This window comes from Buteo buteo, chromosome 1 (genome assembly GCF_964188355.1).
Source record: "Buteo buteo chromosome 1, bButBut1.hap1.1, whole genome shotgun sequence".
Taxonomy (NCBI): Eukaryota; Metazoa; Chordata; class Aves; order Accipitriformes; family Accipitridae; genus Buteo; species Buteo buteo.
The window spans coordinates 27197183-27485540 of record NC_134171.1 but is presented as its reverse complement, the minus strand read 5'-3'; the positions used below and the strand labels follow the sequence as shown (position 1 = coordinate 27485540).

At 39.6% G+C, this 288358-nt stretch overlaps 3 protein-coding genes and 1 long non-coding RNA gene across 16 annotated transcripts; 2 read left to right on the top strand and 2 right to left on the bottom strand.

Annotated features, from left to right (window-relative positions):
• Nucleotides 1-32606: 32606 nt before the first annotated feature.
• Nucleotides 32607-38006, bottom strand: LOC142037179 (uncharacterized). The gene is made up of 3 exons (XR_012652298.1): nt 37628-38006; nt 36883-36987; nt 32607-34476 (listed from the first exon to the last, which is right to left on the bottom strand). It is a non-coding gene; the product is annotated as an uncharacterized LOC142037179 (long non-coding RNA).
• An 8920-nt stretch (nt 38007-46926) lies between these two features.
• On the top strand, nt 46927-175471 carry ATP8A1 (ATPase phospholipid transporting 8A1). Of its 12 annotated transcripts, none has more exons than XM_075025122.1 (37): nt 46927-47210; nt 59159-59273; nt 61141-61240; nt 63801-63899; nt 68130-68175; nt 72345-72385; nt 75960-76033; nt 77914-77983; nt 78621-78748; nt 83277-83388; nt 84288-84453; nt 86861-86988; nt 88680-88757; nt 91257-91345; nt 93147-93191; nt 95806-95878; nt 98569-98674; nt 99927-100009; nt 100183-100232; nt 106837-106906; nt 107964-108048; nt 111794-111933; nt 113839-113977; nt 115243-115307; nt 120255-120427; nt 128606-128789; nt 128894-129004; nt 135981-136055; nt 136191-136313; nt 138826-138904; nt 142888-142949; nt 147895-147951; nt 148435-148542; nt 163267-163355; nt 163761-163853; nt 170461-170552; nt 170901-175471. In XM_075025122.1, the coding sequence occupies exons 1-37, from the start codon at nt 47162-47164 to the stop codon at nt 170996-170998; spliced, it is 3495 nt and encodes a 1164-aa protein (XP_074881223.1). In that variant the 5' UTR covers nt 46927-47161; the 3' UTR covers nt 170999-175471. The 12 variants fall into 12 exon arrangements, 11 of the variants coding, with proteins under 11 accessions (XP_074881223.1, XP_074881183.1, XP_074881192.1 ...); XM_075025082.1 differs by lacking the exon at nt 46927-47210 and adding an exon at nt 49208-49850; XM_075025091.1 differs by lacking the exons at nt 46927-47210; nt 75960-76033 and adding exons at nt 49208-49850; nt 73274-73347.
• Nucleotides 175472-178772: 3301 nt separating this feature from the next.
• SHISA3 (shisa family member 3) lies at nt 178773-182053 on the bottom strand. Its single transcript, XM_075041280.1, has 2 exons — nt 181759-182053; nt 178773-180785 (listed from the first exon to the last, which is right to left on the bottom strand). Exons 1-2 carry the CDS (start codon nt 182051-182053, stop codon nt 180334-180336), a joined length of 747 nt encoding a protein of 248 aa, XP_074897381.1. The 3' UTR covers nt 178773-180333.
• Nucleotides 182054-250137: 68084 nt separating this feature from the next.
• On the top strand, nt 250138-279877 carry BEND4 (BEN domain containing 4). 2 transcript variants are annotated; one of them, XM_075025069.1, is made up of 5 exons: nt 250138-250513; nt 258673-259239; nt 272229-272320; nt 275950-276190; nt 279460-279877. In XM_075025069.1, exons 1-5 carry the CDS (start codon nt 250138-250140, stop codon nt 279675-279677), a joined length of 1494 nt encoding a protein of 497 aa, XP_074881170.1. In that variant the 3' UTR covers nt 279678-279877. The 2 variants fall into 2 exon arrangements, with proteins under 2 accessions (XP_074881170.1, XP_074881163.1); XM_075025062.1 differs by lacking the exon at nt 279460-279877 and having other exon boundaries at nt 275950-276908.
• The last annotated feature ends 8481 nt before the right edge of the window (nt 279878-288358 follow it).

The window sequence follows — 288358 nt, the reverse complement described above, 5'->3', positions numbered from 1 at the left end:
GTGGTCTGTTGGCAATCCTATGATACTGGTAGCAGAAGTAGGGCACAAAAGCCCTTGCCCAAAGCCTGACCTACTTGTATTGACCTGATGCTGCAGGTTATCTGGTTGTGGACTGACACTCAGGACAGCCAGAATTTTGGACTACCACAAAGACTTTTCTTTGTGGCCTCGTACTTTGTTGTATCCCCTGATGGCAAAGTTATAGTTTGGTACTTACTACATGTGCAGACCTGGCGTTCATCTATTTATTTGCCTCTCAGGCTGTATAATGGAAGATTTTGCAGACACCCAACTAACCCATTGACCACTAAAAGAGAAGAAGGAGAAAGCAGCCATGAGATCAGGCACAGATCTACAAGAAAGCCTTTTCTCTAAGACTGAGTGGCCTCAAACTTCTCTGTCTTTAAGCTTTGCAATTTTTTAAAATCCCAGTGATTGCATGTACACTGCTATGTGGAGCATACTATAGGTCAAACTTGAAGTCCAAATAGATGTTCCTCTACATTGCTGCACTGTAGGATGTCCCCATGATCCGCAAAGTGGTGAGTTTTCAGGCTAAAGGGAAATCTTGGGTATAGACGCCGTTTAAAGTGTCTCTTACAGCTTACTTGTCCTATGGACAGGATCAGGCATCTTTCTACCCAACATATCCTCAGGATAGCCATGACAGACGATACAAAAATTGCTGGTATAGTGCAGATGAAGCATTTGCAGTCAAGATGTCCAGCAGCAGAGTTTTCTTACATGCTTGTTTGCAGTTCATTCATGAGGACCTTTGCACAGATGGCAGAAAATTAAACAATAAAGTCTGAAGAATGTAAATATGCTCAGGGCAAACAGAAACCTGTGGAGACCTATAAAGGGAAATCACTACATTCTCAGCCTCCATTTTATCAATGTTTTGTTTACTATACAAACGTAGGAGAGGCAGAGGTGATGGGGCATTTGCTCAGGAATTATTCAGCACCATCTGGCACCTAGAGGTAATTAGTCTGCACTGTACCTCCTTTGGAAACCATAGCAACTCTACAATAACTTAATTGTGTTCTCTGATGATGGCATAATAAATAATAAGTGCCACTGCTGTAATATACTAATTAATGCATTCTCAACTGCCCAGCTGCTGTATACAAATGTACTGTCTATTATGGGTTTCTTGGTAAGAAGTGTTTGCAAAACAGAAAAAGAAAAGGATTCAAAAAGAGCATAATTTTGCATGACATCAGTCCTGGATAAAAGCAAGGAGAAGCTGGTACATGATTTAATTGATTAACAATTGCAGGAATATAATTAATGTCAGTCAATATGGTTTTATGGGAAATAGATCCATTTTGTCCAACAAATCTAATTGCATTCTTTAAGAGCATAAGTTTTGTTGTTTTAAAGTAACTAAGCAGATGTAATCCACACATCTCTGTAAGGTATTTGATGTACTGCAACATGACTACAAATCAGTGTTACACAGTATCAATAAAGTGCATGTTAAAAAAGATAAAGAAACAGCTAACAAATCAGAGAGGGGAAAGCCAAACCTCAAAACCACAGTTCAACTCAGCAAAATGTAGGTTTTTACATCTAGAAACAATGAATACAAGCTATACAGCCAAAACAAATGAATCAGAAAAGTAGTGAATCTGAAAAATATCTCTAAGTAACACTAGATTCAGAAATTCATCTAGAATGTTGGAAAAAGAATACAAGCTAGTGGAACCAGTATTGATAAACCCGGTGTCAGAATATGGTAATAAAGTTCGGGTGCATGCTTGCATGCAGTGCAGGCAAGAGTGAAAGAAATTATTCAAGATTGGAGGAAGTACTCTAGAGCATAAAAATGTGGACATGCTGCAGCACTGGCCAAGATACTGTTTGTCAAGCTAGCAGCGGAATGTCGTACAGCCACAGCAGCGCAGTGCAAACAAGCCCAATGTCATCTCCTCCTCGACTGCTTCCAGAATTTGTGCTAGTACTTCAGCATAAGGCTGCCCTGCATTGTGAACACATTCCAGCTTGCTCAAAACTAGCCCAGGGATCTCTAACCAAGCACAGCATCACGTTATTTAGACGTGGCAATACTCTGCTGAGTTTGTGTCCAACTCCATTCAGACACCACGGAATATGAGAAACTGAAGCCAAATGCACATTAATGTCCTCAATTCAAGTAGAATACCTTTCAGGAACATCCAAGGGACTGGGCTCAGTCCAGGAGTAGATAGCAGAAATACAGTGGCCTGTGATACATTGGGGATGTTACAAGAAATGATCACATGGCCCCAATCAGTGAAGATGAACCTATGATTTCATAAAAGTATACAGTCACCCCATTCCCAGTCTGTGATTACCACCATTACACTGTCACACTGTGGAAAACCAGCAGTGTGATGAACCCGTCCTGGCACAGTACAAAATTTGTAAATACTGTGGTTTTGTTGAGCCTGAATTTAATTAGTCAGACATATTTTAAAATCAGGTATTTGTCAGCAAAATAGCTCCAGTAAAACCCGCATTCCTCAATAATAGCAAACTGAATTCTGAAATTTGTATAGGAAAAAAAGTGAAATTTATCCAACAGAACACTCTTTAATGAGAGTTGAGTAAGAATGCCATTGCCATGCATTAAGAATGGCAAGACAAATCTCTCCTTAGTGACAACCATATTCATTTTGTAAAACATTGGCACAAATCATGTTTATACTTCTCTTATCCTCTCCCCAGGCCTGTCAGTCATGTTAGTTTTGACCCACCTTTTTTTCCTAATCCAGATATGACTGTGTTGTTTTCCCAGCTCCCTAAGAATGAATGCACATTATGAAATCCAGTGCGAGTAAATACACTTGTATTCAAAGTGGTGACAGAAATATTTTATAACCTTATTATTACAATTCCCAGTCCCATGCTAGCTTAGGCCTAAACTGTGCCTCGATCCCTCACAATAGACCTAGCATGCTTTTATGGCAGTATAAATGGTGAGTTATGAACAGCTGTAGAACAAAGATATTGAAGATACTATCATATACAGTAAAGAAAAATATTTGTGGTTCAAAAATGTGATGACAGGTTAAAATATATTGATACACCACAAAAAAAATTTAGCCAAAGATATACACAGGGCTTTCAGAAAGAGCAAATAATCACAAAACATTCAGGAATTATGCTTCTACCCATCATGATTCATATTTGAGTCACACGGTAAGTGAAATTAATTTGAGTCACAGGCATAAGTGTGAATACGTTTTCCTGTGGGAAGCTAAGAGTTGTTTTGACTCATTATTAGTACTGTCGCAGATGGCCATTCCCAAATATCTAGGGAAAAACAAAATCCCACGAGGCCTAATTCTGCTGAACTCATCCCCATTCAGGCTCACAGAAAGAAACAGGAAAGTGATTGAGCAGTTTCTTCCCTTTCTCTGGCAGCCGACCCTTCCTTTAGATACACGTCATAACATCTATTTACGTTGATTTTTGCCACAGTGGTGGCAAAGGGCTTTTGAAGATTTCCAAGCCTCTCCTTTTGCGCGTCGATGCAATACATGCAGTCTGCCACAGGAGGGTATGCGTCCCAGTAAATAAACACACCGCAGTGGCTACTCCATCATTTACACCTTGCCCTGACCAGAAGGAACTGGATGGCACTACGAGCCTGGGGTATTTTCTGAGGGCAGCAATATCCCACTGCCGCCAGCTCTGTGTCAGCAGGACACACAGCAACATCACAGCAAGAGCTCTCGGGCAAAAACAACTTTTCACCACTTACAAGATGACCACAATTATTTGACAGGCTCAGACAAAAATCTATAGCTTTACATCTACTTCTGTGAAAAGCAGATGATAGTGTAATAATTTCATGCAAGCAAGTCAATAGAAATTTGTTAAATTGATTTCTATCTTTTCAAATACTGAAAAAGCTAAAGGGCTACTATTACCTTCAGCTGAACCAGTTTCAGCCCAGGGCTGAGGAACAGGCTTCCCCATACATGCTATAGACCTGTGTAACTGAGGCAGAATTCAATGATGTATGTATTTTTTCCTGATTCCATGATATGAGCATACTTCATTGTTCATTTTCAGATATACTGAGAGTTAAGCATAAAAATAACAGTAACTGTGTCTATGTAATGTGTGGAGTGGGAGGAAAAGGGGGACTTTGAAACAATTTCAGAATTAATAATGGTGTGCTATTCTAAGCACTGCTATTTTATACTAACTTCACAGAAAGTTCAAAATTGTTTAAATGCCTTTTGTCAGATGAGCAATACTAATTGCACAAAGTATCTCGTGTTCTTTGCAGAAGGAGGGAAGGGGATTGCTCCATTTCCCTTCCTTTCCCCTTCTTTCCCAACCTTCTCCTTTCCTTCCTCCTTCCCCACATTTCTGCAACTTGCATTTTCGTGTTAGAAGTAACTCTTAGCTCCACAACCTCGATAGCACTAAGCTAATAGCCAGCTATCTAGCGATCACCAGAGCACCTAGCTGGGGCTTTGTCCTTACTAGACATTTATGGATATGTGCTGAACACTAAAAGTTTGTTCCAGATGAAATCCAGCCTGAACAATTCAATGGATCTCACCCCTACTAATAAGTCTAAGTGAGATACTTCAGCAGTTTGTGTTGACAGCCATCATCAATCACAATACAGAAAGCAGTTCACATCATTTACTGCTTAGACAGGTTGAGATCTTCCTCCATGACTCTAAATCCACAGCGTCACTTAGGTAAACTTAGCCTCATTTCCAAGAATAGATGGATAGATGCTAGTTGCCCTGGTTTAGATATCTTTCCAGGCAACTTAAAAATAGATCTAGAATATCTAAAAGTTCAGATCCAATTTTGTTGGGAAATCTCCCACCACAGACACTGCTGCCCAAAGACCATCAAGATAGAATAAGGTGTTAGACCTTATGCTTCATGGCAGAAATTCACATGCCACATTCCCAGGCTGCTTTCATTCTCTGTCTCTCTTTCTGGTCTAGATAAAACACTGACTAACAAACTAATCCTGTTTGCTTCTTTCTCCTATGACACATGAGATACCATAGCTAGCGCCATTGGGAAATGCTATCTAAAAGATGCAAAAGAGGAATTCCAAAAGCTTTTTGTTGGTCACAAAGTAAATATAAGGAACTACAGTTTATGCCATGAGCAAGAAAGCAATGCCATATCAATGATTTCATTTCTAGTTGTAAACAGGTCATTTTCCCTCCCATTTGGATATAAGCACACTGCCAAAGTGAAAGCCCTCAAGCCTCGTTTATAGAGCCTTTGCTAATTTAGTGTCCTCCCAGTAATCGGAGAGTAAAGGCTTGAATATGTTATGTGAACAATATCTTCTTAATAAATTACTGAATTAAAACTAATGACCCTGGAATTCCTATGATATATGCAGCCATGTAGCTGTTACAACTTGGTGTTCTCTGTGCCATGCATTTCGTTTGCTAAGCATTGACCTCTTCTCGGGGCTGCTGTCATGCTACAATGTAGTTGATGAAGAAAAAGGCAGCACATGGTAGAGAAAATACTCCTTTCGGGCAAGCTTAACTTTGTCCTACCATGTTTCTGCCATTTCTTCTCATCTGAAATAGAAGGAACTCAACCCTAAAATAAGTGGGTGCTCTTCAAAGTCAACCGAAAACTCTAAGGAACACCTCAAAAAGGGAAAATGTTCAGGGATGATTAAGGCAGAGGTGTTCTGACAAAGACAACGTCTCATCTGGATCTGCAAGGGAAGTGTTCAGTGCCAGGAATTTTCACAGCTTTCACCCTGAGGACTCTCACGCTCGAGACAGCCTTGGCTCTCCAGCTCCCCCAGAGAACGTGCTACCCTTGCTCTCCTCCTCCTGCCTCCCACAAGCTAACATCTGCTAGCATTACTTAACACCAGTTAGCAATAGCTGACATTCTCTAGAGAAGCAGGAGCTTCTTGAAAAGTTTCAGCCCAGCACCTCAGCAGTCTGCGGAGGTCTGCCTGCAGACAGAACTGCCACTGACCTGCTTCCATCCTCTCCAGGTTTCAGTTCCACTTCGTGCTTGCGGAGGTGCTGCCACAGCCTCCCCAGGAGCACACTGCATCGCTCACAGCCTGTCCTTGCCCCGTGCTCCTGCGGAGGGGTTGGTCTGGGCCAGGCACCGGTGTCATGGTTTAACCCCAGCCAGCAACTAAGCACCACGCAGCCGCTCACTCACTCCCCCCCCACCCAGTGGGATGGGGGAGAAAATCAGGAAAAGAAGTAAAACTCCTGGGTTGAGATAAGAACGGTTTAATAGAACAGAAAAGAAGAAACTAATAATGATAATGATAACACTAATAAAATGACAGCAGTAGTAATAAAAGGATTGAAATGTACAAATGATGCGCAGGGCAATCGCTCACCACCCGCCGACCAACACCCAGCCAGTCCCCGAGCGGCGAATCCCTGCCCCCCCCTTCCCCGTTCCTAAACTAGATGGGATGTCCCATGGTATGGAATACACTGTTGGCCAGTTTGGGTCAGGTGCCCTGGCTGGGCATGAGAAGCTGAAAAATCCTTGACTATAGTCTAAACACTACTGAGCAACAACTGAAAACATCAGTGTGTTATCAACATTCTTCACATACTGAACACAAAACATAGCACTGTACCAGCTACTAGGAAGACAGTTAACTCTATCCCAGCTGAAACCAGGACAACCGGGCTGTGCGATCTGCTGGATTGCCTTCATGTAGAGCAATGAGAAGGTTCTGCTGGGCCACATTTCAGGGCTTCATTCTAATCTTTGGTTTTGCTAGACTAAAATCACAAGCAATTTCCATAACCCCATTAGGCAAGGTAGTTCAGGAAACACTGACAACCTACATTATATGATTATTGTAATAATGAGGTCTTTCATCAGGGAAGTCTATGAATAATTAATTCTAATTAAGTAGCTGATAGACACAGTAAATCATTCATCAGTGCTTGAGCCCTGCACATTACAGATTGTAATAATTTTCCTGTTAGCGTAAATGCTGAGCAAGAGAGTCTAATCAATGAAAACATTATTAAAGATTTGTGTCACTGCTAAGAAACAAATTGGAAAATTTCTCCTCTGCCTTTGTTTTCCTTATTTGCTCTTGCAATATTAGGCAGTAGTTGTCCTTGGCCAATGACTCATTCTTACTGCAGCATTATTTGAAAAATAGGAGTGAAGCAGCAAGTACAACAGTAGGAAGAATAAGGAAAAGAAGAAGAAAGATAGGCTATAGACAGAATGTCACTGGCTTTCTCTATTAAGAAAAGTGATGAGGAAAATTTTTCTAGAAAGTGCTGAGCCAAACATAGTAGACACAGAAAGTCTATTTTGGAGAGCTTTACGTTCTCTGGACTGTCATGACACCTACTGCATATAATTCAAACTTTTGGATTAATAAGGTGGCACATTATACCTAATTCTGGGATCAGATACCCCTGAATTGTTCAGGCTCTGTTAGTAAATTCTGCAAAAATTTATACATATTTGAAAACTAACGGCAAAATCAATGTAATAAATATGGTTGTGATTACATATAGAACCATAATGCAAGAAACTATAAATATTAACATAGGATCCATATTAACTCAAAGTCTGAAAACTTATATATATATATATCCCCATTATCTATGTCAACTGGACAAAGTTCTCCTTAAACTCAAGTGCTCACACCCTGCACAAGAGAGGGAACCAGAGCACACAAAGAATTCTGGCAATGTTACAGGCGAGGAGATAACACGTGGAGGAGCAGTGGCTTGGCCACTATCTCTTTGATAAATGCTGAGCCTTTAGACAGGCTGGCTTAAGATTTATGAGTTAGAATGCTGTTGAAGTTTTTGTCTTTGACTTGTGAATTCTGCTGTTTTCATAATGCCAATTTTCCTTTTTTTTTTTTTTGTCCAGAAAGGGAATGATAATCTAACTCGAGGAAGGAACCTTTATTGAGATTCTCCAAGTATCCTGAGACTCCATATAAAGCCATGACAGACAGCAACTTTTGCAGTAGCTTAGACATTTAGAATTTAGTTAAGGATCCAGGTCTTAATGTGCTTGGGATATGAGATAATAAAAGCAGGCTTTCAGTGTTACATCCAATGTGAATAAAATGGAGAAAGTATAAGTCAGACTACAATTTTTAGAGAAAAACCCTAATTACAAAACGCAATAGCAGCAAATGTAAGAAGTAATTTCAAAAAAACGCATCAAGAACATTAAGGATGATTCAAAAAAATTTAAATTGCTAAGTCTGTGAAGAAAAAAACATGTAAAATCAATGCCCATAAAAAAAATATATGAAGGTAGTCATGCAACTATAGGAGAAGTAATTCCTCAACAATTTTCCTGGGTTTTATAAGTTTTCAATTTTTTATGATAGCAATATTTAAAAATACAGGAATTTGAATAGATGTCTACCAAGAAACCAGAACTTGAAAAAAGGGAACACAAGTAAAATTAAAAAAAAGCAAGCCTGTAAACAAAAGTCTCAGATTTTATGACAACATTCCTCCAACACGATATTTGCCTATTTTGTATTTTCACAGCACTGCAGTAGCCACTGCCATAGGAGACACTGATCACCTTATAGTTATGTTTTTTCACTACTGTGAATTGTATGTATTGTCAGAAACATATCTTTTTATCTGGAGCAGAAAATAAAAACCTCGATAGCATACAAGTGCCTACTTGCTCAGACCTGTAAGTACAAGCATAATGTTGGTCTGCAAGAAAGCAAATGACATTTGCATCTGTCTTTGTAGAATCAAGGCTGGAAGTTCCCATTGATGTAGAAGAAAAAAGATTTATATGGCAGCTGGAAGAAATTATAAATCATGCAGCACACTTCTCTGGCATGAAATTGCAATAAATATTGTACCTTTCTTTCCTTCCCTTTCAGCGAGTGTATACTTTGCCATCTCTAGTTACACACCAACACAAACTCAGAAATAGGTTTTTTTAATTTTCAAATGTTATTAATGTTCAAATGTTATTTCAGTTATCTGCAATACCTGGGCATAGCTCAAGGTGGAACTCTCTTATTTTCCTTCATCTTGACAAAAAAAAATACCAATAGTGACATTTTTTTAGTAATATGAACAAAAATATCAAAGTCCATGTATTCCTCAATAACATTTTCTTCATTGAAAAACAATCTCTTTCCCAAGAAGCAGAAAATAAGTCCAGGGAAAATGGATAAAGCAGTGTTTTAATACTTTTCTCTGTTTTACTTGATAAAAACTGTTTTGCCTGTTTTGAGGCCAAGTGGAATGATCCAGCAAAAAGAGATAACAAAGCTCTGAGCCAAATCCACGGCAGTCAATGGAAAGCACCTCACTGATTCAATAATATTACAGTGTATTGAATATTACATTCACTATTCAACAAATATTGAATGCCATCACCTTCAATACGAGCCAGATTAATCCTAGTTTAGTTCTCTTGACATTCGTTTACTGTCTAAAATGTATCATTTTTCCCTTGAGAGATTCCACCGTAGTTTTTTCAGAATGTCTCCATTAGGAGAAGGCAGAGTAACGTCAGTACGACGGAGTAACGACGGAGCTGAAGAGGCTGCATGTGCCCTATGGCATTTCAGTCAGATGGTACCCTTGTCACCTGGCCATGGAGAGAAGAGTCCCCGACCGATGACAGCCAAGTGAGCTGCGGTCTACCCGGCAGACTTTACAGAGCCTTTCTCTCATCAGCACGTCTTTTATACATGGCGTAAAAGGAGCACAAAAAATCCCGTGCATATTCCAAAGTGCAGTAGGGCTTCCAGAGGATATGCTGGATAGACCCACACCAGAGTACGGCTCTTATTGCTGAAGGAGGCACAGAGGAAGGTCTAGCAGGCAAATGAATTAAAATTTCCACATGTCTGCAGTTACACAAATAAGGTGTTTAACAAATGAGCCGATGAAGATGGGATCTGCGACAATGCTAAGCAGCAAGCCAGCCACGGCACAAGGTCTCCCTCTTGTTTTAACAAGATGGACCCATGCTTCTTGCAAGTAAACCCCATTACCATGGGATGTGTGAATCATGCAATCATTTCTAATGTAAATCTCCTTGTCTGAGAGCATTAATATGACAGTTGATGTTCCACTGGCAGGGCTGGCAGACTACAGAATGGGAACTGGTGTACAGAGGCCACCTCTGGTTTTATGAGCAATACCTTTATAGACTATAGGGTTATAATGTTTACCAGAAATTTTTACTGTGTCCTTCAATATTTGTTCAGCTCTATGAGTCCACAAATGACTGAGTATCTTTTCTGGGTTTAATTCATATTCTGTATATTGAAACAGCCAATCTAAATGTTACTTTCAAGTTAAAAATGTGTATCTAAGTTACAAACACTAAACCCCATCCTCAGGCAAACATAATTTGTAATTCCCATTTACCACTTTCACATTTTAAGCCAGTCACATTTAATTAAAACTGCAGAAGTAGTCTATTTGTTGTAAATCCTAGTACAGTCAATACATCAACAACACTGTAAAAAATAAATAAATCAATGCTGCTTTTACTTAACCAAGTTTTCAAGCACATGATGCATGATTGCTTTAGTTTAATCTTTTAACTCCTCCAGAGATTAGAAGAATGTTTCAGGATTGTTGCAATCAGGAGAAAGAAAGTCAGTAGTAACACACATGGGAAAATGTTTCATTCCTTTTGCAGTCAAATTTACAGGGTAATAATACAGTAGCTCTTGAACACATAAGTTTGAAAATGAATGTATTTCAGATGCACTGAGAATACAGGCTCCATTATCTTTATTGTGTAAGAGCAAAAGACACTCTATAAAATGAATCCAGGTATTTTACAAGAGAAGTTTATAACTCTTCTCTATACTGGAGCATTATTATAACTCCCAAGTATTTCTATACTGAAAGAGTGGCTATTTCCTTGTAAAGTTATATTAATTTAGTATTTCCTAGAAGAGAAAAATTCCATTTTTTTGAAACTGCTTTTTAAAAACATCTGTATCAAGGGCTGTATCAAGTCAGAGGACCAAAAGTCCTTCTAACTTGATAACCAGGCTCAGGCAATAACCAGTAATGGAGGCCTAGGAATGTTCTTTACTTTTGCAATTCCCAGAAAATCTCAAAAGAGACAGAAAAAAATTATGGAGGGAGTAAGAATTTTTTTCACTGTATTTCCTTACTGTTATGACTAACTGCATCTAGTTTAAAACTATAGTTATACAAAAGTTTGTTCAAATCATCCATTCCTTTACTGAGATTTTGTGCAATAATCACAAGTAAAAGTATCTAACTAAACAGGCAGATAATCAATCACCGGTACATGAAATTACACCCAAGTGTCAAATTGCACATGAAACCTGAAACTCTAGTACAAATATGGTCACATCTTTGCATAACTTTGATGCAGATTTCAGACCTTCTTTCTGAAAAGTTAAAACATTATAAGTCATGGAAGTTTTATATGATATGAAGAAATTATGCTAAATACTCCCCATTAATTATGTTATCTAAAACCACAAAATGTTTTGGAATACAATTAGTGTAAAGCAATCATCTGAGTTATTCTCTTTCTACATTACCTTTTTTCTCATTTATGGAAAAAAAAAACAACCAACATTATAAAAGACCAATTACATGGGGTGTACGTAGAATACTTCTGCCTGACAGTACAAAGTGCCCTGTGACATTTAATTGCTATTAAAACAGTTCACAGAAATTGCAGATGTCTATTTATGACACTTGTAACACAATGCAGATGCATGCTTCTCATATACATAATAGGATTTCTATATATGTCTAACAAATCTATTTGCTGCATACCTGCAGCTAAAATTTCATTACAAAACTGACACTTGGCAATAAGGTAATACCCTAAGTTGCCTAACAGGGCAGCAGACAAACCTAGTCTGTTTCCAGAAAAGTGACAAAAGCAATTTTTCCCCCCCAAATCAAAGTAGAGTTCTAGGTAAAATCCTTTGAGTTCTTTGAAACTGATAAACTGGCTTCTACTGAGAATAAGACGAGGACATAAGAAACAATAGCAGCCTGGGGCACCTGGCAATGATAGCATTAAGACATTGTGTACATCTCCCAGCTGAGTGTTTTTCCTAAGGTTGTTGAATTAGCCACTTTAAAAACGAAAGCACAATAACAGTGGTTTGAACAAACTGAAGTTTTGTACCAAGGTCACTTGGTCATGCCCACATGGAGCCAGTGATTGTTATACTATTTCTTGGTATGTAATTCTACGTTGGCAAAGTATGGAAACAGAAATGAAGTTATAAAAATAATTGCGTTGTGACCTTGAATAGAATCTGAACTCTGATTTGATTTCAAAGTTGTGATCTCTGGAGTGCCTCATCTACTTTCATTCTTGGAGTGAGGCCTGGGAGACTGAAATCACTGCATATATCTCCCCTACTTAGGGGAAAACAGTAGTATAACTAAGGTGAAGAGGTAAGTGATGTGTGCCTGCTACACGGAATTTTAAAGCAGCTATTCACAGAGAAAGTAGATGTTCCACATAGAAGCTCAAAGTGAAAGACAGTTCTCCATCTCGAGTACTTATATGATCAAGAGCAAAATTATTTGATCTTGTTCTGCTGTTACTGTTTGGAGGATGTTCTGAAGACAAATACTGAGATCAAAAATAATTGTGGCAATGATCTTTCTTTCAAGCCCTTGATGAAAAGCTGCACAAACAAAGCTTCTGCCTGCCACCAAATTAATGACAGTCTTTTATGATAATAATCGAAGAAGGCAAGGGTGATTCAAAGTCCCAAATTTAGATAAAAGATGACTTCTCACAATAACCCATCAGTTCTCTAACCACTGCTTCCCCCAGTGAGCACTCTGAAGAGGAATCTACAAGATTTTCCTCCAAGTCAACAATTTCCTAGTCATCTGCCTCACTGTCTTTACTGATGCTCTTCTTCTAGGCATTGACCTACAAGAACTTGTTTTCTAAGGGTTAATATAAGTTCTTAAGTTTAGAGCAGGACACATTACAACACTGCAATAACAATATCCTCTTGCAGCTAATATATAAATTTCATCTTTTTTTGTATCAGGTGCTCCATGAAAGATTAATAGTGCTTTTAGGCTGGCTTTGTTTTCTTTGTTGCTTCTTTTTCACTTGAGCACTGTGTTCAGCATCCTATTAGAAGCCCAAGGGACAGTGCCATTTTAAAGATCAACTCAGTCAGAGACGATGACCTACTAGGGCACAAGAACTGGCCTTAAGCTGTGTATATATTGCCCTTTGGTAGGGTCACACAATTTGGGGCCAGTTTTCCAGGCTCAGTGATGCTCTTCCACCCACCCCAGCTGCATCTTCACTGGAGGGTGTCCATACCACACTTTGGCAAGGAGGCACACAAGGTTTGGCTACGCTTGTTCACCTTGCCCTTCATGCCTTTCTGGCATGACAGACACCAGCTAAACCAGGGCTGAGGTCCTACCTGAACAAGAGGAAAGCCTGTCCTTGCGTCTTCAGTTGCCTCCTGGCTTTCAAGATCCTGGCTTTCAGGCTATCAAAGCCAAACCAGAAAGGCAGGTCTCATGCAACACATGAAAATGAGACTACATGAACATGGTGGCTACCCCAGAAAGCATTTCAGCCAACTTTTTCTCACTAAAGTAAGTGTCCTGGAGCAGTGAATAACATCAGTGATACTGCTTATAGCTTTGCTTTTAAAGCATGGCTGTTCTGCTCATAGGTGTGCCAGGAAACGTCTTCCATGAAGGCACCCTATTTGTCATAAGAATGCACATACACAAGAAAAGAGAAAGTACCTTAGAGCATGCAGCATGAGCGGCATAGAGATGGATGGGGACGTGCCTTAGAACAAAGCAGGCTTTGTAAGGTCACATCATCCAATACTTGCAATACTAGTAAAGGTGCTTTAATATGTCCGATATGAAACCTAAGAATGGCACCGATTTGGTGCCATTCTTCTAAAGACTATGCAATTGTCTAATTGTTGAGTAAGCTCATTCCTCCTTTGAGCTTAAAAGCCACAGTAGATCATTTCCCATACCAGGGTAGGTGGTTTGAAAATGACTGCCTCTTTCTTATTTTGGACAGTGCTTTGGACCTTAATGTTGTCTGGAGAATAAGAGAATAACTTACTAAAGGTACCACAGGACAGATGCCTGTTAAATGCAGCCTTAAACTCAGATCTGCCATTGCCATCAATAATCTTTCACCACTTCATCAGTTCTTCTGTTCTCTGTTAAACAAATGTTAAATTGATGTTTTAACTAAATAACCCACTCCACTAGATCTCTTTCCAGTTCCAGTTTTCAAGTTACATTCATTCCACAGGGCATCTCTCAGCATTACAAGTCAGCTACTTTTGCTTCACTGAGTTACCTGTCTTACTGAAAGCTACTGCTCTCCCTCTCCTTTTATTAAAAAAATAAAATGTCACCACCATAAAATATCAACCTTGCTTCAGGCTAAATAAGCATTATGCATGTCTGTAGCCCTACTTTCAGTATTGCCCTCTTCTTAGAGCACTTTGCTAACTACCTTGCTTCAGTGGTTTCCTGACTGTCTCCTTGCAGCTTAGTATGGGGTCATCTAATATCACCTTCTATTGGATCTCGAGGCTGATTTTGATATTCTCACTTGCCTTTCTTCACTGTCTACAAATGCAGTGGGAGAAAACTGTACAAATGTATCTATTGCATGGGAGATACAAGCCGTAAAAGAGCAGCAGGAAAGGAAATTATCATTTAAAAAACAAAAAACAAACAGTTGGATATTCTACAAGAATGTGTTTTGTGTCTTGAAGTGAAAAACACAGCAGGTTTCTCTCATATGTTTTTAGTTGCTCATCTTGATATCTTTACCTAGTAGGAGATTGCCTTAGAGTGAGAATTATAGCCATTTTCCAGATGATTTCACCCCCTGTTACAACATTGTTTTGGTTGTTTCGGAAGCAGTGAATCTCCTCTGTCTTGCCACATATCCAGACCTGTACCTCCTCTTTCCTCACCATTGCGCCTTTTTCCAACCACCTTTAACTATGCCATTTTATGACAATCATTCTTTATTTTATTAGACTCCCACCTTTGGAGATTGCATCTCAGGCCAATGAGAGAGGAACTGCCCAATAGAAAAGACAGGTCAAGGGTGAAATGGGTCTGGGAAAGAGAAGAGGATTGACTAAGACTACAAAAGTTATGAGTGGAAATAAGGCAAATTAAGGAGAAAAAGGCCCAGATGAAGGAAAAGAAGAAAAAAGTAAAAAGAAAAAAAAAAACAAACAAACCAAAAAAAGAAAGCCCAACACTGAAGTTTAAACAGATTATGAGAGTCAACTTAAATCCCCAAAAGCTCACACACATATGCTAACTTGACTCTTATGGGAACAGCATGGAAGTTGTGTGAGAAAAATATTTTACTGTATAAAGATCTTAAGATGACAGCAGGTCAGTGGCAAAACCATGATGATAATTTGCACACAGGGTGACAACAAGTCCCAAAAAATCAAGTGAGATAATCCCTGTTTATTTAGAGAAACAAAGCTCATGATTCACTATACGAAACGTAGAAGCAATGGGCCAGAGCACGACATTAAATCTTATATCTACAGGCACTATGCCAACAAATGCAAAAGCAGACCTGAGGAAAGAAGATGGAGAATGAATTATACATAAGCATTTCTGCAACTTTACAAGCATTTAAAAAAAGGAAATATAGGAATGAATATGCAAGTAACTCCTTTCTGTGTTGCAAGGTCTACTTAATAGCCTGGTGTAACTGAAACCCTACCGATTGCACCTCAGTGTCCCCAGGGCACATGCAGGGCCTCGAGACTAGCTCTTAAGAGGAGACATGCTGCGCCGTGTAAGAGAAGATGCAAGCAGGAGACTGCTGGGAAGGATCTCTACAACACTCCCCGATGTCTCTTCCCCGAAGCCAGTATCCTGGCAGTGTATTCCTGAAATCTTCACAAGGCAGGATTCTCGAACATATATATATGTATACATTTACATATATACACCAGGAACATACATATATTTACATATATTGCAAACTATTGCCATTACTGAAGAAAACCGTGGAGCACATAGCTACGCAGGTAGCAGAGATCTTGAAACCGAAGTCAGTGGAAGGTCTGTACAAAGAGCTCCTTACAATACAGAGATGGAAGAGGAAGATTTGTAGGAACTATGTGTGTCCAGATAAGTATGTCATTTCAGGTTTTTAGGTTTAGAGTTAGAGTTTGTAACTTTAACATTTTCCCACTTAGAAAAAAAAAAACTTTTTTTTTTGCTTCTGTGTTCTTACCTAATATGTTTTACTTTAATGCATCTTTCAGAAATGGCCAGGCTATGTGTAATGGGCAAAGAATGCAGTGTGTCTCCCTTCTAGAAATGAGAACAGAAAACATGGGAGCTGCAATCACAGATATTTTTAAAAGAGTACATGCTCTGCAGGTACATGGGTATTCAACAAGAAACACAGTAATTTTACTGGAATGTCTTCCCCTGCATGTGAACATACCCTATTGACAGTAGCAGCCATGTTGTATTACGTATAGCTACAATATAAAGGACAGACAAGATCAATATCTCCCATGAAAATGATGAATATTTTTGGTTAGACTTTAATCTGTTCCATTTAAATTCATGACTCACTTCTTATGTGTAGCTGAGATTTAAGGAACTACATTTAAATCAAAGACAGTGAAATTACAATATTTTGACAAAGCAAAATGGTTAGTGTTCAAAGTTTTCTACTTCAATAGCACCACAGATTTTTAATATGTTAAAATTAGCAAAGTATTATTAGAAATTATTCAGTGGTTTTAATGGTGGGTCTTGTCCCCATTAAATAAAAAAAAGAGAAATTTAAACAGAAATTTACATCAAATAGGCAACTCTTTAAAATCCTTACTGTATGTTTAATTTCCATTTAACTTCTCCTCTAAAATTTCAGCCTGATGGTGATGAGTACTGGCTTGGACTGAGCCCTCCCCAGTAGATCTCCTGGCCATGCTTACACGTCCATAGCACTACATGCCTCTCTTTCCCACCCTACCTCAGAACTGGCCAGCATTTGGCAATTCCACCCCAAATCTGAACTATCTTAGGTGTTTATTCCTATGATTGTCTGGATATAGACAAATCTACCCTATCATTTCTCCTCCTCTAATGCTGTCTCCAAGCCAGAATGATGGTCCCAGCACCCATAGTACCCCAGATAATAGACACACATAGTCATGGCTTCTTCCCAGCATCTAAAAACCCACAGACAGTCCACTCCCAAGTAGGACTGCAGGGAGTTGGTTTCCAAGATGGTTTACTCCCACGATAGACAGAAGTGGGGGTGATAGAGACAGATCAGCAAAGCACCTCTTCTGTGAGCAGGCTGAGCCGTGTAGAAGACTAGATTTTGGAGACCTCAGGTTTTCCACAGCAGAAAAAGGAATGCAACCTCCTTGCGGCAAGCTCCTGTATGGATCCCAAGAGGCCACAGTGTCTGTGAAGAAAGACTTCAGTGATAGCTGATATGATCAGTAAACACCATGCCAGCAAGTATATTCACTATTCAAGAAAAAAAACTCAGCCGTTAGCTTGCACCTGCATCAGCTGACAGTAGATGGATGGGTTGCATGGCAGTTTCTGCATGAAGTCCAGGAAGCTGTGGTGTGCTGGATTTTTTTCTCTCATTTATACAGTTTTGCAAAAGACCTCCAGATATGCAATACAAAGGTACTGTCTCTGGTTTTGACCCTACTCTCTACTGTGTGCTCAAAGGTGCTGGAAAACTGATAAACTGATGATGCAGGAGTTGCTAAGTCAGGAGATACAGACGCTGGTCCGGCAGAGAAGGGAGCTGACTCAGCAGGACTGGCACTAGTAGCAGAGAGATTAGATGAATCTAGAGCCAGAAGTGGGAAATAGTTCTTTCTCAGCAGCCAGCCTGCAACAGCAGTTTCTACTTTATGAGCCCTGAGAGAGACCTGGATCGACAGCAGCTGCAAGAGCTATTTGTCAGGACCTTTCAGTCTGGTCCTGAACCTTCCCTTACTCTTTGCCATTTACAGTGAAAACTAAATGGCAGAAGTGCTGGGCGAACCTAGCTGACTCAGGAGGACGTGGGGCTGGAGTGACCTCTCTGGCTGGTCCCTCAGCTCTCAGGGTCCTGGGAAGTGCTGAGCATGAGGCTGGAAACTCCTCCTGGGCAGGTGAGTGGGCAGGATTCAGCTGGGCGTCCAGCCAGCAGTCGGCCTTGGGCACCCAAGGAAGGTCCTCAGGGCATATTCCTAAGCTCTCCTGGGGGGGGGCTGGGGTTAATAGGGCTTGTTGCATGTGTCTCCTCTCCTGACTATTGCACAGGGAAAAAGGAGGTCCCATTGTTCGGTTTATATTTTTCTGCGCTGACTGAAAATAAGCCGTTTCTTAAATATGTTTTCATCAAGGCACCACCAGCTCGGATGGTGGTCTCAGCTGTGTTCTGCAGCGAGGCCGTTGGCTGGAACTGGCTGTGTCCAGCACGGGGCAGCCCCCAGTCCCTCCTCAGAGGCCACCCTGCAGCCCACCCACTACCAACACCTTTGCACCAACACCCAGTACACCTGGGCTTGACCGGCTTATGGGACGGCACTAGACACAGTCAGAGCTGCCTCACATGGCAAGTTATTTGCCAAAACTATGTTCTCTGTAGGACTTCAACAAACTCAACGCTTACAGCATTGGAAAGGCATGGATTAATTAATTTTCAGCTTTTCCAAAATATCTGACTGTTCATGGAGTATGTGACAGGACATAATGCCTACTTAATACTCTAAGGAAAAAGGTGTTTCACTTCCACAGCTGGTCTAGGTATGGATATTGAAAAGAGCAGAGGCAGAGAGTCTTAGGAAACAAATTAAGAGATCCCCCCGACAACAGCATAAAAGAAGTCTACATGGTAGATAGCAGAAGTGAGATTAACAGCATGTGACAGGATCTCCAGAGGGATGTCTGCATCTAAGGAGATACCTGTAGCATTGTCTTCAGTGAATATAGTGAGATGTCTTTCAGATCTCTTTCTTGTACCTTCAGTGTCTGCCTGGAGACATCACTTGTAGCTGTTTTTCTGGTGCTTTCAAATAACCCACCCAAGTTTCTCTCAGGCAGGCAGAGAAGCCCTTGTCATTGTGACCACAGAGGCTGGTATGCAAAATATCTCAAGTTAAAATTGTACTGTAAAGCATTACTTCATAGTCTAGACTTACCTCTTCTGCAACAATTCAAGGGAGGTTACATAAGTTACATAAAGCTCTTCATTATAAGAAGATAAGCCTTACCAGAGTTTCATAATAAAGCATAATAGTGTGTACTGATGTGTGAGGAAAAAAAAAAAAAATTAGTTTCCATAGCAATAGGAAAAGTGTAAATAGTTTTCAAGGTCTTTGCTTTCTTTCTTTTATTGTTAACTGCTGGTTGTAAAATATCTGAAGGAGGAACAGCTAAGGTGCCTCTACCCTAGAAGGAGATACAGGGATCCATCATTCAAATTACATCATCCATCAGGGGTTAGTTTCCAGCAGTCTGGGTTTGTGCAGCTTGAAAAATTACTTTAGGCAGTTCATGGGTGGGAAGGGACGCGTATAGCAAGAACAGCAAAGCAAACGCCAACCTTCCTCCAACCAGCAGTACTGAAACAGTAACATTAGATTTCCAGCTAAATATTGTCTCTGTATTCAAATGTTCTCAGGACTCATTCTATTGTACAGCTCAATTACACAGAGCCTCCTGCAGTCAAGGTTAAAAAACCTCTGCCCTGAAGTTTATCTGAGACTCTTTCAGCTAAGCCTGTTCTGCGTTAGCTGAAAGTGGTTTGGGACCTTTCACCCCCTTTGTACAGGTGTGTAAGGTAGAGCCATCAGCGGCCAGGCATCCCAGGAAAGGTGAAGAGATGCAGCTGCAAAAGAGCATCTCCCACAGTCTCCACCAGGCAGGGAAGCCTTGCTCTTATTCTCCCATCAGGACTCCAGCATCAGTCCAGCCATTGCATGAAATTGGTAAGTTCCTGAGGCTGCTGTTGCCACCTGGCCTCTCTGAGAGCTGGTTTTGGGACAGCCAGCCTCACGTCACTGGAAAAGGGTGCTGGACTCCCAGATCATCTCTATATAGTCCCAATCATTTTGCAGGATGTTCTTATGCACATGCAACCCACCAGATGAACAGAGATGAGTCTGTGGAGGAGGTGGTAGAAAACAAGTCCAGCTATATTTCTTATTGTTGTGGTTGTTGTTGTTATTGTTTTCAACTGCATGTGGATTTTGTGATGGAACTGGCTTCCATCTCTCTCCACCACTGTCAAACAGGTTAAAAAGCACTCATTCCTAAGTAGAGCAATGCACTACTTAGTCATCTACTATTACTACTAGTAGTAGTACACTCAATCTACTCAGTCTAACATGGCAAGGACTCAAATGGCTGGCAGGGGGCAAGATGGCAGTTCTACTTCAGTCTCAAGTCAGCCAACAAGTATCATTTTCTTCACTCTGAGTACTTTGGGGGAGAGAAAGGGGTGTTCTGGGATAAAGCTCCCCTCTAACAAGGGAGAAAGGCTGAGCTGGTAGGATGGAGTAGATTACAAATTGTATTTGTTTGACCAGAAGGTGGGAGAGGCTATTTGCCACTTGTTCTGTAGAAAAGGCCACTTTTACTTAAGGATTGCCCATGACAAGGAGCTATTTATGTGATTAACCCCTGGAAGACTTGTATAAGACATTCAGAAGATCTTTTTATTTCAGTAAAAACATTAGAGTTTGGGGTTTTTTTGCTTTGAGCTAAAAGGATAATTATTTTTTCCTAACAGGTATTGAGGTAGCTGTAATTTTAAGTGTGTTACGCTACATCAGTGTCTTCTAAGTATGCTAGTCAGATCATGAGTACAAGTTTCTTCTTGTCTTCTTGAGAACTATCTGTCTTTCTCTACTTTTTCCCTTTTTCATTTAAGCATTTTACATTGCTCCTTTGGCTGTCTTTAAAATGGTGCATAATTATTTATGGTCTGAGACCCAGCAGAATACTTAAATCACTTACTAATGTATGAATGTTACACATTTACTAAAGGGTAATATAAAATCCAAAAATGTCACCTGGCTAATTGTTTAATAATACTCATGCATTCATTATGCTACATCCTGCCACGGATGCTGACAAAATGGAAAACATCTGAAGAGCTATAGGCAACTTACAGAGAAAGACTCAAACCCCCTTGTTCAAGTCTTCCTTTCCTCTGAGCTTGCCCCAGTGAGCACAGTGTGTGCACAGAGGCTGAATATACATGGCAGTAGACAGAGCTGGTAATACCACCTATTGTCAGTTGCCTGACAGTTTCCATTGAAAGATCCTGTTTTGGTTGTTTACATCTCTGCCTAAGTATTTGGACTAAAATTTTCTATGCCAGGTTGTCCGCCTCGGGCTGAGTTTTATTGGAAGCATCACAAGGAAAAAAATGCTCTGCTGTGTCAGACAGCAGAGCTGGTGGAGGAGGGGAATGTGCTGCTTTTTCCACATTAGTGAAACAGTTCAATTAACTAAATGGGAATCTGCTTGCTGTTGTATTTCCCACTCCTTGTGAGGTGCTGCAGCTGATCAAATGGCTGGATCTGTGTGACTATGGAAAAAAACCCCACCTGGATGCTGAAAGATGCAGCAGAGTAGAGGTGCTTGAGTAAAGCAAGGTTCACATCTCCATTTTGGTTTCAGGGACACTATTCCCAGCTAGAAAAAGAGGCTGGCTCTAACCATTTTGAGAGAAATTCGTGTCTCAAAGCAGAGAAGGAGGAGAGAGTATTGGGATGAGCTGGAAAGAATCTGCACTTGAGGGAGGGAGAAGGCAAAGGGGAAAAGAGGAGCACAGCCTTGGACTTGCACCACACAGCACTCTCTGCTTCAGACCCTGATGGAGCCAGAGATCACCAGATTACCCATCCTTCCACTCCTAGCAGAAGGTCATCTTGTTCTCATCATATGGCTGCTCCGTAAACAGTGACAAGCTGTTATCTCACACAGTGATAGAGTCAAGAGATTTGTGTATTAGATCTAAAATGTTCAATACTGCTGATTGACCCTGCCGTGTTATTATAGTCAATATGTTTTTTCTATGGCAGCATTGGTTTCTTCAGTTCTTGGAGTGGTTACATGTAGGAAATATGCTGGAAAAAACATACAGATAAGTTGCAAAGTCAGTGACAACAAAGTTATAGAAAACTAGATTAAAGACTGACTCTATTTCCCACCACATCTCATGTGGGATTGCCCCCTTTAATTTCTCACAGCATTTAGCTGCCAAATTCTGCTTACATGCTTGGAGCAGAGAGAAACATTGACTGATGGTCTAGAATGGGCAGAAGGGCTGAGGGGAAGAGTCTGGGCAATTCTCAGTCCCTCTGGCTCTCACTCTCTCTCAAAAGTAAGGGGACAATTGGTTTTCCATCTATCATTTAAAACCAAACAGCTGGTAACCTTCCTGTTAAACGTATTTGCATATATAATTTACCATTCCTCTTAATTTTAAACCTCCATTTTAAGCTCTTCCAACAGAGAACAGATTTCTTTGGACAGATTTTTTTTTATTTCCTACCTTCATACTTGATCAGTGCCACGGGCAGTGAAGTGCTAGAGCCCTCTCTTCTTCCCCATCTCACATGGAGGATGTATTTACAAATCATGTTTTACAGGAGGCTTCCAGACTCTAAACACCCATAAGCAATGTAATGAATCACAAGCACAGACATAATGCTGCCTTCACAGGAAGCAACTGAAGTCATTGAAGAAAGTAACTGAAAAAATGAACACGTTCTGCAGTGGGGTTGGAAGTGATGGAGAGGGAGGAAATGCTCATTTCTGAACCCATTCGTTCTGAGGTATTTCAGGTGTCATGAGGAAAACAGCCAGCAACGTTACCTTCCACATGTGATGTCTTTCATCAGATAAAGGATGCCAGGCAGAGACTAACAGCTTCATCAGCTGTCAGACTCAATGCGCTCTTCCCCAGCTCTCATGAAAATGGGCTTTGCAGTCACATTGGCTAGGAAAAAAAAAGGGGGGAGGGGGGTATTTTTAGTGGTATCCATTTGAATCATAGTCAAATATCCCGCAATTCACCGACCAGCATCCAGCCCTCAGGCCCTGTGGAGGTGGAGACTCGGTGTGTCTCTGAGGTGGCACACTAGCCAAGGGCAAAGAGGCAGGAGCCAGCTGGCCCCCCGGCACTGCGGCTCTAGGAGAGCAGCCCCAGGAGAAGGAGCTGCCACTGCTTTAGCTACCAAGGAGGAGGACTGGCGGAGGGGGGAAAGCACTCTCCGAGCGTGGACCAGCCAGCCAAATGCCTCCTGTTCCCCTTCATTGGACAGATGATCAGACTCAAAGTCAAAAGCAGTTGTCTTGGTCATTTTTCTTCCACAACCCACCCCAAATAGTAGATTTCACAATAGCCTGAACAGATGAGTTCTAACAAATCAATCAGGAAAGCCCATTTAGGGAGTATCAGCTGTGTATGCAGTTCTGCATCAGACCCACTGCTTCGGGACCTGCTCTGCGCACTCCTTCAGCTCCTTGTGTGCAGCCAGATGTGCACTACTGAAGTGCACTGTCATTCGCTCAATGCAGTCCGTGAGGTGACTCGGATCTAGTATGCTTATCAAAGATTTAACAACAATATGAATAGATTAATAGGACACAGATTTCAGGGCATATCAACAGTTACCTGGAGCACTATACAAGTCTTGATAGAAACGGTGTTCATGCACATGAAAGAGATTGAGAGCTAAAAATCAGTTAATGGTAAAACGGAAAAATACAAAGGAATACCGCAAATAAAACCCATCTCTGCTGTGGGCATATTTCTCTTTAGTGAAGAGAAGAGAAGATCATTTCCAGAAGCTGCAGGAGGAAACAATTGTGAGAGTCTGCCAGACAATCTGCGACACAAAAGCCTGGAGTGGAATGATAACCAGAGAAAAGCACTTTATTCCCTTTACGTGATGCATTTTTTTCCATCAGAAACCACAGAGCCATGATAAGCTGCTTGTTAGGATTCTGCAGATCTTTCCTTGTGATGGATGGTTAGTGAACGGAACATCGCTATTCTAAAAACTTTTGCCTTACTTTATTATTTGGGGGTGAAGTTTAGCCTTCCCTGTCCCTGGTCAAGGAAAGGCTCTTTTTAACTACACAGATAGCATCTCTTGGGTGCAAGACAGCACACAGCATACGCAGGTCTTGCCATAAACTAGTATAGGAAGGCAAGCAATTCTGGTAACTAAGAAAGGGCTTCCCGGAGCTTATTGCTATTCTGGGACTGCAGTTGTTTTATAGTTTTATAGGAAGATTTCTTCCTCCACTGCAATTTCCAGCAGATTCCCTGCAAACAGCTCATTTGCTTGAGCTATGGGTGAGAGACATTTCACTTTTAAATAGCAATATCTGACCTAAAAACATTTTGGAAAGGAATGAGGAAGTGAGTTGGGAGAGGTACTTTTTGTAGAAAGCAGTGTAATGTTTCTTTCTTTCCATGATGTGCATGAGTGTTTTCCACAGGCTGGAAACCCCTGGGAAAAGATAGTCCTCTGAAGCGATACACAGCAGGAGCAAGGTACTGCTCTGAAGTGTGTTACTGCATGCTTAGCAGAACAGAAGTGGTTTATCATGTTATGCAACACATAAAGCTCTCATTTGAATTAGCCATGTAAATTACAAATATGGTTAGCAGCCCAAATGAACCTGCTGAAATTTAAGTGAGCAGAATGTAATTAATGACTTACTTATATCGACAATGAAACTAGCTATGTTAATCTTTCAAAGACGGTCATTAAATTTTTCCTAAGCACAGTCAGTATACAGATTAACAGGCAAAGTCAAAAAATTGTTTTCTTCATGAAGTTCCTTACAACAGAGATTTCCAAGCTGCAGAGAGCTGGTTAGTGAGGTATTCATTCCATTTTCTTTTAGCTGTTAAGTGTAAGGGGGTGCAGCAGAGGAAAAGAGAGAAGGAAATTAAATAAGCATGTGCGTGCGGAAGTACACAGAGTAATTAAAAAAAAAAAAATTAAAAAACCCCACATGCATTCTTTTCTAATGTTATTATACCTAATTATATCTTGTGGTTATCAAGGGGAAGTTCTCAACTGCAAACAGGAGGAAAACCATTCACTTGAGACTGGAAATAGAAGAGGTTTTGCAGTTTCTTTGAATGCAGTCCATGCTCTGAAAATGCAAAACTTCTTTCTATGTAATGCATTGAATAATCTTTGTCAGTACTGAATTAGCTATATCCATATTAATATGGGGCCTACACCATAGATTTTCTTTGAAATTGAGTGACCAGGGTTTTTTCTCTGCAGCTACAGAAAATTAATAACATAACACATCACAGCATTTTGTTTTCCTCTCCTCCTCCTTTTTTGGTATACATATTTTAAAAAAAGTTTAAGGAGGAAATAAAAGCTCCTTCAACATTTACCCCATCTCCAAAGTAATGCATACCACATAAAGGTTCTGTTTGCCGCTTTTGTTAACACTTGAGTAACTTTACAATTTCATGCCCTCATTCTTGCCACTGTTTGGTATATGGCTTTTACTGAATACCTCACAGTACTCTCATATTTTGTCCATCGGGAAGTTTGCAGACCCTGGTGCTTAGGGATGCTGGTTTTGCAGAATTCGCAGTGTGCCCTTTTGCTTCTGAGCTGTGCCAGGATTCTTGTGCCTGAGGCTGAAGCCCGCTTCTTTAGGATGCACTCTGAGAAGAAGTTCTGCTCCTCAACAACGTTTTGAAAGTTAACTGCTTCCAATCACACGTAGAGTTTGTTTAAAAGTCTGAATCAGAAAAAAACAAAGTTATGACTGGCTTCTTAAAAGACAGGTGTAACTGAAAGTCAAGAGGTAAAGCTTTCTCCAAGCTATCTCGCAGTGCATGTTTCTCACCGCCCACAAAGCAAAAGGAGCCTGCCCTGGACAGCCTCTACTTTAAACAAGTATAGCTAGAAATTGAAAAAGCTGAATTGTTGAGAAGCAAAATCTGTTCACTGTAATGCAGTTGTTTAATCTGCTGCAAACTAACAGAATGTTTGACCAAGATCAGATTTCCAGAGTATACAGCAAATGTGGACCTGTGCTGACTCTTTAGAAAGTCTTGGAAATGTTTACATCTCATAGTTCTTGATTCCTTCTGCTTACCTAGTAAACGTAGGAAAAAAGAAAGAGCGTGATGATTTAAAGTAGTCAGCCTTCTGTCATTGATTAATTTCTTTAGACATCTAAAGGAGTTTATACTCTGCAGCTACAGAAATTCCCAGATCCTGGTCATATTGTGGACCTCTGCAAGCACAGGTTGCCTCAGTGTGATTAGAGTAGAGGTACGGAAATAACCTGATGCAAAATCTGAATTCTAACTTATAAACTAAACAACAGAACACACTCAGGATATAGCTATGTTTAAAGGTCTAAAATCTTTGTTTGACAATCTCGGATGACCTTTAGTCTGAAACCAGAGAATTAACCTGCAAATAAAGATCTTATCAAACCGGAGTGGTGGATATTATTGCACGTTACCTTAGCAAGGTGGCACGTTCCTACTCAGTGACACTTATTGAGTGGTACAATTTCTTTGCACTTGCTACTCAGGGATCTCTGTTCTCCTCGGGTAAAACCTAGCTGTAGCTTTGTCCTGCCAAACAAATGAAAAATAGCTATCTTAAATAGCTAAAAGAAATAAGTAGTCTAAAGTTAAGGAAAGCATGCCACCTCTTTTGCTCAGGTGTTCCTGCCAAGTTGCATGAAGAGCTGCACTTTACATCTGGGTCAGGTTCATGGTAGTGCTTTTCCCTGCCCTTTGGCTGGGTCAAACCCTCTCCCTACAACACACCCACAGCCATAGTGCTGCAATCATAAATTCTTCTCCCAAGGAAATAACAGGATAAACCTTAACTTTACTGTCACCTTGTTGATAACCAGTGAGCAGGGTAAAACAAGTTGAGGTTTTAAAAGCACCTGCTCTTGAAAAGTACTCCTCTATTTACATGAAATGGTGCAGGACCACCAGCAATACCCTAAGAAGGAAAAAATGATATCTGAGTAACTAAATGCAGTGTAGTATGGCTGTGACATTGCTGTAACACCAGTTTTTCCAGCCCTTGCAGTGATACAAGGCTTGCTAGATTCTGTCCCTCTTGTCAGCCTCCAGCACTACCTGTTCTGGGAAGTTTTGTTTCATATTTGATCTTTTCTCCAGCAATCATGTCTACAGGTGTGGATTTCATAGTATCTACAAGGAAAATAAGTACATGAAAATGAACAACGTTAGGCCTGAAGTTGCATGCTGATTGTGGATGGTGAGAAAAGAGGTAGCTAGAATACCATAGACAGTAACACAAGGTTGATCACAGACCCGTATTAGTCTGGGTCTTTCTGCAGAGTGGAGCACAGGCCCTGTGTCATGTTCCTCAGGGTGCTGACAGACAAAAAAACACTAAGGGGCATTACTGTCTCTCCCATTGTCCTGTCTTTAATGACCATGCATTCAACCCAGTAATCTGTCGTGGTGCATGATGCAAGATGGCACAGAATTGCTTCAAGTAATGTGGGTAATATCTGACATAGAGGGAATAGCTTAGATCAGTGTTTAAAATTTTATTTCCTAGCCATTTCAAATTATTCCTCACTTAACACTGTTTTAATATTTAAATATAAATCTCTTCAGGGAAGGGGAGATGGAGGAAGTGTGAGTGTGATGCCAAGAATGACTGGGTGGTTAGAATGAAACAGCTAATGTAGAAAGTAACTAATGTAGAAAGTTAAAGCAATATAGAAGACTGAACGATTCTCGCAACTGTGCTTATTGACTAAAGTGGAAAAATTACACAGATGACTTTACTGCCTTGAAAGTTAACTGTTGAGTTGAATGTGATAAGACATTGCTGGTTCAGAAGATAGGGTGGTTTCACTATGAACCTGACCTGTATAATCCTCAATTTCTCAGCTCCTGAGAGCTCCTAGCCCATCATGGTCTCTGCTCTCATTAGAGCCTGTAGCAAAAACAGAAGGCAAACAGCAAGGGAAAAGGATCTTCCAAAAAAAGTGAGGGGCACAAAACCAAAAATTCTTCCACTTTTTCTAGTTATCATTGTTACAGAAATTTATTATCCCTGTAGGGGTCGGCGTTCGGAAGATCTCGCAATGTCACGGAAAGTTAGAGGGTTAGTCGCAGCCTTGTGATGTACCTGTAACCCCACCTCCCCTTGTTAGTATAAAAGGAATTAACTGCGCAATAAAAGGCGGAAGTTGGCGCTCACACTGTGTGTGTTATCTGTCTCTTTCCCTGGTCCGGGCCAACCAGTGGTCTAAGCGTGCCACCTTGATAGGTAGCGAACGCTACATATCCCCTCAAGAACCAACTGAAGCAGATTTGCCATCTTTCAGATGTAAGGAACAAATTAAATGAACCAGAACTACTAAAATTGTTCTGAATGAAAAAAATAAACCCTAACCATCCTGCTGAATGTGGGATACTGAAGAGAAAAGACTTAAAGGAAGTGAGAGAATGAGAGTACCGCCAAAAAAAATATAGACTTGCTTTCCCCCTGTTCCCTGTGCAAGGCCCATCAGAGAAACAGACTGCAGTGACGAGAGTCATGGGCTGGTCCCCAGAGCTTGTAACATCAGTAGTAGACACTCCATCAAGATGGATACAAAGGCTCAAATGTCATTTTCTATGTGGACAGTCCCACCTGTGCTGGTTTAACCCAAGAGAACAAACTCATTCAAATTATCTCCACAGTGGAGACATGTGCAGTGTTGCATGCGATATACAGAGTCTGGGGGATGTTTGGACACCAGAGGCAAATTCCACCACTCCCCCAGAAAACAAAATAAGCCATAAAGAATGAAGAATGCTCAAGACTTCTATAATCAAGCACTAGGAATCTGCTGCTGTGACATCATTGGCAGTGGAGAGAAATGTTTCTTTTCTAATCCTGGAGGAGCCTGTGCAATGTCTGCTTCTGCTTTCCTCCTGTTCTGCTGGTCATCAGCAATACCAACAAAACACCTTCTGCTATAATGCATGCCCACCATTTATCTCTGAAAGCAGTGCTTTGTAGCTTCACCTTTCCTAATGAAAAAAAAGAAAAAAACTAACAAAAAAAAAAACAACCCACATTTTTTCAAGGGTAGCATTAAAATGTAACTGCAATTCTTTGTCATAGTGTCAGGGGAGTTTACTGTATTTTTAGAAACTAGGCAGCCAAAAATAGAAGAGTAGGTCTAATATTACTCTCCGCTCATGACATATAAGCAATTACAAAACCAGTTTAATCAGATTTTTAAAATTAATCTGAAAACACTTTTTCTTTTCTTATTTTACACTGCCAATTGCTCAATTGAACTATAAACTGTAATATCTCTTGATAGAACAATGTACAATAGAATTTAAGTTATATCTTATTACTTTTCAAAGCTCAAGGCAATGAAATAATCATCTGCTAGACACTTTAAAGAACAAGAGTGCAAGAGTTTCTTTTTAAAAAGGGAGGGGAGGAGAAAATCTCAGATATAGTTTTTACCATCTCTATCCATAATTGTTTATGTTAGATGCTCAAAGGTTTTGAAATGCTATGATAAGAGCAAGTGGGGGAAATTGGGGGCGGGGGGGTGGAGGGGGCAAGGGGAAGCAGCAAATGTTTTGAACTGGAACTGCTGAGGACAGAGTTTGGTCAGTTAATCTGGATGCAATCAGATTCCCAGTCCTTTCTGGACATTGCTTTGCTAAGGTCAGTTAGCTTAAAAAAAAAAAGGCTTGAAGTACAACTGAATTTCAGTGTTATGGCTACTACTATTATGTTTGAGAGACAGACTAATATTATCTTATTACCTTAGCTTCTCAGGTCATAAAAGAGCAATGTAGCCAAAGCCAGGCGATAAGGCAAAATCACTACACTTGAAGTTCAGAGGGATCCTGAATTTCTAGAGTGAGGCTTTCATTTTTCACTCACCATTGTCTCTCAAATTTTTTTTTTCTCATTTGGTATAGTGTGTAACTATATTTCAAGAAAGAAGAAACTGATGAAAAGTAAAATATTTTTTCAGAGCAAAGAAAAGTTGCCATATAAAATAGCTCCAGTAACTGAGAAAAAATATGATACAACAGTATATAAACTTTAAATGTGTCCTCCAAAAAGGAAGCAAAATCAACAGCCCAAGCAAAACAGCTGACTCATTTGATCAGTTTTTCTCCTGTGTTCTAGGACATTCAGGTGTTAAGGAGTGAAAAAAAAAATGTTTTCTTAAAAAAGGAAGATAGGAGTTCTCATTGTGTTGGAACACGTGGCCTGGAGTGACAAAGGAAGAAACCAATGTATCCTTTACTATTAAGTGAGAAGTAAATGTCTTTACTATCTTCTTATTTACAAAAGAAAGCTTATCTGGATGAATTATTATCCTTGCTAGCAGAAATAATTTGAGAAGTATTCCATAAGGTGAGTTAATTAAACTTAACCACCAAAAACCAGCAGATAAAAAGAGAAAACACAGATAAATAAAAATTTGGCAAGGTTAGAAAATGCATGATTAACATCTTGTTGAAAATGTTTAATACGGGGGATGCATCCAATATCGCTCAGGGATGGGAGGGGAAGGCAAAGAAAGGTAACTGAAGCAATGCATTTCTGTAAAAACCATATATTCGGCACAATGCTAGCGCTTTGGCGGCGAAAAAATAATCAAGCGGGAAAAAGCCTCAGGATACTTCAGTCCTGCTATGGAAAATAAAATTTGACCCAAATTTCCTAAATTATAAGGCTAGTGAAGCCAAATCCTATGTAGTCCTGCACTCTTGCATTCTTAAAGTAGTTTTGTTTATGTGTCGCCTAACTGTAACTCAGACTTTTTCCAGCCAGGTCCAACACTGATCACCAGCACATTCCACAGTGGAGAGTTCCTAGGCTAAACAAAATAAAACATTAGGCAAATGTTAGGACTTTTATGGTTACTTTTCTTTTCTTTCTTTCTTTCTAGTGTCTGTCTCACTTTGTAAAAATAACAAACACAGACAAGAAAAGTAATTAGGAAGAAAATAACCCCATTGGCAAATAAACTTAATGGTGTCATAAAATCAATGTATGCAAGGAAGATTCAGGTCGAGTGGAATTATAATGATGTAAAACCCAGGAGGAGAATTCAAGGCCTACTTGGAAACACAAGGGGGAAAACTATCACTGTATTAAAGCATCCATCATTTCCTTCCTCTTCTCCACAGAAATAAGAATTTCCAGAGAATAACATATAATTATAGCATCACAGCTGTATATACAGCTCAGAGAATGGTTACTTTTTAATTCTTACAAAATATATCTCTGATAAACAGTACTTTATTTGAAGCTGCATTTCTTTTTGTCTTTTGCCTCTAATGATTAACATACCTGGGACCTGGGCACCAACTGAAATTATCTCCTTCTTTGTTTTCATAAAGAAATGCAGGCTTATATCTAGTGTGTGTCCCCTTACATGCATGCACATGTGCATACACACAAAAGCCATTTTATACCCTATTTTGAGGGCTCAGACTTTGTCCTTTTTCTCATACTGAGACAGAAAAAGCTTTCAGGAAGATGTGAGTCTGGAAATAGGGCCAGGGAGGCCTGGCAGGGCAGGGACTGCTCCGCGGTATGTGAAACCTGCATTGGGGATGGCAGCTGAACTACCCATGCAGGTGCCCCAAGCACAAGGACTGTGGAGAAACTGTGTTAATCTTCTGTTACAATAGTCATCTCTGATCAACAAAACTGATTCTTGCACATATCCTTTTTTTCACTTATTTTAATTTATTTTCAGGTGGATCGTCAGTTAGATACTGAATACTCTTCTATGGTTAGACCAGTGGCAGAATTATCAAGCCCTGTCCTGATATACATGCTCTTCCTCATATTTTCAGAATAACCATGTACGTTCACATTGCGATGCCATCAGATAAATACTTTTGACAGGGACTCTTTCAGCCAACTCGCCTTGCTGTCCCAAAGACAGAGTCTGTGTCAGGTCGAACAATCCTCAGATCTTTTACAAGAGGACGAGACAGATTAAGCACACGCTGAGAATAAGAGATGTTTCGGGGGGTGGTGGTGAAGGGCAGCTTTTTTCCTAGAAAGCAAGTGCTTAGGAAAACTACTGGCATTTTTGTCAGCGTGCTAGCTCTTGATCCTAGCACGCAGCTGACAAATGCGTTTGCTCGGCCCGCTGTGACTGCACACGGGCAGCGGTGAGTGCAATGCTGCAGTGAAACGGAGGAGTTCCCGACATAGTAAAGTCGCTCTTCAGCCACTTAACTGTCTGCTGCAGGGATACAGTAAAGGACTGCACAAGTAAAAATTGCATCAGGTAAAGGGCACGTCCCATTTCGCCGTGTAATAGCAGCTCTTCACTGCATCCCTTTTGCTCCTACTGTAATCAGAGCATAATTTTAGTAAGAAAGGCACTCACCAGAGCAGTGACGTCTTCACTTTAACCATATAAACAGTGGGTTTGGACCAATATACTAAGTATTGCATGGTAAAATAAGAACCAAATTGGGTCATCTATAAAATACATGGACCGATTTTAAAAGAATGTCAAATGCATCTGAAGTCTGCAGAAGGACAGAGCACTGAGAGTGGCAGCCCTGCGACAAAGCACAAGGCAGCAGTAGCCTGTGCCATAAGGCACCACTGCATGGTGCTCCAGCAAGCACTTTAAAATCAGCCAAATCTTTTTCACCTAAATGTGTAATGAGGATTTGTTCGGTACTTTGCCAGACTGTTCATCAAATGTATTGATTTTTATCAGTTCATAAACACATATCAGTTTGAACTTTACATCACTGTCAACATAAGACCTAGTTTAAAAATAAAGTTTAAAACCTAATGAAAGTGTTCCAGGCATGAAGAGTCCAGATAAGCTGTGTTTATTTGGTGGCTGACAGATACTGTTAATATCTGAGACAGAATGTCTACAACAGACTTTTAAAACATCAATTTTTTTTTCATGGATTCATTTCAGAAAACTTGTCAAATAGAAACACAGATGGGGGTGGTTCTTGTAAACTCAGTGATAAGAAGCAAAACACAGGAACTAAAACAATAATATTTGGCATTCTGGAAAAGCAAATTTGAAGCTTGTCAAACATCAAACTAAATTAATAAATACCATAGCATGTGCTCCTATAGCATGCAACATTTATCTCCCCGGACAGGATTAATTGAATAATTCATAAGTGCTGTGGAATGGGGAGTGAATGAGTTCCCTATACTAATTCTTGTAAAAGTGATTACCAGCATCTCATGGGGGTCCCAGTACTCCCCGTTACACTGTGAATGAATGTCCAACTTCAGTTTCATAAATGACCACTCACAATTGCTTTTTTCCTCCTGTGCCATCCTTATATACGGAACATACATAATAAGATGATTGTTGCCAGCTAAGATATTTTTTTTTCTTTTTCTCTTGCAGTTTATATTCTTTTCAAAAATGGTGCAGTATCGCAATTGGCCATTTGTCTTCCATAGAAGCAGAGGATTTTCATGCACAGGACTAAAATCAAACTCTCACTGTACAGAAAAAAGCATGCTAAAGTTGTTGTTTGGGTCAGAGATTGTAAGTATAAGCTCATGACTGCTTCTCTTACTCTCAGCTATGTGCGCAAAGGCAGGGACTTCAACCGATAATCGGAATTTTATTACCTGTCAAATGCAGTTTATAACTGATGCTTTTTCAGTGACAGCATCCCCATCCCCAGAATGATTTAATCACAAAGCCAAGTAAAGATAACGTTCTTGTGCAACCAACGAGAAAATTAGTGTATGTGTCTCCTTGCTTTTATCTTGACTCTTCAGGCATTAAGAAAGGGAACCAGCTTTCGCAGCCTCTGTCTCAGCCTCGTGCAAGCCAACATTTCTTGAAGCAGTGGAGCTTTGCACTGACCAACACACCTGTACCACGCCGTGCGTCTGCACGACTCTTCGGCTTCCCCTTTAGACTGGGCCTGCATCTATCTTTGCTTTCCATGGGTGATCATACTGCCCGAACACATCTGACACCCTAGCATGGCAATTGTAGCAGAGGCTACGGTTTTCTTTCCAGGTGGCAACAGGCAGGTCCCGTTAGGAAGAGGAAGGCAGTAAGAGCGAAAGTGCTGGGAGCGAAGCTGCTGGCCCCCCTCACAGGGAGAACTGAGAGCAGGGGAGGGAGCCCGCAGGAGCCTCAGCAGGTTTCTGTTCCTCTCTGCTCCCTCCCTATGGTGGAAAGGAATCCATTTCTTTTCATTGCTACATTTTCTTTGGGACAGGAAAGTAAGGCAAAGGTCACGTGCTGAATGCTGAGTCATTGCTTTGATTTAAGAGCCGGTTGCAGTTTGTGTTTGATCACTGCATGTTGAGCAATGATTCAACATCGCCAATCATTAGAGTCAAGTCATCTCCACAACTAAAATGGTTCTCCATAAATATACAGGAAATGCTTAGTATGCCTGTAAAATAACACAAATGTATAGATGGTTATTTTAAAAACTTGTTTTAGTCAGTTTTCTATATTTGCCCCTTTACTAGAGAAGAAAGAATGAAAATTGAGCAATGCTATTCATTTGTTCTAAACTAAGAATTTTATAATGTTACCAAAAACTATTATCAGCTACGTTTTACTGGTAAAGAGACAATTGTGGAAATCACTGCAGGAAATGAGAGGCATTATCTGGAGCTAAATTCATGTCTGCTTTCTAGCTGGTGAAGAAAGCAAATAAATAAAAGGGGATGCTGTCAGTGGGATGCATGCTGCTCTTCCATAATGGAGGGTACAGCGCCTCCCCTTTCCCAGAAAAGCATCCAGTTTCGCAAAAAATCATCTTCTTTCCTGGTTTTCGCGCATTTATCTTTGGTAAACTACAGTGTCCCCTTAAATCAGCTCTGCATAAAGTTCCATTTGGTTCAAGACCACTCAGTTCTCTGGGTTCTAAGCACACTGCAGCTGTTCCTGGTATTGCTGAAATATAAATAGATTACCATCTCAGTGGGTTTTAAAGCCACAGCTAAGCTTATTAAAATTGAGGCATTGCATAAACCACATTCATTTCTACTAATTCTGATCTTTACATTCAGTAACACTGAATTCAGTTTATTCCAGAGCATTGCAGGGAAAAATGACAGTTAAAGTGATCTCTCTGGACCTTAGTTTACAGCAAGTATTTCTCTGAGCAGGAATAGCCTCCTTTTCAGCAGGCTAATGTTTGAGAATTAAAAGAATGTATAAAGCTTTTTTTTTTTTTTTTTTGCTTAGAGGAAGCTAATCTTTATATCCTAGCATGCATCAAATCAGCTTGCTAAGAGACACAAAATGAAAACTGGCATTGCTGAAGCTGATGGAGCTTTTGCAGCTGACATTAGATGAACTAGTTAAACTCCACCCATGGTCAATACTGTTCTGTATTTCAAAATCTGACTAATTATCTGCTTTAATTTCCAAACATCTGATGTAATAGAGATTTCACTTGGTAATCTACATTTTATGATCCTTTTCTCCCAGATAAACATTAGATTAGTCTCATGGTGTCTAAATAGATGTTGGTATCTCTAGAGAACTAAAAGAGAAATGGAAACGGAACACTCGGAGAATATGCTTTTTTCATTTTTCCCTTCAATTTTCCTTTTCTGGGATAATGGAGCTTTTTGACTTCTCTGAAATCTTACCAACCTTCCACTATATTTGCATTTTGTTACAGATTTATTTATATTTAGCATTTTTCTTTGGCCAGCAGAATAGGCTATGATGCTGGATTAGTGCTTTGTTCATAGTAGGATTTCAGATGAGTCACAGATATATCTCTGCAGCAGCTGTTGCAGACCTTGTAATGCCATTAGGCTCTGACTCAGAGATGTTGCACTGGCATACTGTGGCTATAGTCTTAGTGATCTCTACAACACAGAAGCCATTCAACGTAGATGATGGGGAAGTATCAATGAAATTTTGGAGAGCATATCCTGAAGGCATAATGCACACAATAGGCACTTCACAAGTTTTGTGACCTTTTCGGAACTTAGATGAAAAAACACTGCAGAAGATGAGGAAATTCTACTTGCAGAAGTTTCTGACTGCTTCCTGTCAAAAAAGATTCACTTCCTACCTCGTGGTAAAAAAAACATTTCCTAGCTCATGGTAAAAAAAAAAACCAAAACAAAATACCACCAACAAATAAAAAACACCAAACCACTTCCTTGCTCATAGTAAAAAAAAAAAAAGCACAAACAAACAAACAAAAAACCCAAACAAACCAAATGAAAAAGAAAAAGAAAAAAAAGAAACAATCCCTTGCTGATGATTAAAAAAAATCCCACTTCCTTGCTCATGGTAAAAAGCCTCTGCAGACCCACTGGGGACCATTAGTGTCCATGAGAACCTTTAGAGGTCCTGCTGAAAAACTACGCATTCATAATACAGAAGAAAATAGATCCCATGTGATACCAGAAATTTGGTCAGGATTTTAGCTGGATGTCTGCAGAGGATCAGAAAGCATCTTACATATTGCCAACACTATTATAAAAGTTACAGTTTCTGAGTTCTGGGGAAAAGTTATCATAGACACAGATAATGCTTGGCATTTTCAGCTTCAATGCCAAGAACTCTGCTAAGCCTCCACCCTTGAGTGATGCCATCTGTACAGTAGCATTAAGCCCATCTTTACCTCTAAGGTCTCATATGTTAAACTGACACACTCAGCTAAATTCAGATTTAGAGCAGATAACCTGCTACACCTGGGAACGGGTACATAAAGTACAGCCACTTGTCCTAAGTGCTCAGTAAGTAAAAGCTGTAATAATCTTGTTTCTGCCAAGTCATCCAATCTGATAGCAGGCATTATTTTGGACTAATGGAAGATACATACCTGGCTCCTTGCACACCTTTCTAACACTCCACTTGCCAGTCAATGCTTATTTCATCTGATTTCATTCCACTGCCTTTATCTGAATATATCTGGAATGAATCTAGCCTATGAAGATATAAACAAAGTAATAGAGGACATGCATACAGACTAATCGTGTAACAAGTTATGTTTCTGAAAAACAGAAATAGAACAGCACATAATTATTATAGTGTGAAGATACATAAATAAAAAGGGAGCAGAAGAGAATGAGCTAAATCATGTTACACTGTTGATTACCCAGACTGACAGAGATTTTTTGGCATGTCAAACATCTCAAAAATAAGACATGAATTCTCACCTCCCTAACACAGAAGAATGGGCATCTGTCATGTTACATTCACTTGATCTATATTAGAACCTCTCAAAGTTTTTCAGAGACTCCTACAATGCTGCATGTTTTCATTTTGTAATGAACCCAGCACAAGGACATTATTTTGTTTAAAGGTCATGCAAAGTATTAGCTGAGTACACTCTTTAAGAAAACTATTTCATAAATGCACATGGTTAGAATATTTCATAAGGGCCCAGTGTTGCAAAGTTTTGAGTACACAAGCGATGATCTCATTCCTCAGAATTGTCTGTATTTATTGCCCGTGTAAAAGAGAATATGCATTGTAAATGCTTACAATTACATCAACACAACGAATCAGTCTATCAGAGAGATAAACAGATGAAAATAATGCTGTTCTATAAAGGTAAATATTACCTCTGGGCAACTAGGTATATGCTAGATCCAGTCTGTGCAGGCGAATGGGTACTGTTGAAGTGGGATGTTTTAGTCCCTCACACTGGTTGTTTGAAAGCTGCTGAAACAAAATACGTCAGAATCTTCTTTTTTGAATGCATTATGGCTGCCTTTCTATCTAGGTAGTCTTACATCACTCTTCACTGTGATGCTGCAGAGCTAAATGAATGCTGAAGACAGAATTTATTGCATTAGAAAGTAAAATACCATGTCATGTACATCCAACACAGGCTATACATTCTTCATTTAGTAATAACATTCTTTTAAAGATTGCATGAGAATGTCCTCTGCCCTTCATCTTTTTTTAATTGCCCTACACTACCTTGCTGTAGAGGACAGAAAGAAAATGGATAATGCAACAGGTCAGATCATTGCAGAATAATACTGATTTATAGCATAACATTATTTGACACTGTATTTTTTGTCAGAAGAGGTTTGCGGTTTGCTTTTACAGACTAGATAGTAATATGATGGGTTTAAAACTACTGAAAAAATTCTGGGCAGTATCCTTGCACTCCTAAGGTCAATAGCAAAAAGGACGGTCATGTTCAGCATATCTAGGATTTCTTTCTGAGCTTTTCTTTTTACTGAAGGATATGGAAGATGTCAAAAGAAAGTTTTCACAAAAGCAGTAAGAAAAGGAAACTTCCTTAGGAACTAGGGAAAAGTGACCAAAGTCTAAAAGGGGCAGTGTTTCATGCATGTGTTAAAGCCTGTAAGGTTCAACAGGCAGCCAGAGTGCTGTGACTTCTAACTTCTGACAAACTGGCTCTGTAACCTTACAATGCAACTTCCTATATTTTTAAAGGCATTCTAGAATCAAAGATTAAAAAAAATCCATTATGCAGGTTATTTTCACTTTTCATTAAAACTATTAGATGTAAATCTCAACCATTCGATGTCATTATTGCAAAGTTATCTTTTTACAGATGGACTAACATCCTCCTGGAATCACTTGCTGAAGTGTGCAGTTAACTCCATGAGCATCCTGACAGTCACAAGTTTCAAACCTTACCTGTTGCTGGAATTGTTAGATATTTGGTTATTACCCAAACAATCCAAGAGCTGAGACTCTTAACCAAGGACTACGACAAGCACCCACCTCAGTGTCAAACACCAGACATTTGTCCATGAGTCTGCAGAAAGCATGACTTTCTTGACGTCTCAGAAGAGGTGTACTTTGGTAACAAAAGACACTTTATCCATTGTTTTAACTGCCAGGCCAGACCTCTCCCCCTTTGATTTGTACAATGTTCCCTTACTCTTATCTTCCCTACACACAACTATTTCCTGACTCCAGTCCCCAGTGCTGCAATTAAACTTCATCCTCCTTGGCACACAGTTGTCTCCAGAAGTGACACTGAAAAGCACAGGAAGTTTAATTTTTTTCTTGCTTGAACGTTAATCTAGTAATGGCCCTCCTGGTACTGGGGTAGACACTGGGAAGAGCTATTACAAAAGGGAATCCTGCTCTCTCCCTGTAGTCCCCACAAACTGTGTAACCTACGGAGAATGTTGACTGCGCTGAGAATCTGCAAGCTCAGATGTTCAGAGCCATGACTCGCGCAGTTTCAGTTGGCTTTACTTTCAATTTCTTCTGAGCAATGTCATAAAGCATTCCTCTGATGATCAGGTAGATCACCTGCATCTCTGCAAAGGCTCTGCAGTTTCTCAGCTAAATGATCAGTTAATATTTAACATAGGAGTCTGACACCACACGCTATTTTCTCTCCCTTACAAGGCTGTCTGCTCATATTTGGGTGCAGTGAAATCAGGGAGAGAGAAGGAGGCATGGAGATGTGTTTCCAAGCTCAAATCTGCTACACTGCAGGACAACAGCCAGTGCCTGTTGTACTGCCCTGCTACTCCAGAGAGAGTGACACCTGCTCGCTCTCTCCAAAACGCAGAGCTGACTCATGCACTACATTGCTTTGTTTAACAGCATCTATTCTGCTTTGGGTGGATTTCAGATTGATGATGCATTTTTTGCTTATGGTTTCCTTCTCTTTACTAACATTTGAATATTCCTGCTACCATAGCTCCTGGTGGTATCTATATCAATAGCTATTTAAATGTCTTATAAGTGCTTTTTGTAACTGACTGCCCGGAAAATTGAAAGCATTTATTTTGACAGAGGTTCTTCCTATTCTCCCTCCTTGCTCTCCCAGAAACATGCATCTAATTAGATACAAGCATTTTAACAATGCTATCGGAAAAGTATCTGCAGCTGTTTTAAATTTAAACTACAGGGGCCTCGTTCACCATCCAGTTATTTCACATTTACAGTGTCATAATATCTTTAAAATTTAAAATGTTAAAGCCAGCATAAAATGGAGGAAAGCAGCAAATTATACTATTGCTATCAATGTAAAGCCATAGAACTTAAATTTGCACTGATTTCTTGAAGTTAAAGTAATCGCTGAACAGCAGGGTTAAATGGTCATGCTGTATAATTAAGACCTGTGTATGCTACTTGTCACTACCCTTTCAGCATTTTCTTACATGGTTTGCCTTCACAGAAGAAACCAATCTAATATAAACATCTGCATTTTATTTCTCTTCTGTGGTTTTAGTCCAGTATTTGCATAAGCGTGTGGTTAGCCACACAGAGGCCATCTGGTTGGCCACGCTTATCCTGATCCATTTTCTTTTTGTGCCAGCAATGCTTGCTCCTGTGCCATGTTCCTTGTGTGATAAATCTGCTTGCCACAATATTGAAAACTGAAACTACCAGCACAACTGTTTCGGTTTCTGTCTGCTGAGCAATGGGTGCTTGTGTGTTTGAAACAGCTTCACAAACATCAAGGAACGCCTGCAGAACGCTACGATAGCCTTGAACCCACTATGAACGCCAAGTAGTCGGCAAGAGTTCAAATCTTTGCCTTGTCTTCTGGCAGAGTTTTTATTTCAGGCATGATGTTCTTCCTCCTCATACTTTCTACAGCTATGAGTGACTATCAAGAGAGTCACATACAGACCTGGACTTTCATGTTCTCCTTTAGCTGTCTGCTTTTGTATGACTGCTCTTCCTGTTTACCCTGTTGTAGCATATGAGCTCCTGTGGGTACAGCAGCTACTTACTGGCAATCCTGTAAGAAACTGTCTCTACTGTGGGCGTATATCCACTACTTAAGACCATGGAAACCCAAGATGATGGTCATTTCAGCCCAGCCTCGCATGGTATTGAACACCTCCTGTGAAACTCTAAGCATTGTTGTTAGCACTGTTACTGAGGCCAGGACCCCACTGTAGTGGGGCTGGCACTATTCAATGAGTATCAAGAGAGAAACTTTCCTGCAAACAGCTCAAATCGCAAAGAAATGGAATTAAAGCAGTGGGGAAGTGTTTATCCAAGGTCATACAACAGGTCCTTTGGCACACTCAGGAAGAGACTATAGGTATCTCATTTCTTCACACTCCTGTAAAAGTAATAGTACAAATAAATACACAGTTCCCAAACATGCATCTCTTGCTATGTCATAAAGTTACCCTAAAATCCATTCAAAAGATAAAAGAAAGCTTCCAAAGTTGAGAATTTGGAAGTCATGTGTGACAACTGCTGTAGAAGTATATGGCACAGTTGAGACAGCAGAGGTCCCCAAGTATTTCTTCTCACATGGCCTTTGTCTCTGTCTATAGCCATCCCACCATTCTTATGTGCAAACTGAGTTACGGGAAAGCCTATTTTGGAAAAAGAAAAATAATAACTTCCCTTCCCTCCACTTGTAAAAAAAAAAAAAAGATATGATGCTCATGATGCCCACCTTCTTCTCAGAAAAGGATAATGAGGTGGATTTGAAGAAGTATTGATACATTCACTTTTGTTGACCAGAAGGAATGTTCCTGATGGCCCATTTAATAGCATCTGTACTGTCTTTCCAAGGCCAAGCTACAAAACAGACAAAGAACTGACCCCAACTGCACTGCACCATTGTGGACATCTGTAGGTTGGCTGCTTCCAACTACCACAGTTCCGTTTAGCATGTAAGATCATGTCTTTTCAGGAACTAGTGTGCCTGATGTGGGCCATTTGATGCTGCCACAAGTTGTTACAGAATGCACACCAGAGAACTTGTCCTTGCACATTTCCATTGCAAGCAACTGTGAGTTTTGGTCTATGCTATGGAATTATGTATCCCTAAGTCTTTTTCCTCGAGTGCCCTGAATGAGAATCTAACAGTGTACAGAGGAAATTTGAGTAAATGACATTTAGGCTCAGGTGTAGAGCTGGGTCTACAAAGAAAAGGACATATAGATGTAGCCTCTCTTTGTTACACTCTGGATCTGCTTTGTTACTGTTCGTCGGGGGTTTTTTGCTTCCCTATGCTTTGTTTATACACTCAGGCACTGCTACAGCAACTGAGTGAGAAACTAATGGGAATGCCTTCATGGGTTTCTATAAATCAGCCTAGAGGTTGAATTATCTGATGTGTTTTGTGGTATGTTCTATATGTCTAAATATCCACTTTAGGGGTTTGAGGTTTCTTTTATTAACATGTCTTGCCTCAGGGAAGGAGAAGATTTGTTTTTCATAATCATAAAGGATACACACAATATAAATTTACACTGGCTTGTACAGATCAAACACATTCTATAATGAAAACTTCACAGCCTGTTTCCACAGGTGATCTATTTTTAGGCCAGAGGGATGGGGTACAGAACAGTGAAGGGCAAAGCATCATTACACAAACAACAGCAAGTAGAAGACAAATAATTTTTCATATCTTGCAGTGAGATATTGATAAGTGCATGTGAACATAGGATAGATTTGCTGGCTTAGACAGTATAGGCTAGTTGATGTATTTGATGTCACATTTGGGCAAACAAAAGATTTGTTGGTTTCTGTTAAACCACACAGAGAACTGTCAGGAGTTTCACCAGGAGTACGTGAAATATCAGCAAAAAAAAAAGTCAAATAATTTAAATAAGCTTGCTTTGGAGATATATGTGTCTGAGAAGATTAAACAAAGCTAACATGAGAGATTTCAAAGTTTAGAAAACACCAAAGAGTTAACATACAATTTCGTAAATAAAACATCTTGTCACCATTTTAATGGCTTCAGGTAGAATTTCAAAGCACTTTATCTGATCTGCTTACAGAATTAGATAGGAGAAGCTTATGCTTAGACATACGCACAATGGATTTAAAAATCAGTACACAAAGCCTGCAAGTGTTTTCCTTTCAGAGGGTCAAAGAGGGTAAAGAAAGCAAGAATGTGCTTTTCCTCCTTTGAGCACAGCACTGGTTTAGTCTTCGGCAATACCATACATAGTCTCTTAGCTGATAGGCAAATTATAGACTCATCTGAGCCAAAATGTTTGCTTCCCTGTACCTTTTAAAATTTTAGATCTGGCTATTTATAAAATTTCATTAGAAACTTCCCATGCTATGGGAGTATTTTATGTATTAAACAACAAAGGTATGGGTTAAAATATTGAGAGTTTGAAATTAACTGCACAGCCTCCAGATGCTGCAATATCTTATGAAGCAGAAAAAGACATATGCCAGAAATCCTTTCCAGACAAGTCTGGAAAAGAAGCCACAGTTACAGTATTGATTTTCCCTTCCACTATTGTATGAAACCTGGCCACCTGTTTTCTGACAGTATACCACAATGGAAAATCGCACCACTTCATATACATTAATAGCATTACAGGAAAAATTTAAGTTTTTATATATGTTAAGTTTGTGAAAATTGCAAGCCTGCAGACCTCATTTTCCCTGTTTATACATCCATTCATTTTAAAGAGAGTATTTCTTACTCTGGGAGGCTACTACAGTGGACAGTTGGTACATCATAAATAATGGAAACTTCTATCTTTAAAATTCTAATAAAGTAAGTGCTTATACCATTTGCAAGAACAGATTTCAGTTAAGTAGTCTGCTCCACTGAAGGCCGTTACAGATGAACTGGTGAGGTAAGATTGCCTCATCATAGCTCAGCCTAATCCATAAAACTATGAAGTAGTATACGTGATATTTTTGACACACAAATAGACTTGTAATCAAGGCCTTTCACAGTTTTCTTTTACCAGCTCAACATTTCAGCTGTCGTTGCAAGACTTTTTCTCCATCTGAAATAACTTGTTCTTCTCTGTGGATATGCAATTTTTCTGCATATATTTAGAGAACGAGGTTTCTGTCCTCTTTTGTGCCAAAAGGTAGTGTCTGCTAATAAATTAGTGCTAATAAATTGCTATTGGTTCCACCAGAGCTTCCACATATTTCCAAATACACATTGAAATCAAAGAGGAAGCTCAATCTAGAGTGTCATCTTTAAAGCATAATATAGGCATACTGTTTAATTTACACCTTTGCTGGAAAGCTGACTAGCTTGCTTCCATTTTGCAGCCCTGTCATGCACATTCCAAACAAGTGATGATCCAGAAACAAATATCAGATTCCTTAAATACAGAGCATACTCTCAAGTGTGTAAACTGAGCATACTCTCAGCTGAAAAAGCTGCAGAAGCCTTTTTTGACCTGTCTATATCAAAACAAGAATGGTGGTGTGTGGAGATGGAAAATGCTTGAGTGACTCAGGCTATATTCACCATAGAAGAGGTGAAAGGGATGGAGCTTATATACTTGTTTTCCAAAGGAAAGAAATAAATACAAGGGCCAGTTGGTTCTGCTGGCAGATCTTGTGGGGGGAAGGGAGGAAGGATAGAGGCTACTGGGCTACTCCTGGAGTAATACTGCAAGCGGATGGGGACTGTTACAAAATATAGCGCTTGAGTTTCCCATGTTTGGATGACATCTGGGTGAACTGCCTGTTGTGTAACTAAATGGCTAACTGCGTTTATCTTACCACTGAGGCTTTGTAGAATAAAACCTGGAAAACTGAAGAATTTCTTAAGTGATGGTAAGATTTAATAGAACCTTATTCCTTATCTTTATTCAAATATTATTCATACCACAAATTCAAAAAAGGTTTTTTCTTAAAAAAAAATTGGGATATTAAGCATTCACAATAACTCAGAGTACAAAAATATATACCAAGAATAAAGCTACTAATTCCGTTGCTGTGCTATTTTGTGATGTGGATAGTGGCCTTGTTTGTAAAATAACTATGCACAATTTTAAATAGCACTTGGCAGCATTGTTCTAGTATCTTCTGTACTCAAGTGTGTAAATTTCCAGTTGCCCAAAGGTATCAGTAATAAGTGCCACTTGCCAGGGATCTTACAGCCAAAAAAAAGTTTAGACATAAAATGGGATTTCAAAGTGGATTTAAGTGACAATTCTATTTGTCACCAGCAGTGCAGTGATTTGGGGGAAAACGCATGTTGACTGGCATGTATAAAAATTTATAGTGGGTTTCACTGTCTGATTGCAGCCTTTTAACAATAGTGTAGCTGCTATGAATTGCAAAAAAAACCCCACACATGAGATCCTTTTTCATGAAAGGACCCTATTTATGCTGGGAGGGTTATATATATGTTGAGTCTCCTAAATGACTGCTTCAGTCAGGCTTCAGTGGCATCTCAACAGAAAACTAAAAGCTGTTTCTTACAGAACGTAACTTGCATCGGCCAAGCGTCTGCCCATGGCTGACTGACCTACACTACGTATTTCTTAAAACTGGCTGAGCAGTGCGTGTTCTTCCCAGGCATTTTGGTTTTCCAGTAAAAAAGCATGAAGAGAGAGCTTTCTACAATATTTGTTTCTGGTTCAGAAAAAAAAGAAATCAACAAAACACAAAAAACCCACACAGACTGATGCATAGGATGATGCAGAAGAGCATTCTCTTTTGAAGAGGAGTCTCTAGCAGGATTTCTGGCCCATGGATTGAAAAAAAAAGCTGCATTTATTTTCCCATGCAGTTTTCTGTGAAGCAAAGTATTCCTCTTTCCTGGCATCTGAGCTCAGCATTTAAGAAAAACAAATCCTTGGTTCACTTTTCTCCATGAATGAAGAGCTGCTTGATCGATTTACACAGATTAAATTTAAACAATTTTATCAAACAAAAAGACTGACTCTGTTGCTGTTAAGAAAGACTGCATCTATCTTCTCATAGCATGTACGTACACTCTGCAAAGAAATCAGCAGCAATCCCACATCCATAATCTGACTGTGTTACATACTTTCTGGGGGACACAATGGTAGCCTTTAGTGGACATGTCAGCTTCAAATCCTCCCAAGATTCGTGGGACAATGGTAGCTTTATTCTGTTTCATAACTTCCATCGTCCTCTAGGCAGTCAGTATGCTTTATGGCTGACTGAAATGGATGCAAAACACAATTATGCCAAGAAGACCTGCCTCCAAGTCCTATCACCTTTCCTATTTTCTTCTCCATCGTGTTTTACTGTGGCTGTTTTCAGCGAGACATAGGGACAACACGCCAGAGACACATTGCTCAGCCTGTTGCAGTCACCCAAGTGTCACGTTAACCGTCGAGAAGTAAAACTGCTGCTCCAGCCCGAGGCATCTGCAGCTGGGACCTCCTTTCCACCAGCCCACACAGGAGGAGCGCTTGGATTCACACTGACTCAGGGCTGTCAAACTGCGGCACTGTGGCTTATGAGAGATTAAAAATAAAAAGCTGGGCGAGAGTTTGACAGATGCCTGTCAAACAGAGAGCGGCACCAGCCCTCTGCCCCCCGAATGAGGGCTTTCCAGCAGCGTTTCAAATTCCCTCTCCGGACGAACGCCTCCCGCCCCCCACCGCGCCCTTCGCTTCGTTTACACCCGGCTGAGCTGACTAAGAGACCAAAGGACGGGAGGAGTCCCCTCTGCAGAAAAACACGGCTGACCAGCCCTGCCGGCTCCCCCCGCCCCGCCGCGGCCCTGCTGCCCTCCGCCCCCCCCCCCCCGACCTCCTCTGCCCAGGCCGCCGGGCTGCACCGCCCCGACAAGCGTACCGCCGCCCGAGGGTCGCCAGCAGCCCACCTGGCCCCGCCCGGCCCCCCCGAGGCTGAGCTCCGCCGTCCCGGACAGGAGCCCCCACCGGCCCCGGTGGCCGGGGACAGCGACCGGCCTTCCCCAGAGCTCCCCCCGCCCGCCCCTAGTGCCGGCCAGCGGCCCAGGGCTCGGCGCGTTCCATTCCCCTCGCGTCGCGGGGTGGGGGGCACATCGGAAACCCATCGCTCTTTCCAGAAGCGGGACGTACACCGCCCGTAGCGCCGGTGCCCGGCTGGGTGCAGCGGCCCGGCAAGCCTGAGCCCCGGGGGGGGGGCGGGAGATGGCGGCGGGACGCCGCGGGCCGAGGAGGCGGGGTGGGGGGGGGGGAGGCAGAGTTGGTAGGTTCCGGAGGGGGCAGGCGCGCGCGGAGCGCTGGCGCCGCGGCTGTCAGTGAGGAGCGGCGGCGCGAGCGGAGGGAGGCGCAGCCGGGGCGCGAGCTGCCGCCTCGGGCTGCCGGAGGAGCCGCCGCCGCCGGGACCCGCCGCCCTCGCCCCGGGGCCTCGCTGCGGCGCGGGGCGCGCTCCGGCGTGCGGCAGGTGCAGGGCGCGCGGGCGGAGGCCGCCCCGCCACCGCCCCCCGCCCGGCGGCGATGCCGGCGGTGCAGAAAACGGTGTCCGAGATCCGCTCCCGCGCAGAGGGTAAGTGCCGCCCGGCGCCCGCCTCTCCCCGCCCGCAGGGACGGACGGGGGAGCCCGGCCGGCGCTCCGCGACCCTCCGGCGTAGAGCCGCGGCGGGGTCTGCGCCGCCGGGCCGGGAGGAGGCGGCGGCGGGAGCCGGTGTCGCGCCGGCTGCCGCAGCGCCGCCCGCCGCGCCGCCCCTCACCGCGGCCTCCGGTCGCGCCGTGCTTCCCCCCCCGCCCCCGGGGCTGCGGCGGCCGCGCATCGGCCTCAGCGCCGGGGCGTGAGCGTTGCTGCTGGTGGTGGTGTTCCCCGGTCGGTCTCGTATTCATGGCTGTCCATTGTCTGCCGGGGGCGGTGAGCCCCCGGGCAGCGGTTTGCGCGTCAGCGATGGCAGCGTTTCAGGGCGAGCGGTTGTTTTCTTTTTGCCGGTGTGTCTGGCCGCACGGCCCGCCGGCTCCGGGGGGGGGGGGGGGGGGGGGAGGCAGCGGTGGCCTGGGATGTGGCATGGCCTGCGATATTTGTCCTGGGATGTGGCATGGCCTGCGATATTTGTCCTGGGATATTCGACCTAGGAGTAAGTCGGCGTGCCTCCCTTATATGTAGCATGTAGGTGTACAGCGATGATCGGAAATTAACGTTCCTGATAGAGGGAACGTGCCTGAAAGCTTCAGCCTGTGCTGGTGCTTCGTGCCTCACTAAGGGTTAGGATTGCTTAGCCTTCGGATAACAACGTGTCGAGAGCTGCCTTCTGAAAAGAATCACTGCAGTGAAATTGTCCTAATGTAATATTTATTGCATGCAAAAGTAACATCTGAAACCACTGATACCAAAGCAGCAGTCTGTTGGGACAGCTTATGATTTTCAGTTGCTGTAGGTAATGATAGCAGTGTCACCGTAATGACGCATACTTCCTGAGGCAGGTATGCAGGTTTTATGCCTTTGTCTGAAAGTTTTCACACTTAAACCATTACATCAGGTTGATTATTTTTTGGCTTTGTTTGGCTATGTAGGGAGGTAGAAACTTTCTCCCTGTATTTTTCTTCCAAAAAAAGGATTTTTAATTTTTTTTAATTCTATTTTATTTTTGGCTAGGAATAACATGAAGAAAGATAGATTCGAAGTAGGTTGTTCTTTTCTGTTTCTCCCATGTTACATGCCTTCTTCCCCCAAAAGTAGGTTTGTAGGAGGTCTGGCTCTGCCTTTACCTGCAAAATGTTAGCTGGCCAAGAAATAGAAGAATGGATCTTTTTAAGAAGAAAGGAAGAAGGTACATCCTTCCACTTTGGAAATGTGTTTACAGCCAGAGCAACCGTGCTGCTATACCCGCAGTGATTAGTAGGTACATAAATGTCCAAATTTTCACTGCTTAATTTCAGTTCTTTTCCAGACAGTTGGTTTTTACTGCAAGCTTAGCACAAATAAATTGGGAATATTTATGCTCTCTTTAAATTATCTAATTACAGAAATGTTAACTGTTATTAAATGAACAAATGTGGTGTTCCCTAAAGGTAAATTTGTAGCTAAGTTGTACAGATTCAGTAAAAGGGGAAAAAAAGGCTAGCTTATTTGAATAGTGCTCAAGGTTGGATGACTATAAAACAGTTGAATACAGGCGGTTTAAAAGGTTTCTCAAAAATACTTTCTTTAGGACTGAAAATAGTTACGAAACTTCTTTAAAGGAACTTAACATTTGGAAAATGATAGTTTTTCATCATAGCGGTGGCATTATTGACTCATACTACACTATATATATGATTACGCAAAGAGAAATCATTTAAAAACTGATACTGTTTTCTTACTCTTAGATTAATGTGATGCTTGCTAGTTTTATTTCTTTTCGGTTCAATTTATTTATACTCAGTTTGTTCACAATGAAATCCATGTCAATGAGTCTCATTTCTTTTTTTCTTTTTGAGATAAATGGCTGCCAATTTAGTTAGTCCACATACTTGGCCTGTGTGGCTGTCATATCTAAACAGTTCTTAGTAATTAAGTGTTACTGTTTTCTAAAAAAGAGAACTCTAGAGTTCTGCAGTGTGGGTCTTATCCTTAGCATTTGACAGTGACATAAAGGAACTGTAAAACCCTAGCTCTGGCCATCACAGGAGTCCCTTAGATAAGCGCTGTGCAAAGTGATGATAAGGCTGCCTTCTGAGACCTCCACCAAAGTCTTACCTACAGTGCAAAGTAGGAAATTCTTGTTATTGGCAGGGTCCCTATGTGTTCTTTGGAAGTCTCTGATAACACCGTAATCACAAACAGCAGCTTCCATAAGTGCCGTTATGGCATGGACCACTCCTCAGAGTCACCTAAGACTTGTGGGGACAAGCTTCCCTTATTCTGTTTGGGTTTTTGTTTGTTTGTTTGTTATTGTATCTTTGGGGTTAAACCCTCATTTTTCTTTCCTGTCACTGCAGTAACTAACTTCTGCTTCAGAGACCTTTTCCGTGGATCATGAGCTACCTTATTGGCCTGGACTGCCTTGACATCATCTCAGAACTAAGCTCTGACATGAAGAGATAATAATACTGTTGTTAGAGAAAATCAGCCGTTGTGCTCAGATGAAACAAACTAAATCAGAACTGTCAGAACAGTGCACACAGGTATCATTTCCAAGAGTTGGTCGACAGTCACACAGAATAATTGACACTGCAGTCTGTAAGTTACTACAAAATAAAAACTGTAGGTGTTTTAACATCTGTAAGACAACATGCTACCTGCATAGAGAAAGGAATTTGATTAAAAAGGAGGTATTTTTGTGGCATTCTTCCAAACCTGTGCAGGTTCTTCTGCTCTTCATGGCTGACAAAAGATAACCAGGCATGCTTAGAATCTTTTTAAAATAGATTTTTGTGCCTATTATCGCTATTGCAAAGAACACCTGCAGTTCACCATAAGCATAGGAAATAGAGGAGTTCTAAAGTGGTATGTGTACCAGTAAGTCTTGCTCATGGCATGGAGGTTCTGGCCCTCCTAAACGATTTAGGCAATCTCTACATCTGTTTTCACCACAGTAACCTGAATTCAGAATCATACCTGGGCTTCAGACAACTGGTGCTGTGGAAAGAGCATCAGTATCACGTATTCTGCAGTTGCAAAACACATGGGGAATCTTTGAGTGGTGTAGTCTACATCTAGCCTTATTAAATACAGTAATTAACTGTGGTTGTTTTAGCTATATATAACTACACTGTTAATATATGCATCCATTAAAAATTATGAAATGGAATAATTCAAAGTGTTTTATTTCTTTTGAGAGACTCTGGGAGAGTGGAATTGTTGGCAGTTCTTACTAGGATTCTCCTGAAGATTGAAAAACATTAATGCTTTTCCTCCGTGTATTGGTGGAGTTCAGTGAACAATATAAGGTCATTGAGAAAAGGTAGAAATTTGAGGTGCCATGGTGCTGTCTACCAACAACTGTAGGTAATAACTAGTTCTTTATATTAGTGGAGATAAATGCCTATATGAAAACTAGGTGAAGCTGAACTTGTGCAAGATGAGATGACTTTAATATCTTCATCAGTAAGAGAGACAGTGGGATCGAGTGCACCCTCAGCAAGTTTGCAGATGGCACCAAGCTGAGTGGTGCGGTTGACGCGCCTGAGGAATGGGATGCCATCCAGAGGGACCTGGACAAGCTTGAGAAGTGGGCCCATGTGAAACTCATGAGGTTCAACAAGGCCAAGTGCAAGCTCCTGCACACAGGTTGGGGCAACCCCTGGTATCAATACAGGCTGGGGTATCAGTACAGGATGAAGAGATTGAGAGCAGCCCTGTGGAGAAGGGCTTGGGGGTACTAGTGGATGAAAAGCTGGACATGAGCTGGCAATGTGAGTTTGCAGCCCAGAAGACCAACCATATCCTGGGCTGCATCAAAAGAAGTGTGGCCAGCAGTTCGAGGGAGGTGATTCTGCCCCTTTACTCTGCTCTGGTGAGACCCCACCTGGAGTACTGCATCCAGCTCTGGGGTCCTCAGCACAGGAAAGACGTGGACCTGTTGGAGTGGGTCCAGAGGAGGGCCACAAAAATGATCAGGGGGATGGAGCACCTCTCCTATGAAGACAGGCTGAGAGAGCTGGGGTTGTTCAGTCTGGAGAAGAGAAGGCTCCGGGGAGACCTTATTGCAGCCTTTCAGTACTTAAAGGGGGCTTATAAGAAAGATGGGGACAAACTTTTTAGCAGGGCCTGATGCGATAGGACAAGGGGTAATGGTTTTAAACTACAAGAGGGTAGATTCAGACTAGATATAAAGAAGAAATTTTTTACAATGAGGGTGATGTAACACTGGAACAGGCTGCCCAGAGAGGTGGTAGATGCCCCATCGCTGGAAACATTCAAGGTCAGGTTGGCTGGGGCTCTGAGCAACCTGATCTAGTTGAAGATGTCCCTGCTTATTGTAGGGGGGTTGGACTAGATGACCTTCAAAGGTCCCTTCCAACCCGAACTACTCGATGATTCTATGACTTTCATACAAAGAGGGAAAGTATTTAGAAATTCCGTAGTAGTCATCAGATGGTCTGCTGAAGACCATCTGGTTTTGTAATGCCTTGTAATATATCCTTAGGTGTTTCTACTCATGGACTGTAGGACTATATAGCATTGTACCAGATGTAGTGCTCATTATAATTACTTGTGTCTGGTTGGTTTTTTTCTGACAGGTCTGTTTTGCAGGCTATGTTGAGATCCCAGTACATCACAACTGGAAAAAAACTGTCTAGTTCTAGCGCAGGCTTGGCCACCTGAGCGTTATCAGCAGGTTCGAGCAGGTCGTTCCAATTCCCTTCTGTGCTCTGACTCCTCAGAAGGACAGTCTGATGGGTCAGGTTCCCAGTGCCCATTCTGTTATTCAAGGTCTGTCATGGCTTTATGACAAATAACTGAAGGCACCTTCTTTTTCAAAATGATACCCTCTTTGAACAGTGCTGCATTCTTCAGGAATATGAGCTAGCAGACTTACTCATACAAGACATTCTTGGCTCCAGCACCAACTTTCAAAGCTTTTGAATGCTGTACTTTGAGAATTAAAAAGGAATTTTCAATGATTAAGAAAAGTGAATTAAAATCCTTCTGGTGATATGAGTGAGGAGTTTTTTTCCCTCCCTTTCTTTCCATATTATAGTGTATCTGTATTTACCCTTGTCCATTTCTTGCAATGAAAATGAGACTGTTTTAAGGAATGAAAGCTGAAACTCCTAAACTACCTACCTAAAGGAAAAATTGAATATATGGAAAATATTTGGACAGTGTTTACTCTTTAGAATTTACTGTTGTTGTTTTACTAATTTAGAAACTGTATTATCAAAACTGCTTTAGGAAGAATCACTGCAAATATGGTGGTTTGGAACAGTTGCTTCTTCCAAAGTTATTCTTGGAAGCAAAATATAGTCTTCAGTGGTTCTCTTGCAGGAGAACACTCAAGTTTGTTGTTTAGGGGCTTTGTTTCTTTGTTTCATTGGTTATTTATTTATTTGGGCTTTGTTGTTGTTGAAGATGTTATTTTTGCTGGCAAAACTGAAAACATGTATTCTATGCAAAATACACATTTTGCTATGAGAGTTTTTTTCAGGTACAGCTTGTACCCTGGGAAGTAACTACCCAGTCTCCATATTCTCAGAATTCAGGGAAGCTCTGTTTTCAATTTTGTCTTGCTTTTTCCCACTCTTGCATATAATTATACTTCCATTCTTTAATTTTGAACAGATTAAAGGAAATCCTGAACCAAAACCTCAGTTATTTATTGGGTGACTCTGAATGAAATTTGTGGTGTTGTGTGCTCATCCATCAATAATTTCCAGTAATTTCTGACTTAAAACTTTAAAAAAGTCAGATGCTTTTCTGTCAGTGGGGGCATGTAAGAATGTATGTCATAGAATCTATTTGATAGTTCAGCTGTGGTTAAATACGACCTCATCTCTGGTTAAATATCAGCAATATTGCAAGCCACAGCAGAGGAAGAAGTTTTAGAATATATTAATTCTTCTTTCTGAATGTCAGGTTTTACTAGTACAGCATCACAGTTCCTGTCTGAAATGTGATAATTGCTGTTTTACTCTTGCTAGATATAAGACTTCAAAATTATTACTAAGAGGCACTTCAGAATTTGTTGTGACTTTAAGTTGTTGTGGCCTTTAGGCTAAAAAGAGTGATGCTACTTTTAATTTTAAGCCCTGGAATAATGCTTTTCTGATAGCTTAAGTGTGATGAACAAGAAGTGAGTTAGGTGGACATTGGTTTAATACCTGTAACACAGCAAAAACTACACTTTTTTTTGTTTGTTTTTAAAGGCGAATAGAATGATTGCTTCATTTGAAGTTCTTACTCTCATTTTTCACGCTGTTTTTTCATAATGAAATTTTGTAACAGCTGATGCTTTGCTATTGTCTGTTCATGTGTTGTGGTTTTTTCATCCTTCCTGTCTGGATTCTGTACTTCAGGGGTTTTTATTTTTTTTCTTAGTCAACTTTCTGAACGTTTGGGTCAACATTCTTCTGTTGTCTTGGAACCTTCTGCTGGATTACAGAAGGGCAGCCAAATCTTTTTAATTTTTGCTGTGTCTTAAATGCATCTTTTCAAATACACCTTTGTCAAAAAAAGCTACTTTCACCAAGAGATGATCTGGTGAAATTTCCCTTCCATTCTTAAGTATAGGTATGCTTTTATTGTTCCTGTAATTACTTGCAGGCAATATTTTTGTGACAGGCCAGCCTCTGCTTATTTAATAGGCTGAGTTTATACAAATTGGTTTGATGCCAATGGATCCTTGCTCTTCTGGAGGAAGAAATACAGCACTTAACGTAGACCTGCTGCACTGATATGCGAGACCTTTTCTTAGGTTAGTCAGCAGTTAAGCTCTAGCTTATAGTTTTGGTTTTTAAAATTTCATAAAGTTGTAGCCTGTAAGAGTCAGGGGGTGATGTAATGCAGTTAGGATCAGGTTTGCAAATGTAGTTTGATAGATGTCCTACTTCATATCTGAAAGTGAACAGTTGAAATCTTAGACGTGATTTCCTATAAGGTGCCACATTGCATCAGGGATTGTAATAGTGGGACAAATCCGCAGTCTTGACTTCTGTCCTCTTGGTTGTAGATTGGTAGGCACTTCAAATGAACGTATAAACTACCTCAGCTTTTAACATCCTTCCTTGTTGAAAAGCTTATCCCTTTTTAATTTTAGTTCCTCACATTATTTTGGGCCATTTGAGTACCAACCAGTTATTGTCAAATTCTTTACTCACCTTATGTAAGTAAAATAAATTGAAGATTTCCTTGCAGGTCTTGTTTGAAAGAATGAATATAATTAAATAAAGCTTTTGATGATTTAATCTGTTTATGCTAGATGAGTGTGGGTGAGACGTGGCAGAAATTGGAAATGCTTTATGAAGCATTTGAAATGAAATGTTTTCTGAAGATGCAGAATACAAACAAACCCTGGGAACATGAGAGATAATTTTTAGTTGCAATTCTAGTAAATGCATCATGTGGGGAAACTCCCAGTCACACTCAAAGTGATACTTACGAATGTACAGTCCTATATCTGACAAATTAGCGGAAAATTTCACTTACAAACCATAATATATAGACTTTAAAAAAAACAAAACAAAACTAAAAAAACTGTTGCAGGGTAGGTCTGCCCAGCACGTAGGCCAGAGTGATGTAGTGTCCCTTGAAGACATTTGGCATGCTGAGAGCCCAGAAGCAGTGCCTGAGCTTTGGCTTGCCTTGCAGCTGTGTAGCAAAGAGTTCTCTTTGACCTCAGGCAGCTCTAAAAATCAGCAGCTACCTGGCAAGAAGAGTCTGCCCAATTTCTGGCTAGGCATTGGGCATCTATTAGCTAAGCAGGATAGATGCATAGCTGCAGAGGAGCTGAAAATCAGGTTTGCTGACTCTTGGCTGAAGTTCTTGGGTAGGTAATACAAGCAAAATACAATGGTATTGTTGCAAAGGGTGGTACATGGATATTTAAAGAAACGGCATTGTGGGAGGGTAGGATGTAGAAGCTCTGTATCAAATGTTGAATTGGAATTCTATTTCTTTTTTTTCTTTTTTTTTGTTTTTTAACATTCTTACTGATAATCTTACATGTAAGTAGAGCATTTCAAAGAACGTTTTATGTCTCTTGTTGCTTGGAAAACATTTTAGTCATTTAAGTTAAGCACGTTTACCATTTGAGACAACATAATAACTTTAGTAATGTATAAGCTTTTAGATATTTTATGTATATACACATGTAGACAAACATGGAAGAAAAATTGTATCTCCTTGATACTGAGTTTTGTGTATTAGTCTAGTCTGTGAACTCTAAGTGTATGTGTTCTAAAGTTCAGGCAGGGAGGTGATGGGACATGTGTAACCTTTAAAGCTTTCAGGGTAGTATAATGCACCTAGGGTGGGAGAGCTGGTTTTGCTGAAGCTGCAGAGTAGAGAGGGCTATGTGTGAGGCTCAGAACTTAACTCCTAAGATTGCTTTTCAAGGGAAAATTGAGATATGTGAATTCAAGGTAGTAGGAAGTAAGGCCGTGAATGTTTATGAAGCTTCTCAGCACCTTTTTGCTGTCATTTTAATTAGAGGAGAACAAATAAATGCCATAATACTGATAAATGAAAATAAATGTCTATAGCTTGGTAGTGTTTTTAACAAACGGGTAATATATAGTGTTTAATGCCTGCTAACATTTGCTTTAACTCTATCACTGTCAGTATTCAAGGCTTATACTGGCATGAGTTTTAAAGTTAATGCTTTAAAATTAAAGTAGTACATTCCACAAATATGCAAACTCTTTCCTTATTTCCTGAACTTAGGTCTATTTTCACACAATAGTTTCCAGCTTTTCCATCCAAGTGTTCTCACAGGAGCCATATTTCATGTTTGCTCCTTCATCGAGCAACTGGAAAGTAAATGTCCAATACCTGGAATGAAGGTGTGCTCACCATGTGATGGATTTGGGCTCAGTCAGGTATAAACATGTGATTGGATGTGCACCTGCAGCTTGGCTGAAAACCTAGTCATCTTGAAGATGTTCCTATATCCAGTTGTGTTATAGGGATACATGTTTATGGAGTTGTGAGCTGGAGGTCGTGCATAGCCAGTTGTACAATGGTTGTCACTCCAAGGAGAGACAAGAATAGGAAATGGCATGCTTAGTCTACCATGCATGCCTGTGTGATTCCTTGAGTCAAGGACTATTGTGTGAACACTTGTTCAGGTGGTCCCAGTCTGTTAGGATGGCTGCCCTTCTTCTGAAGGGTCTTCTTGAGATATATACTGAAATTTGAATAGAAGTGTGTTGGATATGTACCTTTTATTGGGGGAGTTGGAAGGGAGGAAATAAAGACATTGCAGTGGATGAATGTAGTAGTGGGGATTTCCTGTGTAGTAATGGAATCTGTGAATTCTGAATGGGAAATAGCATGAAATTACAAGTTTCTGCTGAGTCTTTGCACAATGTGTGGAGACTTGACCTTGCAAGGTAGTGTCTGAAATACATGTTCTGGAGATAATAGGTGAGAAGCTATGTCATGGGGAGTGGACTGGAGGATGACTTGGATTTTGCATAACCTGTTTGTAAAAATTTTTAGAACATGCTAGAAATAAGCTTTAAGTTTTCGTATACAGCCTTAATTACCCTTGACATGCATATACTTTATGATGAATTCGGTTGCATTTTAACATAATTTTTTTCTATGTATCTTTCTCATTTGGCATACAGAATGAACAGTGCTTATTTAACAAGCAGCTATACACACACAGATTGTTGTTTGATTTATGCCATACCTTTATTTACTTTACAAGCTCCAACCTGAATAGATTGCTTAGGCCTGTTGGCCATCATTGTAATGGCTGAGTGATTGACAAAACATTAGTGAAGTCTTAAGAGAGAAGAATACATTGGTATCCCCTTTTACAGATGAAAGTTATGATGCAGGTTGGTACAAGATTCCTCATAGCTTATAGAAGAATATATGAGAAGCTCAGCTTTCACGGACTAGTGGAGGCAGGTGCTGAGAATGTCTGTAAGTCTAGTAATACCATTTCAAGTTAAGCCCACACAAAATGAAGAATATACTGATATCACTTCTCTGGGAATAATCTGGCTAGTGTCATGCAGAAAACTTATAGCAGGTGAAGGAATGGTATTGCATTAACCAACAAATGCTTAGTGGTCTTGCTTTCCAAGGATCACCTCCTCCCAGCTCAAGATTATTGGTCCATCTCGGTGAGCAAGAAATCAAGTGAAGGTGGCAGTGGAGCTGCACGGATGAACAAGGAGCCCCTGACAAAACTCAAATGTAAAAAGGGAACATAAAAGAGCTGGAAGTGAGGACAAGTGACTGAAGAGGAGTACAGAGGGATGGGGTTAGCAAAACGGAAGCCCACCTGGGGTTTAATCTGATGAGGGATTTGTAGAAACCCTTCTTCTCCTCCAGATGTAACAGCAGGAAGAAGATGACTGTGGAAAATGTGGGCATGATGCCGAATGGGGAGGGGAACCTGGAGACAAAGGACACTGCAGTGGGTGCAGTACTTGGAGCCTTCTCCACTTTGGTCTCTACTGATAAGATCAGCCTTCAGGAACCACGGGTTCCTGACGCCAGTGGGAAGGTCTGAAGCAAGAAAGGCTTACCTCAGTGGAAGAGGACTGGGTTAAGGAACGCTTAAACAAGCTGGGAATACATGAGTCTGGGGGATCTGATCAGATGCATTCATGAGTGCAGAGGTGGCTGGCCGGTCTCACTGTTAGGCCACTCTTGGTTACCTTTGAAAGGCCATGGTGGTCTGGGGGGTGGTCCTGAGGACTGGAAGAATATAATTGACCTCACTGTAGAGTAGTTTACATCAGTTTCCTGTGTTTGCTTAGTTTTAATGGTGACAATTTTCTATGAGTATTTCTCAGAACAGGTGATTTGTGCAAACAAATAGAGTTAGCAATTTTGATTTAAGGTAGCTATACTACACACATGCTCTTTGTATTTAATGTCATTGTTTAGACATCCTCTTGGTAAACTGTTTTAGTACCATTGAGACTAATGGTTAAATTTTAATGAAATTTTTATGAGAAATTTAGCTATTTGTGTGTTCTTTTGCAAACTCCTAATTGTTACACTGCTGTAGGGGGGGGTGTGTGTGTGTTTAAAAGAAGCACAAAGGGGAAAGTGTGTTATGTGTATATGGGGCAGATATAGTGCAGGAAAACAGACTTAGTATAAAATGAATTGTATAAAGGTTGTAGTAAATATCCCTTTAAATATTTGACTTTCCTGTAAATTCAGCAATGACCAATGTTAACTTTTACATGCAAAACTTGAAACTGATCTCCTGAATGATCTCGGTACAATATAGAGATCTTCTGAGCATGTAATGCTTATTTGTCAGATAACTACATTTTCTGTTGCATGTTGCCCAGAATTAACTGATACTACTGGTATATTCTTGAACTTCTTACTTTTTTTGTATGGTAGTGTTCATTTATTTCTCTTGGTGTCTTTCTTTTAAAATATTTGCCTCAGTACTGGAAGTAATTTCCAGAATTTTGCAGGTTTTTATCTCAAGATCACTCAGCTGAGAGAGCTGGGAAAATTAACCTTTGTTTTGTTGTGGTCTGGGTTTTTTTGTTGTTGGTGTTTTGTATGCTCACTTCTGGATTCAAATGCATCAACAGACAATAGTTCATATTGCCATGAAGTGGCACAAACTATTTAAGTGTACTCATGAATTCAGCAGATTTTACAGTTATTATTCATTATCAGGTTTACAAAGCATATTGACTAGATACCTTTTATCCTCATATCTAATCAAAATTATTTAAAAGGCTGAAACTTTTGGTTTTAAATGAACAATACTTGTTGTTGTGAGAAGTGCAAATGCATTTTCACATTCATAATAGATGTCTTTTTTTGTCATGAAGTGCCTTGAATCATGCACATATAAATTTATTTATATGGAAAATCATGCTGTGTTTTTACAGGCTATGAGAAGACAGATGATGTTTCAGAGAAAACTTCTCTAGCTGATCAAGAGGAACTGAGAACTATATTCATCAATCAGCCCCAGCTAACCAAATTCTGCAATAATCATGTCAGGTATTAACTAGTGGTGGTGTTAATACATACTGAATTTCAGAATGTTGCATGGCAAAAATGAAGGGAAGACTCTTTATTCCACTTCTGCCATTTCCTCTGACCATTAGTTACAGTCTCAGACTCTGGAGTGGGGAATGAAGCTGACCAATGAGAGCAGCAGAGCTGTTTCATTTACAAACCTGACCTTCCAAATTTTTAAGAACAGGGTGAGAAAGGTCTGGATGGTGAAAGGGTTGCCTTTACACTTGCACCATCAGCATATCCCTGGAGCATGTATTTGTTCTTCAGCTTTCAGTTCAGTTGAAATTCAGTTCTTCTATTGTCTTTGAACATATTTCTGGCATCTGGTAGCTGGATGCCAATGTAGATGTACTTCTCTTGAGCGTGGCATTGTTTATGCTTTGGAAACTCTGTCTTTTTCAGTCAACCAGCTACAAAGATGCTGTGGTTGCTTATGAAACTAGTTTTGAATTTTGAGTTCAGGCTTTAGGACTCTGATGATTTACGGTGTGGGGTTTTTGTTAGCTTTTATTGAATTTTAAGTAATACACTGTATACTCATAAATAATGTATATTTAGATCTGAAAACATCCTCAGTTCTGTTGTTAAAATTCCAAGTAAATGAATGGCAAAGATAGCCCTGTCCCAGGTAGTTGTGTTTTTCTGAAGGTACCTTTGATATATCCAGAAATCTTACAGGCATTGAGAATAACATGGTAGGAGTTTTCATGGACTTGAGATTACTTTGTAATGGTTTTTGTTTGTGTACGTAACTTGCCTTTTCTGTCCTTCCCTTTGTTTCCTCACAGTACTGAGGTTTTTGCAGGATATATTCATTCCACCTTTAAATTGACTGATTTATGCAAGGTTAAATTAAATATTACTAACTTTAAAAAAGGTTAAAATATGCTTCTGAGTCTTTAGCTTCTAAGTTTTTGGCATGATTATTTTCACTGTTACTGTTTCAGGACCTTAGATGGTAGCAGTCTGTTCTTAAAACAAATGTAAGGCTGACAAAGAGCTGGCTGTTCAAACATTTCATGATGATGGCTTAGCAGAGATCATTACACGAGGATAAACTGTATTCTGTTCTTCCAGCCTAGCAAAACTACACTTAATAGCCAACATTTATCACTTTAAAAAAAAAAAGTGACCTTTCCATTCAGTGAAGGGTATAGCTTTTTTATCTTTTAATAGAATTTTATAATTTTCATCATTTCTTAAATGCACCATTTAAATTAAGTTGATCCTGTTGTTGGTGTATCGTGCAAACTCATAGCCAGTGCAGAAGCTCCGCAGCTCCTCAGTCCTGATTTAGCACCCTCCTCGTTATGCTTATTACACGTCCTTCCCCAGGAATTTTGTCTGAACTGGAGCCGCTGTGCAGTGTTACCTGCCCAGCATACGCCATGGCTTGCAGGGCAAGGTACTCCTCTGGGCCCAAGAGCTGCAGGCCTGGGGCCTGCCTCACCTGCTCCCTCAATGGTGGTGCTGTAACTGCTTGCCTGCTACCTTCTCTTTATTTTTTTTTCATCTCCTCATCGCCTGTAACTGCGTGGCAGTAGGGCTTCACTGGTTCCTACAGAGCAGGCAGAGGTGACAAGGGAACTTCTTGCCTCAACATGGAAGCTGGTGACAGTTTCTGTGGGTGGCGGGGGCTTCCCTGGGTTAGCTGGTTCATGGATGCCTGCCCAGCTGTCTCCGTAGAAGTCTTCCAGTTTCTCTTATAGCCCAAACAAATCTGTTTGCTAGCACAGAAATCACAAAGGTTCTGTTTGAAAACTTGTGTAACTGAGAGGGAAGGAATATGTTTGAAGAGTTTTTTTGTACTGTAATAATAGCATGTGTTTTTGTCTCTTTCTCTCAGCACCGCAAAGTACAACATAATCACATTCCTGCCAAGGTTCCTTTATTCCCAGTTCAGAAGAGCTGCTAATGCATTTTTTCTTTTTATTGCGTTGCTTCAGGTAAGAGCAACAATAAGATGCTAATGTTTGAAACTTGTTGAGAAAGCATTTATACCGTAGGCAGTGTTTTTCAGAGACACTGAGGTTGGTGTACCGTTCTTTCTGAGCTTGTTAGCCTCACAGAACAGCTGAATTGGGTAAACGTACCTTTAAATGTTTGGGTTTGTGGGTTTTTTTACGCCTTGGAGATAACATGATACACACACAGGTTTTTCTGTAAAACAGGTTAAATGTAGCTGAAATACTGTCAGGTGAAAAAGACTGCTGTGGCAGGAAAATTCTGTTTAAAAATATCTGGCATACACAGAAAAATGTTACCTGTGGTTGCCATTTCTCATAACGGAGGGTTCTGCCTAAAAACCTGAACCTTATGAACTTCAATCCTGTAGTCTGTTTTGAGGGGTAGGAATTGCAGCTGAGGAGAAGTGATTATTTATTCTTGGAGTGTAGCTGATAAGGATTGAAGCTGAGCCTAGATGAAGAAAAACAGCAGGGGAGTCCGGTACTATAGCAGCTATCTTACATATCCCAGCTAGTTAGCTGTGCTGGTTAGGAAGAAAACACACAGTCTTTTTGGTACCACCACTGTAGCTTCATTCAGTATGTTTGTAAAGGGCTATCCCTGACCCAGCTTACTGAGACTTTTTTGAAGAAGTACGTAATGTTTTGCAGATATATCAGAATATTTTAATTTTGCAGTAGTTGATAGTTTTTGTATACTATTCTATGAATGCAGTAGCTGATGATGAATGAAAATTGAACTGTGGGCAGGTACAGTGATAATTACCATTGGCTAGTTCTGTATTCTTAACCATATATGATAAAACCACTCTAGTGCATGTTTTAGAATGTGTTGATTTGTCTGTTGTAGAGATTATTGTGTTAGGAATTGACATACCAAACAAAAATTACTAAAATAATGGCACGTATACTACCATGTCTACTTTTTCCTCCCTCACTTCAGATGTTTCAGCAAGTGAAAGTTGATTCGTCTGTACTTATTTAGATTTCTTTGCTTTCACTATAAGTGCTTGGAGCGGTTTCTTAGGATATATCTGCATAGGTAGCTTACGCTGTTTTGTAGGGATAAAAAAATCTGAAGTTCAGAGTTTCATTAGGTCATCTGCCTGCAAACCTCTGGCTTCTAAATAAACAGCCTTTTGACCCCATCTGGCATCTTGGACTAGTCCAGTGGTCCAGCAGCACTTCTTGTGGTGCCACTGTGCATGTCGAGCTAGTGACACAGAATGTGAGGTTTCAGAAGCTGTTTGAGGCTTGGCATAACTGGGTGAGAGCCTGGCAGGTGGGTGTTTGGGTTAGAGGAAGTAGAATGTTAGGAAGTGGAATGTTAGGGCTTACAAGTCCACCATCTTCTGTCAGGCTGTCAGTGAGACCACAGTGGCAGAAGTAAGAAATATGGGGTAGTGGAACCAGAGTACAGGCCAGTGCCCCTTTTGCTTTCATATTTTGCCTGGAAAATAATGTATAATTGGAATGGGGGAGTTTGAGCATACATGTAGGGAGGTATGAAACGGTAAGAGTAGCTGGTGAAGTCATAGATCCCTTTCCCTTGTAGCCAACACATAGGCACTTGCCCAACAGTAGCTTTCTGCCTGGTTTCCATGTAGTTGCTTGAAAAATGTGGTCTAGAGTAACCTGGAAAATAGATGTGAATTGGTCTTACTCCAAGAAACATAGCATACATACATATAACATCCTGGTTTTTTTCAGATGCGTGTGGTGATAGCAAAAAGAAATGTATGTAATTCTTAAGTAGCATTGGCTGTTTTTCAAAATGTTTTATGATGAATTGAGGATGTCTGCTAACCACATTGATGCATCACTTATTAGTGTACTCTTTTCTTGCAAAGATCTCATTGTAGTCATATGGGCTGCATTGCCTATTAAAAATCTATTAAGGCAGCAATCCTCTCGCCTGTCAATGTTGCCGTTAACAACTCTAGTCAGTATAAAGATAATTGTGGGTAGTCATCCATGTATATTGCATAAGCAGCTGCATTTTCTCAGCATTTACTTTACGTACACATTCACTTGCATCATCTATGCCCATACCTGCTTAGCAAAAATGGGTTTCTTACAATAGTCTGGCAGAAAGCAGCTATTTGAAATTTGTCAATTAATAACTAGTATGATACAAAATATCTCTTAGAGATTAAAACTGTAAGGAAGTAAAAATACTTTGGACTTGTGTCCGCGCTAACAAAAATCTAAACTGAGAAAATTAATTGTATTTTATAAGTATGTATTTTAATTTAATTTGAAACACAGGAAAGGAAGGTGAATATTCTCCAGGCACTAAAATCTCTGAAAGTAACTCCACTGACTGCTATGCGATTTAAAATGCAAATGTCGTTTTATTGTATCGGCTTCTTTTGTGTTGAAGACAATAACACTTTCTGGGAAATAATCAGCACTACGTCTAAAAAGTGAATCCAGTTGCCTTGTCTGTATTTGCACAGAAAGTACTGCTTCTTGTATTAAAAATATCTTTCAACCAGCAATGGAAACAAATTTTTTTCTCTTTCTCTTTTTTTAATAGCAAATACCAGATGTATCACCAACAGGCCGTTACACAACATTGGTCCCTCTCTTATTTATTTTAGCTGTAGCTGCAGTGAAGGAGATAATAGAGGATATTGTAAGTATTTAATAGCAATATTTTGTAAATAGCTTTCAAATTTTTCATAGATTATATTACAAAAATGTTGTTTAATAATTCTGTGTTGAACCATTCTTGCCTTGTGATACTTCTGAAAGCTTCTAAAGCTACTTACTTCTTTAGAATACAGTGTTGTGATTTGAAAGTGTGTTTACTATATATACAAGTGATAATAACATGGTAAAACAGTGACTGTGGTGTTTATTATGTAGATCGTTTCTAGTCAAACGCTTCTCATTAATGAAGGACAAGCATATTTTTAAAGTGTGAACTGGAACCAAAGACTCTACAGAACGCAGTCAAGTCCAGAATAGTGCCAATTTTCTCAAATGAGGGCTCTGCTAAAAGAAGATTGGAAGCTACTAAATTCATTTCAGGTGGAATCTATTTTAAAACCAACTAACCTTTAAATACTTACTTGGTTAGAAAAATATTTTTTTTTCTTCCTGCAGGAGCAGAGTCCTTTACTCCCACTAATTATACTTGTGAGCTGGATTTAAGTTCAATCTGTGAATGAGATACTAGACTAACATTTTATAGAAAAATTGTGAGAACTTCTGGCTTTAGTCCAGTCCATGCGGAAGGTAGGATTTAAAAAAAAAATCTTCCCAGGATTCTTTTTATTTTTACATCTTTATTTGAGGTGTCTTTAAAAAAATAGATAAGCCCTCAGGAGCTCAGAGTTGAGTATCTAGGAGGCTGCATAGTCTCAAGCATCTTCACTTGTCCTCCATACTTGAAACTGGATGGATTTGTGTTTCACGACTAAATTCCTGGACTTTTCTAAAACGTGTCTTTTAACTTGCTACTGGAGTTATAATATGACACTTCTAGTATGTTTAGAATAGCAATCTATTTGGTTTAATTTATTTTAGAAGAATGAGTATTGGTCACTAATGTGCCATTTTTTAAGTTTTAAAAATGGATTTTCCCCAGTTGTCAAATCCAGGTCCGTGCATCTGATGCATCTCTATTTCTAAAGTCCCATGCATAAAATCCTTGGTTTCACTGTTGTGGCTTTGCATGGTTTTGTAGACAGCAAGGGGAATAGGCCTTTTTCAGTTTTTCCCATTGCTCCAGCCCAGTGCAATTTACTGTTAGTCTTTCACGTCTTGGTGCTAAGTGTGATCTGCTGATGCCTGATGGCCAGGGACAGACTTGGAATGCTTGTCCTAGTTAGGCAGGTGCCCCCACCTATGCCAAGTTTTCCTTGGCTCTCTCCAGTCGGTGTTTGTGGTAGTGGTTGTTTTGCTTTCTTCTTGCACTGAATGAAAACTTTAAAAGAGCTGGATATTTCCGTGACTTAGAAGTGTCCATCCTGACTTCTCGTATTTTGTGGGTGGGGAAAGGAATTTCAGGCTCTGTTTCACTTCATACAAAAGATGTTGGGGTTTCCTGAGTACCTTCCTGCTGGCTCTTCACTGAAGGTGTATGGTAGAACAGGTCTCTCTAATTTGCATAACATAGTTGAGTCATTAGTTGATGACTTCTGTACCTAAGGAATTAGTCTTGATGATTTACCAAATCACTGTAATGCTAAGAATTTCTAAGAAGTTCTGTTTTAGTTCTGCAAATATGTTATGTGGAGGACAAGAGCTTAGATACATCATAATATGGCAGAGTGCCTTGTCCACTGGAGGAGTAGTGTTCCCAATTTTTTTATACTGTGGGCTGTTCTCTTGATTTTTGGAAAGGGTTGCAGGTAGTATAGTCTTTCCCTGCACACAAATACTAGGCTTCCTGGGAGCATCAGATTTGTTGTGTTTAAGCAGAATTGCAATGTATGTGCAGAAACTTGGTCACGAGGAAGAGTGGCGAGCTGCAAAGCTCTGAAATGGAGGGTGGCTGGGCACATGCTGCCTTTCCTGCTGACACAGTCAAGTCAATCTTCTCCTCAGTTACCTCTGTGAATGGATGGTAGGCAAGTTATATTGTCCCCCTGGGTTGTGTGAAGCTCCTGGGCTACAGAGTTCAGTGGTCCTGTAAGAGACAATGACATTTCCGTTAAATGTTTTTGTTCTGTTTTGCATTTCTAGTATTTTCTGCCCAATAGTTAGCTTCTCCTTAAGTGTCTTTTGTTGCTTTCTCTTTACATAAACAAAAGCAATTCATGGTCTTTCAGATATTTTTAACCATTCTGCTGTTAATGCTTACAGACTTACACCATCTGTCAGTGTCTAGGCAAATATGAAATTGAGGCTGCTGCTACTGTACAAAGTGTCCTTTTTAAATTACCTCATCCACTCGTTTTTCTTTTATGTCATTTGTTTCTACCATTTGCTCTTTGCAACTTAAAGTGTACAGTTTGGGGGGGGGGGGGTAAGGGTTTTTTGCATATGTCAGCTAAAACAATAAAGTTCTCATTACCAAATACTACAGAGGTACCTAGACGCAAATTAAATACTGTTATTCTTTCTGTTAAATTTACATTGCCTCAACATGTAGTTAATTTCTGCTGTACTTGGTTGAAACTAAGTGAGACAGATGAAGGAGCTGACTGAGAATTTAGCTGCTAATTTAAAGGCTCTGTGTATATATATGTGTGTGTGTATGTGTATATATACACAGCTGATGGTAACTTCATTAATTTCTCACTTGCACAGCTGAGTTTTACAGACTGTAGTCCAAATGAAACAATTTGCTTTGTTTTTGTAGTCAAACAGGTATGAATTTTAATGTTGCCTCTGGTTATATCATGCTGGAATATTTGGCTGACTCTGACAGCTGTACTTTTTTTCCTGTGAAAGCTGACCACTTGATGCATAGTAAAATATTCAGTGTGTTTTCCTTTAACCTTTAGTTTTCATTATATCTTCATTTCTTTACACAGCGAGATATCTAAGGTCTCCAGGAATGGTTGTCTTCATCTAATATTAAAGCAAGATTAATTGGCTTATGGTTGGGAACCTTATATATCAGTATCAATAAATACACTTATAAAAATAATACTTCAGCTCAAGAACCAAATGCTTCCTTTTCTGGAGTGAAATCCCAGAAGCAGAAGACATTATTCATTAACAGCATGCGTTTTCCATATATGCTTCAGAAGTGCTTGCAAAATTTGTGACATGCAGTGCTAGATTCAGCTGTTTCCAATGATTTTCACCCAGCATGGCTCAGAAAGCAACTGACATCAAATTGTTACCTTTCAAGCTGGGGGAGGCTCTCCTTGTGGGCAAATAAACACCTGCTTTGGTCACGTTATTTTGCCTTTCCATTGATCAAAGGTTATTTATCTGCTAAATCAGCCATCTTTTTGAAAGGAGAATCTGCTGACACTGTGTGAAAATCTAGTAAAAAAAAAACCCAAAAACCACCACACCTTAACTTACTGTTTGCAAGGTCATAAGGTGGCCTTTTAAGAGGTGCTAGCTCAGTCATACCAGCATTTTATTAGAAATACATCTCTTAAGTAGCTTGACTTATTTTTCTTCCAATTTACAAAATTGCTTCTGACTGTATTTCAAAGGCATGAATTCTGCAGCTCTATTCAAAAACCTTACCTAAACTAGTTAATTCTATTTAAATTAATTTTCCAAATTATATTCCTGCTCAGGAAGAACTAAGTTCCTTACTCTTAAATACTGTGTTTAAACTGGTAGTCTCCTAAGCTTTTTGTAGCTGAGTTTGATTATACCTTGAAAATGCTGGTGTTTAGTAGCTGCATTAAAAGATTTCTATGAAAAGGTTTCTCACAGCTATATTAAAACTGTGACACATCATGGGCTGTTGGGGGGGGATTTTTGTTTGTCTGTTTGTCCTTTGTCTTTTACTGTTGCTGAAGTGTGCAGGCATTTATGTGGAAGTGAAGTCATATATTTACACAGTCATTGCTTGACTTCAGATCTTTATGACACCTATATGAAGAATGGTTCCATGATCTTTACTCTGGTAGAATCATTTCCCAGTTGCAGGAAAGGGCAAAGTTATGGTACACAAATAGACCACTTTTGTTATATAAGGAACTTGTTCAGATAGCAATTGCTCACATGAGAGGACATTTTAGTACAACATGATTAGCCTGGAACTGGTGTGCCTTTCCTGATGATCATAACTATGCAAGTAATCCATAGTCCTATTTAAAATGTTTTTTAAATTGGTTTACTGAATTGATGAGTGGGAGGGTGTAATACACGTGTTTTTTATCTTAAGTGTGAAAGCTTTATCATGTCAACAGAAGTCTTTAACCACTGTGCGTTTTTAATTTAGAAAAGGCATAAAGCTGATAATGCGGTGAACAAGAAACAAACTCAAGGTAGGAAATTTTTTAAAGCCTATTAATTGAGGTTTGGGGGGGTTGTTATTTGAATTTTTTGCAAATGGTAGTAATGTAATCTGAACTGCTGACAGGTAATTGAGTGCGAAATTGCTTATGCAGATTACTTCAAAATTGGGAATGTAAACAGTTGAAATAACAATCTGCAGTCACATTATCCCCACAAAATGGATTATGTTCTAGATTAAGTTTGAGGTTCCTAAGAAAATTTAAATTTACTCATTTAACACAGATGATGCTGTAGCAGTTAAAAGACTATAATCACCACTATATTTAGTGGGCCTAGATTATGATGAAAAGTCTGTGCATTTCTAAGTACACAAATTATAATTTTATTCAACCAGCAAATCTGGAATAATTCAGTTTTGGAAGACTCTAGAATTGGAAGGAAAAGTCATAAAATGGAATTTTCTATGCTGCTTCAAAACTGTGGATAAAGATGGATGGTTTTTTTTTTTCTTTTGTTCTCTGTGTGTTGTTTTTAAATATGAAATTAATTTAATGGTTTGATTAGAGATAATGAGATATTTAGCCAGTGTACCCAAACCAAAACTTTGGAATATGATTTTTTTTTTTAAAGATTCTGATAAAGAAAAGAAGTAGTATTAAATCAGATGATTATTTTAGCTCAGAAAGTGAGGGAGATGTTAGCTAATACATCCTAAACGCGCCCGTCAGGTAGGAAGTCCCAGGTTTAAGTTCCTGCGCTGCTGCTCTTTAACTTTTCGTGTTACCTGAGGTAGGCCTCTCTATCAAAAGCTGATCTTGTTTTTGTAAACAGGAAGAGGAATGAGTGTCATGTGAATTTAATTGCCAAAATATGAAAAATACCACAAAGAGGAGAATCTTGCATGGAATCTTATTTCAATCAATAACAAACATAACCTTCAGGTTTTTAGGGAGGGATGTAGTCACTGACTAAAGAAAATCAGAATTGTTTAGCACTGCTAACCACTGGAAATGTCTCTAATTTAAAAACATAAATTTTAAAGCTTACCTAAATTGTACATAAATCTTAAAGTTTACGGTAAAACTTATGGGGAGTGGGGGGAAAATAGCTTATGAAACTACTGAGCATGTAGCTCAATAGGAGGTATGGAGAGATTAGGACAGGGAGACAAATCTATTGACTGAAAGCACTGGAAATAGAAATCCCCAGAGAACAGGCCTGGAGAAACAGATAGCCTCTTATTTATACATAAAAAACAAAGGAAGGCTTAATGTAGATGTCCAAAATTCTTTCATCAAGCATTCATAGCTTTTGAGATTGGAACCAAGTTTTAGGTGGCAGTGAATGTTGAAGTGCCTTTTAATTTTTTTTTTTTCCTCTGGACTGTACAATGTTTTAAATTAATAAAAGACTTGTTTTACAGTCTTTCCTGCCTCTTCTCCTTGCTTACCTCTCATTAGGCTCTTTGGTGACTGTTCCTAAAATTCTTGAATGTTCCATGCATGCAAAAGAGCATCTTGGAAGTTGAAATTGTAATGAGGATACACAAAATATTGCTAGCACTGAGAAATAAGCTTCTTAAGCTAATGCAGGATTCGCATAAGTACAACATTGATCCTAGTGTACTGTCAAAGCAATACTTAAATGTATTGTGGAATATAGTCTATTGTCAATAATTAAAGAGTTAATCAGTATGGTACTCTCTTACTCTGTTTTCATGTATTCAGCAGTTCTGTAACACTGAAAAGTAGCGATGTGCCTGGTACATTATATATCCAGCTCCTCCTTTGGTTGTCCTTTAAACATACAAAATTGTTAATGAAATGACATGCACATGTATAGATTCTGTATATGGATTTCCCTTCATCTGTCTGTTCCCTAAAGACCATCTGTATCTCAGTTAACCTTAAGTAATTAACTTTCTAAATTTCCATTACCATAAAAAAACCTCTTGCAGAGGATTTTGATTTATTAAGCTGCATTAGGGATGGCTTTTGTTACCTCAGGCTGCATACATATACAGCAGGACACAGTCAGACATTCTGACATGATGAAATGTGCTTTTCTGCAGTGTGGTGAAGTAGTCTTCTGTAGGGCAGATGGAGCATGCTTTTGAAAATTCATTGTTAGAGACAGCTGAAAAATGGGAGATACAGGTGTGAAAGGCTGCAGAAGACTTTATGGCACAAGTTCTCTAGCCATTATATAATAACGTGTATAGCAACACCGCTTCTTTTTCTGTTCCCATGAGGAAAATGATTGAATTGAATGTCAGTGTACGTTAATTGTGCTTAAAAGCTTATTGGATCAAGCTAGGGTTAGAGTACTCTTGAGATTTCAGGTGTTTCAGCATGTTTTCATGAGTCTGACTCATCCATTTGTGAGCTGATTTTAACCAGCTAAACCAGCAGGAAACAAATCCAGAAAGAAAAGCTGTCAGTTTCCTTCCATTTAGTGGGTTAAACTGGCTCCTCAAAGGGTCCAATAAATACCAGAGGCAGCATGCATTAAGCAGTGAGGGCACACACCTTTGCATGGGGTGAGGGCAGAACAGGACTGTCCCTTCGCAGTGGCAGTGCTATGTTAGGTCAGCTTGGCTGCAAGTGAAACAGCCCTAGGATGTATTTCAGCAGTGCAAGTGCTTCTGCGGCCAGCACTTAAGCCCCTGGTCACCTCTGGCAGCTTATTTACATTTCAGACCTGCAGAACTCCACTGTCAGTTATTCCACTATAGCTATTTGTGAAACTTAGTCATCTGGATTGATGCAAGGTGTATTTTTTAATTCTCATCAGTTCTCTCATCTGGTTGATACCATGGCCCCACAAACTACTGCTGACACAAGGGGATGGAAGCAGGTAGTTGGTGGCACAATTACTGAATGTCTTGGGTTCCTTAGGACAGTATTACAACCAGTCCTCACTCTGGGTCTGTAGTTTTCCCAGTGAAGGGAAAAGGTTTGTCAAAATAGACTTTGTGCAACGATCAACTGATTGGTGAGACAGTCATTAAAATATCTTGCTTACTGTCTGAAAGGGGAACTGCTCCATTTGCTATTGCCCTGAGCATATGGGCACTAATAAATTTGGGGGAAGGAAGAGTAAGAGAATTTATCTCTTCCTAAAGATTTATTAAACAGGTTAGATAATGACTCGCAGAAATCATTGAGATATACAAGAAGAGGGGTCAGTCTGGACAGAACCTCAGGAAAGCTTAGATGTAAGGGTCATATGTATTCCCAGATTTTGATCCACTTTTTTGAAATCAACACATGCTTCCCTAAGAATTGAGTCCTGGTCAGGTACTTAGATAAGCATCCTGACAGTTTGAAAGCTGGAAGACACAGTGAAAGAGAACAATCTCTTGGACTTACTTGAGTATTGATAATGGCAATATGTTTTCATGTAATTTTCTTTTTGTACATCAATCTTCAATAGCTTTTTAACTGGTGCTAATAAAAAAAAGTCACCTTTATTATTCTCTGAAAACACAATCTTGGCAATCTTGGCAATTAACTGGCAAACAAGCCATGGGTTTTGTATCGTAGTAGCAATACTTAAAACTAGACTAGTGGAGTGTGCTTGCAATAGTAATTGCTACTGCCAGGGAAAATTTATACTAAATCTTACACTAAATGGCATGGGTCAGTTTGGGGGATTTCCAGTATATTTACGCAGATGACTGCAACGATGTTGAAGTTCTCTGACATGCCAATGACAGTAAGAACAGCTGAAACCTAAGAAGCTGCTGGTGACTTTTTATGAATCTTTTCTGTATGAACCTCATCAATATTTGAACTGAGGAAAAAAATTCTTGAATTTATTTCTGCCCCACCCCCCTCCTCCCCGATTTCATAACTTTTTGACTTTGGAACTTTTTATTTCAATTGCCAGTTTATTTTAAAACACCACATTATCGCACCATCTATATCAGGTTTAACTGATTCTCAAACCCTGTAAAATGTTGTGATTGACTTTGTAATAAGATTCTATGGTACAAAAAACTGTTATACAGAATGTGTGCTGTATAATTGAAATGCTTGACCTGAATTTATAGAAACAAGGCATGCTCTAAAATGTTGTGTAAATAAGTTGTGTCTGTATGGCTTTTCATAAGGAATCTAACACATACCTGTATACTGCTGTTAGATTGTACAACTGGAAAATTGTCTGTCTTCCTTTTTTTTTTTTTTTTTTTCAGTACTGCGAAATGGTGCATGGGAGATTGTCCACTGGGAAAAGGTGTGTGTTTATGTTGATGACTTCTAGAGCATAATGCAGGTTTAATAATTGCTTTATTTCTCCAAATAATTGTCATTGATAAGAATTAACTGGTAGGATGGGAAATGTATAATCGTTTGTATTTTATTTTTTGTTTGTTAATACTTGTCTCTTAAAATGTACTTTTAAGTCAAGTCAGTTTTGATGGCATGAGTCAGGCAAAACTGCCATTAATGGTGGGCTTCAAGTTCAGTGAAAAATAATATGACTTGGGAGTATTCGCATATTGCAAAATTATTCAGTTCCTTAGTGTTATTTGGTGTGCCAAGGCAGAAACTTCTTTCTGGAAACTAGTTACTTTGTGTGTTTGCTGAGTTTCTTTGGCTTAAACCATTAGAACTTTAAAGACTGTTACACGGTAGTTAGGAAGGGACTGTTAAAGGTAACTCTCAAGGACTAAATATTACGCTGTCCATCTAGTCCCTTAGTTTTCTTGGTTTCCATACCTGAAAGCTTGAACAAAACTTGACCCACAGTAATTTGGAGACAAGGTTCAGATGAAATTGGTTTATACCATTGGAGGAGCAAGGATAAGGTATATAGTGTGATGCAACAGAACTGTGATCTTAGGGGAAATCAATTTCTTCTTTAACTCAACTTCAGTCTTCCAATAAAATAGTTTACAACAACTAGCAAAAGTAAAGAACTGCATAGAGAAGGTCAGGGTTAGGCCTATTGAAGAATAGATTTCCAAAGAATTCCAGTGACCTTTGAGACCTAGGCTTCTCCAAGTGTGTGAGTTTCTAACAGTCTTTCTAGCAAATTCAGCAGGTAAATATTTACTGTACTTAAAACAAAGGGATAACATATGTGTTTGAGACCATTAACCAATTCCCAGTTTTCTTTCAGGTAGATGTTGGAGATATAGTTATAATAAAAGGCAAAGAGTATATACCTGCTGACACTGTACTGCTCTCATCAAGGTAGAGATGCCCACTGATGCTTATAGTGTAGAGGCTGGTTTCTCTACCCTGCATTTATATATTTATTTATTTGTGATTGCTCCAAGGAAATAAGGAATAAACAAAAATGCTGCTGTTCTGAAGTGTAGTCTTTTGTACATTCAGAGATTTATCATTTCAGGCAGTGTTTCTTTACACTGTGACAATTAAAGTTTTAAAATTATACTGACATTCAATTTACTCCTAAGAAAAATTCAGTATGTTATTTTGTTGTTGAGTATAGTACAAAAAAGGCTGATTCTCTGTCTAAAAATTGGACCTCAACTGCCATATTTAAACAGGTTGGCTTTTCGATATGTACCTAACAAATTGCATCCTATAAATTAATTAAATTTGCTACATTACAGGGAACAGAATTTTTTTTAATTGATATACTCACCAGTTTGACGGTTGAATCAGGAAAAAAAAGTGAACTTGATGTGAGCCATCAAATTAGCACTGTCTTTGAGCTGAACATTCACTTTATTACCTGATATATATATTATGAATAATTTCAGCACTGAAAGCAATACTTAATTTATAGTGTGTAATGCTGTGACTTTTTTTATGTGGACAATCAGAGGTTGTTTATCATCATTTCCTTGGACAGTTTTATTTAAGAAATCCACATATTAAGTGGAAGATGCACATTTTTTCAACATCTGTTTGATCAGGTCAATAGACAACATATTCTAAGAATTTTTTTAAATTAAGATTATTTAAATATGATCAATTGTATCTTCATTTTATTACTGTATGTTTACAATGCAATTTCCACATTTTTTTTCTGGCACAAGTGGAAGCATTATTGTAATGTGTATGATTATGGATTAGGTATAAACCCTCTATGATCCCACTGAAGTTGATGAATCCACATATATGTACAGTTAATAAGGTCAGGATCTTATGCATTTTTGTGATAGATTGTGGTATAGACTAGTACCTTGTTTGTTCCATCTTCCATTGTATGTCAAATTTAAGTATAGCTGTATCTAAAACACTTCTATTAAATTATTACCAAGTGTAAAGTAGTTGCCAGATAATACTGTAAATTTTCCCCACAGTCTGTCTTCAGTACTAATATTTGTCATAACTTCAGATGTTTTTATGTTGAGTATCCTCTATAAACCTTTTACTTCTGCACTTTGAGAAGCATTTATAAATTTTATTGGTGCTTCTCCACCAGGATCTTCATAGGCAATACACCATGCAGCAAGAACATTTGTTCTGTTGGCCTGATAATAGCTTCTGTCATGCTAACCCTAGTGTTCTGCAAGTGAAACAGATTACATCCTCTCAGAGCAGCTTCTTTATTATCTTCCTGAGTAAGCTCCTAAATTTGAGTCTTTGCCTAGATGTCTTCACTGTTTTTCCTTTTTGGATTTGGAGGACGCTTGCGTCACAGTGTTCTGCAGTTGTAGTTTACACACAGAAAAATACCAGTTGCCTGCAAAGACTTTTTTCCAAGCCTTGTCCCTCCTGAAGGAATCCTACATCACATGTTGACAAATTGAACTAACAGTTAGCTGCTACTAGACTTGTCGGGACTGTTACCTCTTTGTTTAACCTCACTTTACGGCCCTTGTCAGAACACGCTGTCCTAACTATGACCATTACTCACCTTGATTTTTCCTGTCAGGTTTTCTTCTAGGATCCAGTTTGCAAAGGGGACCCTTTGAATTCTGATTGCTTTTCTGCGCCCAGTTTGGGCCTTTCTTCCAGCTAAAACTTTCTTCTTGGTTGTATTATTAGGGTCATGTTGCAGCCCTCCTTCCAGGAGAGAGCCCTGTGCTGCTACATTACCTCTAATTCTGCCTGCATAATGGCATGAGTTCTTCTCCAGCTCTCATCTCCACATGACCATGTGTTCTTCAGGAAGACAGTCTTGCCAATTTTGCTTTCCAGGTTATTGATGCCCAGTTACATTTTAGGTTTCAACAGCAATAAGAGCCTGTGGGCCTGGTTTTAATTCAAACTAATAATAGTTGGTTCTTTTTACCAGCAATAGCAGTTTCTGGAGAATGAGAGGATCTTAATTATTTTAGGAAACTATAATCTCTTACAGTGAAAGGACACTAACCTCTGAGATTTAATTCCTTTTGGGTCTTGCTAGTTCAGTGTAAATTGAAATTCACAAAGCTGAAACAAAACGTGATCATTTTCAGTATGTCTACATAGAAGGGTTCTTGTCACCTGACTTTTCTGAAAAGTTGGTGCAAAATCTTTTGTTGTGGTTTTTATTTTTTTAATTAATCTATGGAGTGGGTAGAAACTTTGTCAGTTGAGAAACAGCTTTTTATTTTTACTGTACAGTATCAGTGGGTTCTGCAGCTTAAAAGTGGTGCCTTACAGTAAAACAGTCCACTTCAGTAAAAATGAAAATATTCTAGCTCTTTTCTTCCTGACCTGATTAAAATAGATTTTGAAAAAATTGTCATCAGATGTTTTAATTAACATATATTGTTTGTATAATAATTTCAAACTCTGTCTTTTTGTCTTTGTCCATTTGTTTGGTTTTGGTTCTGTTTTTGGTTTGTTTTTTTTCCCTGTCACTTATTTTTCTGTTCTAATCATTTTCAAACTGGGATGTGTAGGTGGCAGTAGGGGAAGTAGTGAAAGTGACCAATGGGGAACATCTCCCAGCTGATCTCATCAGTCTGTCATCAAGGTTAGAATAAACTAGTTACACAGGATACGTGTACGTGGGTCCTCGTATACCAAATCTGAAGAGCACTGCCATGCTGGTAATCTTTGCTTTGCTGTTCACCTTTCCTCACCAAACCCCAGACATCTGTAAAATTAGAAAGGGTTCGTTCGATAAAAGTACACATTGTTAAAGTGTAAATACATGATAACACTCCAAGAAATGAAAATTTGTTTGTCCTCTGTTTTTACACTATCCCCATGAAATTTTATCAGACAAGTTGTCATTGAATAAACACACAGTAAAACACCAGGATAAATATATGTTTAATTCCTTAGAGCAAATTAAGAACATACATGTGTATACCACCCCACTATTTTCAGCAAAGAATATAGCTTAATGTTGGTAGGACTGGTAGAGGACCCTCTGCACAGACTTGGATGTTGCACAATCTCTGCTGCATGCAGTGGCAAAAGCAGCACTGTTCTTGTGTATCGTGACAAAATGCATGTTTCTTAGACACATCAGCTTTATGCTATTGTCTGCACTGTTACCGCACTTTTTGTTTTTCCCTAACAAATCAATGGGCCTGCCTTGATCTAACTGTAACTTACTTACTTTGGAGGTCACTGCTGTCTGCTACAGTAATTACAACTAAGCATGTGTCTCACCTGAAATGTCACTGCTGCCTTAGTCCGTTTTAAAAGTGCTTCACAAAAATATTGTTTGGTTTTTACTATTAACTAATAAAAATGCTAGAATTGTAATAATGTTTTATACAGGTGATTCCTTCCAAAAGATCTAAACAGAAGTTGTTTACATTTTTAGAAAAGTTTGCCAAAAAGAAAATGCTAGCCTGAAAGGAGTTTATGATAATGATTTTTTTTAATGCTTTTGCTTTACAAAAATGTTAGAATAACCTACATAGCTTTATCCTGCAAGCATTTTAAAACTAAGTTGCTTATCAGTAGCCACTGTTGCATTAAGAAAGCAAATTTTAAAAAACACTTGATGGTTGAATTTCATGCTAGAAAAAAGGAAAATCTTAGAAGCTTTAAAGTGGTGTAAAGACTAAACATTTATTCTTTTAAGTTGTAAGGGATTTTTATGACTCCTCTCGTCCTTTACAGGAACGAAACTTCTTTCTGTTGTAGATACAAGTAGTAGGTGTTCTGTCCTTCATGTCCAGAAAATGGGAGCTGAGTGGAATATTTCAGAAATCCTGACCTGTTATTTACCAACTACTTGCAGAAAAGTAATTTTGTCCTTCTGTATCTCCGTTTTCCTAGTTAAAACTTCTATAATGGTTGTAATATGTTTTGAAATCTGGAAGTATTTTACAAAATATTGCTGTTACACATTAAAAAAAAGTATTGAAAAATTAAATGCAATAAGCCTTTTATCAGTATATGTCAAATAGATGAACTATTCAAATACTAAATGCTCTGCATAAACTTAAAACTTTTAATTTATAAAAAAACTTTTTAAGTTGCATAGAGGACAGATATATTTCAAAAACTGTATTATGTTATCCATAATTTAGACTTCTTTTTATTAGAGGACCCTTTTCAAGAAAACTGCCATGTCTAAACTACTGCTGCCTACAGTAGTAGGCACTACAAATGTACTACCTTTGTGCCTGTATCTTCATCTCATGTGAAAACAAAGAAAACTTACTATGTATAGCGTTTTTAGCAGTGTTTCATCTCACGTGGGTAGGTTTTGGCAAACTTTTTTGAAAATGTAAAGTACTGTTGCTTTTACAGATATGGCTGTAAATTATTCTAGTTCTGAGGATTTTATAAGAAAAAAACCTGATTGCATAATTAGCTATTGAAAGATTACACAAAGTTCATGGATTTTGACATAATAATTTAAAACTAAGAAATTTTTTTTCTTGATAGTGAACCGCAAGCTATGTGCTACATCGAAACATCTAACTTAGATGGTGAGACAAACTTAAAAATTCGACAGGTAGGAATTTCATTTTTGAGAATATTGCTAATATTATTTTAATCTATTATTGCTCATAAAAACATACTTTATGACATTAATGGCCATTTTAGAAGACTGTGAAATTTTAATGGTTTGAATAAAAAGCTGTGGGTTATTGACATCATAAAAGTTTTTGTTCAGTTAATTAAGCAGAACGAACGTTGGTTACTCTTAAGCCATACCTTGCACTTTTGTTTTAGGTTTTTTCTTTGGGTAAATAGGTGGAAAGAGTTGTAGTTGGGTATTGGTTTGGGTTTTAGAGGATAGGTGAGGGAGAAGCCCTGCAGAAAGAAGCTGATAGTGCCAGTGTTGTCCTTGAGGGGCAGGTAGGGAATAGCAGTTTTTGACTGAGTGTGCTGTCTCTGTGCAGGGACATTCTTGCTGAGTTATATGATGGGTTATGAACCTGTCTTCGTCATGATGTTTTAAGATACCAAGGTGACTTTCACTGTCTATAGCATCCAGCAGAGTGACAGTGAAGTGTAGCAGTCCCATTTTGTTCCCATAGGGATACTAGTTTTCTGGGTTTGCACTATCAAATTTATAATACATAGATTTATATATTGGAAAGTGATTTTTTTTTTTTAATGTCATGACAACCTAATTTTGTTTACAGGGTTTGCCACTAACATCAGACATAAAGGACATAGAAAGCTTAATGAGACTTTCAGGCAGAATTGAATGCGAGAGCCCAAACCGACATCTCTATGACTTTGTTGGAAACATCAGATTGGATGGGCATGGGTATGTAAATCCAAGGAAGATCATCTCAGTAGATTCAATCTAACAGTAGATAGCTATATGTAGTTAAACTGTTCAAGTTAAAATACGAATAGTAAAGTCTTTATTCTGTTAAGACTAGAGAGGTAAAAATCTTTTCTGATATATTCTTTATTAGACTTTATTTTCTTAAAAATCATGAAGGGTAAAACCATACTTCTAATGTCTACAACTTGAGGTTTTTATACTAATTGACCTTCATAAAGCAATAGCTATTAATAATAGAGAGGAATGCTAATCAAATTCTAATAGTTCTGGAATATGTACCTGGTAACTCACTTCTTAACAGGCAAGGAATGAGATGCTTAAGTTTCTATTATAGAAGCTGAATAGAAGTAGTTTCTTGTCTGTTTTTTTTATTGTTGTTTTCTTTTGTTTAAGTCTGGAGTGGGACTGAGTCCATCGCTTATATACTCAAATTCTTCTAATTTGGTAGCTGAAAGACATTTAATACCTTAGCTTAGTGAAAGTATGTTTCACTAAGAAAGTATGTTTCTGTAAAAATAGACAGCCTCAGTGCAATTACAACACACATGCTTATAAAACTGCTTCAAAAATTCATAAAATACTTCAGTGCTTACCAAATATTGATACTTGGAGTTTTCTGTGGGTTTGAACCGATGTATTAGGAGTATGAAGTTCATTACTAGATCCAGAATTGTTGAGTCCTTCATTCCCAAAGATTTACAGGATTTGTTTTTTATTTGGTAGGCATTTATTTCTCCATATACAATATTATTCATGTTTGTGGTTTTAAAGTGATATATATAGTATTAACTAATTATTAAATACTTTTTTTTTTTTTTAATATTCCATTCTTTATTTACTGATTTCTTACAGATGCATTCCGGGAGTTTTCAGTCGCAAGAGTGTGGATCTATTATAATTCCACTGTACTTGTCGTTAAGAAGATAAAAACATTTACCTGTAATTCTTCTCTGAAGGTAATAGTTATAATAGATCCACACATTCATCCTTCCTCCCTGGCTAGAGAGAAAAACATTTTTTTCTTTTTAATCTAACTATTTAATTGTAAAATTTGATTTTAAAATGAAACATTGAATGTGCTGATGGCCGTTATGCCTCAAGAACATATAGGAGCATGCCATCTGCTGGTCAAGCAATTTGCCATTTGAGAAATTCAGTTTTGGAATATTTTGAATATAGTTCTGGTGCACTAGGATAGTTCCAAAAGTGTGGCTCTAATATAATATTTACCTTCAGTGAAAAAGAATTGCAGGTAAGTAACTCTTTTGGGATCCTGATCTTATTTCCGACCTGAAAAATCAGGGATGAGTTCTCTTTCTGCTTATATTAGAGATAGCACAGGTTCATCTAACTGGTATCTATTTATCCAGATCTTTAAGACCTTCCTACCAGATTATGTAGATCCAGAAGCTGTGACTTCTGCTTACCACTACCGATTTCCACTACCATCTTAACATTTTTGCAAAGGCAGTGGAGGATACTGAGAATGTATCTCACTCTTCTTTCTTCTTTCCCTTTAGATAACTCACTGGAGTGCCATAAATATTGTATCTAGTTGACCTTTTCAGTCTTTTTCCCTTCATGGGAGAGCAACTCCAAAAAACAAAGGTTCTCTTTTTCTCTTTTGGATACTCAGTATTCAAGGAGATAGGACTCCACTGACAGTTACTTTGCCTTTTGGCTAAATCTGTGGACTAAACGAGGCCAAAAATGTTTTTGTGGTATCCTCATCTTTTGAGTGTGGTAGCTCTTATCTCCAGAGTTTGCAGCTCTTTGTTATGCTCATGAATATACAGAAGCATGTCACTTGATTTGAGGCAATGAAGACAATTGGCTAGAGAAGGGAGAAAAGTTCTTTAGCCTGGATAAATTTGAAATTAGGATTAGACAATGGTTCAGAAAAAGGGTGAGCAAGTTAAAAACAACGGCAGATACTAGTTATCCAGACCTAAAGAAAATGTTTTCCTGAAGACATTCTTAAGAAAATTTTGGATTAGAGTGAAGTATGCTTGTTAAGAAAAACATTTTGATGTGTAAGCTTTCAAATGAGTCTTAGAAATTATTAGCTCTTAATATACCCCATTGAGAACATCCCTTACCGAATACAACCCAAATACATTGCTGAGGAGTCATTAGTATGTAGCATACAAGAAGAATCAGATGAGTTGGAACAGTTTTGAGAAGGCTGAGGCCAGGAAATCGAGACCTCAGAGCTCTATCAAGTCATCACACCATCACGTCATTACAGAGTGGGATAAGATCACAATGTTGAGGATGAGCATGACAGCTGGCAAATCTGGGCCTTTTATGTCCCTGGTTGGTTTTCTGTTTTCATCTCCTTGATATGTGCAGCAGTTCTGCTGGAGACAACTCTCACTGGCTGCAATTTCAATTCTTTTCTGATTGTCTTCCCAGTAACAGACCTTGAGGATAAATTCCTGCCCCAAGTTGGAGAAGCGTATCTGTTTGAGAGCCAGTGTCCTGATGAAAAACAGAATCAAAGGATCCTGCAATGAAAAGGACTTTACTGCATATTCTTCACAGTTTTTAAGAGGGGAAAACAAAGAGGGAGGTCAGGAGGTGGCAGGAAGTGTCTTAGAACTCACCTGACTCATCAAGGAGTACAGGAATTAAGAGTGGAAGGTTTTGACTTCTGCCTTCCTAGAGACTCTTGTGTTAGTAGAAGGGACAGAAAGTCTTTTGGCATTCCAGAGAAGGTCCATAGTTGAAAAGGTTTCCAACTTATCTGTGGGGAACTTAAAAGTAACTTTCTCTGGTTATATGCCTTTCATCTTCTGTGACATTCTTGTTAGTGTTAATAGACTGAAAATACCTAATTATTCTTGGAATGACATGTAATCCATTCTTTAACTGAAACGTCTATGTATTGTGCTGGTGGATGGTCCAAAAGTCTTAGAAAGATTCTGATCCAGGAATGCAAATAAATAAATATAAGAGCAGAAGCAATCTTTGGTGGCAACAGGAGTCCATTTTAATGATTCTTTTGTAATTCAAAACCCAGCAGTTCCTTTCATACTAGAAAGAACATTTATTCTCTTAATTTTGCCATGATATGAACACACTTCAAATACAAGAGCAGTACAGTTCAGATTTAGAAAGTAAGTAAATCTCAGTATGTTTTATATTTCTGATTCCTTGTTTTGATGAAGTGCCCGCACCTGGAAATTATTTTCCGTGGCAATATCATTCAACAATTCAGTTGCTGAAACATACTTACTTGGTAGGGAGAATGATTACTTAAACAGTTAGTATGCTCTGTGCTAGTTTCCTAGAAAGTAAGTGGACTAAGTTGTAGTGGAGTGGTGTTCGTTATTTGTTTGGGTTTTATGGAAAAGCACTCAAATATTTTTCCAGATCAAATATTTTTTTCTAGTTTCTGCAAATTAACATTACCACTGTTAATTTTAGGGGAGGAAGAATGTGTTGTTTCCTTTTTACTTATAGTCTTTGAACTTAAAAGCTTTTTGTTTGAGAGGAGAGAAGGGGACGTGACGAACCAGGAAAAATTATTACCTGAAACTTACTTGCTGAGGCTGACTTTATGCTCTTTGTGCTACCAAAAATGTTACCAAATATCATGGCTTCCTCAGACTCTTTATAGCTTATGTATCAGAGATATAGTTGCTGTCATTAAGCAATTTATTTGTGATCTTCATAATGTGTTGGTTTCAAACAACTGTAGAGATATTAGTTTTAGGTAAGAATGCCACTAGAGCACATTGACGAGTCTGAACTGCTAGCTGGTACTTACAGAAAGAAAAGTGAAAAATTACAGTATTGTTTGTCCCAGGGAAAGAGTAATAATTATTTAAAACTTTTTATATTTTAAGAAAAACCTGAGCTATAGTATATGTGTAAAGTCAGCTGTCTGAATTTAAGACATTTAAATGTTTCCAAATCTTAAGAGGTTTTGTTGCTCACTTACTCAGTGCAGTTCTAAAAGAATAACACAAGTAAATTTACTTGGTTTTGCAATTTAAAGAAGGTCCAGGAAATATTGTTGTGAATTTTAAACAGTTAATGATGTTCATAAAGGATACTTATTTCACTGGAAGAATGAATGAAGTTGAGAGTTCAGAAAATTATTTCACCTGAAAATTGCTTTGGAAAATCGGTTTTGTAAGAGTAGTCAAGTTTCAGCATACACTTAGAAAAAACTTCATAATCACAAATCAAAGGAAAATTAGCCTTTGTTAGTTTCAGTATGTTTGCTAAGTAGTACCATAGCTTTAGTGTCCATAGTCAAAATTAAGTGGTAAGTAATATTCTTGCAAACTTAATTTTTTGGACTTGCTTTAAACTGTCAAGTTTTCTCTCTGTCAACACTCCCCAAAAGTTAACTTTTAAAATTAGGTTCCTAGCCTATTTACAATAATCACCTAAATTTTGAGAAATTATCTACTAAATTTTAACAACTGCTGGTTATGTTTATTCACTGACATTGATTGTTTTAATGCTAAAATATAAAACTCCTTCCTTCTAGTACTGTTCCATTGGGATCTGATCAGATTCTTCTACGAGGAGCTCAGTTGAGAAATACTCAGTGGGTTCATGGGATAGTTGTCTACACAGGACATGACACAAAACTTATGCAGGTTTGTCACTTGGATTTTCTCTAAATGACCTGCTTTGTTACCTAATAATGCCATTACACAGCACAGAAAATCCTTTCGGAAAACATGGCTAGATTCAATATAGTAGTTAAAATGTCAGTAATAGAGCACCTTTGTTATGAATTAAAACCAATAAAAATAAAGCAATTTCTTGTTACTATTAGTCACTTAGCCACGGAGTATTTTTTCCACTAGTAAGCATATTTGTTGATTCTATATTTTAACTAATGTTTTGAAAACTGGTTTATTAGCAAGTTGGATCATTATAGTTTGCCTGTTCATCTTTTTTTATTTTTGACTGCTTCTAAAACTGTAATCTTGTGGAGCTTTCTTTAAAGTACAAAGGTAAGCATTCTTGTCAGAAAATAAAGTGAAAGTTTATTTATTTGCAAAATGAGGAGGGAAGAGAACCATTCTCAGACTATGAAATTACATTTCCTAGTGCTGTTTGAAATATCAAAATTGAGATGCATTTGTTGAGAAAACAATGCTTTTGGATTGGTTGTATGTGTCTCATTTATTACTTTTCTGATTTGTAAAACAGTTACTTGAAAAAGTTTGATTGTTTGTATTAGCAATTGTCTTCTACAGTACTGATAAGGTGTATGCACATTCATTTTTAATGTTTACTGTTAGCTGTTGCTGTGACGAGTGTTCTGTTTGATTATTTAAACTGCTTGTAGCACAAGTCTAAAGCTCTAATTCATGGATTTATAAACTGCTGCTTTTTTTTTCTTTTGAGTAAAACAGTTATGTCATTTATGATAATGATATATTTGGGAGAATATTTAGAAGAGGATGCAGTAACATGTAATTTGAAAAGCAAGAACTGTGTGTACCTCTTCTAATACTTAACAACCACTGTTTTTTATGTCTTGCAGAATTCAACAAGTCCACCTCTTAAAATGTCTAATGTGGAACGAATTACAAATATTCAGATTTTGATTCTGTTCTGCATCCTTATTGCCATGTCTTTGATCTGCTCTATTGGTTCAGCTATATGGAATCGAAGGCATACTGGAAAAGATTGGTACCTTGATCTAAATTGTAAGATGTAAAATAATATATTAATATTTTGGTGTTCAGTTCTCTTTCATATTTGGAAAGGAGGATGATTACCATCCTTTACATAGCATGTTTTTTATCAGTCTTTGTTTATAGGTTGTTGACTAAAGTCATTAGGCTAGGTATATCACAGCAAGAGTAAAATTTACCTTACTGTCTGTCTGAGGCCTGCTAAATTCAGGAAGGGGAGCTTTGTTGTTTGCCCCTACATCTTTCAGCCTTCACATCTCTGCAGCTCAGCAAGGTCTGTATCAGCATTCCACTGGCATAAACAGTCAGCTTCCTAGACATCAGACTAAAGCCATTTTCAGCTATTACTGATGGATTAAATTTAAAGCTGCAGTGACTTTTCTGAATTTTTAAGCTCCCTCGTCCCAGGAAATTGTGCTGTGGCTTTGTAATTTTTACTTTACAAGGATCTAAATAATTACTGGCTGCCAACATCAGATCTTAGCAAACTGTTCCTAAAGAGGATAAAACAGACACGAAATATCTCATCTGACATATTATACTGGGCAGCTGTTCTCACAGTGGATGCAAGGCATTGTGATGTTATGTGGGCCTTCACATGCAACATATTGACATAATTTGACCCTCAGTGAAGGAACTAGATTTAAAGGAAGTTTTCATAAATATACCTTGTGGTCAATTATTCATGTTTTCAGAATTTCTTATGGTGGGCCTAGAGCCTTCTTTACTTAGGCAGTAGAGCAAGAACTAGGCTTTCTGCTCCTGAAACAACAGAGTCTTGAGCACAAAGCTGCTGATTGTAGTCATCAAAGTAGGGATTATGGGGTGGTTTGGTCAGTTTTAAAAGAAAAATCTTAGAATTCTGATTTGAAAGCACTCTGCTAAAGTTTTTCTCGAACAAAACAGTTGTCAGCATTTATAATTAACTTTTGTTTATTGAGAACCTTGCTTCTCTTCTTTTTGATTCTGAGGAAGAAACTTTTAAAAAAAAAGGGGGGGGGGGGGGAACTAACTTTCATATTTCCATCTTGAGGTGGAAAAAAGCGAAATCATTAATGGAATGTTGACGATTTCCAGTAATACAAAAGGATGGCATTAGATGTGCTTCATCATTTATTATTTTTCATCTGATTCTTCTTTTCAGTGCATTTTTTCTTCTTTTCTGGGAAATGTAGACATTTTCACAATATGGTGGCTAGCACAGTAGTGAAGCAGCTCAGAAGCTTTTGGTTTTATTCCTGAAAAAAGAAACACGAAATAGTGGCCATTGATGTTTTGTGTGTTCTTCAAGTGATTAACCATGTCAGTTTATTTTCTGATATATGCCCCACGATTAAATGACATTGTGTTGGATTTTGTAAGGTATGCCCTTTAAGGCTGCATTCAGCTCATAGTTGTTCTTGTACCAGGTACTTTCAATATGTAAGAAGCAATTTATTTCCCTTTCCCTTTAGTTATTTAATTTTTATGTGGTAGTGAAACAGGTTCCCAGCAGTGCCCCATCTTTCTGTATGCTGTTAGTATTTAGTTAGAACAATCTGTTGCCTGTAGATGAAAAAAAGTGGTAATGTTAACAAGAAATATCTGCATATTATTTTATGTACAGGTAGCAATAGGTATCGAACTTCATTTAATCTCAGTAGTCATTATTGAGAATATCAATGTCATGGTGAATGTTAGCTTTCTGGTCCTTTAGACTTGTATTTTGTTTGATGCTGGAATTGGTTTTAATGAAAGTATCCAAAACCTGCTCTCTTGGATGTTAGAGTAACACATTCCATAGGCAGTGGAAACCTGTCTATTTCCCATTTGCATCCTCTCTGAGGTGCTACTACTAGAGTTATCTAAAACTTTAAAAGGAAAAAGTAGTATAAAAATGCTTGTTATATACATTAATAGTCACATTTCCAGTTCTTTTAGAACTTTCATTAAACTCTCTAATTTCATCTCACCTTTTCACATGGTGTAAATTTACCTTTTTCACAGTATTTTGCTGGGTTGGAGGGAAGGTGTGAGGGTGGATAGAGAAAAAATTCATTCCACTCCACATTTCCCCCTTTAAAAATATAAAATTCTAAAATTTAGAGTTTAGAAATTGGTTGCTATAAATAGATATTCCCAGATTGTGATCTTAAAATATAGCAAAAGAGGGATTGGCTGGTAAGTTTGCTTTTCAGAAATTGGAGAAGATGGCAAAGATCTCTAAATTTGAACTCCATTTTATAATAGAGATCCTTAACTTTTATGAAGGTCATTTATAGGCAAGTGATACTGTAATTAATTCTCAAGTTTCTTCTTAGACACAGAGCATTTTAAAAATCAGCAGTTAATGCAATACTCTGTATATACACACTTTTAAGTATGGTCTTAAATGGTTTTTTTATTTGCCTTTTTTTTTTTTTTTTTTTTTTTTTGGCAGATGGTGGAGCAAGCAACTTTGGGTTGAATTTCTTGACTTTTATCATTCTCTTCAATAATCTTATTCCGATCAGTTTGTTGGTTACGCTTGAAGTTGTTAAATTTATCCAGGCGTATTTCATAAATTGGGTAAATACTATTTTTACAATATGCATTGACTTCTAAAATCAAGTAGTTTACAAGTGAGTATAATGATCGATTGCCTGTCTATGTGTACATTTTATTCAAACTCCTTAATGCAAGTATGTAAGTATGCTGTTTATTTATTATTACTGGAATCTGAGAATGTAGTAATAAATGGTTTTATTTAGTGCTTTTATACCTACACCAAACTGCTTTTTGGAACATGTTTTTATGTGGTTTGTACTTTCTCATTATAAATATTCAGGTATCAATTTCATCCAGAATGATCAGAAGAAAGTCTTTCGCAATCCAGTGGAATTTTGTCCAGTTTCATTTTTTGTTTCTAAGCATAGCCCATGTTTTGGGTTTTTTGGTTTGCTGATTTTCCCACCACCACCATCGTTTAATGGGGGTTTTTTTGTACAAAGCCAGTGTCTGTTAGTATTCTCTCTTACAAAGTATATAAAGACCATTTTGCCATCCTTTAATTTTTTTTTCTTAATGGATTAATAAGGGGGGGGAAGAATTGTTTGGGGTGGGGGTGAAATATTCTCCTTAAAGCCATTTAAGTGCTTTTAGTAGCATGCCTTCAATTTTTCCATTTTTTTCCAAATGTAAATTAATCATACCATTCTGAACTCTTTTATTTGATTCCTTGATCAAATGCATGAAATAGATTTGTGTGTGTGAGATATGATGTCATGCAGATGTGGATAAAAGTATATGTGGAGTAGCAGGTGAAGTGTGTGCTTTATTTTAAAAGTTAAATCTTTTTGTGAGCAGTCAGATGGTTTTGATTTCTTCATTTCTTTTGTGCTATAGAAAAATTGTTGACAAATAAGAGAATGCAATGAAATTCTTCCTTTATGTTCTGTATTCTAAAATAAATATTTAACAAAGGCTCACCCATTTTGAATGTGTAGATTGGCAGCTATTTATACAACAAATCCAAAAGATGTTTTTTCTGTTCCCCCCCCATTTCACATCATGAGGGTTTAATTGTCTTAAATTAATCTTATCCATGACTCTGGACATTTATTATCTTAAACATTATCTTTGTGTGTGTGCATATCATATTGGTATAGAAAAGTTGGTCATCTGCTGTACTACGTTGCCATACTTCACAATGTTTTAATCTTTTACTGTATTTAAAATTAAACTGATTTTTTTATTTTTTTGAACAAGTTAACCCACACACACACAAAAAAAAAAAACAACCACCCACCACTTATAATATACCATACATTTACTGTGTACTTTAAAATTTATGTTCATGTTTTTATCTCAAGGTATACTTATCTTGCTATTTAGAAATGTATGGTTATGCATACAATATAAATAGATAAGACTGATCTCTCTTTAAGTGCTACAATGTAGTATTTCTGCTTGTTGCTAAATCTATTTTAGATGTATGTGTACAACAGTTTTTCAATGATACAGATCACTGGAAATAATCAGAGTAAAATCTCAAAGAATCATACAGATTTTTGTTTTAAAGAGGAAATTAATTTTTTCTGGGGACTCTTGGAAGTGATCTGATTGTGTCTCTGGCTTCCTGTGTTGAAATAATCATAAGCAGATAACTTGTATTCATGTTCAGTCAGCTCTTCTACACTTACCTTTTCTATTTATGTACTAGATTTCTTGTAATAAGTTCTGGAAGACTAGTTTTAAAATATGTATACTTTTATTTGTAGGACATAGACATGCACTATGAACCTACAGACACTGCTGCGATGGCTCGTACTTCCAATCTCAATGAAGAGCTCGGACAGGTAGAAAAACATTACTGGTTCTAACTCTGTGTATTGAAATTATTTGTGTTGGTTTACAATCTAAATTATTAATGTGAAGATTCATTTCAAAAAACTTATATTCTTGCCTTAGTCTTTGCTTATTTCTATTCTCTTAATTTTGTCAGATATTTTTAAAAACACTTTGCAGTATGTGGGAGTTAAATTTTTGAAACCAGTATTAAATGAACAAATGCTCCTTTATGTATCAATGTGCGTGTGGTAATCACAGAAGGTTGAAGTATATCATTAAAGTTACAAAATCGGAGGCATTCTGCGCATTAAGGCTGTCTGTGGCACAAAAATTTAAGCTCTGTATATACATTATGATAGTGTGCATCTTCAGTATGTCATTTTTTTCATACACTCTGCCTTGCTCAGAAGAGACAGTGGGTATGCTCTAGGACTGAATCATGATTGTATACATTCCCTCTTTTTTGCCACTGAAGATTGGAAGCAGTGAATGGAATGGGGGCTCATGACTGAATTGGACCCTGGAAATTTGGGGTTAATTCCTCATGTTGCTTTGGAGTTCTCTTTTAATACTATAAAATCAGTTAGGCTTTTTATAAGAGATCACTTATTGTATGTTCTTCATTTTATGGAAGTATGACTTTGTAGAAGTGTGTCTGGGGCACAGGGCATGCTTCCAGAAGCAATACATGTTATATTTGCTGTTTCAACCAACTGTATTTGCAGTCTTGCTTTAAAAACATGCTAAACGCTCTCTGTTACACTGACTGGTGATAGTAAACTGATTCTGTGGAAAAATTATTACGTGCTCATTTAATTGAGCTGTTATACGCTCAAGAATGCTTATTCTTGCATTTCCTAACCTAGAAGTTTTCATAACTAATTCATAAGTTTATCACATAGGAATGTAAAAGTTGTTCTTAGCTTTCCAAGAACAATAAATAATAACATAACTTTAGCCATGTAGCGAACAAGTCTTTAGGAACTAATACTTAAGACATCTGCCTTTTGGGAAAACAGTAGTTGCAGGTAAACATGCGTTGACATTGGTCTACATAGAGGAAGACAGGGCCTTTACCTACTGGCTTTAAGAAGTTATGTGCAGATAGCAGAAAATTTCGTTCTCTCCCTGGCCTTGATGGGGAGTATAGCTCCTCTAGTGGGGAAGAGACTCGGTTGAATCGTAGCTTTCCTTCTGTCTAATTTTACGCTATCTATCTGTTTTTTCTCTCCCTGCAGTTAGTTTGTTATTCACGTTCCCAGACGCATTCCCTCTTTTTGACTTCAACAGTTCTTGTCTTCATTTCTTAAGTTTCTCATCAAAGTCTCCTTCACCAGCAAGATCTAGTCAGACTACTTGGGATCTCCACTTTCACTTTTTTTGACAGATTCTTAATTTGAGCAGATTTTTGTAGGGAGACCAAAGGACTCTGCTAACAAAAAGAACAAGTGTCTTTTCTGAAGTACATGAGGGCTACACATAATGAAGAGAAGACTTCCCCCAAGAGATCTTCAGGTTTTAAGAAAGGCAAAACTTTGGTGTTGGGAAAAAAAAGGTTGATTTTTTCTTAGCTGCAATTCCTGCTTTCCCATTCTGCCCCCACAAAAAAAAATAGTTTGAGGCATAAACCTGTCATGAGAGATTTCTTCTAACTGCTGATTTGACTAAGTCATAATCCCTCAGAAACAGAATCTTTAAATAGGAGATGCTGAGTGTATTTTACTAATACATATCCTTATTAGCTCTGTGTATAATGCAGTTAATTCCTAATTAAGAATACTGTGATTTTTTTTTAATGATAAATAAATTTTAATGAATTACAGTTGAAGTTTACCTTTGACTAATAGAGCCTTTGTTTCATCACAGACCATTTCTTAATACGTTAACTTTTTTCTTAAGATTAGGTTTGAACTAAATTGAAATACATCACAGATGCATGTATTTCAGCTTTAATTTTTAAAATACTTTAACTAGTAGTTTCTGGAGAGGAAGAGTTTATGATGCTACGGAAATAGGAGAACTGGAGTAGGTAGAAAGGAACGTATTTCTTCTATTCCTGCAACTTGGCATTTCTGAACTGTTGGGTTTTTACTAATGTTTTGGCTTTTAAGAAGGTATTTCTGTCAAAAAGAGGGGTTTAGAAATGCATGTAGATACTTTTCCTTTACCGTATTGCTTTCTGCCAGAAATTGAGTGTTTTACTAGCAAAGCATTGGTCTGTGCTAGTTTCTTGCATTTCAACAATATGTAGAGTGAGGGATAGTTAAGTATACCACCATGCACTGAAGCAAGCTCAAGCTTTCTGACATCTCTGTGGACTGCTATGTTTGTAAATGGGTATCAAAACTGTGCATCTGCCACATTTATGTACTGTATTTGTTTTTACTATAAACTATGAAGATTGCAGAACTGGTAAAAATATGTGGTGTGTTGATAGTCATGAATTGTACTAGATCTGTAAATAACTGCTGAATGCTAACATATAATGAATTTTATCATTCATTTAGGTCAAATACATATTTTCTGATAAAACGGGTACACTGACATGCAATGTCATGCAATTTAAGAAGTGTACTGTAGCAGGAGTTGCTTATGGGTAGGTATTTTTATATGCTTCTCTTTATCTGTGTGCCTTCCTTTTCCTCTGCCTGTGCATATGTACCCATGTATTAATACTACAGTTAAACTTAAGCCTGGCAATATCTACAAATAGGAGTCAGTTTGTGTGACTACGAAATCTTACTTACAAGAGTATCATCACTTCAGTCATGACATCTCTTTTTGCAAAGGGGAACAAAGGCTTACTGCTGTAACACAACTTCAGCATGCATGTTTTCTCTATCGCTCAGTCTGTTTAGTGTTGTTACTAAAAAGAAGTCTTCCCTCATACTTGCAAAGACTTGTGGCTACATAAAATATGAGCATGGACAACGACACATGTTCTTGCACTAAATAATATGCAGGATGAACAAGAATTTGAATGACAGTACTGTAGCATGAACTACAGTACTGTAGGCACCATCCAAGTGGCTTTTATGAATACTGTTATAGTGGCATAACTCCAAATATCAATGTTGCTATTAAGAAATCTCTCCAAGTAAATGTGAACAAAGCATTTTGCTATTCTTTGTCAGCAGTTGCAGACAACTCCTTCCACAGAGTTTGTAAGAGCTTCAAACTTCTAAGGCTGTTTACTTGAAAAAAAATTTATTAGAGCAATAAATAGAGCAGAAGCACCTGCATTGTAAATGCCAGTGTGGCTTACGAGTATGTGAGATGCTGGACCTGGGCACATCTCGGAGCATTCAGTAGCAAATAATTAGACACCTTTAGAACTGGGCAGAGATCAGACAGAGGTTGTGAAATTAAGTGTTGGGCTTGTGCTAAAGGTAATGATTTGGCTTTTGTGGCTTTATCATTAGGATCCTTTTGAAAATCCTAATTTCCAGGAGTCTAATCTAGGCTTTCCATTTTGAAAAAACTTAGATCCTTAATGCATTAACCATACTGATGATTTTTTTAATTCATTATTTTTAAAATCAGTATTTTATACTCGGTTCATTATATATCTTCATCTGAAGTCAGTATATCACAAATTCTAAAATTTCTCCTTTATGAAACCTAGGTGTGAATGTATTTTTTACAAAAAAAAATCTGATTTTTTTCTTGTTATACTTTCCAGCTCCTATCCACCCCATTTTGAAAAAGACAGACCAGTTTTCTGATTGACATCACTGTTTAGAAAGCAGAGTTTCTCTTTACAGTGAATAGCCATTACAGCATCTCTCATAGCTACTCAGAGAAGAGACTCATTCTGTCTGTTCTGTAGTGATGCAAATAAGAAGTTGGAAACACAGAAAAGGGTCAAAGTGACTGTTCCATCTCCCATGCCTCTTCTTTCTAAGTGTGTTACAAATTGTGATGTTCAAACCTGTGTCATCACAGGACAGAGTCCTTCATGTGCTATGGCTAGCTTTGTTCATCAGCATTTTGTGAACTCAGCCAGGCAAGCTGCATTAGCATGGCTTCAGATAATTAAAAAACTACCTTTTGTTTAATGAGAAACTGTAACAATGTATGTATACGGAAATATAAACCAAGATTTGTAAAGAGGGCAAATGCCTTTATATCTGCTGTTGTAAGTAAGACGACCAGCGTTCAATTGGAAAAAAAAAAAAAGATCATTTATAGTTTTTGAAGCCTCAAGAGAAGCATTATATTTTTGCAAAATTTTATTGTTATCTAGGCACTAGCAAAATACTCAGTTGAGATACCTTTAAAGCTTTTTTTAGTAATTTAATTTCATTAACTAACTTTTTTATACGTGATCCAGTTTTTTAGCCTTTGTGATTCTTTTTCCTCTCCCTGTTTCTATTCTTTCCTTACTTCTTGTGCAGCCATTGCCCTGAGCCTGAGGACTATAGTGTTCCTTCAGATGATTGGTAAGCTCTAAAAATCATTTAGCATGTGGTGTTTGTTGAAGATTCAAGCTTAAAACCAGTAAGCGAGATTTTTAGAAACAGATATTTTACTCAGAAGTTACTTCAACTTCAAGTTGATGCAGACCGACAGAGTCTTACACAAATTTATGCCATCGGAATTCTACAGCATTAGGTTGTGTACTCTAGAAGAGAATTGCTAATAGGGTTACTGAGGTATAGTACATTTATTCTAATGACAGTCCTGTACAATTCAGAATTGCTTATTGGAGACAGAGTTTTGTCATTTATTAAGGTAGTTGGTATGGCGGTAACTTTAATCATGCTTTTCTATTGTTACTTAGTAATAGGTTAGTAATAATCTCCAATATGTTTGAAAAAAGGTCCATATTTAAGAGTGAAAAAATGTAATAAGTTACTGTTAATATTTTACTACCTACAGGTAGTTTTAGATACTAGCACTACCTAGTTCTTAACTGAAACTGATATTAAAGCACCCAAATACACTTGAGGCCAGCATTAATCTATTAATCTCTCAGGAAAGACTAATTCCTGGCTGCTTTTCTGCTGCCATCTGCATGATGCCTTGTACTTTTTCATCATACTTTCTTAAAATAAATATTTACAATACCATTCAAAATAAGCTCAGATAGATCGGGGAAAAGATGTCATTTACAGTCTTTAAATTATCACTATTGTATTTGTTGAAAGTGATAGCAAGGTATGTCACACAAAACTAATGTGTTTGTCGTCTTATGTTTAGAAAAGTTTGAGGGGAAAAAAACCTTGCTTTTCTAGATTAGAATTAATAATTCTTTCTTTAGATTAAAAAAAACAAAACCTGAAAAGTACCCCCCACATACACATGAAAAGTGGCACACATGCACACCCCAAAATCCTGCCTGACCTGAATATCCTCGTTTGATGTAGCAGCAAGATATTTCTTACAAAGATGTACAAGGGTGCTTAATTGTGCACAAGTGAGTGGTTTCATTAAAATAATGCAATGCTTAAATGAAATGAAGCATGCTTGCTTGTAAGGCATTTATGAAGTAAGACTGGTTTTGACTCATACACATCAAAATTTTTATAAGCAGATCTGAAATGGATAAAATTATGCCAGAACAGTAGTTTAAAAAAAAAAAAAAGTACCTCCCTTTTATAAGCAATTAACATCTTGTAAATACTTAAGAAATGTGATACTTAAGAATAATTTTTTTTTTATGTAAATCTATTGTGATTAATACAATCTGTTTATGATAGTAACATTTCTAATCCTAAAATGACTAATGTACTGAATTCCAAATCTTTTAAATCTTTATTTTTTTGTATTGGAAAAAATTGTTTTCCAGTTTGACACAACATATACCTGCAAATATTTTTCCTTTTTTTTAGCACTGAGAATCTGGAAAATGTCTTGAAGTCTTTCTGTCAGAAGGCTTTAAGCAAACAAAGCTCAAACCTTAGACTCTAAACAAATTTAGCGTATCTGAAGTTGTTAACTTTGGCACTTCAATATCTATTTGCTTTGCGTTTAAAAAAAAAAGTCTTGGTGAATGTGGATGCTTTGAATTTCTCACTTTAATAATAGTTTTTTTAGAAAAAAGTAGTCCTTAGGTGGTTATACAGATGAGGTACTGCAAATTTATATTCCTTCATGGTAGTGCAGGACTAAAACAGCTCACTTTTGGTTTTCATAGAGAATCTTTAGATTGCCTTTGATGTATATGGCTTATCCTTCAACTTAAATCACAGAATGTGTTCACTCTCTTGCAAGATTACGTGAGCCAAGGCCAGATCCACAGTAAATTAAAAAAGAGTACTTTCCTCCAACTGGGTTCACTTTCCAGCACTGTTTTGTTTCACTGAGATTCAAACTCAACTAGATTGTCTTAATACTCAACAGTCAGCTGCAGTAACAAGTCTTCCTAGAAGTATCTATATTTTTGATCTCTCAGCTTCAGCCAGAAGATTTGTGCAATTTGAGAGATGTTAGTGTGTGACTTTATTTCTCCAGAACCGTCTCCACCTCACAACTGTTCAGTCCCTTCCTACTTCACCACTGTTGCTGCATCTTCTTTATCCATGAGTTTACTAGGTTCCTTTTTGGTCATGAGTAATAGAAAACAAACCTTCTCCATGCAGACTTCCCTGATGTCTGAACTCAGTTTGCTTACCCCTTTCAGATACTGGACTTTATTTTCTGCAAACATTTGCGAACCTATTTCAAAACTGCTAACTTCTCAAAGAAATGTGATCTCTTCAGGCATATCTTGTTCTGAATCTCTTCCCATTCTAGAGATCAGACAACAAGAAGCCACAGTCTTACATTGTACATTTATTTTTACTTCATCCTGCATTATCTGAAGTCAGCAGAGAAACTTCCCTGGATTTAAGTGTATTTATATAAATCAAGGTTTCTTAAGATTAGATAAAGTTTGGAGATGTGAAACAAGTACCTTTTTACTTCATTTTGTCACAGTATGTGATTGCAGCCTTTATTGTAACAGCTACAAACAAAAATTTGTTTGACCTTAGCACAGTAGGGTGGATGATTTGTATATGAATTCTTGAGAATATGCTAATGATGATCTTTTTTCTACTTAATTATTTCTAGGCAGGGCTCACAAAATGGAGAAGAAAAAACATTTAGTGACTCCTCATTACTAGAGAACCTTCAAAGCAATCATGTAAGTTATATAGAAACAATTGACATTGTTTTGTGAAATCAAACCATTGCTTTCAGTAAGTCAAAAGATGATGTCCTTTGAAAGAAAATAAATAAATAATGTATTTACATCAGAAAAAAAAAATCAGCATGCCCTCATGAATACTTTTATAATTGTTTGTTGCTGATACTTGTTAATTAGATTCTGTAGATTCTGTCCTTTTTTTCTTTTTTTTTTTTCTTTTTTTTTTAATGGTATGATTCGGATGTTATGAGTCTGAAATATAATAGTCCTAAGTTCTTCATTCTGTGGGTGTTTTAACATTAGCTATGCTGTTCATATCATGTCATGACATCCATCAAAGCTTTCAGGATCAGTCAGGTTAACTTACTATCCTGACATGACTTACTATTTCTGTGCCCAAGCATAGACAAGAGTCAGAACTTAACCATATACATTGTTTTTGCATACATGCTTCCATGAGGTTAGATTATTAGTTCAGATGACGAAATGAAACAGGCATTCTGGAGGCTGATACTTGCCCCAAGGAGACAATACATGTCACAGAAAGTTAATAGCTTAGTTTATGATTTAACAAAGAAACAGTACCATCATTACCACTTTCTGTTTGTCATTTGTACAAGAGATGTTTTTGCCTAGTCATAACCAAGAACGCCTACCTTAAATAGTGTGACTGTTCTGTTTTTGAAGAGTGTAAATAAATTACTCTTTTCTTTCCTTAAATTTTGTCTTCCTGGGAAAATAATTTCAGGGTAGCTGGCAGACAGTGAAGCATTTTGTTCTACAAATGGGGCAGTCTTAAATGCTAGACACCTGAGTGCAACTCTCAAGCCTAGCTAAAGCAGAGGGGGCTCTTATACTTACCTGCACAGGCCTTTTTCAGTGCTAGTAATGTAGAATGCTTGGAAGAGGCATTGTCCTGTTACTGCTCTTGTCTAGAGAATCCTTGGTATGCAGGTGGTTGAATCTTGAAAGTTTTCTGGTAGATATGTAGTATTAAGTATATATAATACGAGTATACAAGCTATAAAATTGCATTTGTATACATCTTAAAGTAAAAATTCAGGAACACATTCAAAGAGAGGTTTCATCATTGTATGTTAAATGTGTTCTGAAGTGCTTTGGAAAAGAATCTGTAATTCAGCCTTCTCAATACATCTTAGATGATCTGGGGGCCCTCAGTGGAAGAGAACAGGAACCTGCTCCCATTAGTGTTTCTGCGCTATGGAATTAAGTTAGGCTTTCAGAGCTTATTGTATTTTATAGAGTCATTGTAATGTTATCTTTATTGTTCACATTCTTAGTCTGCTACTAATATGAAATATTATAAATATGCTACAAAAAACCTCAGTTGAGGTGGTAGCTGCTTTGAACTTAGGGGGAATGCTGGGGTTTCTTTTGAATAACTATTCAGGAGTCAGTTCATTCATTTTGCAAATTTCAGCTGTACTAATAAGGTTTTTAGCTGTATTCATCAAAAACAATCAACTGGTTTGCTTATATACACTCTTTTCCCCTCTTTTGGCTAAATCATTTAAAATTGTTTCAGCTTTGTGGACTCTGAAGTGCCCGAGACATTCATCTAAATGTCTTCCTTTAAAAGCTGTCTACCTGACCTTGCAGCATTTTCCACATGATTTTCGGGTTCAGTTGCTTCATCTTTCTGAAGATTCTTAAAAAGTGTTGTCAAATATAGTATTAGACAGAAGTAATGTAAAAGGGAATATTTTTATTAAAAAAACAACATCCAAAGAGACTTCAGTGAATAATGTAAAATTCTTTCAATACAGCATTCAGATTTACCTTCCCTATGAAATGCTTATTTGAATTATTCCATGTTTCTAGTTATCTGCTTTTGATTGTTATGATAGAAAAAGGCCACTAAATTCTATCTATACAGCCAGTATCGAAGTAAAGCAGCAATAAGTTATTCTGCATGCTGAGATTAGTGTGCAGATAATGCCTGTTTTGTTTAGCTGTTGATAGTTTTTGTCATGGTTTAACCCCAGCCAGCAACTAAGCACCACGCAGCTGCACACTCACTCCCCCCCCACCCAGTGGGATGGGGGAGAAAATTGGGAAAAGAAGTAAAACTTGCGGGTTGAGATAAGAATGGTTTAATAGAACAGAAAAGAAACTAATAATGATAACACTAATAAAATGACAACAGCAATAATAAAAGGATTGGAATGTACAAATGATGCACAGTGCAATTGGTCACCACCTGCCGATGAACACCCAGCTAGTCCCTGAGCAGCTATCCCCCGCCCCCACTCCCCCCAGTTCCTATACTAGATGTGACATCACACGGTATGGAATACCCCTTTGGCCAGTTTGGGTCAGCTGCCCTGGCTATGTCCCCTCCCAGTTTCTTGTGCCCCTCCAGCTTTCTCGCTGGCTGGGCATGAGAAGCTGAAAAATCCTTGACTTAATCTAAACACTACTGAGCAACAACTGAAAACATCAGTGTGTTATCAACATTCTTCTCATGCTGAACCCAACACACAGCACCATACCAGCTACGAGGAAGACAACTCTATCCCAGCTGAAACCAGGACAGTTTTTAAAGAAGAGAGGAAAAATCTTTAATTAATTTTTTTCTTGACTGTTATTTGTCCATATCTATGATTACATTTCAGTTAGTTATTGCTTAAATGATTAATCACGCTCTGACCTTTTTTTTTTTTAAGCCAACTGCACCTATAATATGTGAGTTTTTGACAATGATGGCAGTGTGTCATACAGCAGTTCCAGAAAGAGAAGGTGATAAAATTATATATCAAGCAGCATCTCCAGGTGAGACTCAGATAATTGAGTGAACGTATAGTAAAGTGTTCTATCAACTCAACAAGCAAGTTTTATTCAAAGTTTATTGGTTTTTGAAGTATCTTCCAAAATTAAAAAAGAAAACATATCCCTCAAAAAAAGAATTGGTGTCAGCTAAAATCAGTTTTGTCAAAAAAGGATCTAGACTTTTCTAATTTGCTTTAGAAAATTTATATGGATGTCCTATGGATTATAAGGGTGAAGGGTGATTAACCGTACAGCACTCCTAAGGTGTTGTCAGATTGCTGTGGAAGTCTGAAGGAACTGCTCAAATGCAAATAGAAATCAAACCAGGAGACAAATTGATGTCCTTGCTTGTGAACCTGTTCTGTACTTGATAACCATGGTATTGATTTAGAACAAAGAATGCATTTGTAATCCAAAATGAAAAAGAAATGTTTTTAATAGGATAAAAGTTGTGATAAGTGCTACTAGAGAGTGAGAAAAGATTATAGTGCAAAAAGTCGGCTTCAAGCCTACTGTGGTTCACAGACAATTTTTGAATTCAGGAAATGATGAAGCAAGGCAAAATGATTAAAATATGCACAGCTCTGCTGGGCTATAATGTATTATAAGAAGTTATGATGGGAGAAATGACAGGAAGTGCAGAGAGTCTCCAGCCTTCACCTTCCCCGTCTGCCCCAGCTCCCAGGTGGCTATTCCTCTAAATTCTGTCCTTTAACAGTTGGAAGACAAGGGCAGAGGTAGGGCCATCAATAAAGCTAATGGATCAGGGCAATGTTTTACTGGGCATTGCAAGCAAATTCTGTTCTGACATCCTGAGCCATTTGGAGAGAACTGATGCCTATGGGAGACTGGGTTGCTGCTTGAAATGTTTCCTGAATGTAGACATTGAAGTTATTTGTTATTTACAGCAATCGCTTACCACTCTTCTCTTCTAAAACAGAACTTATACAAAAAGAAATGTACTTTGTCCAGTGCCCCACTGAGGAAGGTGCTTGCCTAGGTGCTTTGAAAAGGATGCTCTCGTTAGTGAGCTGAGAGGCGTGTTCCTTTTGGGGGCTTGTTTTCTCTGAGCCGTAAACTCATTTCATCAGTTTTAACAGGAGAAACAAAGAGTTCTTTCCAGCACCACATCTAATCTTAAAAATCTATAAAGGAAAAAGGAAGCCAAAAGTAGCAAAGCTTGTGTCCATTAAGTCATGGGGTAAACTAACAGTTTTCTGGTATATCTGCAAAATAACTAATTGACTTGTTGCAGATGAAGGAGCATTGGTCAGAGCAGCCAGGCATCTTCGTTTTGTATTCACAGGAAGGACACCTGACTCAGTAATCATAGAGTCTGTAAGTACATTGGAGTAACGATACAATTTGCTGTATTTACTCTTGCCGTATTAAATAATTTCAGAATAAGTGCATCATGGTACATACCTATTGAGATGTTATTTGGTTTTGGTTCTTTTGGTTGAGTTTTTTGCATTAATTCTCACTTTTTTTTTTTTTCTCCTATTCTTCAGTTGGGACAGGAAGAAAGATATGAACTGTTAAACGTCCTGGAATTTACCAGGTAAACAACATGTTGTGCACTTAGTGTATTTTTGTGAAAATACTTTATGAGTTTCTCTTATGGGTAAAAATGTTGGTATTTTTTATATTTGTACAGGCAAAGTATGCAGGTTGTGTGGCTTTTATCTCTGTAAAATGTGATCATACCATAGGCAAAACAGTGTACATGATTAAGATCACACTTCTGATTTATTGTAAAACATTTTCAGAGGCATATATATTTTCCTGTTGTCTCCTTTTTGGCTAATATTTTTCACTTTTGCTTTAGCGCAAAGATTGAAAAAAAAACTTTGTCTCAAGACTTAAAAAAAATATGTGAAAAGACAGTATAGGAAAGTACTTGAACTTTTAAATGTATTTCTGAAAGCCCTGACACCATGTGATTTACTAAAAATTTGATATTTGGGGGGGAAGATTCAAATAAGTGTTATACATAACTTGTGTTTGGCTTGACTAATAGAATGAAAATTTGCATTTGACCTTAAATATACTTGCATAATTATGATTTGTTTAAATACTCGAGACTGAAACCTGTTCTCTTCTGAGCAGCATCACTAGACCATTGGCCAGTTATTTTTCTTGGAAACTGAGTTTATCACATACTTTGCTTTCAGTAAAAATTTTCTGTCAAAGCTGTTGGAATTATAAAGGTACCCATAAGAAATCTGGATGCAGTTTCCCTTGTTATGTAGATCTGTTTAAATTGTATCCATGTATGCCATTTGTGTTCTAAGTGTTTGTGTAGGCCCATTGCTTACTTTGGCATAGGATGGGGACTGAATTTGTATGTAGAGGAAACTTTTTTTTTTTTTTTTTTTTTTTTTTTTTTTTTAGTATGATTACTTGTAATTGTGCCTGCGGAAACTGGTCATTGTTTTCCTTCCTGTCCTATTAAGTGTCCCTTAGGCTTAGCTAAAGAAGTAAAAAGATAAAAAAATAAAGATCCAAGCCAACACTGGAGAGACAGGCTGAGGATGTATAGGTTGGGTGAAATGAGAGTAGTTTGCCTATAGTTATAATAATAGGAATAATAATGTGAAACATAAAGAAAGATCAGCACAGTGAAAAAAGAATAAGGCAACAGAGTAATTTTTATAGTTTTGAATGTCTTTTAATGACTGCTTGCAGTTAATGTTGTTTTTCTATATTGTAGAGGGCATACTTGAAATTTTTAGGATTTATGCCATGGTTTCATTTCTCTGTAGGCACTTCGTTCACTTTCTGTTCTGGAAAGTTAGCAATCATGTAGCACAAAGTGCATTGTTAGTTTGACATCTGTGAAAGTTTATGCTGCATTCATGGAGCAGCAGTGAAGGATTCCTATGTTGTTTCTGGTTTTGATCTTTGTCTTAATTTCATAAATCTTTTTAAACTTCTGTGTCAGTCTAAAATTGTAATTTAAACAGTGATATTCTATGGCGAGAGGAGAATTGCTTTTAAATCTTAATCTTTGGAGGATTAAGTTTTTTGGTGGATACCAATCACCCAACTTTATTAAGCATTCAGTTTTAGAGCTAGTTTTGTTCTTATTCTGTAGTCTTTAGCTTTGCTTGGAACTGACTTGTTGGAAGCACTAGAGGTCACCCTTGTTCCACAGCAAGAGAAATTTTGGCTCCAAAACATAACACCATCTGTATGGGTAGGAGCATGTACCTTCAGGGAAGTAATCTGTAGTGATTAAACTATTGAGTGAAGAGTTTCCAGGTGTTCCAAGTTTTTCCCAGAAAAAATGCACAATAATTCCTTGCCACCTTCCAGTACAAGCCAGATAAGACTATTCTGCAAGTAGAGTGCAATAGTGTCGACATTTGCTAGGATGGTCTTTCAGAGAAGTATGTTATGGAAGTAAAGCTTGTAGGAATGCTTGGTAGAGTTGTTCTTTATGGTATTCTCTTTTTACAGTGACCATAGCTGTGCCTGTGAAAAGAGAAGCAGTAGACTTATACAGTATGCTAATTACACTTTGTTCATAGCTCTCAGTCTAACTGGCAGGTGAGCATACTGAAAGCAACTGATAATCCTTAACCAGCTGACAAGTATTCCTAAAACATATTGCTAATCTCTGTGGAGCAAACAGTGTCTTGAGAACTTGTGCTGAGTTTAGGTTGCCTCCAGTAGATACTCTGGTCAGATGCCACAACTGCTGTGGTACCTTAAGCTCAAGGAATTCGGGAGTTGTTCAGACCCTCTGCTGTTCAGGGCTCCCCGTACTGTCAGGGAAGGAATTGTGTGGCATTGTGCCCCTTCTTGTATTCTGTCATCTGGAACTGTAACAAATAGAAAAACCACAGCTGTCTCTTGGGAGCAAAAACCAACTCCTAGGGTATGTGTCTGCAGGGCAGGGGGAAGCAAGGTACTATGTCAGTTAAGGATCCAGAAGCATAGAATATTTTGCACTTACTGTCATCCCTGCGCTGACTACATGCACTGTCTTCTCACCTGGGCCAGCTGCAAAGATTTTGAGCATGTGATTCCTTCTTTCAGTAAGCATAAGGAATGTCTGCTATCAGGGCACAAATTGCACATCAACGTGTTATTACTAACAGTGCTACTGAATGAGGTTTTGACTTGTATCTAATTGCTTTCTTAGAGAAATTAATTGAATTTTTAGCACCAGAATTAATTTCACTGGCAAGTATTGAGTATAGACATAGTAATAATATCTCAATATCTGAAGTATGTACCATCTATTGATTTAATGACTGATTTTCATCTGTATCCCTGGGGCATACCTCTACAGTTTAGCAGAAACTGTCTGTGATATTATCATGGTTTATCCCCAGCCAGCAACTAAGCACCATGCAGTGGTGGGGGGAGAGAACTGAAAAAAGAGTAAAACTTGTGAGCTGAGATAAAGACAGTTTAATAGGACTGAAAGAAAGAAAATAATAATAATGCTAATAATAATAAAACACCAATATTAATGAAGGATTGGAATATACAAAACAAGTGATGCACAATGCAGTTGCTTACCACTCGCCAACTGATGCCCAGTTAGTTCCCAAGCAGTGATACCCCCAGGCCAACTCCCCCCAGTTTATATACTGGGCATGACACCACATGGTATGGAATACCCCTTTGGCCAGTTTGGGTCAGCTGCCCTTGCTCTGTCCCCCTCCCAGCTTCTTGTGCCCCTCCAGCCTTCTTGGTGGCTGGGCGTGGGAAGCTGAAAAATCCTTGATTTAGTCTAAACACTACTGAGCAACAGCTGAAAACATCAGTGTTGTTATCAAGATTCTTCTCATACTGAATCCAAGATATAACACTATACCAGCTACTAGGAAGAAAATTAACTCTATCCCAGCTGAAACCAGGACAGATAGTTACAGATTGTCTAAAATGTATTTTTTATATAGAATGCCAGTGTAATTACCTGAAATACAGCAATAGTTCAACTAGTGCTGCTGTGTCTGATCAGTTTTATGAATAATCCACATTACCTTGGCTGTTGTACTGGTTTGAGACCTTATCTCCTCTCCATCATTCAGAGAGATCCAGAATATACTGATCCTGTTTTGTGACGGAAGACTGATACTTCTAAACATAGAAAAAGAATGAGTGGCTGACAGAGTATGTACCCAAACCTCTGTAGCAGTGCTTGTTTTCTGTGCTTGTGTGCTTACACTCTGAAGAAATTTTCATTTTAAACCTGAGACAGATTTTAAAATAATGGGCCTATCAAGAGCTACTTCTGGAAGTGGCAAATCTTGGGACTGAGGAAAGTATTTTGTATTCTGAGTGAAGTATTAAGTGTTCTATCCATCTGTAATCCCGTGGCAACTTCATGGGAGTTACTAGCTATTCTGCCTCCTCATCACAACCCAAAGGTTTACCCAGCCTGTGGGTGCATAGCGATAATGACAGTGGGTTTGCAGGATTCCATAGCACACAAGGACACAGAGGCTTTATTTTCTAAATTTCCTTATTACAGGTTATTACAAATTATGATTAGTAAAGCAAGTATACTCATGAGTAATAAAGTAGACTTATATTTTAATAGTAGCAGCAATCAATAGTAGCAGCAAGTATATATTTCCATATACTGCAAGTTGCTACTAAATTATCACTAGTGAAGAAATACACTTACAATCAGTTACCTGTATGTGCAGGCATACACACACACAAATACTATTCAAAATAGTACCGGTACAGTGCTCACCAAACCGCTCCCAGGAGTGGGGCCTCAAAGTCAATGACGGACAAAGTCTCACTTCAAAGAGCGAGAGTCTGGAGTCAGCCAGGTGTTCCTGGTGATGGTCCAATAACTTGTCCAGGAGATCACAGAGAAAAATTCATGCAAGGATGGCTCTTAGAGGTAGAGGCTCCATTTTGGGTAAAAGCAAGTCATTTTTATATGGCAGAGACATAAGGGGGTGTAGGACACCACCACCTCGAGCAGTCAATAGATGCTGCTAATTTCTATCTTTCACCTGAGACAGTCAATAGATGATGGTGTTTTCTTTTCTCTCAGACCAATTTTTATTTTTCCAAACTGTTTTCCTGTTCTTTCAGCTAGAACAACCAATAGCAGTTGCCAGTTCCTACTTTCGCAGGATGTTTTCTCCCTTTTCCAGACTTTTTCACCTTACCGGACAATAGGTTGCAGTTACAGTTCCTTATTTTGCGCTTATTGATGGTATCTCAGGATGTCTCCAGTTTCTAGGTACCCAGCTGTACTTCAGAGATGCTGGCTGCACTTCTCAAGGATGTTTCTGGTTCCCAGGCCTAGTTCCCAGGCTAGCAGTTCCCAGGCTGGCAGGCACTTCCTCTGTCAATATTTCAGCAGACTTCTTCTGTTCAGTATTTTTCCCCTTATAACTGGGTCACCTTTATGGCTGCTTACATCACCTCTATGGTAAAGAAAACAAAACAAAAAAAAATGGTCTCACACTGACAGTTACTTGTAGTAGTGTAATTTTGTGGTTTTCTGTATTTCACCAGGAAAAGTAAATAAAACTCTCCCTGCAATGAAAAGGCTCATAAAAAATTAGAAGTCCTTGACAGTAAGTCCTGTTCATGAGCTTTATTGAAGTTTTACTAAGAAAATGTATGTCAGTCAAGATTCAATATCTGTCTGCATAGCTAAAGTTTCAGAATGCTACAGGAAAACATTGGTTATTCTCTGATATATCTTCAGTAGATTGATAGGCAGCTGTATGCAGAACTTCAGTATTGCAATCTTCCGGTACTGGAAGACAAGTACAAAACTCCCGAGTTTTTACCTGTCAGGGGCATATATATCAAATTATTGTTTATACAAACCCTAAATTATGTAATTCCTTCACAGTTCCTTAACTGAACATTCAGGCAAGCGTGATAAATTTAAGTACAGTAGGTTAGAGAATCTTGCTGGGATCAAAGTGGGTCTGAGACTTGCTTTTATTTTAGGCAACTTAACTGCAATTTAGATCTGAATTTCTCCACTGTTGTCTAAGCAGATCCCCAACTGGACAAAGTCTAAGGGTTTTTGGAATTCTACTTATATGAGGTTTTTTGGATTAGAGATGAAATTGAGGAAGAGTTGTGGAAGTTAATGTCTTTTTATGCTCTCTTGTGCAATATTCACAGTAAAAATGTAATTTAATATTGCTGTTCAGATGTCTGTACTTGAAGCAAAGTGCACACACAGGTGGAATAGGAAAATATTTTCTTGAAGGTACTATTCAGTCACTTCCTTTATCAGTAATTACAAAATTCTTTCCTCCATCTATCTCCATACATTCCACTTACAGGATGTTTTCCATGTCAGTCTGAACTTCAGGAACCATTCATACAATAATGTTATTTGATGATGTATAAATGGGATCCAGTTCCAACAGGAACCAAAACTGTAAAAGGACCATTTACTTTCATCTCTTTTGTGTATTTTACTGTGAACTGTTGTGTGAGAAGCGTGTTTTGTTCCCTGAATAGTTTCTGTGGATTTATTTAAAAAGTTGACATTTGAAAGAGTTATGGTATAAATACACATTTTGACTGGACATGATCTTGAATCTAAAGTATGCTTGTTGGAGGACCTCAAAGGGAAGACAGAAAGCAGAGTGACAGTCTTCATGCTTTCCTCCAATTCCTACTGCAGTCCTGAGGACAAAAACTAAAAATACTTAGATCTCATTAATGACTGAGAGCCAGAGTAATTAAAATGAGGTGAGACCCTTTGCAATTCTTAGCACACTTAAAACTTTGTGTGATAAATGAAACTCTGGGATGACAGTAATAGGATTACAGTACAGTGTACGAGAGACTGTTTGGCTGGGAAGAAAAAGCTAAAATGGTGTGCGATGCACTACCTCTTTATGATATTGGTCACAAGTGCTTTGTGCTTTAAGATGCTTTTTTGTGATCAGTAGACAGTATTCAGATGAAGGTGAAGATTCTCAAGTTTGTTTTTACAGGGAAAAAGGCCTCCAGAAGTATGCACAGAAAAGCAGCATTCACTCTAATTATTAAATAGTAAAACTGTTTTTTCCACCCCAGTCACCTGAGAACGTAATTCAGAATAGATAGCATTTATTTCTTTTCCTTTGTCTTATACAAGATATATATTGATATTCTTAGGTAAAATGTTGGTAGATATTTATATAGGGCATTTATTTCTTTTTCAGCTCTAGGAAGAGAATGTCAGTGATAGTTCGCACGCCATCAGGAAAGTTAAGACTCTACTGCAAAGGAGCTGTGAGTTTTATTCTGTTTTCACTGTATCAAAGAATGTGTGCTACCAGTATAAATATGAAAGCCAAAGGTTGTTACAACTGCAGTCGAAACATGGAAAATGTGGAGGAAAGAATGTTGATGCCTTTTTCAATTTACATCATTTTACTATGTAGCTGTTTCATGTGATGAACTAGTTTAATGTCTGTCTTTACTAACTGCCTATGATGGCATGACAGACCTGTTCATCCTATTCTTTGTACTGGACTAAAACCTTTATGCTTCATATTAATTGCTTCCTTCTGTACTCCAAGAAAATGGATGAATATATGGTTTAGTCTATTAGTTACTTGCTGGAGTAGCTGAGCATGAACCACTAGGTAGAAATAGTAATCTAGCATAAGTGACTGGATGGGAATTTTAACCTACCATTGATATTATGCCAGAATTAAATTTTCATGAAAACAAGATCTATGGGAAGACATCTTAATCATAGTATATCTGGGAATGGCAGAGTTGCTCCTTAGTTGTTGTTCTGTATCTTAAGGCAAGTTTGAAGGAGAGAGGGATGCAAGTCCTTCCCGAATGGCTTAAGAAAATGAAGTTGATTGAATATAAATATCCATTCTGTGTCTTCTCAAGTGGAGAGAAGAAGCTGTTGTTAATATTCTGTGTATCAAGCTGGCTACAAAAAACTGAGAATGGCAGTTATGAAACACTGATTTTACCTTGTGGGCTTAATATTAGCGAAAGACAGCATTTTTGGAGATCAAAAGAATTCACATGGCAAACCAAAGGAAGATGCAACACTTTTCAAAATGAGGGGAAATAACAGCAAAAAATGTGGTAGAGAAAAACTGCATCATAGCAGAATTTTTAGATTTAGAGAATCTGAGGATTTGGAGTGTCCTTTTTTCTTTCCTCTGAAATAAAATTACTTCTAATTACTTTTGATGCTGAAGTAAATTAATACACTGCTGCATATTTTTCTGCCATTTTCCTACATGATTTATATTGTCTACACAAAAAAATCCTCACTTTTCTATTAAATTCTTCTGAGTTCATTTTATTTGTTTTGTAGGATACTGTAATTTATGACCGTCTTGCTGAAAGTTCAAAATACAAAGAAATCACCTTAAAACATCTAGAGCAGTTTGCTACAGAAGGTGGGTGATACTATTCAATATAAAACTGAACATGAAATTCAGTTACTGCTCAACTTTTCAATTCTGCAATTGTATCTTGCTGTAATGTTTTATTCACATTAAGTCTGAAAATTATGTTTTACTAATGCCTTCTAAAAAAGATCTTCCTCTTCCTGAGAAGTGTCAGTAATAAGTTCATGCTTAAGAAAGAAAACAAAACAAAAAAACCCCACCACACAGTACACAGTGGACTCTTCAAAACAGAATATATTTTTCCAGGAAGCAAACACATTGCATTTATTTCTCTGAAGATCTCATTTCCCATGATTGCTTTCATGTCCCACACACAATGAATGCTGTAGGGATAGCACACAGGAAGAAGTAGACAAAGTGAAGATGCTTGGAAATGATTACTGTAGCACTTTTAAGGTAGCTTTATGCCATATTATTTCTGTCACCAGTCACAATAAGGGGAATTGCCATCGCTAGCTTTCTGTATGGTGTGTTTTGGTATCTCTGCTGTATTAACAATCAGTCTTACAAAGTAGTTGCTGAAGGTGGGGAACCCCTTCATGAGGGTTCATGAAGTAGGAATAGTAAGTAAAATTTAAAAGACTGTAAAATTAAGATGACTGATACAAACAGCCAATTAGTTATTTAATAACAGTGGATTCCACAGTACAGACGTGAGCCACAAAGCAGACTGTAGAAAGGTTTCTGCTTTCATGTAAGTTCTTCTAGCACAGTTCCTAGATCTTCCATGCCATGCCCCCTTTCTGGTATCTTAGTAAAGGATTATAGAGTTGTACTGTGAAGTATCATAGTGTTTTAATTTATCGACGAGTTGGAAGAGAGTAGTTGGAAGCAGAATTATAATAGTTACGAGAATCTGAACTGCAATTTTTTTACCTCTTCATTTTTTTTAATACACTGTTACTAGAACATTAAAATTATCTTTAATGTGTCTTAAGAAATAAGCTTACGCTGGAAAGCAAATTTTAATAAAATATTTTCTTTCTAAAATACAATCCTTACCTTTTGGTAACTGATGTCTGGCCAAATCTTCTTGTATCAGGAAAGATCCTTCTTCTGTCTGTTACTCATAGGACTTCTCTAATTTTTTCTCTTTTGGTTTATAATGGAATATAGTGTTTTGATTAGTGTTGTAGTCAGCACCTTCAGTCTCTTGATTGTGTCAGTGACAGCAGAAGCAAGGCACAGATCTGTTTCTTGTTAGTTTTCTGTAGCAAGATCCCTGCAGGAAACATTTGGTTACCCTTAAATAATCTTAGAGTATCAAAGTTATAATAAATAATACAATAAACTTGAAAGCAGAAGTAAAACCAAACAAACTTGACTGATGGTACAACACAAAGCCTCAGATACACCCTCTGAGCTCATCAATCTAGGAGTATGAGCTGGTTGGCCAGTTTGGGGATTTACAAAGGCCTAACCAGGATCAGTCAAGGAAAAGTTACTTAGATGTGAAGTTAGTTTGGACCATAAGGCTATATATTTGGTTACAGAAGAGGTAAAAATAGATCAATATCTGCTATCCTATGTGAACTGATATGAAAATTTCAATACAGTTCTTAATTACTGTTCTCATTAAATCAGTGGTACAACTGATACCACTTTTTCCTTAGCAGTCAGGTTGGACCAAATGAATCAACATAAAAAGTGAAAAATTCCACCCATTTTTAAAACCACTGTACATACGTATTAGTGTTAAGAAGTTTGTTCAAGTACTTTTTGTACCCTTTTCAACAGATGAAAAGATTACTGTTCAGAAGAGTGAATTGCTAACCTTTCAAAAGCATTAAATTCAATCTTTAAAAAAAAAAATTAAGTATGTCTCTCTCTCTGGAATCGATTAAAGAAATCAGTATTTATTTTTGCATCAGATTTAAATTGCAGCCGATGACATTGCAAAGTTTCTCATGTGTATCCTTTCATGTGGCAGTACAGTATGTCCTTGGCATTTGCTGCATGCTCTTGGTGTGTTGTTCAAAAATGAAGTGGTTAGCATGGTTGGCATTTATATTTAAGCATTTATTAAGTTTGAGTGTAAATGCCTGCTTGGATAAATAGAAAAAGTGTGTAATTTTCCTGTGTTGTTGTTCCCGTCTGTTAAGAAGCAGACTTAATGATACTTTGTTTTCCACTTTTCATTTGGAAGATTCTTTTAAATCGCAATGAAAAGAATCTTTTTAAAATGAAAAATAGAAAAAATAATTAGTCTCTGATTTAGAAAGAAAAAGCAAATGCCTTGAAAAACTTGTTTGCTGATATTCCATACACACTGATTTCTTTTCTTCATTTTATCATCTGCATAAAATGTTTTGAAAGAACTGTGGAAATAGTATCACTATTAGTCAGTCATAAATTCCTTTCCTCCCCTTGGCCTCATATTCATTGCTTTGGACCTTGCTAGTGTATCCTTACTATGCAGAGAAAAAAAAAAATCAGTTGATTTGTCAACCTTAAGTTTATTCTCTAGGTCTAGATGATGAGACGCTGTGTTCCTAATGCCGTTCAGTTGTCAAGATAATTAGGATTACACACGGTTTTCATCCTGAAGATATTAAATTGCTGTATTACATCTAAGACACATATGTATGATTTCATGCCCAGGCTCTTGATCATTTCAAAACTGCTGCTGGTGCTGAGCTGTACACAACAGAAACCTGTGAACAGATAAAGATTGCATTTAGCCATCCCTGGTTATGGTGCTGTTTATGTCCTAGAGCAGAGTGGGCAAATACCAAAGGCACTAACTACATTAGTCCTGTCTATCTGCCACCTAAATCTACCTGCCTGCAAATTGTGGCTTCATAAGACATCATTTGGCTAGAGCAGTGCTCTTCTCAGTATATAAAGAGTTATGTCAACTTCATGTTCTAGAAATCTAAGAATCTGATAATAATGTGAAAATTAACTGTTAGAACATTAACACCTAGCTACTTAAATTGAATGTAAATGTGTTGTCAAAAATTAGGTATTTCTTATAATCTTGTAGTCTCAAATTCTCTCTGTAGTCCTGAATTCAGATTTCTGCTGAAGGAAAAAAATCTGTTACGTATAACTTGCTCAAAGATTAAGTAAAATCTCCAAATGTTGCCTGTACACAAAGATTTTATTTGAAGAATTTGGAAAGCTGAAAGAATCTGTGAGATGGGAGAAATAAATCTGAGCGGATTCAAAGTTGGCTTCTAGGTGGTAAATTTCAAACTTCAACTGAGAATTTGCTAAGGATATTGAGGAGGGGTGAAGCAGAGGGTAGTTGTAACATTATGCTGATATATTTTAACTTTATTACTTTCCAGCATAGCAACATCTAAGTTTATAAAATTTTTGTTCAGAAATATAATTGAATCTTATAGCTTTAATGTTACTAAAAATCTAATGTATATACCTGTTCAGCAAGTGTAATTTGGGATTGCTTCATGTTTTGTTTACAGTTTAAGGTAAGTCAAATCCTGTGTAAAATTTCTTTTTTTTTTTTCCCCCTGAAATACATCACCTGTATTACATTCAGCTACCTTGAAACAGTTACTCTGTTGAATACACTTCTATTTGTATCATGTTTTTTACTTTATATATATTTTTAAAAGTTCTTCAAGACATGTAGCAGTAAGCTGAAAATCAGGTATAAGCATATGTAAAATACAGAATAAATTCAGCTTTTAGTAGTTACTCATTGCAGGCATATCAAGTAAGGGACTAACAAATACTGAATCATACTTACTACCTGCTTTCTCTTTAGGCTTAAGAACTCTGTGTTTTGCTGTGGCTGAGGTTTCAGAAAGTGATTATCAGGAGTGGTTAGATGTCTATCACCGTGCTTCTACAGCTATACAAAACAGAGCACTCAAACTTGAGGAGAGCTATGAACTAATTGAAAAAGTACGTGTAGCTTTCTTGTTTTGGGTTTTTGATTGGGTTGGGGGCAGGGGAGAGTTGGGCGCATGGGGCAAGGCAAGAGGGCAAGGATAGTGTTTTTTTTAATTTATGTCCTTACTTTCTATACCATGAAATCTGAATCATTATTAAGGAATAACGCTTAGACAGAAAAAAAATCTAGCAATATACTGACAGCTGTGTCATATAGTCCTTGCAATTTAGATGACCAAAATGAAGGAAAGATTAATTTGACAAAGTTTTTGCAGCAAGTAGCTACCTTGCCAGAAGGTGTTGATTTTGAGTTGAACTACTGGAAAGCTTTTTCTCAGAGTTGCTTTATTGTGTAAAAAAGTGTAATAACAGGCAAACAACTTCTGCTTCATTGTATAATGATCTTAGAACCGTAGAGTAGTTAAGGTTGGAAGGGACTTCTGGAGGTCATCTAAACACAAATCCCTGCTCAAAGCAGGGCTAATTTTGCTAGCCCAGCACTTTGATGAAGTTCTGAGTATCTGCAAGGAGGGAGTTCTCCCAGCTGCAGTAGGCAATTTTTTTTTTAGTGCTCAACTATTCTCTTTCTGCTTTTTCTGAATTAAAATTTCTATTGCTGCAGAATGTGACTGTTGCCTCTTACCCTTTCCACATGCACATCTTGGAGGAAAGATGGCTTCTCTGCAAGCCCTCCGGTTAGCAGAAGGCAGCTGTGGAATCCCTCCCTTAGCCTTATTTTTTTTCCCCATGTTAAACTCATCCTGCTTCCTCAGGCACACTTAATAGAGTGTTCTTCGGACCCCAAGATATTTTTGTGTCCCTCCGCTGCACTTGCTCCACTTTGTCAACCTCTCTTGTACTGAAGGCCCAGAAAGGGAGCTAATACCCAGATGCCTCGCAAGAGCGGAGCTGTAATTTTCCCTCACTTTTCCTTGAGTTTCTGGCAACACTGCTGCTGGAGTAGCCAAGTGTGCAGTTAGACTTCACTGCCTCAACAAAAAAGGCTCCTGTGGCTCTTAAATGTATAAGCAAAAGGAGTCCATGAGACCAATGTTGCTTTAAGTTTTGATACTTGACTGGGGGGGGGGGGGGTGTTAGTTTATTTTTTCTTGGAAAGGATAAGAGAGATTACATTGATGAAACTGCTTAAAATTCAGAGCGTCAAAAAACTGCAGTGTTTAATTCATGAAAAAGAAGAGTGAGGGTGTGGGACTTCAGTTTACATAGATGAGCAGTTTATCCAGACATGCACAAGACAGTCTTAAAACCATATAACTTTGTTAAGGTCATGGCAACCCTGCTACCATTACAAATTTTTGTATTAGCTGCACAAGCACTTTCTCAGCATGTAGTATGCAGGCCATGCTGCAAGCAGGATTGCATGCTATTAGGTTCATAATCGTGTCATTAACAAGGTTTTAGCTAGTTTTAAAGGTACAGAAATATCAAGTATAAAAATGGCTGTGTTCACAAAAACTATATAGATTTGCTGCATGGGAAGTTAAAACCAAGCATAGTCAAGATTATAGTTTTAAGATTAAGATGAATTGACAGGTGTTTTTTTTACAAGGTGAAGAGAAATCATTACAAGTGAGAGAAGAGGTAATAATAGCACTCCTTAAGTTTTCAAATCAGAGAGGTGCCCCTCAGGAAAAGGTAGCTGTTGCTGAACAAGCTACTGAGCACGTGAATAATTTGAGTGGTTACAGTGCGCAGTTTGTCAAGCCATGTAGGTATTTAACTTAAAGCTCATAGGAATAAACTGGAAGATCTTGATTAGTTGATACCAAATCTGATTAATGAATTTAGAGAGCATTAATCTTGTTGCAAATATGGAAAGTTTAACAAAAGAAACGGAAAGGTTAAAACTGAATTTAAACAAAAAAACTGCATGTACTGAATATTTTATGTTCACAGAATCTTCAGCTGCTTGGAGCAACAGCAATTGAAGATAAACTACAAGACAAAGTGCCTGAAACCATAGAGACGCTCATGAAAGCAGACATAAAAATTTGGATACTTACTGGGGACAAACAAGAGACTGCCATTAACATCGGTATTATATTTGCATTTATTTGATGGCTTTTTTACAGATTTAGAAATGATAGAAGTTGCTAGACTAAAATTGCTTTCAGAACAGAAAGGTATCTTGTAAAAAAGAAAATATTATATGGCATTCCAGAATTTAAATGTTAACTTATTTTTCAGTCATTGGTAAGGGGAGAGTGGGGAATGGTGGATTCTTCCTCCCTTAAAACAGTAACAGCAAGAAAAACTCATGTTATCATAGGAAGGAGGAAAAAAATAGGCATTTGTGCTTTTTTGTAGTATCTCAAATGAATTTAAAAGAATATGTTGTTTGGGTTTTGACAGTGAGAGCGAATAATATTAAGAAAATATAAGTATTCTTAGTCTCCCTTCTGTATTTTTCCTTCTTTCCAAGAAAGCTGGTAGGGACCATAATCTTAACTAAAGCAAACAATATATATTGTGCATTAAAGTACTATAAACTTTACCATCAATCAGAGGTTTCCTTTTATTCTTTTCCTTTTATTATAAAGAAGAAAAAAAGAATCATGAATTAACTAATTTTAACAACAATAAATCTGTATTTTTAAATAGTAATACATGAAAGCTACATTTAAGATTTAATATTCTTTGCATGTGAGCACTTTTGCAGTAGCCTAGATATGTGCCCTAAATAAAGCATTATTTTGGTCATATGGATCCTTTTGATTACTATTAGTATTTTTAATCTTAAAGAACTTTTTGTATGCACATGATGGAGTTGATCTAAGGTTATTTTCATTAATACTTTCAGGTTTGAGGCAATACACATAATACCAGTATTTTCACTTTATTAAGAATGGTGAACATTTGTCTAAGCAGCCTGCATCATTAGCACACAGCATACATTCTGTTTAAAGCATCAAAGAATAAAGAAAAGAATGGGAACATGTATATATGCAAATTTTGTATAAAACACAAGTTGCATTCCAGAAATTTGCAAGGCTAAGGGAGATCTGTTTGCTGTTTTCTGTAACTCCCTGTAAAGATGTTTCTTGTCCTTCTGCTGAGCACCTCTCTGAATAAGGCGCAACATTTGCAAGTTGCAGCAAGGAAAATTCTGACTGTTCTGACTCAGTACCTGTATGTCTAATTTTTATGGAATACAGTATTAATTTTTTTTACCATTGATTTCAGCTGGGGAAATCTTATTTTTAATTCTGTCTGTAGTTCTCTTACAGGAAAAAAAATGCTTTGTTATATTATAATGGATTTTGTGGAACAAATTTTTGAAAACAAAAATATTTTTGACAGGTCACTCCTGTAAACTTTTGCGAAAGAACATGGGACTAATTGTTATAAATGAAGGCTCTCTTGATGTAAGTAAAATCTGCAAAGTTTTCAGTTAATGAAATGTTATTTTACTGCTTAAAATATCCAGACATCATTGTGGAGGTGCCCTGAAAAATAACTTGGAGCATCTGTTTATCTGGACAAACACAGAAAATTTTGCTAAAACTGTGGCGCGGGGGGGGGTGGGGGGGTGTCTGTTTGTTTTGGGGGTTGCTTTCTTGTTTGTTTTGATAATCTTCTCAGTTAATTTTAGTATTGCATACTTGGAAGACCATATGGTCTTTGTAACAAAATGTTACTGAATTTTCCAAAACCACAGTGTAGCTACTACACAAATGAACTTCAGAATGATGAGCAAACAAATTCCATGTAGTGAAATGACTCCATCCATGCAGGCACAAAGCCAGGAGCTTCACATGCTTCTAGTAGCACCTAGCAGTGCCCAAACAAACGAATCCTAAGTTCCTTTCTAATGCTGTTTCTTATAGAATACTTAGTATCTGCCAAAAATTGTTACTGTGTGGTTAAACAGCTGAAATTGTAATCAGATGTTGAAGTACAAGTAAGGGTTAAAACTCCCAACTTGCAAGTATACAGTGCTTTGTAGAGAAGAGATTCTTCAGATAAGGTAGGAATGCTACATTAAGTGAAAAATCTCATGAGGGGAAAGAACTTAAATCCTTTTACCACCCTCTAAGGGAGCCTTAAGTGAACTTAGAAGTGGAAGAATTTCCTCAGTGGGAAAACTCACTGTCCAGAAGGCTTCAGGAGGAAACCCTGGAATGAAGTTTACCTTACTCTGTGTTGTGGTCAGGTTGCTCAAGATAGGACTGGGGGAGAGAAAGTGAAAAGAAAGTATGAGAATCAGCAGGAGTGCCTTAACTGAAGGGTTCCATGGTAGCATGTAGGAGTAGGCTACAACATTAATTAAAACATGTAGTACTTTTTTTTAAATAAGTACTTATTTAAATGTTTTGACCCATTTAGAATAACACATTTTCAACATTAGCATGAATTTAATCATGATGACTATATTTCAGATATAAATTTTTTTAAGCAACTTATTTTTGCTGACAAAATTTAAAATAAAATCCCAAACACTGGACAGGCAGAAGCTGTTGATTAATATCTGGAAGCAGAGTCCGTTGATACGGTAAGCAATTTCTGATGCAGATAGCCTCTGATATTAATGAAGAGAAGCAATTTTCTCTTCTTTTAGCTGGATAGCTTTTGAACGATTGTGATAGTTGTTTGTTGGAAAAACAGGGAAGGTTTTTGGTTCAAGCCCTTAACTTTGCTTTTGAGTTTTTCACTCCTCAACCAATCTCTGAGTAAAAATTAACGAACACAAGTAAGAACTTCTGTCCTATATTTAGGTTATTTACACAGGCTGCTGGATTTCAGAACTATGGCAGTGCTTAATAGATTTGAAGTACAAAAGATTGACTACTTTGTATACTTTTTCATATGTAATGAAATAAAGTGAGGTAGCCTTTATTTAACTACTGAAAGGAGTCCAATAAAAACTCATTAAACAAGCATTGTACATTAACCACTTCTAGTGTGATGGTTAAAAAGTTGAATAAATATTAAGCAATACATTTAAAAAATAACTGTAATTAAGTATAGTTTAAGAATAGAAGATAGTATCTGATATGATAACTGCACCATACTCCGTATTTCAAACTGAAGTGTCTACATTGTGTAGAGATTGAGAGATCCTTTCCATACATGCAGAAAGTATGTTCAGAGTACATGGGGATGCAGGTATCATATGGCAGCTGAAATTGCATATGCAAACTGGTCGCTTGCAGATCTGTCTGTGGTGATAATATAGACTGTGTTTTTTGAGGAGCAGATAAATGTAGCAATCAGATAGTTTGAGGGCAAGAAGCAGTTCAAAAAATAATAATAAACTAGTTCTATGCCAATATTTTAACAAGAGACTCCATTAAAAGTTTTCTGCCTTATTTGATGGTGCCTGTTTCACTGTTCGATTAATGTATACCTTGTGTCCTACCTTTTGCTTGCTGGTGTGGTTGGAATCAGACGTCAGTCACCATTTTTAGTGCAAGTGGTTCAGTCAAACATGGCCTTAAATTCTGATGGAGGTGTGAAGTGGGTCTCAGGAAACTGAGAGAGGGATGAACTGCTGTGATTGCAGAACCTTGAGTCAGTGCAGCTGCAAGGCTGGATGCAATTCCTCCTTCCTTTCTGCATACGAACAAAGCTGGCAAGAGGCCGTAATACTTAGTTGGAATATTGTCTCTTAAGGAATATGGCTCAAACTTTGGCTTTTGAGCAGCATAGGTCCATCTCTCGTACTGGGAGTGTGTCCCTTGCCTTGCAGGGGAACTGTGCTCCCACGAGGGCTGCTGGACAGCTCAGTTCCCTCAGCACAGGAGGGACTGAGCAGCGATGAAACCTTGAAGAAAAAGATCCCAGTGTAGTGGGACCTGTGTATTTAGGATCTTTGAGAAGAGTTGCTCTGTGGCAGTCCTCTCCTCTTTGGCTCTTCTTGGCTATGTAAAAATGTTGGTACGTTCATAGGAGTTAGGAAGGTTGGCTTCTCTTGGTCTGCATACTCTTTGCAGCACTGAAAGGAGTGGTGGTGGGTGAATGCTTCTTGCCCTTGCTGTTAAAATAATAGTACAGTACCTGTTGCATACCAGCTGCTTCTTCTAAAAAGGAGTTATCTCAACTCTAATCCTTTTAGGGACAGGCAGAGTACCCTGTCCCTAAGACATGAAAAAAGATTTAACAAAACAAATACTTCCTCAATTTGGTCATTATTATGACCTTAGCATGCAAGACAGAGGAAGTTACAGTGAAAAAAATACATGTTTGTTTAGTCTGTATCCCAGCTCTGACCTGAGTTTACAAAGAATATGCTGAAATACGACATCCTCTTTTGTATGAACCAATACTCTTATTTATGGAATTAAAAGAAAAACAACCCCCACCCCACCCCCTCCCCAACTCGCATTGGCAGGTATAGAACTGGAAAGCATTTAGAAGGAAGCATTCCAGGAAGCATTTAGACATCTCTATTTTTGCAACATTATTTGTTTTGAGGCTGCACTCCCATTAATGCCTACTTAGCTTCACAAACAAAATGTGGTTTTGTTAGTAATTTCTTACAGTTGTATAAAAGAACACTGGATTTTATTTTGCTTTTGTATTAACCTAATGGTCTGCTAAATTTCAGCGTAGTGCTGTTACTCAGAGACAGAAATCATAACATCACCTTGTTCTTTTAAGTGTGAACTTAAACTGAAGCTAGAAAATAGTTTGATTACCATTCAATTTCACTGACAAATATTTAATGGAAATGGTGTAGAAGTGAGTAAGGGATGTTTTGATACTGCTTTTAATTTAAGGCATTGGATTTCAGCATAGAACTACATGTAAGCCTACAAAGGAATTTTAAATATGGCACTTTTATAGTTGGGGCAGGTGTTTCGTATTGTCTTGGGGTTTTTTTTGTTTGAATATGTAGCATGCCTGGAGCTACCTGATGGCATGTCTGTTTGTGATAAAAAATTAAGGTCAATTTAAGCAGAAGAGTTTATACTGCATGTATGAGAAGAAACAGTAGGTGATAGGAGTATGAATTTTCAGGCTCTTGCATTGCTTAAATTGAGTCAGAAGCTAAATAGTCCATGGAGATGAGAAAAATTTATTCTTTCTTTACATTGCAATATTTCTTAATCAGAGAAGACGCTCTGGAAAATAGTTACAGAAGTTATTGTCATTTTAAAGCCTTTCTAACATGTTATTTTAAACAGTGGCACTTCATTTCCCTTGCAGTTTCTATGGGGGGAGAGCCGGGAAACCAGAGGTGCAGAATTCCCCAACAGCCTAATCTTCTTTTGCATAAACCAATTAATCTTTAGAAGGCCAGTGGAAGCAAAGTAGGCAAAAACCATGCACAACAGTATGTGGAACTTGGAGGAGCAAGTTGGATGGGAAAGGCAAAGCAATATCTTTAATTTCATTTCAGAGGGTTTTGAGACTTGTAATTACTTCTCAGTGTTTTATTTTTAGGTGGTTACCCCAAATTTTATTTACATATGCCTGACATCACTGAAGTAGCACGATTATTTGGTTGCTAAACTTAGGAACACTGTGGTCATAGGATGTTACTGGTTTCCAAATCCAATATTTTATAAGCAGAAGTTTTGTCTTCATCTTCCTTTCTACTCTAAAATGCTTCTTACTTCTGGGCTGTGAAGCAGGAAACAATAGCAGAGTATGTTGTAGCTCTATAAAGGCCATTCAAAAAAAGAAATGCAACAAGCAAATTTTTTCTTCTTTTTGACAGTCTATGGTAGAGTTGTACTGTTAACTAATGAGATATTTAGTGACCTTCCCAAAGCAGGCAATGAAGCCCTGCTGCATAAGTACATAATTTGAAGTTCTTAGTACTGGATCACAGAATAGTGACTTGTGTAGGTGTGATTCAAGCTGTTTTCAGCAACTGGAAAATACAAAATATGATCCCTTATATGTAGTTGATGCAGCCTTATCTTAAAATATATATCTAATGTGATAGTTAGAATTATCAGTTATAATGCATGTACTTATATTATAAATTCTCTCTGTTTTTTACTTTCTTCTAAACATTTAGGACCATTTTATATAACAGTGAACAGAAATTGTTTCTTCTGGTATCTATATATGTGTGAATCTTCTTTTGCATAGGTATACAGAAAACTTTCATTTAATAATACCTTTTTTTTTGGCAGAGTGCAAGAGCAATCCTACACACTGTTTCTACTGTAGTTTCTAATAGTACAGCTGTTGCAAATACTTTTTTTTCATTTTATACTGTCTATTTGATAGCATAATCAAAAGGTAATTGCCTCAAAAAACTAAATGCCAATGTTTCTGTTCACACGGAAATAAAAAAAAAATTGGACTTAAGAATAGTAGGAATTAAAAATAATGGACACAATTTTTTTGCGTAACAGGGAACAAGAGAGACGCTTAGCCATCATTGCAGTACTCTTGGTGATGCTTTAAGGAAGGAAAATGATTTTGCTCTCATCATTGATGGTAAATCTCTGAAGTATGCTTTGACATTTGGAGTGAGGCAGTATTTCCTGGATTTGGCTTTGTCATGTAAAGCTGTTATTTGTTGCAGGTAAGGTTTACATTATTCTTTCTCTACAGTATTTTTTATTGAGATATAAAAACTAAGAAAATTCTTTTATTTCAGAGAAAATACATATGTCCATGTTGTCCAACCATGAAAAAAAAAAAAAAACAAAAAAAAAAAAAACCAAACAACTTTAGTCGTGGAAGTTATGAAATACAGCCATTCAAACAAAATATTTTTGTAGAGCAGTCTGCAGCAGAGTGTACCTGTCAAAGTCATTCACATTGCATATACCCAGAAAAATAATTTGTCATCCGTCAAGGGTGGTCTCAGCAAGATTGAGACACTGATCTTAACCTTAAATTGATACTACAGTTAACGGCAGGTTTTAGCACATCTGGATTCTTTTGTAGAGCTTCCTCTGCAGGCAAGATTTTATATCTCTGCTTTCCTGTAAGCTGTGGATTACACTGCATAAGAAGTGCACAAAAATGTTAAAGGTACTACTCTGGGTGATTTTTATTTCCTGAAGCTGATGGAAATACCTTTTTTTACTATTATTATTCCTGATTGTTTGGGGGTTCTTTTATATAACCAGACCTTTCATCCTTTCCTGTAAACATCAGCTATTAGAGCTGTAAGCTTACTGTAACAAGGGAACTTTTTCCAGATCAAAGAAAATTCAATATCTGCTTTCTTTAAGTATAGGCAATATGAAAGCCATTGGGCTTGCCTTTTAATATTTCCAGATTTATACAAAGGAGGGAATACATAGAACTGTGTGAGTGACAGCTTATGTGTTTGGGGCCTTCTTGCATTTTTATGGCATTAAACACAAAAACCGCAAACATCTCCTAAGCAGTATATCACCTTTCCTACATTTGAATGATTGAATGAAAAGGGGAGTTGGGTGCACGGTAGCTAGATAAACAAGAACTGCTACTGTCAATGTTTAAAGAGCTTGGTTTAGGCCAGGTGATTAATCTGTCAAAAAGCAGAAGCAAGGACTTTTCTTTACAAGACCGTTGGCAACACAGGTAGGATATCTGTATTAGAAATGCAATCAAACATTCCAGAACTGTGGAAATCACTGTTATTTTTATCAGTGTCTCAGGTAACTATTAGAAGGATCACAAGTTAATGTTCTCAGAGTATTTTTCAATATTTTGACCTTTGTAGTAATGTGGAAAAAGCCGTTTCCTATATTAAAACAAGAAAAGTTAACTCAGAAACAAGGTATTCAAGTTCTTTTAGAGTCCCATAGCTTGCTGTTTCTCAATATACAAGTGTCGCAAATTCAAGTTGTCATAATTAATGTAGTACTGAAATTTTTAGGATTGTCTGTGTATTCAAGTTACATCTAATTCCATATTTAAATAGGATGCGATGTCTGATAATAATTGATTTAGAAAGAGAATCTATGAAAAAGGAGGTCAGCCTGGATTTTATACGAGAACAAAGTAATTCTTAGAATTCAGCATCACTTCCTACCAAATTCAAATCTTTTTTCAGTAAATTCTATAAGCTTATTGCCTACTACCTCATTATTGCCTATCCTGTTATCTGCATGAAGGTAGAGACATGGTCTGTACAAATGTGAAAACTGTTGTACATACACTTTAATAGATTGTCTGCTTTTGATTAATAAGATAAATAAATGGAAGGTGCTTGTGTTCAGGTAGAGAGTTTAATAATGTTCTGTTAAGATAAAGCAGATTCATCTGAAAAATCAGTGTTCAAAATGGAGCTGTTTTTCTGCCTGGGAAAAGCAAATGAGGTTATAGTATCCAAATAAAGACCTGGTTTGTAGTCTTTCCATCCTTTCTGTCAAGTGATATGTTATGCCACCAAGTGATTTTCTTTTTAATTAATTTTTTATGGATTAGCTTCATAGCCATGCTCCAGCATGAAACACTCTGAATTTCAAACTAAGGTCTTACTGTCTTTTAAACTGTGATCTTAGACTGATACACAGTTTATACAGTGTATAAACATTTTTCTAATGGCAGTAGTCTTTCTGACAGGCAAGTTGGAGCTTTGTGCTTGTTCTACTAGTTCCAGTTTTGCTCAGTATAGTAAGTGACAAGCAGGACATGCACATAGAACTGCTCTTTCAAAACTATGTTTCTTTTTCTTCTTTTTCCTTGATTTGAAAATACATTTTACACCATTTGAAGAGACAATATTGCCATTTCTGTTGACCTATAGAACCATTGAAGAATATTCTCTGCATATAGCTGTTCTTTAGTGGTAGCATTTTTGTGATGAAACGAAGTACAAAATGAAAATTTCTGTTATAGTAGCATTCTCTCTGCCATTTCTACATTTCTGTGATATACTTAGGTCAGCTGGTATCAATACATGTCTAGGTATATGCTCTGACATACTTTGTGGTTGTTTAAAAATTGGCTCTAGGTTTAAAACTAAAATATTTCCTTTTAACACTTACTGTTTTGGTATGTGCTTTTTTAATATCACATGCTTCTCAAAAGTCAGAATTCTGACAAAATATTTATTTCTGTTAATGCTCCATCTTTAGTAACAAAAACTTCATTTCCTGGTTTGTGAGCTTGAAAATAAAAAGTTTGAAAATGGTAATTTTTAATTAATGTAAATCACTTAAATATATATCGTCCTAAGTGAAAATGTCTTTTCTCCATCCATATAAAGGCAGTAAATGTTCTAAGTCCTCCTTGGTTTTAGAAGTACAAATTACATCAGTTTCGTTGAAGTTTTCAGACTGTATTCACTTGTTCAGAAGCATTTCTTACCAATGGATTCTTCCTAAGACTAGCCATAACACAGATGAACCCGACAAATATTCTGTAGACATTTCACTTCAAAAATCTGTGTATGTTATTAATTCCAAGCAGATGTTTGGCTGAAAGACTTTGACGAACTGAATTCCAACTCTATATTGGTGTCAGCTTAATGTGTGCAAGAAGAATGTTAAATGGATTATTCTGTAGTAAAAATGTACAGCTAAGAGTGAAGAAAATGAATGGGGGGGGGGGGGGGGGGGTTTGCTTGGTTGTTTTTTTCTATTGGTTTCACCATGACCTTGATGCACCAGGCAGTGAGAGTGCCATCTCCCAACTGGCCCTATAACACTGTCTGAAAGGGAAATAAACCACTGTTCCTGGAAAGTTAAAAAGATGAAAAAGAAGTTCTCAGGTCAGGAATCTTCTATAGAAGCTGGCTGTAGCGAGCCTTGGTACAATACTCATCAGCAGAGTTCAAATAAAACATGTAACAAAAGATGATAGAAATGCTTTTTGATATACTTGGACCACAGAATTTTTCTGAAGGGCTGTTGCCCAGAAGCTTTCATCCCAAGTTCACCACAAGGCTGTAGTCATCCCAAGTACTTTTTTCAAAAGTCTGATAGCATGTGTTGCACAGACTGCTGAATAAAGTAGTTAGATAGCTGCCTTCAGTGCGAAGGTTGTATTATTTTTCATTTCTTTATTTTTTGCTTTTGAAAAATCATGCAATTAGATTTTATGCAACCATTTTCTCTGATTCATTGCACTTAAAACTTAAGTAATTTTACTTAATTGGCACAGTGTAGGATTGGGGTTTTTTTCGGCTGATGGAACATCACCCAAAGGTGAACCATGAGAAGGTGTCCTCTGACAAATGGAGAGGAGAACCAGAAGAGCTACAAGGATGTTACTGGAACCCAGTGGGAGTTGGAGTATTGTACGTGAGCAAAGACGAGCGTAGATACCACATCCCCAGTTTCCCTTCACAACGCTGTCTCAGTGTTAAGCATGATGGTCTAGCAAGAGAGGCAACCACTGCTAGTATACTCCTATGCTGGGAACTCAGTAATCTATCTAATGTTGAGGTTTAATCTAGTTGTTGAAACATACTTACTTTTTTTCTTCATATAACTTCATTGGGTAGGTAAAATGAAAAATCCTGACACTAGAGAAATATGCAAAATATTTTCTTTTCTTTCTTTTTTTTTTTTTTTCTGCTCCAAATGAGCTATGGACCTTATACTATTCCTTCGTATTTCTTCTATGACACTGAAATTGAATCAAGTATCAGTCTGTTCCATAGTAAAAAGAGAACCTTGGTGATATGGACTGAAGTCATAAACTGATACTGTTGAAAGTATGGTGTATAGTGAAGTTGTGTGATTATGATGCATACATAAGATCTCATTCTACAAAAGACAAGGGGGATTGTAGTTCAAACAAATAATATCATAAATATGCTTCAACTGTAATATTAATGAATTTATAGAAGAGATAGTGTGCTTTAATTTCAGAAGTTGTGTATCTGGGTGTAAAATATACGCAGGAAGACAGATCACGATGTCTCAATTTTTAATATTTTTTTTCAATCAGTTCTGCTTAAAATTTGATGTTTTAAAACAGTTCTCTCTACTATGCTTGGTAAGTTGACTTTTGCCACCAGGAATAGTTTGGGATCCTCTTTCAGCTTTTAAATAGTCTAAGTTTCAGAAATGTTGTGTAAGTTTTAACTAGTAAGAGTTGTGATTGTTACTGTAGTTTACTGGTTTAGACAAAACTTAATTCTTTATGGAGGTTATGAATAAGTGTGTGTTTCAGGACAAAGCATGTCTAGAAAACCTTGGTTTTCGCCTACAGTTTTAAGCTATGTTTCAGAATAATCACGATCAACCTTAGATGGCTAAAAACTTCAATAGCCTTTATTTTAGTGGGAAAGGGCTTTCCTTTCATAGGAAATTAATGTTGGTTTGGTGAAATTTGCATTTCTAAAGAACATATTCATCAAAATCTTTCAAAGACTGTTTCTACTTTTGCCCTTATTAGTTAGCTTTTCTCAAATCTTTGTAACTTGGATTTGTTAATAAAGGAAATGGATAATGGATAATATCAGCAGTGTGATGTCAGAGATTTGAGGTTTTTCTGAACTTTTTTCACCACTCTGCTGGATTTACTTTTTCAATGAACACCATGAAATCAGTCACCAGCTTCAGCTGTCAATTCTAAGAAAAACTTTGGTTTCCTTTTTTTCAAGTTTATAGCTTATCTGTCATGTGAACATGGGATTTTGTTATGCTATCTCCCTGTTTGGGTTTCTTTTTCAAAAAAAATAAGGGGGTTGTTTTCTAATTGCATTCTTATTCAGGCAGAACGGAAGGTAGCTGGCATGACCATTAGCTTCAGCAATTATGTAATTGCTTGTTGGTTGTGGTTTTGGTAGTTATGGTAGAGTTTACAGATAGCTAGAAAAAGTGGTGGCCAAGCATTGGTGTTAGTAATTGTGTGCTTAATGGAAAGAATATAATTGGTGCTTCAGTGTTCTTTAACTGTAAAAACTTAGTGTTGAATGTGGAAAATTTAATATCTCTTTCTTCTTTATTTGGAAAGAGATGAGGAGTTTGTTCTGTTTCTGTTTTTTTGGAGGGGGGACAAAGAATTGTGATGAGGAAATTTATATGACCAGTTGAAAAAGAAAACTTTTCCTCTCAAGTTGAATTATGGATCAAAAGTTTGGACCAAATAGAGAGCAATGCATTTTAACCTGTAATGTCAGTCTGTCCAGTGTCAAGACAGGCAAATCATTCAGCCTTGGCTGTAATGCCAGAGATGAGTGGGCAGACAGGAACATTTTATTATGCCATGTACTGAAAAATAACTTGATTAATGCATATATTTGGAAATATTTTGTTTCTTTTGTAGGTGGCTTGTTTTTATTATTGCCTCCATTAGCACTGGTTTTGTGATCTTAAAAAGCAATCAGTATAAATAGGACAGTACTTTTTTGCCACATTCACTTACCAGATTTGATAGACTTCTTTGAGCAATAACTCTTCAAACTAGAAAGGACTTACCCATCAGAAATCTCATTAATAATATAACAGTATAAATTTCTCAAGTATCATGAGGCTTTCCGGTATTCATGTACTTATGAGAATGGTGCCTTTGGGACTTTCAGCTTGCAGTATCTTTTGTGCAGAAATTTAGGACTGCACAGATGCCATACATAATACAACTGAATTTTTGGTGTCTGATGGTAATGTTTCTTTTTGTCAGTAAGCTTATGAGTGCCTGTTGTGGCTTAACCCCAGCCAGCAGCTAAGCACCATGTAGCCGCTCACTCGCTGCCCCCCACCCAGTGGGATGGGGGAGAGAATTGGGGAAAAAAAGTAAAACTTGTGGGTTGAGATAAGAACAGTTTTATAGAACAGAAAAGAAGAAACTAATAATGATAATAATAACAATAATAAAATGACAATAATAGTAATAATAAAATTGTTTTGTATATTCAAATAAGTGAAGCACAATGCAACTGCTCACCACTTGCTGACCAATGCCCAGCTAGTTCCTAAGCAGCGATACCCTCCACGCCAGCTCCCCCCCAGTTTATATACTAGGCGTGACGTCCCATGGTATGGAATACCCCTTTGGCCAGTTTGGGTCAGTTGCCCTGGCTGTGTCCCCTCCCAACTTGTTGTGTCCCTCCAGCCTTCTCACTGACTGGGCATCAGAAGCTGAAAAATCCTTGACTTTATTCTAAACACTACTGAGCAACAACTGAAAACATTAGTGTGTTATCAACATTCTTCTCAGGCTAAATCCAAGACATAGCACCATACCAGCTACTAGGAAGAAAATTAACTCTATCCCAGCTGAAACCAGGACAGTGCCATACAGCAGTCTTGGTTCAGGTGAGAACGATATTCATGAACTACACAGGCCATGTTACTTGGCAGTATCCCAGTGAGCAGCGATATACAGAGCATGTTCAGGAAGGAACGTTATTTAGAAGTAATTGCTCTTTTGTGTTTTCCTTTGCAAATTTGTTCCCTAAAACTTGTATTCTTAATTTCTTGTATATTTCTGTGTTTTTATTCTTTGACCTGGAAGAATTAGGTTATGAACATCCCTATATAATCCTTAACCCTGAAATTTGTACACTGCAGGGGGGATCTTTCACAGCCCAAATTGCAAAGTTCCAGAAGCTTATGGTACCAGAGGGGTTATTGCCATGGGTGTGCATATAGAAGACTTGTAGGAAACAAATGACACATTTTTTTTCCCCCAGTTTTTGGTGTCAGTATATATCCACTGGCAAGTTCTGCTTCTTATCCATGTCTAGTTTTTGCATGGAGGCATCTAGAATGAGTTTGTGTAGAAGGCTGGAAAGATAGATGAGGAAAGGATGGTTCTTCACCAGCTGCGTATCCCCAGCTCCACGGCAGGAGTCATGCTTTGGTATCAGAATTGCTCTCTTTGTAAGAAGTGGTGAACAGCGGTGGTGGGGGAGACAGACTCACAGAGCTTTTTGCATTTCTTCTTGGTTTTCTTTATACCATGAAACAAGAGGGGCAGGGTTTGATCCTTGACACCAGTGCCAGGAAGCACAAAAGTGGATTGCCACACTGCTTAGGGTTTGCTCCTTCCCTTCCCCACCCTGTGAAACACACCAGTCCTAGCACATAATTTCTGTATATTATTTTCAGTTATGATGTCTCAAATACTACAAGGACTGAATTTCAGCATACGAAGTAGAACTTTTACAACGTGAAATGGAAGGTACACATGTGACACACAATGGTAGATGGAGCCAAAACTGATGCAGTTTCATCAATAGAGCTTTAGAGAGTCATCACTGGAATAATTTGTCCACTCAACTGTGGACAGGCATTTTCTTAATGACAGATAATTAGAGCAGTCCTGAAAAGAACAAGGGAGAAGTTACCAGCAGTTAAAATGGAGGACCAAGAGCTATGTGCAAAGTTGCTTCCTCTAATTTAGCTGTGTAGGCTATGTTAACGTGGTAGCAGTCCACTCTGTTCCTGTTTCCATTGACATCTGTGTCTTAAATATCTTGTTGTTCGTTTATAAAATACAGAGAGGACAGAGAGGAAAATAAAAAGCATAACAACAAAATATGCCAAAATCTGTAATTGTAAGTTAATACTGGTAGTGGCAGTGTTTGGGATTTCTTCCATTATTCTGTTTTAGGGGCCCGTTGCTGTTTGACCTGTGTCTCTCCAGGTTTTTTAACATCTTGCTTCAATAAATCCAAGGCTTCTATGAATTTTGCTGGGAATGTGCTTTTAGCATATAGCCTAAAGGACAATTTCAAGACCATGTCGCTGACCAGGATGTTAGTTGGCCTGTTTTTATTACCTTTTCACAGAATATAAAGTATGTTTTGAAAGTATATTCATTTGAAAGTCCTGTGTTAAACCCTTTTCTTTCTGTTACCCCTTAGGGTATCACCACTTCAAAAATCTGAAGTTGTAGAAATGGTTAAAAAACAAGTTAAGGTAGTAACTCTAGCGATTGGTGATGGAGCAAATGATGTTAGTATGATACAAACGGCACATGTTGGTGTTGGTATTAGTGGGAATGAAGGTCTACAGGCTGCTAATTCTTCAGACTACTCAATTGCTCAGGTAAGTCATTACACTGTAAAATACTACAATAAAGTAGTTTATCAGATTAATATTGGTGTATGAATGTTCTGATTGTATGTTTGTTCATTTTTCATTTTTTGCAGTTCAAGTATTTGAAGAACTTGTTGTTGGTTCATGGAGCCTGGAATTATAACAGAGTAGCTAAATGCATCTTGTATTGTTTCTACAAGAATATAGTCCTTTATATTATTGAGGTAATTTTACAGTAAATTAAATATTACTTCTTGAAAGTAAAAACTTTATTATTTTGAGGTTTTGATCATTATATATGATTTTAAAGAAGCTTTAAACTGTCACCAAACACTTACTAGTACTGAATCTTGTTTTTTAATAAACTGATTAATATGAGTGATTTTTTTTACTTTAAAAGACCCAATTGTCTAATTGTCTAATATTTCTAATAGAAATATGTACTAAATATTAGTATTGAATGTTTGTGTTGCATAATACTGCTAACTTATTAAAATTCTGTATCTATAACATAATTACAGTATTTAAGGAATACAGTTACAAGTAGCGTTTAGCAAGAGATGTAGGTTAAGCTCTTTGAGCTGGTGTCAGTAACTGTCCGGTTTGCAATCTGAAGCCCTTTTTCAGGTCACTGTTGAACTGCAGGGCTGTTGCTGTTCAGAACAGTAGTTAAGGTTTTTACATACATGTTTAGTCACACTATTGCATACCTTTCACTTGTTGATGGGGTAACCGTGCCTCCTTAGGCTCTAGTTCACGAACAGGGATACTTTCCTGAAAGTAGCTGACCTGTTTTTTTCTCCTGGGATTTTAAGGAAGCTGGAGTCTTGTGAAAAATAAAGTAGTATGACAGGACTGTGTTGTAATACATGTACATTTATTGGTAGGTATGGTTAAGACAGCAGTATAGCTATAGTCTTCATGATCTTCATGACCACATGGCAACCTTAAAATTTGGAATGTATTTTTAAACTGATTTGTAATTTTTTTTCACTCTCCCCTTCATTTACTGTTTCTCTTTTTCTTTCAACAGCTGCTTGCTTTCTTATAGCCAAATATGTATCTAGTAATTATGTTTATAATTGATTCAAACTTTGTATTCACAATGATACTTTGGGTTAAAAATGTGGAAAAAAACCCTAATTTGTTGCAAAGCTTGATCACAAAATAAGTTTTATAGGTCACTCTTCTGTATTTTTATGCTAATGGGGCTAGCAGTTATTCTTAAAACTTTCTTAGTTTTTTTTGAATATATTTTCAAGTTAATGTCTTAAACTTGTGCAGTATGTGTCTGTCTTTTACTGAAAGAAAATGCCTTATTTCTGTTAGCACTGATGTAAACATTAGGTTAATATTTCCAATTGTGATATTTATGTATGTGGTCTTACTCTTGCAATATTTGAAAATACTTTAAGCATCTTTTTATGTACAAGTGGTGTAGCCAAAAAGTGTGCATTTTTCTTAGCATATTTTTTACATTTTCTAAATTTTCCTTTTTTCTCTTTATTGTGTTATTAACATAAATAGATTTCAATCTATAGTAGCAAGCTTGTAGCCTGTTTAAGAAAGACTTAAAGTAGGAAGCCATAGAAAAAGCAAATCCATTAAAGATCCTTTATTGCTTTAGAAGTGATGGCAGACTTTAGATCCTGTATTTCAAAAGCTGAATAGCTGATTAGATGATCAGACTTCCAGAAGTACTGATTAGCAGTAGTTCTTGAAGTATTTGAAAAAACAGTATTAATGTATACTTTGTGTTTATAGAAAACATACAAAGTTGGGCTTTAGAACATACTACCATATTTTACTTAATTTGCTGTCATTGTCTCCTGCAAACACATTGTAAATTTATAACTTAAATCAGATATAAATATCCCACAGTTTGTATTCTTTGTGGAAGAAAGTTGAATGCAGGGTACAGCGATCATAGTCTAAAAATACAAAAGACTAGAAGAGGTAGTCTCTGCCTCCTGAGCGGATGGAAGGGCAAAGAGATCATTTTTATATGGGTTATGACCCTTTATATATAATGCATACAAGCATTTTAGCATATACACCTTCTCTCAAAGACAAGATGACTTCTGCTTGAATTCCTGTATACCCAACGTTTGTCACTTCAGAAAACTTTCACAGATGTTAATAGCTCATGTCAATACTGTGAGTGAATGGGCAGAAATTCATCATTGAATGTCTCTAGAAAGGACAACTGCCAGTCTTGAATCTCTCTTTTCAGTTTTTTGAACGGATCAGGCGTGGGAGCAGAGAGCTCAATGAGTATTTGTAAGCTGCTGCTTACTATGCAGAAATGCTACATCAGGAAAACGTCTGTGAAGCTTTTGTGGCCACGCCTCCTCTGTCCTGGAGTTTAGAAAATAATACTATGAAAGGCATGTCTGGAAGTTGCTTTAAATAAGTTTCCTTTTATTAGCTGACAAGAACTAAAAATACCTACCTTTACTTAATAGATGCATATTATATTTTTAAATGTATGCTCAGTACTAATCAAAGAAGTAATGTAGTAGATTCCTTTTAATCTAAAATACAGCCCTTTTCCTAGGCATTTGTGGTGTGATACAAAATAAGTGCCATTGGTTTCTTGGTTCCGAAAATGGTAAAGGTTTGTAGTAATACTCCTGCACACTGATTAGTGTTTATCAACATTTAAACTCCTATTCATAAGAAACTAGAAGTGATCTGTAATACCTTTCTCTACTCTGTGTCTTGCCTCTATAGATATTTAAACACGGACCTCATTTTTTGTATAGGACTAGTCCCAGTAACTTTAGAGGTTATATTCTGAAGTATCATTCTAAATTGCAAGTGAAAACTTTGATTCTCTAATAGTCTGCTAAAGTGGATTATTAAGCCTGTGCCGAGCCTCACACTCACATAGGATGCATCTATGCAGAGTTTCATACTTATTTTGAGGGGGCTGTCATTACCTGATAAGGATATTTGGGACTGATATTGATCCAGTGATTGAGAACTCCTTTGTGGATTGGTTTTGGGTTTGTAATTACCATTACTGCATATACCCTTGTTAAACTACTCGTTTTGTGAAGTTATGTAAATCTCCCTTCAACATCAGAGAGACAAAATTTTCCTATTCCTACTTTTTGTTCTGCTAGCTAGCAATAACTAGTAATAACATAAAATAACTTTCATGTTAAATAAAAATGTTTACAATTTAAAAAATAATAATCTTTGAAGATCTGCATAGGTCTTTCATGTTTCATGTAGGGGAAAATTCAAACAAACAAGTAAAAGACCAGGACACAAGCAGAAGAAGCAGATGCCTAGAGCCCACATTTAAAGCTCAGTCACAGATACTTAAACATGGTCATTTGTAACAATTTAAGTGATACTACATGAACAATTCAATTATACTAAGTAATTAGAGCTGTAATGGCCTCTTTTTCATTCAGTAAACTTTGGATGATGGTTACCTACTCCCCCCCCTCCCCTGCCCCAAGCCCTTTTCATCCCACTGCTGAGTTACAGGCTTTCTGCTGCTTATGTCTGTAACTGAAGTTTACCATTTTGTTCCTGATTCCCTTTGCCTGACACATCAGATGAATGCCTGTGGTCATATTGAGACCCATATCATGTATAACCCCAAACACGAGTAGGCTTTCTGTGTATACTCACACTGCTTCTGAGCCATAGAGTTTAGGGACTCTTGTTCAGTATGCCATAGAGTACTTAATGTATGCAAACTGCATCGAGTTCAGTTTAAAACACAGACAGCAGAAAGTGATTGTGGTCGTGCCCACATTTTTTGCATTATGTGGTTTGAAAACTTAGAAATACAAGGATCTGCATTGAGGCCTGTCTCATTTTAGATGGATTGTGAGCCTAAATCTTTTATTTTCAATGGAAATTATGTAGCCGCTGAACTATAAAATGGTCTGAATTTTCACTTTCCCCTCATTTACATAGTCTAAATTACTTCTTAAGGACACCTATCACCTGTCCTTCTGTGCAGGGATGCTAGATTAGTAATCTGAGCTGTTAGAGTAGGACCTATGCCCTAAGAGAAGTGGCTGAGTCTGCTCCTAAATTAGTATCATGTACAACATGGCCTAAAAACTTATTTTGCAGGTACAGCTGTCTTCATTGTCCATCATAATTAGGATGAAAGACACTTGCGCATGAGTAAATTTCCCACTGTGAAGCAAGTGTTTGTTGTCACTCACAATTAATAATGCAGTAAGCACCATAGTAGTTTTTTCATGTATGGTTAAGAGCATAATTTTCTAGGGTCGGAGGTTTCAAAGTTAGGGCAAGTAGGTGGCTTATTTTCTTCCCCTCTTACAGTTTGAGATGAGGGACATGTTTATCCTTCCTGCGCTTTTTTCCCTTCTACATCGGCTAATTATTTTTGAGTCATAGGTGTCCTTAATGTGAACATTCAAATACTATCTTGTAAACAATAGAAAATCCATATTTCTGCTTAGATATTAAAGGTGCTCTGTCTCTTGTAGTAGTATATCTCGTATTCCACTAAATACTCCTATTTCTACTACAGAGAGCATTGTTTTTGGCCACATTAAAAGGTTTCTCTTCCTAGCCATTTTTTTTTGATAGATTCAACAAGAACTTTAGAACCCAAGGGTGCTACCAAATTTCATTTCTTCTTGGCTTGAATCTAGAACTCTCACCAAGATATGTTCCAGTTCCTTATTCCACTAAACTGAACTAAAATGCCTATAAGTTGCATGTTTTGTTTGGAAGAAAGTAAATGCTAAGATTTCAGGAAGTTAGTACTATGCCTTAAAGGATTTCTTTACAATTCTACAGTAAAACTTGGTTTAGTTTAAATAGCTTGAAAATTTTAACTCCTGTACAAAATAAAATTGAAAGCAGCAGGGTTTCTAAGGAATAAAATGATGCATAGCATTTCTGAGAGGCTTGATAGCAACTTCATGTATGCCATTCCATTATAAATTAAAATTTTATCTCAAATACATGCATTTCTTTAAGACAGTTGCTCCAAAATTTTTTCAAGTGTTGCTTAACATCGCTTACCTTTAGTAGTAGTTGAATATGTGGAATAGATTCAGTACACATATTTAAGCCTTTCTCTTTAAATTAGAGTTTTGTAACATTGTGACTGCTAGGTAAATCACAACAGAAAGTTAATGTTCTTTACATATACTCCTTGGTTATGAAGGGTCAAGTATATATCTGCTTGTGGCCTGCTTCATTTTCTTCCTGGAGAGTAGTACTTTTGTTAAATTCTGTCTGAAATTACCAGCAATGAGGTGTACATATATTTATGCCCAACTACTGAGTCACATATTCTCTATTAAAACTGTCCTTTTCCACCACCCTAACTCTTTCAAATTAAGAATTCTAAAATTTACTCCAGTATTTGATACAAACAAGAAAAAAAATTAAGGGGTAAATCTGTCCTTCTCTCCTAAGAGCCGTCTTCCTAGCCATCTGCCTAGGTTGGGAGTAGAATAATGTAGGAACTAGGTATAATGAGAAGGTTGAAAAGAGAGAAGGTAGTTGAGGAGCACAACTTGTATCCAGCACTGGTAGTGAGGTTCCGAATTAGGTTCACACATTTAGCTTAGTTGTAAAACATCCAAAAAACTGTGCTGATGTTGAGTGTGTAATTAATTGTTCAGTCATGAACAACTGATTATGCACTCATCTCACTCCCTCATATTTAACTACTGAGAAGCTGTTGCTAACAAATGTCTGCTAAATTCATCACAGTTAAATCATAACTCCTCTTTCAAAAGTCAAAAATCAAAATACACAAGAGCTTATAAAAATCTGATTCAACTAGCAAGTAATTCCATTATGTTTTCAGTGAATAGACTGAAAGGTTAGAAAGCAGTGCTTGTTACTGTTAAATCAACCAAAATAAAAAAATCTAGCATTATAAGACTTCAAAAAATTCAGCGTGTTCTATATGTCTGTTTTGCAGCCGCTAACATTCATGACTTTGCATGCAATCTTGTTCCAATAATTGGCCACCAAAAAAAATCTGTTTACTCTTCATTTATTGGTTGAACAAATAGCAATTTCAGCTGGATTTTACCACGCATTTTTAGTTTTAGTAGTTGCTAATTTCAGGGGGTTTCCATCTCAAAGTATTCACAAACATGTTCAAATATTCCATCACATGATAAAAAAATCTGAGCTTGGTCATAGAATCTGGTCACCTGGAGGCCAGCCTGGGTACATACTGATAAACACACATATTGATTGTAGCAATTTATGCTTCCATAATAAAGTCAAATGAAATGTTAACTGTAGGAAAGTCTTTACAAAGTGGCATCTAAAAATTCACTTGAAAAGTGAGTCTTAAATTGAGCAGAATGTTGTGTAGATGATCCTAACTTTTGTCACCTTACAGCTTATGTTTGTCGTAGGCAATATAGTTTCAGCGTAACTTGTTAATAGCTGCTTCTTTACTTTTGTCATTGAACTAATATAAGCATAAAGTAAGAAATAGAAGAAAGCAGTCATGCTGCATGCTATACTGAAAAGCATAAGAAAATGTGTTATCATGCCTTTCAAATTAAATTTTAATTATTTTTAACCTTTCAGCAAAAAGTGATAAAACTTATGCAATGAAAGAGAGATCCGATTGCCTCTCTAAAATACTCCGTAGTTGAGTTAGTGCTTGTTAACTAAGTAGTTGTAGTTGATAAAGTGCTCTGGTAAAGCCTCACCTTCTCGTAAGTTTCATGTATGAGGAAAGAATATTGGTATAGTTTTTGGTTTCAAACTGCAGCTTACTGTATGAATTCTATTAGTTGGGAGGTTTGCTAATGATAAGAAGATGACTGCTTCTAATCTTTAGGTGTTTCCTGTGATTTATTCCCCCCCCCCCAATATTTCTTAGAATTTTTATTTCATTAAGAATGAAGTACAATACAAATGCTGTGAGGTTAAATCACTCTTAAATACGTAAAGAACATGACATTTCTTCTGAAAATAGCTACCTCCTTGAAATGTTTTCATATTTAAATGGAATTGCTCACATATTTGACTAGATTGCCTATTAACTGTTCTTGAACGCAAGTTGTTATTTTTTTTTTCAGATAGGTTTAAACCAGAACATTTTCAACTGTGTTGTAAATGTGTTCTAGCATTACCCCTTTTTGTGAAGCTGACGAAAAATCTGTTAATCGTACCTTGCAAGACATTTGAGTAATATACAGCTCTCCTCTTTTTCAGATCTGGTTTGCATTTGTCAATGGCTTTTCTGGACAAATTCTTTTTGAAAGATGGTGTATAGGTCTTTACAATGTGGTAAGATGATTTCTGTGTTTTCGGTTATTTTCAACCATAATTGTGAAAGTTTCTCGAATAAGCAGTCTTTAAGCAAGTCCTTGCCTATAAAATTTTGCTATATGTTGTTTGGTTTTTTTTACATCCATCTACTAGATGTTTACAGCAATGCCTCCACTAACCCTTGGAATATTTGAGAGATCCTGCCGAAAAGAAAACATGCTGAAATACCCTGAGTTATACAAGACTTCCCAAAATGCACTGGACTTTAATACTAAGGTAGATAAAAAACATCAAATATAATTAAAGCAGAAATTAATAGGAATTCAGTATAGTTATCCTTTTTGTTCTATGCTGCTCATAATTAAAAATTAAAGGGATTTTTATTGCTACTATTTCCAGTTGTCTACTTGTCCATAAATAGTGCAAATCATATTTACCCATTTTTAGCAAGTATGGAAATGGACAGCAAGCGTTTTATGTTTTTCAGCCCTGATTTTTTTTCTTTTTTTTTTCTCTGCGGGTAATAAAGCTGTCTTCTATGGGCAGAAGTGATTAGACCTCTCTGTCGCTGGGCTGTATGTATTTGTACTGTTATATGGAAATGGATTACTGAAGCCTGTGGAGAAGTGTTGCAGAGGACAATAAGAACTGTCATTAGATTTGTAGAGGGAGGGACTTGGTACTATTCTTTGTCAATTTGGAGTTGAGATTTTATGGTTTAATTTTGAGTTTTTGGAAGAAATACTTGGAGACAGTTAAGAATGTGTCAGGGTAGATCAAAAGGAATCTGAGGCTACTTTTGGTGGGAAATGGGCAACGTTCATCTTGGAGAGACTAGCACAAGAAGTAGTAAAAGAATGTAGGACTCTTTAATACATAAAACATACACAATTTCTACAATATGTCCATAAATAATCTCTTCAAAAAATTAAATTAAACTTAAAAAAAACTAAATTAAACTTCTTGCTGAATCTGCAATTTCATGAATGCTGTGATGTTTGTAAGAGTTCCTTCTGATTGTATTAGATTTTTCTAAATACAATTGGAACATTTCAAGTAATGTCATTGTATGTTGAACTGGGGGACGTTTTCAATCTGTCATTGAATTAACAACGCCTACCTGTGTTGGTCTCTAGTAGATGTGCTGAGCTGGTACAGCATACTTAGCTCTCGTATATCTGCCACTTGTGCTGTATAACTGGAGTACCCCTATCTGTATAGAATTACTTGCCTAAACTCTCTTTGCTCATTGAAGCATGTGAGATTTTTCTCCCTCTTCCTCACTTCATCCATTCACCCACAAAAGTAAACCTGAAAGTTTTAAGAAAACTAGGGAAAATAGTTTCTTGTGCCACTGTGAATGCTTTAAAACTATCAGACTTCGCATGGTCCATTAATACAGACACTTTTGTGTTGTGTTTTAATAAATAATGTAAGTCATGAGTTACAGTTGTTGGATTTTTCTGTTTTCATATAAGTCTATAATATTTTTATTATTGCACAGATGCGTTGTTGACTTCATTGGAAATTCTGTGGCTATTCGCATACAATGCTTGCTATGAGTAAACATCTACAAACTTGCCAGCTACAAATTCCCACCTGTATAAGTTGAATAGTTGGTGTTAAAGATTTGGAAACATTACAGCCTTGAATGTTGATGCAGATGTTTGTTATGGTAAAAGGGATCAAAGGTTATGAGGTCATGACAGAGGTTAAAGGATTAGCATGTGACAATAAGAATTGGTCAGGAAAATGGAAAAGTAGAACTAATTTTTCTTGCACCCACCTGTGCTTTCTGTCAAATAAAAACTTCTGGTAATGACATAGCAAGAAGGAGAGACAAAGGTTAATGAGTAGCACAAGTTCAAATGTGCAAACTATTGGAGTGTAAATTGGATCGTACAACCTAGTGTAGTTGTATAATCTAACAAAAGACTTTGAGACATCGTGGAAAATGTTGTGAGGCAGGCAACTTAATTTCAATTGTTTGAACACCTTAACACTCATAATACACATCAGTTGGTTACAATAAAGGCTATGATTGTCAAAAGCGTTGTTAATGAAAAAACATGATTGCTATCCTGAACAAAATGGGTTACATATTTTTTATTAAGTCTTTTTATGTCTTTATACAATATATTATGGAAGGCATCAATAGGTTGTTTATCCTTAATACAGTTGTCTTCAGAAGGCATATTTTACAAATGAAAATAAGTTTGAAAGTAAAATTTGAATTATTTAGCAAATACATTAAAGGAAGTTTAATATGATGAAGCTATGCACTTCAAGAATGGAGCATGTAAGGAGAAATCTAAGGAAGATACTTTTATTTATCCTTTTTAATTCCTTTGTATGTGGAAATACATAGGTAGGTATATGTAAAACTCAGGTTTTGATTGTTCTACTATCCAAATTTCTTATTACACAAAATGTAAATTATAAAAGCTAGAGGCCGTTTTAGTTCCCTACTTAGAATGTAGCAATTGTTCCATTTGTCTGGTTTAGTTTAATTTTTCTGATGATATTCCCATATGTATACATTTTCATTTCCCTTCTGATTTGAAATTAAAAGGGGGAGATAATACACATTTTTTTTCAAAACATAAAAATAAACAAATGACCCATGAAGAGCTAAGAGGCAGAAAGTGCCTGTCAGTTATATTACTTCACAGTGGTGGCGTGACAGAAACACATTTTGTGAATCTAACACACAGATAAAGAGAAAGGTCAGGGTTCACACAGCTAGTTTATTGCAAATGGTTCTCATGGATTTTCTGTTTTCCCTTAGGTTTTCTGGGTTCATTGTTTAAATGGCCTCTTCCACTCATTCATTCTGTTTTGGTTTCCACTAAAAGCCCTCCAGCATGGTAAGTATTATGAAAAATAAAAATGTTGAAAGGTATGAAATATCTAAATACCTTCTTTTTTCTTAGGAAAGCTTTATAAATATGAAGAGTTTTGTGTGGTTAAATTTCAAGATACCATTTCTAGAACTACAGCAGATGCAGTACATTTTAAATATTTTATTTAAAACCTGTTTAAAAGTAGGAGTAATATTATGTACATATGCATAAAACTATACTTAAAACCTGAAACAAGATGGAGAAAAAGAGATTGCAATTTAATTACGCTATTTTTTTATATAGTACGCTATCATGGTGAATACCTACAAGATCCTAAATCACTACCATCCCTTGTATTGTCTCTTAGGTTTTGTAAGCTTTTATGGCTGATGTGTATACCTTCTCTCCTGTTATTTCAGGGGCATACTAACCCATTAGTTTACATATATATATATGAATAGGCTTATAGCAGAGGAAGCTGGGACATCTTGGACAGCTCAGTCCTGTCATTCTTCTAGTTCAACTGTTGTATATGCACCTGAGTTGCAGAAGAAAATGAGACACTTGGGAGGAAGGCTGTATTAACTACAGGAAACTTGAAAGCACTGTTTCCAGTTTGTGGGAATGTTTGGGCGGGGGGGGGTGGGGCGCAGAACTCTCATAGGGCTGGGGTTTTATTTTGCTTCCGCTTTGTGGAGAGGAAAAAAAAAAAAAAAAGTGTGTACTTTGCAGCTTTTCTGTAAAATTAGTAGTCTTCTCAGTTTCCCTGATATAGCCAGGCAGTCTGCCCTGGCACAGAGGACAGAAATACTCTCATGGACATTTTGGAACTGCTGAGACTAGGTAATGAGACAGTCACAGCTGCTTGTGCCCAAAAAGGTTATGGGGGAAAACTTCTTGTAGAGTATTTTATACTCAGTGACTTCTGATGGGTAAAGGGAAGTAGGTAGCAGCCTGTTTTCTCTAAAAGGCCACTCACATCACACTGGATGTGAGTCCAGTGGCAGTGGTTTGCATTGGAGAAGTTTAGACATCCCAGGAGGAAAGAGGTGCCAAAATGTCAATGCGTACTGTAACACCACAACCTCAAATCCAAACAAAAATCTTCGTTCAAAGCTGTAGCCAATCCATGTGAGAGATTTATGCATTACATGGTAGAGAAATGTTTAATGAGTATTTGTGGTGATGCAGAGCAGAGTTCCTGTAAGAATGGCAAAGCTGAGATACTTGCACGAGCGCTTGTGAGAGCACGGTAGCGCAGGCCTCTTCAGCTTGCAGCCCCTGGACTAGAACTGACATGCTGGCAAGTGGCCTCTGTAAGTCTGAACAAATTGCCTTCTGTCTTCCTCTTTCATGCCTAGAGAAAGGCCAGGTGAGCAAGGAGAGCAGAAATCGGACCTGGGGATTGTGTACATGGTGGGCAGTATAACCAGTACTTGCCATGGGTCCAGCTGGTGCACAGAGTCCTGCATGAAGGGGAAGTGAGCGCAGGATGGGAGCTGCTGTTAATTCAATCTCTGATGGCTGTGTGTGTGAAGAGGAAAGGGAAATAATGTTAGTTTTCTAGGAGGGAGCTGATCTCTGTCAGAGAGATCCACCAGAGACAGGAACTTCTGAGAACAAGTCTCAGCCTCCACCTTCTTTTAGCAACGAAGAGGCACAGGAGGATCGTGACACATGAAAGGAGGAACGGGAAGAATGGGGGATAGCTCAGTTTTGTGCATAAGAGTGCTGAGTTCCAGCACTCTGACTGATGGGAACAGATTTAGCTGCCTGCCTATTCCTCTCTTTTATCCTCATTATGTTCTTTACTGCTAGGTATATATTGTTAAGCAGCAAAGTGCACGTTTGAGCAGGTATTTATTAGAACATTGAAAATCAAATCTTGAAGATCGTGAAAATCTCTCAGAGCTCACAGTCATCCTTTTCTTTGAGCATTTTCTCCTGTTGACTCTTTAGTCTCACTTGCCCACCTCTTTTTTGCCTGTAAGTGGAAAATTTCAAACTGCATGCATTGTAGTGGAGTCTGCCAAGTATGCGATCAGAGAATAGGTATGGATTTGTAAGAATTGTCAGAATTTGCTCCATGGGACCTAACCATTGTACAGTACACAAAACTAGTCTTTGTACGCCATGTACTGTCATGCGCATAAGAAAAGTGACAAGGACATAAATCTTCACAGAAGCTTCTTCTGATGCAACTTTGTCAACATAACAGTAAATGAGAGTAGCCAAACTTATATGTACAAGTAAACCCACCAACTGCTCCCTCTTTTGTATAACCTTTAAAATGAGCTATGGTTTCGGCTTTGTTTTCAGTCTTCCAGAGCTCTTGTAGACCTTTGTGGTGTGCTGCTCTGTCCAGAGAGAAAGTTAAATTGGGGAAGTGCCAGGAGTGCAACAAGTATCATTAGAGCTAAGGAGGCAGCCATTGTGAGCTCCTCATCTTAGAATGGGAGAGGGCTAGGTTAAGGAAGACTATTTGCAAGCATTTTTATTCTGTTTTTTTGTGTGACCTTTCACCTGCTGTCTCTTCCAGAATATCAATAAATAGAACTTTTTTTTCCTGTGATAAACTGGCCTTACGGGCCCTGGAAAGCTTCTAGAAAGGAGCGCCCTTCATCCACAACTGATGTGAATTTCATTTCAAGCATGTGTAAAGGTGATAAGAAGGCTGGAAAAACACTCAACACAAATATGAAAACATACTTAATTAGCAGCATTTAATATACTATATGCTAGCTGAGGATAGTGGGAAAAATAAACGTTTTCAGCTACAGACCATTTTTATAAGCTTGTCACCTTCCTCTAACCAGCCCAATCAGAGGAGTTTTACCCCCCCCCCACAAAAACTCTAAACACCTTGATTCTTCCTTTTCCCCAAACACAGCTTTTAAAAAACATCCTTCCTTATGTGCTCTCAGCATTAGTAGGTTGGTTTGGTTGGTTGGTTTTTGTCTTGTACTTTTATCCTTCCTTACTACATGCACAGTATTTTGATCTCTCTTTATATGATGGCAATAAAAAACAGTATCCCAGTGATTAGAACCTCTACAGCAGAGTAAGTGTTCTGGTTTAGCTGCAGTATGTGAACAATCTCGAGTGCTAAAAATTTCTAAACTGAACATGTAAAAATTTAGCAAACTCAATACTTCTAAATGAGAATGAGGAATTCCCTCTAGTTAGTTCAGTTGTGTGTTGTCCCATGTCTGCCAAGAACTTTCATAGAACTGGGATCAGAAGAGACGTTCTCTAGCAGTAGTCATAAAATAAGTTCTGTTAAATAAGCATACATGCTCTGATTCAGAATTCAGAACTTAAGAACCACAGTAGATGTGATTTTTATGCGAACACATCCCTTTAGGGCACTGGCTCTTTGCATAAATGCTGTGTGTGTATCCGTATGTTCAAAATGGTATGTATTTATATAGATCCACAGATTTGAGTTGGGTAAATTTTGAAAATGTTATTAATAACAAGCATCTCAAGAATTAAAATTTAGTATCTTTTGTATTTTTACTTAAACTGAATCTCAGAAATATGGATAAGAGCAATGATAAGCTTCTATACCAAAAACATCCAGAATCAGTGAAAATCTCTCTAAGCTTTCTGTTTACTTATATGTTACAATCAATATACACTATAACTATGATATTTCATATTTTTCTGAAGATAAGATACTGTATCTGTGATCTTAAGAGTCACTCTAATTGAATTATTACTGAATGCAATATTACTCACATTGGTATACGATGTTACAAAAAGGTCCTATTTCTAGCGTAATTCCTGAAGTCACTGAAAGTTTTAAAGGACTAAAAATTATAAAAGTCATAGATCTCTACTGTTCAATACAGTTCAAGGTGAAATCTGCTGTTTGTACCCTGTAGGAAGTGCTACCATCTGTTTTGTACCAAAAATAAGATTTTAGAGAGATATATATATATAGTGCTATTGTGGATATTTAAATGTTTAAATGTTTTTATTTTTATTACCATTTCCTTTTCCAGGTACTGTATTTGGCAATGGTAAAACTTCAGATTACCTGCTCCTGGGTAACACTGTATACACTGTAAGTCTTCCTAATGCTATCTGGTGCTCTATCAGTGGACTATCTCTATTGGCTCTGTTTTTAACTCTTTAAGAGATGTGGGTTTATTATTATTTATAATTCTCTACATAGGCGACTTGATTCATTGTAGTGCCTTAATGGCTCTTGAATGACTCTTTGAGAAGCTTTGAAGTGCATTTTGCTTTCTAATTCAAGTTCTTAAAACAAAGCAGTTTAATAAAGATGCAGAAGATAAATCTCTCCTTTACTGGAAACTGTGTATTTTTTTAAGTAATGGGAATTGTAATTCCCTAATTAGCACACTCATTAATTTAAGGTAAGTTTCTGCATTGGAGAAATCCTGGGTTATTGAATATGGAACTGGTTTGTGGACTTCTGAAGATACAACTCTGTTCTCCCTCTCTTAATTTGTCATGGGGTCTTGAAAGAGGGATAGAGCCACATGGAACCAAGGTTTGTGGGATGCCTCTTTGGAGACTGACAGAATTACACCTGACCCGCACCTAACAGTAATCTGTTACTCTCATAGATATTAGTCATTATTGGGGTTTTTCTTTTAATATTTTATCTCCTAGAATAAATTAATGAAGCTAAATGCCTGGTTTTCACTTACTAGGTATCAGTGTTACCTGATAGATGAGGGTTTTCCAGGATCTCTCTTACAAGCAAAATTAGACTTGTGCTTACTCTCCTCTGTTCTTCAGTGTTAAGAGTTTAACTAATTCTTCAACTTCATGTTGTTGGCAGATACAAAAAAGAAATTAATTCTTCCATCAAAATAAGGGGGCTGTAGTACAAATACAAATTCCATCAAAATCTATTTCCTTATGGAATAGGGAAACATCAGAACTGAAATAAAAGCAAAGTATTCTAGAATACATTGTAGTCCTTTGAGAGTGTAGCTACTGTCAACATCTCCGGTGTATGAGAGAACATTTTGAATAGTGTTTTCTGGTCAGCTAACCAGAAAAGTTAAAGAGCATAAAGGGCCAAGTAACCACAGCCCATTCTGTGTATTTCCTATTGCTGTGGCAGTTAAAATAAACTGTTTCTTCTGCTAGTCAGTACATGGACATTAAACTGGTTCTTTCAGGCACATTTAAAAATGGTTTGTTCACACATTCTCTTAAAAGTTTATTTGCTCTACACTTCCCTTTCCCCGTTCCAAAAGGCAAGCACAGCATGTTTTGTCAGCAGTAGTCACATATGATCATGCAATCTATCATATGATGGACTGATCTCCATTAGGGATGGATGGAACATCCTGGGTAAGTGTTTTCTGTGCACGTCTTAATAAAATTAAGATGTAAGGCCACAGTCATTGTCATAGCTCAATCCTGACAGAAGTAGTTCAACTGACACAGGTCTATTTGTATTATCATCTCATAACACCGAGCAGTGTTTAGAAGTCAGTCATTTATCTGAATGTCACTGCTTTCCCCAATATTGATAAATACTACATAAAAATATCTACCAGAACCACCTGTTGTTCTAAGTAAACAGGTTCTTCTTGGGGAGAGGCTCTCTGCACAGGGTTTTCACCCTATCTACAAATGTTTCATTGTTTACTGTACTTAGAAGTTGCAGCCTTGCTCCATTCAGCAGAAGCTTGTTTTATGAATTGTATGCGCATATACATAATTGCATAACTTCACGTATCCTAGAACCTAAGCCAAGTTTTCTGATAGCATCTCCTTTTCCTTGATTGCTCTAAAAGTATCCTTTGTATTGGCCATCATTTTGTAGAGTGAGTTAGCACTGGACACTTCTTAAACCCACTTAGTCAGCATACTGCTGCAATCACAGCTGAAGTTCTTTCCTGAAGTGATTTCAGAACTTCATCCTACCCAGTCGCTCTGTTCTGTGCTTGTTTCCAAAAGCCAAGGTTGGCACCAGGAGAAAACAAGTTACATATGCTGTACTAAGCATTTACTGGATTGCACTAGGTCCTGTGGAACTGTGTTCAAAAAGTGCTGTTGTTTAGATTGTCACCCATCAGTTGATGAATGTCTTGAAATCTTAAGGTACGGTACTGCAGAACATATGAGCATCATCTGTGACATCAGCTGACACTAACATCGAAGCCTGCATTTTGAGATTTGTAGCAGCATTTTCCACCACCTTCTGAAATTAGTTAATTTCTGATACTTTCAATATAGTAACCTGGACTTACTCATTACTGTTTGTCAAGCTCTATCCATAAATGCTAAAACAGAGGTCACAGTGCAATTTTTCTGTCACCTTTTGCAACTTGAGAAGCTAATTGCTTGCTACTAACCTACAGAATGGCCAAGAATTTCCCAAGAAAACATTATTTCACCATTATAAGTCCAGACAACCTGCTTTTTATCTGTTTTCCAGATTCTCCACTTTCCTTAACTTCAGATTGAAAATCTAGGGAGAGATGGGGGTTGCTATTGATGTATTCCTGCTCTTGCACAGGTATTCAAGCAGGTCTGGAGCACACATGAAGATTTGAGAGACTTTCAAAATTGGGGAGGGCATTTTTTGAAGATTTTTAAAAAATCTGTGCATGTGAAGGGTATGTGCAGTGACAGTTGTCAGTCATTGTCTTGAAATGAAAATTATAAGGTTAAGGTACTTCTCATTCTTCCCACTGCTTTTAATCTGGTTTTAGGAAGTCTACATTCATCACTTGTGCAAAAATCAGTAGCAAAGGGATTCAGAAATGAATCTAGTTTCTTTGGATCCACAAAGAAGGTAGGAATGTGCACTGATTCATGTCATGTCCTGGAATTATTTCTTCAAACATAAATTTCAAATAGGAGTGCCATGAAAATATTTGTACAACCATTCTTGAGCGCTCCTTTTAAAAAAGCTCAGTGCTTTATACAGAATACAAGTTTGATTTCTTGTTCCCTAGGTAGGATTCAGTGAGCTATTGTTAAGTTTGGATCAAGGGGAGGAGGGAGCAATAAAAGCCACATTCTTCAGTAAGCCACTGCGCGTAGTTAGGGGTATCAGTTAAGATGCAAGGAGGGTATATATTCACACAGTCTATATCTCCTTTTACAGACCTGCAGTGTTTGTTTTGTGTATACATTTTGTCTATGCAATAGGAATTCTTGATCTGATCCTAAAGAAGGATGTTTCCTTTTCTTACAACTGACTCAAAAGTAGCAAGCAAGTGTACCACATGAGTATTTTTTTTTTGCCATAATTCATTTTTTTTTACTTATCCAAATATAGCACCAGAACTGGATAGACTAAGTAAATTATAACAGTCATCATGGTCCTTAATTTTCTTCGAATTAGATTTCACACATGGTTTAGATAATGGAATTGTGGTACGGTGGGGGTTTGTTTTTGTCCTTAATAATGCAGCAATAATTGAAATAGGAGAGTCCAGAATGAAAAGCATGAACTTATAGCTTGGGTGAAAGCTTTCTAGCGGGATTGGTATCCTTCTGCACATCAGACGTAGTGAAAGACTTGTCATGTATATTTAACCAGTTATCTTCAGCTTGTGATTGAAGTAAATTTCTTCTGAGTTTCTGAGGCTCCTTGAAGTTCAACCACAGACAAACTCACGTTGTTGCTGCCAACCTGGCCAACAAACTAGAGTTTAAACTATAGCTGTTACAGTTGCAGCTTGGTCTTTGTGACTCAGTTTTTCAGCCTTGTGTTCTTCAGATTGCACATAAAGCAAAACTTGTGATAAATGTTCACACATGAGTTACAAAATGTAATAACTATTTCTTTGATAAACAGAAAACTTGTTTGTGTGAATTTCAAAAGGAGGAGATAAACAATTTTCCTGAATCAACTAGTCCTTGCTGTGGGATTATAAACTTTCTACTACTGCTCATCTCTAAACTAAAATGGAGCATGTCCTACAGGACAATAACAAGATGTTTGCAGAGACTGCTCCATAAAAAGAGTAAAGATAAGAAGAGAGTAAAGATGAGAGGGAAGAATGAAAATGGCATAACAGACTTATTCAACATGTTATTTGTATGCAGAACATAGGTCTTAGGCTGCCAGCATTTAACTCTGGCTTTTCAGGGTTTGGCAAAGGTGACTCCTTTACTACTGAAGTACTAATGAAGTGAACAAAATGTTTTGTTTTGTTGTTTGGGAATTTTTTTTTTCTAATATAGACTAATGTAAGTTTGAACAATTGGAAGTTTTCAGCCCAGCCTCTAGATCTTCTAAATCTGTCTTCGTGTAGATCATCCTCTCCACAACTAGGGAGTCTGCCATCTCTACTGAAGTGGACTACACTTTCCACAAACCTTTCTGTGTAACCAAAATACCATCAATAAAGAAGCTAATGACTCAGTAAGAGCCAGACTTGCAGAGTTCTAGGAGGCAAGGGAAATGTTTAAGATTTCTAATACAAAATAACAGTTTTCAAAATCAAATGAGTGGCAATTATTAATGGAAGCTAATAATTCTTAGTGTTCTGTTACTAGCTCATTACTGGGGTGTATCTTTAAATCTTCTAGTAGCATTTTACTGTGGTCGTTTCAAATAGGCACTTCAGATGTAAGTGCACACACTTACAAAAAAGAAGAGAAAGTACAGCTAGCTGTGGTCTAAAAGAATTTCACTTTGGGGCTGCTGAGAGTCCTACATTTTGGGGGGAGCAGATTCTATTAAAGTGGAAGGGCTATTCCGTAGCTTCTGCAGGTCCATAGAAATGATTGCCTTTTGCTTTACGAACTTTGGTTTGGATCCTATTACACAGCTAGGTGCGTTGACACACACAGTACTTTGTTGAATATTATTAAAGAAATCACATTTAAACTGAAGAGATTGATTATCCTTTCCCGTATTTCATTTGTGCAAGTAAACATGAAGTATGAAAATCATAAAACTTTTTTCTTCTGTTCTTCTGAATATTTAACGAAACTAATAAATTCTGTATGTTAAGTAAGATTCCCATATTAAATAAGAATCCCCTCTTTCTCTCTCTTTTAAGTTTGTGGTCCTAACTGTGTGTTTGAAGGCTGGATTAGAGACCTCATATTGGACTTTGGTAAGCAAATGTCTTTACCATATTCTCCAATGTTCTATAAAATATGATGGATGAATAATTGTATTCTTTTATTATTTATTATATTATGCCCTTACAGTTCGTCAGCTCTTCCCACAGTGTCAAACTAAACCGTGGTTACTGCATGGAAAGACAGAATATCCATGTACAAAAAATAATGCTTAATATTGAAAAGGAGGACATTGGGATAAGGCTTAAAGTAATCCCTAAACTAGAAAAATCAAATTACTCTGAAACTGATTGTAACTGAACTTAAATTGGCTTAAAATGCAGTAATATTGCTGCTGAAAGTATCATTTTGCTTTAAGAAATAGGTAACTGAAGTAGTAGAGTTAAATTAATACAAGGCATGGAAATTTCATCCGATATATCAGAATCATGTTGTAAATACTAAGTAGAAAAAAAATTTTTTTTATGTCATAATGCATCTGCGCTGATTGTTCTGTTTTCTTTTTTGTTTAACAGTTCAGCCATATAGCTATCTGGGGCAGCATAGCACTTTGGGTAGTGTTTTTTGGAATCTACTCTTCTTTGTGGCCAGTCATTCCTATGGCACCTGATATGTCAGGAGAGGTAAAAGTATATTTTAACTAATATCCAAATGTGTGCAAAAAATACTGTTTCAGTCTTATTACGGGTCTAATCTTTATTGGATCCTTCTGCTAACTAGAGGTTCATAAGAGGGTTGCTTTTATACCTTCAATGTGGTAGCCATGTTTATTTAAAATAGAATGAATTTTTACTCTTGTGAAAATGGAGCTCAACCAACAGGCTGTGATTATATGGTCTAGTGAGGAAGAATAGACAGGTAAGCTGCTTTGCAGTTCTTTAGTCTAAAGTTTTAATTTTCTTAAGAGAAGTCTTACCAAATTCAGAACTCAGAATTACAGTGCTTATTTGGCAGGAGGGATTTTTTTTATAATGAGGTAGCACAAGTAGTGCATTGGTTAAGACTTTTTTCATCTTCAATTTTACAAATTTGCTAAGTAATTGAAACTGTAAAATGACTCAAAAAATTTGAGGTGCCATAACATTGCATGAGCAGCTGCTTGTCATGCACGCATTTCCTTTTCTATTAATGTGCTGCTTGGAATGCGTTATTGTACTGTATCTTTAACCTTTTGACAGTAATTACTGGTTTCTCTTCCATTTATTATCCTATTTGCGTAAACCTGCTCTGAATATTGCAAATAGGACTGAATCCATAGAAGATGCTTAATTGTTGCCTGTTCTGATCTAATTGGAACTTCAGTCCCAAATTCTTAAAACCATTCAGTTCCAGAAACATCTGAAGTTTAGTATTAATTTCCCAGACAGTAATGTCTGCTTCTGGGCATGGCCAGTCCCTCCTGAGCTGGGAAGTTTGGTTTGCATTCTCAGTGGGAATCAGAAACTGAAAATACCTGCTTGTTTCAGAAAGATGCTCCTCTAACGGTTCTCAAAGCATATCAACTAAATCAAACCTTACACCAGTAAAATAGTGAGTGCCTTTAACTCCACCACTGTGATATAATTCAGCAAGTTAAAAATTTAGACAGGTTGTAGGAAATTTAGGTGTATATTTCTCCCTCGCTTGGAGGTAATTCAGACCTGCAAATCTCACCTCCTACATAAGCAGTTATGGGAAAACATATATAGGCATTTATGTAGTTACTACATTTTAATGGAAAGCACAAGGAATTAACTTAAGTGCTTGGACACCTAAGAAAAAAATGACTTTGAAATTACACAGTTTCCTGCTGTTTCCTGTCCTGTAACCTCTTACCCATGTATATATGTAGATTTTGTACATTAGCATGTTGCCTCTGGTACTCAAAATTAATTATGTACGTTATTCTAAATTAATGTAGTTGAAGCTCTCATACTTCAGCATTTTTCTTCATACACACTGTATTTTATAGAATGTTTTTGGAATTTGTTGTTCTTAGAGATTTTGTAAAAACTTGATACATTGTTCTTTAAGATAGAACTTTTATGGTGATAAGCATAGTGGGAGCAGCAGGGTGTGTCATACTTGGTATGACATAAAGGTGGCTACTTCACTGTTGAAATAACTAAATGTTTTGCTTAGTACATGTTCAGTTTCTGAAGTTACTGTGAGAAAAAGGTTTTTTTGAAGGGAATGTAATTCCTACGAACTTGGAAAAACAGTTCTTTGTAAAGAGATTTAGCTGTCAACAAAAAATAAATACTCCTGGGGTTTGAATTCAACATGACACCAAAGCAGTCTGACTTATGAACCCAAATTCATTTATTTCTTGTGTTAAAAACTGTCTCTGTACTTGAAATGGATAGTCTTATTTTGTTAGTGTGTTGGCTTATGCATATATATTATGTATATAGTAGCTTTCGATGTGTGTATGTGCATGCAGATGTTTGAGGGGGGTGTTGTTGTGTGAGGTTGGTTTTGGGGTTGTTTTCTTCCTAAGAGTATATTTAGAAGTCTGTAAAATCAGAATAAAGTCTCCTAAACATCTCACAGACCATAAGAGCTTATTTCAAAAGCTCTGGTCTAGCTTTTTGAGCTATACTCTCTGTGGCTAAAAGTCCTGGTGATGAATACTGCAGCTCAGATTGAAAGCAGGATTTTTGTATGCTCTTCTGGAAGCCCCCTCACTGACTGGGTGGTCTCTGGCAGGGCAAAATTCACTGGATTTCTCTGAAGCAAGTCCAGGCCTTCCATAAGTATTCAAACTAAAAGATTGACAAATTTAACTGTGGAAAAGACTGTGGTGTGATAGAAACAAATCCATATGGACATCTCTGCTTGCCTGTGCAAATACTGCTTGTCTAATTTTTTCAAATGTGCGAGTCAGACTTGAACACTTCATCCAACTATGTTTGGCAGAAATTGAAAAGTCAAAAGCTGACCTCTACTTCTGTAGCTTATTGTCTGTTTTGCCTTGGCCTGATCTGAAGGGGATTTTCAGGGATTTTTTTTCCAAATATGTTCATTAAAAATGCCCCTTTTTTAATAAACTGTAGATTTATAAGGCAATTTTACCAACTATAATCCTTATAAAGTTTAAATGTATTCTCTTTCAGCTCCTTAGAGCTGGTAACAAGAGTTGTACCGTATTAGGTTTATAGTCTTACCAGTCAGTATTCTTGATACAATATTCATCCAACCATTCAGTCCCACCTAGATGTTGATATCTGTCTTCTACAAACATCTTTTTCATGGCTTCTTTTAGACAGAAAATAACTTACTGAAACACTCCAATAAGGATTCAGTCTAACTTCTTCATATTAATGTCATGATAATAATAAGATTCTTGCTGCTTATTGGTGGTTCTATTCCAAGAAAATAAAATACTAATGCTCTTGAAGGGGAGAGAAAGAGCATATGGAGCTGATGGAAAACTTCATTCATTGGATGGAGAGGAAAAGTTTCATCTAAATATTTTGAAATTCGGATTTTTCATCTATTCCTATAAAATACCTATACAGCTCTGATAAATGTGTTTAAACGGAGAACACTACAAGATAATGCCTCAAGAAAAAAATAGAGTTGTAACAATAAAAGAGTCTGTTTACACTGCAAAAACACTCTTATGTTGGAGCACTGAATGTAGTAGCCCAAAGTTAAATCTTAAGAATTGTTGGTTTGTGTTCATCTTCTAGTATCAAAGCATCCCCCCAATAAGTTACTGAACAAAGAAACAAGTATGTCACATATCGTTGCAGATTTTCCCTACTTTTTACACTAATTGTGTTTCCATCATTTTGCCTATCATTCCAATTGTAGAGAAGATAATTAAAGTTGGCTTTTACGTATTTGTTGGTGTATGTTAGTAATACAGAAGGAAAGATTGTAGAATGCTGTGGTCCAAAAGAAAATAGTGAAATGAAAAATGATGACTTTCTGACGGAGTGCCAGCAGTTTTGTTCATTGTCTAGGCCACTACCCCCCCTTCTTTGACATGTAATCGAGTGTATTTTTCTTTCTCTCTCTTTTGCTCTGAGTTTTCCAAAAAAAAGCCAAACAAGGACCCTTTTGATCCAAAATTCCCTGTTGATCTAGAATGCTGAGGCAGTTCTGGCATCAAGACCTTTGTTTTCTGGTCTTTCAAGATTGCTACTCCCACAGTGGACCAACTCATGCCAACTGTAGAGTACTGTCCCTCACAGTGTGGGAACTAGATGGCTCTGCATGTTACAGTAATCCTGAGTCCTATAAATAGTGGTGACTAGGTTGCCAAAAAGGTAGTGCACCACAAGAGTTGAAAGGTGTCTTCTAGCTCACATAAGCAGAGGTATCCTTGCACAAGTCTTCTCCTGATATGAATAACTTGTAGTTACATAGCTGGTATCTGTCTGAGATTAATAACAGGCATCTGGGTTATAGTAGCTGAAACATGTTTCCGTAGTAAAATTCTGACAAAACCTTAGAATCAACATTCAAACAAGAAACAAGTTATGTTTTGTGAACCTTAAAAGTTTCTATTCCAGTTAAAAAAAAAAAAAGTCCATAGTGAAGAAAACTTCATTCATTTTCCCTGATTGATGATGTTCAGATGAAAACTGTCAGTTCACCATTGTCTTTCTGCAGACACAACCTAGAAGGAAAAATGGATGAAAAATGTGAGAGTAGCAGTGGGATTTATGAAGTAGAAGAAAATGGAAAAACAGGCTGTAAAATTGAAGAAGGATATGTGATAAAAAAAGGGGTGATAACCTAAGTAGTTAATTATGTAGTATGCATGGCTAGTTCAGGTACTGCAGTAGATTAGCTTTAAGTTATGAGTCTTTTAGTAGCCTGAAACAAGACTGATGTATTTTATCATTAATTAAGCTGAAGTTATTATTTACCTTCATATTATTTTTATTTGTACTACAGACTCACTCATTTAAAAATTTCTCTTCTTGAGTTTATTCTAAGAATTAGGGACTATATTCTCCTAGTCTTAGACACAGGTCCTAAAATACTAGGAATTCAAGTTTTATCTGCTTATAGCAAAGATTTGAAATACCTTTTCTAACAGGAGGATTTTGGTTTCTGTTGGAGAGAACTTGATGCACAGTGTATGAGAGAGAAACATGGAAAACATTTTAAAAGTTTTCAGTGATTTTGTTACAACTGTGCAGTCTCTGTAATATCGTCTTTATTACAGTGCAATGTTTATCTGCAGTAATGTTTATTCCTGCATTTGTTGTCTGTCAGTACTGTCTAGTGTGGAAGTATCTGAACAACCAGCTTTACAGGTTATTTTCTTAATATTTACCTGTAAAGATTGTGCTTTTAAGTATAGATGCACAAGAAAGAAGGGGGGGAAACCAAAAAAACTTCTTTGTAGGCATTTTGTGGTTAGATTTAACCCCCATTATGGAGAAGTGGGTCATAGCACAGGACATCTATTTTGACCCATTACATGACACAAGCTCCATTTAATTTCAAAAAAGGTGCCAGTACAGACTAGAAGAACATTTTCATTGCAGACTTGAGTAAATCAACTGCATGGATCTCTTTCTTTACTACATTGATATAACTGAAGTTGATACTTTTCTTTTATGTATAACATTTAACAAAGAGGGTAAGTGAAGTATATTTCTCAATATTTTTCTAAACAAATAACAGTATGCTCTCAGTTAAACCACATGTAGTTTGCATAAATATCTAAAAGTAAATGCCAAGTCTCTTCATATTTGATGTGGTATTTACTTTGTAGATGTAATTTTTTTTTTTCTTTGAGATTCTCCAATACACAGAAAGCTGTTCTGTGATGCTGAAAACAATGCATTTTAAATCTGTAGTCCAGTCAATTACCAGAAGTTTTCTGTTGTGTTCTGTCATATTGTGCATTATACCCACTTGAAAGAAATAAATGATGCTGTGTTAAATTGTTAAATGTTTTTATATCTATGTAGTCCTTTTGCAATAATTTCATGAACTAATGAAGTTTCTGTAACTTACATCACCTAATAAGAGTAGCTACCATTCTTGTGTCAGTAGGCTAGAACGCTGCTAGAACCTTTCCATTAATGCTTCCATCCTTGCAATTCAAAAGGCTACTTTTCTTTTTAATGCCACTTAAAAAAAGCAGATTGATTTTTAAAATTATAAAATAGATACATTTCTAAGTTGATATGGTTATCTTTCTTGAACAAATATGGTTGTGCTTTGAGTTGAAAACCTGTAATTGGGGAGGAGGGAAAAATAAACCAACCTGTTGGATATTTCGCCCTAGTACAACTCCTGACTCTTTTGGGTTTGTTACTGTTATGTGCTCTGAGTTGTTAGGCCTCTTCTTATACACCTATCTGATGAATAAGTTAGCTTAAAATTATAACACTTACTGGAATAAGTATGACATTGAGATTAAAAGCAAAGTTCAGTATCTGCAGAACTTCCTGATTTATTGTGGTAGTGTAGATAATGCACTGTAAAGTTCTCAGAGCACCATCTGTTTCTGCTCTGTCTGACCCAGGAGATCTATAAAACTACTGATGGAAATTGAAGTTAAGGAACAAGCGTGTATTTTACAGAATTTTAGATCATTTGATTGAGGTTTGCAGAAAACTTTTATTGTGAAAAACAATAATATTCCTTGTTGGATGATTTAGCTGCACTATGTAGGAAAGATGTATTAGAATATGCTAATATTAACAGTATTAGTTTCTTAAATATTGCTTCTCTCTGTATTATTCCACATAACCTGCTTATATGGAACTGTTCTTGTTAAAATATTAGATACACATCCTTTAATCCCCTTACTGATTTTTTTTTTCACACACACACACACTCACAAAAAAACCCATACCCCGTACTTCTTAAAAACGTAGCTGTCCAGATACTTCAACTTCTAATGAACATGTCTTCTCTAGGGAGATGTTTGTCTAAAGTCTGATCTGAAAGCGGGAATTTGTTTTAGTCTAATGGAGAGCAGGGCCAGTATTCAGGCTAGTATAATGGTTGAGGTTGGAATGGACCTCTGGAGGTCAACTGGTCCAGCCCCGCAACACCTGGAGCAAGCTCCCCAGGACCATGTCCAGATGGCTTTTGAATATTGCCAAGGATGGAGACTCCACAACCTCTGTGGACAACCTCTGCCAGTGTTGTCACCCCCACAGTAAGAAAGTATTTCCTGATGTTCAGATGGAGCCTCCTGCATTTCAGTTTGTGTTCATTGCTTTTTGTCCTGTCACAGGGCACCACTGGAAATAGCCTGGTTCCATCTTCTTTACGGCCTCCATTCAGGAATCTTTCTCCATTGATAAGATCCCCCCTAAGCCTTCTCTTCTCTAGGCTAGATAGTCCTAACTATCTCAGCCTTTCCTCTCATATGAGAGATGCTGCAGGCCCTTCGTCTTCTTTGTGGCCCTTCATTGGATTCTCTTCAGTATGTCCATGTCTCTTCTACTGGGGAACCCAGAATGGGACACCTATGAGGACACACCTAGAGAAGTGCTGAGTAGAGGGGACCTGCCTCAACCTCCGCTGACAATACTTTGTCTAATGAAGCTGAAGATACCATTCACCTTCTTTGCCACAAGGCCACATTGCTGGCTCATGTTCAGTTTGGTGTCGATCAGGACCAAGTCCTTCTCTGCTGAGCTGCTTTCCAGCTGGGCCCGGCAGAGAAGGACCTGGGGGTGCTGGCTGACAGCCGGCTGAATACGAGCCAGCAGTGTGTGTGCCCAGGTGGCCAAGGCAGCCATCGGCATCCCAGCCTGTATCAGAAATAGTGTGGCCAGCAGGAGCAGGGAGGTGGTTGTTCCCCTGTACTGAGCACTGGTGAGGCCGCACCTCGAGTCCTGGGTTCAGTTTTGGGCCCCTCACTGCAGGAAAGACATGGAGGTGCTGGAGCGTGTCCAGAGAAGGGCAACGGAGCTGGTGAGGGGCCTGGAGCACAAGTCTTATGAGGAGCGGCTGAGGGAGCTGGGGCTCTTTAGTCTGGAGAAGAGGAGGCTGAGGGGAGACCTTATCGCTCTCTACAACTACCTGAAGGGGGGTTATAGTGAGGTGGGTGCTGGTCTCTTCTGTCAGGTGGCTGGAGATAGGACGAGAGGAAATGGCCTCAAGTTGCAGCAGGGGAGGTTTAGGTTGGATATTAGGAAAAATTTCTTTACTGAGAGGGTTGTCAGACATTGGAATAGGCTGCCCAGGGAAGTAGTTGAGTCACCATCCCTGGAGGTATTCAAAAAGCACGTAGACAGGGTACTCCATAACATGGTTTAGTGGGCATGGATGATGGTTGGACTGGATGATCTTGAAGGTCTTTTCCAACCTCAATGATTCTATGATTCTATATACTGGTGCATGGGGTTGTTCCTCCCCAGGTGCAGGACTTTGCACTTCTGCTTGTTCAACTGCATAAGGTTCCTGTCAGCCCATTTCTCCAGCCTTTTGAGGTTTCTCTGGATGGCAACATAACCCACTGGTGTATCTGCCACTTCTCCCAATTTTGTGTCATTAGCAAACTTCCTGAGGGTACACTCTAGCCCATCATCCAGATCTTTAATGAAGATGTTAAACAGGACTGGACCACAGTATTGACCCCTGGGGTACCCTGTTAGTTACTGGCCTCCAGCTAGACTGTGCCGCTCATCACCACCCTCTGGACCCAGCCTTTCAGCCAGTTTTTGTTTACCGTACTGTCTTCATCCAGCCTGTACATCAACAGCTTCTCTGTGAGGATGTTATGGCATATGTCCTGCTGTGTTGTCTCTCTAGCTGCAGAAGGTGCTATTAATGGATACTTGTCTCTTGCATTTTTAAAAACAGATGAGTGTTATTTTAATAACTTCTGCAGAATACAGCATAATAAATAAATTTACATGGTTGTATATTTTAAAAGATTGCTATGGTATCTTTTCTCAATATTAGAAGGGGAAGTTATAAATAATGCCCCTAAAATTTGAAAAGTAATGATTCTCTTTAAGTTCTTAAGTGAAATAAGAGAAGTACTGTGCCATGCTTTTAAGGGAACCTGTCAGATAATTCAGTTGATAATCTGTATTTCTAAAAATTGCCTTGAGCCTTACATGGTAAACAAATACCGAAGTCTCTCAATTCTAACTTCATTATCACAAAACTTGTGGAAAATAGCCATTCTTCAATGGCTAATATCTGGGGTAGTTATGCTAAGTTAGCCAGTAATTTATTTTTTTTTTTTCCTGCTTCACTGCTTATTACCAACCTGGATCAAAATAATATCTAAAATTCAGGGTCTTCATTCTAGGGGGAGTAACTGGTGTAGTAAATTCTTGGTGAGGGACTATTGCTTATTTACAGAGCATGTTTGAAATACAGTTTTCAAGAACATTGAAATAATTAAACAACAAAAGCTAGGGTCTTCCTTCATAGTCCAAAACTTTCAAGCCTATTCTCAGTAAAAAGGCCCCTATAGGCATTTTCCCACATTTTTAGCACATTTTCATCCTCCAGGTTTTTTCCCAGCTTGTCTTTTACAGACCTGTGAGTCTTTACAAAACAATAATGAGTAATCTGTATCTGTCTTCCCTTCTGTACCTAGGTGAACCTCTTGTTTAGAGAAATAAAATGTTTCAGTGTATGTTTGTGGAGAGTATTACTAGTTCATAAAAAAAGTCAAATGATTTATTAAAGATCTTTTAAAGTGAATCAGAATTCATCCCATAACAGATATCCATTTTAGTCATGTATTCCTCACCTGAGAGCCTAAAATTATGTTACCATTCTGATACTAATATATTTTAGCTTATTTAGTTCTTTAAATATAAAGTTTGCTTTTGGTCTTTCACTTCAGGAATCCAAAATATTTTCATAAGGGGTTGTTCTTTTCCCATTTAATTCCCATTAGGTGGTTTCCATTTTGAGTCCACAGACCTTCATGGTTTAATTGTACTTAGTCTAGTACTAGATATTTGTTAGCCAGAGTCTTTTATTCCCAGATATACTTCAAAGATCCTTTTCCATATTCAATGGTTACATTCTCATTCTTGTTCTTTGACTGCACAAGTTCAAATAGAAACAGCAGAGCTGATCTTTGAACTACCAAATTTACGTTTTGTGCATATGATGGTCTGTCTTGGTAGTATTACCATTCTAATATTCTTCCTTTTTATTGATTAGTCTTTTCCATGTATCAGCATTTAACTCTGTTCTTTCCCTTGGCATATTGTCGCCAGTCTCCTTTATAAACTAAAGTTATGGGGGTTTTATGTTTAAAATGTTAGGAATCAAATTCAGTACACATTCCTGTTGTAGTTATGCATACCACAACACTTAAAAGATTAATGATATTCAGCTGCCACCTTTCTCCATAGCAACTTCCTCTTCTGATGTGCAGTAGTGAGGAATGACTTCAGTTCTTTCCAAATTCTAGTGAAACTCAGTGTTTCCTGTACTCCTGCCTGTTACAGCTATTGCAGTGCAGATGGCCCCTATCCTGGTAACAAACTCTGTAGAACCACCAGAACTCGTCTGCTCTTCGTGGCTTTACACTCCTTTGCCAGATACTATTTCTTATATCGTCTTTGAATCAACTCAGGTAGGTTTCCCTGTGAATCTTTTACTCTGAGGCAAGACAGTCCAGCCTTTTCTTGCAGAACAACTGTTCTCTAATTACAAGCACAATTAGAAGTAGCGTGATAAATCTCAGCTTGCCAACATTTTGTAGTTTGTCTAATTTCACATCCAGGTGGCTAATTCTCTTTAACTTTCTAAAGGTTATTTTTTAGATCTGTTAGTTCAAGCTGTAGCATAGCCCTGTTAGCCAAACTTCTGCTAACAGAACCTTCTTCTCTTCCTAATTCTTGGGGAAGCACTTTTTGTGTCATTCTCCTCCCCAGCTTTTTGAGGAAATTTCCAGGTATTAATATTCATTGTGAAGCCTTTTTTTTCTTTACTGTTTTCTTGGGTTTTATCTTTGAAAGCACTTCATCACTGTTTCTGTCTACAGTCAACAGAAATAGCAACTCATAATTTCTCTTCATAAGAGCTATTTCTGGCACCATGATTTATTGCTGATTTGTTTGGGGTTTTTTTTTCCAAATGTGAAATATCTACTGAGGTAACCGAGGCTTTCATAAAATGCAAGGAAGGAATTAAATGCCTATGAACTTAATTCACAAAGTGAAAATGAGCAGCTACTGTAAACTAGTCACAAGAACATGTAATAAGGTGCAGTCTTGCATTTCATCCCTTTCTGGGCTCAAATGCCTTACTGTGGTTAGAGATAACTGCTAATCTGATAATTCACAAACCTGAATTACCTCCCCCAGTAAGACCCTTATCACCTATGTTTTTTAAAATACCCATTTATCCAACAGTTAAATATGAGAACATTCTCCCCAGATGAATGTTACCCAAAAGCCAGATTTGTCTCTACTTTGCAATTTTCAAGCTAATGCTTTCTACTGAAAGGGTGATTGAATACAGAACTGAGTCTTCTGCTGTTCCACTTCGTATAGAATAATCAAATATTTACTAGATCAGATGAGACAATGTACTGGCTTTTGCTCAGCCTGAGTGATTAAGGTACTTTCTATGAAAAGGCAAGATGTGTTCCAATGGCTACTTAGAATATTAAAATGTTAGCTGAAACTAGGGACTGAACTAAGGACACATCTGTAGGAGACCTAAGTCTCTGTTAATTCTGTGTATTGCTCTGTGTCACCATAGAGGTACTTCTTGAAGCTTTATGTTTTATAGTACATGTCTATGTTTGTAAGCTTTTGTATTTATGTATTTATTATTTATAATATTATTTATTATTTATGTTTATATAATTAAGACCATAATCTTAATCATTCCTTTGTGGGATAGAGTCCACCCTTCATACCTGCCTGCAGTGAAGAAATTGGTGATCTTGGAATGTATCCTTAGCTGAAGAAAATGAGAGGAGCAAGGGAAAAAGTAAAGGCATTTTCCTTAGTCTATCCTTACTCATTTTTCTCATCTCATAGGAGATTTGTTCAAGTAAGAATTTATAGATTCTGCCTGCAGATATCCACAGTTACCTGCTCCCTAACTGTCTGGTACTCCCTCTGTTTCAGTATCTCTTACTATTTGTTGTATACCAGTAAGGCTTTGTTTTGTATTTGCAGAAAATGGAGACACTCCCTTTTTAATTAATATACCTAATAAGTAGAGTTCCTACTTAGTTAATAGGAACTATGAGATGTTTTTTAAACTCTAAATAGTAAAGAAAGACTAGAAGTATTGCAAGAACTCACTTGTAGGAACTTTGCACTCAGAGTTAATGCAGATCTGTTTTAATATTACAACAGTAAGTACTTCGGCATGTATGAAGGCAAACACGTGCAGATGACTAAAACTAATGAAGTTGTCTCTGTAGGTTGTTGAGAAGAGAAACTGTTGCTGGTTTGGTGGTGTTGAGGAGGTATTATTTTAAGAGTTCTGTAGTTTATAGGTAGAGGATATGTACCTGGATGATATCTGAAATAAGATAGGCTGGAAAGGGTTTTCATAAGCTTTTCTGCAGCAAGAATTTTACTGTTCTTTTCATCTTTCTCTTTACTTCTAGAAGACTTTTCAAAATCTGAGCTAGCTGTTTTGGCAGATCATTTCATAGTGAAGAAAAAGGGAATATTCTCTGTTCTTTTTGGCATGTAATTTCCTAACAGTACATCATCAGTGCGTTAAAAATATTTTGCAGCCAGGATTTCTAATCTGCCACTAAGTAATGAAAGGGAGTATTTTTCAGCATTTTCTTCTTTTTTAAAAAATAAGAACTTATATAAAAATCTGTACATTGCACTTAATAAACAATGTTAATTCATTTTAGAAAGTCCTAATATTGAGCATGAGCTACACATACAACAAATTATTTATTCTCCCTGCAAGATTTGTAAGTCCTACAATAAACTAGGCTTCCCAGTTCTCATTTTGGATTACTTCTGAATTCCCCTGGGAGCCACTTTTGTGGCAGATTCCATTTGGTTTCACAAGGCCTAAAGGGGGGAAACTTGGCATAGACCACAAATCTCTCACATTAGGAACAATTTGTAAACCACGAACAGAGGCAGCCAGAGTCCGTCCCCAGAACAGGCTGCTCCTGTTAGTGCCATTGTCTGAAAAGGATTGGTTTGCCATTTCCCAGATGACCTGCCTATGTGTAGAGAGATGTGAAAAGTTAGAGACAAAAATGTTTTCTACAGAGTGAGGGGGGAGCTTTCTTGTACAGAAAGGAAGGAAATACCTCTGTGGGATTTTATTTTTTCCCCTCTTCGTCCAAAAAATACAAAGAGGCCCTCTGTCTTTAATGCGAATGTCGGCTTTAAATCTTTTAGGTTTGGATTAACTCTGTAAAAGAAAAAAAAATCTGACAGGCTTTCAAATATGACGCAGAAAAACTTTTTTTTTTTCCTCAATTCATGTTGTTCATTTGTAAAGCCAAAGGCTGGATGGACTGAATAGTAGGCGCCAGTTGTTCCTTCATTCATAGTTAGCATTACAATGGTCAGAATTAACATCCTAAGACCTACATTATCACTTTTGCTGTTTCACTAGCAAACATTTAATACAGGGTGGCTAACACAAGGACAGCTCTTTGCTACGTTCTTATAAATTAAAAAATGTTGTTCGTTACAGGAAGTAAGAGTCGTAATTACTTCAAGTTGTGGTTTTTATGCTTTTTCTTGGGTTTTAGGAAACTTTGTCTCTCTAATTCCTATTTAATTATAAAAAGTCTTGCAAAATGTAGTTGTGGTAGACATTTCCTATTAGCTGCTGGTTTAGGAAATGAGTATTTCATCAAGTATGTCAAAAGTCATGTTTTGCTTATAAAGTGACTGCACCAATACATTTTCTCCACTTCCTGATACAAAATTTTCTTTCTTTTTTCTCCATTGAAAATGTGAATTGTTTTATTTTGAACCTGTCACTGCTCAGTGTTTACACCTTTGCTGACAGCTGTTGGCAGAAATAATTACTAGAATCTCAGGGCAATATCTGTGTCCTTTTAACATAGATGTGGAAAGTAGACCAAATTTTCAGCTCAAATGCATTCTAATGCTTTCTGAACAATCAGTGTCAGTAGGAATTTGGATATGAAAACAAAGTAAATAGAACTTTTTACCTATATGAGAATGAAATTTCTTTTCTGAAAATAATTCACTTTTGGTTTTACACATGAACATATCGAGCATAATTCTAAAATGTTCATGTGTACACATTCAGAAATCAGACTTTAGCTAATGCAAGCTACCTGCATTTGTCTGCTAATTAATATCAGTGAAATTTCAGCTTGTTTATGTTAGTTACATACTGACGTTTAACCTTTGAAAGGAATTAGTCTCCAAGTAATGAAGCAAAGGATTTGAAAGGGTATCATTGTGTAGCAATGTTACTTTCAATCTCTGTGCAATCTAATTACATTACAAAGATATTTTTAATACTGACTGCAAAACAATCTTTCAGTAATATGCCTCATTAAGTATTTATCATGCTCCTTGCACCTATAGTATTATTGATGTAAATACTTGGGCATGAATTACAAAGGTAGATTGAAGGGGTGTTTTTTTTTCTTTAATGTCCATACATTATGATGTTTGGTTTGGGTTTTTAGTGTGTTTTAGTTTTTAGTATGTTTATAGACCAAGTTAGGTTATGAACAGAAGAAATTCCTATGTACTAATACAAAGCAGTGTATAAAAAAAGCAAACACACAGCTAAAGGCAATGATCTTGTTTGCAAATATTTCACCATGTGTTAATGTGTTAGATCTTCATTTAACAATATGTTTCATACTTCCATAATTATGTAATTAGTTGTTTTCTTAGTTCTCATTTTTAAGCCATTTGTTGAACAGCAGTCTGTGGCAGTGTGGGAACTGTGGTGCAGTGAGTTCTGTTGGAGATAACTTTGATCCGAGTTATACAGCAAAATGATTCTAACAGCGTCCAATATCCATATGAAGGGTCAGGAACCGTTATGTCCTGTTAGGGTTGATTGCAGAGAAGAAATTGTGCTCATAATGTGTTGACAAAGATTGTGCTGGGGGGGGGCGGGGGCGTGGATTTTCAATAACTCTGATTTTAATGGAAATGTCTACAATCAGCGTAGTGGTGTAGAGCAGGATTGTGGAGGGGTAGATTCCCCCTCCCTCAAAGAGCTAAGCAGTGCGATCTTTCTACCAGCTTCTTAACATGAATTAGTGCTTCCTATCTATTGGATTTCTATAGCGACTCGGGATTTTAAAAAGGAGTTAAAGTTTTGTTTCACATTAGAGAGTCTAGAATGGTTCATTTAAATTTGCTTTTGATACCCGCAACCAAGTAACTGATATTTCTAAGGTTTTTTTCCTACTTCTTGTCACAACATCATCACATTTTGTGCTTTTTTCCCTCCAGGCAGCTATGATGTTCAGCTCTGGAGTGTTTTGGATGGGACTTCTATGTATTCCTATGACAGCTTTACTTTTTGATGTAGTATACAAAGTGTGAGTACAGAAATGCCAAGGTTTACGGGAGAAAATACTGACTTTTAAGTGTGTGTTCTAATTACTAATATAAGAAAACCAAATGAAGATCGGCTCTGGTGATTATCTAAAATTATTTTTCACCTTGTTTGTTTTTGACAAACTTTATGACAAGTGTTACTAGTATTTTAAATGTTTCAATAATTGTAATGTCTTTTTAATAAATATTTATTGTTTCTAATTTGCAAGAACAGCTGATAAAATGTATTATTTAGACTTGCTTTATAATATTTCTTCTTGTAAAGCTTAATTTTAAGTCATCTGGGAAAATGGATTTGTAAATTGAATGTTTATATAAGTGTTAAAACAATCTGTTCTGCTACTTTCAAAAAGAGTAGATCTGGCAGTATTTTGTATTACTTACAGAGTAAAGAGAGCTACTTTTAAGACACTAGTAGATGAAGTTCAGGAGTTGGAAGCAAAGTCTGAGGATCCTGGGGCAGTTGTGCATGGCAAGAGGTACTGTAAAAATATGTAGATCATTGTCTTTTTTTTTTTTTTTTTTTTTTTAAAAAAGCTAAATATTTTCAGCCTTATACATGTATCAAAGACAAATGGTTATTTTTCAAAAACCATACAAACAAAAGGCATCTGTAAAGAGGTTTCAGGTCTACTAAGCCTGTATGTTTTTTCATATGCTTAGATGTAGGTTTTACCAAAGGCATTAACTGATGTGTTTCTTTGTAGCTGACTGTTATGTTTTTAGTTAATATGTATAGAACAAACTTGAGGTACAATTTTAATTCTGTCACTTTTGGCTGTGTTAACAATTAATATAAAGTGAGTTCAAACCTGCCTCTTCCACTAGTATAGTTATAAATTGGGCCTAAGCACACACACAGAAAAAAAATAGAATAAATTTTTAAAATTTGCTTGGTAGCATAAAGGAAAACAGCAAAACCTGTCTAGGATTTGCTGAAATTGAATAGAACAAGCTGGCTTTGTACCTAATGCCAGTCCAGGGCAAATAAATTTAACAAAGTTATTTCTTACCTCATATATGTTAAACTTAAGACTCCACAAGAATTTCCTTGTTACATCCTCTGTCACGGGTCAGGCAGGTAATTTGAAAAGGGAGAAGATAAAACTGAGAAATTGGACAATTTCTATGTGTAAATTCAGCATAAAGGTGTGCACTCACTAAAATACTTAAGACTTTTTAACCCTTGCTGAACTTGTAGCAAGCACTTGCTGAACAGGAGTATGAGTTCACAAAGCCCCTCTCTCCCCAGCTTCCAATTCATTAGTGCCATCTGACTGAGCTAGAGCTTTCTTTCCTTGTCTTCATTTTCATGAGTTTTATGAATTCCAAAAAGAGCCGAAACTGTTGATACTTTATTTTCCTGTTCGTTCTTCCCTTTGGACTGCTGTTTTTTTAGTATCCTCATGGCAAAGGGCTTAGCCAAGAAGGCTTTTTTCCTACCAAGGTATGCATGGAAAGAGACCAGAAAAAACACAAACAGCCACTTCTTTTATTGTAGGTTCAATTTTCAGGAAGCATCTTTTGTTCATAAAGATACTTAAGTTCCCTTTTTCCTTCAATCTTACTGTATCCCTCCTCCAGTTCTGTGGGAATCAACTTACTAGGATTTACCAGGTTGAAGACCAATTTACATTGGATACCAAGGTGATGACCACCATTTCTAATGGGTGGGATATCCAGCTTCTGTGAGTGTTTGCTCCTACTTATCCTTTCTTTTCCTAGAAATCATTTTCACAAGAATGTTTTGTCTCTAGTGCAGTTCATCTTCCCTGGCACCATAGACAAATACCAGGAGAGGTACCGTGAGGCCTGGAAACTCATCCCATCACCTGTGGAACACCTAGTCTAGTGTGATGGGCTACATAGGAGTTCATACCTGCATAGTGTCTCCCATCAGGCTCTATATGCTGTCTTTGTAGCATAGCTTCAGACTGGAAGTACTGCAGAATCCCCTAGTTGATGGTAATTCCTGCATCGAGCATACTTTTCCTTCGTCACTGCAAGATGCAACTAGTGCTTGCAAGAGGAAGTTCTCTTACCTTTAAAGGTGATCTACATTGATTGTTATGGATGCCTCTCTCCAGTGGCAGTGCTGATTCAGGCAGCTTCAGGGCAAGATCTTCCTCCAAACTGACCAACTCATATATCAATGTGCTGACTTTTGAGCCAGAAGCAATGTATGCTGTGCGCTCTTTTGCAAAGAGCAAAAGTTGTAAAAGAATAAATTGCAGAAAAGAAAGCAGATGTTAGTACTAGACAGTGCTAAAAGGGGAACATCTTGTGGATGTAGAAGGAAGTAAGGTCATGTACCTTTTTAGTGTTCCATACTTGCTTTCCCAAGACTTCTTGCATTCCGAAATTCAGCTACTTTTACTTCAGTTGTCTAGGCAGTACGCTCTTCCTTCACCCTACAGAATGTCTTCCAAATCCCATCTTACTTAGGTAAGAGGAACTTGGTGTTTTCACCACTAGTTTTACAATTATCTTTTTATCCCACAATTAAGTAGTTAGGAGGGCTTCATGAAGGTTGTTTAGTTACCTGCCAGAATGTCTTTCTTAGATCCATTCCTTCTCCACAAAGTCATTTTTAGGCCTGTATTATTTGAAGTATGCAAGCATCCACCTAACATGCAAATCAATGGATGTTAGACATCTTAATATCTCTGAAGCATTTATTCCCTCCATTACTTTTTAAAATAATATCTTAATTCAGGTGATAGAGCCAAAACTTCACCCTTTATGGAGAAAGTATTCTTTGTTGAAGGAATGGTCTGATGAACTGACTTACTTGCATCTTCAGAAATTTGATTGAACTATTGTAAACATTTTTGAGTCTTCTAAGTTGCAGAAGCCTGGATTAACTAGATACTAGTGCAGAGTAAGTAGTTAAATTGATAAGGAATGTCCTCTACATCTGTTTTAAATACAGAGACTTTATACATGTCTTTATACATTGTACATGAGACTTTTTTATTCTTAAGTTGTAGCGTTTTTCATGCAAGAACAAATAGTTATTTTTTAAAAACTTACTGTGTATTCTTCAGCACCAAATAATACCTTTCTAGTATGCATACCTCTGGAAGTACCATTTTATGTCATAGCAGAGTAAGGGATTTGTTCTCATGACATGCCAAAATAACCTAAGAAGATATAAATCACTGCTTGCTTAAGAAGTAACTGGGAAATAATGAGAAAGATAACTCACGAACTTCTCCACTCTGTCCATTCCCATCTTAAAGATGCTACAACACAAAGTAAGAGGCTCAACTTCCACAGATAACAGGTCAGGATTCTACTATTGGCTAGATGCTGTAATCGGACTGTATCTGAATGTTTACTTTGAAGTATATTAGTGTTAATTTTTATTGTTGTTTTTTCACCTAGAATATATTTGTTGCAGATTTTTAGAACTGCGTTGGCCTGATACTGCATGCATTTAAATACAACTAAGATTGTAAGGCTCTACCTTTTGATGTTTTTCCATCAAACAATCTTAGGATGGGAAGTTTTATTTAAATTCTAAATTTACACTTTCAGCTGTTTTCTTAAAATTCGGATAAAATTGATATTTACATTGAAATAATTTAAAATACTGTTCTTCAAAGATCTTTATTGTATTTTACCATATGCTTTAGAAGTAGAACATGCTAATTAGTCTTAAAATCTGTCATCCCTTATATTTTTACAGTGCTAATTTGAAAAGGTTTTTAGACTGTTATCATTGAAGGCTCAGGAAGAGCATTCCTGTCCTGTCTTGCTGTTTCAGTGTACATAAGGATGTGTAATGAGATTTTTCCCCAAAACTGTACAAAAATACTTTATTCTTTCTTCTCTAGGCAACACATTGAAATTGGTTTTATCATATATATTTGTCAGTTAAGGAAGAACATGTCTTGAGCAAGAAAGTGTGAATTTTGCACGGTCACTTTGCCAACAGAAAGTAAACTTCCATGTTGAAATAGTATTGACTTCAGGGTGCCTTGATAGATAATAGATAAATAACAGAGCAGCTTCAGTGGATTAACAAATCTGTGCCACAAAAAGTATGATTTTTATCATTAGAGCCTTTGTAATTGAAATGCCAAAAGGCATTTCTACTTAAAATTGAAATTACTAAGGTAAAAGGATACTTTTTGTATATAAACCATTGTTCAAAAACAGTTTTTCTGATACCTTGTATATAATGCTTAGGCAGAAACAACAGTATTAATACTTAGTACAAGAATATTTTTACGGAGTTGAATACTACATAGACTAACAGTAACATGAATAACAGCGCAAACTTGCGGAAATGTCTTTAGAGATGTATAGATGTATACTGCAAATGGTGCTTCATATAATCATTGTTTTTCATTCAGTCCACTTGGAAATTATTTTTAGACCAGCTAAATGGTTGGTCAGGAATATATAAAGTAGTAATTTTTTTTTTCTAAAAATGAGATTAATTGCCTGTGAATCTGTACATTTTATGTTCAAAAACAGTTAATATTCTGCTTGTCCATATAAGTATGCATAATGAGCATAGGGGTTTAGTTACTATGATTTATCATTGATTAATTATGAAACCATGTTTTCTTGGCTTTGCATGTAGGTTTTTAAATATGCTTTTGAATGGCAACAGGATGATTCATAATAAAGAGCCTGCAGTATTTCAAGTATAGAAATAGAGCAGAATTTAATACCTGAATAGCTGGAAGCACTTTTCTTTTCCCAAATGTATTTCCTACTTAATTTGTGTTTTCTGTACCAGCAATCAGATCTGTGCAGTGGAAGCTTCATTATACCTAAACTAAGAAATGTGCATACTTCATGTTCTTGTAAAACTTAAGGAAGTATTTTCAGTGCTTAGCATTTAAGCCATCTGAACATTTCATTCTGGAACACATGCAAAGAATAAGAAAAATGCTAGAATAGGCCTGCTATATTTTTAGTAATATTTATTAGATAATAGTTTTTTTATTAGAAAGTAACACCAAAAATTTCATAGAAATTTGCTGATTTCAACTCACATTAAGAAGTGCTTCTCAGATGTATTGCAAAGGAGATACAGTTGATAACTGTATCTAAGTATTCACTTGGTCTTCCACCTCTTTTGACTTCCCATCTTACATGAAGATATTTATTTATTCACTTTGTGTTTCCTTGTGGTTTAAACCTCAGTCCATAATTTTTATTAATCTTGTCACTTCAACAGTTTGTAGCTCTGAACTAAAAAACAAGGCTCCTACACAGCCTAGAGGAGCAATTAGGATTGAAAAAAAAAAAAAAAAGTCCCAAAGAGTTAGCTTATATAAACATGGAGACTAAGGTATGTCTCAATACTCCAACCTCTCCATTCTTGGTTCAGTCAGCAGATGCTGACTGCTTTCCTGGAATTGGTACCTAATTCCTTTTTTTACAAGGGAGTCTCATTCCATCTTTTCATTCAAAACACAGCCACAGAAGCAGTTTCCCCTGCCTATCCCCTTACATTGTAGATTTTGCAGTTAGCATTTCTCTATGGGTTTGGGAATAGTAGGTTTATTTCCCTGTTTCAACTTAGAAGAGCCAAGCTTTCACATCCTGGTATATGCTTTAACTACCAGACTGGAGGGAAACAGAAAGGGGAGGTAGACCACTAGTCTCTCCAATTTAACACAGTGGTTCAACTTCATGTATAAGAAGTATATACTCACTGAAGAAAGAATGAGCATTTCTAATTTAATGGTTTGAATGCTAATCTAGTAAGGGAAGCAATCTAGTTCCATTCCTTGCACCACTTAGTCTGGTTGGTAGCCTGGGAAGGTAAGTCTGTTGAGTTAACTGACAGTAATATTAAAAAGTAATTTGACTGATCAAAACTCAGTAATGTAGACATGTGAAATCTGTTTTACTTACTACGTCCTTACACAAGAGACAAATTTGGTAATCTAGCAAAACTATAACAAAATCAAATCACTATATACTCAGAATAAACATAAGATACTTTTTTTTTTTTAAGTGAACTGATTTTTAGACCATTTCACATGGGGAGGGATTTTTCAGCATTGGAAATGTTTCAAATGATAGGTTGGTGTTTCTCTGAAACACAAGCTCTAATTCACAGTGAATATCAAATCTAGAGGAAGAAGTTGAAGGTTTTGTGTGAGTTTTTTTAACATAGTCCCTTGCACATCTTTGATATCTTATCAAAATTGTCAGATTTCAAAAGCTTTCTGAGCTATGGCTAGTTTGCCTGTTATTTATTTAGTAATGTACGGTCCTATTTGAGAGAACTTTGTAAGAAAGATGGACGGTAAGGAAACCTGATATCTTCACTACTACATTCAGTTTGCAGCACTCAGCTGATGCTTGAGTCTCAGTTTAAAAACTGTTTAATACTTCTGTTTTCTAGTTGGGCTGAAATGGAGAATCACTTCAGTGACACTAAAGCATAATAAACGCATAACACAACAGACTCAGTACTGCTGAGAAGGAAGGAGATGGGCTGAAGTGACCAACCTCTAGTAGTAAGAGTAGTCTGTTATTTGGGTATGATCTCCAGGAAAACACCTTCTAGATTTTCATACGGAATACACCTTGCTTGAACACTTTCCATGGAAGTAATACGTTTCTGTACACACAGCTGATGGCCATGGATGTGACTTTCCCTCCATCTTCTTTTTCCCATCCCTTTGGCGTACAGTAGAGGCTAAGAGCACTGTCTTACGTAAGAAAAAGACGGTAATTCAGCCTGGCACTAATCAGGCCATGCTACGTCAAAAAAGCCAGTGCCTTCCCTTTACACCACATGTTTCTGAAGGAGCCACACTCAAATGTTTACGATATTATTCATTTATTTGTATTGTCAGCGCACAACAGTGCTTCAAATGGATTTTTTTGCCTGTGCTGTGACGAGTAAAAACATTACCAGGGATCTGGACTTCATAATCTGCCCACACACACGCTTTTAATCATCTTCTTAACAATTAGTTCAGGTGCAGTTGAAGAAGGAGAATGGACAGTTTTCATTTAATAATTATTTCTCATTTAACAGACTCAAAGATAAAGGGATACTGTAATTAGTAAGTAAATATTTTTCACATGTGTCCACTTTCTTTCTAGCTTAACTGAAAGAGCCCAACTACTGAAGAATGTTTTTAAGAAGAACCATGTGAACTTGTATCGCTCTGACTCTCTGCAGCAAAACTTGCTTCGTAAGTGTTCACTGACAAATAAAAATTAATATCCATTAATAATATAGAAGTAAAATTCTACCTTTCACCGCATTTGTTTGTAGTAAAGACGCAGTATCCTAAACCCAGCAGACCATGTTTTTTGCCTGTTGGTAGGTTTCTCTTCATTCCTGAGACACCGCGCAGAGTTCTTTCTGCTATTTTATAATTGCAAAATTATGTAGGAAATGGCACGGGTTTTCTACCTACTGGTTGCTGAAAAGAGGTTTATTCCCATCTATTGACCTTTGTTAAGTTGTTTTTATTAAAGCTTTAACAAAAAAATCAGATCAAAACTTAATTGGTTTCTATTTTGTTCTGTATCTGCAGATGGCTATGCCTTCTCTCAAGATGAAAACGGAATAGTTTCCCAGTCTGAAGTAATAAGAGCTTATGATACCACAAAACAAAGGCCTGAGGAATGGTGAAGGAACACAGCTCGAGATTTAGGCCTTAGCAGTTCCTTTTGTGAGACAGACTACTAGATCTTTGCTGTGAGCTGCGACCATGGCCCAGTTATCAGAGATTTAAAGATCTATGATGGTCTTGTTCCATAAAGTTTGGATTTGTGTATTCAGTAGACATAAGCACTGTGCAACTATACTGTAACACACCATCTCTAAATTTTTTTAACAAGTATTTGCTTAGTCTTTGTAAACAGATTGGAATTTACCTTGTATCTTGCCAGCTTGCTTATTTTACAATGAAGTTGAAACAATACTGGTCATATACTCGGAAGGCAATGGTCAAATCGCTAAACATACTTTACATTGACAGACCATTAGCATCTGTGAAGGTTTTTAAGTGTTAATGTAATTAAATACAGTTGATAACAAGCCTTTGATTTCAACAAGTGCTGAAAAAAAAATAGTATCTTAATGGTGTTAATTCACCTTCTTTGAGAAAGCTTTTGAGTCAAGATGTTTATAGATGTTTGTGTCAAACTAACCTAAAAACGTTTGCCAAAGAAGTTCCATAAATGTTTTCTGTTGTTAGAAATAATTTGAAAGGAAATTAACTCCAGTCCTGATCTCAGAACTGCATGCTTAAGTCTCCGCACTTGAGGAGAAAGATTTACAGTATAGTGAGTCTAATTTGAGTGGCCTTTATGGCATTTGCTTTCAAAACTGCAAGTCTTTGCACCTTTGGCCTTATACAAGCTTTTCCCTTATTTTCATTTAGTATTGCGTATGTTGAAAATGGCTGCCACCTTGTAAAATTGAGTACACATATTATTTTGTTCGATTTTTAAGAATTGCTCTGCCTTACTTCCCTTTAGCAAACTTTAATTATTTTTGTGATGCTTAGTTGTATCTGCTTATACTGTAGGTTCAAAACAAAGTTTGTTTTAACTTATTTTTAAAAATTACTTAAATTTTCAACATTTTTATACTAAAATTATTTGAAATGCATACATTGAAATAGCAAAGCATGCCCTTCGCTAGTCTGTGGTGTGTACTGTTTTATTTGCACTAAAGCCACTTCCTATGAAGGTGTGAAATACGTTGCAGCAGCCTCTTTACAACTTACTGGTCATACAGAATACCTATATACTCTCACTTTTAATGAAAAATGGAGAGGAAGTGACTACAGAAAAAGATACACACCTGGTTTAAGGGAAAAAAAGGGGGGAGGGGGTGTAAATGAGAACATTATGATAACTTTTTAAAGTGGTTATACTTGGTATTTCTCAGCTTACCACCTAACAACCACCAGGTTTCAAACTAAGAAAAGCTACTTTAACTTCAGAATTTAGTTAAATCTTGTAGCTTTTTGGTCCATGTTTAATCCTGAGTTTAAAAGCCACCATAATGACACTTAAAATACATTTTTCTATAGTAGCAGTTGGTTTTATTTTTAATTAAATTTCTGTGCATTACATAGAAATTATCTTTTTTTTTTTGCTTTGAATGGAGATCAACTAGATGGAAAAGCAGAACAATGACATCCCCAATGATCTGTTAAATTAAGAATTTCCTCTTTGCTCTCCAAATCATCGACTTTCAACTTAAAAGTAACAAGTCATCTAATCCCATCTTTTCTCTGCCCTCCTTCATTACCCTTATACTTAGTAAAGGTGACTTTACCTCACCTTTCATCTAACTAAACACTTAACTTACAACTTTATTGCACTATCCAAGTTTCTTATGCTCTGTTCTGAAGGAAACTTATAAATGCACATGGAAAGCCCAACAAAAGGCACTATATGAAAGTACATATTTAGGAAGGCGTATCACTGGGAAAACAGTCTGCATTTCATATGCATGTTATGCAGTGTCTTCCTCTCACTTTCCCGGAGTGATCTTTAAACAGAAACAGAAGACACAGAAACAAAGGGAACGTATCCCACTAGAAACAGTACTGCCAGTCAGTCATGCAGACAAGAACTGCCTTCAGAAAAGCCATTTCAGGCATAGATAAATAGATGGATCAATATGGGAGGGCCAAATCACTTGACCTAAGGCAAGAAAAAATCTGGGGGCATGCCCCTTTCCTAAAATGGGGATCCCGATTTTCTGTCATCCAAGGGACAATGACCAACTTCAAAACATTTCTGAAATTAACCATGACACTGTTGCTCCTTTATAATCTTTCAGTGTACTTAACTCATATAGAATGACTCAATCCATACATACATACCCTTTATGGGTAAATTTTTTATTATTATTGGGCTTTTTCTGCTCTAAATGGTTTAATTGCTGATTTTGCAGAGAAGGACATGAGGAGTAGAATACATTGTAAAATATTTACAATGAGAAATTTACATGATGTCTTATTCGTCCTATGAAATAGAATTCTGTCTCACCATTGTAATAGTTTGTGGAAATAACACACAGTACATCCCCAGTTTAACTGTCTTAAAAAGGAAGAAAGCAACTGAAACAGCTCTAAGATCCTAAATTTAGACTGTAATTTAAGGATTTTAAGATAGTCTTACCACAGCCTTTCATCCTTATGTCTTTACAGACTTTGAAGTAGTATTTCACGAAGTGCATTTTCCAGTTTTATTAACTTCTGATGGGTTTTTCTCCTGCCTCTATATTTTTTCTGGTAATTAGTGGTTGGAAGATACCACTGCTTGGAAATAGTAAAAAAGACAATGTGGCGATTCTAACTATCTTTTTCGATTGCTCATACAATTCCATTTTAAAATGTAAGATCATCTTAGCTATGTGTCCCCATTTTTAAATCAGGTCAAGTATACAATACGCACTTTATTTTCATGTTGAGTACACAGTAATATAATCTATTACCATCCTGTTAGTACATCATATCTTTGTTAAAATAAGGGGATTGTGTTGATGTTTGTTTAAAGAAAAAAACGTTTAGGCAAAAATGCTTGTAATGATGCCTCTGTTCTTACTGTTTGAAAATTCAGATTTGTTTTAAATATAGAATTCACATGGACTTTTCCATCTGTTTCATGTGCACTGCATAACAATTACAAGTTAGTATTAAAAATTTCCATCAAAAAGTTGAACCAGTGCCACTTAGAAATCGGGTATCTTATATAAATACTGTTACTTGATTATTTTTAAATATATACATATATATATAAATGATTCAAAAGAGTAAGTAGCAGGAAACAAATTTTAACAAACCTATTGGCAGTTTGTATTTGGAATTTTTTCTTGCCATTTCCTAATTTTGCACTTATTTTTGCAAAGCAGTTTCAACAGATTTATACTTACTCATCGTGCTATTTGTATAAAATGATAAATAAAATATTTTGAAACACTAAGAGATAGCTGAAGATTCCTGTATGTCCACATGCATCCATAAAATTCACCGTGTTACAAAGATGCACGTTAAGTGTCTTAAGACTTCTTTCATTTAGACCCATCTTGAATGATGAGTAATTTCGAATATGTGTTAAATTTAAGGAGAGAAGTTTTTTCCCTTTTTTTCTTATGTATTGTGTAAAAGCACTTGTAGTTCTGATTAATTTGTCATTCTGTCTGCATGAGGCAATATTTCTAAGTGTTCTGAGGCAATGCATGGTGGTTGCTGTTCCCTGTTTTTTAATGCCTTTGTTAAAAGTCTGCTCATAATATATGGAGAAGCTAGCGCTATGTAAGCAAATGAGTTTGTCAGTTCAACTTTCTTGGTACTGGATGTTTTCATTGGTAACAAAACTCAACAAATGAATTTCTCCTTCCCCCCCCCGCCCCCGCCCTCACTCCCCCAGTTTCCTCGCTGTTAACTGATAGATCTTTATTAAACAAAGGAATATTTTAGCATTCCAAACCTGGTTCCTGCTTATGCAAACCGATACTCACATAGGCCTCGACTGGACTGTTTGTGAGTATAAGGACTACTCATCTGAGCAATGGTGTGCAAAGTTGGGCACTTTGGAGGGCTGATACTTTAACTTAAATGAAAGCATTTCCGAATAGAGAGTGATCTGTAATTGCAAAGCTGTGACCAGAACAAATTTTTTTTAAATCATATTTTATGGTGTTTCTTTATTGTAGAATAGAAGCCATAAATGCATTAATATTGTTTTTCTACTTCAATGTAATTTTTCATTAAGATTTTCAGTGTTCAATATGTATGAACCGCTGCAGAAAGCGGTCAGTATGTAATAGCAAAATTTGCATTCAAGGTAAAGTGAGGTTTTACAGCTCCACTAAGCCATTACTGCTGAACCTGTTGTGGAAATTATGAAGCTGCATGAATGAAGACTTTTTGACTTGGTGTTTATGGTAGTTTCTCAGGTTTAGTTTTAACTGGATGTTAAATGCACTGTGTTTTATAAATAGTTCTTCTCTTTTAGTAACACATTCAGTTCTATGCAGTGTTACATGTCATTTGGCATTTGGTGAATGTGCATGTTTTGAACTGCAAATTTTAAATGTTTTGTCTTTTAATTGTTAAAAAATGAATAAACTTTGCCATTAAATGAAGAAGCTTTGTTGAATTGATTGGTTGCAAATGCTAGGGATTACTTTCAAAAGAAGAGACCTCATCACTCTTGTTTTTGAATTCTTTAAAATGGGACACATCAGAAATAGCATTTCACAAATAACAGAGAATTGCTGTGTTATTAATATAAACTGAAAAAGTAGAAAATGTTTCAAATTTTTTTAAATGCCTATTTTGAGATGTCTCTCTCAGTTCTCATGTGAAGCCTGGAAGAAGTTTAAAAAGAAAAAAAAGGGAGCACCAGAGTACAATTTAGTGATTTGCAGCAGAGCCCTAACATACTCTGGTGGTGATACCGTATTTTGAAGAAGGATGCAGTACAAGAATGATAGAGTGTGAATAAGGAAGCATCATCTCCTTTTTCAGATGCCAGTGATAAATACTGTATCCTTTGGCTATGACAGTAGTGGGTATTTCTTTCCCCAAACAGTGCCCACCCACTGAGTAAAAATCAATGTATACAAAGCTAAACTGAGTTTTGGTTGTAGATAGGCGACTGATTCTTTATATACACACTAGACAATTTATAGATTCTGTATTCTCTAATAGATGCATCTTTCACACTGTTACTTTCATGATACCCAGTCTTTAATGGTAGAGCTGCTTAAGGAGATTCCACCTCATGGTATGTCACCACCTCTATTACTCTGGCAGTCATGAGGTCATTGAAATTATTCAGGTTGTAATCCAGTTTAGAATGATCCAGGCTCCCTTTCAAATCCTCTCCCTCCTTTCTTATGGCAAACATTATTTTTAAGCTAAATCATTTCACTAACCTGATTTACATCACAGCCCCCTAAATTTGCAGAAGTCATAGATGGAGAGAATAAAAATAACAGAAAGGCATTTCTTCTTCTGCCTTTGGTAATGAAGACAGCATAGCATGGAATTACCAGCTCTATGTAATCGTGAATGAAAAAGTGTTTACATAGTATCGTGGAGCAGCAGCCTCCTCAAAAGCAGCAGCTCTGTTCAGAGTATCAAGTCCACAGAGCACATCACAATACACAGAGAAACAGCACCGAAAATTGACTCCATATCCTTAATGTTATTGTCAAGCTGTAACTGAACAGTAGTGACAAACTAACGTTGAAATTGTCACCTTTTTTTTTTAATTCCAGTGGGATTAGTATTACAAATAATCCATGAGTTTACATAGCCATATACCATACCGCTTACCTAGTTTCAAATAAAATCCTTCAGACATTCTTGCAAGTACGTGTAATGTTTTCTTAGCACTGAAGAGTTTTGATGCATTTTGGAGATACGCACTTAAGAAACCCAGAATGTAGAAATACAAAACAAATGGCTGATCTAATTCATGTCACTATTATTCTTTGCCCACAGAAGGTTTGGGTTTCAGACACGCCATTACCAGTTAATGGCAATCAAAGCATTCTGTGCATAATGTGCGTGAATGACAATCATCAATTTACTGTGATTTTTGTTTCATTTTGATGTATTTTAGATTTGCGTCACTCTAGTGAAATAAGCATGAAGTAGCTCCAGCATTACAAAAGAAATAGTTCAACCTACTGTGTTAAAAAATAAGCATGGCAGTAAAGCACTTACTGTGTAAACGTTGTTTCTGAGAGCAAGCAATTGCTTCTAGGTCAAGCATACATCCAGCCCTTCAGACCGTTTCATTAGTCACTAAAGCTGTGTACCAGAATGGAATTTGTGTTCTGTCTGCAAGTTTTAGAAAAAATTACTATTTCACAGGAGCATCTAGTGCCAATAGGTCCTTATCATTAGGAAGGAAAATCAGCATTCTCGCCTGCACCCCGAATCCATCTGGGTTGGAAACTACTGGCACAGGCAACAAGCATTTCGGTCTGGGGGCTTGTATTCTGTCCACCTCCCTTCCACTACATAGGTCACTGCCACTGTAGCTACGTGAACAATAATTTATAGATTCTTCTTAAATTACAGATTCTTCTTCGTCTACTTGCAGATGGTACACAGTCCCCACCTCACCTACTTTACAGGTACCCACGCACAGCTATTTTCACTACACCTGGTATTTCCCAGCCTTAGACCCCTGTCTGCGCTCTGGCTACCAATCTGTGAAGGGCTTAGCACTCCGTAAGCGTACAGACTTACCTGACTCAATGAAATTATTCCTGTGTGTCAAGTTCTTAAAGCATTTTATGAGGTCAAACCCATTACGCAGCGTCAGGGAGAAAAGGGAAGCTGCTCAGAGGGCTCTACCCTGCTAGGTTGAGTTTCACACTACATGGCAAACTGCAGAGCCTTTACTTAGGCTGAATAATCACTAAAATCTGTAAGCTTGTACGCAAGTGTAGCAAAAATCCATCCCTGTGTTAAAACATTAGTAAATCTGACTGTAGAGCCCAGCGAGACGATTATGGTGAAGCAGCCTGGCCTGTCCAGCATACACTGACCGCCAAATGTCAACAGGCAATAACCGAGTCCAACTCATGACCTGTATACAGCCTGTCTTGGAGGAAAACGCTGAATTTCAGCCACCCACCAACCGTGCCAGTGGTGCTGATGACTAATCGCTCTTTAAAGGTATAAAAAATTGCACCTTCTTAGCTAAAATTGAAGTTTCCACTTCCAGAAGGATCTGTGTTGCCTTGGTTTACTAGATAAATATTTCTACTAATTGAAGACTTATAATTTGTAAAAAATAAGAATTTAATTGTTTTACTATCTGCTTCTGCTGTATACAGGAATGATCAGCAGATCTCCCAGGATGCTTCCAAACAACAAAGCCACTATCTGTTGCAATATTAAATGAGTTTTCCAAAAAGTTACTTGGAACAGTCCCATATTTCTTACCCGTTCCAAATGCGCAGTGGAAAGAGTCCTATGAAACATCAACAAAGGTGGGCAAAAATTTACCCGCCCCTTTCCTTGAAGATTGTTTCTAAAAAAATTGCAAGCCAAAACACTTACTTTTCAATTAATTCTCAAGTACTCAAAATCTACTTAGATTTTTATGAAGCATATACATGACTGTGTATCATGATTTTAGTTTGTATTTGACAATTACAGCATTGAAGCTAAAGCCTATTACTTAAAACATCATTCTATCCAACTTGTCTTTCTGCTTAGAAACCACATTTCCACCAGTAATATGTTTGATTGTAATTATGCAATAAAAAACATATTAAGAGGGTTATTTCAAAATATTTGTTTCATAAAAGCTAAGATACTGATTGCTAGATATTTGCTAAGAAAAAAAATTTATTCAACTCTTGAGAAAGAACCAATGAAACTTTTCTAAAATACAGAGAAGTATACTGTAATTCAGAATAGAAGTGCTGTAATAATTTTAATCTGCACAGATATGCTAGTACTTGTAAAATATGTCAGCTATAACGCACTTCAGCAGATCATATACAGAGTGTGGGGCTGATAAGAAAAGTTCAGCCTGTGATATTGTAGATTCTGACACACAGAATGACTTTGTTCACAAAAGTAAGCATACAGAGAAGCCCTTTAATGACTGCATTTTTTCATGTGTATTTTCCATTTGCTTGCTGCATGTGTTTGGTTTAGATGCATTTTTTTTCTTCCATTTGGTTTGTTGGTTTACTTGGGTGAAGGAATGTAGAAGGGCAAACAAAATTTATTCCTAGGGCAGGATGTTTTAAATTAAAATACCCAACTAACCAGTGTAGTTTTAACCACATTTTTACCACAGTTACATATAAAAGGCATTAATTAATCTATTACTTTGCTATATATATTCAGAATTTTATATTATATCTGCACAACAGGTGCAGTTAAAGATGTAAATCGTTTACAAAAGCAAAATTAACTATTTTTAACAGGAAAAAATACAGTACAGTTACACCATCCAAATGAAAACTTGCTCATCAAACATTGTCTGTCCAGAGACATACAGATGACACAACATTTCAATCACACAGTTTATTGATAATTCTTTTTTTTGTGTGACTACTAAATAATTAGTGTTGTCAATGCTGTAAATACATTTTAAATTACAAGCATGTCTTTACATTTTATACATGGCTAATTTTACAAATACGCCTTTATGATCAATCAGTTTGTCCAACTTACGTTGCTGAGCAAAAAGCCAACAATAAATACTTCCTTCTGAAAAATGCTTTAATATAACACCATTTTCAGAATTTTATGCGGAGAAGTTATTAGTGATATTGCTGAATACATTCTGCTTTTCTCATAGATAATTATTTGGCTGCTTGGGATTGGCTCATTTTCAACTAGCCTAATTAGTACTAGTTTTATCTATCGTTCAAGTTTACGAATACAAATATGCAGTCTAAGTTCAGGTATATTATGTGTATTTTAAAAAACCTACGCATTTTGATTATCTGTAGTAAAGTTCTTCCTCTTATTTTCACTGCTCATGGAAGTGGGAAGCAGTCAGCTGTTTTCAGGATCCTCTTTACTAAGTATTACTCCTGTCTTACTTCTCAGGCTTATTGCTGGTTTACAGAACTAGTCTGAATATTACCAGTGGAACGCAGCCACCGTTTGTTAACCAAGTTAATAGCATTTAGGGTTAAAATGTCATTTACAACACCGTGCAACGAGTACCTTTATCCCAAAATGGTTTTTCTACTTGTCTCCGAACACGTCCTGCGCAAATTAGACTGAACGATCAGAGCGCTCAAGTTTTCAGAGCAACGGTTTGGAATATTTTACAATTCTTTTGGAAGTGTGATCCAAGTTTGGGCAATGAGATCCCAAATGAGACCTTGCACTTTCCAAGGGCAACTCACCCACAGGAACGGTTCTGACTTCCGCGGCCACACAGCGAGTCAGCGTGACACCCAGCAGCAGCAGCAGCGGTCCCTGCGTTAGCGCTTCACAACTCCTTTCAGCTCTGACTGAAATCGGAGCAGCTCTTCCCAGGCAGGGCAGGCTCTGCCGGGAGGGGATACCCAAAGTACGGCGGTGACACCAGAAACCCCGACGGCTGGCTCAGGTGGACCGCGTGGGCTGTCTGGAAGCAGCCAGACGTGTAGGGCGGAGGTGGCGACGCCACAAGGCAGCCCGGCTCTGCCCGGGGAAAGGAGAACCTGCGAACAGAGCCGCCAGTCGAACTGGAACTTGTGGCGGTACTGGACTGCCTCGACGGCGTCCTGAAGCTTGTCGAGGCCAGGATCATGGGAAGAGTCTCGGTCTGATAGCTCCGCAGAGAAAATCGTATCGGCTGCGACGGCTGTTTAGGTCTTAAACATGTGCAGCAATAAACCGCCACCAGAGAGCCCACGATAATGAAGGCAATAAATATTGATCCAACAATGAGGAATGGAACGTAGATTGGTTCTGGGAGAAGAAAGAATAAGAAAAGCCACGCGCGTTAGCCTACTGAAGTAACAGGTCTGCTGTGCAGAAATAAACTCCCCAGAGTTTATGAAGCCCCACATCGTTTCAGTCCCACTAACACACGGAGCTGCTCAGAAGACAGAGCTTTCCACCACTATCGCTAGAAGAAAACTAAAGTTCAAACCCTGCGCGTACCAGTCAAAATTTCTTTCTGTCGACAGTTTTAATAGCTCCCCATGGTAAAAGCTGTCTACGCTGCGTCCCGTTTGCTGGTTCTAGCTAGGCTTCGCTCAAGAATCGCACTCCTCTCCCCCTCCCTCGTCCCCCAGAACGGTCGGGGCCGTCCAATGCAACAGCTTGAACCTGCAGGCAAAGCTCAAACGCTGCAGACGCCGTTCACTCGCTTCCGCCCGTAAGGTGGAAAGTTAAGGGCAGAGCGTGCGGCTCGGGCAACCGGTCTCCGTGGGCGCTGCCGGGTTTCCTTTGTCCGGAAGCCCGACGGCCCCTTGCCCGGTGGGGTTGTGCCTGCAGAGCACCGGCGCCCAGCCTCACCTCCGGGACAAACAACGTTTAAGTTTAAAACAGACGCCGTGAAGTCTGCCGGCGCGATCCGAAGACGCCAACGCGCCTTCCCGTTCGGACGGGCCCTGCCGCGGGGGCCGCTTCTCACCGTCAAGTTACGCCACGAAGCGCCTCCGTCCCCGGGCGCCCGCTCTGCCTCCCGCCGCGGGGCCGCCCCCGCAGCCGCGGCCCCGCACACCCGGCGCCTCCGCCCTCTGCGCACCTGCGGCCGCGCCCGCCGCCGGCCCACCCGCCGCGACGGGACGGGACGGGCCGGGACGGGGAGCCCCGCAGCCGCCGCCGGGGGCGGCCGCCGGGCTCCTGCCGGGGGAGAGGGGGGGAGGTTGGGGACGCCGCCGCTCCGCGGGACCCGGCTCCCGCCCGCCCCGGGACCCGCGGGCCGGGCACTCACGGGCGGTGACTCCCGGGTCCGGGGGCTCCCGGTCGTTGGTGCAGCCGCCCTGCTCCAGGCGGGCCTCGGCGGCGGCGCAGCAGTAGCGCAGCGCGCAGGAGCCGCAGCAGATGGTGGCGGCCGCCGTGTCGAAGCCCTCGGGGCACTGGAAGCCCTCGTGGTAGCCGCCCTGCCCGTCCACCCAGCCGTGGCAGTACTCGCCGCCGCCGGGCTGGCCCCCGCCGCCGCCGCCCAGCAGCCCCAGCAGGAGGCAGCGCAGCAGCAGCAGCGGCGGCGCCCGCCGCCGCCCCGCCATCGCCCCGCCGCCGCCGCCGCCGCCCCGCTGCCCGCCCGCCCCGCCGGGGCAGGCAGGGGGCGGCCCCGGGTGCGGTGCGGGGCCTCCTGCGCCGCGTCCGGGGGGTGGGGGGCAGCTCTCCCCCCGGCCCCCCGCAGCCGCGCCCCCGCTCACCTGCTGCTCCTCGGCCGCCGGAGCTTCCCCCACCCTCCCCGTCCCGCACGTCGCTGCCCACCCCCCCACCCCCCCCAAGCCCCCGTTAGTCGCCCGGGGCCGGGCGGGGGCGATCCTGGAGGGAGCGGGGGCTGCGGCCAGCGCAGCAGCTGGTCCCCGGGGGCTTCTTCCCGCCGGGGGCTCGGCCTGTGCGCGAAGCGGGCAGAGGTGCCGAAAGGCGGCAGCGGCTGCCGCGCCGGCCCGGCCCGAGCCCCGGCGCAGCAGGGGCTGCTGGGCTGGCGGTGCGGGAGAGCGGCCCTGCGCTTCCAGCGGGAACAAAACCCAGCGCAGCCGGCGGTTCGCGGCTGAGACTCTTTGCTCGCTAACCTGTTCCCTTTCCCCGAGACTTCTGACGCGCAGAGGCACAGCAGCGTATCGCCAGACGGTCTGTAGCCTCTTTTAGTCGAGCAAACGCCGGGCCCGTCAGCTTTATTTTCCAAAGGGAGCGGGCGAGTGTGGGGCTGAGGAGGAGGGACGCGTCTGTTGGTGTGAGCCTCTGATCCTGTTTCTGCTGGAAGAATAACAGCGAGTCACCCAGCATCAGGAAAACCACAAAAGGAACTGCTTATTCGTTTATCCTAGAGGGGAAAAAAATATTTTAAATGAACTGAGCAGATTTGGACTTTTCGTTTAAGCAAAGAAACATTTCTTTAAATGATGTCTCTCCTGTGTGCTAGCCAAGAGGCGCTCCTGCTTCGACAGTAAAAGTGCTTACGAAACTAGCGTTATACTAAAGCTGGGCCGAACTAAAGAATTCATTTTTACTGCATCTGAAACTTCCTGCCATCATTTACCGCTGGGGTATGAATATGTATATCGGAGTCTGACCAGTTGTCAAACATTTTGAATGCCCGTGTCACTAATTTCCAAAGTTGGCAGGTTTAGTGAAACAAAAGGAACAAAGTGTGCTGTGTACCAGCAATAAAACTGTGCGCCGAGAACCATCTATCAAGACCTTAAGACTTCTGGCCAACCCCTAAATACAGTCCACAAGCACAGTATTTGTGTTTGTTTTTCTTTTAACTAAGCTATTCTCTTGGGTTTTTTCCCTCTGACCTTTTTTTTTTTTTCTGTTTTGATTTCCTTAAGTATAACCAGTACTACCAGAAAGGAAAAGCAAATAAAAAAATTGTATAAATGCAAAGTATTTTTCATGGCTATTTAACAGGTATAGGTATGGAAAGAACAAAATTGGATATGAAAGAAAAGAAAATAGATTTCGAACATGAAGATGTGATATTCTGTCCTCTTCTGCATTTTCATTTTGAAATGATGATGTGAATTAAACTTGTACCAGCTGTCCTGACTCTGAGTTCCTAGTTTTTATAGGCCAATGTTAAATATTAATATAGTTTTGCATTTACTTCACTGTGGTTTTAGAGCAAACATAGCCTCCACGGAATGTTTTAAAATGTGTGGCTTTTAAAGGCCTAATCCAGCTTCCAGGAAGGTCAAAAGGGATCTCTTTGTTGACCAGGATGAGGCTTGGGGCAGGAGCTCAGTAAGGTCTGGTGCAGAGGACAGAGAGACAACAGATCCGTCCTGTCAGATTTGCAGGAAAGCCACATTTGGTAGTAATTGCTAAGTAAATGTGGCACAGTTCATAAGAATGTTGATTTTGCTAATTAAGTCGCCAGCTTCCAAAAAAAAAAAAAAAAGAGGTCTGAAAAAAATCCTTCCGATACATATATTTTAGATATTAAGCTATTGCAGGAACCGCAGAGATACTCTTCAGGGGCAGCAGGGAGGGGAACTGGGGGGCTTCCAATCCACAGGCATCAGCAAGATTTTGACTTGGATTTATTTCTCCTGTGTTGCATCTCTAGTGCTTGGATCGTTAGTCAAAAGTTTGTCTTTGTGGCCCCTTTTAGGCAGAGGCTACTCTCCGCTCCCCTCTTGTCTAAGCTGGTGGCAGCGAGACAGGGTCTCCATCAAAGGGGCACAAGTCTCTTTATTTGAATCCCAAATTGCCCCATCCTGCAAGAAAAATCCTGTAGGAGCATAAGTATTTGCTTGAAAGTGCGTATGTGGTTGGTTTATTTTTCTGTGGACAAATGGCATTTCACGCACTCGAGTGGATTTGTCTCACTTTTGCCAAATAAAAATCAGGGGCAGTTTTCGGTACTGCTCTTGCAAAGACAGCCAACCTTGAGAGTCTGAAGGTACATGAGCAGTTTTTCTTTACTGACTTCTTTAGGCTTATTTTCTGCTTTCTCTGAAATACTGATGCAGTTTACAGAGTGTGATGTGACTTTTGTGGAGATGAACTGGCTTGTTCTGACCCAGAGAGACAAAACCCTTTGCTCTGCTCCTCTTTTGTAAAGGTTGCATCTGTGCAACCACATCCTTGAAGAATTTGAGAGGCTAGCAGATTCATTTGCATCTATTTATGTCATTTACTTTAAGCTAAACCCACAAATAATTAAGAATACAGGAAAAAAGTGTCAAGCAGACTGTTGGTGAGCATCCTTCATCTGGAGTTTGAGGACATCAGATGGCTCTAGGTACCTCACTTTTAGACTGTTTTTTGTGGGGTAACGTTACTGCAAAGTACCCATGCTGACTTTACTTATTATTTATTCTTAGCTGAAGCCTTCCAGCTTCCAGGTGATGTGTCATTAATTTTGAATGGAAAACACTGGCTTTTAAAGCTCATACAGCTATTGCTCTGATTGCTGTTGTTTATAAAGTGTAGTATTAAAAACTAATGAAGGTGAGATTAGGTATATAACAGGCAGAGAAGATAATTTCATTGTAGTTTAAGGTATTATTATTTATTTACCAGGCTTTTCTTACTATCCCCACAGCAAACCTATGGGGAGAGCACATTATAGTACCCCTCATCTGCAAGATCAAACAATTTTTCCTAAATGACTTCTGAAATCATTGTATCCATGCACGCAGTAGCTACCTCACTTCTGCCAAATGGATTGATTGTAAAAACAGATGTCAAAATCTCCTTAAACAGATTAACAGTTCCTACTAATAATTTTACTACACTCTGTTTTCTGGGTTTGGGCTTTTTTTTTTTTTTTTCCCTCACTATGATACTTTTGGGGTTCCTTCAGAGTATAAAACAAGTCAGTGATGCATGAAGCTCTAGCATGAGAGCCAATCGTGTTACCATTTCAGGCAGGCACCACCGATATTAGTAAGCCCTGGGACTTTGGCTTGGTTACTAGAATCCGAGCAGAAACTGGATATTCCAAACACTCCTAAATAATGTCACATTTCTGTCTCGACTAGGGTAATGATACGTAGGCTCAGCTCATATCTTGCTTGATGTAATCATCAGGGTTGGTCATTTCACCCTGGCTCTTCATTAAATATTGTCTTGAACTTCAAGGAACATAAAGGCAAAATTGAGTTACCAGCTTCTAAAAACAGCCTGGTGCAAGCAGATTTCCCTTTAAAAATAACAATTAAAAAATTTACCATCTAAGTTGCAAACTCCAGCTACGTGAATGGCTTTATTAAGCACATAAGGACTGTGTTGGATAAAACCCCGTCCGCTGCTCTCTAAAACTGTACGCTTATTCTTGGCTGGTTCGTTGAGAAAGCCCTTCCTGCAGCCGGGAGATCCACCTGCCAAGCCACACGCATCCCTGTCACCTGCCAGGCCGCAGGCGTCCCGTCCCGGGACGGCTGGCAGGAGTGCCGGGACGTGCCTCAGCCCCAGCCCCGTGCCCCGGGGAGGCTCCCGCCACGTCTCCGCTCCCTCTCCGGCTGCAGAGCCCCATCCCGTTGCCTGCGTCAGCAAATTAAGACAGACCTGTAAAACCCACAAAGCGTGTTTTGGTTGGTTCAGTCAGGGGGAAATGTGCTGCTTTTCTTCTTCTTTCTTTTGCCTTGCTTCTTTTCCAGCATCCTTTCATATCTGGGAGGGAACTCTGACAGTCGACAACTTATAATTTATTTCTGAATAAATATTTCTGGGATTTGACCTTGTTTTTCACCCCAGTCAGGAATATCACTGTGTTTTCTGAAGTCAGTCGGGAGTACTTGAGGGGTAAGGTTACGTGAGCCAGCTATTAAAAGCAGCACCTCTTATGCTTGCCCACAGCTAACCCGTTGAGAAAGCCTGTTACAGCTTTCAGAGAAAAACATAGAAATCAGGCTATCTCAGCCTAATGACTGTCAAAGTAAGTGAGATTAGTCATGCTATAAATGCCTCAGGGCTCACTCAAGAAGTAGGATGCTGGGTTCCTGGTATCTTGATACATATATACGTATATCACAGTAATGTTCCCTTATCTGAAATCTGTAGCACTGCCAGGTGGAGGAGTTAGGTTCAGACCTCAGAAATCATTATTCTCCGTCTAAGGCACCAAGAGCAGAAGACATTTTCAAGCCAGCAATGCAGTCATCCCTCTTCAAGGGGCATATTATGCCAGCCACCCCCCATCTATCCTTTAGGAGATCACTCTTGAGCTCTATAGAGACCGTGTCATGAAAGATGAAGAGATGTGCTTACATACAGTAACTTACGCACGCTGAATGCATCTCTTCTCTACAACCACAGCGGTGCTCTCTGCTCTCTGTCTCAGCATCCAGGCACACATATACTCTACTCCTATAGCTGTTAGGAGTAGAAGAGCAAGGACAGATGTCTAGAAGAGATAGGACTTGGTGATCTTATGGGATGTGCAATTGCCTTTCCTTTACTCCCGCTGTGGCTAAAAATAGCCTGTCTTATGGCTACCAGGCAAGGTTTTCTGAAAAGGTGTTTCATTTGCTTTTAAACCAGAAGTTCCTGTGCTGTTGAATTCAGAAACAAATTCTCCAAGCAACATTTCTCAATTCTGAAAAAACCCAGTGAGTTTTACTTTACATCACCAACTCTTGCCAACAGCAATAGCCAATAAAATGCTCAAGAAAAAGTAAAAAATAAAGTGCAAAAATGGCTGTTTTGTTGTATTTCTAACAGCTATTTAAAAAGCACTGAACATGGGGAAATGTTTTGACAACCAAAAAAAAAGATTGAAAAATGGTCACATTTTGACTACTGTTTCACCTGAAAAATGTTAATCAGCTATAATTTGGCACATAGCTCCTTCTGTGTAACTTGCAGAGAAAGAATAAGTTATTGCTAGTAAATAACTACATTTTCTAACAGTCTTCATACCTGTAACCATTTTTAAGTAGTACCAAGCTTACCAGCTAGAGGTGGAAAGCTCAATATGCTATTGCCGTGCAATTCCCTAATCCCCCGAACAGAAGACTTAGTGGTATAGTCATATTAATGAATAGTGCTACAGAAAGGTCAAGGGAGAGAGATAGCATCAGTCAGACCTGCTTTGCTCTGTAGCAGAGTGTGTGTTTCTTTTTCCTTGCAACAGAATTAATGACCAAAAAAAAGTGAAGGGATGTGAGAGAACATGACATTTGAGTGTAGAAAGAAAATGTGCTTACCAGGGAATGAAGACAACTGGGGTTTTTTTTCACTCACACCAAGAAAAAGAACATTTGAACATTCAAAATGAAAAAATTAATACACACCAATGCAATTTTTTTTTTCAAACTGAATAGTGCTGAGTATGAGGGCACTGTTTCAATCCTTAATTAACAGAGTGCGTAATAAACATGTGCCTAAGTTTAAAAGAATGCAGTTTCTTTTTTTTTATTATTGTGAAGCTAAAGCATGAGAATAACTAACAATTAATGCGTAAAGAAATCTCCAGATGGACTGCTTACAGAGTGCCTTAAACCTTAAGTAAGATGCATCCTTTACAGAACTATGGGAGAACTAGTTCTGTAGGATATGGTAATATCTAGCAGTAGTAGATTGTTTTTAACACATCAAAGTTCTACACAAATAACTCATCAGCAATGGATCCTCTGGATCTAAAAGAATAATTCCTTTGTAGCACTAAATCTGGTAAACTAAACTGTTCCCTGACACTTTAGTCAGCAACCAATTAGATAATTTTATTAAATATTTTAATAGCACAAACAGGAATTTAAAAAATGCATACATTACTGCTGTTAGCAATTTATTCTAAGTATTAAATAGCTGCTATCCAATGCTAAAAAAACGGGGCCAAATTTTGCATCTTTGAACATGGGAGGATTCCCTCAGTTCCTCTGGCTCAGGTCCTCCACATCCACTTCCCCAGGCTACCTTTCACCCAGCTGAGGACCACCCATTCAGGTTTGCATTTATATCCTTGCAAGTTCATAAAAGATAGTTACACTTCGTTCATTCATTCTATTTGTCCTGTCTTTGGTATAGCCTCTTAACACTTCCTATGTACAGCAGATTTCCCAAAGTACGTAAGACATTGCAGGTCTGAAAAAAATTAGCATTTGACAATACAAATTAGATCCATATTTATGATAATCCAATCAGTGAATGAAAGATTAGGTGAGCGTAAAGACTGAGACCCATATTCTTTGTTCTGGCTGCAGGTGGGTAGGATTTAAGGAAGAGCTTTACCTCAGCTCCCCCTCGTCTAGGGCAAGTCAGGGACTTGGGTCAGCCTGGTGCCATTTTGACTAGCAGCGGAGTTGCTGCAAGTTGTGCTCAAGTGCTCGTTGCTCCTGATACGCTGCCTTTCTGGATCCCAAACCAGATGGGTCCTGCCATTCACCTAATCTAAACTCCTCTCTCTGGCCATCAACGACTGCTTCAGGGGAGGTAAAAAGCCCTGCGGCAGCACCACCTCCACCTCCGCCGCGCAGTGAGCAAGCTGTCAGTGTCTGCCGGATGGCTGATCAGGGTGCACACAGAGGAGATATTTGGGGATTCTGGTCTGAAGTGCACAGTCCTGAAATTTACCCAAACAAGCTTTATGTGCAGGAAAGAGGTCTCATCTAATGAGCCCAATATATGATAGCTTTAAACTTTGGATCAGTAATAGTTCAGGACTGGCTTTAACTCAAGTCCTAGAGCAAGCACACTAATACTCTTTCCAAAATATTTTTCTGGTAATTTTTTTGACAGCAGCTGAACATTGAGCAGATGTCTTCACTGAGCTGTCCTTTTTCTGAAATAATCCAGTGAACGGAAAGTCCTGTAAAGTGTTTAAATCGACGTCTGAATGTGCCTCTCTAAATGGTGTTACCCTGGTTTTGCAGGCACTGCGTTTCATTTGCCTTTGTGTTGCCCGCTTACCTGATTCACTCAGGTCTCATCACAGTTCCTCCAAACTTGGCTGCTCTGTTTGGCTGTCTTATGAGATCTGTCATCCTCAAACAAGCTGGTAAGTTATAAACTGGCTCTCAACCATCATCACAAACCCAATTCAATAGTGCCAGCCATGGTCTGCGTTCGTGTCCCACCGCAGTTCTCTCTGGAGCAATCTCTTCTGTTAGTTGGTGCATCTCCCTCGCCTTAGTCGGAGAGATGACGTGACATACTCCAGTGTTTGCCTCCCCCCCCTGCCCCAGCACCTTCCTTCATGTGAATGGCTGCCTTTCCCCAGCTGGAGGGTACCTGCGAGGTGGACTGCCTCGCAGCGGCCCCGGCACAATGTCTGTGAACGAATCCTCTCACTGCTGTTTACCCAGTGCTGACTTTCAGACGCTGTATCTGCTCCTCGAGGGGCCTGGACCACTTGCACCTCCATCTTTGTGTGCAAGTGCAATAACTGCTGCTGCTGCTGCTGCTCAGGGCTCAGCTCGAGAGGGCTCGGGTTGGTTTGCAGTGGTTAGTCATCCAGGGAAGATTTTCACTGGAGGACTTTTAGCAGGCAGCCACTAGTGTGATTTATAGCTGTCTCACCTAATATCCCCTCTGCTTATGGCTCTGCTGGAGTGGAGAGCAAAAGCCTTGCGCAGCAGCATTGGACCTAGGGGCTTGTTAGGGGCTCCTGGGTCAGCCTGGGGGTGACTTCTGCTCAAGCCAGACAGCCCCACGCACGCCCTGTCCTTTCCCATCTTGGTCTCTGCACCAATTTCCCTGCTTGGGAGATAAAACCTTTGGGAGAAGGAGCAAAAGCTTTATCTCTTCCTACATGCTTAGCTGCTAGTCATCAGACGACTGTCCTGAAGCCCAGCTTTAAGGAACAAAAGTCAGCTCAAACCCTCCTGGCTGGCATCGACTGTACTTCGGTGACACAAACAGCAGGGTCTGCACAAGCCCGTTTCACCCTTTGCAGTTTAGAGCATTACCACCGTGTAGGTACAATGTAGTTGTGAAGTCTGATTGTTACTCAAGGGAAAAAATTGAGTAGGAAGTCATCTTTGAATGTGGAACCAGTACAGGCTACGCTCTGCCATGTAGGAAACCTAAAAAGGACTAAATCTTTAAAGAACTATAAGTAGATTCATAAAAGGTTTTGGTGAACACATTAGTTATTTTGGAGAGCAGTAATGTTGACTTAAAATATTTAGCTTTTGAATGTGACTTAAAGTATTTACGTGGACTGAATATAGTCATGTGTTTGGGGAATTAATAACTTCATTTCTAAGTGTTACTTAATGTTCTTATATACAACAGCCCGAGGAAATTTTCTTTTGCTTATCTACATTTCAGTCTCTTTGCTTAGATTTCTTCTGGGATCTGACCTATAAAAACAACTGGATTTACGATACACTAAAGTTTACAGCAAACACTTAACAAATACTCCTATTTCAGATATGAAATTAATAGTGTTTAAATATAGTCTCAGATGTTATCATTTTTGCTGTTTACTGAGTGAAGTAGTTTTCCAGCAAATGTCAAGGAACCAGCGAAGAGGTAAATACGCCCAGGAAAGTAACTGCACACCGCCATCTGCGGTGCAGGCCGGGGGTATTGCAGGAGCTGTTTGTGGCTGGGAGGCGTGAGGGGGGGATTCATAACCAAAAAATGTGGCAGATTCTCCTCTTCTGGCAGCAGCCTCTGTCGGCGCAGAGCGCGTGTAGCAGAAGGGCCGTTGTGAGACGGAGCGTGCACGACTGTTGTGTGGGGAGGGAGAGTTAACGCAGAGTTTGGAGACTCGTCATTTCTCGGAAGGATGATGCTTACAGCATAAAGGACATATTGGGAATGGCCAGGTGAAACCAGGCAGGGGGGCGGGAGGGGCGCACATCCCCTTTCTGGTGGGCGAGCTCCCGCAGGGACACCAGGCTGCGGGCACCCCAGCAGCCCAGTCTGCACGGCGCGTTGCGAGACCGCCGTGTCGGGTCCTGGCTGCTGGTGGAAGTGGAGATTTCGTACGCCAGCCGTCTCTCCCTCCCTGCTCCTGCCCTGTCTCCGGCTCTCTCCGGCTGCCTCCCACCTCACCTCGCCTCCCGGCCAGCAGCCGCTCCTGCCCACTGCTTGCCTTTTCCACGACCTGGACGATCTACACTGATTGCAGGAGGGCAGTTTGGGCCACCCCCAAGTCCAGATCACCCATACACCAAGGCTGCAAGCATCTGCTCAGGCAGAGCCAGCGGCTCCACAGGGACACGTCACACTCCTGGGGAAGAGAAGCAGGAGGTGCCCAGTGTACCACGCACATAGCTTATATAAATAGGACATGGGCAACTTTTTACCCTCTCTCTTGCAAGTAAAAAAGCTCAAGAGAAAATGCATCACTGCAGAGTCCTCCTTCAGCTCCCCTTCTAACCTATGCACAACCATCCTTTTCAAGAAGCTTCTGAAGGACACTGAATGGTTAAAAGAAACTGGGAACCATTGCATCACGTGAAAGTAGACACAGAGGAAGAACCAGTGCAGCTTCTGCTTTTACCACCCACTCCTGTGTGCCTTGCAGACCACCAGCTCATGGGTTGTCCCTTGAAAATCCCCAGAGCTCAGCAGAGCATACTTTGCTTATAACCTAGCTGCTGAGATCTTTGCTACTGGATGGCTACGAACCGAGTGCATCCCACCTGTGTTTATTACTTTATTACTGAGGCTGTTTTTACATCTCCTGTAGTAATAAACTGCCGGTTTAGACTGAGGTAGGTGGAGCAAGGGCTGGCACTACTACGTGCTGGGACACAGCCTAGCACAACCAGGTTCAACAACTGGGTTTGATAGTTAGCTGGCATCTCAATATAAATCTTTGACGGCATCAATAATAGTTAGTAACCTCAGCCCTAAATTACTGTTTATCCAATTATAAAAAACAGTCCTAAATTAGGTGAATCATGAGTCCCCATTAGCCTCCCTCTCAGAAGAGAAGTTAATATTTATCATACAGGGTGCCTGTAGTCCCCTGTATTATCCATGTTTTGCTTCCTCCAATGAGCTTATCTCATCTTGTATTGATGATGAATTGTTATGAACTTACTTTGGACATCTTACCTTAGACTTTTGGCTCAGGGTCCTAGAAATTTCCTCAGTGCCAGATTGTTGACTTCAGTCTTAATTAATGATTACTTGTTATCAGTTTAGTACAAATGTTTGGTTTCTAACTTTTGGTTGTGTAGTCTAAACATTTCCAAAGTCCAGATAGACAGCTTTAACTGAAAATGTTATGATTTTGATACTGACTTGATGCCTTCCTGGCTGAGTGTGAAGATTTTATTCTTCCATCACTTTGATTAATAGACCTATTACAAATCCTGCGCTTTAGAGTACCAAGGAGTGAAACAGCTAAACACCATGTAGATTAACCTAGTCAAGAGTTGATCTTACGTTTCCGTGAGAAGTTTTTTATTTGCTCAGAAGCTGCTTCACTCTTTAGTACAATTTTCAAATTATGAATTATTGTACTTCTCTGCAGTCACCTATTTGTATTTTTCTTAGCCTAAACTTTTGTTCTGCAGCTCACATGCTGTATGGTTAATGATTATTACTCTATTACACAAGCAAGCACTTAAGAGTTCAATTTAAGTATCAGGAAAGTATTCTGCAAAACTCTCTGCTAGCAAATTGCAAGGTCTTTACCCCTAAGAGTTCAGACAGGATATAAGCTCACATCTTTACATGAAACACTGGTACTTCTGCCATCATTACCCAGTCATCAGGCATTCTCAGCTGCAGATGCTAGACTATTCACAGATTTCATAACGGCTTGTTCCCACACCCTCCATCAAATATCCCTTAGGTATTTAAAATGTGCTTTGGGAAATCACAGTCTTTAGCATAGTAAAAATAGAAATGCTCGGGTTCATTTTTACTAATACAGCTCATTTTGTCATATTGGCTTGTAATCAAAGATGCATCCGTGTTTTGCAGACTCACTGTAATACCCTCTTACTAACTAACCAAGCAGATTTTATCAAATGTTTCGTAAAACAGAATTTGGGTAACTTCTGGTTAACAAAAGCTCTGTCTGAAACTGAAGAGACTTCTCATGTTCTCAAGTTCAGGGCTTTTTATTTAGTTGTGGAAGTTGCATTGAGACTAAGGCACTGAAACAATTAGCAGTCTTGAAAATCTTAAAAAAACACTTCATATTTTTGGGGTTTAGTCATCCGAGATTCTTAAAACATTCATGAAATTTATTCATGGATGTTCTGGGATGGATATATGTGTATTCTCCTGCTTGCATTTACCAGCAGTTATAAAATGGAATTAACATCCTGCCTTAGTGCATACTTCAGGTTTATGCAAAGAATGCTGTAGAGTATTCCCATCACTTTGTGATGAAAGATTAGATACGGTCAGGTTTTTTGTGAAGATTTCTTCATCTCTCTCTCTAAAGAAATAGCATAATAGGTAATTTAGTTATCAGCAGGCCCAAAAAAGCACTGCACTTAAAACCATTGGAAGTGCACGGAGTGAACACGTCTGCTCAGCTCCTTGCGCAGCCATGTGGAGACTCAGCACAGACACAAAAAGGATTTGTAGACATCCTGAGACTTAGTTGCACCCTAATTCAGGTAAATAAAATAGCAGCATCCATGGGATCGAACTTGCACGTCTCACTGGTGAATGAATGGCACATGAGCAGCAGGGAACCTGCAGGAATCTCTATGGAAAATGTGTAGGTGCCCAGAGTAGTGGCTTCCTTACCGTACTAGAGCCATGACTTCTTTATTCCGATGGCCTCTTGTGACCACTCTCATTCACAAGGCAACGTAATTACACAGATAATTTATTTGTTTTGTTCCACTCTCATCTCTAATAAGTTTATACAAACCTTTGACTTCTGCCCCGCTGTACAGGTCAGGGACATCAGATACTGTCTCTTTATGTGCACAAAACTCATGACTATTATCTGCTTATTAAATGGGAAGCCTGCCTTACCATCAGTTGTCCTGATTAATTCCATGATGAGAAGTGGGATGAACTGTTAAATCCTGCCTTTATTGGAGTGCTTAGACCTCTGTGCACAGGCAAATCATAAATGGAGGATTATTTTGTACCTTGGCTGCAAGCGTGATTGCTCTGGCAATCACAGTTGTTGTATAAGCAAATGTTCTCAAAAGCGGATGTGTAAATGAAGTTCTGGGCATAAAGTTATAAATCCTGTCACTGAGCAAAAAGTGCAAAGTTACACCGAGGTAAATGTAGAGATCCCTCTCCTTCTGTATTTATTTATTTGTTTGTTTGTTTGTTTGTTTGTTTATTGGTTAGTTGAAGAGGTCCACTGATAGACTTATAATGAAATATCTCGTAAGTTGTGATACTTACCTGCATTCTTTTTTACTCATTCAGATACTGGTGTGAATATCATAGAGCTCAGGAGGTCTCCTCTGAGATAACTTCAGAGTCATACTGATCTTGGTCAGATAATCTGTCTTGAAACAGCAGATAAATTTTAATGGGTATCAGATTATTTTTCTCCTGGCTAGCTGCACCCGATACTATAATACTACCACTGGGGGTAGTTAGCAAACAGGCTTTGGTATTGATGTCTGAATATTTTCTAAATCTCGTTGACTAGCTCAGCAGTATAATGAAACGTTATATGATGTCTGTGGAGTTTTTTCCTGCAAAGAGCTTTTTCTGTCCTACTGGGATGTCTATAGAATAGAACAAGTTCTTTAAAATCTAAGTGATTTACAAACTTTCCTTTTTTTTTCTGCAATTCTTCCTAGGAATTCAATGTCCATTTCTTAAATGACATCATCCCCTGTCTGATAAAATCTGGCATTTACTACTGTGAATTCAGTTTAACACCAATAACATAATGAAAATAATCATCGTTTAGAAAAGATGGGCAGCTCCAACCACGTGTGTGCCTCCAGCCCTGCGCTGCTGACATTCCCACCTCTCCCTCTGAGCCCCAGGGAGCCTGGCCAAGTGTCCACAGTGCGCTCAGGACGTTGCTGCCAGAAAACTGGCGGTTGCTAATGTGCAACCAAACCATGCGAGCATCCTTTGCCCAGTCGTACACCTTATGTAAAGATCATTCGTGCTCTAGGAATGACAGAGTTAGTCTTTCAAGGTACCTCTGTGTATTCAGCCACCCCATCTCTCCCTCACTGCAACACTCCAGCTTCCTTGGAACAGACCTTTTCTTTGCAAAGCAGCCGGAGTTCTCCTCACGTGAAAGAACACAGGGACAATTCAGTGGAGACAGGCTGATTGATCAAGCTTGGCTGCTGTTCTTCTAAGGTGATTCTGAGTTTTGGGGAAGAATCCTACCTACAGACTCCATCATTAACATTGGTCTTTGGACTAACTATGTCATATCTATCTGGAAGATTCCGAGAAATTGAGGGAGACTTCTGAGTAATGTGCCTCAGATTCAGTGCAGACAGAACTGATGTGATTACAGGGAAGTATCCTACCACCCTCAAGAGTGTGTGTTCCCTGTGAACTTCAGTTAAATTTATAGCTTCTCTTAGACAAATAGCTGTGAATGAGATAGCTGCTTTCTGGCTAGGTACAGACGGAAAAAGAATTGTGCTCAAAAAAAATAATTGCTACTATCCATCATCTGTTTGTCATCTCAAGAGTGGTCTGCTGCAACTCTTCTCCTTGGGGTACCCATAGGAAATACTATCTGAATCTTCCAGGACCTGATAGCAGAAAAAAGTATCATGACACAACCTAGTGCTGGATACTAACACTTTTGGCCAAGGGGCCTACTTGAGTTTCTGGGTAGAAGAAGGAAGGATTATTTTTTTTAATTCCCTGCATCTCTCTCTGTCTCGTCGCATTGAGCCCCAGCTCCTGAGACACTCTCATCCCACTCTTTGGCTGGGAGCTCTCCCAGAGGAACTGAGTGGAGCCTCCAAGAACTTCCCTATCCCCCACCCTCAACAAGCCCCTGAGGACCTGCAGACCATTACCCCTCTAAGCCCATGTTCATGGCAACTCTGTTCTGCTTCAGCACTTTGCTGGGGGGGGAGAAGAAAGATCCTGGCCGGGGGAAGGGGAAGCAGGATGCTCCGGGCAATATCCCTCCACTGCTGGAGCATCATCCCTGCGTGAGCAAGCAGAAATACAGCACAGCTGGGCAAAGTGGTGCAAGGCAAGCTACTGGTGTAGCATGGTGAATGCCACCGCCCCATGGGATTTTGGTGTCAAGCGGTTTCCTGTGCGCTTGAAATCACAGTGCTCCCAGAGCGTCCGTGCCCTGATCATCACTAACTGCATCGTAAAGGTGCTCAGAGGTGCGCTTAGCGATGACACGTGGGCTGGCCAGGGAGGAGGGACGCGGCCGTGGTGCAGACTGGCTGCCTCCCCCCAGCCCCTCTCCAGGGGTCCCCGACAGCACCACGGCTTGGTGGAGTCAACGGGAAGCTTCCCGCAGACTTGAGGAGGCTTCGTGTCAAGCACCCTGAGTAGATGTGGCTTGGGAAGATGCTCTCCCCTGACTGACCACAGAATGACTGTCTGTCCTCTGCACAGGGGCTGGGGACAGCCAGGAAGATTTGAGGAGTGGGGAAGACCAATTTATTTTGCTATATTTTTGGCATTTGTATGTGTTATGTGGGCAGCATAACAAGTGATATCTTTTGCTCTTGCCTGCTTTTACTAACTTGGATTTATTATTTTTTTTATGCAATGGTAAGTACATTAACCTTTAGTTTAAAATCTAGCTTGCTTTTGAAATGAAAATCTTATATAAATTACCAAATTAAATCCAAAATATTCCTCAGGCAGTTCAATATTTACTTATTTTATTTTTTTTAATTACATTAGCTAGAGGCATACTTTTGGATTTGTAGGTGTTTGGATAACTTAATTTAAAATAGCAAAACAGACTAGACTAGATAAGAGAAACTGAGGTCAAATTATTCTGGTTGTGACATATGTGATACATAATGCTGTGTAATTAGATATTAAAGTGGTTGCTGTGCAGCAGGATGTTTTATGAAAATGGGACAAATGTTTTTTAAATGTACCACTGGAAACCAGACAGATGGTAACCTATATCCCCAAGGAGGATAGCTGAATTCCACCAAGTTTTTGATATGAATTTGAACTGTAGTGAACAGGAAAGGAGGGAATTTGTGATTATAGCTTAGCTCGCCATTAGTCAATGTTTGGCTGAATGTGCAAAGGATGCTTATATGGTGCTTAGTCTGGACAGTAATGTTTTCTGGGGATTTGTTCTTTCTTGAGCAACAGCAGAGCAGATGGTGACAAAGCAGATCTAGCAATAAATCATGGAGACAGGATACTTGAAGCAAGCAAGATGATCTAGAGGAACGAAATAGAAACTGGGGGATAATTGTTACACAAATGCAGAGTGTTTTCCCACTAATTTTATTAATGCTGGGGACAGTACTTAAAGGCTGAGCATTTTCATGTAGATTGGCTGTTAAAACCCCTATTAAAATTTTTAATCAACATCCTTTGGGAGTAAAACTTTTCAGGGCACATACAATAAAAAAAAAACAAACCACACAGCTATGTACTGAAACTTCTGCTGACTGCACAATTAAAAAATGCCTGGCAATCTTAAACAGCGACATGCCTTTCGAGACCTTTCAGTTTTGTGGCTCCGTAGGACTGAGCTCTGAAATCATGACAAGCTTCAGCACTACCTGGTGCACATAATAGTAATGTTCTATAAAGCATAAAGGAAGAAACAGAAGAAATAGCAATCCCAGGAAACAACGTCTCGATGGACCGATTTTAGCACGCTAGCAGTTGGATGGTGCTCCCTCTGCTCCCTACCTGGGAGGCAGCACAAATCCCCATCCCTGCCAGAAGCTGCTGCTTCTTTGCCAGCTGCTGTTTGCTCTTCTGCCACAACACCAGCACCCGAATTGACATGACAGTCCCTCTCCCTGTCAGATCTGTAGTCCCACTTAATATTTCAGCTGGAGTCCCCAGGTAGGAGGCTGCTGCTACAGAGGAAGGCAACGGTGAGTGGTCCGTGGCCTTGGGTGGCAAAGGGACCCTCAGGCCCCCGTTCTTGCACTAAAGCTAGGCAGAACCTGGCTTTCAAGAAACACCATATAATGAGGAGATGGCAATTCCCAGCTTGCCAGGCTCAAGCAAAGGATTACCGTTGCACTTTGTATGCAACGCTACAGCTCAGATAATCCGAGAGATAGAAACTACCTATCAATTTAACAAATCTTTTTCTCACAGATCTCCATATTAGATCATTCTTGGCGCCTTTCAGGATGCGCCACGGCACAAGCAGCATCATACAGCCTTGACATGCAATCAAGCCACAGTGATGTTATCACGCGGCGATTATCAAGTGGTTGGTAATCGTGCGTCCCCTTGGATCATTTGTCATTCACTTAAAGTTAGCATTTCCTCTAATCTGCCTCATCTCAGCGACACTGTGAGACAGCCCTACTACAAATGATTGCTACACCAAGGTGTATTTTTGTGCTGCACAAAGGAGCTTTACACAAAGGATTCTCTTTTTAGCAGAGGCAGGACTAGGCAAACTAAAGGCAGGATTATTGAGCAGTAAGTATTGGCATTTTTGGTGCAAAATGTATCATGAAAACGTATTTCAACAGCCCTCAGAGAGAGTAATTTTCAATCAATAATTATAAAAATAGAGCTATTAAACTCAGATGAGCAATTCCCTGATATCACAATGTCTCCATTTTCTTTTTCTGATCATGTATTGGAATGAGTTGTTATAATGTGAAAACAGGTAGAAAAGTGAGACAAGCCATTAATGGGAACAGCTAAAAGCATAATATTTTGTTCCGGTTTTCAGTAGCTTGTACCCAAGTTTGAATGAAGAGAGCAAAGCCTTACAACTCCTGTCTGCACGTATTCTTGTGTAGTGGCTGGAATTAAACTTTACATTGTAGACTTTCAACAAGAAACAGCCTGATTTCCCATGTACATATATGTATTAAGCTCCATATAATCAAGGCTTGCATGCTGAGATCTATTTGAGATGTGATTGCTGATTTGTCCATTCCTGACTATCGTCAGGATGTTTGGGTATTAGTTAGATACTGCAGAAGTAGCATTCTTTGAATACTAGAAGATATATAAGGAGACAGAATTTCTACTAAATGATACAAACAAATTATTTGATTGTAAACTATGTAGTACAGACATATAAATAGCTAGAAAACGTTACGTGCTAGAAGTGGTGAGGAGAGGCTCAGAAAGATAACAGGACAACTGGAAAAGAAAAGAGCATGGTGCCAAGAGTGGGTAAACAGAGTATCTCCATTACAAGGAGTAAGAACAGACTAAGGCTCTTAGCATAGAACAGAAACAGCACAGGGAGGATATAGTCAAACTGTGAGCAGCATAGAAAAAGTGGATAGGGAACAGTTGTTCCTTATATCTTCTAGGAATAGCAGGTGGTAGCTACAAAATTAGCAAAATGCTAATCAAGCTTTGGGATGGGACATTTCAAATGCTAAAAGTATACATGTGCAAAAAAACCCAAACCCAACAACCACTAGACAATCTTGCAGGGAAAAAAATTTCCACCCAAGGAGAAGATAAAACTGCCATCTGATGTGACTGGAAGCGCAACTACAAGCTATACCATAAGCAACTTCACTCTGTCTGGTACAAGGTCACCAAGCCTCAGAGCAGGTGGTTACGCTTGAGGTACATCTGTATGCCATGGTTTTCCCTTGCACTTGTGTTTGCAGCCTAGAGCCATGCGCTTGGACACGCTGCTGGTGCGTTCCGAAATGCATCCCTCCCAGCGGAGCCACGGCTGAGGCTGCGGACCAGGGGAGGACCTGGGGCACCCACGGGCTGCATGGACGCAAGGTCCCCTGGCCGTTAGGTCTCTCCTAAGCCAGGCTGATAGCTGGCATGAGTGTCACTGTTGGTAAAGATGTGGTACGGGCGTACGGCCTTGCAACCACGATGGAGTCGGAGTAGCTGCCAGGAGCGGTTACTGCACCTGCTTTTCCCCAGGTTGCATGTTGGAGCCGGTACTAGTTGCACTTTGTCCCTACTGTCTCTCCTTCCCAGTGTGTAGGTTACTTATTTGTCCACCAAGAGAAAAATAAGAGATCCCAGCAGCAGCGCAAAAACCAACTTCTTAATGCTCGGGGATTTTTTCTCTCACCCCTCCCCTCCTCTCCTCTCTCCTCTCTCCTCCTTCCTGTCAAAGAAGGGATGAAAAGAAAATGTGATACGGTAGAATTTACTTATCTTTTTTTCAGTTGTAGAAAACATTTATAAGAAATGGTGTTAGAACAAAAAGTTTAATGAGTCATATCTCAAATGCTTTACTTAATGTTTCCTTCCTTATAACATTAAAAGATCATCAGACTAAGGAGGCTGAAGTTTCTACATCTGAAACCTTGTATGTTGTTTTATTATTTAATGTTGTACAAAGCCAGGGTCATGTTAACACCTTTGATCCTCTGGGGTCATTAATTCCATCAAAACCAATGCAGCCAGACCTATTAAAGATTGACAATAGCAAAAAAATGACCAAAGCAGGAGGTAAATTAATTGTAACATGGTGGCGCAACCTTTCTGTTTGTGAAGAGAACTAATGTTTGGGGGCAGAGATGTCTTTACTTCTCCCAAATTTTAATTCTTCAGCAAAATCAATGTAAGGAGAGGAACACGCTATCTGGATCCATATCCAGTATTATCTGTTAGAGAGAGCCCTTTTTGACAGGGTTACTTCCATGTTAAAGCAAAGGAGGAAAGCTTTAGGACTCCGGTCCTGGGACCCCACCAGCAGTGGTCACTGGCGGGGTTTTGGTAACGCCTGCTGTAGGAGCAGAGGGAACATCCTCATACCATTCATGAATGAGACCACTGTCTTGTTCCTTAGAATTATTCTACAGTGCTGTGAAGTGCAGCACTAAAATTTTAAACAGAGAGGCCATATAATTAATAAATTAGCAAAGAATCTTTTAATTTAAAAACTGGTTCTGTTAGTCTGACACATAACCATGACAGATGCTACCAAGATGCCACTTGTCCATAAATAATTTTACTGAATAATAAAACTTATTTCATCTTACCGTTAGAAGCTGGAAGCATGATTGCTTCTTTTGCTTGGATTTAATATTAAGGATTGACTTGAAAGGTGTTACTTCAGTGAATGAGTAGTACAATTACAAAATAAACTTAAACATCCCAGGACAACTATCCTTAAGGTCTGATTCAGTAAAATATTAGTTGCTGGTATAAAATTTCCAAGACTATCTTGTGCACAGATGCTATTTTTAAGAATAAAAAAGCCTTCTGGTACTAAAGCTGTGGGAATGAGGCCCTTTTCATGTCAAGAGTGATGTATGAACTGATAGCTCATGAAAGGTGAAGCTTTGACTAACTTATCAGATGTCTACCTTTAGAGTTAGAGTTATGGCTGGATGAAGTAATTTGACCAATTATCTTTACTGATGTCCTGAGCAGTCTGTGAGCTTGTTTTTATTACCAGTGACAATACGGTCCAACTTGATGCCCTCAGACCAACATAACTAAACAAATTAGCTTCCCATTCCAAAGAAAATGTAACCTAAAGCAATCCATGATTTATGTGAAACAAATGCTGGCTACAGCCCATGGGGTCTGCAGCTCTTACCTCTGGCCAAATTACTTTTAAAACCACACAGGAAAAACTCTGAAGTTCAATGAATGAGTAGTACTTACTACCAAAAAATGAATTGCTAGGGCCTGTGCGGATACTGGCAAACATATCAAACCTTCCAGAAGTGCAGCTTTTTATGAAATGTTCAAATGGCTGGAGAGGTTCATGCGCCGAGCGACCGGCTCTGCTCAGTGAGAGCAGCCGAGGGAGCACCAGCACAGAACCTGCTGCTCTGGGTTGACTTTTCAGTGACACCATATATCGTGCAATTAAAAACTCAAAACATGGGTACCTAACTGAAAATGTGTCTATTTTGCTGGCGTCTGATACAGAAGCAGAAATCACTTGGCACTTTTCATAGTCCAAATCCCTTTGCTTTTGCTGTTTTCCCATTTAAGGGAAGTTCAGTGTTTGCTCTGCAGGACCTTTCTGGCACAGGAGCACAAACCCCAAGGGAAGAGTGCTATGAATGATGTTAGCTTCATAGCCAAAGGTCCCAGCTGAGAGAAGAACCTGCAGCTCTCAGCAGTGGTCCACACACTGTCCATGCTCAGGTCTGGCCCCATTCATCTCTTAGCCTCCTAGCTTCCCCAGCACTAGTTAGGTCTTATTCTCAGAAGGTCCTCCCCAAACCACAAAGGCCTGCGATGGGGTCTTCAGCCTCCCGTGGGATGGTGGAAGTCAGTGGGACCACTCCACAAAGGGGATCAGATCCCATGCTGGTCTCTACTGCACTAACATTGCTCAGCTTGGTGCAATCTTGCCTCTGCCACCTATCCATGTGGTGGTGGGTGCTATAAAAGAAAGACAACAGCAATGTTAACTACTAGCGGCAGCACTACACTGCCTGCACCATTTCCTCCGTGGGGATCCAGCTGCGGGACTGTTTCCTCATAGCAGAGAGCAAATGTCTCTTTACAACATATGAAAAAAGTGCCACGTGTAAAGCAAACGAAAAGAAGATTTGGGCTTCCCAAGAAACCCATTCAATGGTCATCCTTGTGTACTGTTGGTTTTTTTCTCCTGATCTGTTTTCTTTGTTTAATATTCCTGTGACTCCTTTGGTATATTCTCTACAGACTATATCCACCCCTCCAGCATCTTTTTTCCTTTAGGTTTATATTTGCTCTGTTTACTATTGATTCAGATTTGCAGTGCGATTGAGGAAATTTGCACGGATTGAGGAAACCCTGACAAGTGCTGGGGAAGGTTCCTCCGGCAGAGCACTTGCTCGTTAGAAAGAGGCAGTGGTGTATTTGCTGATTGAGGAGTGAAGGGTGAGGAGGGACAGGGCTGCCTGGGTCAGGTCCCTGCTCTCCTGCCCAGACCTGAAATCAGAGGTGTAGCAGAGACCTTACGTTTGGAGGAAGCCCATATCCAGAGAGTATCCAGGACCAGAGGATGGTGCTGAAGAAGCTGCCAGGAGGCAACGCTGCCTGTGCCACGGGGACTCTCCCGCAAGACCCAGTGAGGCAGCAGAGGGGAAAAAAGAGGGGTCTGGGTGTCTTGTCCTGCCAGCCCTTGGGACAAGGAGGGTTAAACTCGGGATTTGTCTCAGACAGCCTGTGTTATCTGACCTGCTTACCAGGGGGTGATGCTGGACAGTCTCTTATTCTTTGGGTAATTCCACAGTGAGTCGGTGTGCCACTGCCCCTCAGAAGGTGGAAGGATCGTGTAGGATAAAGATTAATAAATAATAAACCATTCCTGTTACAATCAAGTTTCTTCCCTTCATTCCATTTTGCAAACTCTGTGTGGTGCTTATCTCTGGTCTGAGTAACAACATAAACCAGAAAAAAAAAACTTCAATCCCTGTTGTCTTTTTCATATCTGGTATAAAATAAAATAAAATTTTAAAAAATTTGAAAGTGTTTGGAATGCCTTTATAACATGGAATAGGAAACGTTTTGGCAATGTTGAGAATAAACTGCATTTCCTGCGAGTGTGAAACTAGAGCTTTTTTCCTCTCCTGTCAGGAGAGAGAAGAGGAGGAGGAGGAGGATGGACAGTGACTTTCCTACAGCTCCAGCCCCTGGAGTCATGGCATTTTAAGAATAATCTTTTTTTCTTTTCTTTTCAAAGTAGTTGTTGTCTAGCCTTGGAGTTGTAGAACTAGGCTATTCTTACAATAGTTTGCTTAGGAGAAAAGACAAGAGTCTGACTAATGATTTTAAGAGAGGTGAGATTGGTAAGATTCTACAGTGCCTCTTTTCCCCACTTTTCTTTGACTCCTGAGCACGTCCCTAGAAGTAATGCATTTCTTCACTAGTAGCAACTGGAACTTTTTAAAGCTACATGCCCAAGAACAGAGGGATGTGCACACATCTCTCTTTATGATCTTTAGCTTTAGATGAATGTCAAAAATGTTTATTTTTGTAAGTATCACTGTACTTGTTGTTCTTAGAAAGAAACTCATAATGCACGTTGTTTATCCTGTTTATCCCCATTATCCTGGGCTTGACAGCGTGGCATCAAATTACCTGGGTATATATGACAGTCATAGGACTTATAACAATACCTGAGTAGAATTAGATGTCAGGCTGGACTTTCTTATAATGAAAATATCCAGTTGTACGTTCTAGGTTTCTTGTGCCTGTCATCCTTACTTTGGGCCAACCAGTCAGTAACTGCAGTCACATGGATTTACTCAAACATAGGATGCAGACTGGAGTGTGCAGCAGGGACAATTCACAAAATACTCTGTTGAAAAGAGTTTGAATGAGACTTCAGATGTCCTCCAGAAATTTTCCTTTTACAGGGACACCATGAACCTCAGCTGCGTGCAGCAGCTGTACTGAATAAAGAACAGGTTTCTTACATATGCCTGCATTCTGCAGGAATATGGTATGGCATTTACCAAACACACACCCCTACGCACAAAGTCTAAGTTTATAGGTCCCATTTCTAAGTGTAAACAAGCTTGGGATTTTGCTTTTGACAAGTACCATCAATGGGTTTACGCTTCTGGAAATTGGAACTGGATTCCTGCAGGGCGCAGGGCTGCCTTTATTGCATATAGGAATACAAATATACTTCCAAAAACCACATAGGCAGAGCTCTAACTCTGAGAGACTTGCAGGGCCATATTTCCACCCTTTAAGTTGAAATTATACTTTTGAAAAATCCCTTATTGTTTTCTCTCATCACAAATAACTCTTCTAAATACGGAGACCTGGTTCAGACTCAAAATGGGATCTGAGATCCCAGCTGATTTCTTTCTATTCACACAGTCATCCCAGCCGTAAAGGTCTGTAGGTAAAATCAGGCCTTTAAAATGACTCCTCTGTAATTCTGTGTCTTACAATTTGGCCTTTCCCAATCATCTTTGTAACTCAACTGCCCTCCAAGGATTCACAGAGGAGTGACTGACTGGCACTGAGACTAGATAAATTATTCTGTTGATGGTGCCTAGGAGGTAATAAAATCCAGTTTAGTCCCTCAGATCTGGAAAGCCAATGAAGTCAGAAGAAGGAAATAGCAGTAAAAGCTGCATTTTGTCAAAAAGTCAGTGAGTATGTGACTGTGAATACCTACAAAGGTAGCCTCTAGAAGAAGAGGGTACCTTTTCTGCAGCCACCTTTAAAAGCAGACAAAACCTAGAAATAATGGATGATATCTCCATTACATGGGACTGTACCTCATTCATTTTCTTTGTGACCAGAAGAATATTTATGTAGCAGCTTCCAGCCAGGGAGCTTAAGAAGCTTTAAAAACTCCAATTAGTTGCCCCTCTGAGTTCAGGCAATGCTATCTCTATTGTACAGATGGAATGACGGTGACATGGGGAAGTTGTTTATCAAATGAGCACAACAAGCCTGTAGAGAAGGTAAAGCATAAGCCCTCAAATGCCTGCCCCCTGTTCCTGCACTTTGACCATCCCTCTGTCTAAGAGTCTTAATGAGCTTTATATATGTATAGAAATATCAGTGCATAATAATCTGCCTTAGCATTCTGAGGGAGGGCTAATAAATGTAAGAATAAGACATAAATCATTGATTAAAATGTCGGAAGTGATGAGAATAAAAGATTGCTCCTGCCTTTGCTGAATTACATATGCAAATTTGCATACACTTACAAAATGAACATCTTTAAATGAATGAATTAGAATCTCATGTAGAAATGACTGAGCCATATTTGCATACAACATTTATTAGGAGGAGATGTGCTTATTTTTGGAATAAACAGCGAGAGCAAATCCCTGGAATCTGCTGAAGCAGCCTGTGCCTGCAGCTCGTCAGAGCACGCTGTCTGCCCTGCCAGTGTCTGCAAACAAATACGAGTTGTGCCCTGAAAAAAATGTAACTGGCAGATTCAGGGAAACATTGACGCATCCCAAACATTTGCATGAGTTTACCGCATTGTTTGTAGTCTGAATAAATTAAAGCCACTGACTTTTTCTTGATACTCTTTTATTTTCAGACCGCCAGATTAATACTTTGGCAGACTTTGAATTCACCATTAGGACAGGAGCATCCATATTTATTTGAGGCAAACTCTATATACTATTAGCTGAAAGGCAGGACGACTTCTCAGTAAGATCCATCCCAAAGGTATCGATGCAATTAAAAAGTAGTGGGCTTGGAAAGTACAGTGTACCCTACCTATATCTCTGTCATCCAAAATTATCTGGTATAGAGAATCATGAAAAAAAAATCCTGTCTGAAATCTAAGTTACCTCATTTGATGTATTAATGCAGAAAATTTTACTTTTCCTAAGATTTCGTGAAGTACTGAACCTTCTCTGAGGCTTTATTTCACCCACAGCTCCTCTGATTTGAAGTAAAGGTGAGGGCGCTCAGCATCTGCATTTTCAGCAATGCTCAAAACTATCTGCTGCATAAGAAATTCTTTTTAACTAGTTGTAGTTACAGCACAAGGGAGAGAGAGGAGAGCAGGAGGAAGCATGTCAAAGCCATCCTGAGTCCCACCACCGGCATCCCGCGCCAGACTCTGACCACCTTTTCTTCTTCCTTTGGTGCTCGTTCCTTCTGGAAAGGAGGAGCCGATGGAAATACACGTAAGCCACGTTGCCCTGTGTACGGTCACTGCAGTAGTGGTCCTCCGACTGTTTCCAGAACTTTGTACATTAAACAAAACGATGGTTCTTAATGAAAAAAAAAAAAAAAAAGAAAAGAAAACAAGAAAAACCACCTTTTCTATCCTCCTTACTGTTTTGGGGTTGGTTTTTTTTCCGGCAAGTCTGATGCTTGCGGCAGCAGCGTTCGTCAGCAAGCACGGTCTCTGTTGGGGTGACCCGCACAAGCGCGACCGGCTCCAGTCCGGGGGGGCCCCGGGGGGCGCCGGCTGGCAGGGGGAGCGGCGGGGGCCGGGGGCCCGGCGGAGAGGAGCCTCTCTCAAAAGGAATCGGCGAGTGCCCTCTAGGGGCACTGCCAAAACCGCGGCCCTGAGCCGGCGGGGGGCTGCCGGCCCCGGCCCCTGCGGTCTGTTCACTGCTGAAGGTTTACGCGCCGTGTAGCGGGGCTGCTCGTCCTGCCGGTAAGACCCGACCGGGGCCACCGGCTGGGCGCGGCGGGGAGAGGCAGAGCCTGGAGCTGCTCCAGGGGGCACAGAGCCGCTCGAGGCAGGCCCTAAACCCTTTGGGAATAGCGTGAACTATTTCCAGGCGGCAATGCGTGACCTCCAAGAAGAAGGTGAATGTTTGTGACTCTTCTTGCTGCCATAGGTGTCCGTGTTTGAATCACCACCACAAGGCAGCGACAGTGACCTTTCTAGCACGGGACCGATAAGCAAAGATTTCGGGTTCAAGCATCACCCCCAACGGTGAGTGCTAATATAATCCAGACGTAATCCAACACCATGTAACTTGGAAGTAAGATTTAAAAGAAGCCTGCATTCTGCTTGCCAAAGACATTTTCCTGTGACATTCTCGGTTCCCAGAGACATAATACAACAGATTGCCTCGGAACAAACGCGTTTTGGACAGCTGGTTGCATTATCAGTAGTGCTATCTACCACCTACCTCTTCAGAAAAACTGTGCGCGGAAAGGAAGGCTGTGGCACTGTGGCCACTCGTGACCTTTCTGTTTCTCTGTCACTCTGAAGTGTAGGACACGTGACAGCGTTCTGCGTAAAGGAGGGTCTCAAAACACCACCACACCTCAGCAGAGCGACCATCTGGCTTCGCACCCTAGCTTCCCTTCACTCAGAGTTTGCTTTTAAAAGGCATCAAGATATATCCTCTCACACTTAGCAACCTTTCCCATCTTAGCAAATCTATCTTACGTTTGGCATGCTTCAGTATGTCAGTCCCTTCAGGCCCATAGCTCTTATTTGGAGGAACTAATTTTTAAAAAGGAGAGCAAAGCACAGGTTTGAGCAAGGAACAGGGCAATGCTTTTCATCACTGTAGCACTTCAGTGGCTTGGTCGTAACATGGACCCCTCTGGACAAACCACTGCGCAAGCACGGAGCAACAAGGTGGCTCCCACTCTGGCTCATTGGTCTTCCAGGGACTCAATTTTTAAAGTATTCAAGTTCAGAAACCTTGGGAAGTTCACTTATAAACAAACGCATTTGATTCCAAGTAAGAGGATTTCTTCTAGGTTTGATCTTAGCAGTGTCACCAACAGATCTACTGGCATTTCTAAATTGTTTTTCAAGGCAAGGTGCAGCCTGAGGAGATCTTCCTCATCTTTGTAGTGACACCAGCTTTCACATTTTACTTTACATTAGTTGAACACCTACAGACTCCATCCTTCTCATTATAAATAAGAAAGGCTACTTCCTAGAACAGACCCAAACAAAACAGAAATATTCCCTCCCCAAGAGGACCCCCCCCCCCAACCTATCAATCCATAAATAAACAAGACTAATAAAAATATATATACGAGTGGCTTATCTTTTAAAGACAATCATATTCTTGAAAATACAATATGTGCTGCTGTGCATACGGTTTTGGGGGAAACAGTATGTGCTAAGTGTAATATCTCCATCTTTAAATACAATCTTTTAACGTTGGAGAAATGCCAATCACCTTGCATTTCCTGCTCACCATAATGGACTGAACACGTCCCTGGAGTCATTCCTCTGAAGTTGCACTCTGGATGAATTTGTCCCTTTGTGTCCACTCGTCGGGTTTCGCCAGACAGCTGCTAACAGGGTGGGGGGAAGGAAATATTGGCAAATGTGTCAAAAAGTGGTCATATCTATCTGACCATTCTGAGTCTGAATATAATAAGTATTGACTTTTTCTTCTCTTTCTTTTGTATTTGGTACTACTAGTTTAGCATTTTGTTACCATATAATTATTAGCAAAAAAACCAGAATCAATATAAATACAGCCCTTCAGTTCTTAATTTTCTTGTGCTATCTACAGTCATTTGTGCACTGGCTTTGGATGTATGCATTTTTGTTAAAAGTTCTCCGTTATAAATTTTAAAAAATGAAAATAAAAAAAAAAGAAAGTCCAATCCTATGATTCCAGAAGTTTCTGGTAAATTCAGTAGGGGAGGCACTAGGCATTTACAAGTGAAAATCAGACTTTTGCTTCAGGAGCTTCATTCTCAGTCTGGAAATCACAAACTGCTGTTTATTGTGTGGATTTGTACAAGACCCAGACTGATGGGATTCTGACCCAGCAGTCATCCAGGAGATACTGAAAAATAAGTATTTCATGACAGAAGGAAGTTTGTTTAGAGACCGATGTAGAAATAAGTGGAAAATTTTATGCAGCTTCTGTTGTCATGGTTGTCTGTGCCCAACTCACAAAACCTTTAAAACAAGTCCCAGTAGCAGGTACTGTGTTGTCACTGTCAGGTAGAAGCACAGGATCTAGTTAGTGTTCAGGATACAGAAAAGGTGGACCAATCTCTCTCAGAGACATATTATGGAAGCTGTTAAAAACTCAATTGTCACAAACCCTTCACAATATTTTATTCAATTTTACACTTGCCTTGAAACACTGATGATAAAAAGAAGAATACTTTGAGATCTTGGTTTTCTCAAGCCACTCCAAATTTGTTATTATGACAAAATATGGTCTTAAATACCACAAGTCTGCTCAAATCCAAAGAAACCCACTCAGCATCCAGCTAGCCTAGTGAAAAGCAGCTCTTGGGGAAGCTCTGACGAACCCTCCAGTTCAGCACACATCGATCTCCTCTGTAAGAACAACCGACAACCAGAAACTAGTCACTCTTCTCCCTACACCCCAAAGATCTCCTGTCCACTAGGCTCTGAGCCTGCCTAAACCACACCATCAGAATCAGGACCTCAGAGCAGTGATAGTGGGGTTTTTTATACCATGGTCAGACACAGAGGAGTTTGTACCCGACAACCTCACAGGTCAATCTTGCTAGACTGGAGCTGTGGGTTTAAGCTGAATGGGGCTCTCGTCCCACACCTCCTACTTCTCCTGTCTTCACTGCAACCACAGACTGTTGCTGAAGAGCAAGCAGATTCCCTGACTGCGTTTCATGCTCCACGGGGCATGAAACCCCCAAAGAGAAACCATGATCTCTGTTCCACCTTTCTGAGGTACCGGTGCATGTTCTTAGCAGAAGGAAAGACTCTGACGTGGAAGTACTCGCCAACAGCCCTGAATGGAGGACCTGGTGGTCTGGAAGGAGATGACATCATTTTATGAGTGACCATTAAACGTTTTTTGGCATCATCTTGTTGGATAATACACCTCCCCCTAATTTTCAGTTGTTTTTGAAAAAAATATTCACTACATTTAGTTGCTGAACAGTTAGTGTCTGAATTTCCAACATCTGCAACAATACTACCAAACCTAGCAAGTAATTACAAGTTTCCCAAAGCCCTGAAAACCTTGCCCCTCTGTCAGCAACAGCTGTTCCATTAGTTTAATAGTCTGCACACTGCCCTCAAGATCCTCAAATTACTGTATTTCTGCCTTGGCAACATTGATGTATTTTGAGTGCTCCTTTGTCACCAAACCACTCTCCTCCTTCCAAAGAGAGATATATGAAAACAGGAAACTCTCCTCTACAGTTAAAAGCAAATGGTACAAATGGTCCATGAGAAGTGGAACTTCCCCAGGAAGTTTCCCCCTCCTGTCCACTTCTGGAGGGGATTTTTACAATATTGTCAGCATAAATTAATGAAAGCACTGTAACATCTAAGCATTGTATAAAAGAAGGCTGGTGCTTACAAAAGTCATTACTTTTCAGTGTGAAACAGTAGGGGTGTACAGGCCACTTTAAAAATACTTTCTGGGTTTGCACTGTCCATTATTGCTAAATGTTCTCAATCCCAGAAAGAGTTTCTTTTGCCTTTATTATTCTTTTTTCATTTGCTCTGGAATTATAAAAATGCATTAAAAACACTTAAAAAGCACAGCAAAACAGGCATAGAGTGTGCTTAAAATCTTCTGTCAGAAAATGTTTCAATTAGAAAAATTCCCATAACTCAATACTGAAGTGTCTCACAGGAAGATTTTCAGTAACATTTTGTTCCAGTTAATAAAACTTTTTCAAAAAGTTATAATGTCTGTTGCAACATATTTGGTCTAGAATCATTTGGTTTTATCCTCATGTTATTTAGTGCAGGGTTCAGAGCTTCAGGACAGGGTAGGCTCCAAGGTAGGTTGGCTCCTGCACTCCACACAGAGAAACCTTAAGGAAGATGTCTTTGGATACCGGCTCAGCTGGGGGCATCAGCCCTGCCAGGCACAGCACATGAGCAAATGCAGCAGGGCTGCAAAGGCTCCGCTCCCCCTGAGGCAACGTGGATGGAGACGAGGAATCATGTAAACCAGCCCTCAGGAAGCCCGTTTTGGTGGCATACCAGGAGGATGCCCTGCCTCTACTTCAGATCAGAGCCATGAGCTCTTTCCCAAACCAGAATACTGAAAATGAGGCTCTTCCATGAAATCAAACAAGCTGTGGGCCCATTCGCCTCTCTCCAGCTTGTCTCCACAGGAGTGCCGAGAAGCAAAATCTGCCTTTCTAAAGTGCTCGAAGTACAGAGGCGGGCTCCATGCCATGGTCAGAGGCAGAGTGAGGGTAGCCAGCCCTGGGGTCCTCCCCAGCACCCATCACCAAATGGAAACCCTCACTCTGCGAGGCTGATGGCACCCCGGCAAGCCACAAAGCCAGGAGGAAGGGGGACAAGGAAATTAGCTTTAGTCTTTAGACACTAACAGGTGCTTAGCCAACAGAACGATGTTAAAGATCAAGCAAGCTGGCAAGAGAAGTGCTGGGTCTGAGCAGGAGTCCCCGCGGCACTTGCTCAGGCAGGGCCAGCAAAATAGCTGCCCTCCTGCAAGGATGTGCCAACATGCTTTGCTAACCAGGTTGCAATAAGAATTGCCAGGTTTGTCCACACCTTCAGGTGCCTTGATGTATCTGGAGCCCCACAGCTCACCTATGCGTAGAAACTGCACAGTTTCATGTCATGGTTGTTAAATCTGCATATTTCTCTATTAATGCATGAATTAAAAGCTGGCCTAGGTTTAGATTGGCACTCTTCAAAAATAAGGTTCTGTATTTCTCTTGAGAATGTAGTATATAGAAAGAAATAATAACAAAGGGCTGAGAACAAAAGGGAACATATTCTACCACCATACAATGGTACAAGGCCATGGTATACACAGATTTTGAAGACTGTGCAGTTCAAGTCTTGGTAAGGAGGTTAATGGAAAGGAAATATGCAAAAACAATCTTCATTTACAGGCATTCATCATACACAGTTACCTGTATGATGACCCACAATTTCATTGATAATGTACATCATGCAATTAATCATTGTTCTGACATTCTCATGTTTCCACATAATTATCTTCTCTGCTTCTTGGAAGCCTGTAAATCTCGCAAGGGCTGGTAAAGTATTACTATTCCATTTTGCCAGGCCCAACCTTTAGTTGTGCAGGCCTTTGGCATTGTCCACTCCCACACTTTAGTGTTCAGCCTCACACGCCAGATCTATGTGATCAGCTTCACGACTTCCCTTCTCCATTGTAAAAGCATTATTAATTGCCATGTATGCTCATTTACAATTAAGAGGCCCAGGTCTACACAGGAATCAAAGGAAGTACTTTTTCTCACAAAGTATAATTAAATTGTTCTGTAATACCAGAGGATGTTACAAAGGCCAAAAGCATAAATGAGCTCAGAAGAGCTTAAACACATTCGTGGAGGATGGCGCCTATTAAACACCGGTTCAGAGGCAACCTCTAGCTTAGAAACTCCTTCAGTATCTGAAGGGAAGTCTCATGCTCCATGTGCACTGTTATTTATGTGCTTTCTTAGGCGTCCACTTCTGGGCACTTTCAGAGAGCAAATATTGGGCCAAATGAAGGTGCCTTCTTCCCAGTGTGGTGTCTCTGATGTCACTAATTTTGGTGCAGCAGGATGGACACACTGCTCCTCAGCTTGTTCATGAGCAACTGGACAAGAAGGGTACAGTTTCCACTCCTTGAGCCGAAGGGAGGCTTGGTTCAAGTTTGGGATAGAGCTGCCTTAAACAGCACTTGGGGGTCTGCAGTGCCTGCTCTCAAAGCCCAGCAAGGCTGCACAAGAGCTAATACTCAACATATTTCTTTACTTTATTTCTCTGCTCAGAGCAGGTGGACTGTGTGATAGGAGGAGGGATTGCAAAACAAACAAACAGAAGAAAATCCAACCAGCCTACCCATACAGACACCCACTACACACCCACTCTTCAGTTTAATGCTACTAGTCACTGTATCACCAATTCAAACTAGATCCCTAATTTACAGGCCCCCGCGTGCATGTAGAAGATAACTGGTTTCAAAGAAACCAAAGGATCTCAGGTCCAGAAACACGTGCAGGATGGAGGCCTGGGGTGGGACCTGCCTCTGGACCCAACCGACATCCTCATCTCAGCCCAGTGCCCTCCATGCCAGTGGCACCTTGCCCCACTTCACCTGCTTGGGAAAACACCTACAGCGCAAGCCGGTCCCCAGCACAGAGGAAAGCCGGCCCAGCCTTCCCTTTTCTAGCCACCCATTTGCATTCTGACAGCATTAATTCATTGCTCTACGACAGCATCCTTCTCAGGAACACGTCACTGTGTCACCCTTTCACCTTCAACTTTCTCAACATTGGCAAAAGCTATGTATTTGAGGCATAAAGCCTTCTTATTTTATCTTGGCAGCACTGCCTTCCTATACAGAAAATATGCCACCATTTTTTGATCTCAAGTCTTCTATCTCTAGCTGGAGCCCTAAATCCTACTTATAGCAATAAATAATAATAATCAATATATACCGTATGCTTTCTTTCATATTCTCATGTATAAATTGTTGATGTCCCTTAAGAATTGGTGTGGGAAAATATATTCTGTAGCATTCTTCATAACAAAATAGTTACAGCCTATTCTACATACTAGGAATTCAGCGAGACACAGCAAGAAATCAATAAAAACACAAATTGCTCCATCAATACGTACATTCATTTATACTCTTCAAGGTTATCTTTGCTATGCCAGCACAGAGACACATTTTCTCCATATATAGCCATGCATATTAAACAAGGCAAGAGAGAAAGGAACGGAAACAAAAGCTATCAGTACAAATCTAATCTAGCTAGCATGCACGTTCAAAGACTTTAGAGTTGGTTTTCCCCTCTCTTCAGAAAGCAGTGTGAAATCTGGGCACAGCAGCTGACACTGACTCTCCATTCCCTGTAAAATCATCTCCTTCCAAGGCAGGTATATTTAGTCATATACAACATCTCCAAATTCATCTTATGTATGTATCATTCTACCCACTGGTATAATATCTATGAACAGGACTTTTTTTGCATCAGTGACAGATGAATGGGTTATGACCAAAGAATTGATGGATTCAGTTCTGGTCAGTGGTCATCCATGTCAAAGGAGAACAAAGAACACTCACATAAGTGTCTTTTGGGCACTTCATGTGCGTGGACTTGTGCTGAAACCCACCTGTTGTGGTTTAACCCCAGCCAGCAATTAAGCACCACACAGCTGCTTGCTCACTGACCCCCCCTCAGTGGGATCAGGGACAGAATCAGAAAAAAAAAAAAAGTAAAACTTATGGGTTGAGATAAAGACAGTTTAATAGGATGGAAAAGGAAGGGAAAAAAATAATAATAGAATACACAAAACAAGTGATGCACAATACAATTGCTCATCACCTGCTGACCAATGCCCAGCCAATCCCTGAGCCACAGTGTCCCCCAGCCAAATCCCCCCAGTTTATACACTGGGCATGACGCAATATGGTATGGAATACCCCTTTGGCTCATTTGGGTCAGCTGTCCTGGCTGTGTCCCATCCCATTTCTTGTGCACTCCCAACCTCCACTGGCAGGGCAGCGTGAGAAGCTGAGAAGTCCTTGACTTAGTATAAAGACTGCTTAGCAACAACTAAAACATCAGTGTGTTATCAACATTATTCTCATCCTAAATCCAAAACACAGCACTATACCAGCTACCAGGAAGAAAATTAACTGTATTCCAGCTGAAACCAGGACATCACTGATCCAGGAAGACCCCACAAAACTTACATCTTTACTGATGTTCCCATTCATAGATTATGAAGGTGATAATTTCAAAGCACAACTGGACCTGTTACGCACAAAACCAGATTCTGCAAATGTTGAGCTTTAGGGCCAGAAGAGTTCATATTCCTAGTCAAAAGTGGAAAAATACCAGGGAAGATGTGAGGAAGGACCTGCCTGAGGTAACAGACTCTAAACGAGCAAGGTAGTGACAGGGAAAGGTTTCTTTGCACCCGGTCTCTGACACAGGCGAGCTATAGTACGAGATACCTCTTTTTGCCTGTAGTAGTCAGTCACTGCAGAGAAATAACATTTCAAGAGATTGCACTGGTGAACACATGCACTGATGGTTTGGCATGTTATTAATGTAGTGCACAATAATATCCTACTTAGTTGCAGAATTCTTATTGCATCGTTTATTATTTGTACAATTCAATTCAAGTTTGACTTGCCAGGCCAGTGTCATTGGTATTTTTCCATTCTGTCCAGTCCTGGGACAGTCTCTTGTCTCTTATTTCTATTGTGTTTCCTGTTATATGCACATTTTCTGCAAGGTCAAGCTGAATATGCACCTTCCAATAGGAGCTGAACATTGCATTGTTTATGGTACATATTCATTATTTTTCTAGGTTATTCTTCATGGTATGCCCAAGAAGAGAAAATGAGCCTTGAAAAAGCACAGAAAGATCTGCTTCATTGGTGCCACTTTCCTGATGCTGAGTGTATGGCTAACAGATATTCTCTTTGCTCTCATTCATCACTAGTGAGAATATCAAGGTATAGATACGATGATATATATGATGATATAAGATACAGATATTGATATGTTCTGGACATCTCAAACCTTAATGTAGGATCAGCCATGTGTTACTGGAGAGTGTGTCTCATGGACTAGTTCTTCTGTTTCTGATCAGATCCCCATGCTGGATTCACCTAGAACTTATGTGCCTTGATCCAACTGGTTTTCTCAGAACCTACATAGTTTTTCATAAATATGGATTTTTCTTTTCTCATCAAATAAAGTCATCTACTTCTCAGATGAAAGCTTCATAAAAGGCCTTACCAATACTATGCGAGAGAGTAAGATGGAAGTCTGTATTCTTGGAAAGCATCTCGCTGCTCTGGAGACACTTGAATACATCTCTTTGGCCATGCAACACTGAATTCAAATCTGTTTCTTAATCTGACTCCATTCCTCTGCATGTGAGGTGCATTTTTATTACTCCTTGCTTTTAACACATTTACAGGGAAACCTCTGTCCGAGCTTTCCCTGATGAAACCTCAGCAAATCTTGGAGGCAGTAGCAGAAGTCAGTACCGGAGAACCCAGACGTAGATATACCATAGGAGATGCACAGCAGCACGGTCTCAAAACTGTAGAAACTTTGTGTGCTGGAAAAGCTAAACAGAACAGTGAGCAAACTTGTTTGTTTCCCTCTCCAGAGTCTGAAAGCAAACTTCACAAGTGTTTTCCCCTACATGGGGTGTCTCAGCAATACATGTGTTGTTATGATTTTTGCCCAGTCCATGTTCAATATGGAAATGACAGTCTTGCAATTTTTGTAATCATCTCACAATCTAACTCTGGATTTCAGCATTTAAGCAGACAGGAACACTGTAATGCCCCCTGATTAGCTCTGATTGTGAAACTCCTTCCATAACAAAATGATAAAAGTGATCAATCACCTTAACAATAGTTAATAGCTCTTATCCAAAGCCATAATAATTCCACTCTGCAGTTTGACTATAGCAAGCTATTACCCTATCAGCCCAGCCTTGTGTCTGAAGCAGCACTATTCTCTCTTGTCTAGCAGCCTGAAAGGACACCTTATCTCATGGTCCCACAGTCTTCTTTCCACCTTCCTCCACCCCTGCACAGTAATTCCTGCTCCTCTCTGACTCCCAGCCACCATCCTAAAATCTCAGTTAGCTCCCCTGGGACGCTCTCATAGGAAGCCTCCAGGCCTTGAGGCTACCTCTTGTTGTCTGGCAGGGTTTTTTTCCTCACCATATGCCACATCAATACCAGACCCTTCCTTTTCACACCCATCCTTTTTCCTAGCAAAATGGAAAAATTACACGAGTCTTTAAACACTTTCTCTCTTGGCATGTGCATGCCAATATACAGCAGGAAAATTATCTTGGATCGTAACAAGTGTGATCCCACTGGTCTTTATGTCAGAGCTGAAGGCCTGCAGTGGGGCAGACACAACTGTAGCATCTCACCGGAGGGCGCAGGGATGCAGTGACTCTACCTTTTCCAGTCCAGCTACTGCCTCTCTCAAGGAACAAGCAGTTACTGGTGATGCCACAACGTTAGGAAGAGGAACGGTCATTCCACTAAACTGTCTCTGCCTCTCTGGTTTGCCTCAAACCTATTTTTGCTTATTTTTAGTTAAACTCATCTGTTAAAGGACTTTTCATTTTTTTAGGGTATGAGATAAGGCTTTCTGAGAAAGTGAAGACAAGGTTTATGGGGTTGGTGGAGTATGAAGACATGACACATTTCCATGCAAAAGCTAAACCAGCTAGGCAGAACACAGGCAGGATGATAGAATCATAGAACAGTTTGGGTTGGAAGGGACCTTTAAAGGTCATCTAGTCCAATGCCCCCTGGAATGAGCAAGGACATTGGAATAGTCGTGGCCATTTGTGTTCCAGAAAGGACTCATCTTCCTTATGCTGGAGTCAGAGCAGCAGAATCTTCAGCATCCTGTAACTCTGTGTTCATTATTGCGATCTGCACATGTGCTGTCTGAGACTTGCTCCTATTTTCACACAGGTCTGTCATTTCATTCGTAAAGCCAGGCAGGGCACTTGTGATGCTGATCTAGGGACAGAGTGAGTTTTCAGTTAATATTCCTCAGTCACTTTTCTGCAGATTTATCATTGTGTGCTAGTCCAGCCCACCAACCACCTGCATGGGTGAAATCATGAAAGAAAAAAGGAATTACCTGCTGAGATAAGATTTCTTCTCTATAACGTTTGGAGAGCCACACAGACCTCTGTCCTGAGACAAAGAAGCAAAGGGCACCATGGAGTTGGGGGAGGTCTGTAACCCAGACCCCAGAATGAACCAGGAGCACTCACAGTCTCCCAGCTTGAAGAGTTGCAGAGCCTCAAAGTATGCTCTCATTAAATACCTTTTCATTAGGTAATTCATTAAATAACGGTCAGAAAGAGGAAAAAAAAAATCAACTCATCAGTACTGTAACATAGGTAGGATCATAAACAAGGTAGAGATAGGACAAAATGATGGTGAAAGTGGAGACAAATTTCTCAACCAAGGCAAGGGAAAAGCTGGGTGGCAGGACAGTGGGAGTGTTGCTGATCTCTCCCTGGGAACATAACTTGGTCCTACAGGCACATATAATGATTTAGTGCAGTCAGCAGCTCCTCAGCTGCTCCTTGAGAAGACACGATGTGGGGTAAGCAAACCCTTTTTCACTGAGAAAGATTCCCAGATGGCACTGGCACATCACACACACAGTATCTTTGGCAATGTCCATGTTTCCAAAGATGTCACTCTCTGAGAAGCACACTTTAGCTTTCACATCCTTATTTAATATGTCAGTAAGTAACCACAGGTTCTCTTTTCCCCTGCAATGCCCAGAAATTTTATCCAATTTGGAGGGATGCTTCCCTTACGCTGTGATTCAATAGCAATGACTTCACTGGCTGCAGTTTTGCCTTCTGGTTTAGGATGAGGGAAAACCCTGTCTTGGAGGCATTAGATGGGGGATAAATAGGTTTGTTCATACTTAGTCTGGGGTTTTTTGCCTCCTTCTCTACCGTCTGGAAGATCCCTTGAAATTCTTATCAAATAGATTTAGTCTTTTTTCACTTTAATAACTGTACTTTTTTATTACACGTTTAAGTCAAAAATAGATCCCTTCACCATTGGCATTTCTGCAAATTCTTTTTTCTTAATTTATTATTTGCTTATACATTTAGTTCTTCACACACTCTCTTGGTAAAGATAAGCTTCCCACTATAAGCCCCAACATTTCCAACTCATTTCCTACTGCCTGTGGCTGCTATCTCCATGATAATATCTGTGTTTCTGGCCCCACACCAGCTTGTCTACCTGTGTCCAACTTAAAATTCATAAATGTTCCATTTGATTTCAAGCTAATATTCCACTCGTCTTCTGCAAGCAGTGTCCATTGTTCAAAGAAGGAAATGCTCTGAGCTAGTGATGCTGTTGTCATCTTCTTTGTCCATGCTGTGCACACTCTGCTGGCATATGCACTCTTGCAAAGTAACATAATCTATCTCTATTTTGCATATCTTTCCAAATATCAGGCATTATCTTTGCTTACATTGGTTTTCGTTGCATCCCTATATGCTATTTTTGTTCGCCATGACTTTCTGCCACTCTCTTTTCAAATAATATTTTGGATTGCCCTTACAGCCACGGTGTCACCTCATGTAGTCTCCATAAGAAAAAAACCTGCAGCTTCAGTTACTGCCTTTCAGAAATGTTATTTTCTTTGCTACAGATTATTTCTGATTTCTCAAACAGTCACTCCTGTGAGTATTTTGCCCCAGAATCTTGTCTCTTCCTAAAGACTTTGGACCCCAGAACTGGCTTGTTGGCCTTAAATGAGTCAGAGACTATGTTTCTCTTTTTTGAGTCTTGGATTTCTGGACAGATATTTCTATATATACACACATACGCTTGCATGTGTATACATATGTATATATACTATGTATTTTTCATATATAGTATATTTATGCAATGTTAGCAACATGTTTTTCTTCTGGGCAGCACAGTACACCTCACATTTCCATATACAATTTCTCAGTGATATCTCCAAAAGAGAGTTAAACGAAAACCATTAAGCACATGAGCTACCTCAGATCAAAGTGCTGCCAGAAACAAAATTGCCTTCTGATTTCCTTCTTATTCACTGGCTTCCATATCATGTGGATGGTGAAGTGAGATTTAAACCATCTCCAATTTTCTGGCACACTTTCAGAGAGTTTCAGCTTTGCGCCTTTTTCTCAGGATACTTTCTTAGCTGGTTCTCCTCCTACGGCTTTGTGTCATTCAGTAGTCATGCAGAGTCAAAAAGCACAAGATAGATACCCACTCTACTCAATACCTGAGCTTACCTGATCTGCTGCATAACAGCTCGTCCGAGCTGACTCCTGCTGAAAGCTACAGTTCCCTGCAGCTTGAACCCCCAGAGCTTCTCGCTTAAGCAAGATGCTGACATGAGAACTCGTGAGACAGAATTGCCTTTCTAAACCCTGGAGCCCAGCGGAGCTGGTTGCAGTGAGGCATTACAAACCACTCTCCTCCGAGGTGAGAGGGTGCCTTCCTGGGCCAGCAAACCAGTGAGCTCAGACCAGCCCCTTCAGTGCGCAGAGGTTTGGGAGATCACAATATCATGCACCGCTTAACTTTTTTGGTTCTCTCAGATCAGGTGAACTTACAGCCATATCTTCCAGGGACTTGAAAAGACACACCAAATTTGGGCTGGCTAGAAAAAGTAGGAACTTTCAGTCCATCCTGGCCAGACCCAGTCCAAGCCCCAGGGACTGCCTGGGGAACACCACTGTTGCAAACTGCTCATTCACGAAGAGGTTTGCACAAGGCTTCAGGCTGCCTCAGACTGGGTGATCTGGTATCTGCTAACAGCAGAGCTGCTGCAGGCAGCAGGGCACTGCAAAGCCCCGTACCCTCGTCGGGGGATGCGTCTTGGCTGAGAGCAAGCCACAGAGCAGCGACACCATGCACCAGTTTTGGTTCACAGCATCTCCCTTCCTCACTTCAGTGTCATCTTGTTTTTCTCTGGGCTAACTTCGTCTCTTGGCTGACTGGCAGGACTAAAAGACTGTGAAAGGCAGTGAAGCCCTGCTTATGTTTGTCCTGCCTTTGCCACAAATGCTGATCAAATGAATACATCGTGAAAGAGATTGCTCCGGCTTAGCCAAATGTTTTCAGAACCAAGCGATTCAGGGAAATACTAGTTATTCAGTTAGATTATAGACACAGCCAAGAACATCAGAGAAGTCAAGAGCTCACTGTTTACAAGCTGATATAGAGAAGACGATGGAAACATCTGGCCCCTGCAAGAAGACTGCAGCCAAAAGAATCCCTCCAGTGAAGGTCTAAGAATGTAACAACATCGTAGGCATAAAGACAGTGGCCAAGATAGGGCTGGTGCAGGGAGTCATATACACTCCCAAAACTGAGTGGTTTGTGAAAGACTTAGAATTACATGAATACCAGTCCTCAGACTACAAAATCACAGAGACCTTGTCTTGAACAACCCCAACTGTAAACCCACTCTGGGCAAGAGCTGCTCTGATACGTGATGTCTCTCCAGAACTTCCCAAAAGATGTACCTGCCACAAGAACAGCTATAAAAATTCACTGCCTCCAGAGGACTTACCCTTATTGCAGTGATCCTCCCACTTTTCTTTAAAATGACACTCTTATCCCTCAATAAGAAAGGCCACATGAGACACTGGGCCTTGGATGATTGTGCTGGGTCTAATTCTTCTTTTCATTATTATTTAAAAAAATCTGAGGCAAGATGGTTTTTAGCCTGAGCAGATCTTATTTAATCAAACTCCTCAACAATGTCATTCATAATAATGACAGTCCAGAGGGAACTTGCAGCATCCTGAATTAAATCAAGTAGTATATAAATATAACCAAGGCATTCTCAAAGTAAATACAACTAACCAGTTTTTAAATGGCAACTGGCTTTTGCTTTTTAATTGGGGTGACATTTTGCAAGGCCATTCCTTGGTGAGTTTCATATTCTTCCATTCTGTTCTGCTTTTCTTATTTGTATAGTGTTACCAAGGCATATATGAAATACATTTCAAAGTACAGATATCAGCTCATTTACAGCTAATTATAATAGGTAAGTGGTGCAGTAAATGGAACACCCGATTTTCTCCCCTCTTTTTTTTCCTTTTGGTTGAAGCTTTTGTGATGTTCTCCAGGTGACTCCCATGCATAATGTAACACTAGCAATGCTGTTTGCATAATAAGCTATTTTCTACCACAGAAGCAGAAACATTTTATCACTATAGAGAAGGCTTGGATTATGAATACATTTTCATATAAGTTGATTTATGTGAAAATTACCAATAAATGCATTCTAGCCATAAGTAAAATGTTTGTTCCTACTTTAAGGAGTAGTATTATCTGAAACTTAGGGGGAGGGGAAATGCATATCCCACAAAGGGAAACTATTTGATTAATATGATTCAAATGTCAGAGCTTGCAGTCACCTTCCAAGGTACGGAGCTCCCTCAGTTTTCTCCAGCTAAGTCCGTGAGAGTGGAAAATGCTCAGCACTAGACAGAAGGACTCTGCATCTCACCACATGGAACCACCAGTTCTATGGTGTTTAATGCAGTATAAACACCAAACCAAACTCTGCCTTAACCCGATGACACCTTCTGCAGCCTCCAAGATGGTTGTTTGTTGCCATCTTGTTTAAAATGTAGCTACATTTTCGTATTACGAGGTACACGTTTCCTTATTAGTCTTTTTTAAACATATTTATTTGAATGAGAGCAACATTCTCGGTAAGACCAGCTCTGGAGTCTCACCTACCTGCCAGTGCTATAGGAACAGGACTGCAGAGCCTGGGTCCAGTCCAGCAGATACCGACAACAGGCATCGGCACCTCCCTGCACTCGAGTAGCCCCACTCCGCTCTCATACCCATGCTGCAGCAAGTGGGGTTAAAAAAGGCTCCATGTGGCCCTACACCCCTTTTGAGATCAGGACAGGATCACAGCTCTCGTGTTTGGTCACAGCTGAAATGTGACCTAGATGCATATAAAGCACCAGCACCAGTCTCAAAACTGACACCCTTGAGACTAAGCTGGTGCCCTTTGAAGCCAGCAGAAAAGAGGGCTTTGGATCCGGCCATTTGCATTGGAGGGTATCCCAGAACCAATTAATTGCCATTGCAAGTGCGTTTTTGATGGGCTAGGGTAAAGAGGCATTCCTCAGGAAGTGCCGGACTTGCTCCTATTCAATGAGGAGCTGATCCTGCAAAGTACATGCTGTAAGCCAGCCCTGGTCCTCCTGAGCCTGCAGGGACCTCGGCAGAGCTGCCTGACACAGCAAGGCTGTGTCCCGGCAGAGCAGATCATGCCTCTACCTTTGAAACAATGAATAAACGTACACCTCAATTTTTCAAAGCAATACGCTGCTCAGATCTCCTGCTACTGTAAATCAAGGTGGTTTTATTGACACCAGAGGAGTTCTGCTGATTTACATGAGCTGAATGTCTGATCCAATGCTGGTGATCAAGATTATTTCTGCTTAATAGAGATAACTCAGAAGAAAACTTTCCATGCAATATGTCAATGGCTTTCAACTCTACAAAATTAAAAAGCTAAGACTCTGGTTGGGGGGAGGAATTCACTACTGCAAATGAACAACACGTAACATTTTTTGCTTCAAACACCATTCTATAATTGTAAACATTGCTTAATGTCACAATTTCCCTGCAGATTTTGTAAACTTCTGTAGAAATCCATTGATTTCAACTGCATTATACAACAGTATAATTGTGGTGTGGATTTTTTTCCAAATACACTTTTTTTTTTCTAAATGCCTTCCAGTTTTATTAATTAACTTCCCTCTCTTTTCCCTGCAGACCTGCCTGTGAGGAAGAGCACTGTTCAGCAAACAGCCTTGAGCACTACATGCCGTTCTTCAGTTCAGCAGCTGAGAAAACGCTGTGACTCTTTAGCAGGTATCAGTGGACCTCAGTGGGAAACTGAGCCCTCCGCAGCAGGATCAGGGGTGCTCAGACCCACGCCGCTTGCGGTCCAGCCTTTGTTGACGGCAGGATGCACAGTGCACTATCTTTGTGCAAGATCTGACAACGCTGCTGCCCTGGGTTGCCTCCAGGCAAAATCCAGCATCATTCATTCCCACTCTGCTGCCGAGAATTGTCTGTACCTACCTCTGCTTCTCATTTACATTTGCTAATAGGTCACCTTATAGAGTCCAGCTCGCTGTATTTCTCACTGGAGTGAGGGATGTTTTGTTTTAAAAGGTAAATTAAAGCCTTCTCCAAAGGGGGCTATTCCCTAGAGACACACCTGAGTCCCAGCTTCCCCACAGGACCAGGGCAGCGGTGCTCTGCCCTGAAGTCTGCTGCTTAGGTGGCCAGCTCTGCACCGTCAGCCCAGTGGCACAGGTCAGCCAGCCCCTGCGACTGGTGACCCGTGTTATATTTTCAGCCCCTCTCAAGTGAGCATTGCCAGCCACGCGTTTTGGCTCAGGATCTCTTTTTATGGGTACCGCAAATCCTTGCAAGCCTCTCCTGCATGGTGTCCCCTTCCTGCTACGCACTCATCCAGTCCCCACCGCAGACAGTTCCTGCCCTCTAGCCTGCTTGGTGGCTCTCCCTTCAAACCCAGGAGACTGGGTAATACTGCTAAAGATGCCTTAGCAAAGTTTCTTTCCCCTTGAAACTTCTGCCTGTTCTCTGTGCTCTGCCACTGTCACTGCTGGCACTGGTGCTCTGGCAGCTCCATTGGCCCCTGGTGTGGGTTTCTGAGCCAAAAACTCTGACGTGAAGAAGGAGCACCCCAGATTACCCACCTGCGGACACGCCAGGCTCTCCTAGCAGCAGGTACCACCAGGTACCTGGAAAAGTTCCCTCATTCATCACTGAGTCGGGCACTCCCAGCGTGAGGAGTCTGTTTGAATTCCCCTGGTCCTATCCCTTGAATAACACAACTGATGCTAATTCACAAAGTAACACTGACCCCTAGGTCTTCATATTTTCAATTTAAAAACATTTAAAACTATACCTATTTTACTACCATTAAATAAATTCCTGTCTCTAAGATAGTAACTAGTACTGCTGCTGGAGCATGGATTCAAGAAATTAAACTAATTCATATTCAGATGAGACGCTGTGGAGATTAAAGGTGGGAAGCTACAGAATAGGGGTGTTAGATCATGCATTCTTAGTTACACATTTACTATATCTATAACAGCTCACTTTTCTATTTTAAACCCTACTAAGTGGAGACTATTTAAATGTACTGCTGTAGTAATAAAGAAAAGGTCAACTCAATGTCTGTCTTGGCCATTAATCAATCTTTCCCATACTTTCTAATTATCTTGATTGCCTGATTGAATGAAGCATGGGACACTGATCATCTATATGTTCCTTGGTTATATCTGCTCTTGGCACCTTTGTTTTTGGAGACCAGAGAGGGTATTTTCATATGGCAACTTTTTTTCAAAAAAGATCCCCAACTTCTTCCTCTGATAACCAGTTCCTTTTCTGCCTTATCTCCCACCATTTTCTGTAGCAATTTTGCAGGCTGTTCCCTATAAAATTTTGAAGTGTCTTTAATCATCTCAGGCAGCAATTTTGTGTTGTTTTTTTCCTCTCCTTTTCAGTAATCTGGGATTCCCAGCATTATTCTCTCTCTCTCTCTCTCTGATTGTGAATTGTAGCTTTTTATTTTTAGAGGGAGCTTAATGCAATGCAGTAACACACAAACACAGGAACAAATTACAGACATGAAAAGATCAGATTTTTTTTATAGTGATAATTCCATTTTACTCCTGGGTGTCACATATCCATGAGGGACCCCAGAACTTCAGCAAGAGCAGCCAGATAGCTCGTTACCAAGACACCCTGGGGCTGCACAGCAGTCCTCCATCCCCAGATGACAGGGAGGGTCTTTTGGAAAGAGTGTGGCAGGGGACAGGCAACAGGTCACATGGAGACTGCTTAGATCCAGCCCAGGGACCCGAAATGCATGTAACGAATGTCATACAGAAAGGGGCAGTTGTGCAGCTCCCATATGAGCTCTGGGAGATGGTTTAGTCTCAGTTCTGCTGTACAGAAAGTACCAGGGAGACGGGAGACCTGCAAGGATGGAAACCTCATCTTAATTCTTCTGTACTGAATTCACAAGGAGTTTGGGATGTTTGAAGAATGCAGAATGGGATCCTTTGGGAGCATTTCTCACCCCCTTTGATTATCTCTACAGCTTGATTGAATGAGTCATGCAACCCAGCTCCTTCAGATATCCATTAATGCCAGGCAAACAAAGTGTATTCAACTCATCACTGGTTTTTTTTAGTTGTTTGGTTCCACCACCCCACCCCCCCCCCCCCCGTTCATAAATAGCTTGAGAACAAATGTATTCATTGCTCAAAATCTTTGGCCAGTGATTTTTGCAACTTGCACAGAGCCTACAATTTGCTCAAGTAGCTTATGGTGAGCAAAGTCTTCCTCCAAAGCTGCATTAGCAGGCAGGCAGCCCCCACAGCCTTTCAGCGAGAGGCACCAGCAACCTCTGCAACCTTCATCCCTTGCTAGAACTAGTGTGCACTAGTGAGGCTCATGTGCTCCAGCCATATCCCAGAAACCTGGATCAGACTGGGTTTCTGCAGCACGATATAACAAATGGAGCTAGAATATTGCTAGCAAGGTGTCTCCTATTTTTCCTGGTGCAAGTCCTGTTACCAGAGAGAGAAGAATTCCAACTGCTAACACCCCCATTATTGCATACTGTCACCCTCAAAATCAGGGTAATTGCCCCATCAGGGGGCAGGGGGCTGAAGCTGGGGAACCTGAAGCCCACCACACTCCCCAGTGCAGCACCAGGATCCCCGAGCCAGGGTGGAGTGAGCTGGGACCTTTCCAAAGCAGATATTACCTTGGGTCCTGAAAGAGTTCAGCTGAGGTTGCGTGAGTGTCACACCCGTTCCTTCTCCCCTCTTCCACGCTTTAATGGCAGAAACAATCCACAACGGTGTTTGAGTAGATCCTGCTGCTCGGCATACCCGACTGGCTAACTCTTGGTGCTTCCCTGCTCAGCCTATTAACCACCTGCCAGATGTAAATACCTCTCCCCACTGATGATCTAGAGACCCTAGCAATCTGACCTTTTTTTTTTTTTTGAGCACTTTTTGTTGGATCCAGACGCTGATTTTATACATTGCAGAGCCACGCTGGCAGCACCTGTGGTACCTCGCTAGATCTCACCCCTGGCAAACAGTTGCACGCTACTAGAAATAAACAGCACAGCCAGGTTAGCACGGGTTAAGGGAGATTACTGTTATATGACTTTGTCTTATTTCCTAGCCTTCCAAAGACAATCCCATAGTGATAAATGAAACAGTACCTCTAATGGAGAATTACTAGCCGCAAAATTACAAACTTTAGTTTCAGTAATAGTGCATTCAGGCAATATTTACATGACAAATAAGAAAAACCCCTGACAGAAGAATCTTTCATGTACTTGTCTGGTTTTATCACTCAGCTCACAGTTTTATCTTGCATTTAATCATATTGCCCTTCATCTGCCATCCAGTAGCCAAAGTACTAAAATAGCCTTAATCTCTCTGTATCTCATTACAATGTGAGACTATGGTTTTGCAAAACTTTCTGTTAAGTATGATATATCTCAGCTACATAAAATATATGCCCAAAATGCATACAGTACACGGAATAGTACTATAAATTCTAGGACCATCTTAAAAGCGAAAGCACTGGGTAAAATGATGCAGAAAATACAGAGTGATGGGTAGGTAAAGTGTTATTAATAGATCATAAAGGCAAATGAAAAATATCAAATGCAATCTCATTTAATAAAAAACATAGAGAAATACACATCAGTGGGTCTGATGGGATAAGACTTACTTTGAAGATTGTATCCTTCCTTCCTGAGAGCTTATAATAAAGGGCTCCATGACATCTGTTTAGGGCAAATACAACTCTGGAGAAATCACTTTGTTTTGTTTTTAATCTCTAAATCTGTAGTCAGTATGACATAACATATTTTCAGGCCAGCACAACATGATACAATAAGTCAACAATATTTATAAAGATCACTATTTACTTGATTAACTCCTCATCAGCTTTAGGCCATAGGTACTCAGTACTGCATAGCACCAGGTCCTTAATTGGATGTGATCATTGTCACACCTTGGTGTTAAATTTACTCTTCACCTGCCTGGCATTTACAAGTGGAAATCCCTTTAGGCAAATGTATGTGTGAATAACTAATTATTATTATTGCTGTTATTTTAGTCTCAGCTTGATGGAGATTTACAATCTGAAGAGTAGCAAGTGGCACTGTGGAAGTCTCTGGAATGACTGAATTTGGGCTCTAATATTATATCACAGATAGTTGGCAATTTATTAGTTACACATTCCATTTGTCTACACTGGTTTCTGTATATTTTAAGATCTCTTCTTTTGAGTATCTCTAAGACCCCTGTTGTTTCAATTACTTGTCACTGTGGTCAGAGGTATCATTACTACGCTGAGGATAATAAACAACTCCTCCTATTTCTGTTGCTAGCGCTGTGACTAACTTCGCGTGATCAAGAAGCAGCATAGGATGGAGAAGTAAGTGCCATATGGTAGGTAGATGATCCTAAATGATATTTTGCACTGCCAGCTTTGTTATGTTGTCTTGGGCAAACCTCTAAACCTTACTTTTTGGAAGAGCTGAGCACTATATAAGCCCCCAACATATACTGACTACACAAGATCGCGTAGTGGTTTTGAAATCATATATGCTCTGCAGTTTCTTTGTTGTAATAGGGTTGAGGTCTGATGCTAGGAATAGCAGGAGTCTATTTAATACAGCAAATTTAGAAATGCAACATAGAAGGACTAAGCATTGGAGCCATTTCATTTGCATTACAGTGTGTGGCTGGATGTCAGTGCACATTCTGATGGGGGTAGGTTTAATACTTAGGGTTTGGGATGTTTGTCTTCTCACACAAAATCTTAATGCTTGGCTGCGTATTGGTTCTGACAACTGTCCCACAACCCTACTGCTGCCATCAAAGTCTGGATACAGCTTCATCTGGTTCTTTCTGTGAATGTCTTATTAATGCTCTCTCCATAGCTTCTTTTTATTTTCTCACAGCCAATATTAACATTTGACCCATTTAACACAGAATTTGGGCCATCTAACTTCTGCTAATTTATTATAACCAGGTTCATCCTTGTCATGGTTTAACCCCAGCCAGCAACCAAGCACCACACAGCCGCTCACTCACTTCCCCCACCCAATAGGATGGGAGAGAGAATTAAAAAAAAAAAAACAACTTGTGGGTTGAGATAAAGACAGTTTAATAGGACAGAAAGGAAGAAGGAAAAAAAATAAGAATATGACAATAATAATAATAAAAGAATTGGAATATACAAAACAAGTAATGCACAATGTAATTGCTCACCACTCGCTGACCAGTACCCATTTAGTTCCCGAGCAGTGATCCACCCCGCCCCAGGCCAACTCCCCCCAGTTTATGTACTAGGAATGATGTCACACGGTATGGAATATTCCTTTGGTCAGTTTGGGTCAGCTGTTCTGGCTGCGTCCCCTCCCAGTTTCTTGTGCCCCTCCAGCCTTCTTGCTGGCTGGGCATCAGAAGCTGAAAAATCCTTGACATAGTCTAAGCACTACTTAGCAACAACTGAAAACATCAGTGTGTTATCAACATTATTCTCATACTAAATCCAAAACACAGCACTATACCAGCTACCAGAAAGAAAATTAACTCTATCACAGCCGAAACCAGGACAATCCCGTTGATTAAAAAAGTCCTAGCCTACAAGAACTGTGCCAGCCCTGAAGAATGCAATAGTTCAGAGTTATAGTTCATCTGTGTCTGTGCATCATCTAACTTATGTCAATTTTAAGGGCAAAGAGTTATGCCATCTTTTATTCGCTTAAAATCTACATTTACAATGCCACAGAAGTTATACATGAAGAGCTCTTTCCTTTATGGAGGAGCAGAAAAAACACTGTAAACTCAAAGCTCATACAGAATCCTGCTGTTACCATTCCTGCAATCATATCTTTCAGCTAATTTGTTCCCATTAAGTGTAATGTTACAGAGAAAAACTGCTTTGCAAACATTTAATGGCTTCTATCAGTCTGAACAAATGAATCCATAAGTTCCTGCCTCTTTAAATATCTTTTCTTTTTTTTCTTTTTTTTTTTTTCTGATATTCAAAAGAAGCAGTTTCTGGTTGCTTTCTCCTGCAGGTGGGAAACTGTGAGGTCTCAGGCATTTGAACATTGCTTCTTTTTCTGGGGTTTTGTGGACAGACCAACCCTCAGGCTCAGACTGTGAACAGCACAACTATATCACAGGACTACATTCTCTCCTTATTCTGCCTGTGATAGGCTACAAGCAGAAAAATCTCTGGTGGTGGGACCAGACAGAGAGCTGAGATCACATAAATCTTAAAATGGCGGGTGTGATCTGTTAAAGAACAGTAGTCAGTGTCCAAAGTCTTTGATGCTGCCTTTCCCCACGAATTTTGCTACCTCAGACTGTTTGCTTGGGCGGGGGATCTTATTCATTTGATCTTACTGCCTTTGCCCTGTCTTTCACCAGCAACTCCAAAAGAAACTACTTTGTCCCATCAAACTGCTGGTTCAGGCTTGTAGGAGGTTTTGAAGTGTGCCGGGAAGTCACACAGCTACAAAGGGTTCCTTCTGAGGCTGCCTTTATACCTGCTCCACCCCTGGACATCACCGTTGCAGTAACTATTCTAGCCCAAATGTCTCTGTGCTTTGTTCCAGGGATGTTGTCACCTGCAAGGCAAGTGCCAAATCCTGCACGTGGCCAGGCACAACTGTAATGGCACAGAGTAGGGGACAGGCACTGGAGACACATCTTGAGAGACAGAGTTGCTTCCAACCAAGTCCACCCTGCAGGGCAGCTGTCCTCCACAGGTCTGGCTCTGGAAGGAGTATCAGCCAGCAGAGCTGCATGTTGGACAACATCAGGATGCTTCTTTTGGAAGGAAATTCAGCTGTACAAGATGGGAAGAGTCCACAGAGGATTCACACAGGCCCCCCGCCCTGGATGGACCATGAGCAGACCAAGGCTGCTGAGCTCTCCAGGGACTGCGCTTGGTCCTGCTACCAGCAAGCTGGTAGCTGCTGGTAGCTGGGCCTCTCACAGAGACAAAAAGATTGGTGGCCTTTTGTCTATCCATTACTGGAATGGTTAGTCTCCAGTTTGGGAGAGAAAAGAAATATTGTCAATAAATAAAACTGAGAGACAAAAGGGTTGTTTACGATCTCAGCATTAAAGACGTGCAATGGGACACAGAGTTACATTCCCCAGTGCTGTGAGTGTTGTGCAGTGATTTACTGCAGTACAAAGTGTTTCTACAACGCTTGTATTTTGTACCCCACCTAAATGGCAGAACAAAAGGGAATGAAACCCCCCAAATTAGTAACAACCTCTTTTTTACCATACAGGTAAGTAATGGGACAGCACTTTAAGTTTGTGTCCTTACTGCAAGATTGTAATTCCTCTCACATTTACTTTTCCCCTCCCAGCTTGAAAATCCTATTGTATGAGCCACTGTAGCATGGCAGATGTAAGCATCAAGCTTGTTTTCACCACGTACAGAAAAATAACTCCTCCCTCAATAAAGACAGACCAGCTTTTTTATTTGGTACCTCACCCAGATGTAGGCTTGAGATGTTACAGAGAGATCAGCATTACAGATGGTTACAGACATTTTACAGAACACAAAATTACGAATTCAGGTCTTTTAAAATGAAAATTGACACTGTTTTTATATTGCTCAATCTGAAAAGGCATGAACCTCAGACTTCAGAGGGAGTAAAAAAATCATCACTCGTATATTTTCTTAAATATCATTAATTTCCCAAAATAACCTTTGTATATGCATAATGTTCTAATTGTAGATTATTTGGTGTTAATTATACATAATACCTTGCTATGTGTCAAGACTTCCTCAAAATCTAATTCCCCGAACTAATATTTCTTGATCTTTAACTATGTAAAATACTGACTTCTAGACCCAACGAAGAGTGAAATAACAGACCTTAAAACTGCCAGTGGAACAACACTGTCATTTCAGGCCTGTCAGGGAGTGAAGGAAGGACTGTTCTGCATTTTGGGAAAAGAAAAGACTATTTCTCTAGCAACTCAGTGAGTTTTTAGCAATAATTGTTTAAAGAACCTCATTAGCATAAGAAAAAGACTCTTGGTAGAAATGAATTAGCAATCACAGTGCAGGTGAAGCAGACAGATAATATATGCAAGGTAAATGGAATTTATTGTGAACGTGGCCTGTCACATGGCTGACATCTCCACCTGTTTTTTTTCTGACATGTACTCCCATGTCATAGGAAAACAGCCCCTCTTAAGTTTCCCACTGCATGTGGGAACAGAGCCTGTACCTGAAGAGTGTGTCACCTCCTATGCCCCTTTGGGCACCTTTGGTCCAGAGCTCCCAGGGATGCTCACCATCACTGGCTGGCCCACCAAGGGCACCCCATGCCAGCCAGCAGTGAATTGCAATAATGTCATAACCAACACCTCTGGCACCTGAGTCAGGTCACCTCACAATTCAACCCACGAGTCAGGGAGAGAAGCCACTGAGGCACAGGTACACGTGCCTCAGACTGCAGGGAAATAGGAAGAAGGACCCAGTTGTCCTCCACTCAGTGCTTAAAACACCCAGGTCTACAAATCCAATGTAAGATCCTGCATGAGTGTGGAGCAGTAAGCAGGAACGGAGCCTCACAGGGACAGTCCTTCAAAGTTTTTAGGTTGGTGTCACTGGGTTATTCATGTGCACAGGAATGCCTCCAGTAAGGAGTGGTTCTGATACCTTGAATAATCACTAAAGGCAAAGTTGAGGAGCTATTGCTCAATTCATGTTTACTCAAGTATTCTTGAAATCCTACTGTGTAACATAATGTGTTAATAGATAACAGACCTTAGACTCTGCTGAATGTTGTAATCAAGCCGGCTAAAACCAGTTTAGGACCAACTAAATGAGAAGAAAAAATGAACCATCTAGGATAACTCCCACTGCGCATGCCTTAAGGGAGAGCCCAATTAGAGGACACCAAGAAAACAACCGCTAGAGGGTCTCAAAGACCCCAAAAGACCACCGACCCGTTCAATAGTGCATGCCCCAAAGGGTGGACACTGTGTAAATAATTTCTGGGAAATAACATGAATATGTACGACAATTCCAGGAAATGTAATGAATATGTATGTATTAGAACAATATAAGCTTTGCTTGCTCTAGACAGCAGTATGCATGCTAGGAGGAACTATCGCCCATGCATCCAGTGCTGCAATAAAAGAATGCCTACTTTCTAAAACTCCAAAATTGAGTCTTAGAGAGTTTCTTTGAATGGCTTTTACGGTAACAGTTTTGGCGACCCAGGTGGGACACTGCTTCTAGACCTTGATGGATCTGTGGGATTACAGGACCTCCAGCCAGCACCGAGGGATTTTCTGGGAGAACCTCTAATCCCCAGAACAAAGAGCTCAAAGTAAGACACCTGGTAAGTTTAAAGGCATTCTATCCATTGGTTTTTGGTTGCCTGCCCATAAGACACAGCAAAAGCTACACAGGGTTGGGCTAGAAAGGTACCTATCGGATTTGTTCTGATAAGCCCGGGCTCTGGTTTGGTAAAAGAGGATAAAAGTCCCCAACTTGGTTAAAGGGGTTATAAGTCCCCAACTTGTCTAACTGTCTTGATTTGGTCTCTGAATTTTGGTTTGGTTACCGGAACTTGGCTATTGGAATTACGGATTTGCTTCTGTTTACTTGGATCATATAGTCATCTTGCTACTCATATTTAATATGGGTGGGGGATCGTCTAAGGGAGGCATCCTGAAAAACTCACCTTTGGGGTGTATCTTGAAACATTGAAAACAGATTGCCGGACTACCGGGTGGGGTCGCGACAAGGGAAAATTTGATTAAGTATTGTAATCAATGGTGGCCACTGTATAAATTGGACGATGGGGAAAAGTGGCCCATGAAAGGTATGTTAAATTATAACATCTTATTACAATTGAAGTTATTCTTGAGGAGAGAAGGAAAGTTGGATGAAATGTTGTACGTGGATATGTTCTTTACTTTGAGGAGACATCTGGAATGGCAAAAGGAATGAGGTATAAATCTTGCACCCAGTGATCCCCTCATTTTAGCTTTGGAAAAAGAGAAGGGTAAAAACTTTGAAAGGTGGTGTTCTGCCTGTAGTGTTGGGCAACAGTGTTTAAAAGTTTCCAAGCAAAAGGAGGATGATATGGACTGAATAATAGCCCCTGAATGAAGATTGGGAACCTCAAATACTGGGTATGATGTTCAGGGGCAGAGAATGGAGAAAGTCCTGAAAAATGTCAGCCTTAAGGGGACGAGTCTTAATAATTAGAAATTTGCTGCTGGAAGTTATAGGGGTGATCCAGATAGGGTAGCTAGTGCTTTTGAAATGGTGATTAAAACTCAAGATCCTGATTGGAAAGATATTGAAGCAATTATGCAAATTTTGTTTGATAGCACAGAAAAAGAAATGGTTTGTAAAACAGCTAAAACACAAGTGGAGGCACAAGTTGCTTCTGGAACTTTACCAGGGACCTTTGAGGTCCATTTTCCCTCTGTAGACCCAAACTGGGATCCAAATATACCAGGATCGAGACAGCTTCTGAATCAATATCAAAAGTGGATTTTGTTTGGTATTCAAAACGCAATACCTAAAGCTATCAATTGGTCCAAATTATATAAAATTAAACAGGATCGGAAAGAATCTCCTACTGATTTTACGAACAAATTTAAAGAAGCTGCTTGTAAATATACAACTATAAACCTTGATTCAGAGGAAGGAAGAAACCAACTAGCTCCTTTATTTATAGGGCAGTCATCGGATGACATAAAGAGAAAATTGCAGAAGCTACAAGGAAATGACACTCAAGACCTAGGCAAATTGCTAGATGTAGCTTGGATTGTGTATAAAAATAAAGAGAGGCAAAAGGAAACAACAAACAGTAGGCTGTTAACAGTATTGGAGGGCGCTCAAAGAAGAGGATTGCACCCTGGAAGAGGCCGGGGAAGGGAAGGCTCTATGCCATCACATAATCCCAGGCCCCACCTGGGAGAAAATCAATGTGCTTATTGTAATAAGGAAGGACACTGGAAGAATGATTGTCCCCTCTTAAAACGAAATACCTCTCCAACTCCTTTACTCACAATGGGAGAGGATTGACAGGGACCGGAGGAACCTCTCCCAGTGGAACCTCTGGTTAAAGCAAAGCTGGGGTGATGAGGAAACAGAATTTTTAGTCGACACTGGGGCTACATGTTCAGTCTTAAATACACTAGAAGGAAATTTAAGTAACAAAAGCATAAATGTATTTGGTGCAACAGGGACTTGTGAGACCCGGCCATTTTTCAAACCCCTGAAATTTAAACTTGGAAAACAATGGCTTATCCACCCATTTTTATATTTGCCAAATTCTCTGAAAACTTTACTGGGTAGAGATTTACATGAAAATGTAGAAGCTGAAATCAGATTCAAGGATGGAGAATTTGAAATTTTAATCCCAGAATCTAAATATGTTGAAGCCACAGCCTTGTTGTTACAGGATATAAATCCCAAAAGGGATGAGATACCTCAAGAAATAGAAGATGCAGTGATTCCCATTGTTTGGGCAGGAGAAGTTCCAGGAAGGTCTGAGAGCAGAACCAGTAAGAATTGATCTAAACCCAGAACTGTTATGGGTAAAAATCAGACAATACCCTTTAAAATTAGAAGCGAGAACTGGCTTGATACCAATAGCTAAAAAATTTTTGAAATGTAAGTTGCTGGTAGAATGTGAGTCAAAATATAATACACCTATCTTACCAGTAAAGAAAGCTAACAGAAAAGATTGCCATTTGGTTCAAGACCTTAGAGCGATCAATCAGACAGTACCAGATATACATCCGGTAGTTGCAAACCTGTATACATTACTAACTACCCTCACCAGTGAACAAGGCTGGTTCATGGTTTTAGATCTGAAAGATGCCTTTTTCTGCATTCCTTTGGATACTGAAAGTTAGGAGTTTTTTGGTTTTGAGTGGGAAAATCTTGAAACAGGGCGAAAGATACAATATACTTGGACTGTTCTACCACAAGGCTTCAAGAATAGCGCAACTACTTTTGGAAATCAGCTGGTGAAGGAATTGGATATTAGGAGGAAAGAAAATGGACAGTGGACTGCATTACAATACGTAGATGACATCTTAATTGCAGCAGAAACTCAAGAACAATGTTTTTCTTTGACCATAAGCCTCTTGAACTTTTTAGGACTTAGTAGATACCGAGTATCAAAGGCACAAATCATCCAGGAAACAGTCATTTATCTGGGCTTCAAAATTCTAAAAGGGCAGAGACGATTGGGAATTGAACGGGAAGAAGCTATTTGCCACCTGCCCGAGCCACATACACCAAGAGAACTGTGAGCATTCCTAGCCATGACAGGATGGTGTCGCCTGTGGATTATAAATTATGGACTGTTGGTAAAACCTCTGTATGAATTACTACAAGACTCCCACAAAGGGACTCTTGAATGGACAAATGACAGCAGAACTGCGTTTAAACAACTGAAACAAACTCTGATGAAAGTCCCCACCCTGGGATTGCCAGACCTGACAAAATTTTTTGAATTTTTCACTTATGAGCAATGAGGAGTGGCACTAGGGGTCCTGGCACAGTTTTTAGGGGGGCAATGGAGAGCAGTAGCATATTTTTCCAAACAACTAGACAATGTGAGCCAAGGATGGCCCAGCTGCCTCAAAGCAGTAGCATCCACAGTATTATTAATTCAAGAGACTCATAAACGTACTTTAGGGCAAAAGATCATGTATGTACCACATATGGTAAACACAGTTTTACAACAAAAAGGGGGGCATTGGTTGTCCCCCAGCCGTATGCTGAAATACCAAGTAGTACTACTGGAACAAGATGACATCGATCTCAAGACTACTTCAATTGTCAACCCTGCAGTATTTCTCTCCACTGATCGAGTGGAAAGTCCACCAGAACATGACTGCTTACAAACAGTGGAAGAAACATACGCTAGCCGTCCAGATCTTAAAGACGTTCCATTGGAAAATCCATACTGGGAGTTATATACTGATGACAGTAGTTTTGTTCGTGACAGGAAGAGATTGTCAGGGTACACTGTGACGACCTTAGATGGCACAGTAGAGGCATGAGCCTTATGTCCCAAAACATCACTCCAAAAGGCAGAACTAATAGCCTTAACTCGAGCATTGGAACTGAGCGAAGGGAGAAAGGATAATATCTGGACAGACTCTAAGTATGCTTTTGGAGTTGTACACGCCCATGAAGCCATCTGGAAAGAGAGGACTACTATCAGCACAAGGAACTGAAATCAAGCATGCTGCACAAATACAAGAACTATTAGAGAGCATCCAAAAACTGACAGTAGTTGCAATAATGCATTGCAAAGCCCTTCAAACAAGAAAGACCCCACCAGAAATAGCTAATCAATTGGCAGATAAAGCTGCCAAAGAGTCTGCAGAAACAGGTGACATGGCATTATTACCAGAAAAAGAAATAACTTTGCCTAAAACACCACCTAAATATGATAACAAAGATGCCAAATTAATAAAGGCCTTACAGGCACAAGAACAAACAGATGGGTGGACTGTTACAACCACAGGACAAGTAGTAATCCCACCCTCATTAATGAGAGAAATTGCTAGGCGAGAATATAATAAAGTGCATTTGGGAACTAAAAATTTAGTAAAACATCTTTGAAAAATAATTAGAAGGCGGGCAATGACAGAAATTATCCGATCCATTATGGAAAAATGAAACTTGTTGTAAAAATAACCCAAATACCAGCAATAAGTTAATTTTTGGAGTTATAAAAGGAGGAAATTCCCCAGGAGATTATTTGCAAATTGATTTTACAGAACTACCTAGAAAAGGGGGATAGAGATACATCCTTGCTCTAGTTGATGCTTTTACCGGATGACCAGAGGCTTTTCCCTGTCACACCAACAGATCTAGAGAAGTGACTAAAATCTTGTTAAAGGAAATTATCCTGAGGTTTGGCGTTCCTTTAATAATGTCCTCAGACAGAGAACGGCATTTTGTTGGTGAAGTTATAAAACAATTGAGCAAAAACTTAGCCATAACATGGGATCTCCATAGCCCTCATAGGCCACAATCAGGTAGACAAGTAGAAAGAATGAACTATACACTTAAACTGCAAATTGGAAAAATATGTCAGGAAACATCAATGACTTGGATACAAGCACTACCTTTAGCACCATTAAGAATTAGAATACAACCTCATGGTAAAAACAGCTTGAGCCCTTATGAGTTACTTTACAGAAGGCCTTACCAGGCCCTACATATACCAGGGACAATCCACATTAAAGGGGAGATGGATTTAAATAATTACTTAATGTCTTTGGGAAAGACTTTACAGGAATTGCAAAAGTACGAGACAACAAGCAGGCCCTTGGAACTGGATATACCAGCCCATTCATTTCAGCCTGGAGACTGGGTCTACATCAAGTTGTGGAATTCAGAGCTGCTAACTGAAAAGTGGAAAGGACCATGCCAAGTACTCTTGACAACTTACACAGCTGTCAAGGTCCAGGGGAAAGGGCCATGAGTTCATTACTCCAGAATTAGAAGGACTCCCACTTCGTGGACAGTCAAAAACCAGTCTCCCCTTAAGCTGAAATTTAAAAAACTATGACTGAATTTTATGTTTTGCTTGTAACAATTATGGTAGCAATGAGTCAAGTGTGCAAGACATCACCTTGGGACCGAAACCTCCGTTTAATTCTAACACAAAATATAACCCAAGTGCTCCATAAAAATGATTGTTGGATTTGTACTCAAATGCCAACTTCGGGACAAGAGCTAGGCCTACCTTTAATAGAGATACCACTTCCTAATAACATTTCCTGGACCTCCCCCACAATTTGGAGCAATACAACTTTAAGTAAAGATCCTCCGTCAACGCTTACTGAAATTAGAATTACGACAGAGAATTCTAATAAAACACATCCATGTATAATAAGTGAATTAAATGGAACCTACACTGGATGAAATTTGAAATGTAACAGAACTCTTTCTCTAAATTTGACTAGTGATCTCACTCGGACTTTTATGGCAATGAATTATACTGGAACATGGGTGCCTAAAGGAACAGGGTGGTATTGGCTATGTGGAAATAAAGCTAGAAAAGTTCTATCTTTAGGAGGAAAAGGAACTTGTACTCTAGGAGCATTGGTTCCTAACATGACAATAGTCGACAGGTTGCATCAGTCGGAAAGATCAATAAGGACCTTTCTTAAACAAACCAGGAGAACTCATAACACCATTGCAGATCCCCTCTCAGGTTTTCATAGCTTTCTCAGGTGATTTCTCCCATGGTTAGGGGTTAGTGAACTAGAGAAAACAATTGTAAATATATCTGCTGTTATTGAAAATACCAAAAACAAAACCATGGACGCTATACAGGCACTACAACTTGAAATATCCAGTTTATCCCAGGTAGTGATGCAAAACCAAATGACTCTTGACATATTGTTAGCCTCACGGGGAGAGGTCTGTACAATTATTAATACAAGCTGTTGTATGTATGTAGACCAAAGTGGTAGGATCTCTACTGACTTAGCAGAAATTTGGGAACAAACAAAAATTTTACATAGGGTTATGAAGGATGATACCTCCTAGGGATTTGAAGATTCATGGCATAAACTTACCTCATGGCTGCCAAATAGGATATGGCTAAGGAACTTGTTTGTTATAATAATTATAAATTGTGTATGTATTGTGACCTGTGTAATGGTTCAACTTTGTAGTTTTTTTAATCGACTTGGTTTAAAAATTAAATTTGGTTATTGAAAGTTTGGATTTATAAACCCAAAGTCTCAAGAAAAAGGGGAATTCATACCTTGGATATCACTAAAGGCAAAGTTGAGGAGCTATTGCTCAATTCATGTTTACTCAAGTATTCTTGAAATCCTACTGTGTAACATAATGTGTTAATAGATAACAGACCTTAGACTCTGCTGAATGTTGTAATCAAGCCGGCTAAAACCAGTTTAGGACCAACTAAATGAGAAGAAAAAATGAACCATCTAGGATAACTCCCACTGCGCATGCCTTAAGGGAGAGCCCAATTAGAGGACACCAAGAAAACGACCGCTAGAGGGTCTCAAAGACCCCAAAAGACCACCGACCCGTTCAATAGTGCATGCCCCAAAGGGTGGACACTGTGTAAATAATTTCTGGGAAATAACATGAATATGTACGACAATTCCAGGAAATGTAATGAATATGTATGTATTAGAACAATATAAGCTTTGCTTGCTCTAGACAGCAGTATGCATGCTAGGAGGAACTATCGCCTGTGCATCCAGCGCTGCAATAAAAGAATGCCTACTTTCTAAAACTCCAAAATTGAGTCTTAGAGAGTTTCTTCGAACTGCTTTTACGGTAACAGTTCAGAGGACGGGTTCTCAGCTGGTAAACAGGGGCCACATCTTCCCTAGAGCAAGGGGTCACACTCATCTCTCCTTTCCTTGTGGCAGGGATCCCAAATACAGGTCATTGCTGTCATCGTTGTTATCATCACCATTACTTTGTATGGAAACACTGGTAACTGCTACTCTTGAAACCATTGTTAGCAGAAGTTGTTTGGAAAAGAATAGAAGAGAAGTTAAATGAGTCCTTTCCAGGTAGATCCTCCCAACTCTTAGCTACCAACAATTTAGTTACTTCTTGGCATGGGCATAGTACCCCTAACATGAAATGGCTCTATCCTCTGCCCATTTCTCTGATGTCTTTTGGATGCATTATACTTTGGACCTCCTCAACAGTCTGTGGTGGTGAGTTCATGTGTGTGGCATGTAAAATAAGCTGGTTTTAAACTTGTCAGCTGAGTGAATGTCCCCCAGCTTTTACAGTGAAAGGAATAATGAATCATCATTTTTCATTCACCTTTTCCACACCACTCAAGATTTTATAACCCCTTGTTATAACCCCTTTCAGTTATCCCTTCTCCAAACTGACGGGTCCAGGTTTATTTGAAGTCTTTTCGTAGAGAGGTTTATAGAAATCTAGCTGGGTCCTGCCTAATTCACCTCACACTTTGCAAGATGAAAAAAATGTAGATATTATACTGTATAATCTGAGAAATAATATTTGATCATGTAATTAGACTGTATCATAGGCAAATGCACTAGGGAACAGAGTTAATGTTGCATGTACAACCTTAATTTTATTTCCTGACTTTTAAATGCCGAATTAGGCAACTTCAACATTTTCTTAATGCAATTTTTGTATGGAATATTATATAGCCTATTACATATGCATGCATATTGAAATATGGAATACATTAGGCTGTAGCATACAGACTGTGGCACGCACATCTGAGTACTAGATGTCAGCACTAGTCTTGACTGGCACAAAGTTACACAGGTCATTTCAGAGTGGTGCTCTCAATGCTTTTTGGTGTCACTGCCCTGTTGTTTATTCTCTGTATACTGTAAGTCTTATAGAGCAGTGTTACGGAGAATTAGCTTGAGAACACTTTTTTTAAATTGAATTGATGCTGCTTTTTACAACCTCCTTCTTACAAAGCTAGCCTTATTCAAATATTTGGGCTTCAGTAACTTAGAAAGTATGTCCTCAGAAGCTTTAAAAATTATGAAAATGTAAAAGAATACTATAAAAAACATAAAATAATTTTCCAAACATAATGATAACATGGCTTTATTTCCTGATCTCTGCAGACCTCCCTGGGTATGAAGACAGTACAATTGAAAGCTAAGAATCTCCCTTTTCAAGTAGTAAGTGTAAGAAGTCCTTTTCTAGCTACAAAGGGCTATAAGATGATTGACTTCAAGGCTGACTTGTAAAGGATTAGACACTGTCCTTTCTCCATCTTGTTCTGCACTGTAATGTCAGAGTATCTCTGAAGCTACATGGCAATTTTAGGGGTTAGAAGAAATCCTTTGCAGAGACATATTACTGAACAAACTGCAGGGAAGACACTTGGATGAACCAGAATATGGGATTGATTGATGTAGCTAATCTAAATAATTCAATATGCAGTCACCAAATGAAAAATAAAACACATCATACATGTGTTGTCATGAATGTGTGATACAAAAGGGTGCTGTGGGACATGGGATTTTATTTCCCTGGTCAAAGACATCTGATACGTGTCAAGATTACAAAAGGTTAATATCATATGACAGGAGCAAGAAATCTACTGTCTTCAGAGGTTACTCTAGAAGAATGTCACCATGGACTGGATGGAATATACCACTAATAAATCACAGCAATGTTCTTCCAATAGACTAAGTGATTTTTGAAAAGGGCAAAAAAAATCAAATAACTTATTCAGCTAACAGGATTTGATCAGCCGATCATCTAGTGAATATTAAAAAAGCTGATCTGATGAATAAATTATTCAGTGGAAGCAGGCAAAATTAACAAATTATGTATTTGCTGAACAACAGTTAAACCGTTCAGCATATATATAATTAAATATTTATTCATACATATTTATAAATAGTTCTTACACATTTTTTTGTTTCATCCAGGTGAATAAAAACTCCTGACTCTTTTTTTCTCTCCTCTGAGGAAAGTGGAAATAGCCTGTCTTCAGAAAGCTTGATCTCAGGTCAGCATCTCAGTGAAGCCAGCTTCATTTGCATTTTTAATCAGATGTCTATGTAAGTGAACATGTAAAATCTTAACTGTGCAAGTGTCAGATTTTAATATTTAGTTTTCCAGTTTTCTGGATGCGTGTGTGTCTGCAAGACAGTGTAAAGAAAGAAAGGCTATATCTGTGCTCATGCTTCGGCCAGATGTATTTGGGCAATGTATTTTCTTTCAAACCTGGACAGCTATCTTTCCTGGCACTTCAGTTTTCCAGGAGCCGCAGTCTTTTGCTTTCATACATACATATGGTCTGAAAATAACAATTAGGGAAGCTAACCCCCTTTCTTTGGAAAGCATGGTTTCCTCCATCATTAATAGAGCTGATCAGAAAGGATTTTCATCCCAGCAAAAGAAAATTACAATAAGCGTAGTATTAAAAAATAAAAGCTTTTGGAGAATTACAGAGACAAAAAAACCAACCAAACAAACAAACAAACAAAAACCCAAACCACAACCCTTTTTTTCTTAACAGGCTAAATCCTACAAAAGTGAAATGGATGTTTGTGGAGGGAGAACAAGAAATACTGTCATCCTTGAAGAGCTAGTTTCCTACCAGCTGGGAAGAAGATTTTCATAAATTTTTAAATGTTAGTCCAGATTAAAATAATGTAAATGACCTAAATTCTGATCTCCTTTACTCTAACTAAGGGTGGCAGAATCAGCACCAAAACCAGTAGATATTTTCAAGGATGGTAGATGATATAAGATTTCCTCAATTATAAATTAAGAGATTCAGAGACAGAACATTAGCTAAAGTTAACTCTTACCTCTCTCTTGATTTGATGGGCAAGTCTGTCTCCTGTTTTAAGACGTAAACCCATTGTCACATAGCAAAGAAACAAGAATATAATAACAGGGATGCTGAATAATGGCCAGGACATAAAGAGATTCTCATGATACAGTAATCACAAAAGCAAAGCTGATAGATACCTGGGGTATTATCATATTATTATCTGAGACAACCACACACATATAATCTTTTTTTTTTTTTTCAGATCCTTTGCATTTAAACAAGTAAAAGCATACATTTTTATAGAACGTCGCTTACTTGAAGTGCTGTTCTGAGATCACCTCTGGATGTCTTTTGGGCGCAACTCATCTGTGTGAAGACAGCCAGGGGTGGATGGTGCACCAGGTGAATTTCAGCCTCTGCAAACACAACCTCTGTACGTTTACCATTGAGCAAGCACAGTTTCACCTATTTATTTTTTTTCTAAGCAGATGCAGCTTCTGATGGACACATTCCCAGGCACACAGACTTGCAGGGTGACGGAATTTCTTCTCACTTGAAACCACAGCAGTCTCCTGGCCCTGCTCCTGTACAATTTTGCCTTTACGTACAGTTGTCTTTTTTTTTTTTTCCATTTCTTTTAATGTGGCACACAGTTCAGTTTGTGTTTCAAAGATTTTAGCACCTCTCCCAAATGAGCCATTTTGTGCTGCACCAGCCGGTGTGCAACTGAGGTCTCAGGAGACTCCAGGTTTTGCCCATTGCTTTCCTCTTTTCTGGACTGTAAGTAATTATTTTGCCCCCGAGGACAGCTTTTGGGGGTTTCCCACAGAATTATCAGTATTACTTCTACAAGATTATTAATATAGAAGAAATCCTTCATTTCATCTCCATGAAGTGGTTGAACTCTGCATTCAAGAATGAGCTGTTGTCATGATTTCATGTAAGGTTTAGGGGCTGCCTGAGAATGGAATAGTGATGAAGGCAAACGCAGGGAAGGTTTTGCACCCTTCAATTCCTAATAGGCCCTCTTTAAAGCTGGGAAAGGCATCTAATCTGGGGTGAAGCCTATCTCCAGCAAAGAACCAGGTGTCCTTCCCATGCTTCCAGCACTGGTGGTATCTCCAGGCATCTGTCAGGCCTGTGTTTTTCATCAAAGTAAGCCTAGTTGACTCTCTGCTTGGTAGATGCCACATGGCTGACCATATGTATATATCCTGTTGGTTTTGAACCGCAGTCAGGTTGCCCATCTAGGTAAGTTTAAGGAAGATTCTGCTTTCAGCTGCTTTCCTCTGTCCATCCCATCTGTGTTTTAACTGCGATTGATGCGCACAGCCTGCTTGACAAAAGTTGACAGTATTTTTGAACAGCCGCTAGGCTGTGTAGGTGCTGGGCCCGAGCATAACACTTCAATGCAAAATATCAATAACGTCTCCACTTGGGGAAACCAGCATTTTCTGCTCTGAGTTCTAGCTCAGTGTGACTTCTGTCCTGCAAGGACCACCTTTTTGCAAGCCTGGATAACAGAGGCTGGAAAGTATCTGACAGGCAGGAACTAGCAGGACCGTCGAGAGTCACACAGCTTCGGCAAAGCAAGCTGGATCCCAACCTGTGGAGCGCCAGCTCTCCCTTTCAGCGCACAGCCAGCAGACCGTTTGAGGTGCTGCTTTCAAAGTTCCAAGTGCTGCAAGATGAGGACTCAACATTGCAAAGAGCAGCTACAAATTTTAGAGCAACTCTGCATTACACGGTGCTGGCCAAGACGAGAGCACCAAGCTTGGGCAAGGGCTAGGGCAAGAGCTAATGCTCGAGGGAGGTGAACTTATTCCAAATCACTCCAACACAGACAGGGAAGCTTTTTTAGGGCAGACAAAAGTTTGGACTATGTCATGTCATCTGTTTTATCCATGACATATTTCTAAAAAATTCTGAGCAACAAGTGCCTTATACTATTTCTCCCTTCTTCAAACTGCTTTATGTAAGCTATCTTTAATTAAAATGAGCTTTTCCATGTGTCCACAATTGATTCCTTAAAATATTAATAATTTTCCCTACATTGGGTATCAAAGCCATCTCTTTTTCCTGTGTGTCCTTTAACTATATTTAAATAATTCATTTATCCATTTTCCAGCCCTCAGGGAGACTGGTACTTTTTTTTTTTTTTTTTACACAACGTGATCCCATTTAAAACGCAGGATATTTCCTTCTCCTAAAGTTATAGAATATTTTCTTTCTTGCCAGTGTTTACTCAGCACAAGAATCCAGTTAGCTACCATTTTATTAAGACACAAATGTAGCATGGAAATATGTGTCTGCCTGTGTATAAATGCCCTTTCCACTGCTCGTCAATCTTGCACTAATTAGAAAGACAAAAATATTTTAAAACCAATTAATGTCACTGAGAAACATTCCAGTAATTCTCAAAATACAATGTAACCGTGATAGATACATTTCAATTATTTCAAAGCATTTTCACAGAGCACTGAGTAAGCATAAGGGAAAAAAAGCAGGGGCTCAAAGCCGCATCGCTCGGCTGATGGATCTCTGACATAGGATGTGGATTAAGGTTTAAGTGAGACCAGCAGTTCATGTTCTCCCTCAAAAAGCTCCTGAGTCACCTGATTAAAGTGCAACCTTGACAAATATGCACAGCGTTGTCTCTCACAGTTGGAATCACCAAAGAGGCTAAAAACAGCACCATGCGCTGCATAATCTCTAACCTCAGGGGACAACAAAAACAGAGAATTGCTGTGTCAATCTCATTTCCTTGTTAGGCTCATTATCATAAATGCAGGCCTTTGGTTTTGAATGCCACACTTCAATAACATTTACCTATCAACAGCTGCTGAAATATTGAATTCCACAGTCATCTTTTCCTTTTGATGCTTTCCCTTTTGTTTCTTTATCCATAAACATGAGCAACTGAGCTAAGCTTAAATTAACTAGCTAGGGTTAAATGTTTAGGGCAGCAAATTATGGCTAGCCTGCTTGCAGAGTGGTTTAGATTACAGAGGAGAGTTGCCAATCTTAGCTCTCATCATGCACTCCAAATGTGCAGAGCAATATTGGCAGTTCATGGCCAAATCCTGCATGCTTTAGTTATCACAGGAGCGCTGCTCCCATGAATAAGTGGAGCAAGATTTAGCCCCTGCTCGGAAGATAGAGATGAATCACACTTTTATTCTTTGAGTACCTCACGGTACCTTCAACACAGGCATGTTCAGTGATTGATAGCCTGTGTCTAGATTGGGTATTTTTCTATATACTGACAAATATTCTCTTCGTAGTGATTTCTAGGAGCAGAGCAGTATACACTGCAGCAATGTTGAGTTTCTTATTTTTTGTTGTGCCCTTTGTCTTTGTTTTGATTAGGTTTTTTTCTGAGGGTCAGTTACTTCCCATCCTTTTTTCCACTCAGAGTGCTCGGAAATAATCCTGTTACAGATCTCCAGCCCTTAGCGTCAGTAAAACAGTGGAAACTTGCATCAGCAAACAGGTAGGGAAAGACACAACCTTCGCTTCAGGGTCAAATCCCAAGTGGTAGTACAGTCTAAGGGAAATGAAGGTGTTTGGCTTTCTTGAAATGAGCTGCTGGTATCAGCGAAGGCTTTTTTTTTTTTTTTATCCCACTTGATCAAGGCAAGGGCTATGTGTTAACTGTTTTAATCCAGCGTCCAGCCAAAATGGGACTGTAATTCAGAGGCAAATGTTTGGTTAACAATAATTTCATGACTACTTGCTGTTACTCATGAGACCACTCGGGTGCTGTAGGATGTGCATGGAAGGGGGCAGCCCACAACTGCTCGCAGCAGGTACAGTGGCATCTCCCCATACTTTGAGGCCATCACTTCACCCAGCCTGATTCTTTGTAGGTCTAGGGCCACGCTCCTCAGCTACAAAGCCACGTTAGTCCTCCTGCAAGAGCAACTGCATGCCTCTACAGAGCTTATGAGTAAAATGGTGTTCCCCTAAAAAAGGGCATCCCACAAAGCCAAAGGTGGGACCACCGGGGTTAAACTCTTTTGCTCCACAGGCCTGAGCTGCAGGAGCCCCTCGGGTTAGGCAGAACACACAGCCTTTGGGCCACGGCACCAGAGTCCCTCGCCTGAAACTCAGGGGAAGAGTCATAGAAGGAAAGTGGGTGAAAAAAAAAATAATGCATTTTTTAGGTCTACATACCCAGAAGAATCACTGAGAGCAGAGCAGAGGAAAAGCCAAGCCTTCCTAAAAACAACTGAAAGGGCATTTTGGTGGTCCAGTGGTGGGCACTGTCAAAAACTTCAGCAGAAAGAATTTCAGTGCATAAATTATGTATTCCGTTTTCCTCCTGGCTGAGGTCCCCGCCTCATTTCAGTGGCTTTGGACCCTGTTAACCCCAAACCTGCTTCTCTCTCCATGTCCACAGAGACCCGGCACTCGCCTGATGAGCTGCAGGGACCCCAGATAAAGGAGGCAGCTCGGAGGACGTGACCTGCCAACCCCAGTTTTCTCTGGTCGTACAAGGCTCGTGGCAGGCAAGGGTTGTTTCCTCCACCACGAGCAGAGGGGTAGGCGTCAACACCAAAGAGTAGTGAGCTCCTAGGAATGTATTTGACACCTGAGCAGGTAATTTGGGGCTGTTTGTTTGAATCTGACTATTAAGAGCCTAATATCTTTATACAATTTCATTATTGTACTGGCCTCTGACAGCTGCTGGCCACAGCTGTGGTAGAGGCCACTCAGATGAGACAAGGTGGAGGATGCATTTCATTTCCGAGTGGAAGCAGTTTCTCTCAACACTTACTTCCAGCCTCTCTTTTGCATTATGGTACAGTATTTTTTTAAAGCACAGGCGATCAAAGAGTCAGAAAACAGAAAGACTTATGATTGATTTTGCTTAAGTAAAATAGTGATTTCTACTACACCAGCCTTTACTTAGAAGCTTTTGGCTGCTATAAGGAATCGATTTATTCTACTTGTCAAAAAAATCAAAATCAGAAACAGCCCAGTTCCTTGTACACCCTGCATGAAAGAAATGCCCAGCTGGTAGAAGTTAGCTCTCGACTTTTCTGCAGGAGAGGGGCCGAAGACCATGGAAGTTAATTACATCAGTAGAGAAGGGTCGCTTTTCATTTCCAGCGAGCCCGACTCGGACTAAATAAATAAAGCTGAAATGGGAGAGTGATGACCACAATAAGTGGCCGAAACTCCACGTGATGACAGAGGAATGATTTCCCACCACCACCGCTTAAATATAACTAAGGTGTTCTGTAATTTTACTTCCACAAGCCAGAGGGCTTATTGTAATCCTGATAAATTATAGCTGCAGAAGCAGGAGAGAAGTGGGACAGAAGAAGGGAAATGTTAATGCAAAATATAAAATTGCCTCGCAGAAAAGAATGGGGAGAGCTAGCGAGCGGTTTGTTATCGTTTATTTTTCTTCAACATATCATTCAGTTTCAGCTGTCTCCCATCTCACCCAGATCTCCACCATTTCTCAGAACCGTCTCTCGATGGCATCTCATTCTCTTCCTGTCTTTCACCAGCGTTTCATTATTTCTTAACTGTCCCTGATAGGGTCTGGGCGGGAGGCAGGGGGGGAGCGGGAGGCGGGGGGGAGCGGGACGAGGCTTCGCCCCACGTGTCCGCCTCATTTAAGCAGTTTGCGAAAAAGCGGGCTGGGGGGGCAGGCGGGGGACGCTGCAAATAATGTTAAATGTGATTAATCTCCCGGATTCCTGGAAATCTGACATGCATGAGTTACAGCGAAACCTCTTTTATTTCGCCATGAAATGCTTTTGCATAATGAGAAGGAAAATGTCCTCTGTGCCCTAATCAACTCTGACAGGTCCTGGACTCCCGGATACTTTTATTTATGGCATTATTTATTTCACCCCTAATAACGGGGGAGGCGCGGCTCGCCCCTTGCGGGGAGGGGTGGGAGGGCCGGTCTCGTCTCCCGGCGGGGCACCCGCGGCGGGGCTCCGCGCCCGGCGGAGGGACCACAAACTTTTGGCGGAGGCTCGGGGGACCGGGGCGGTGCCCGGCCGGGCCGGGCCGGGGCGGCCGGAGGGAGGGAGCGGCGGGGGGGGCGCGTGTCTCCGCGGCCGCTCGCCCCCCCGGGCGGCTCACCTGCCCCCCGCGGGGGGGGGCCGGGGGCGGCGGCGGCCCCGCCAGGGCCCGCCTCCCCGGCCCGCTGCCATTAGCAGAGATTACCCTAAACACTTGCCGGTCGCCGCCCGTCTCCCTCCAGGCATTGGCGCGGCCGCCTGTCAATCAGGCCGGCGCCCCGCCGCGCCGGGGCTCCGCCGTGCCACAGAGACGAGCCGCGGCGGCGGCAGACGCAGCCCCGGAGCGGGGCCGCGCCGGGCCGGGCCGGGCCGGGGGGAGGCGGCGGCGGAGGATGGAGGAGGAGATGCAGCCGGCGGAGGAGGGGCCCAGCACCCCCAAAATCTACAAGCAGCGGGGCCCCTACAGCGTCCTGAAGACCTTCCCCGGGAAGCGGGCGGCGCTGGCCAAGCGCTACGAGAGACCCACCATGGTGGAGGTGCCCCGCGGGCGCGGAGCGGGGCAGCCCTTCCCGCACGCCGCCGAGCCGCTGCCCTACGCGCCGCACGGCCCCTTCCCCAACGGGCCCGCCCGCCCCGCCGCCGCCCCCGGCGCTGCCCAGGGCCACCCCCGCCCGCCGCCGCCCCCGCCGCCGCCGGCCCCGAGCTCCTCGGGCCGCTACGGCCCCTGCCCGGCGGCGGCGGGGGGCGGCGGCGCGGAGCTGAGCGCAGGTACGCGCAACTCCTCTCCTGCGCCGCGCAACTTCGCGGGGCACTTTGCAGCAAGGCGGGAGCGGGATGGGGGCTGCGGGCTCCCCCCCCCACACACGCCCCTTTCCCGGGGGGCTGGCGGCGGGCTTGTGTCCCCCCACCCCCCTCCGCGGGGTGCCCCCCATCGGGGCTGGCGGCGCCGGGCGCCCCGGGGCCGGGCGCGGCGGGGAAAGGGGGCGAGCGGGCGGGTTGCGCCCGTCGATCGGGCACGGCTAAAGTTGCCGGGGGCGGCCGGGGCCGCTGCGGGGGCCGGAGCCGCTGCGGGGGCCGGGGCCGCGGGCGCTGCCCGACCGGCATCGCCCCCGGGGCGGCGGGAGGAACGGGGCGGCGAGGGGGTCGCGGCCGCCGTCGGGGCTGTGCCGGCAGCCGCCCGCGACTTGGCGGGGCAAGCGCCCGCCGGGCGGTTCGCACCTGCGGGAGCGCCGCTGCCGTCTGCGGGGCGCGGGGGGGGGGGGGGGCGGGCAGCCCCGGGCCGGCGGCGGCGGCGGCCGGGGAGGGCGGCGGGCTGGGGCTGGCTGCCGAAGGGAGCTGCTGGTGATGGAGAGGCTGCTGTTAAGGAGGTGGTGGTGGTGATTTTAACAGAAAGAAAATAGATCGGCTGCTTGCCTGCACCGTTTTCGTAAGATGCAGCGAGGAACGGGGAGACCGGGTTATTTTATTATTTTTTTTCTTTAAAGGTGTAAGATACCGAGATGCTGAACGCGTATCTTTCTTCTAGCGATGGCTTGGAGTTAAAAACCACGTAGATCTTGATATGCAACCTAAATTTGGCATCAGGAAATGGGAAATTGCATCTTTAAGCAGAGTACAATCAAAAATGAATTACAATAAATCCTATATAATTGCATAGGTCATTCTCTTTAATGAGATTTTATTAACCTGACTGTCAAGCTTTTGAGTCAGGCAGATATTTTATCTTCTTCAACTGATAAAAGTGTCAGCTATAAACCACCATATAAATATTCATAAATCTACACATCTGTGGCAGCCTATCAGCATCATTCTTTTGGACATTAAAAGCATTCTAATTACTTTCTGTCTAGCAGAGCTGAAATGCTGCCTGTTATAGTATGTGCTTGGCAGGCATGATTGCTTTTGTTTGCCATCACAAATAGCAGCATCCTATTTTATATACTGATGGTCCAGAATATATTCAGGGTTTGACTGAACAGGATGAATATTATGAAGCACCATCTGGTTTTGATAACATCGGGTATATTAACTCATCTGTTAATTTTTGACACATCATTGATTTATTTATTTAGAAAAATTGGATCCTGTTTTGGTATGTTGCTGTTTGCCTTTGTAACAAATGTGATGACATTTCCTTACTAAACAGGGAGATATGCTAGTTAATAGGATATATGGCTATGTTTTAATGCCTGTTTTTGCTCAGAAGCAGCCGTGTGCTGGATGAATTTATCATGTCTTATTACAAATAATTCAAGTACTTTACCAAAAAAGTTTAATACTTGAATAGATTAGCCTGAAAATTCACAGGTCTGATGCATAGTCCTGTGATCCGTGGCAGGAGGTCATGTTTTCTTTTTTCTTGAAATTACTTCTTATTTTAAATGCCCAAATGATGGTATTCCAGGGTGGTGGGGGGGTTGTGGCCCATAATCAAAATGCTGCCAATAAACGTGACACCTGCATTTCTTCACAGAAGCAGATTACACCATGGAAAACACTTGGCTGTCTGGTAGATGATATACGAGGCCATATTCAGAGCAAAGCCCTCTGGGCTTTGATTAGCAGAAGTTTGGACTTTCTCCTGCCCCTGTAGACTGTAGTAACCGGGAGCTAGAGCAGGCTGCAAAGTTTGTCATTGATTCAGTCCTGTGCTAAAAAAAAAAAAAAAGATAGTTAAGGAACTGCTTTTAGTGCACTGAAGTTCTGTGAAGTCCCCATCCCGTCACCTGCACATCTAGACTTTACTTTTACTTTAGGTTCCTATATGGGTCCCAACATACCCTTCTCTCAGCTAAAACTTAAGTGCAAAGCAAAACAGAAGAGGAGAAAACAAACCAAAAACTTGCTACAGTGTGCAGAAGGGGGATTTTGTACAAGTTGTTACCAGAGGCTGATAAAGCAAGAGGCAAGGTTTAGACCTCCTGGGTACTGTAACCCCTGAGGTACGGGTGCTTTGCTGAGCTATGCGCCTGTCCTTCCTGCTCGGTGATGGAGAGACACCAGGTGCCTTGTGTTGGAGGAACCGTAGCACCGGTACGCTGAGCAGGGAGCTGTTGAGGGTGAGCTAGTTGGAACCTCGAGGCTGTATGCATGTGAAGTACTTCCATCCCGTCATCCAGAGCCTTGAAATCCTCTTAACAAATGTGTGAGCCAATTTGATGGCTCAGGCTGCCGCTGGGGAAGCAGAGCTGGGATTTTGCCCCTGGGGAGCGGGAGCATTTGCATGTGCTCCATGCACGGTCACCCTGTGCTTTGCTCAGCGCCCGCAGGGTCTCTGCCCACCCGGCTCCTGGGTTGCCCACAGCAGCAAGGGACACGGGCTGGGCCCTTTCCAGAACACCTCTTGGCCAGAGGTTCCTCTCCCTAGTGGTGAGTGCTATAGGGAGGGAAGGATCCTTCCTTCCCTCAGCAGGTATCCAGCTGCAGGTCTGCCGAGTGGTCCTCCACAAGGCAGACAGTCACCATCCATGCCTTGCACAGTTTTCCCACTTAGCTTACCCGCAGCACTTGGCGGGTGCTTACTTGATCGAGGGGGTGGAGGGCTGTAGATCACAGTTTTGTAGGGACACGCATTTCCTAAGTTCAGTTTCAGAGATTCCCCTCTTTTGCTGACACCTCTTCACTTGTGCAGGCAACAGTGAGCAAGCTGGCTAGTAAAACACCATTCCTGGGATGTCTCACTCTGCGCTAGCAGCTTAAATGCTTGATGTGGTTGATTCTTAATCTTCGGGCGTGACATTTCTGGCCCCTTGGGATTCAGAGCACCACGTTTGCTTTTGAGAGGGGGCACCTCAAAGGCAGCCACAAGTAAGGATGCTTCCATATTTTTGAAGCTTTTCCTAATGGTTAGAGCTCTTGCCCAGAATGAATGGTTTCTTCCTCAGTCCCTCTCCAAGAGACTGGCCTCCAGACTCCAGAAGAATTGCAGGAAGAGGTTGGAGGAAGGAGGAAAAGCAGGTGTTCTCTGCCCTGGAGCATGGTGAGGAAAGATCTAGCTTGAGATCCCATCTTGTAGGGAAGAATCCTGCAAGAGAAGTGTCGCCTTACAACGAGAAATGTGGAGCTGCAGTGCAACGCGAGCCTTCTCTCTCCCCTCTAGTGAATAGTGGTTACTCTGACCGCTGCTGCTGCGGAGTAAGCCACACAAACGGATGCATTCAAAGTACCAGCAGATACCCATTTTCTCCTGTAAAATATTAAGTCTTTATTAGTCTATTCAGATTGTTTTCCTGGTATGAAAACAACATGTATCTTTGTCTTTGGTAGTGGGTAAATTAAACAGTGTCGTAGTCCACCAGAGAAACTCCTTTTCTTTAGGAAAGCGTGATGTAGACTTTATAGCGTGCCTTAAAATTTAAGATGGGCTTTCATGGAAAGCAGAGAAAGAAGAGCAGAGCTGTCTTAGAGGTGTTATTCCAGTGCCATCAACCTGGCATGTTTAACAACCAGTTAATAAAGCTCTATCACGCCCAGACAGAAGAAAGTTTAAGTGAACAGAGAAGGTGAAGATCATTATTTTGGCCTTAACCAAGAAGCTGGAAACCCCCGTCTGGAAGTAGGTCTATGAGATCAGTACTCAACTGGCCAAACACTTGTAGTCTTCATCCACTGGACTGTCTCAGTGATCTTCATGCAAAATGCCCCATAAAGCATCACTTAGTCATAGTAGGTGTCATATGCTCTCGATTTTGTGACCCAAGCGTAGATATTTACAGCAGCGTTCATATCTAAAAACATAATGACAAAGTCTGTATGCATGGACAAAGCCACTTGGGAGGTACAGAGCTGCTGCCCCAGGATCTGAATTGATGTGATAATAATCTAACGAATCAAGAAATACAAACTATGAGGCGAGAGGGCTGAAACAGTGCAAGGTGAAGAGCAAGATGATTGAAATTGCGAAGGAACCCGAACTTTGGAATCTTGCTGAAAATTTAATACCTATTAATACATTCCCTGCAAGGAAGAATGTATGGTATTCAGGCCCACTCAATAGTTACAAAGATGACTTTTTAAACCAGCTGTCCAAGATTACAAAGGAGACTATGGAAAAGCCACGACCTGAATCCAGAGCCATTGAGACCCAACACAATGCCTAATTAATAAAGCTGTCTGGTCTAAGTATTGAAAAGATCCTCAGGTGTAGGAAAAGCTGCTGTTATACCTGCCAGTCTTTCCAGATACATTGATGCATCAGAAAATGTAAGTCATCAGGTTGAGTTTCAGAAGTTTGCTCTTACTAAAACCATGGTTTTAGTTTGGCAGTTGGATAGCTAAGAAGCCCCACAGTTTAGCATCAATGAGAAAAAGATGTAAAGATGAACGCTGTATCTGGGAGTTGGTACCTGATTTGCCATATGATAGTATCTTCTGGTTGCTTGCACTCTCAGATAAACCTAGTTAGGAATACTTACACTTTTAGCAATTTAATCCCGCTATATTAGCACTTTATGGGCCTGATCCGGCAAGTCTACCTTCAGGCAAAAGTCTAGTTAAAGTCAATAGAAGTTCTGTATGACTGAAGACTGCGGGGTCTGAGACATTAGAATTACATGGTTGGTGAGCATTGTAATAAGAAAAAGGAATATCACAATAAGACTCTAATAAACTGTTTACACTGTTTTAGTCCGGTGCAGTCATTTCAATAGAATCCTCCTTTCCTAGAAAATACATACATTACATTAAGTCAATTAAGAATCATAGATCAGTGATTATTCAGTAGTAATCACATAAAAACAACTTTTTGTCATTTCTTAGTGATTAGACATTGCACAGTGCTTGCATTTCTAATTACAGTCAGTCCGTAAAAGCTGAAATCCCGGTTTCTACAATATATGCTAAATGGGCAGCATTTGTTTTTATTTTTTCTCCATCACAAGAGATAACCTTGGTTATCATTCTCATTTAGGACTGTTCAGACTGTGGGTACGTGTACAGTTACTGGTGAAGAAGTCGCTTCAAAGTGGTACCCACTTCAGCACAGAGCCAGATGTTTCCAGAATGTGTGCTGAGAGCATCCCTCACTATTGCTGCCCAGCAGTACCCACAAAAAAAGCATTTGTGAATTTTTGTGCTAGTGTTTCAAAATAGCCCTGCCTTGTCATGACTTTCATTTTTATATCTTTGAGTATGGGTTAAAGTTAAGAAAAAAAACAGTAATTGCTGTTATTGTGTCTTTGTAGTAGATCTGATACTGAACTGAAGATTAAATCAATACTGTCATTTCTGTCTCAAATTTCAGTTACATTTTAAGCTATTATCACAGTGAATGTGCCTAATGCATTCAATTTTACAACAAAACTAATCATTAATTTTATCTTTACTGATGTTAGTGTGTATTATAGCATTCTTCAAAACTGGTATTTGAAATGTCAGGCTTTTTTTTGCCGTATTTTAGGAGAAGCCATAATATTAGAATAACATCTCTTACACTAATCTAATCCCTTTTCAGTTGTTTCATTCATATTGTGTCCGCTTGCAACAAGGATATGCAAAGAATGAGTAACTGTTTTGTCAGCAGGGACCATAATGATTAAAATACAAACAGTAAATATGACTTCAGGTCTGGAATCGGATTATAGGATTAAAATGAATGAAAAAACTGCTCTGTAGTAGGATTGCAAAGTTCCAATCAATATCATCCTGTAATAATTTTAAAGGGAAAATGTGGGAAGTAAAGAAATAAGGCAAAGAAAGCCCAACTTCAGGTCATTGGTGATGCTTGAGTTTCTTGAGTTTTCTTTTGGTTTATCAGTAGGTCCCAGCTGGAAAGCTGCAATGTCACTGAGGTTCCATTCTTTTAATTTATATTACGTCTGTTGTGCTGTGTTATTTTGCACTTGCATCGTAAGGGTTAAAGACAGCTGGCCTTAGGTTCATGCGGTAAAAGGTAAGGAGGGACAGCAGGTATGGAGGCTGCGGGGCACCTGGCACCCCACCAGCACCCACTGGCGAAGTGGGCAGCAGTGCCTGTGCCTTTCTGCCCTTCTGAGTTTGTAGTGTGGACAGAGGGCATCGCTTAACATTTTGGATCAAAGGTGTTGGAGAAATCTGCTCTGGTTCGTCCGAGCCCATCTACAAGGGGGTGGTGTGACTTGTTAGCACGGGAGGCTGATGGCGAGGGTGGTTCGAGTGGTCTTGGGACCACCCCAGTCCTTCACGTGCCGGTGGGCTCTCTCTGCCTGGCCCTGGCCGCCTCGTCGCCCAGCACCGCGCCTGTGCTTACTCTGTCCGCCTCACGTCCCTGCGCTTACGGTTAAGTCCTCGGGAGGTCCCATCCATCCTCGGGTTTGTGCCGGGGAGGTCCCGTCCTCGGGTTTGTGCCGGGGAGGTCTCCACCGGCTGCGTTCAAGGCCAAAAGCAGTTGTATGCTGCTTCAGCCGTGCCCTCTGTGCAGAGATCTGGAGGGTAGTAAAAATGCAAATTAGCGTTGTTTCAAATATTCTTCAGGCCAGCTGTACTAACTTCAGCGTGAAGTCGATTTTCCACCAGAAGGTGTGTCTTCTGGATTGTGGAGAGCACCATGAGAAGTGCCGCCTCTTAAAGGCCTGAATTCCTAACGTTTCTGTTCTTTACTTATTATCAGTGAGATGAGGCTATGATTTCATCTCTAGTGATGACGTTAAGATAAATTAAGGTCTGGGGTGCTTAGTCTCATGCATCTGTAGCAGGTTGCCTTTTCAAAAGTAAATGCATTTGTCACTTTCTAAAAGTCAAGCCTGCCTGAGAAGAGCTCTCCAAAATTGGCAGCGCTTAAACCTACCAGTCTTTTTTTTTTTTAATCTCATGCAAAATGTTAGTTACATCTTTTTAGACACCTAGAGGAACTCAGCTATGAATAAGCTAAAAATTTTTTAAAAGGCGTTATTTTTACTGGGGAACCTAACAGGTCGTACCGTAAAGGTCTTTGGTCATTTTCCATCTGGGTCCAAGAACTGTTACAGCAGCTTGAGCTATATACATAGACACTGCAGAAATGAACCATCCTGCTATGTAGGTTTAGGTTGTAGCTGCTATTGCTCCCTGAGACGACGTGACACCAAATGTCGTTAGAGGCCAGGCTGACTAGGTGCAGCATGGCATCCTTACCCTACTTCCAGAGCCGAGCTGCTGCCTCCAGAAACTGCTGCACAGCCCCACGTAGAGTTCCCTGATTACGTCCAGAGCTGCTTGGAGAGCTCTGCACTGCTCTCCACTGCATGTTACTGGCCTCCCCACAAATTCGTAGGAGGTCAGCAGGACAGAGAAAATTCCTCCCCTGACCAGAGCAGCTTCATGTTGTACGTTTGATGCCTTTGGTGCAAGAAGAGGGTTTTGCGTTTATCACTCTTGAGTTGTTCTTGGACGTATCTGGAACACAAAGCAAAAGAAACAGAAGCAAAGTCCATAGAATTGGAGGTGGGTCACGTGAAGTGTCCCACGCCCAATGTCAAGCAAGTGCAGCAAAGATGAAAGAGAGAAAAAACAAAGCTTGGAAGCCTTGTTGGAGAGGAGCAGGGCATAGGATGAAGGTGTAGCGCAAAGTCCTGCAAATATGTACAGGCAATGCCCACCAGCAGCTTGAAATAGGCTTCCAGAGAAGTACTTACTTGAACTTTTACTTGTAGCAAATTGGATGGAGTTTGTGTTTTCTTCCCCATTTTCCTGTCTTAATCCATCTGAAAGAAGATGGCAGTAAGCAGTGACTATCATCACAGTGCATTTCTGATTAACAGCAAGGGCACAAGGGCACTCTCAAAATAGAAGCAAAGTCGGGATTGTTTTAAATCACAGTGTTGCAGAAGTATTAAAGCAGAAGCCATAATTTTAATGTGTTCAGAAATAAAATGCATGCTACTGTAAACAGTTGTGTACATTCATCTAGCTGTTACTGCCTGGCATAACCTTTTGCATTAGGTTTCTGTGATTCATCTTTTCTTTTGTTGCAGAGAGTCGAATGATTCTGGATGCCTTTGCCCAACAATGCAGCCGGGTTCTAAGTCTCTTAAATTGTGGTGGAAAACTACTGGACAACAATCACCCTCAGTCCATGATTTCTTGTATAAAGCAGGAAAACCCAAATTATAGTGAAAGACAAGAGCAATGTCAGCTTGGGAAAATGGTCCATAGTCAGACATCAGACATTTTAGACATAGAGATGCAGTATATGCAAAAGAAACAACAAACCTCAGCCTTTCTGAGAGTTTTTACCGATTCCCTTCAGAACTATTTGCTTTCTGGGAGTTTCCCTTCTCAGAACACCTCATCAGTAAACGATTTTAGCCATTTGGCAGATGTGGATCCACTTTCAACCTCTCCAGTACACACTTTAGGTGGATGGACATCTCCAGCAACATCTGAATCTCACGGTCACCCATCATCTTCTACACTTCCAGAGGAGGAAGAGGAGGAAGAGGAAGAAGGTTACTGCCCTCGGTGTCAAGAGCTGGAGCAGGAGGTAATTTCATTGCAACAAGAAAATGAGGAACTTCGTAGAAAATTGGAGAGCATTCCAGGTAAATAATCCCCTGCCATATAATACTGTCAGTCAGTGATAAAAATAGTTTGGGTGGTAGTTTGTTTTAAGTTCTAGTCATTTTTAAGGTTGTGATCGTAGTAATCAAACACTGGAATTTGTCTCCAGCCAAAATTCCTGTAGCTGTGCCCAGTGGAAAATTGTCTGCTGGTACTCATCCATATGAATCTTGAGTCCTAGACTAGTGAGCTGTGTTCAGGATGGGGTGTACTTGTAATCCCAAATTGCAAATGTCAGGTGGTTTGTCACAGTAATTTCAAACATAGGCTTTTATACCTAATTATCTATCTTGTTCTTTAAGTGATATTGCAGCTTATAAACCAAATTCCCTTTTGGGACTCCTTTTTTGGTTACTTAAAGAAACTGTTCAAAGTTACATCCATACTTTTAACTGAAATAGATTTGACTTTTACATTGAACAGTATCTCTTAAATTGCTGTTAGCTCAGTGAGAAGCATAAATACATCTTCTCCCATTCATCTTCAAATAAAACCTGAAAAAAAAGCTTGACAACAGCTTCCTCAGTTCAGCAATACCTAGCAGCCACAGGGAGAGAGCAAGCAGGCAGAAAAATTCCATCTAATAGAAACCCCCTCTGTGAAAAACTTCTTGTGCCCCTTTAAACTTACAACTTCTCACTGTTAAGGTGCGCCAAGATACTTGAAGAGTGGTATTGGATAAAAGAACAAAGTATCTTGGACCCATATCCTCTAAACTTTAAGCACAGGCATAAATACAGCTGAAATAATAATAGTAAAAGCAAATTGGAATTAGTAAAGTAAATGAGTATACAACATGCTTCTGACATGTATAAACACTAGGGAGCTGCCCCTTTGCTAGCTAAAGTTTGAGGTGCTTAGGCTAGATCCATGCAAAGTTAATTGAACTAGTCCTGAAATGGCAGAAAAGCACAGATAATTTAGCATGAGCTGCAAGAGAGAAAATACTTCAAAGCTATGCTGACTATGCAGGAAGGAAGAAGGCAGTAACCAACTACTGCCCCAGTATGTAGGTGCAGTTGCAGTATCTGAGCAAAAAGCAAGCAGCAGTCTCCATAATTCTTCTCCCCAGCTATCAGTGATGTATTATCCATTATTTGTATTACATTGTGTTTTTCTTTTGTGCATTGGTCCCTAGGGGTACCAGCAAATCCTGTAAGCGTCATTGTTCAGTGCAGAGAAATCCCAAAATTTAGAATACTTCCCCCACCCCTCCCAAAATCCGGAGTTAGCATAACTCGTGCACTCTGACTAGATTCAGTAGTGGTTTATGCGTCATGTGGAAGCACTGTGTGACAAAGGGAATCGTGTGGACTTCAACTCCTGCTGAGTCCTAGCTTCAGGTGTATAAGACCGAAAATTATCATCAGAGTCTATAATCTAACCTACAGCTTTCATTCAATCACCTATATTGAACCCGGTAATCTTTTTGACTTTGACTAAAGCATAACTTAGATTTGACTCAAGTAATATCTCAGAAGGTCTCCAGTCCTGAGTTGGAGACTCTGGTGGGCAGTGGCTCTACCTCTTACCCTGACACTTGACTCCCATGGTTAATTACACTGGTGAACATGCGTGCTTTATTCCCTGCCTGACTATCTGAAGTCAGCTTCTAGCCATTGACTTTTATGCTTTGCTCCACTAAATGAAGTGCTGTATAGGACTTGGTTCTTTTTCTCATTGAAGGTACTTACAGATTGAAAGGTGACTTGATTTCCATCTTAGGTAAACTAAGCAAACGGCTGTTTAAAACTCCTCAAATGAGTTGAATTCTTCTTTGCGGTTCTTTTCTCCCCTTCTGCTCATTTCTTTAAAATCTGGGCACTGGAAATAAGTGCCATGTGTTCCTGTCTGCCTGAGCGAAGGTGAATAGGTCTCTTTGTTCCCACCCACGGTTGCCCTGGTCATTTGGCGATCAGTTGTGCAGCTGAGCTGCTCATTCTGTGCGCATTTCTTCCTAGACATGCATACTTTGTATTTGGCTGTGTTCATTTACTAAGTGATCCGGATTGCTTTGGCTGTCCTGTTTGCCCACTGTTTGCTGGTTCACCAATTTCTGTATCATCCAGAATTTTTTTGATTGTTTTTAAATTAACTTTGTGATCCTGGTTGGAGATGTCAAATGGTATTGAGGCTGCTGTCAGTCCCTGTTGAGCCTTGCTAGAAACACATCTATTGATGATGATTCCCCCAATGACAAATACTTGAGATGTCGGTAGCAGGTTCTTAATCCGCGTATGCTCTAGTCTACTGATGTGTGTTGCTGCTTTTGCAATCAGATCACTCATGGTACTAAGTTAAATGCCCTTCAGGAGTCTAGGTATATTACATCTGTTCAACCCAACTTTTTCAAGCGAACCTATAATCTCATCAAAGAATGACAATCAGGTTAGTCTGACAAGATCCACTTTCCATAAGACTGTTTTGACTGGCATTAATTATATTCATATTCTTTAGCTCTTAGTCAATTGAATTCCGTTGCGATTGCCTGTATTTTGCGAGGATTAATGCCAGTCTAAGCAGCCAGTATTTACCTGGGTCATCACAGTTACCCTTCATCTCCCTTTAAAAGAGAGATAAACATACATAAGCATAGTCATTTTCCACCCCCCAGGAGTAATGAAACACCTTGTTAACAGTGGTTCAAGGGAAGCAGACAAATGTAAAATAAGTGTGCAAGGATGTATGACTTCATCAGCCAACATAAAATCGTCATCAGATGCCTCTGCTGTTCTCTGGGTGATGTATACAGATAGGTCTAAAGTGACCCGGGTGTTTGAGGAAGTGTTAAGAGCTCCAGAAGGTGCCCTCAGATTTTGCTACGTGGTAGGACGGAGGTCTGAGCTCCCCAGGCAGTCCCACAGCCACTACTGAGCAAGGTTAATCAAAAATCAGCTAAAGGCAATGTCTGATTATCTTTGTCTCCAGTGCTGATTTTGCTCCACTGAGCTTCTGCCACCAAAGAAGCCGGCAGAAATTTTTCTGTGACTTGAAATGCCCAACTCTGCATGTAAACGGGTTCAGCGCTCGTTCTCTGAGCACTATTTTTTTGCCCATCAAGACGTCGCGTGCCTTGGAAGGGAGCCAGAAAGCCCTCTGCAGAGGGTTTGTGTGTCGTTTGCCACCATCTATCATCCCATCAGAGTCATCTCAGAGCACAAACTTTCTTCCTTGCGCATTCATACGCCTGACGCCGGGCGTCCGACGGGCCAGGCGAGGCGATGGCGTGCAGCGGCGGAGCAACTGTGGAGGCAGCTCGATGAGCGCGGAGGCTGCCATACTGTCCCATCAAGCCGCTGACGGAGCAGGTTTTCTGAGGTAGTGGGTTTCCCTCTCCTCCTTGAGGGAGGTGGGCTGGAGCTGTTCGGTGAGGCTGGCAGGGGACCCCGCGGGTCGGTGGGAGGCATGCACCGAGCCCTCCCCGTGGGTGCTGAGGCTCCCGCTAGCAGCCCTGTCAACAGGAGATAAAGGCACCAACCCCTCCCTTCTGCTCCCTAGCCGTCTATGAATCATTTTATTCTTTTCCTGAAATACTTTGCCTTTTTTTTTTTTGACTTTCCATATGCAAAAGCCCTTTTAAAATCCATGAGAGTTTGCGGTCTAAAAATAGTTACCGCTGTACATCTCTGCCTCTAGCTCTGCAAAGCACCATTTGCATGGCTCACAAAGAGACTACCAGGAAGAAGAGTGTTTTCTCAGCAGATGTAAAGGCAATGACTTTTTTTTTCACGAATATTATACAAAACATATCCTTTTGTAGCTTTTGGACACAGAAAATAAGATTTTTCTGTTTTCAGGACTCTGCCCTGTTGCTGTAGAAGCCCGCCAGTCCTGTAGGATCTTTTTGCCCATAGCCTAGCATCACTCTTTGGCAGATCACCACTGGAGAAAAGCAATTACATGGGTGAAATATTGCATATGTTTTGGTTGCTGGGAGTTTTTTTCTCAGAAAATACCCATTTGATTTGACTGAAACAATACTTAGAATTTGTGTGAAATCTTAATTGTTTCAGCTATGGAATAAATGAAGAAAAATTCCTATTTCAGTGCTTTGGTTTTGAAGCAATGTGACATCTTGCAATTTGTGCAGTTTTTCCCAGTATTTTCTTTTTAAGGCAAAAACATTAACTGAACATTTTCAGTTTTCAGTTCAACTGAAAAAAAGAGAAACATTTTCATTCAGTGTGTTATTTTGTCTTGTTTTGAAAAATACTTAAAGGTTAGATAATTCCTGGAAGGAGTTTGGCAAACTTGTCATTGGCTCTTTAAGGTTTTGAGACTGTCAAGAACAGAGCAAAGTAATCCATCTATATGAGGAGAAAAATGTCTCCTAATCTCTTTCCTCTGTATAAAAATTACTAGGGCTGTGATACATTCCCAATAGTAAAATTAAAGACTTATTTGTGAGACTGCATGTAAGACCTGGATTTAGACCCTCTAATATATAGGGATATTAAGCAGTTCTCCTTCGCTATTGTCAGCAGCATTTTCTCACAGCTTTCAGCCTAAAAGGGAGAAATTATTTCCAGGCGGTTAAAGCAAAGGCCAGGAGTCATGAGTGAGGGTTTGCCTCCGGGTGCTCTGAGCTTTGCTTCATGGTTTTGGGCAAAACAGCCTGAAAGTAGTGAAAAGGTACAAATAAGTAAGAGGAAGCAGTGTGTGATAAATACAGTAATTATTCTTACCTTGTTGGCCCAGCAGCAAAAAATACTCCAGCAACCTGCGGGAGAATGGGGGTGAAAAAAGCCCTCAAATGTAGAGAGGTGGTCACCTACAGAGACAATGCTCGTGGTGGCTGGAAGTAGCCAAAGCAAAGCGGGATTTGCAGGTAGAGTTAATATCAATGTAATTGAAAAAGTCAGACAAGTTTTCCAGAAGGTTTTGTGTGCCCAAGGCTTGACTCTTTTTCCTGACTATATCGGATGATCTAATAAAAGATATTACTTTTCCCTACAAATCCTGTCTCCTTTATACTTTCAGAGCATTGCATTTCCAAAGAGCCTACCACAGCAGCAGCGTAGATAAAGCAGCCATCAAGGGTGATGACGAACACTTTTTCATGTCTTTTTTTTTTTTTGTCCTTTTTCTTGATGTTCACATTTAACCACTTCTTTGGTTTCCCTTGATGTTCTGGATGTTTTGGTCTGATCTCTGGCCTTGTTCTGCTGTTCAGCTTCAAAGCCTGAAGTTACTTCGGGAAGAGAGAGCCTCGAGCGCGGTTGCCCAGTGTTTGGCACGAGAATCCCTTTGAATTTGCAGCACGGCTTTGCTTTTGCAGCTTGGGGGTGCCAGCTTAGTTTGCAAAACCAGCCTGAGTACAAAAACTTACTGAAACACGTAACTGCAGCAGACCAGGGCTTTATTAATCTGTTTTCTCGATGCTTCCGGGTAAAAACCTGTGAGAATTTGGGGGGTCAGGTTTCTTAGCCTACCTTGGGGAGCAAAAGCTGGTGGAAGTTTTGCAGGGAGCTGCGGTTCAGCCTGGCGAGGCTGAACTCCCCAGTCTCAACTTTGGTTTGCGTTTTGCAAGTCAGTATTTGGCATTTTAGTGACACAAACTGCTGTCCCCCCTCACCAAGGGCTCCTTGGTTTCCCTGTTAGTTATCAGCGGTATAAATGTGTAGAGGGGTTTGCAGGGGAGGTCCCTGCCTGAAGACTTCATGGCTGAAAGGGAGGCCAAGAAGAGGTACCTTTTATTAAGTAGAAGGAAAGTGAGGGAGCACAGACAAAAAAAATAAAAGCCACAGGAGCATGTGGCAGCATCGCTTAAATGAGAGATGCACAGATGCCTTGTTTTATGTCTTTTCTTCTGTTGTTTTGGCAGAGGTGTACATCCCAGGGGCGTATGGAAGGGGCACATTCTTTCTTCTTTCTGGAAGAAATATTTTTGCAAAAGAAAATGAAAAGAAATACAATGGCTTTTGAGGTGCAGTTTAACAGAAGTAAGATGGTTTTCCACTCCACCTGGAAAACACAACTGAGAGGGATTTTAAAAGTAACGGGATATTTGCTATAATTTTTACTCCCTTTCCTGCTTTTGGCAGGCACGTAGGTCAGTTTAGCCAGTCTTTAACACCCTTCTGCTTGTAGTGTCACTTCTGATTTCTGCTGGCTGCTCTCACTACAAATGGGTGCTGGTTTTATTTTACCATCCAGTTACAAACATCCAAATTTGTAGGGCCTTGAGTATCGAGATCAGTTCCTCTTTACTAACGCCCATCTCTCCTTGCCCCTTGCTCTTTTTCCAGCTCATCGCACCCCAACAACTTGTCTTCACAGCCTGTCCATGCAGCTTTCACTGGCTTTCAGCTGACTATTGAAATAAATGAGCGTATGAGCAAAAATAATCCAAGCCATGTTATATTGCACACTTGTCCAAATCTCAGGCAGAGAAAGCATCTCCGTTAATGTTATAAGAAATTCATACTGCCATGTAGTTCGTCAGCAGGTTCCCTATCATTTGTTACATCTTTTTGACAGTCGAGCATCAATTTAGAAATGCCCTGCAATGAACTCGGAGTGAAGCATCGCTCAAGGTCAAGCAAAGGAGGATGCGTTGCAATGCTGAGCCAGTCTTAACTAACAGCTACCAGTCTGAGCGGGGTGCGTGTAGGTGTACACCCTTCCCAATTCTCCTCCCCACTGGAGAGTCAGAAGTAAATGGTCTTGAGTGCTAAGGGATTTGTCTTCTGTTGTGCAAAACACCAGGAGGAACACTAGCCAGTGTCGGCTACAGAGCACAGAATTTCATTAATGAACAGAATAACCAGATTTCTTACTGTCTGCTTATGGGGCTGAGGCCACTGCGGGGAGACACGTGGCCGAGCTGGGGTTGAGGCATCCCTTCTCGCTAGGGCTGTCCAGTGCAGCGGGAGAGGTTGGAGATACACCTTATTTACCTTGGAGATATGCCTCATTTACAGCAAGCCCAAGTATCTCTTCATAGCGCTGTGCTTTGGCAATATGAACAGCCCTGGAGCATGTTACACTGTGGACCATGTTTGGGGGAGGATAAGTGAGAGCCCTCATTTTGACAGATACCAATACAAGTGATTGTGGCCCAATAACATTTATAATAAGCAAAAACCCAGCCCAAACCAATAATAAGAGATGTTCTTGGCATTTGGTAAAAAGTTGGAAAGAATTATTAGAGCCAAAGGTTAAAAAAAAAGAAAAAAAAGAGTGGGTGGTAACTGAGAAACATGAAAAGCATGTTGTTGAATGCCCAAAAGGACTATCTAGGAGGAAAAGTTTCACGCTGGTTACAAAACTAACCAGCTTAGAGGGAAAGCGAAGGAACAGTTCGAATCATAACAAATGGTGTAGAAGGGAAGTTGATGGTGATGAGTAAAAAGCAGAGGTTAGGATCAGTGGAAAATTAATAATTAAAATTAAACCTGGAGCACTCTGTTGAGGAGGCATTCTTTCCCTGGCAAATTAAAGGAGAAATATGGCATCCTAATAACAGTATCAGATGATTATTAGATGGAAATAGTAGATTTTGTCAATAATACGGAACTGCTCATTGAGTATTTCTGTTCTGGTACTTGTGAAGAGTAAAATGATGCAGTCACACCAATCTGATGACGATGGTAAGCAGGTAGAAGTATTTTCTGTTTCCACCGTCACTCTGTGTGTCAGCACACATTCAACAGCGGCTTCAGGTGGGACTGCAACCTCGGCTGTCTGCCGCAACTCCCTCCCAGCGTCGGGACAACTGAAGAGCTTGTTGGTCGGCGCCAGGTTTGCCAGACTTCTTAGAAACCATAAAGAGATGCTGATAGCAGCCCAGGTTGTAAGGCAGAGTGGTTCAAGAGTGGAGTCAGGAGTCCCTCTTTCAGAGACTGGCATCGCCAGGAGAGCTGCAGCACAGGCCACCGGGAGCAGTAACTGCTTGGGCACACCAGCTTTTCATCCCTAAGTGCACATCAGCTTATTGCCAAAAGCATTAGGCAGCTGCTACCAAAGCATGATGTTTTCAAATCATGAGATTTGGACAGCTCATTTCAGGAGCTAAAACAAAAATGAAGGTGGACAAAGAGGACTCTGACGATGATTTTCTTTATGTTTTTGAATATTTGGGATGCTCCAGAAGACTGAAAGATGCAAATACTGTATCATTATTTTTTTTAAAAGGACAAATGAGATGTCCCGGATCGTTGTAGGTTCGTTGGCCTGATACTGAGCCCAGACAAACCGATTGCACAGCTGATGGCGGCTTCAATTAATAGAGTACTAAAAGAGAATAATGGAGTTAGTACCAGGCAACATCTTGCCAAATTATGGTTTTGATGAGGTGAAATGTTTGGTTGACGGAGGGTACCGCAGATACTCAGGGTGTTACAGAACATTATATTACAAAAAGTGATTTTTAAAATGCAAATATGTTTGTATTCAGGAAACTGCCGTGATGCAGTTGAATTTCTGGAGGGATTCTTTGTGAAACTGTTCACAGCCCATGTTTTTAATACTTTCATCGATGAAAGAAAGCATACAATCATTGCTCACAGCTTGCAAGCAGCGCAGAGGTAGCAGTGAGTGAGGAAGATGAGAGGTGACAGACTTGGCCGAACACGGTGCAGCATTACCATGTGTTGAGGCACAGAGAACGTCGCTCTACTTGGTTTCAGCCCCTGGGAAATGGACACTGAGAAAGGCTCTTGGAAGACCTGGTGGCTTTCTGGCCGAGTATTGATGCACAGCGTGGCCAAAAGGGTTGGCAAGGTCTTTGGATGTACAGACACGTAAGTAGGTGTAGGGACTCCGCTTTTAGCTTGAGCCCAGCATCTCGGGAAGGTCAGTGTTGAGCTTAGCAAAGAGAAGACAGAGAAATGACTTCACCACTAACTATAAGTTCCTGGCAGGTGACAGGCATTTTCCGTTTCTTTTCCAAAGATTTTGTAAAACCCAGTTGAAGGAAAACAAAATGCAGACTTGAAATAAGGTGTATGTTTCTGAGGGTGAAATAGCACACACTGTAACCACGAGCCAAGGCTAGAAACTGCATTGCTAGGAGATGACGACTTGAGTTGTACTGTGTTTTACCCGCTGATACTGTGTAGTGCAAAGAGGATTTAGTGTGGGGCAGTTGCTGCGCTGTGTGGCAGGTCAGACTGAGAGATCACACCCCAGCTTTTGTCATCGGCACAGTCGGTGGCCACCACGCCATTCAACTATTTATTAGAAATCAGGATACTCCGCAGAGGAAGCTGTGACAAGCTATGCCGAAGCAGCACTTGTTACAGCGTACAGATGCCTAGAATAACAACGAAGCCTTGTAACTCGGATCAATAAACAACGAAGACCTGCCACCTCTTATGTGTGTCCTGCTTAGTCACCGCCTAGCATCTCAGCAAGACCAGCCTTCCCCAGCACGCTCAGTCAGTCCCCTGCAGCACCTTCTCCTCACCCTTTAGCTCCCGCAAAGATCTCGCCCATCTTCCACTCGCTGCAGGCCAGGTCGCTTTCCCACTTCCAGTGGCACTGGCACTTTCAGAAAGTAAAGGCCATGGAAACTTCTTCTTAGTGGGCAGGAAAATTACTGCCTCCCCGCAGGCTTTCTGCTAAATCATAACAAGCAAGTGTTATTTCAACATTAGTGTCTTTCCCATTGGTTACTGTAGGCACAGATCGCTGTTGGTGTCGTCAGTGGTAGTGGAAACGTGCATAAGCCTGCAGAGAATCCGCTCTGGCGGTTATGATCTTGTTAACTCTCTAGAGACCACATCAAAGTCAAAGAAATACAAAATAAATAAGCTAGCAGGTTTAAATGATTTTTCATCCTCATAGTTGGGAGCCGCAGGCTCTTAAAAAGTTACATTTGCAGCAGGATTTGGAGGAAACGATTCCTCTTATCTCTTGGCAAAGAGAATATTTGCAGAGCTATGAGGGACACAGAAGCAAAACTGAAGCTTTGACTCTCAGCCTTGTGCGATTCTCTTTGTGGCTTCCTTCAGGCTTCGGTTAATATGGCAGCCCAAGAAGCCTGGCTTTGCAAGTAGTATCTGGTGTTTGAAAGGCTGAGGTTATTTGTACCAACAGCAAACTGTGATGTACAGTGGCTTTACAAGTCAAAAGTGCTCAGAGTCCTCCACTCACTGGAATGAGAACAAAATCATACAATTTTGTGCTCGAAACGTTACTGCTTTTGTGAATGTAGAAGTATTTATAAGCTTCAGACAGCTTTTAGTACCTTTGTATTTCTCACCGGCAATGAGAAAGCATTTTATCAGCAGAATACCATCAAAGTAGAGCTGTGCTTCATCTGCTGGGGACACAACAGGTTAAATAGTTTCCTGTTGTCTTCTCGCTTGTGCCCCATCCCTTTGGAAGAACGTAGCTAAATGCATGTCTGGATAGTCTGCGGTGAAATTACTTACTGTGGGTAAAATACCATCCTGCTGTGAGATCAGCTCCTAAAAATTAGAAATTTTTGATGCATTATATTCTGTTCCCTTTCAGGCCCCACGTTGTTCCACATAATTACAGGTAATAGTACCAAGTATGGCTGAGAGCCATCAGGTGATCACCAGGGACTTTTGCTAATAGCGATAACCAGAAAAGCAAGTGCAAATCTCACAGACTGTTTTGAACACAGCTTCAGGGGGACCAAAGAAGTCGAAAGCTTCCAGGTACTGCTGATGCTTTGGCAACTATGTCTTCAGTGAGCTTGCTAAACAAAAAGCGACATGTTTAGAGAGGGCAGGAAAAGGATACTTCACAAGTGTCTCTGATTTCCCAGGTATCACTGAACTCTCCTCCAAGTCCAAGTATCAGGCACCTTTCAGGCACCAGTACGATCACCCATCATAGCCTCTTCATCCTTACTGTCGCCTTGCAGGAGATGCCGGGATCTCACAAGAGATGCTGGTTGCCCGCAGTAATTTCCACCTGGGTGGGAGGTTTTGCTGACTTTGTCACAGGGTTTCTGATGCTGCCCAGGGCAGGGAGCCTTTGAGATCCTTGTGCCTCTTTCTTGGACACCTACTTAATCAGAGAGTAAGCTGTGCATGGGCGTTCCTAGTTTAACCTTCATTTTGGATATGCCAGACAGCGAACACATACAGAGTGTAAGAAAAGAGTCTTGAAATACAATCTTATCCTTCAGCCCATACACATGGAAAATAATAAAAAAAAAAAAAAATCTTTTCTTTTTCCCACATGCGCTTTCCTGTCTATAAAAATGGGGGGGAGCCAAATTGTTTTTTTGCCACAACTTCTTACGAATATCCAGTGTACTAAAACGCTACCTGTGGTTATTTTTGTCCTTTATTCCACATAACAACTTGTATTGAATTTTTTTGATTGCTGCTATACACTAAATACACAGCTTCAATTACAGGAAGGCCACAGAACATGTTGGTGGGACTATTAAGTTTGACTGCCCTTCTGACTTTTTCAGAATTGAAACATTTCTGAAACCACCCGATGATACTTAAAGTGCTTTGTTTCCTACAAAAAAAAGCATCCAGGCTCTCTTGCTCATATAGCAGTGTCACTGTGTGGCAGCTACACTACTTAGAGACGCTGCCCTGGTCTAGCAATAAGCAGTGAAGTCACTGGAGAAATAAAACATGTACAAGTCACTTGAAATGCTAACTTTTGCCTGAAGCATAACCTCTTAACCTCCCATGGCAAGATGTGATATATCAAATGAAACAGGAGTAAATAAATACACTGATGGGTCGTCTTTACGGAGAAGTTGGCGTGGGGTAAAATGACATAGGAATTTATTATTCATATCAGGCACTTTGCATGACTTCTGTATGTGGGCTGCTGGATGGAACACCGCTTAGCCCTTAGTAAAGAGTCTGTTTTGTAGAGAGTGAAGGTGGTTTGCACCCTGTCTGCCTAGACAGGGGAACAGTTGCTGCGCAGTGTGAATGCCCAGGAAAGTGCAAAATACCTGTAAATCCTACCTTGAGACATTCTCCGTGATTTCAGTGCTTGCTTTCAGATTGCCAGCTTAAGGTAAAGCCCAAAACATCACGTTTTTCCAGGTGTAAAGGCTGAATGCCAAGAAATAATTTAAAAAAAAAAAAAAGAAAGAAAGAACACAAGTATTTTTTTCTGGATTTTTAGCTGAAGCTAAGATTATCTCTGAATATTTTACAAAAACAACCCATATGAAATGTGAGTGATAAGGTACCTTAAAAATGATACTTATTTAGTCTTGCACAAATCAGTTTTAATGTTGGGTTAATATCTGTTTAATTCTCCTGTGGTGTTTCAGGCTCAGGAGAAAAGCACTGTATCTCAAAAATACTCCAGAGTTAATCAGGGATGTGGCAGCATCTGCTTAAGAGACACCCATAATTGAATCATCCCTAATTAACCTATCACCTCAGCAGAAGGGAATAGGATGTTGGTACCACTACTGAAATGGATGAGAGTGATGGGAATGGAAAGGGGGAGGGAGAGGATGAGGGCAAGAGAAAGAAAGCAATTTGCCTAACACCTAGTTTTATAACAAATTTGGGAGGAGGGAGGGAAAAGGAATTAAAGTATATGAATCATTAAATCTGTTCGGTATAGTTAATCAGACTGTAGTTTCAAAAACATTTGAGCATATTTACATGTTAATCAGTGCATGATTTAAGTCCAGGAAGTGTTTTCTCCTTTGTATGGTTTGGGCTGCTTATAGTATTTACAGATTTTTTTCTTATTATCATTACTGCTGACCTAATTTGTATTTGTAATAATTATAATTTCAAACTAGGAAAAAAAACCTTTGAAAATAGTGGGCTGAAAATAAAAGCGGTATCAGAGATCTCAACATAGGAAATACAACATCCATCGTATATTTATTGAATGAAATATCTGCACAAATCAAAATGAGTAGTATTTCCTATTTGAAATAAATCTCACAGACGTACAAAACAGATCCTGAGGAACACTGCTTGATTTAATATTGTTGTTCTATTTTGTGCTAGATAGCTAATATACAGTAATTGCAATTTGTTTTATGCAGTGCCCTGCCAGACTGTTTTAGATTATCTGAAGACTGTGCTTCAGCATCACAACCAGCTTATGGTACCACAGCCAACAGACCATCCGACTGAGGTAGTATACAGTGAAGACAACCTATATCTCTTTATGTTTGACAATTCATTGAAAACATGTAGGCAAATAAATCAGTAGGGGCTGGAAGAATATATTTAGTAGTAAAAGTATGTAAAATCTATTATTAAACTGTCATTCTTAGGTACAGTAATCCCCCAAATGGAGGAGATTCATCACTAGTATAATCTAGGATGACTTTACTGAGCAGCACGTAACTCCCTCCATCGGCACCAGCTGCGCTTGCCTTGCTTTGGGCAATTTTTCTCTCACCTTTCCTCAGAAACCTCGTTTTTGTGGGTAGAACTTAGGCTAGGGCTAGCCTGGTGAGAACTGCAGCTGAGCGATTGACAGCGGCCACCCTGGCAGCTGCTGGTGCGCAGGGGCTGCAGCCCGTGCGGGGGGAGTACCAGCGTGTCGTGTGTGTGGACGCGGGCAGGCATGCTACACAGGTAGTCTAGCTCTAATGCAGCCCTGAGATGGTTAACACTAAAATATACGTTTCCTTCATTTTGCAGACAGACCCAAATATAGACTTCTGCAAGGCTTTGGAGTGCTCTTGCTTTTCAGAAAGCATCCCAAACAAAATGTTGAGTGTTGACAATTTTATACTTGATACAGAGTTTGGGGATTTTTGTAATTATGTTCTGTTTGAAAGTGCTGCAGTGAAAAGGCAGGAAATTTCGTGTCTTCCCCTTCTCTAGAAAATAGATGTATAGATTTATCTATCAGCTCTAGTGTAACTCACGTGAATTTTGCTCCAATGTGTTTCTATCCAGGCTTGTAAAAATGCCTCAAATGAAGTGGTTTTGTTGAGACTATTCTAGTTTAGACTGTCTGTATTTGAGGCTCTTGCTATGCATGCTTTTGTGTATGTAGTGTATACGTGTCGCTACCCCTTATTCATGGAAACAAACTGAGGAGAGGGAAGACTTAGGTCAAGTCTGACCTCCCTTTGCACATCAATGATATGTAGTGCAAACCTCACGTAGTCCAACTTAGTGTAGTTTCAGTGAAGATGCTTTGCAGCCGTTCAGGGTGCGCATCACTGCTCCTCCATTCAGTTTTTTCCTGTGCGAATTGATATATACATATATAAATCTATATTTATATATATCATTAGCTGTTATCACTGAAATATATTCCAAGGATTCATTTCACTTTTTTTAATGCTCTTTGGCATAAGTAAAATTTTCAAGCACCGTAAAAACTGAGGCTGTTCTGTAATGTCCCACATGGAATAACTTGTCGCGATGTGACAGAATTTTTTATTCAATTAAACAACATAGATGCTAATCTTTTATTCATAAGCTTAATCATGTACAAATACAAGCATGAATGCATTTGTACTTTGGTTCTTCCTTCAGGGTCTGCTTATTTCATTTCTGGAAGGTTTTCTGTTTGTTTTAGTGTAATGACTGCTGGACACACCAAACTGCATCATATATTTACCGAGAATCTTTTGCCCAGAAGTGCTTTACTTTCAGAGGAAGTAATGAAAGTATATCTGTAGCAGGAACCCAGCAATTGTTTAACAGGGTAGCATAACACTATATCATGCCTTTGGAGAAGAATGAGGAAAAATATCCTAAATTTCAGAGGGAATAGGAGAGAAGTAAAATAAAATTGGGGCTGAGGAAATTACGCAAAATTTATTGCCTTCTCCTCAGTTAATAGTAATGTGAGCTCTCATGAAATTTAGATGTTGGGCCTTTCTGCACCCTATTTCCATCAGTGCAATACATTTAAGCACAGAGGTGGCTTCTAGGATAGCTTGCTACTTAGCAAAGCCACATATAAGCATCCGTCCCTAACGCACATGAGCAAGCCTGGAGCCTTACACTGTGCCATTACAGGCTTGCATTGCATTGCTCCTGCCTACCGGGACTTAAAAGCAAGGCAGTGCCTACAGAGTTAGCTGCAGCTTGTACTTTGCACTGGTATCAGTAAGAAAGGTCCTTGCTTCGCTACATGGCAAAAATTAAAGCAGCTTCTTGTATCGTGACTGGAGGGGGAGGAATTGACCCTGGCCCTTTTGCAGTGGTGGGAGGAGACAAGCGAAGTGCAAAGAGAAAGTCTCGAGTGGTAACAAGAGTTGGACTATAGGTCTTTCTCTTAGGGATTACAAGCTCGGATTTACAAACTACAGGGGGAATGAAGAGTTGAGATGTTTTGGGGGGAGGGGAGGGGTCCCTCAGACAGACAAACCCCATCTCTTCCTTTATATTTTGGCTTCCTTTGCAGAGTGTTGGATTTGCCTGTAGCTGTCTTTGCCAGCAGTTTGCACCAAAGCGAACAAGTAGCGGAGTGTCACATAAGCTCAGCTCCCAGTGATGCTACCCCCCCCGGGAGGTGGTGGTACCCTAAATCATACAGAATCTCTCATGACCCCCTCATCATGGTCTTCACTGAATTCAACCTTCCATATATTTATCAAACTTGCAAAAAAATTAAAAGCAAATACCTGAGGAAAAACTTCAAAGATGCTCCCACGCTGTCTCCCAGGATGCTATAATAAATATATGAAAGGAGGCAAGGGTAGTCCTTAAAAACAGATTTTTCAGATACCAAAGATCTGGAAGCGAGGAGGAGAACTTTGCAACAATTGCCCACAAGTGCAGCATGCGGCTGATTGCCTCTGTTGAGCATCAGACCCGTGTTTCTGTAGTTCGCTGTGAGCTCCTATCTAAGCTGGAGGCTATACGAAGATTTTACTAATTGGGCCTCCAGATTTATGTGTTTTAATAAAGAGGTGTAGCTGTAAAAGTGAATGAGTCTCTAGGATGGTGTGGTTTGGTTTTTTGTGTACTTCAGTTATTTCAGGTATATTAACAGTACCATCTTATGTCAATCGCATAATCCTGAACTATGGCATTTTATGGGCAACAAGAATTAAATGCGATTTAGGTACAATTGACTAAAGAGGGCTTATAAATGTGTGTGGAGTACAGGAATGCCCATAATTAGTCCCACAGCATTCATTTAATGTGAGAATATTGAAGCACACAAATTACGAAGGTTAAAAGCAAAATTTCTTTCCAGCTGACATGGTAGCATTTCTGTAAAGCTATAATTTGAGTTAATACAGCATTCATTAATAATAATGAAGCTTTTAGTTTTCATAGTTCCTTTATTTATTTTCTTTACATTTTTCACAGTAACATAACTGCTGTCAAGTTTCGGGTGTGTTCTACAGAAGTAATAAATTTATTATAAAAATAGACCAAAAGAGTCACCTCTGAAGTAAACTGTCAGCTGCGATGAAGTGATCCATTTGATCACACTCTTCAAAGACCCTTTTCATGCATTTTAACAGATTAAGAAGAAAGGTTATACTTAAATAGTATACCCCGTCACTGATTCTTAACTCTTTTTAACCTGCTTGTTAAAGTGGAAGTTATCAATAGCCACCTCTCAAAACGTATTCCTTGTACCTCACCAAATTCAAGTTCTAGAAAACGGAAATGTAATTTTAAAAGTATTCATTCTCAGTAAGAGCAATTACGCGTTCACTTGAGGATGTGTTTCACCATCAGTATCACGGCTAGTTGAAAAGAGTATTTTTTATTGCAACTGACATCTTTGCTTACTTGCCTTGTGAAATAAGCAACGGAAATATTTCACTTTTTCAGGGGAGCAAACAGTTGCTGAACAACTACCCTGTCTACATCACTAGTAAACAGTGGGATGAGGCTGTAAATTCTTCCAAGAAAGATGGACGACGGCTCCTTCGCTATCTCATCAGATTTGTTTTCACAACCGATGAGCTTAAGTACTCATGCGGCCTTGGAAAAAGGAAAAGGTCAGTGCAGTCAGGAGAGACAGGTCCTGAAAGACGTCCTCTGGATCCAGTAAAAGTAACATGTCTCAGAGGTACTGCATCTTTTCGCTCAGTGTCCACCATATGTGATCTCATTTCACCACATTGGCTCTGGCTCAGTAGAAGCATTTGGCTGGCAGTTGCAGAACTAGAAGGGGTTTCACAGGCAGGTGACAAGCAGCCAGAAACACTCCGCTTTTTTTTTTTTTTTTTTATACATACATATATATATGTATGTATGTATTATATATGTGGTTGGGGTTTTTTTGAATGGGAAAAAACAGGACTGCTTATTTAAGAGAGGAGACAAATGCAATGGCACGTGACACTGATATACTTGAAACAACAAAGAAGGAAAATCAGACAATCCTGATTACACTCTTTTATAATAAAATAAAAGGGCATTCTTTAATACTGATATACAGCAAAATTAACCAAAGGAATATTTATAGCCTAATGTGCAGTAAGCATATGACGCTCAAGGCCACAGTGCATCATTGGAGTTAAAAGCTAAGAGTTTCAGAATAGGTTTGAACATTTTGTAGGGCCAAGAACATCTACAGATTAATTACATACAAAATGTATACAAATGCTGTGTCAAGGATTGAACTTCTTTTTCAAAGTACTGATGCAACATTGACTGAAAAAGTTAGGGAACAACTTTCCCCCATGTTTAGCCTGAAAAAGAGGGGGAGTTTTGCAAGCATTTCACAATGTCAGAGAGTGAGGATGTTGGACAATACAGAGAAGGGGTCCAGACTGAGAAGAATTATCTGTTGTGGCAGTTCATACTTTGGTTTCCTAAAATTGTTCAAAAGGCCCAGTACTGGGCTTTATAACGAAAAATACAAAACAGGACGTTAAAAACATGTTTGTAGTATCAGCATCTGCATTTTTATAAATGCATATGCTTATGATTTCTTTAATTAACTCATAGTTAACTTTATAGTATTTTGTGAGCACATACACGAAATTTTGGTTGAACTGACTTCAAGAATATTTTACTACTCAATGCAGTGTAGGAAGCTATATTTTGGTCAGTCACTGATAAAAGTATCTTTAGTCATCCAACTGGAGTCTGAAGTGGTTATATACATCAGATGGAGCCTTGTCCCATCTAGGGTAGAAAAGTCCAACAAGGCCAAGTAGATAAGACCTGTAGTTGGGGTACATTGATGTAACCAGGTAATTAACTCAAATTTTACATACAGCCAAATTAGGCAAAGCGGCTCTTTTTTTACTACAAAGGAATCTGTTAACCTGTTCTATGCTACTCTGTCAGACATTATACTTTATCAGAGCTTAATAGAAGGGCAAGTCAGTTGCACACCGTGCTGCACAGAGCTCTGGAGCAAGATTCAGGGTCCCAGAAGTTCTCCTGGAAACTGAAGGCTGAATACAAATGCATTAACCATTTACTAAATGACTTTAAATTTCACCTAATAATTTATGCACAAGCAGAGTGTTAATACTCTTTTCTTCCCCTTTCTTCCCCCTGCCTCCCACCAAGACTAACAGTAAATCCACATGTAAATGGACTTTTGCTTATGGCCACTCTCCTTTCTGGGGTCCTGGACATACAGAACATGTGGAGCGTGCCTTGGGAGAAAGAGAAAGGCCGATTTCCTTAATTTGCAGAAGCTTGAAAAGGAAGCCAAAACATTCAGTATCTAAGGACCATTTAAGAAAGCAGAATAGACAGCTCTCCCTTTGGGCTTTTGTGCGTGGGTGGGAACGTGACAACTTTCTCCAGTGCCACGAGTTGGTCCCTGGCTCCTACCTGTTTGCAAGCCAAGGTAACAAGTGTCTGACTAATTCTCAGCACGTCCAATTATGCCTTCCCACCATAGCAGGAAGTACAAACTGCTTCTCTGTCTGCACTCAGAGTAGTTTAAACATCTATAAACATTTTTAATATATTCCTACACCTGACTAATGTCTGGAACCAGCTTTAAAACAGCCTGGCATGCTTAAATTACAGCATTACTCCTTTACGTGGTAACAATTTCTCTGAGAAAAACACCAGTCTGTGGAGCCCCACAGTTATGAACAGTTATGAACATAACTGGGTAGGAATTACAGTTGCCTGTGTGGATTTCCAGGGAAATGAATTTAAAACCGATAGCTATCACTTTTGCAGACACGCTGCTGGAGGAGCTATGCAAAAATCACGTCCTAATTGTCCAACAGATGAGATACCTTGCAGGCACGGGAAGTCAGTAAAAGCACAGCATTCCCTGGTCTCGAGATGTGGTGACAGTAATGAAGTTACCTTACGCCACTTATTGTGCTGTTGGCTTGTCAACAGTAGAAAATAGAATTTAAAAATATCCTGGGACATGCAATACTGCATGAGGAAATAACTAATGTTACAGAATAAATAAGAAGCTCGGTTTCCATATGAGGTACAGTGTATCTAATATATCTAATAAGGTGCCCTCACATTTAAAATCGTATTTGGATGTTTCAAAGTCCAAATACACCTCTTTGAGCTATGTCTAGCAGTTAAAACTCCAGAATTGGTAAGGCACCTTCTGCAAGTTTAGCATATTGCATGTCAGAGAATCTGAAAAAGAAATTATAAAAAATGCAATCATCACATACAAATACCTGTATGTGGAAGCAGCAGCTACTTAAATAGCCAAATTACATGCAGTACAATTCATTTTCTCCTGCATTGAAAACTATTGCAAGGCTTCCCAAATTAGCCCTCTAATCTCATTTAGCTATTTCTAAGGCCAGTTTAGTCTCTGAAAAATAGGTGTCAGATTCAGGAAGATGGAAGGAGCAGGACTTAAAATGAAAGATATTCCAAACAGAAAGGAGCACCAAACGGAGATAATGGTAGTGACATTTTCAAGCAGGTTGTGGGCTCCTGCAGCCTGCAGGTGTTGAAGCAGCCAGCAGAGGGCGATCGTAAAGATCCACCAGAGTAAGCGCCTTGAGGTACAAACACACAACAGGTTTCAAATGAAATACATCCCCGTTCATGTTAACTTTCACATGTATGGCACATGCTGAATCACGGTCGTCACTTCGAATTAGTTCTTTTTATTTCCACAAGAAGGGATTTTATCTCCAGGTCCCATGCGTCACATAATTATCTCAGAAATAACAACATACACTGCATGTGGAGAAACACACTGGTACAGAAATAAAATGGGTCCAAGTGGCATTATCATGGCATCCCCCATAAGGCTTTACTTCTGCTTAAGTAGAGCAGTAATGCCCCCTTTCTTATTTCCCATGAGCTTTTGACACCTGGGCGATAATGGATGCTGCAAAGACAAGTTGTTTTTTATCCTTGCATGTTTTCCTGCAGAGTTCATTAGGATGCATTGTACTTCCAACCCAGACTGGTGGATGCCATCCGAAGAGCAAATAAACAAGGTATTCAGCGACGCAGTAGGACATGCTCGTCAAGGGCGTGCGGTGGGGACTTTCCTTCACAATGGGAACTCATATTACGAAGGGACTGACCATCCAGGATCACAGGATGAAGTCTTCAATAGAGGTATGCAAGACGGATCTGGCGATTGATGGCAGTAAGAAGAACCTCATAAAACAGTAGCAACCACTTAATTTAGGAGAGACTATTTGTTAAACACACTTACCCTGCTGTCATTTAAGAATCCAAAGCATGTTTGAACACATACTGCATACATTTCAGCTTCTCCATCCTACCATGTCCCAGTTAACAGAAAGAAAACCATTTCAAGACCTGCTCTATGGAACTTCTTAGTGCCTATTATTTGCAAATCCTTCATAGCACCCTCAAAGGGAAATTGCAGTTCATTTCATCTAGTTCTAGAGGAAAGGTCGTTTAAAAACTGTAAAAATGTCAAAAGAAACAGCAGCTACTGTCTCGTCTGCCTATTGATAACAAGCCCAGGTCTGGACCTAGAACAGCTGGGTACTATTTGCTTTCCCGGAGTAGGAGATATAAGAACAAGTCTGCACGCTTATAACAAAAAAGAAGTGGTCTCCCATTTCCTAACAGAAAATAACATAATTATCAATGCTACCTTAAAATACCACACAAGATGGAAAATTCAGGGACTTCCTTTAGCCAACTCTGCCAGGAAATTAAGCTTCCCAGGTAAAACAGCAGTGCTCGTCAACAGCAGAATCCTTCAAAGACCCAGAACAATAACAGGCACTTCTAATAGATAAAAATTGCTTTGTATATCAGATAGACACTATATTTATCTAGATTTCTAGGGGATTAGGGTTGATCATGACAGTTTTCATTAAAACAAGATTGCAAAAAACAAATTGCCATTTCAGAAGACAAGTTTTGCTTTGTCTGTTCCAATTCTGCAGCCATATTATATAGCTTTAGAGGCTTTAAATTGCCTTTTCTTGGTTTTGCTTTCATTTGTGGTTTATATCCGTTCCTTGAAATAGATGAGGCAATGTGCTAGTCTTAACAGTCAGGTGTTCAGTGTTGCATTCAGGGAGGGGTCGGGTAAGAAGAGCCTAGTTTAACCTTCTGTTGTAAGTAAACGCGGGGTCCAGACTAACTAAGAGCTGCAAGGAAAGAGCTGTGCTAGAGCAGAATTCACAGCGGTGCACAACACCGGAAGCAGATACCAACTTTAAAAAAGTAAAAATGTCAGTCCACTGAAAACCTTTAATTTTAAAGGCTTAGGAGTCCGTCGTCCCTCCAAATCGGTGCACTCCAGAACTACGCAATGCCAAAGAAACGATACCCTTTCCTTTCCACGTCAGGGTGTTTCCATCTCCTTGCCCTCGTCCAGTCGCTCAGGCCAGTGCTGGCATCCTTCACAGCCTGAAGCAGCTCTCCTTGAGGCAACGCTTCCCCGCTGGCAGGTGCAGGGGACTGGTTTTCGGAAAGAAAGTTCACTTTGCTTTTGACCATCCTTAGTGCTACCTCATCAGCGTTGACTCTCCTGAAGGCGCATCTCGTGCTCCCCACCTTGTGCAAGCCACGAGAGAAGCTACTAATTGCTCCTTTTACCCTTCTCCTCTCCTTCCCCACCATCTCCCCGCGCGCCGGGCAGGGCAGGAGGCACCAGCCCCTTCCTCAGAGATCAGGAAGGGCCCTCCGGGGTGCAGCGCTCCTCTAGCTCCGGCCGGCCGGCGGACCAAGGACCGAGGTGGTCTTTTGAGGTCAGCTCCCCCATGATAGCTCCTTCCCGCCTCCTCTCCGCCCGCGGTGGTGACGGGTCCCTCACGGCCGGCCCGCGGGGCGCCTCGGGACACGGGCTGCGCTGCCGCGGACGGGGGCCTCGCTCGGCCAGGACGCGCTTTTGGCCCCCCAACGTCCAGTACCTCTTGGTTCGTTTCATTCTGGGTGATTTTTAGGAGGGGTTGAAAGGCACTCGCTTGCCCCAGAGTAACATTTCTTTTCTGAAAGCGAATGAGCAGTTTAGTCACACTAGACCTCACCAGGCCGGGGGGGTTGGGACAGCATCCCTCACCACAGGCGGGAGGTGACTTTCTCTGAGCAGTCGGCGGTGCACGGTGCCTCAGGAGGAGAAGCTCGGTGTATAGAAATGTCAAGGTACAGATATCCTATAGTAGCTTTTCAGTGTTGAACTTACACTTTTTTTTAAAAAGAACTATAATAGAAGATGTTACATTGCTCAGATGGTGTAAGTCTTGCTGGTCTGTATGTTTAATGTGGTGACACTTGCCAGAACTACTTGGTAAAACATGTCAGAACGTGTGAGTCAACATTATACTGTAAATTTGTCCACGGCAATATGTATCATGCTGTATTTTTGTAAACATTGTGATGGTTTCCTTTCAAATGTTTAATCGTATGAGGTTAAAAATAGGAACACTTCATTTTTAACAGTCACAGAACAGAATTACTGGACTGGACAGACCTCTCTTACTTAATAACCTAAAGATTTGCTGAAATAACTAGTAAGCCTAGCTTTATTTTTAGTGTAAAAAGTGTAGCCAGCGTCCTGGAACCACTCACAATCCTCTCTGCTCTCATACTGTGCAAAATAACCAAATGTATAGTTTCATCCTGAAAGCCACTTTGGCACTAGAAATGGCTTTGCAGGTTTGGACCTTTCTTTACGAACAAAATTTTGCCCTCAGTTGCTTGCGTGCACTGGCCAGTGACATGAATCGTAGTCACAGACAGGCATTAGCAGACACCAGCTCATTTTTTTTGTTCGTGTTTGGTTTTAAAATAATGGAGTACAACAACTTTTATCGGTTGTCTCTTTTTATTTGCTATCATGGCCACTTGACTCCTGACCCATCCATTTCATTTAAAAAAAACCCAAACCTTTCACAACAGCTTATTCCGATTAATTTTTTTGTGAAGCATTATAAATTCATACACACTGAAGTGTCTAAATATCCACAAGATGTTAGGTATAATAGTACGGGACCTGAAATAATAGATAGCGCATAAGCCCTTGCAGAGCGAGATATCCATATTTAAGCAGCGTGCTTTGTAAGTCAGCACATCCCTTCCCAGCTCTGGATGTAGACAGCAGGCTTGCGACAGAAGGAAACCGCTATCTATCATGTCACTCCAGAAAGTCCCAGGAGGATAGAGATTCTTGTCTTATCCTTCCATACTCTTTAATCTTACTGTCATTTATGTATCTGCCTTCTCTCAAACTCTGTGTAGCAGTACCGCACGCCCATCTGTGCCAACATGCCTTCGCTATATTTTCTATGACAAATATTTGTGGAGAAACTGTGATTAAAAAACCATTAATCCTGATATTTTTATTGTTATGGTGTAGTTAATTCTATGAATACTTTCTAATGATGATTGTACTGTGTAGAGTAAGTACAGGTTAGGGATAGACCTTTACCAGATATTGTACAAAAAAAAAGTGCATAGTGTAATATAGACTAGTAAGGTTTTTGTGACAATTTCTATAGGATGTGTGAATTGTTTTCTATGTGGAAATACACATTTCTTTTAAAGAATATAAAATCTTAGAGAATTTTTTAAACAGTCAATATTTTTTAATTATAAAGACATTTGTTACCTACAGTTTACTATTTCAGGTGTTAATTCTAATTTGAATATTGGTTTTATTACTACATACCTCCAGTTCCATTTGTTCTGTTGCATAAAAATGCACAATAAAAGTTAGTCTCTGGTTAACCTGTCTCCCTGTCTCTATAGGTGGTGTTGTGTCAGTGTGACAGCCATCACAACTGGTTCTCGCTATAAATATATATTAAAAGTTTTAGACTTGAATTTCTATAAAAGGTTAGAGGGCTGTCTTTTGCATGAAATGCTTGTTTGGTATGAAGCACCGGCAAGCGCAGTGAAAGCTTGTGAAGAATTCAACTATGAATATAATATAAGTCATTTTCACCTCAGAATATAACCACATATATTTATGCGCTGGTTAGATAGAAAGACCGCTCAGAGAAGGTACCCATCTGCAATCTTAAGGCCTGGATTTTCAAGCAGTGGAGTTTAAATCCCATTTTAATTCAGAATTCAGTGATGGCTGAATGTCTCCTGTTCTCTTAAACGCTTTAGAAAATCCCGACTCCAAATAATTTGTAGAGCAATTACAGTGACAAACATTCACCACGGCAAACCCCTTCTGCTGGGCTGTGAAGCAAGACAGGCCTCACCTCAGGCTGCTGTCATCCATTAGAAATGGCTGCCAAATATTTTCATTATAAAACAATGCTTTTGGGTGCCTGTAACATTGTAAAACTAACTGGGGTTGGGCTGGTATTTTCTAGATCAGGGGCTTCAGCCTGCTGGGGTTTTTTGTGAAAATCATCTGTAGTGAAACCTGCACCAAAATAATTTCAGGTGATTCTGAGAAATGTAGGTAAAAAAACCTGTGCTAATCCCTCTGAAAAAAAAAAATCATAATTAACTTCTCTTTGGAAAGCTCTGACTTGCCAGGCATTTGGGCAATGACTTGAAATGTCAGAGGGTAGATCCAGAAGCCAGAGTGAACGGGGATGGGGAAGCTGATGGAGTGACGGGGCAGGACATGCAGGAAACTGGCTGGGAAAGCTGGCAGGGAAGGAGAGCATGTAGGTACGGAACCAGAAGCAGCAACTGGGTTTTTGAAGCTTGGAAAGATCCCCAGAGAGTTAGGTCTAACAGCAGAGTCTGTAAGAAGCTGATAAGCATAAGAGGTAGCAACTGGGGCTGGACAGGCAGAGAGAAGGGGTAAGGAAGAGGTCCTGGGATGGGGGAGAACCAGGCCTGGGAAATAACTGAAGGGTAACAGGCAGCTCAGCTGCCTGTAATTCAGTAATGTTGCATTTTATCACTCTTCCACTAAATACCTGTTAGACATACTGGGAAGGCAATAGTTAAACCATGCTGCTGCTCTGCCACAGTGCTGGTCCCTTCAGGCTGGCAGTTATGCCTCTGCTCAAGTACTAAGATGTCCCTGAAGGGGACCTTTAAGGTCAAAGTCAGCCATTGCACCTCATGTGTATGAAGGAATTTAGTTTTTTACCACATTTGCTTAGAACAAGGTCATGTGCAAGCTCACATTATAAAAGTCTTTGTAATCTTAATTTTATTAAGACTACTCAAGTTGCAAAATCTAGCCCTCAGGAGTTCAGGTAGCCAGGAATTGCTGTTTTCTCTGCCACATTCCCTCTACTGAGGCACCTCTGTGACTGGAGCTAGTGGAAGGCGGAGTGTCAGAAGAAGTGCTTCCATCATGGTGAGGAGACTGGAACATCAGAGTCCCAGGGAACACAGCATGTTTCAACCTTCAGCCTGCTGTATCCCAGTTTGGGGCACAGTTCTTTCACAGGGGTTTTGTGAAGATTAGTGCTACTGAAGAACCAGAGCTATAGTGCTAAGCACAAGAGAAAAAGCTGTTGAAAACAGTAAAAAGCCTGCCTGCAGTGTTGTTTGAGTGCATGCAGTACGTAAAACCAGGCCACAGATCAAATGATGAGGATAAAACAAAATACCAAATCACTGCTGATGGAGCAGCATCCTCCTGCAGGAAAGCTGGGGCACTAGGAAACAGCAGCATTGTAGAGCAGACATAAGGACTCCCAGGCACAAGGAGACTGAGATACATTTGCACAGCAGCATTAGTTTTGCTCTCTCCTAACATCTGAGACCTTAAGATACTGCCTTCACAACTTTCTCTTCTCATAGCTTTGCAATCAACTAGCTCAGTTTGGACAACACCACAAGATGAGTGCTGACTTGCAAAGTTTAGCTTTGGTTTGTAAATATGCACATAGATATCTCAAAAAGAACAGGGAAGAAAGAACTCTTTCCTCATCTGGCTCATCTGCACCATAGGTGACTACCAGGGGTCCCCAGGTTCTTCAGCAGGAGGAAAGCATGAATACAGCTGCAGGTGACAACCATATAAATCTTAGTTATTGATACAGCAAACCAATACCACTGATGTAGACTTGAGCACTCCTTGAGTGGGGCCTATTTAAATCAAAGGCTCTGTCTTGGTTATTTCCTAGCAAGTTCATACATGAACAGCTCTCCAGGGATAAATCCTCCCTGCTGCAGCATGGATTCCCTTGGAATACTTGGCAGATCTCTGTATATGACCTTATAAATACAAAAACCCTCCTCCAAAGACTTCAACATCTGAAGTATAAAAGCAGCTTCTACTGCCATTGCATGGTGTTGGGGGGGGGGGGGGGGGGGGAAACAACCAAACAAAAAAACCAACCAAACAAAAAAACCAACCAAACAAAAAAACCAACCAAACAAAAAAACCAACCAAACAAAAAAACCAACCACACACCAGCAGAGTAATTACCTGAGACAAGAGAAAAAAAAATCTGACATGAACTTACATAACAGTGTTGGGAAAAAGCTAAAAAACCTTTTGTCCTTAAAAACACCTTAAACTCTCCTACTTACATGGCAGATATAATTGCCACAACCAAGGCAATCTTTGTAGGAAAATGGAAAGAAACAGGTTTGCTAATGACTCGAAGGTTCCCATTAGAAAAGTTAATATTAATTTAGCTCCCATTTAGAAACAGGGTCAGTAGTACAGCAGCAAAGTCTAATTAAACCATTCAGAACTGCCTTGTAGCAATGGGAGTGAAAAACTGAAAAGTCTTCTTGCAAAAGGATGTGAACCTGAACAGCCAACAACTGAACTATTTATTGAACTGATGGAAAGATGCATTTTTTTCTAAAGGATAATCCAAAATGAGCAGCAGAGCAGCAAGCAGTTCTAACAGTCTCTTGACAAAAGGACTGTGAAGGAAACACCGAGGCTACCTCTCCTATCCACAGCATCAGGAAGACAGTTCCAGGGCAAGACCAATCTCCAAGAAAAGAAACTAACCTTGGCACATTTGTAAAACCACCAAACACTAGCCAGAGCATCGCTGCACATCTCCCCCAATGATCCAGAAGTGTTCAGTTGTCTACTGAGCAGATGGAGCTCTTGGAACACAGACTTTGGAATTCGTCTCCTCCACCCAAAACCCTTGTTTTCAACCACCTGGAGACTGAAGCTACATATTGAAGGTCAGAACCAAGTAAATCAGTGCAAGGCATAAAGGGAGAAGAGCAGAATAGGTCAAAGTCCACAAGCTTCGCATAGGCCTAGCTAAAAGTAGCAGTCTTGCCCTTTGCCACATTCTCTGTGATGAGATGATATGAGTATTTACCTATTTCCTTTGATCAAACCCTAAGCTCTTAGTGGAAGCAACAGATCTGAGCTGTTTAGAGAAGCTGGGGACAATTAGGTTCTAAGAAAGCTTGGCTTTCTTCAATGGCAGAAGAAAGAACAAAAGCCTGCATATTTATGCTTGGAGAGAATTAAGAAATGTGAACAGCTTATCTGTTCAGGAGCTTCACTCCAGCAACAGACATAAGTGTTTGGGGTCATAAGTAGGCATATCATGGAAATTTTGCATAACCATAACTTGCAAGAGGAACATTTCCTCATTCAAATTCAACAATTACCAAACCAAATATTATTTCATGTCTATCACCACGGGACCAAATCTTAAAAGGCAGAGATCTTATTCAACATTGAGAAACAAACCACCACCACAAACGTGGCTCCTCCTCTCTCACCCCTCTCCGATTTTTAGCTCTTGTATTTGATAGACAAATACCTGCTGAAGGAAATGAAAGGCTGCAAAAAGATTCTCCCATGAGAAACTTGTCCCCATGACTAGACTTGGGGTGCCTTGCCAGTGCCTCAACCTTAAGCTAAGGCTGAAAGAAGACCATGCAAGAGGGAGGTATATGATTTTCATTGTTCTCTGCTCACTTTTGCTCTGCTGGGGATACATCATTTTGATCCTTTGTCCAGGTGGAGTAGGGCTAGAAAAAGGGCTGTCAGGAGAAACTGAGAGCTGCCAAAAGTATTCTCCCACCAAGGAAATTCACCTGACTTCAGCCCTGGATGTCTTGCTCAGGCATCAGCTTTTGGTAAGGATTAGCACTGACATACCTTTAATTTAGCATACAGATGTCAAAATTATGCATCGTTGGCAAACAAAAGTGAGCAGAGAATGTGAAAAAATCATACATCTCTGTCCAAGTCACTTGAAAATTGTTTATGTACATTGGAGATTGAGGATACCAAAGCAATAAACTTTGTCATAAAACTATTCAAACTTCCCCCTCTTGTGAAGAGCATCCCTTCCATTTCTGTTAACTTCTTTAGCTTCCACAGTAACACGATGGTATACCTCAGGTATCCCCTTTGTAAGGTGTCTTGCTTAATATGCTTCTGAAGTTAACTGTTTCATTGCTCAGTCTTCCCCTACCTTCTTCCTCTAATGTCCATCAGTCTGAGTGGCTAAAGACGTAAGAGCAACCACAGGTCTGTTAAACCTCTCTGCTGTCTCTGACAGCAGCCAGATAAAAAAACATAGGGCAGAACACAGAAAGTTTGGTCATCTCAAAGCCACAGCCTCACTGGAATGTCATCTTTTCATCAAGGTTTCCAAATTGTCCAAATTCATTAGAATCTTCTTCCACAGTATTTATTTTTGCTAAGGTATCTGTTCTCTTTCATGAGAAAGACCATCGGTGAGGTACAAATCTACAAAGACACCTACATACAATTATAACATGCAGAGACACAAGTTCCCATATGAATGTATTTGTGTGTGCATCAAATGCAAGATGCATTTTCTTTATTACTGCAGCTTGCTTTGGAAAAAACATTTCAACCCTAAACTTAATGCTGTGTGTATTCAGAGTGGCCTGATTTATTTCAATGGTAGACTGCTGTTCCATCAATATTTCTGGAGAAAAAAAAAAA

What these genes read in the sequence shown, in the direction of transcription:
- ATP8A1 (XM_075025082.1), top strand. Translation starts at nt 49,754, where the DNA reads ATGAAACAAACTAAATCAGAACTGTCAGAACAGTGCACACAGGTATCA. An exon ending in CTCATCAGTCTGTCATCAAG is followed by an intron (nt 76,034 to 77,913) that starts GTTAGAATAAAC and finishes TTTTCTTGATAG; the next exon opens with TGAACCGCAAGCTATGTGCT. An exon ending in CAGACTACTCAATTGCTCAG is followed by an intron (nt 128,790 to 128,893) that starts GTAAGTCATTAC and finishes CATTTTTTGCAG; the next exon opens with TTCAAGTATTTGAAGAACTT.
- SHISA3 (XM_075041280.1), bottom strand. Translation starts at nt 182,053, where the DNA reads ATGGCGGGGCGGCGGCGGGCGCCGCCGCTGCTGCTGCTGCGCTGCCTC. An exon ending in GGACCCGGGAGTCACCGCCC is followed by an intron (nt 180,786 to 181,758) that starts GTGAGTGCCCGG and finishes TTCTTCTCCCAG; the next exon opens with AACCAATCTACGTTCCATTC.
- BEND4 (XM_075025062.1), top strand. Translation starts at nt 250,138, where the DNA reads ATGGAGGAGGAGATGCAGCCGGCGGAGGAGGGGCCCAGCACCCCCAAA. An exon ending in CGGCGCGGAGCTGAGCGCAG is followed by an intron (nt 250,514 to 258,672) that starts GTACGCGCAACT and finishes CTTTTGTTGCAG; the next exon opens with AGAGTCGAATGATTCTGGAT. An exon ending in CAACAGACCATCCGACTGAG is followed by an intron (nt 272,321 to 275,949) that starts GTAGTATACAGT and finishes TCACTTTTTCAG; the next exon opens with GGGAGCAAACAGTTGCTGAA.